Source organism: Andrographis paniculata, unplaced genomic scaffold (genome assembly GCF_009805555.1).
Source record: "Andrographis paniculata isolate CXL003 unplaced genomic scaffold, ASM980555v1 Contig32END, whole genome shotgun sequence".
NCBI lineage: Eukaryota > Viridiplantae > Streptophyta > Magnoliopsida > Lamiales > Acanthaceae > Andrographis > Andrographis paniculata.
The window spans coordinates 6221142-6490588 of record NW_026137565.1 but is presented as its reverse complement, the minus strand read 5'-3'; the positions used below and the strand labels follow the sequence as shown (position 1 = coordinate 6490588).

The window sequence follows — 269447 nt, the reverse complement described above, 5'->3', positions numbered from 1 at the left end:
TTTATTTTTTTAATTATTGTATTCCAAATGGGCTAAATACGAAGGATGGACGAAATATAAAATATATCGACAACATACCAACAACATACCATTATTATTTTAGTTATCTCAATCAACACTCTTAACAATCCCAATAGAAAAATTATTTTGTACTCCATCCGTTCTAAACACTCTTGCAATTTTTATTATTTTTTCTTCACATCACTCAAATAAATATAACTTTTTTTTTTCTTATCACAATGTCACTTCATTCCCAAATTATCATATTTGATACTATCCATCTAAATTTTTGTGCCGGAAACAAATGTTACACTATGAGGGTGCTTAGAAAACAACGTTTTGAAGAACTTTTAGCTGTTTGACCAGTAAAAAAAACTAATTTGGTAAATTAGCTTTTTGAAAGAGCTTTTTGGACCCAAAAAACTAATTTCTGAAACGTTTTAATTTTGATTATTCCTTATTTACCCTTAAAACTTAATTAAGTATTTTATACATATAAATATATTTTTATAGTAGTATTTATTAATTTTTTTTAATATATTTAATTTATTAAATTATATTTTTATTTTTGTATATTTAAAATAATAATTATTATTAATTATTACATATAAATTATTTTATTTGTAAAATATATATAAATTTATAAAACTAAATCAAATAGAAAAAACAAATGTTATTAATTTATTTATATATATTAAAACAATGATTAACATAATAAAAAAAATATATACGAAATATTTATTATTTTATATTTTATATAATTTTAATAAAAAATTATTATTATTTAGTAAAAATAATTTTATCAAATCTAAATAATAAAAATAAAAATATATATTTTATAATATTTTTTATAATTTTCAATAATTAATAACAAAAAATTCTCATAAATTTTAAACTAAAATGAACAAAATTAAATATTTTAAAAAATAACATATCAATGTCTCTAATAGTCATTTTATGTATAATCAGCTAATGTTAAACAGTTATTTTATCAAACACTTTAATACGAACCGCTAATTGAATCAGCTAATCACTAACAGTTAATTGAATCAGCTAATTGCCAAACGCACCCATTTGTAACGAAGAAGTACATGTTTAGTCCATATATATATTATTCTTTTATTAAAATTAACATTCAATATAAAATATTATTTTTATATTACTTTAAAAAATCACCCACTCTATAGCTTTACAACATTAGCTTATCTGGTGTAATTTTTTTTACTAGCGCACAAATTATTACGTTGGATTGAATATTTAGTTAGCAAGTACTTTGAATAGTAACAATTATGAATTCTAATGTTATTGAAAAATAGATTGCTATTAGCTATAAAATTGGTATAAGTTAGGAAGATTAATAATAATATCATTTTACAAATAAAATACTACAACAATTTTGTTACCATTTCATATATTATTATAATAATACTTTCATTTTATATATAAAAATACTAAATATTTCAGAGGTACAATTATGATTCATCTAATATAAAATTATCTCATATATATATATATTTTATGATGCGAGAATCTGCAATCGCTGCTCAAAAGTGCGCACTAGGTAAATTCCCGACCGAACCTAATATATTGGATGCATGAATGATTGTTTTATAGTTTTTTTAAAAAAAAATTATAAATATAAATATATTTTTAACCTTACATGTTTTTTAAAATTATTTTTGTTATTTAAATAAATCAAATTTGTATAGAATTAGAATTATATATAACCTATATATGAACATTGAAAAAATCATTTGATATCAATACATTATAATTCTGTTAATGTTAATATGATGACATTAATACCCACACAATAGCAAAATATAAATTTCTATCATGAAATATTGACATTGATTTAATTTTTTAATTGACTAAATATTTGAATACTATATAAAATTAAATTCACTTATAATTTGATATTGAAAATGGTCACAAAAAACATTTCACATGAATAAGAATGATATTTTCATTAATTAAAAATTAGATATAAAATTATACTCCATCTGTTCCACTTACCATGTCCGAATGATTATGCATTTTAATTTTTTAAATTTTAATTAAACTAATTAACTATCTCTAATTTTAATGTATAATAATTTATATTATGAATTAATTATTTTATTAATATATTATTAATTATCTATTAATTATACTTGTCATAAATTCTTATGTCTACCGCAATCAAGACTTTCAATTCCAATGTAGAACAGAGAGTAGTATTTAGTAACGTAGCCAAAATATTTAATTGTGAAGGCACCAAAAGAATTTGTTGAGTTGAAAAATAATTTTTTTTTTTTTTTTTTTTTATCATTTTGTATAAAATTATAGTAAAACAATATATTTTAGCATATTCAATCAAAATAAAAATATAAAATTGATAAAAATTATTCGAGTTAGATAGAACAAACATTCCATGTAATTAATGTTATTTCGAATGAAACTGAAAAATATACTTATTATATTCATTAATAAAGTACTACTCCATTCGTCCTAAATACTATGTGCACGTTGCCGTTTCTGTCCGTTCCACATACTATGTTATTTTCCTTTTTTGAAAAATGATGATACACTTTAATATCATTTTAAATTTTTAAATTTTATTTTTTTAAATTTTAATTAAACTAATTAGTTATCTTAATCTTAATTTATAATTATTTATATTATAGAATAATTATTTTCACTAATATATTCTTAATTATCTATTAATTACACTCCTTTAAAATACCGTATCTATATTATAATAGACACGTATCTGAAAAAGGGAGTATTATATTTAAAATAATAATATATTTAATAATGATATAAAGCAATCTTTTTATCCGAGGATTGAACAGTTTTCCGATGCAGCGGTGCCCAGCCCAGCCCCATGACGCAAAGGGAAACCACAGCTGCACCTTTACGCCCTCCTCCACTATTCTTCCTCCACGTGTCATATCATCAATACATCCTCCTTATCCCTCAATTAAAATATAAATATAAAAAATCTTTTTGCCAAACTGGCGCCTAAACAGTAATCACTGCCTTTTATATCCGGTCAACACAAGGTCAAGACAATCTCAGCCGTTGGTTCCTACTGTCTTACAATCAACGCATATTCTAGAACAAATAATATTAAAATAAATAGATATATAAAATAATAATATCATCGAACTTCCTTCCCTGCTGATACAAACCCATCAGCAAACCAAAGAGAATTCGCCATTTTTCTGTGCTCTCCGTTGGCGGTAGCAACGGCGAGCTTGCGGCTACGAACGACGGGTATGATTGGCGGTTACGACGATGGGGTATGAAATCTCATTTCGGTATTGCTAATTAGTCCAAGAGGTGGAGAGAGTGAGGCAGAGAGAAGGAAAGATAAGAGAGTTTGTGTATGCGTGATTGCTGCATCTTCTAGAGAATCTCCCATTCCATTGCATTTTGCGATTTGTTCGACGTTCTAAGAGTATGGAAGTTCGTTTGCCACTGGAAAGGCCTATCGGTAACCGAACGGTGTTAAGCCAGTACAAGATCAAGCCATTTCTTGGATTCCTGCCCCTCCAAGTAACGCCTTACTCGATATTAGTTTGTACTGTTATGTGTTTGTGGCTTTGTTACTGTTTAAGTTAATCGAATAGTTAATTTTCGAGGTTGAGGCAATCAAATGTTCAGGAACGGTTGCCGCGATACATATAATAGAAACGCCAAGAGTAGTGTTGTTCTTTTTTTGTTTCCTGAAGTGTACTTGTCTGTAGTCTGAAGTGTGTAATTTGTTTCTTCAAGATTTTCTGATCTGTATATCTTTTGGTGCTTGATATTCACCAAGCAACTAAGATTCGTCAGCGAATAAGCGGCGAAGTGTTTTTTAGTTTTTCTGGAATCGATTTTGTTTTTGGTTGAATTGCTGAATCTATTGACTTCAGAATTGTAGCTGATCTTAGCTCAGACCGTTGAGTTTATTCTTTTGGTGATTTCTGAGATATCCAACGAAGGAGCATTTGGATATTTCTACTTATTGTCTTATATTATTTTATTTCAAATTGTCATTGCAGTCTTTCAAATGGAGCGGAAATGAAATGGTAGCAAAGGCTACACATGGAATTACTGCAAGTTCAGGTCGGCATCTTTGATGGTTTAGCCATAATTTGTATATTGCACAAATCAAGACTCCATTGTCATTTGTTGTATATCTATGTCCCTTATAGACTTTTCAAAAAGAAGGCAGAGGAAAGTTTCCAATCCACGGTCAAGAGATTCATCGCCAAAAGGTTTTACCCCAAAAACACAAATCCCAACAAACATCCCGAAGAAGTATCAGAAGAGCAATGATGAAGATGATGTTTCAGGTTCTTCATCACGCAAGAAGTTTGAGGAGCCTAATGCTAAAACACCTGAATTAATATTCGTAGGTGATGATGAAGAGAATCTAGAAATGGAGGTAGGTGATAGCATTAATGCTCAAAGTACTGATATTGGCTTAGTGGTTGCATCAATTAAAGAATCACATTTACATGATACAATTAGTTAAGTTGAAGAAAAATGAAGGAATTTCTGAAATTGGGTCAATTAAATCAAATAAAGCAGGCAGAATTGTCATGAGCAGTTCAATATTGATGCAGGTGGAACATAACTAGGAATACGTTATTGGTACTTTCTGATAATAATAGTATCAGATGGATTGAATCATTGAATTGATTGTTTGCAGGAAAATTTAGCAGCAACCCAAGAGGCTGATGGTTCTGAGTATGAAAAATTTATTGAAGAAAAACATGTATATGAAGGTCAGCTGCATAAGAATGTGGCTAAAGACAAGTTCAAAGAAGCACCTGTGACCTTGAAAGTGGGAACAGAAATGTCAGGTGAAACAGATTCAAGGTCAGCAGAGATCGGAAAACTTTCAAAAAATGCAGAACATGTCAAGAGTATAGAGACCACTGATGATACACAAGAAAAATTGTATTTGCAGTCTGTAGCAGTTGATAATCATCCCACTACAATTGAAAAGGATAAATCAAGTGGTGAACTTTTCAAAAAGCTAGAATTGGATAGGAAAAAAAAATTATGGAAAGAAGCATTTCAGAGGCTGGCTGATAATAATTTCACTAGAGGGAACCGATTATTTCACCACCCACAGCTGGTAAAACCTGATCAAGATGTAGAGATTTTTTTTAACAGAAGTATCTCCAGGTTGAAGGATGAGCCCGAAGTTTTCATCATGGGAGCTTTTAATGGCTGGAGATGGAAATCTTTCACATTTAAGATGAGCAAGAGCCATCTTAAAGGTGATTGGTGGTCTTGCCTAGTCCATGTTCCTAAGGAAGCTTATAAGATTGATTTTGTTTTTCATAATGGGGAATACATCTACGACAACAATAATGAGCAAGATTTCTGCATTAGAGTGGAGGGTGGGATTGATGAATTCGAATTTGAAAATTTCTTGCTAGAAGAAAAACGCAGGGAGCAAGAGGAACTTGCTCGTAAGAAAGCTGAAATGGAAAGACAAGAAGAGAAAAAAATGCGTCTAGAAGCAGAAAGGATTGCAAGTGAGGCTGATAGAGCTCAGGCAAGGACCGAAGTTGCAAAGAGAAAGGGAGAGCTGCAACAAATGTTGAAGAGTGCCATGACATCGATGGATGATGTCTGGTACATGGAGCCGCCTTTATATGGAAGCAATGACATAGTCAAGCTTTACTACAACAAAAGTTCGGGACCACTTAAACATGCTGATAACATATGGATTCATGGAGGACATAATGGTTGGAAGGATGGGTTATCAATAGTTTCAAAGCTCATCAAACCTGAGAGAAAAGCTGGAGATTGGTGGTTTGCTGAAGGTATGCACGTTTATGAAACATCTCAGTGTATGCCAATGCATTTGGCTTGTTTTGATATCCACATTTCTTAATACGCATTGTCATTGATGACTTAGGCCTGATGATATTATGGTATTGATGTATTCTCTACTGACTTTTTGACTCTTATTGCAATGCATTGAACTATAGTTTTCTCAACTAAATGTTAACATCTTTGCATATGTTTCTGTGAAATAATTTCTTACTGTCAGTACTTTGGATTTTATTAGTTGTGTTGTCTTCAATCTCTTTCTAGTTTTATCAGGGCAAAATTTATCCTGCAGTTGTTGTACCTGACAAGGCCTTTGTGTTGGACTGGGTATTTGCTGATGATCTACCTAGCCGGGCAAAAGTTTATGACAACAACAATGAACAAGATTTTCATGGTATTGTCCCAATGTCCCTTCCTGATGACCGATATTGGTTTGTACAAGAGGAAGAAATATATGAGAGACTGCAGGCGGAAAGGCAGCTGAGAGAAGAAGCATTACGAGCTAAGGTGAGTTTTCTGGAAGCCCATATGGAATGGACTGGGCAATGCACCATATGCATGTGGTGTTATACAGTCTAAATGCCTTTCTAATTGTTCATCAAATTCAGATATTTCTATTCGAGCATTTCCCCCTATGAGTAATTTTTTTTTTTCCCTCCATGTACAGGCTGAAAAAACTGCTCGCCTTAAGGCAGAAACAAAGGAAAAAACTTTGAAAACGTTTCTGTTGTCTCAAAAGCATATTGTTTATACGGATCCACTTGATGTCCAAGCTGGAAGCACAGCCACCTTATACTACAATCCTGCTAACACTGTTCTAAGAGGAAAACCAGAAGTTTGGTTGAGATGCTCATTCAATCGCTGGACTCATCGTTTTGGTCCATTGCCACCTCAAAAAATGGTCCCTGCTGAAAATGGTTCTCATCTTAAAGCCACTGGTATGGTTGCTTCCAGTAGAATATTTATTACATTCACATTGTTTTTTTACATAATCTCAGCAAAGAAATGCAAATATAAATAACAAAGGATTACTTATAACAATGCTTTCAGTTACTGAAATTTTGGTGGTTAGTTTTTCATTCTCTTCTTTGGAAAATTACAATTTCATGTCATAAAAGATAGGATAAGTTGCAATCTGAGAATGTAGGAGCTCCTGATAGAAAGAAAGACACTGAAATATAAGCGACCTAAACACATAGGGACAGGCTGAATGTAGGAGCTGAGTATACTGTATAGGGAGTAGAGCTATGGAGTCAACCAGATATGCCGAAAATTACAGCCAGACTGACAAGTCTGCGAATCCTCTAGCTCCAAATTTGGTGAAGGATTCTGCAAACCTTTTTTTATTTTTTACTTTATCTTTTTTTAACTCTGCAAAGTTATTTGTAGAGGGAGAGATGTTATGAAAAGTGTTGCTAGGACATTTAGAAATGTAGAGTAAGAGCTTGTTGATGTTCAAGTTCAATTTCCAAGGAGCGCAGCGTCGAAAATCCAACCGAGTGCTTGTTGTCCCATGACAATTGACTTAAATTTCCATAGAACAACCCACTCAAGGACATATGGCAAGGCCAGCTTTTTCATTTGAGTCTGCCATTTGCATGTGTAATAAACTGAAGAATTCAGTCCCGTGTCTCCCATTTATGTCTCTTCTTGAGTTTCTGTTAGAAGCCCTTAATCCTGTACTGATGTAACTTGTTCTAATCCTTTTCTTCCCTCCACCTCCTTCATTGGCAGTCAAAGTTCCGTTGGATGCATATATGATGGACTTTGTGTTTTCTGAAAAAGAAAACGGGGGAGTTTTTGACAACAAGAATGGTATGGACTACCATATACCTGTGTTTGGAGGAGTAGTGAAGGAGCCTCCCATGCATATTGTACACATAGCAGTTGAAATGGCACCCATTGCAAAGGTGATCACCCACAAGTTGATAAATATCTAGTAGACATATTATTCTGTTTGATTCTCCAGTGCCTAACACCTCCTCACTCAAATTTGTGACAAATATGTAGTAATATCTTATTTTGTTGCCACTGTTTCCGTGTATATGCGTTCAATGTTATTCATAATTTACCTCTTCAATTGTAGGCACCTTGTAGTATTTATTATTATTAAACTTTTGTGATTGTTCCTCTTCAGAAAAAGTCTTGTATTACTCCAATTTATTTAGCAAAACAGCATAATTGCAGGAATGGGTGTTATTAAATCTGTGTTTGGTCTTGGAGGATTGATTCTTTTTTTTTTTCATGAGCTGCTGGCTTTACATGTATTTATTGATTCTCTATTGATGCAGGTGGGAGGTCTTGGTGATGTTGTCACTAGTCTTTCCAGAGCTGTTCAGGACATGAGCCACAATGTGGATATTATCCTTCCAAAATATGATTGCTTGAATCTTAGCAATGTGAGTTTAATGTATATTTTTCTTTGATATTTCCTTATATTTCTTGTATTTTAATGGAATTTGAGTGGTGTTTTGTATCTAGAAAAAGATTGAGCTTGCATGCTTTAAGGGCATCCTACACTACAATAGGGAGAAGTAGACTTTTTACAAATTAGAATTGAAAGGCCTCAAACCAGTGCTATGAAGAACCATAGGCTGTGTTTACATGAAAATTATTGTTATATCAATTTATTATTATTACTACTAATTTCACATGTTATGGATTAGGTGAAGAATTTGCATTTATATAAGAGCTATATGTGGGGTGGAACTGAAATTAAAGTTTGGGTTGGAAAGGTGGAAGGCCTCTCTGTGTATTTCTTGGAGCCTCAGAATGGGTAACTTCTTATGCTGCCTTTATTTTCATTCCATATAGTTTGTCTCTCTTTTTCTGAACCTGTTCTTGTTCACATTATTTTAATGTTAGCAGCTTATGATATCTGATTTTTATTTTCTACTTGCATTGCACATTATCTTTGTTGATCATTCAAAGTATTTCTATCACACATTCAAGCTCTCTCTTATGAGTTGTTTATATGTCGAATATTCAGATTATTTTGGGTCGGCTGCATTTATGGACGCCATAATGATGGAGAGAGATTTGGTTTCTTTTGCCATGCAGCTCTTGAGTTTCTTCGGCAGAGTGGCTTCCACCCCGTAAGTATCATCTCTCACATAAGCATCAAGTTGAATCTATTCACTCATAATGATATGCAAGCAACTTCTATATCTAAATTCTTGATAGTATTGATGTTCTAAATCCAAATATTTTACGATGATAAAACAAAATAAATTGAAAGGAAAAAAAAAAAAAGAATTTCCTGATGTCCTGCATGGATATTCTCTTTATCTCAAGCCCAAAGACTGGTTCCAGAAACTACTAATCCATAAATAGCAAAGGTTAACCCTAAACATTTATCTAAAAAACTCTTCTTCCTAGCAATCCCACCCTCTTTAAGAGATTGAAAGATTTATCAAGAGGAGGCAGTGACAGACAGTTTGAGCAAGCGAGGTGGTAGTGGTGGTTAGACTCCCATTCAGGAGTGGTGACTGGCTACGATTCTTCATGGTAGCTCTTCTGTTTTGAGTTACTGGAGGGGGAGGGGTGGGGGGATCCCGCAGGTTGGCCACTGTCACAAAGCGGTATAATTTATTATGAAAAGGCAACAAAATGAATGAAATATAGGAATTAATTTCTGTTCTACAATGTTATTATTTCTGCCTTAACCAAAAACTCAATTCCTAAAACTCTTTAATCAATAACTTCAACAGTAACCCTGAATACTTATAGCAAACCTAGTTGCCCTAACGGGCCCTAACCATGATGAACATTACCCTAATACTATTCGTCGTAACAAACGACAAGGCATATTGGAGTGATAGTTGTATAATGGCTTTTTCTTTTTTTTTTTTAACCTATAAGGTGTCCAAATTTGATCCCTAATGTTATTTACTTGTCTGTCCAACTTGTGTATCACCTTCGATGTCGTTATATGCACCTGAAATTGCTTGAGGTTAAAGAACTGAATAAATTGTGTAATGGAGATGCCTAAGGCTATTCATTTTGTCTCACATATTATTCTTCTTAACCATTCAAGTGTTTGGTTTTTCAGGATATAATTCATTGTCATGATTGGTCTAGTGCTCCTGTGGCGTGGTTGTTCAAAGAACAATACATGCATTATGGCCTTGAAAAAGCCCGTGTTGTATTCACCATACACAACCTTGAATTTGGAGCACACCTGATTGGGAAAGCTATGGCATTCTCAGACAAAGCTACGACTGTAAGTACTGCCTGAAGTGCTACCGTCCACAAACACTTGGCTTCATTGGTTTTTTTCAATTATTAGGAACCTTAAGAGTATAATTTCCTTTCTCAACATTACAGTATATTATTCTTGCAGGTCTCCCCAACTTACTCTAAGGAAGTTTCTAGCAATCCTGTAATAGCATCTCATCTTCACAAGTTTCATGGGATCCTAAATGGAATTGATCCAGATATATGGGATCCTTTAAATGACAAATTCATTCCAGTAAGTAAAATACACTTCACATTCATGAACATTTTTTGTACTTTATATCTTTATTTTTCCTGCGTGTCTTGTTGTTGTTTAGAACCATTATTTACCTTATTGCTACTTTTGCTTTACTAACCTCTTATGCTGTTCTCATGAATGAGTTTGGAGAGATGGTTGTTGTTTGATGGTTTTAATTATTGATTACCAGATAGATTCATGGGTCGAATCTGATTTTGCATGTTTGAATCTGATTCCCTTTTCATGCAAATTTCATGTACTTGACAGGTATGTTATACATCAGAAAATGTTGTTGAAGGCAAAAGAGCTGCCAAGGAAGCTTTGCAGCAAAGACTTGGGCTGGAAAAGGCTGATCGGCCCTTGGTAGGAATAATCACTCGCTTGACTCACCAGAAAGGAATCCGCCTTATTAAACATGCCATCTGGCGGACACTTGATCGCAATGGACAAGTTTGTCTAATTCTCTACTTATTCCACTTCATTAAACATTATACGGTTTCTTTTCAGTCTTCTGAGTGATGGGATTTATCTGGAACAGTGTAGGAAAGCCTATACTGTTGCACTCATCTTTTTGTTAGTTGATACTTAATGGTCAATAAGATGCAAGTTTATTAAATGTACAAAAGAAAGGTGGATTTTGACAAATCCTAAATCAATTTTTTCTCTGGAAGGAGTTGAGTATCTAATTGTTATGTTTGTTTCTAACAATAGGAAATGAGAGTATATTAGTTATGTTTAAAGTTTATATTACTGTCAAATGTCTTTGATTATCCTTCCATAAACAAACTAGCAATTAACATTCTTGACTATGGTGATGATATTCTCATAGGTTGTTCTGTTGGGCTCTGCTCCTGATCCACGAATCCAGAATGATTTTGTGAATTTGGCAAATCAATTGCATTCTACGCATAATGGCCGCGCACGTTTATGTCTGACATATGATGAGCCTCTCTCACACTTGGTATGAAACTGAGATTTAATTTTGTTGGAGGGTTAGTTTGAATCTTTGCAACTATATTTGTCACAATTCTTTGCAGATATATGCTGGTGCAGATTTCATTCTGGTCCCTTCAATATTTGAACCATGTGGACTAACCCAACTTACCGCAATGAGATATGGTTCAATTCCTGTCGTTCGTAAAACTGGAGGTAAGAACATTTTTTGTTTTCTCAGTTGCATCATGAGCTTTGATGCAAAGAAACTCAATAGGAAATAAAACTTATGGTGTGATGTACATATTTTCACACTTAGCAACTGTATTTCATGCAGCCTTAGTATAGCAGATTTTATTATACATTATGCTAACCTTTTATGGTTCAGGGCTCTTTGATACTGTTTTTGATGTTGATGATGACAAAGAAAGAGCAAAAGTTCATGGTCTTGAGCCAAACGGGTTTAACTTTGATGGAGCAGACGAGGCTGGTGTTGACTATGCTCTTAATAGGTAATAAAACTGTTGTTATCTGTTGCTAGACTTTCCTGTGATGGCTTCTGAAATCACATGTTCGTAGTTCTTTACAATGTCAATTACATTAATCTAATAGTGAGGTTTGTAATTATTACATTATCTGCTGCTCAGTAATAACTTAATTATCTACCCTTATTAGAGCAATCTCTGCTTGGTATGATGGAAGAGAATGGTTCAACTCTTTGTGCAAGCGCGTTATGGAGCAAGATTGGTCTTGGAACAGGCCAGCTCTCGATTACTTGGAGCTCTACCACGCTGCTCGCAAGTGAGATATAAGTTAGCAGAGGCTTCTGTACAGGTCAATTGTTTTATTTTAAAGCAAATCTAACTGTACATGTACATCGGTTGTTCAAATGATTTTGACATGGGGTAACATAAATTTCACTGTTTACACAATAAGCAACAGTGCAAACAACACGATAAATGTTTTCTTTTTGCCCCGGTGGGATGAACTTGATTATTGCCTCTTCTTCCATTACATCAACTGCATGCCAGACATCATTCTTTGCTCGTGTATGTTAAAGTTACCAAATATTGGATATAATGTGCTGATTCTTGCCCCATTTTTATGTCCTTTCTTGGACACCACTTGCTAGTATATGCCAAGGTTTGTGTCTGCACAGAGTAGGGTGAGATAGACTCATACACATATTAGATATGATAATATTGAATGTAAAAGTGAGACCAGATTTCTACATTCTGCCTTCCCTATATCTTGCACACATAAATGATTTTTATCCCAAGACTTTAATTTTGAAGCCATTTCTTCATGTCTAATTTGTGGTCCTCAATTTTACATGATGCAATTTGTTTGTTGTTGGGCCCTGGAGAGAGCAGCAGCTTGTGCAAGTGTTGTATTGTTTACTTGCTTTTTTAAAGGCCAACATAAAATGAAGGGCCCTTTTTGCTTATCTTGTTAGTTTGCCTTTTCGGTATTGTGATAGTCACTTGTTAGCAATTTGTTTAGGCAATATTTAAAAAATCACATCAAATAATAATATGTATGGTTGTTTTTATTTATTTAAGACAGCGCGGGGTTTGAACTTGAACCCATGACCTCATGGTCGCAAGTCCAACCCTTACACCAGACTATTCTTACAAGACAGATATGACTCAAGACTTACTTTTGTTAAATTGTTTGTGGGCTCCAATGATGTGCCATTTTACTTTCTTTTATATGATTATACTAGAAATAGTGCCAAGTCCTTCATTAATAAGGAGGCTTAGGTACAATTGGATCCAAACTCTTTTAACTTTTTTTTTTTTTTTTTTTTTTCACATTTATTAAATATTTATTTATATTTATATTACATCAAACATAAACATCTATTTAATTTAATTTTGTATTATTTTTTATATAGTATCCAAACACATTTAATGAATATTCCCAACTAGGGATATTGACTAATCAAGTTGAGCCCAATTAGCACGGTTGCTCGGGTTCGACCAGCTAATAAATTTTTAAACTTGAACTTAAGTTCAAGTTCAAATAATAAGTTAAACTTAATTTGAACTTGAGCTCGATTTTGAATAAGTATCTATCATAACTTAAATAATCAAATTTTCTCTTTTTTCTTCAAACTATTTGATACTTAATTCAAACTTGAGTTTTTTGTGTTCAATGTGAGTACATTAGTATTCATAACTTGCTTCAATATTACATTCAAACTATTTATGCTTACTTCAAATTGAATTTTTTGAATTCAATCAATGCTAATGGTCGCAGAATCAGCATTTGAGAAAAAAAAAAAAAAAGGGTTAATTTTTTGAAGTTACAAATAATATAATTTATTATATATATATAAAAGAATATGTCTATTTGTTTTCCAATAATTTTATTCTTCTTGTTGTCATGTTTTGGAATAATTGCAAAATAAAAAGCTAAACCAACATCATTACCCTATATATTGGTAAATATTTATCTTTGTATATTTCGAAATTGATAAATAAATTTATCATTAAAAAGATTCTTACATAAAAGGTTTTTAATATATATTTTTTTCATTTCAATTATTATTTTTATTCTAGATATACACATGTTTTAAAAAATAAATATAAAAGAAATGATCAAATAAAATGGGTGAAGGGGCGCGTTGCCCCCGTCTAGGTCCACCTCTACATCCGAACACACCTACATCAGTCTAAACCTTATTTTTATGCTGTTCTTAGCTATATTTTCAATACTATGTTTTTAATGTTCATTATTTTTTATTTTTATTTTTATCTTATTTTTTATTTATTTTTTACATTCAATACTTAAGTTTTATTAAAATAATATATATATTTTGTTCAAAGTATTACATTCATTTACCTTACATCAAATAATTATTATTTGTTATTTTGTGTTTTTAAGTTTAATATTTTTGTTGAACACTCCTATTTGCGGATATATAAATTAATGATTACGTTTTCTTAATCGTTCGAATTGGTGAGTCGGTTATTCTACATCCGACATGGTATCAAACTCTAGCACTTCCAGATCTTGTCTGTCATGGTTCACACAGTGTGATTTGTCTTGTCAAACAATTTTTAGCAAAAACTTCTTACACTAATTTATGTTCAGCTTTACATGTTTATTTAAAAATATTTCAAATTCATTTATTTATTCGATTTATCTAAAAAAAATTCTTTAATTAACTCATTTATATATTTGCCACAATATTCTTACTTTGTATCACAATTAATCGAGAATATAATATTATGCTCTCTTCATTTACAAAAATTATGCAATTTGGTTGGATACAAAGACCACTACAAGTTAGTTATCAAATTATTCAAGTATATATTAATAATAAAATTAGTCTGGTAAAGAATGATTTGGTGGTGTAGGGTGGATCTTGTGACCGTGGTACTTGTCTAGTCGGTCCTAATTTGCCAGTAACTAAATATATGTATATATATATATATATACATATGTATATTTATTAAATACCATATCAAATATTATTTAAAAAAAAAGCCCAAATAAAGACCTAAACCTCAAGCAAAAAGCAAAACAAACCCACTATTTTCGTACCTGGGATCAATTTACAATTACAAATATCACTTGAAGAAATTTTCACATAAAATATTAGTGAAGAACACACTATTCTTTCTTTATCCTCATACAGGGAGACTGATCTGAACTCAATATTAAGTATACAAAAATTGCAAAAGCTTCACCAATGATTAGTCTAACTATTTCTTCTTCCACATGTAATTTCCTATGTAACAAAATAATTATTTCCCTTTCCCCATTTGTGTGCTTAAAACAAATATGTATTCGAGTGTGTCCAGATGCAATTTTTTTTTGGGGGCCAATTTCCATTAATGAGTGGAGGTTCTTATTGCAGTGTATGTCTACACACAGAGAAGCCACTGGCATCGATCATTCTGATGATTTAATGATTTTAATCTGATCAGAAAACCCCTTTCTCTGGCTATTCATCTTCTCCATGAATACTGCAACTGAATTTCTGAGTTGCTGCAAAATTTTGAGTGTTTATTTCATTAGTTTGTTAGACTGCAGAGTTCCATTTCAGGCATCAGATCATCAATAAATTCAAGAAAACAAAACCCCAACAAGATGGTGCACCAGATACAGACCTCATCACTTTCCCCTCTCTCTCTCTACAAATCTCAATGCCCCATTGCAACAAACACTTGTGAATTGTGAATTTGTGGTCTCTCTCTCTCAATCGCTCTCTAACACTGCTGCAAGTGCAACTGCCACTGCCAGTGCAACTGCATTGCTTTAATGTCGATTTGGTACGTGGAGGTGGATGAGTGACAGTGTAGGTTGGGAGGTAAGAGTATAATTGCAGAGGTTGAATCTGTTCTTGGGATAAGGTTTGCAGAAAATCCAAGTGAGGTTAGCAAAACAAACCCCCAATCGTTTTCGAACATCTTGCCCTATTACAACCCACCGCTCGCAGGATCGGACTCCATTGCCCCAATTTCCTACACGTATCCTCAACCCTGCGTAGGATCCAAGAGGTTACCTACGTAATACATTACAATACCATACACTGCCTACGCCCACGGTTTTGCAATTTTAGCCAAAATTAAAATCATACATACGCAACAAAAACAAGAAAACCAAACCCCATTTCCAGAAACTTGTTCCATTTTACCCAAAAAAGGGATAAAAATCGAATCTTGGCGGTCTGTTTCAGAAGCCCTAAAAGGTTATCCAAAATAGACTCGTAATTTTCTGTGGGCGTCTTGTACCTTTCTCCATCTATGCCCTACTATACTTTTCAGAGATACCAATGGATATGATTATTACAATTACAAATAAGGTTAAAGTTCAGAAATAAGTACACGAGAGAGAACATCTATATAATAGTTTGTAACTTGGATTCTTAGGGCCCCCTTCCTTTCAATTCTAATTTACCGATTCTTCTTCTTCTTGTTATTTTTTCTTTTTTGTTTGTTTTGGGTGTCAATGATAACTTCCTATGTCATGTGCAGCATCATCCATCCTTTCTGGGGTTTGTCCTTTTCTCCCTACTGCTGCAAGAGCCTCGTTTTTTCAGACCTTGATATCTGTAATTTTTTTTTGGAAGTTTGTAGTAGTTCCTGGGATTTTCACACAATTTCTGCTGTCCCATTCCCTTTTATGGTTACTGGAATTAAAAAAAATAAAAATAAAAAAAAATAAAATTTTAGGTTTGTTTTGGTATTTTGGAAGGGCTTTTCATTTTACTGACAGCACAGCAGCAGTAGTAGTAGTATTAGGGCAGATAGATTCCCCGATTTTATTCTCACAGAAATCCTCAAATTTCTTTCTTTTTCCAAACTGCCCCTTCTTTTTCGCCTATAAATAGCGACCCTTCTTCCTTAACCCCTCCTCACTACAATCCCGTCAAAGTTCCCAATTTTGCCCTTCTTACTGTTTTCCTCTCATCACTTTTTTTGCAATGGCTGCAGGTCACAGCAATGGAGAAATGGCGGCGGCGGCGGCGATCGCGGCGGCGGCGGCATTGCCGGCCACTCACCAGTTCGAGTTCCAGGAGCACGAGATCCTCTGGGGTAAGACCGCCGCCAATTCCTGCCGATGCCTCCGCCGCCACTTCCCTGGAGCTGGAATCCCGAAACCCCCCTCCGGCCTCCGGAGCTTCATCCCCCGCCGCATCCCGTCGGCCCCCATCGACATCCCGGGGTCCAGGACCCTACGCCCACCCTACTCCCGTCGAAACCGCCTCGACGACTTTTTCGTCGGCGCGCCGCGCATCAAGTCTGAGTTCCTCCGTTACAGCGACGAGGACGACGAGGAAGAGAAGCAGAAAGAAGACGAGGAGAAGGAAGAAGACGAGGATGGAGAGGAAGAAAACGAGGAGGAGATCATGGTCCCTCCGCACGTGTTCTTACAGAAGAGATACGCCCGTCGGCGCGTGATGTCGTACTCCATGTGCGAGGGTATTGGAAGGACCCTGAAAGGAAGAGACCTCAGCAACGTCCGCAACGCCATTCTCTACAAAACTGGATTTCTCGAGGACCCCCCGACGAAATAAATCTCCACCGCCGCCGCCGTCGCCGTCGCCGCTGAAATAAAGAAAGGGTTTTTTTTTTATGTCTGTCTGTTTTGTATGTCTGTTTTTGAGTCTGTCTGTGAGAGTCCTATCTGTCTGTTGTCTGTGAGAGTCTGTCTGTCTGTATCGTTTTTCGATTAATTATTTCTCTGCTGTTTCGATCCGTCGAATGAAGACGACGACGATGCATGTTTTGTATCAATGGAGTTTGCCCTTTCAGTACTGCTCTTACTCCTTCCTGTTCTTCCTTTCCATTTTTTTTTTTTTTTTTTTTTTAAATTTGGGTATGCAGACTCACTGTCTGGATAATTACAATAAAACCTGCAATAATTGCATGGATTAACGTTGGACTCAATTATATTAATTATTAATTAATCCAAAATCCAGATTGGATAATTAAATGATTATTAATTCCAAATCAGCATCACCATCAGCATGAGGAAAAAACGAGGGTATGGTAGGGGTAGGGGTAGGGATAGGGGGTAGGGTAGGGTCACCGTGAATTCAAATTTTAGGTGGTGTGGTGGTGTCGGTGCGTTTGTTTGTTTATTCGTTTGTATGTTTCTTTTAGTTACTTTCCTTTCTATTTTTGGCATATTGCGGCTGCCTCCTCTTTTTATTTTATTTTTATATTCTTTAATAGCTACAGTACACAACAGAATACATCAGGCTTCTTATTATTACACACAATATATTTTTTTTAAAATAAATATATATATTACACAATTTACTCTTTTATTATTTTTTCAATGACTTGTGTGTTTGTTTGTATTCACCCTTATATTTATTTTTTTTTTCATGTAAAATATATAAAAAATATATATATATATATTAAATTGATTTATATAGTTGGATTAATTGATTTATATTAAAATTAGATTCGATACCATGTCATCATACACGTGATCCAATTCTATAATTAGAAATTTTTATTTTAATGTGTTATCTAAATGCGAACATAAAACAATAATGGTAAAAAGTTATTATTATTATTATTTTTTTTGTCGGTTTGTATTGATGTTTATATCAAAGTATTGGATATAGTTCGTTATTCACGAGCGTTGTAAATGTTTTAGATTAGTTTTTGTCGGTTTGCATTAACATTTATGCGAGACAGATTTGATCTAATTTGCTATTTACTATGTTATCTATGTATTATAATTCACGTGTACTTATTGTTGATATTTTAAATAACTTTTTGTCGGATTATATTAAAAGTAATAACATAAGACTTAGGATAGATTGCTATTGATTATGTTGTTTCGTTAGTATTATAATTCACGTGAATTGTCAATATTTTTAAATTACTTTTTGTCGGATTATATTAATGTTTATATGAGAAGATTCGATTTTAGTTCGTTATCGACTTTGTTGTAATATAAGTAACACGTGTTATAGATGTCTGAAATTAACTATTGTCGCACTATATTAATGCTTATATAAGAAAAATTTGAGATAATTTGTTATCGACTATGTTGTTTTCTTAAATACTATAATTTACGTGTGTTATAGATTTTTAAATAACTTTTTGTCGGATTATTTAATATTTATGTTATAACATCCAAGTATTATCATTTTTTTAAGTATTTTACTATATTAATGTTTACATCATATTTGAGTAATTATTGACTTGGAGGTGTTGTAGATGTTCAAAAATTAATATTTGTTGGACTCTATAATTCTTTTTATTTTTGTTATTATTACTACATTAAAAAAAAAAAATCATTTAAATGTATTATATTCCTTTAACATCCAAGATGACTTGTTAATTTTATTGTTTTAACTATATAACATCGGTGATGGAAGATAAAAAAAAAAAAAATCATTATAGTGTTGATAATATTTTAAATATTGGTAGTCAACACATGAAATATAAAGTAATTGATAATTTATTATTCTTAATTTTATAATTCAATACAATATTGATATCATATTGTGTGCTGATAAATAATACATAATATAATTATAGACAACATATTATTTGCAATTAACATAATATAATCTCTCACAATCTATATTATAATTGATTTTAACAAATAATATAGTCATATACAATATTCCTACAAATATGAACAGATAATATATTTCCAAAATAACGGTACAAGACAAGGCTTGTAATAATATAATATAAATATAGCATACGAATCACAATAAATATGTTCATAAAATATGTCTTATAAGTATGAACGATTTTTCATTTTTTATTCTTTTTTTTTTTCAAAACTGTAAATATATATTTATATCAGAAAATTCAATATGTTTTTCTATTAGTGTTAGGATTTTATTCGTATTAGCATTGTCATTTGATGTAATGTTCTAAATACAACTATTTGTCGGATTCTATTGATTTTTTTGTTGGAAATTTTAGTTAAGTTCGTTATTGATCTTATTGTTTAACTGATATTACAATTCACGTGTGACATTAATGTTTCAAAATTAATTTTTGTCGGATTACATTCATATTTATGTTAGAAGATTCAAGTAAATTTTGCTATTAGTTTTTGTATTTTATATGTATTATAATTCTCGTTTAACGTCAATATTCTAAAGAAAATATTTGTCGGATTGTATTGGCTTTTGTGTTAGAAATCTTACTTAAGTTTGTTACCCAGTTTATTATTTAACCAATAATACAACTCACGAGTGACATCAATGTTCCAAAATTATTTTTTGGCGGATTGTGTTCATATTTATACCAAAAGATTCGGTAATATTTCTTATTAGTTTTAATATTTTATTTGTATGTATTATAATTCTGTCAATGTTCTAAAACAAATGTTAATTTGTCGGATTGTATTGATTTTTATGTCAAAAATTCTAGTTAAGTTTGTTATTTATTTTATTATTTCACTTATATTACATTTCACGTGTGACATTAATGTTCCAAAATAAGTTTTTTCCGAATTGTTTTCATATTTATATGAGAAGATTCGGTAAAGTTTGTTATTAGTTTCAATAATTTATCTGTATTATAATTCTCGTTTGACGTCAATATTTTAAAACAAATATTTGTCGGATTGTAATGATTATTATGTCAGAAATTCTAGTTAATTCCGTTATTTATTTAATTGTTTACCTGATATTACAATTCACGTGTGACATCAATATTTTAAAATTAATTTTTGTCGGCTTGTATTCATATTTATATCAAAAAATTCGGTAACGTTTGGTATTAGTTTTAATATTTTATCTGTATTATAGTTCTCGTTTGACGTCAATGTTCTAAAATAAATATATGTCGGATTCTATTAATTTTTATGTTAAAAATTCTAGTTAAGTTCGTTATTCATTTCATTATTTCATTGATATTACGATTCACGCGTGACATCAATGTTTCAAAATTAATTTTTGTCGGCTTGTATTTATATTTATATCAAAAAAATTGGTAACACTCGTTATTAGTTTTAATATTTTATTTGTATTATAATTCTCTTTTGACGTCAATGTTCTAAAATAAATATTTGTCGGATTGTATTAATTTTTATGTTAAAAATTCTAGTTAAGTTCGTTATTCAATATTTCATTATTTCACTGATATTACAATTCACGCGTGACATTAATGTTACAAAATTAATTTTTGTCGGATTATATTCATATTTATATCAAAAGATTCGGTAATGTTTGTTATTGTTATAATTAGTTTTATTAATTCATTTGCATTATAATTCTCGTTTGACGTCGTCAATAATGTTCTAAAATAAATATTTGTCGGATTGTATTAATTTTACGGTTAAAACTTCTAGTTAAGTTCGGTATTCATTTCATTATTTCACTGATATTACAATTAACGTGTGACATCAATGTTCCAAAATTAATTTTTGTCGGATTGTATTCATTTATATCAAAAGATTCGGTAACGTTTGTTATTAGTTTTAATATTTTTTATATATATATATGTATTATAATTCTCGTTTGACGTCAATGTTCTAAAATAAATATTTGTCGAATTGTATTAATTTTTATGTTAAAATTTTTAGTTAAGTTCCGTATTCAGTTCATTATTTAACTGATGTTACAATTCAAGTGTGACATCAATGTTCCAAAATTAATTTTTGTCGGATTGTATTCATATTTATATCAAAAGATTCGGTAATGTTTGTTATTGTTGTTATAAGTTTTAATACTTTATTTGTATTATAATTCTCGTTTGACGCCAATAATGTTCTAAAATAAATATTTGTCGGATTGTATTAATTTTTATATCAAAACTTTCTAGTTAAGTTGGTTATTCATTTTACGATTTCACCGATATTACAATTCACGTGTAACATCAATATTTAAAATCAATTTTTGTCTTAATATATATATATAATCAGTTAAGCTCGTTATGATTATATCCACACGATTTATTTTTATTTTTTATTTTTTATTTTTTTTTTACATTACACATAAACTTTGTTACAAAGTATTGATGAAATCACTAAGTAAAGTTTTAAGTTGAAAGATAGATGACTAATTAACGTATACTTCGAAAACATTGGTGGATAAAATAATGCATACAATCATTCGGACAATTATTAAGATATTTTACATGGACAAAATATATTAATGCATAAAGATTATTATTATTATTATTATAAGATAGTTCAAACAATTTTGTTTTTTTATTGGTTTGTGGTCTAGAACAACTTATGGCCCATAGAACAATGCATAACCAACTTATGGCCCAAAACATGTACCGTAACTTCTTATAGTCCAAAAAAAAAAAGTTATTTATTTTTAAAAATAAAAAAATTATTTTCTTGTATCAAATTTTATAGTAGCAAAGTATATCAATTTGTATAACAATCATTAAATCTTATTTTCCTTAAAAATAAAATTGTAAATTGTATTATGCTATTATTATTTTTTTTGGGATGACGTGGAAATTCGCAGCGATTATCCGAAAATGCATATTGATTAAATTTTCGGCCGAATCTAATATCCTGCAAACCAGACTCGACAGAAAAATTATCCTATATTTTATAATATATATATAACTTTAAAAATATAAAGGTGATGATATCAATTCAAATGAACCCTTTCAACTATATTTTATACTCTCGCTGTGCCATTCAAATTTTTTTACTTTTTATAATAAATTTAAAAATAATAATATTTTATTACTTTATAAAAATATATAAAAATTTTAATATTTTGATCCTCTTGTCAATAGGTTCTCTCTTACCGATTTTTATTATTATTATTATTAAAAAATAAATATTTGGATATTAATTTATAATTAATTTTATTTGTATTTGTATTTGTATGGGTAGGTATACTTTTGAGTGCATAAAAAGGGTACTGTATTTCTACTGTGCAGGCAAAGATTCCAGTTTTATATTGATTTGGATAGGTGGATTCGTCGGTGCGAGGATTCGGAGATGGAGAATGCTGGTTCGTTAGAACGGGCGATGGCGTGAAACTGTGGGAATCTTTCAAATTTTATCCACTTAAGCAGTTGCTGAGCTTTCGAATGGTGTACTTACACCCTAGCCGTTTTTTCTGAATAAATTCCGCAGCATTTTATGGTAAAGTTTTATGTATGAGGGAGCAATATTTAGTTACTACAGAAAAATGATGTTCATTTCTGTGTGTCGTTGTTGTTAAAATTCTGCGTATAGATTCAATAATCACGACAGAACTGTGTAGTCTCTGAGTGGATTAACACTAGTTGATTGAATTTGGTGTCTTTTAGAATCTAGCATAATATGTTCGCGTTGTTGTTGATGTGGTGTTGTTGGAAAGAAGTATTTTATTCCTGCCGAATGCCTGAATGAATCAACTGAAGCAGAAGACAGAAGAAAATGCATTTACGCATATTGGTGGTGTCGCTAGGGTATGCTTATTAGTTTGATTAATAGTGTTTATGATGTAAATAGAATTGTAAATTTGCCCATTATATTTTCCCTACAATATGATTTCTATTTATGCATCTCATTTCCGCTTCTGTACAAAATAGGATGATATTATTTGTCATTGAAATAATTTAAATGGCATTGCTGTGCATCATATTGGTTTACTGTTGTCCCTGCACAAGCACAAGTTGACCTGAAGATCTTTTTAATCTATTACTATTATTGATTTTAGGGAATGCCATGCTAACTCATTTCATTGAACACAATTTGTGATTCAAATGTCATATCTTGATACATGGACACATAGAAGGGAATACTGGATTTACATTCTACTTTTGTTGGCTAGATATCTTCATGTGACATCTTCCTGTGATCAATGTGTGTCTGTTGGTTTTACATGCTTTCGTTCAGTATACATCTTGTTGTATCCGTCAATAAATTCTCTCCTAAACAGGACTTCACTGGATTTTGATGCTTACATTGGCATCTCTGTTGGGCAAGGGCTCAGCTGATTTGAGATCTAAAAGGCAATTTTTTTTTTACATGCACCTGAGAAGTTACTCTGGTATGCACTTGTGGCCAGTGAGCCTGCTAACTTGTTATAGATTTTTGATATGTGAAGGTGATTTCACTTCTTTTTATTGTGCCTCAAATGTGTTGAGGTGATGATACTCCATGGAGTCGTATGTAATTGAGTCTAGTATAAATGACACTTAGATCTTAACCAAAAGGCTGGGGTATAGAGGGAATAGAGGAAAGTGGGAATAGAGGATTTGATGCCAATGCTGGGATAGGTATAAATGACACTAAAAATGCCAAATGTAGTGTTTTGGTTTTTTACTAAGATGGCTGCCACTGCCAGGCAGCAACTCCTTCTACAAATATCCCAGAGGTGTTATATGCAGGCTGTGTCATTTCATTTTCTCAAAGATTCTCTTCCCTATTGAGTATTGTGCTGCTTTGCTTCTCTTTTTACACTTTTCAGTAAATAGCTTTATTTTCTTCAAAGATTTTACCTAGATGTTCAACCCTGACTCCAAGAATATGTGTTTGAAATGCAGAAATTGGTGAAAGAATATCTCAATATGTTTGTGATTTTGAACCTCTCAATCAACCTGGTGGCCACTGCCACTCTTCTGGCTGGAGAATTTCTTTGTGATATAACAAGTCCTTTTTCCTTTTCTACAGTTTGTCTATTTGGTACAACAGGGTAATAAAATTTCCCAATAGAAAGCTTGAATTGGATAACTTCTTGTTGAACTGCAGTGCAGAATCCTTTTTCACTTGTTACCATTCCCCTGCATCAATAATATCTATTTTCACCTTATGCAACATTTCTACTGCAGTCTGTGAGCAGTAATGCCTAAGCATTTCATCAGTGGAGAAGCAACAGATTCACACCATCAAAGCAGGGAAAAAATCTCAACGACCAACTGCAAGGGGAAATTATCCATGGAATTATTACAATTCCAGTTTAAAGCATCTAATAAAGATTCTTCTTTTTGCAACTGTTGCTTTCGAGTGGTTATTAAAAGTGTTAGGCAAATGGGGCTATCGTGTTTGGTCATGGATCAGCAACACTAAAACTCAAGAGATTGTTTGGGCACAGGACATTGATGATGATGTCTCATAAGTGGAGCCTCAAGACTAACACATCATCTTTCCACTCAGATAAGGATATCTTTTCCCTTGCTTCTTATATGTTTCATTCACCTTTACTTATTATATATGTATCTAATGTTGTCATATCTTGTGCAAATCAAGGAAAATATAACGTAAGCCTACATCTAGAAGCTACCTAAGATAGGTCATACACACAGGGTCATACATGACTCTGATTAGAATACATAAACGGTGGTTATACTCACAAAGCTTTACTATTGGCTAAATTATTTAATTGTGGGGTTTGAAACAAGAATATGATAGAGCTATACTTCAACTTGGAAACTGTTGTTTGCTTCTTTGAAATGACATTAAATGATGGGGTAGAAAAGATGGAGTGTTCCACCTACCAACAATGCTTGGTCAAAAAAGTAGGATAGCTTTAGGTAGAGGCAAGTAATTAAATGCTGTGTGAAATGGACTTCTTCTCCTTCCTTTTCCACCACATCCCCAGTGTTTTTCCTGAAATCAGCATCCAATCTAAAAACTCTAAGGAAATAACAGATAGATAGATAGATGTGGTAATAATACGATTCAACTTTGTATATTAGATAGCTTGGTATTACATGAATCTACTGTGTACTGATGATCTCATAAACTACCACATTTATAGGGTCGAAGATTTAGTAACCAATAGCATGGCCTAATGTAGACAAGCTTGGTTTAGAAGTTAGAACCACAAGAACTCAAAACACAGTTTGGATTGTAACTATATAAATCTGCTATGCTTTTGTAGTACCTGTTTGTCCATGGATCTGATTGTGAGGGGCATACATGTTCCATCTTTGTGTATTCCCAAAGAAAAATAGAGAAATAAAAACACAGTGAGGTAGCAGAATGAAAAGAAACAAAATCAAAGAAGATTGATGCACCTGATTTTGGATTTTCATGGACATATACACCTGTGGTAGTATTGTGTGTGTATATATATATATATATACGTGATATTGGCACGGCTCAATCAAAATGACCGAGCTCTATAACCATGGAGCACAGCTTTCTAATTGAACCGCACCAATATCTCGTATGCTTCCTCATTGCTGCTCTCATGCTGCTGCTCTCTTGAGTAGAACTTGGTTATCAACCAACATTCTTTGTAGCTAAGACTATGAATCGAAAACAGCACGGAAAAAACAAGTACTGGGGTTGCATAGTACTTAAATTGCTGCCGGCGTATGAGGTAGCAGAAGGGATTTATTTATTAACTGATTGATACCAAGAGAGAGCTAGGCTTGTTTCAATGAAGAATATGACTCCTTTCCTTCCCATGAGGACTATATATACATATAGATAGATATGTAAGTGTTGTAGAAATAGATGTGTTGTGAACAGGTTTTGGGGTGGTGGGGTGGGGTGGGATGGGATGTGGGGGGGGGGGGGGGGGTGTATAAGCAGCAGGCATTAAATTTGCCAACAACCAAAACAACAAAAAGGAGGGTATATTTACTCAAAAGCAATGTAACGATGAAAAAGGTCAGTGGAGCAAATCTGGAGTCTTGAATGTGCATTAATGTGGTCGAGGAAAAGGTATGGCAATGCTATCACTGCTGTTTGTGTTTTTGAATTTCAAATTAAAACCACATTCCTTATTGCTCATTATATTGTTTCCTTTCTCTTAATGAATGAGTGAATACTAATAATAATATTCTGCCAAAACATGCATGCATGCATTTATAGGTCACCAAACATAAACTACTGTGCTTATTATTGCACTTGTTTTCTACATCTATATATATATATATATATTGTTATGTAATTTAGATCCATGCTTATTCATTGCACCGTGATTTTGGATTTGAAATATTTTGAATAAGAATTCTATCTTAAATGTTATATTTGAATGAAAATTTATTGGCTGATACTATATGTTTTTTTGAGGGGATCTGTGGATATCAATAAATGGTAATACATTTATGAGTGTGTTCCGGATGGAAATTTATTTATGATTTTTGGGTTGTTTACTTGATGTTATGAAAAAAGTAGTAGTCATTAGTTTTTATAGGGAATACTAACAAATCACATAAATGAATAATAAGAAATACTTCCATTGTAAGAACAGTCACTAGTGAAGAGCCATTATTGGGATATTTCTTTAGGCGACAATTGATATAGTATATAGTATATTGAATTATTTTGCACGTTGAAAAATATCATTACAATACAGAAAAATGGGTATGTTAGGATTGTACTTGGTATTATTTTGGTTTTAATTTTTTATTCAAACAGTGACTTAGATGTTATATTTTGTGAGAAAATGACTATTTATTTTGTGTTTTTGGATGAATAATGTTAGGTATTGAGAATTGTATTGATAATATAAAAAACAGTAATATTTGTGTTTAATGATTGAATCTTTGTGTATATATATATATTACATATATTGTGTTAAACATGTATATATATATATATATATATGATATAAATCTTAGATTTGTTTATGCTAGGTGAAGGTGTAGAGAATGAATTTAAAATTAAGTTTGTTTATTTATTCGTTTATATAAGATTTAATAAGGGCGTGTTAGCTACCAATGGACCATTTAAATTTTAAGTTTCTTGAATGTAATGGACCACTGGCTTTTATGCATCTATGAATTGTCATGATCTTGAGCGTACAATGCTGTAAAATTACTTAGGGTGTGTTAAATATTATTTTCGAACTGTTGTGGTATTTTTGAGTTATCTTTGGGAAAAAAAAAAAATGAAGGAGATATAGCATTAAATAATAATATAAATTTAAATAAAAAGTCATTTTGTGGGATCCATTTGGCTGTGGTGTTTTGAATTGTTTTACTATTTTGTAAATTAAAAGTAAATTGGATTATGTTATTTTAGCATCATTTTCTATTTCTTCAATTGCAATCTTTCATTTATTAATTTTTTTTTCTTCGTAAAAGATCACATTAAATTACTATAGACATAAGGCTGCTTGGGTTTTTTTTTTTCCCTGTTTAAATAATATTTTTATATTATATTTTATAAGAGAGTTCATCTTTCTATTTTGATTTCTAACTTATTTGGTCATTTTATACACTTTAATTTTATTTTAAAATTTAAATTTAAATTTTTAATTTTAATTAGATTAATTTGTTATCTTAATATTAATTTATTATTAATTCTATTATACAATAATTATTTTTACTAATATACTTTTAATCTGTTAGTAATTATATTCTTCATGAATTTGTGTATTTACAATAAAGTGGACCACCCGATAAGGAGAGAGAATATTTTTATTTGAGTGGCCATTATTATGCAAATAAAGCACACCATGTGTACAAGTTTATCACTTGACAATGTATTGTTACTCTCGGAATTTATTCTTATTTTCTATTTTCGGTTCCACATGATTTGTTCTTTTTTTTTTTGGAAAATTGATTATATACTTTAATCATTAAAATTTAAATTTTTTTTAATTTTAATTAAACTATTTAGTTATCTTAATCTATAATTATTTTTACTAAATAATAATTATTTTTACTAATATATTTCTTAATTACTTAGTAATTATACTTTATAAATTTTTATATTTACAGTAATGCGTTAATCTTATCTAGGACAGAGTGAGTATATTTTAAAGTAAATTAATTTTTGAGTTTATTTTGCATTAAAAAAATTTTGATAAAATATCTCCTTTGTCTTAACTCAATGCATACATATATATTTATCATTTTGTTTATTTTACTAAAATTATTTTTTTATTATAATAAAATTAATTAAATATCAATACCAAAATATTTTTATATAAATTATAAATATATTATTAGATATATAATTAATTTAGATGTAAATTAAAAAAACAAAAATACTAAAATTATTTTATGTTTTTGTTAACTAATAAGATATTATTAATATTATTTTTTAATCTAAAAACTTCAAAGGTCTTTTAAATTGAGACGAAAGAAATATTTTTTTGTTTAAGGGTTAAAAAAATAATACTAACTAAACCAACCAAAAAATAAAATTATATATATATATATAGTTGACTTTGCGTGGTTGGTGTGGCTTTTTGTTTATGGACAAACATACAATCTAATAAAGAATTTATTTCTTCTTGGACTTAAATCTTGAATTTACTAATATAAACATTACCTACGCTCTTTGTATGTATATGTGTACTTTTCAAACCTACATTAATCAATCCAAACCCAACCAAACAAATCCTCCAATTTGTATATAGAATATATATATATATATATAACCTAGGAACTGCAGCCGAATCACAATGATATTTCTTGCCAACATATAATATGACACTTCTGACTCACAAATCACTCGAAGCCAAGCATATCGGAATTCCAGGAGGGCCTCACAAATCAATACGAATCCTTTAAGTATGTTTCTGTCTTCATTGAAATATGCATTCTTAATTCTAAACTTCTTTCTGTGGGGCTTTCGAAAAAAAATATGCAAATTGGTCTGTTCAATTCATTTAACTTATCTTCAACTTCGTATGGTCTGACATCGACTCATTCACGGGAGTTGGCGTAGCAACGGTCCAACTCCGGAATATCACATACAAGCATGAAAATGCATCTCCTAATAATATATACAGAGCCTCGGACCTTTCTTCTCTGCACCTATTGTTGCCGCCATCCCTTCCACAACCTTCTTCTCTGCGTCACCACGGCCGATGGTCCCGACTCATTATGACCACGTCGCCCAGCCCCATTGCTAGGCTACCTTGCTTGCTGCATTAATCCTTATTACATGAAATTAATGACGACTACATAATTGTATAATTCAGAGGTCCATATATACCCCATCTTATGTATAATATTTGTAGAGCTAGGGCCTTAACTTTGCATTGCACGTGATGCAGGTAGCCAGTGCACGTGATGCAGGAAGGAAGGAGGACCATATAATATATATGTATATGTATATGTGTGTGCATGTATGTACTGCCACTGCTAATTGCTATTGAATTCGGTCAGATTATCCAAAGTGCATTATTATATTTATATACTTTTGTCTAAAAAAAATAATTTACGTATTTTATTCAATACAAATTAAACAATAAAATTCTATAAATTAGTATTATTCTATCACATTTGTTCAAATATATTAAAAAAATATATAAAATTAAATCTTATTCTATCGCACTCTGTTCAAATATATTAAATAAAAATATAAAATTAAATCGGATAAAAAAAATTTATTTAGAGTTAGTTTAGATATTAATTTTAAAAATTATTCGATATAATTTCGCATAACAAAATTTGACTAACTTTTTTTGAGCAGATACAAGAAGAAAAAATTCGCAAATCTCATCCATAATCTAGAGCGCGCGTGAAACTGCTAAACGACGTCGTACCGTACGTATGCAAGATTTGAACCAGCCACCTTTTTCGGGTGAAAGGAGGTTTCTTTGTTGATTCAAATATCATCTTATGTATGCATCCATTTTCGTGTACAAAGTCACAAACCCTAATTTATTTCTTCAAAACAGTCGCTATTAAAGTAGCTTTTTTTTTCATCTGCTTGATTTTGACGTCCATCAAGTGCTCGTGCTCGTCCTTCCAGGCTTCTTCTGTAAGTTTGGAGAAACCCCTTTGCGTGAATCTCTGTTTCACTCTTCTTTGCGGGCAAGAATTACAATAATGTGGGAGGACCATATGATTGTGTTTGTGATTTGAGTGTTTTTTGAGTTGCTGCATTTTATTAGAGCAGAAGAAGTTCCTTTACTGGTTTGTTCTTGATGTTGTTTCGATGTCTCGAATTTGCAGACAGAAATAGGACTTCCAGTCTTGCGATGGCGACGAGTTCTTATAAACACTCTAAACCTTTTGGTACGTTCTTGCAAATTTAAATATTTTGCATTTAATGCCGGCGCTTTTGTGACGATGAATCATTGCTTTATTCCTGGGGATTCGTTGGTGTGTAACCGACCTTAGCAATGACCTTTTTCTTACACCTCTTTCGTTAAAGTAAAATTAATGAATTGGGGAAGGAAGTAAACTGTTTCTTTCGTGGATTTGGTTTCTTACTATTAATTTTTGATTGCTTATTTATGTTTTCACATTGTTGCAAGTTTTGTAGAAATCCGTTGCATGAGTATTTTACATTACAGTAATCTTTTAAAAGTTTTTCGCTAATGTCATTCAAAAGATCCTTTGAGGCTTCGGTTTTAACTGACTGATATGGAAAGCTTCTCAAGATTACTATTTGATCGAATGTAAATTATGTGCACTAACCAATGTGGATTATCTCTTTGATGTGTTTTTATTTAGTAATTCGCTAACATGTGTTGAAATTGGGCTTAATTCCTATCCATCCTGTTAATAATCTATGCGGGAAGGAGATTTAATTGCAGTTGCAGATACTATGATCAAATGGTTGTTCTTCCAATGACAATGTGGTATTTGTTCTGGCTTTTTATTTTCTGAATATGCTAATGATTTGGTTTTCGTCACTCAGAAAAAAGACGGGAAATATCTGCTCAGATCAGGGAGAAATTTTCTGATAGAGTTCCAGTAAGATGTATTTTTTGATTAAGTAGTTATCTGTTTCTTGAATCTCCAACCTCTTTTTTTACTATTTTATCTCTTTTCAGCTTATTATTGAGAAGGCAGCAGGAAGTGAAGTTCCTGACATTGATAGGAAGGAGTAAGTGACACTAAGTTTCTTTGTGTATGCATATATGCATTATTGTTCGTATTCATTTAATATATGCTTAATGGTTAGTTTATGGTTAGTGAAGGTAGGTGTAAATTCTCAACTGTAATTTAACGAACAATTTGTCTTGGTGTGGTAACAAACTGAATGAATCTATTCCTCATGGTTCTACTGTCAAATCTTAGATGTATGTGTTGGATTCGATGCTGTCTATTTTGTTGTCTATTCCTCGTTTCAATGAGGGTCTTGATAGGATGGACTTTTAATCATATATATGGGTTATGAAGGAGCTCTGTAAATTCTTTTGGCACATTTTCTATAAACATTTGACTGTCTTGTGGAGGATGGTTCGATAAACTGTATTGTGAAATTCGAAACTATAGAATTGTTGGATAAGCACTAGTTTGCTCCAATTGACTAGATGAATGCACCTTAATTGTTCTTTTTCTGTCTCTACAGATTCCTTGTTCCTACTGATTGGACTGTTGGACAGTTTGTTTATGTCATCCGGAACAGGATCAAATTGAGTGCTGAGAAAGCTATATTCATATTTGTCGATAACATGCTGCCTCCAACAGGTGAGTTGGCTGTTTATGTTGTTGGATTGTCCTATATATTGACTTTCACGTTCTTAATTTACAATGTGTTCAATATCGATCCAGGGATGCTGATGTCTGCAATTTATGAGGAACACAAGGATGAAGATGGGTTTATCTACATGACTTATAGTGGTGAGAACACATTTGGTTAGGGAATCGGGACTACGTAGATATGGGTATATATGCATAGCATTTTTTAATTTTTTTTTAACTGTAAATTTTCATCCATATTCTATTTTGTTTGGGTATATTTGCCTGACCCTAGCTGACTACCATTTACATTTTTGAATCATTCTTTGGCAAATTTACAAGCACTACTTCATTGTTGAGACTGATGATTTATCAATTAGTTGATTTACTTTACTATATGTTTGGCACAGAATATCTGTTTCTCATTGCATTTTGCTAGTTCTACTGAGGGTTGGGTATTTTGTGCATTTTTATGTAGAATTTGAACAACTCCATTGTTAAGTGAAAAAAATAAGCCCATCTAGAGACAAAGCTTTTCATTGGCAACCAAGACTCATTTGAAATATCAATGATCTTCCCTGATCATGTTGTAGATGTTTTCTTTTGGCATTTACTTCTTACCCACTTAATCCCCATTGATGTGCCCTTCTTCATCTTTTGGGCACCTGCCATCGCCGCTGCTTTGGCCTTGCCAAACCCGGCTGAGGCCGTGGCCTTCTTGTCTTGATCGGCACCTTTGTCACCTTTGCTTTTGTCTTCTCCTATGGCACCAATCCCCCCTTCACCCCATTGATCTGCCCAGCTTGGCCCTTCACTTGCCATCCAATCTAAGACTTGCAAAATCTACAGGAGAAAGAAAAAGAATCAGAAGAATTTGATCAGGTATAAGAAATAATGAATAGAGAGAAAGAGATTTGATTACCTAGCTCTACAGATGTGAGAGCCTTTAGATTTGTGAAACTGTGTTCTTGGAAGAGTTTAAAGGAAGATGTTCTGGCTTACAGGGTGTAATCAAGAAGATTGTACATGTGGTTAGGTTGTCATTTTTTGCTAAACAAATCCCCTTTTTGGTGTACACAACCAACTTGCCAACTCATTGCTCACTGTCTTTAATTAACAACTCCTTTGGTTTGCATCTCTTTAATTCTTTTTTTTTTTTTTTTGGTGAAACTGCCTGCCTGCCTGTCAATACTAATCATGACTCAGCTTTCTCCACATACCCTTCTTTGTTTTCAATTGGACTGGACAGACTAGCATTTTAGATGACTCTCAATTACCCTTTATGAGGTCAATTCTAGTCCACATTGTTTCTTACAGGGAACAAGCTGACAAGCTTCAAGTACAAGCTTCAAAGTTTGGAGAAATTAATAATACTAATAATCATCATATAATTCATATGATTTCCCTTATCTTTACTTGTTAATATGGTCAAAGAATCCACCTGGGGCCTATTTAGTTTAGTGTATGCTTTCCAGGTAGATACAATTAGGCAAAGTGGAGAACGCAGATTTGGATAGAAAATAGTGTATATATCAATCATCAGATTGATGCTTTTCAAGAACAATACTGTTTGTTGTGACTTACAAATGAATCCAAGTTAGAATCACTACTCCATCATCGTCATCTTATCTTCTCTTTTCACTATATGGAACCTAAAACCTTGATCACATATTCATTTATTAGACTTGGATTTCTTCGATGTTTTCTTGTTCTTGTCGTCGAACCTGCTCCAGCTATACCCGGTCGGGATGGCGAAGGGATCCCCTTGCTGTCGGCTACTTGGCTGGTGGTGCCGGCTAACGCCGCCCCTCAGCCAAGACGACAATCCACCGGAACCACTGCGCTCTTCGTCGCCAAATTGCGCCGGACTAGATACCGGAGTGTAGAAGCTCTCCGCCGGCGGTAGCTCCGTGAATTTTGTGAATGTAATCACCACTCTCACTGTAGGAACCACAGGGATGGCTACCTGAGACAAATAAGCAAACATTTTAAATATTAATTAATACATTATGGGAATCAAAGAGCCAATGAGATGGTTACACGTGGAGTCAATAATTTGGACAGGCCTTATTAAAGGAGGGGCGGGCGTTATGAAAAGCGCATTGAATTGAATTCAAAGGGAAAGGGAAGAGAAGACAGGGTGGGCCCCGCGCAGTGAGTAATGTGTTCTACAGTTACCTTTACGGGGAATGACCCCGCCGGAAATGTCGCCGTCAGGACCTCGCGCATGCGCCTCACCGCCTTAACTTTGCTCGCCAGAATGTCCAGCAATGGTAGAAGCTCCTCCGTCTTCAGCGGGAACTGTTCCGTAAGCCACAACGTCGGCCGGAGGTTTTTCACGTACTCCTTTTCCTTAGTCTGCGGCGGTGTGATGAATCTGTCCGCCGTGCTCCGCCTCCGGCGATCGATGGGGATTATGTCCACGCTCTTCCGAGATACCGTCACGAATTCCCTCTCTTCTCTGACGAAACTGCTGTGGCGGCGGTGGCGGTCGTTGGAGACGCTGAATCGAGGATTCTCGGCGACGATGAAACCTTCGTCGGATTCCTCGTCGATTTCTAGCGGTAACACGCAGGTTGGGGAGAATGGATCGTCTTTGTTCTCGGCTGCGTTCACCTTGCGTGAGCGGAAAGAGAAGGTGACGTTGTGCATTTCGTAAACCCTAGCTTTCCATTCTCCGACGCTATCGGTTTTCTCTTGGCGCCTCCAGTTTGTACGGCTGATCAATTCGGCTTTTGTGACGTCCATTCCCGGACGGTAAACGCTGGTCTGGTTGCAGAAATTTGAAATTTCGGAGTCTGATAATGGATTACCTGCGTTCTCGAATGCGTCGTAGATTTTCTTCTCGTCGTGGTTGAGGATGAGGAGTGAGCCTTGGGGTATGTCTCTGTCGCCATTGTTGCTCTGGTTGAAGTCGTTGAGGAAGAGGAAACTCTGATTGGCGCGCTGAATTTTGAGGCCGTCGTAGCCGGCAAGTGACGTGTCGGCGCGCAAGTTGCCGTCGCGCTTCCAGATTTTGTAGGTGTCGGAGGGAGCAATTTTTCCGACGAACGGCACGATCGAGCTCTCGAAATGGAAGGAGATCTCCATATAGAAATCGCGCATGCGCCGGAGCACGGCGACGAGGCGGGGAAGCCGCCGTCTCCACTTAGACCACGCCGCTAAATGGTGGTGTTGAACGAGCGGCGCCACAATCTCCGGGCATCGCCGGAGTATCGCCTCCTGCAGCGGGTTCCACCCGGCCGCGTTCTGCAGCGACGCGTTGGCTCCCGCCGCGGCGAGCGCACGCGCAGCGGCGGAGTCGTTCAAACGGACGGCGAGGTGCAGCGGAGTCTCTCTGAGAGAATTCTCCCGGTTGTCGACGACGGCGGCGATTTGCTCCGCCAGTCGTTCTTGAGCCACTGACTCCGATTCAGATCGAATCTGGTTAATGTCTGCCAATTTAGGGAGGGTAGACAGGAGCTTGTTGAGAGCCGCGTGATCTCCAACCGCGACGGCGTAGTGCACGGCGCTGTTGGCGTAATCCTGCGGCCGAACCGCGGCGGCGGAGCTGTCCATCTCGACGGTTGAATACGACGACGTACGGACGGACCCAACCCAACGCTAGAAACAAAAGCAGCAGCTAATTGAAACTGAATCCATCAATTCATCAATGGCAAAGTAAAGTAGGAGGAGAGAAGGTAGCAGTATTAATTATTAATGGGCACTCGAGGGGCAGGTCAGTCTTTTCACAAGAATAGCTTGAATAACCATGCACGGCTTTTGGTAAAATAAAATTCTGCAGAGAAGAGAGATGGGCCAATGTGGGGATCTCTACATCCATTTTACACAGAGAGTTGCCAGATTTTGTCCCCTCACTTCACCCTATTTTTGTACACAGTTAGAGAGAGAGAGAGAGAGAGAGAGAGAGAGAGAGAGGGTCACTACCAAAAATCGATAATCCACTTTACACCAGAAAAACAAACACGAAAATAAGCAATACTATTGCTACTACAAGATTAATACAGCTTGTGGGCCCAATGTGTAATGGCTTGTGGGGCCAACCCATGATTGAGTCAACGCTGGGCCCGAAACAGACTTGCTCTGGCGGGCCAGCCCAGCCCAGTCTGAAACCTCACCATCTGATTCTGAGAAAATATTTATTGTTTATGATTCTATAGATTCTCATTCATTTTTCACGCCTGTTTGGTTTGATTGGTGCAGCATATACATTGATACTGATGTATAATGTATTATTAGTAATATACATATTCATAAAAATCGAGTATTGGATTTAGGAAAGTAGTTCGTTATGTGGTCCTGGTCTAGTTGTCAGACAGATTGAGTCATGTCAATCTATATTTTTATTTGTTAACCAGAGATGTAAAAATAGCCCAGTAATATAGAAGGGTTTGAAGACGAGCATAAATGGGTCTGTCTGTTAGATTTAGGTAGCGCAGAGTTGGGCTATATTCTTAAAGCCCAATTTAAATAATTTCATTAAATCAAATCGGACAATTTGTGATCTTCTCAAGTTGTAGCTGATGGTCATCTCTCATTGATCGATTCGATGTGCATATTGGCTATGCAGAAGTTCTAGGAAATTATGCATTGATGGCCTTTGTAAATGCTCTCCAGTAATGGAACAACCTTAGATACTAAGCATGTGATTCCTATACAGTTTGTCCATAAATTTGTTGTCCTTTTGAAGTAGTCACTCTCTTCAATCATACCCATTTTCCCCTGTTGTCTCAACAAATCAAGAATTAGTTAGTCATACCTTCAATTGACCTTACAGTTTAGGTAAACCACCTGCCCTTTTGTTCCATCAGTTCTGCTTAAGCATTTGAGGTTGTGAATATGAGATCAAGAAAAGGTTAGCACAAATGGTTGTGTCCCCAAAAGCATCAGACTAAAACAGAGCATCCAAGAAAGAAGATGGCTTTCTGGAGTTAAACTATGGGCTATTTCATTAGTTATGTCTTTCTGACTCCATAGCTGCTGCACTTGTCATATTCAGTGGCATAAATGTCCCACTTGCTTTCCATCTTTACAGATCTCTGTAAGGACACGCACTGCTCACTTCGTTTAGGACAAATTTTACCTCAGAGATCCAGCCTGGAATTGGAACAAGAATCCTAGAAGAGAACCCCTTCTTCTTCATTGCTCCAATTTCAATCATCTTCTACATTAATACTATTTCTTTAATTGGCATTACTTTTCCAACACTGTTCAAACTTTGTGCACCAAAACCCACCCAAACTGCCATTTTATCTCAACAAACAATCTCCTTGTCGGTCTTCGGGGAAATTATTGTAATCGGATACTGCAAATCTTGAACAAAGTTGCTTTCTTTCACGTCCTGTTGATGTGATTGATGTTCCTTACCTCCCAATTTTGCTCAAATTAGGTTTCCCAGAACAAGAAGATGACCCTGCCCCTGCCCCTCCTGTGTCACTTTCTATAATGGATGTTCTTATTAAGCTCGTCCCCTTCTTCTTCCTCATTGCTTCCACTTCACTTTCTGCAGGTAATGTAATTACATCGTTCGTAATAATTAACTGTATCTCTACTCTCTACCAGCTAATATTTTTTGGCTGCAGAGCAAGACAAGGATGAGCCTTTTGTAGGCGTCAACATCGGCACGGCCGTGTCGAACTTCGTCTCCCCGCCGGAGCTGGTGGCGTTTCTGCAGGTGCAGAAGATCAGCCATGTCCGGCTGTACGACGCCGACGCCGACCTTCTCAAGGCGTTGGCCAAAACCAAAATTAAAGTCATCGTCAGCGTGCCGAACAACCAGCTCCTCGCCGTCGGTTCCTCCAACGCCACCGCCGCCGCCTGGATTGGCCGCAACGTCGCCGCCTACTTCCCCGACACTCTCATCACCGCCGTCGCCGTCGGCGACGAGGTCCTCACCACCACCCCGAGCTCCGCCCCTTTACTCATGCTGGCGATCGAGTCCCTCTACAGCGCCCTCGTCGCCGCCAATTTGCACACGCAGATCAAAATCTCCACCCCCAATTCCGCCTCCATTATTCTCGATCCATTCCCTCCTTCACAGGCCTTCTTCAACCAGAGCTTAGCCCCTGTTCTGACGAACCTCCTGCAGTTCCTGTCGAGAACCAAATCGCCATTGATGATGAACTTGTATCCTTACTACGTGTTTATGCAGAACAAAGGAGTCGTCCCTTTGGACAACTCTCTCTTCAAGCCATTGACGCCGTCGAAAGAAATGGTCGATCCCAACACTCTTCTGCACTACACCAACGTCCTCGACGCCATGATCGATTCCGTATACTTCTCAATGAAGAATCTCAACTTCACCGATGTCGCCGTCGTCGTTTCCGAGACCGGCTGGCCGTCCGCCGGCGACTCCAAGGAGCCCTACGCGACAATTGACAATGCCGATACATACAATTCGAACTTGATCAAGCACATTTCCGATAGGCCCGGGACACCATTGCACCCCGAAACAACGCCCAGCGTTTACATATACGAGCTCTTCAACGAGGACTTAAGATCGCTGCCATTATCGGAGGCAAATTGGGGACTATTCTATGCGAATTCAACTCCGGTCTACCTGCTGCATGTATCCGGGAGTGGCGCGTTCTTGGCCAACGACACGACGAATCAAACATACTGCGTCGCCAGCGACGGCATCGACACGAAGACGTTGCAGAGCGCGCTGGATTGGGCGTGCGGGCCAGGGAGGGCAAATTGCTCGCAGATTCAGCCGGGGGAGACGTGCTACCAGCCGAACAACGTCAAGAACCACGCGTCGTATGCATTCGACAGTTATTACCAGAAGGAAAGCAGAATTTCGGGGTCTTGTGACTTCAAAGGCGCTGCCTTGATCACTACATCTGATCCTAGTAAGTTGTTTGATCGATGAATCATGGAAGTTTTGTTGCAATTATGATTTTCTAAGTTGTTGTGGGGATGATCGCAGGTCATGGGAATTGCATATTTCCTGGGAGGTATGTAATGTAATAATGTTATGTATGATTTCTTTCTTTCAACCTTACGGATATGATCTAAACTACAACCAATTCCATGTCTTATGTTTGTGCAGCAAATTGGTGAGTAACAACAAGACAAGGCAAGTTGTGAATTCAACACGAGCAAGTTCAGATGATAGAGTGACAAGCAGTGATGTAAAAGGCTCACTGTTTTGCCTTGCTTTTGCTGTTGCTGCTCTTCTTTTTCTTACCTAATCATTTCATTTCATACCAAGTGTAAATGTAATATTATCTAATTACATACCATTATTATCACGATGCATGCCTGCCAACAGATTTTCACCGAATAAGAAAGAGGGCTGGAGCTGCCATGGAAGATGGATGAGTAATTGAGTTGTTGAGCAACTGACATGAATGATCACAGGGAATTGAATTGAATTGAAATTAGGGTTAGATGGCATCTGAATCTGAATCTGAATCTGATCTGCAATGCAGGTAGGTGCCATGGCGTTGGGAACCATTCTGGAACGATGCAGTTGTCCTGTATCTTTTCTTCCACCATAGATTTCGAATGACCACATTGATCAAACCATTCTCTATATAAACCACCAATTATATATCTCTCTCCCATCCACCACTGTAATTCATTTCAGGTTTAGTATTCTTCCAACAAGCTAAGTCACAATATGGTGGCCAAGATTATCTTCCTCCTCGCTTTGGCGGCCGTCGCCGGAACAATCCGCGGCAGGACTCTACCTGAAGGAAACGCCGCCGGAGCCGACGTCCAGACGGCGTTTTTTCACCACCATATCCCGCCATACGGCGGAGCTTTCGGTGGATACGGTGGCGGCTTCGGAGGCATCGGCGCAGGCTTCGGCGGGAAGCTCGGTAGTGGAGGATATTTTGGTGGCAGCGGCGCTAGCGCAAGCTCCGCCGGCGGCGGCGGCGGCGGCAGCAGCAGCAGCGGCACTGGGAATGGCGCGGCGGATAACGGCGGCGCTAACGGTGAAGGAGTTCATAGTGGATCTCTCCCTTGAAGAATATAACGGCAGTTAATGTGGGAAAACGTCGTTAGTTCTGGAAAATAAAGAGTAATTTAAATAATAAAGGATATATAATAGCTTTGCTGTAATAAATAAATTTGTGATTTGTCTTTATAATTTAAAATAATTTGTACCGTTTGATAATAAATGAAGCATTTTTCAGAAATTTTAAATTAAAGGGAGAATGCAGAAGTACCTTATGGGCCGAAGCCCAAACAAAGGCCCATTTTAAAAATAAACCTAAAACCCTAACTTCAGCCCATTGATAAAGCCGAGAGACACAATCTTCTTCTCTCTCTCGACAAACCGGCGAAAGCCAGCGTTTCCGACCCGGCGCTGAGATATCGACTTCAGCTGATAACAATGGCGGACGTAGTACAGTTCAAGCTTGAGCGCATGCTCGATGAGCTAGATGATTTGAAGCGGCGCGGCTTGTTTACCCGTAGGGAAATAGCCGAGGTTGTTAAACAGCGTCGTAAGTTCGAGTACCGCCTCAAAAGGCCGAGTCCTCTAAAGCAAGATTTTTTGGCATACATTGACTACGAAAAGCAACTTGATGCGCTCCGTCGCCTTCGGAAGAAAGAATTACTGAAAAAATCCAATAGCAAAAAAGCGAAGAAATCAGTTTCCGATTTTGCCGGCGTAGCCAGGATTATTGAAATTTACCGGCTGGCCACGAATCGGTTTAAGGGGGATATTGAACTCTGGTTTAAATATTTGGAATTTTGTAGAGCGCGAGGCCACGGTAGGATGAAAAAGGTATTGCTTGTCTTTGATTAACCTTGTTGTGTTTTTCTGTTTGTATGATTATCGATCTCTATCAATTTATATGCAGGTAAATTCCTACAATATGTTCGATGGAGCTGACAAACTCAAATGTTCAAATGTCTGTATCATATTTTCAGGTTCTGGCTCAGTTAGTTAGATTTCATCCAAAAGTACCTGGTGTCTGGATCTACGCTGCTGCTTGGGAGTTCGACAACAATCTGAATGTTGCAGCCGCCCGTGCTCTGATGCAAAACGGTCTGAGGACATGCCCAACTTCAGAGGACTTATGGTTAGAGTACCTTCGAATGGAACTCACTTACCTTAACAAGTTAAAAGCTCGAAAGGTTGCCTTAGGGGAGGATATTGGAAGCATAGCTCATGGGCATAAGAATGCTGATGAGGATAAGTGGAGAGATGAGAACAAAGAACTATTTATGCCCCTCAATGAGACAGGGGATTCAGATAAGACATCTACTCTTCAAGATGGTGATTCTGAGGATAAGCCGGACGTGTTTGGAGAGCATGGATTGAACATTCTTCAGACTGTTTACGGTGGTGCAATTGAAGCCCTGCCTACTGCCTTTGATCTCAGAACTCGGTTTCTTGGTATATTAGAAGCAACAGTGCTGCCTCATTCAGACGAAATGCGAAAGACGATACTTGATGACATGAAAAGGGACTTTTCACAAGAGCCATTCTACTGGGATTGGTTGGCAAGAGCTGAAATAACTGGCGGCCTCAAGACAATAAACTCCGACCAGCTGGCGAAAGCGGTTAAGGTGTTAGCTTTCTCCTTCATTCTTTCTTTTTCCTAGTCTTTGTATAATTGGTGTGAATATGCACGGTATCTGTTTGTGCATGGAATATAGCATTCCGAGATGCCTTACCTCAAGCTTCAAATGCAACATGTTGCATCGTGTTATTTGTTATTCAATGGCCCTGCAAACAGTTAATAAGATACGAGTCTAGTAGCATGGTTGATTACTTGTTATTTTTGGGCTAAACATTATAATTCAGTTGAAGTTCACTCAAATGCTTACATTGCTTAGAAGTTAGGTCCTTGAGTAGTATTACTACATGATTTTCAAGTTCAGTTTAATTGCATCCACAAGTTGATGTATTTGAATTCACTTCCATTCAATTGAAATTTCTGTGCCACAAAAGCATTAATTCTTCAAGTTTTTCCTGCAATTTTCTTGTGCTTGGGTGGTCTGGTTGTGAGTATTGGATAGTCCTGCTGCAATTTCACATGTAAATCTTGTGCTTCATGTTGGTCTTACTTATTGCTTTCCTACTTGCCCTTTCCTACAGTTGATGCTCGCACACTCACCTTTGGAGTTTGAACCATTCACAGGTTTATGAGGAAGGCATGAAGTTTGTACCATCAGCATCCATGGTGGAAGCTTATGTTAAATTCCTCATGGATGCAGTCAACAGTGAAAGCCAGGGTGGAGATACTGCCATTCAATTCCACTTTGATGGAAATACCACTGACCTTATTTTGCATCTCCAGACAGTGTTCGAGAATGCTGAAACCTTGGATTGTACAACTGAAGATCTTGCATGCCAACATGTTTCATTGCTTCTACAGCAGGGAAAAGTGAACGATGCCAAGATGCTGGTAGAAAATCTTTGTTCTGGGAAATTTTTAGACGGTGTACAATTGTGGAGTTTGCGGCTCTCCATAGAGATGAAATGCATTCAAAATAGATCTTCTTCACCTGAGAAGAGTGATCTAGTGTTCATCTTTGAACTCTTCAAAACCATATGGATGAGAGTTAGCATTTCTAAAGCAGAAAACCTGTGGATAATGGTAAAGACTCTTCAAAATCTTGGTTGGCAGTAGACGCATCTTTCTTTTTCTTTTCTCTACGACTCTTTATTATTAGTGTGGTATGCATGAGTTTCTAAACTTATCTGGAAATGCTTAAACTGAAACTTTAACTAACCTTTTTGTATTTTGTTTCCCCTCGGATTCTTGAGGTGGTCAATTCCTATATGACTCTTATCTTTCATTCATTCAGAAACCATGGATTTTTGGTGCCTGCTTATTGAAGTGATTTGCAATTATGTTGTAGGGGCTGAAATTTTTTGCCAATCAGAGACCTTTTTTTAACAAGCTTGTGAAGTGTGCAACTCTTATGCTGGCTAAAGATGGTGGAAGTGATAGCGGCTTCTCTCTATCATCAACAATTGTTAACCACATCCTTCAAAAGGATGGAGTTGAAAGTGCAAGAGAGATGTATAACAGGTATATCTCTCACCTGGTGATATACATGCGCTGTGCACTTAGCATAATGGCTTCTAATTACTTTTCCTTTTTTACCCAAATGCAGATTTCTTCCCTTGCCTCATCCAGGGCTGGCTCTCTATAAAACTTGCATAGAGCTAGAATTGAATCTTGCATCCACCGGTGATAAAACTGCTCTTAACATTGCCAGAAAACTGTTTGATTCTGCCCTTTCTACTTACCATGAAAATGCAAGCTTGTGGCAGGACTATCACAGCATGGAGGTCAAGGTAAGCCCAAGATCTATCTCCCATAACCATAAAGGTTTAAGAAAGACAAAATCAATTACATATGAATTAACAATGCTATGATGGACAGACATTACGGAAAATGCTTTATAATACTGCATCTTTATTAACAGATGGGAACATCAGAAACTGCTGCAGCCGTACACTGGCAAGCAACGAAAGCACTGAAAAACAACATTGTTCTACTGCGATCGACGGAGTAGTAAGAGAAGCTATAGTCATGGTTTCTGTATATTTCAACAACATTCAGTTTTGACTGCACACCATTGTTATAATTTAGTTATCTTAGTCCATTTTAATGGAGATGAAGCTATAGAAAGTGGCATTTCTTGAGCTTTTTGTATTTGCTTATTTATTGAATCATCCATCCATAGACATGGGAATGTTACACCATAAATACCCACTAAAATTTCTTCAAATGGCTCAGAATGCTTCTTGATATGGTCTTACAATGTCACACTCTTGGCCACTGTGGACTCACAACCTGCTTAGACACACAATTGAACAATTCAATCAATATATGTGACAATAGCTTAAGCCAGTTAAAGATGCTTTTTTTATGTTCCTTACCTCAAGTGTGCTAAATACTAGTCTCATTCGGCTCGATACAACCGAAGGCTCTTCAGCGCGGCCCAATACCGCCATTTGCTCCAGCTGGAGGGTCTTCACCGGAAGCCTTGAGTTTCACAGGCAAAAGCATCAATGCATGATTTCTTACTTGAAATGGGCATAACAACTTGAGTAGGATCTCACCAAGCCATTCCCCTCATAAAATAGGCATTCGCTATGATCGCACAGAACCCCTTCCACTCAACGAGCATGGCCTCCGACACTGGAGGAGTAGACGACCATCGCACTATGGTAGGCGGTGGCGTACAAAGAATCGTGATGAACACAAGGCTCAGCCACATTATACATTCGTCAACCTACGCAAAATTATCTAATCAATTCAGGAATAGCTTTACGTATACTTGTGCATATAACCGGAATTCAATAACTTACTTCTCGGAAGGTAATCTTAGACTTCAAACCCGTATTGCCACCGTATGATTGCATGGCTTCTATTTCAACGCCGGATTCCTTCATGGCAGTAAGCTCTTTCCTCAAGCTTTCGTCTGTGCATCCTAATGCATAAGCGTTCACGCCTGCGCTGATGAACTCCTAAGAACCATTCCATTAATGTTTCATCCGATATGAGAAAACCTTAACTCACAATATACCAAAAATTTGTAAAATACTACAGAATATACTTTTAGGTTGTCACCTCCTCCACGCTCAACATAGTTTCGATATCGCCTCAGCAAGCTGATTGCTATATTCCGCGATGATCTGTACTCATTTTCAGGACTTGTCGACTCTTGAGATCGACACTAGCAAAACAGAAAAAAAATACATAACAACAGTATATATATAGGATCAAACCACAGTTTGTTCTTCTTAATCTGCAACAATTTCCTTCTATGAAACTTTATACATCGAACTACCATCATATAAAGGTAAATGCTCACCAGCCATCTCTTTGAGCTGATTTGCTGCGAGAGACATTGGAGTTTGAGATGACTGTTGGGAATTCGCAAGAAAGGCCAGCTCGACCATCCTTTATGACACAGAACCTTAAAGGGAACTGTGGAATTTATATGAATCAAGGAATTAACATGCGTCCACTTGGGTGTAGTTACGTCTACCGCCATATTCATGTCTGCATATGTCTGGCAACCGGTCAAGGCTCCATGGAAATGACCCGCCAACATATTTGAACCAGAGCTTTCGAACCCTAATCAGTAGCAGGAGACACTAAATCTGAATCAGGGATATCAACGAAAGAATGGCTAATTGAAACGAATCATCACTAAAAAGAAAACCTTTTTCCTTCAAAGATAATGAAAAAATAAAAACAAAAAAGCGAATGATCGATCCAAATTTAGGGGCAGTAAACGTCGATCACATGCCAATAGGTATGATAAAGTTATATCACAAACTTCATAGAGAAATGAAGATTTGTATAATCTGAAATTCAACAAACCTCGTCAGTCTAAAAAGAATTTCAACCTTAATAAGTGACGCCAGCCGGAACCAGAAATTGCGAAAACAAAAATATCTGGAACCCTGCTTCTTGGTGCAGTCGTATAGCGAAAATGAAGATGCAAATGAATATATATATATATATATATCCAAGAATCTAGATGGGGGCCACGGTTTCGTGAATGATTCTGGAGATTGGCGCATATGATCCAGAAAAAAACACGCGACAATTTCACTCACTCAAACACTCAAATTGATTATTTTTTTTCTGGTCGATAATGCGTTTGGACTTCGACGCTCAACAGTGACGAGGCAAACAGCTATCCGACGTCGTATCGAGGAGCATCAATGGCGGTTAGGAGAAGGAATTTCCATTCCTGCCCTTTGCCCATCCCCCCACCAAACGAGACAGGAATAGGGTAACAGAAGCCACTCGCTGCGGATTGGTTTTGATTTTGGCAGAGAAAGCCTCCTCCACCCACTAAATCCATTTTCGATCCACCTTTCAATCGCCCGTATTATAATTAATTATAATATACTATTACTTTAACATTAGTGGATATTTCGCAAGCAAGAATAAAAGCGTTTTTATCTTGTTTATACAAATACACACATATATATTTATATATTGCGGTTCTGCAGATGCTGCATTGGGTTCCCCCATAGATTTAATTTTTCGTCAAGAATCTTGCAGCATTCGGGTACTAAGCGCTGTTCTCTCCCTACTTTCGATCTGAATGCTGATATGATCCGAGATTGATTTTAAATCGGTTCTTGATACTACTGCTTTTTGTGTGTATTTGGTGGGATTTCTTTTAACAGTGTCCCGATTGGATCTAAGTTTCAATTTATCGTATAAGTAGTGTTTCTGTCTTTATTTCGACGGTTGTGAGATTCAACAGACGGATGAAATATCAAATTTTGTCCGAATCATGTAGGAAGAGATTGGATTATTGTGTTATGTTGTGAATGTCGTGTTTCGAAGGTTGTGCATTCAATCTATTCGACGTATTGCTGGCTTATTTGAATCTGTAACATTCTTGTTGTTTGATGAGTTTTTCTATCTTTGAATTACCCTAAAATGATGGATTTTTATTCATCTTTTTTTGGAGTATGCTTTTCCAGTAAAGAACTACACTTTCGCCAATGGCAATAAACAGACCAAAAACTGTTTTTTGTGTGTTGATTTCTCATTAGATGGTGAAGCTTCAGCCTTACATGGTTATCGAATCTGTATGCATACTCTAGATGCAACTGCTAAATAGATCCATGTGCAAATTGATACAGAACTGAACACTATAAACATTACTACTGTTAGCAATGCATATTTCAATTTGGGCAGATAATTCGGAAAAATGAGAGGAGGGGGCTTGTGGCAGCTTGGTCAGGCAATTACTCGTCAATTGGCTAAGGCTGAAAAGAAGACTATTGCTCGGCGATGCTTTGCATCAGAGGCTGACCTGAAGAAGACTGCTCTGTATGATTTCCATGTTCAAAATGGAGGAAAGATGGTTCCCTTTGCTGGTTGGAGTATGCCGATACAATACAAAGACTCTATAATGGAATCTACGGTGAACTGTAGAGAAAATGGAAGCCTTTTTGATGTCGCTCATATGTGTGGTCTAAGCCTCAAAGGGAAGGACTGCATTCCATTTCTTGAGAAGCTCGTGATTGCTGATGTTGCTGGGCTGGCACCCGGAACGGGGTCTTTGACTGTCTTCACGAATGAGAAGGGGGGCGCAATAGATGATTCGGTGATCACCAAGGTGACGAATGACCACATATACCTGGTTGTGAATGCAGGTTGCAGAGACAAAGACCTTGCTCATATTGAGGAACACATGAAGGCGTTTAAGTCGAAAGGAGGTGATGTTTCTTGGCACATTCATGACGAGCGGTCCCTTCTGGCTCTCCAGGTTAGTTTTTGCATTCCTCTGTTTTTTTCGCAACATGATTTGTACTATCCGGTTCAATTCTTGATCTCTGAAAGAGCTTGGATGTGATATTTGTTATTATTTTCCATCGTTATTTTTTGAGTTGGGAGATTCTTTGCCATCCAATCCTTTTTATAATCGACAAAACTCATGGTACAGGGTCCTCTTGCTGCACCTGTTCTGCAGCACTTGACGAAAGAGGACTTAAGCAAGATGTACTTCAGTGACTTCCGAATGTTAGACATCAATGGCGTACACTGCTACCTCACAAGAACAGGGTATGCTTCTTTATGCATTTCAAATATGATTTGCATATCCGACACAATTGATGAAGAAAATGTCGTAGTGAAGCCATCTTTGTCAGAATTTAAAATTCAATTACTCTTTCGATACCATCACAATGAGTTTGCCATCTTTATACGACCTCACAGGTATACCGGCGAAGATGGTTTTGAAATTTCAGTTCCTTCGGAGAATGCTGTTGATCTTGCAAAAGCCATCCTAGAAAAGTCCGAAGGTAAGGTTAGGCTGACAGGGCTTGGAGCTCGGGACAGCCTCCGCCTAGAAGCTGGTCTGTGCTTGTATGGTAATGACATGGAGCAGCATATCACCCCTGTCGAAGCCGGGCTAACATGGGCTGTTGGAAAGAGGAGAAGGGCCGAAGGAGGATTCCTCGGCGCCGAAGTGATACTGAAACAAATCAAAGAAGGTCCGCCGATCAGGCGAGTCGGATTGTTCTCCGACGGCCCGCCTGCCAGAGGACACAGCGAGATTCAAGATGAACAGGGGCAGAACATTGGGGAAGTTACCAGTGGAGGATTCAGCCCCTGTCTGAAGAAGAACATTGCCATGGGGTATGTTAAATCGGGGAACCACAAGGCGGGCACCAAAGTGAAGATCCTGGTTCGTGGCAAGATCTACAATGGATCCATTACCAAAATGCCGTTTGTCCCCACTCAATATTACAAGCCACCATCGTCTTAAAAACTGTTTCTTGATTCTTGACAGACGATGTTAATTCGTTGGTGATTTGTATCTTTGACATTAATGCTGTTTCTTTGGTTAATTTAATAACGAGGTTTCTTGCATTTGATTTGATCAGTCGAATGAATTAGATTGGAATTTTTGGATCTTGTTTGTGTTAAATGAGATTAAATCCGATGGACAGACGAACATCGCAAGAAGGTGTAATAAGCACTGTAATAATGAGGGCCCCCAGTACTATGGCGACGTCAGCAATAAATATCTTAGTCCGAATTCCTTTTTAAAGACTTTTTAAAGAATCCCTTCTGAGCAGAAATACTGCTACTCGAAGAAGGGATGGGGTCTGTTGCGAAGAACGGTTTGCAGAAATATTTGGTGCAGCTCCAGCAGCACCCTTTGAGAACAAAGGTTTCCATCGCTCTCGTATCTCTGCTGTAATAATAATTCTTTATTTTTTTAAAAATCTTGAAATTGGAGCAGGTGATAACAGCTGGAGTATTGTCGGCGATCAGTGATATAGTAGCGCAGAAGCTCTCTGGCTTTCAGAAACTTCAGCTTAAACGCCTTCTTCTCAAAGCGGTATATATAGCTTTTCTTTTTTCCTTAATTTGGTTGAATGAAGTTAGTTCTTGGGCTGTTCTTCTGAAGAAATGCATCAAGATACAGTGCTAGAAGTTTGGTTTCAATTTTGCATACTTTCTTGAAAATGAAGAATTGTGTTTATCTGCTGCATATACAAAATCAAGCTTTTGACAGTAGTTAATTGTATGATTAATGATCATGCTGAGTGCAGGTGTTTGGTGCTGCCTATCTGGGGCCATTTGGGCATTTTTTTCATATATTGCTGGATAAACTCTTCAAGGGGAAGAGGGACTCCAAAACTGTTGCCAAGAAGGTATGCTTTACTTACATCTCCTTCCAAGACTGTTACATACCCGGCTTTCGATTCTGTAGATTTCATGTTGGAGTTTAGATTTGTTCGGATTGAGAAAAAAACAACTGGAGAAAATTAATGGCAATTGAATGTTCATTTCAGGTAGTGGTGGAGCAGCTGACATCCTCACCATGGAACAACATGCTGTTCATGATTTATTATGGACTTGTTATCGAAGGTGAGTCTTGATTTTCAGCTCATTAGCATATTGATCATACACTGGAAAGATTTTCCTTTTCCTTCTTGGAGAATGGCATGAAATGAAATGGAGAAGATAAACACTACATTGCAGGGAACAATGAACATCAATCATAATATCCATCCATTTATATTCATGTTTTTTGAAAATTTTGATGGAGGAGGTAGCCATTAATAATGTAATCTCAATCCACAGGAAGGCCATGGATCCATGTGAAATCTAAAATCAGGAAAGAATATCCAACTGTGCAGTTCACATCCTGGACAGTATGCTGCTTCTGCTGCTATTATTAAATCTCTTAAATCACTGCTCTTTGCCATATTTACAAGCATTGTTCTGATTTTATCCGGCGCAGTTCTGGCCAGTTATCGGATGGATAAATCACCGGTATATGCCTTTGCAGTTTCGAGTTGTTCTTCACAGCATCGTCGCGTGCTTTTGGTACTCACCATTTCACCCTAGGTTAAATCTTGTTTTTACTTAGTTTGAATCATTTTATAGTAATTTTTAGTGTGTTCATTTTGCAGGGGAATATTTCTGAATCTGAGAGCAAGATCCATGGCCATCACCAAAGGATAAGCTCTTATAATTTAGAAGAAAAGATAGCCAGCCACACAATAAGTTAATATATTTTGTTGTTTTTATCCAAATTGCATATATATGATTCACAGATCTGTGATTGTAGTTTGTATGGCTGAGATGAGATGGAATGAATGGCTCTTCTTCTTCTTGTTCTTGTTCTTGACCATGAAAACTTCAACTTTGAATCATACATCTTCCACTGTTTGAACATTTTGAATTTCCCTCTTGTCAATTTTTAATTCAAGACTAGTTTCAAAAGAGGACGAAAATAGATTGGTTCAACTGCCTATCAAATAGTATTGGATTAATAAAATACTTCTTTGGTAACAGCAGACACAAGAAAATCAAATAAAGTGCAAAATCTATATGTATGTGTTAAATATTTTGAGATATACGCCTTTATATTTTAATTCTTTTATTATATAACCTTTATAATTTTTTATAAAAATATACTTTTATATTTAATCGTTATTTAAATACAAATAGAAACCAAACCCACTGCAATTTACGCTACCTTTTATTTTATTTAATTCTTCATTTTTTATTTTATTTTTTCAATTTTTCAATGCCAAGATACACAAAAACACTAGTTATTTGTGGTATTCTTTTAAATACAAATTTATATCATTATATATTAGTTTTTCAATCAGCAGTGTTGACGTTGGCTCGTACCTTAATAATGTTGCAAATAGGTTTAATTAAATAACTTATTTATTCAACGTAACCGTTGATAAATTAAACAAAAACATTATAAATAATTAAATTTAACTGCCCTACGCTCTTGTGGACTGCCAAATAATACATACACACACTTTCTGACTCTATTTATATATTGTTATTACATGTGTACGGATTTTAAAATAATTTAGATTAATTTTCAATAGGGTTTTTGGCCAATAAGAAATTTTGACTCTTGATTATTTCCATTTCGATGTATTTGAAAGTCAATCCCCAACTGCTGCTAAATAAAAATACTAACCTCTATATATTATTACTCCAATAAAATGCTAAAATACATAATAATAAAACTTGATCAAATCAAAGACCAGAGAAACAGTCTTCTTTTCTTGTTCATTCAAGAAATTGATTCGGAGGGAAATTTTCAAATGTTCAATTCATGGTCAGAGTCAAATCCTTTCTTCTTTCTATATATAACCACACGCCCTCTCCTTTCTTCTTCATTCTCACCAGAGATCCTTAATTAGCTCACCTTACAGTGAAATCTTTGTACAAACGAAAGCTTAATACATACATTAATGGCAACCTTGAAAATGTCGAGTGTTATCCTAAATTCATCAGCAGTTTCTGCTGCCGCCAGACAAAGAGGGCTAATTAAGGCCGCCATTAACATTTCTTTACCGGGCCTTCGATCTCGAGGAGGATTAATGGCGGAGGAAATGGAAGTTAAGAAGAAACAGATGAGCCCTGTCAAAATCCCGACGACAATCCGGCGAACTAATGATCGGAGCGACGCCGCCGATCCGGCGGCGATGGCGAAGCTTTACGCGGTCATGGAGGCCGTGGCGGATAGGATTGAGATGCACAACAACATTGGAGACCAAAGGGCAGATTGGAATAGGCTTCTTTTGACATCGATCAACACTATTACTCTCGCCGCGGCCACCATGGCGGTTATTGCCGCCATCAACGGCGGCGCTGCCGTGAAATTCTCTTCCACCGCCATGTACGCCGCGGCGACTGGTATGCTGTCGATTGTTAACAAAATTCAGCCGTCGCAGCTGGCGGAGGAGCAGAGAAATGCCGTCAGGCTATTCAAGCAGATTAAAAATCAAATCGAAACCCTGATTTCAATTGGGAATCCGACGAACGATGACGTGAAGGAGATGATGGAGAGAGTGCTGGCCCTCGACAAGGCATTCCCGCTCCCCCTTCTCGGCGTCATGCTCGAGAAGTTCCCGGCGGCGATGGAGCCGGCGGTCTGGTGGCCGGAGCAACGACGGCGGCGACAGCTTAAACAAAATTCAGGTTCCAACAATGGCTGGAATGGGAAATTGGAGGAAGAAATGAAGTCAGTCGCGAAAGTCTTGAGAATTAAAGACAAAGAAGATTACATAAAATTGGGAACTAAAGCTCTGAATCTCAACAAATTCCTCGCCGTCACCGGGCCAGTGCTGACGGGGTTGGCCGCCGTGGGCTCCGCTCTGGTGGATTCGCCGACCCACGGCGGTTGGGCGGCGGCGCTAGGAGTCGCCGGCGGGGCGCTGGCGAGTGTTGTGAACACGATTGAGCACGGGGGACAAGTGGGAATGGTGTTCGAAATGTACCGGAGCAACGCCGGATTCTTTAAAATGGTGGAAGAATCAATTGAATCGAACCTGAGGGAAGAGGAACCGGAGAGAAGGGAGAATGGAGAGATATTTGAACTGAAGATGGGATTACAGTTGGGAAGAAGCTTGTCGGAGCTCAGAAATCTGGCGGCGATGGCGGCGGCCGTCGACAGGGAAGAAGACATTGATGAGTTTGCAAGCAAGCTTTTCTGATAGCCCATTTGCATGCATGGGTAGACGATGACAATTCTTTTTATTTATGTAATTGTAGGAAATACGTGTAAAAATCAGAATAAATAAATAAATAAATTCTTTAATTGATTGTATACAGTGAATTCCTTTTTGATCCATTCATTAACTAATTGGGTGAGTACGCAGAATTTATTGCAAATAAATGTAGCTCTGAATTGTGCGCAAACTACTAATTAAAAAGCAATGTCGGCATTACATAATCAGCTGATTTCTGTATAAAGTGGTATGTTTTTATGCGTCGATGACGATGCTAATGATTGTGGCATGTCGGTAAAATATTAAAAAGGGAATTAATAAAACTGAAGGGATCGTTATGCAAATAGAAACAATGAAGTTATGGTCCTCCTGTAAATTAATTTGGTTCGGTTCAAATACAGGTCAGGTATGATAAGGGCTTTCAGTCTCCCTCCCTCTCCTCTCCACCCTCACTCATAGTCATAGTCATAGCTGTCTGTCAGAGATCAATCGCGAACCGATTTCCATTGAAGATGCAGCTTCAATTGCTGTTCGCTCTCATATTCGCGGAGATGGCGACGATCGTGGTGTTCCTGTTCCGAACTCCGCTGAGGAGGCTCGTTATAATCGTCCTCGACCGTACTAAACGCGGCCGCGGCCCAATCGTCGCCAAGACGGTGGCGGCGATTTTGTTCGCCGTCATGTCGACCGCCGTCTACAATGCGGCGGCCGTCCGGCGGCGTTGCCTCCTAGAAGGCGGCGAACTAAATCCGACGGACCATATTCTCCTCGCTCGGAACCTTCTCGAAGCTTCTCTCCTCGGTAATTCGCTTACAAAATCCTCACCTACAATCTCATTTAAATCCGATATATTATGGATCATTCATTATTGGTGGTGTTGTATAATTATTGTTCACAGGATTCTCTCTATTCCTAGCACTGATGATCGATCGGCTGCACCATTACATCAGAGAGCTGCGCGTGAGGAGGAAGAAAATGGAATCTTTGAAGAAACAAACTCGAGTTTTCCAAGACATTAAGCCTCCAGCATCTGAGGAAATCATGGTACTGGAGCAAGAGGTGTCTAATTTGCAGGGAAGAGTAAAGCAGCTGGAGGCACAAATAGAAGACAAGACTAAAGAAGCTACCGGCGCCGAAGCCGACGCCGAGGCATTAAAAATGCGATCGGAAGAGTTCCTTCTCGAATATGGCCGATTGCTCGAGGAAAACCAGGCCCTCCGAAGCCAACTGCAGTTTCTTGATCACAGGCAACCTGTGTAAATCGGATTTACTTATGTATGCGTTGTCTGTCGAAAAGTTCCATAAGTTTAAACAAAAACTGTCCTAAACTACTAATCCAAACTTCACTCTTTATCGAAACGAGCCAGATAGATATGTTAGGTTCTAAGACAAGTAAAACAAACGCAGTCTAAGCAGCTTCCGCAAACCCGACTCTCAGTTTGCCAAAATCGAACACGGTGTGATATCGGCCCATAAAGATGTCTCCCAAGATCCTAGACATTGAACCAAGCAGAAAGTCATAAATTATGGAAGAACAGATCATATGAAGGCTGAGAGTTTATTGCTAAGTTCAGAAATTTTTACCAAAGAGGCCCTCGAGGAGGCGGAATGTCCAAGCCGGTGAATCCGCTAATGCACTGCGCAGCAGCTCCCTCGCCGATCTTGAGTATGTACTGCATTTAAGTTCACATTGTTATAAAAAAAAACAGCTAAAATGAATTGAGTTCCACTGCTGATTCGATGATTGTGTTCTTACCTCATGTGGGGAGAGATCGAAGACCTTTTCACCAATAGTGAAGGAAATGGAAGGCATGGAAGATATGCGTTCACAGTTAACAGTCGATTCTCCGGTGGGATTTGGAAGCCGCTCGCACAGCTTCAAGTTCAGTTTAACATGGTGAGCGATTAGAGAAACTGCCTCGTCAGCCTTATTAACACAACATATACCTCATTTGCATAGTCGAGGATACGTTCTTGAGTCTGGTTCCTTTTGAGCTGGTTTTGCATCCAAACGACGGCCATTTCACAGGAGGAGCACTTTCCATCGCGCAAGCCAGATGACTTTCCTTGCTTTTCATCTACTACGCTCTCAATACCCGCACTACATGAAAAGAACAAGAATGTATCCAAATAACGGTTCGGGAGGGTGGGGAATCAAAGGGGTATAGTAACAAACCTAACACCATGATTTCCATCGAAGGTGCACAAACCAACTTGGGAGCATATCTTCTTAGGTTGAGCCTGTAGCGCATATGGTTGATCTGTGAGAAAATATACACTACTTTGAAGAGGACGACAGTATGCTAATAGCTAATCCTTACGTCTGATAAAAGAAGATCGACAATAGTTTGCCCATATTGTTCAACCACAGCCTTGCATTCTTGGCTGACGAGTCCAGTAGCCCCAATGGCATGATTGATCATCGCGACCAGAGTCTGAAAACATACAAAGAGACTAGGAGACTTGTCAACAACCAAATCAATTTAAAGCAAGTCACCTTGTTCTAGACTCAAAAGCAGCAATTAGTTTCAGAGTGAAGCCAGAACATACAGTTGGCCCAGCTAACAGAGAAGTCCCAGAGTCCGCTATAGCTGAGCATCCTCCATTGCAGAATCCTAAGAAGCTTAACGATGTTAGACCACAGCTTCAGGGAGGGCATTTTAGATTTACACGATGAACTCGGCTTAAAAAGAGTATGATTAAAGTTGCATACCGCTTTCTTTACCATCAATGAGTACATCACCCATATCAAACTGTCAATTAACCACACAAAGATTATATACTTCATTCAGAGTATGGTCCAAGTAAAAGAAAGAAAGAAAGCAATTGTATAGCCAACCTGCCAGTATCCTTTCTGTGTCACAGGAACATATGTATGCTTGCCTTTAAAATGGTGTTTATCAACCCCACCAAATACAATTTCACCACCCTCTTCATCCTCCGGGTTTCGATTGAGCCAAAAGGAGAAGACAGGATCCTTGACAAGACCTTGTTCAACCATGTTGTACCTTAAACAAACATAAGTAGTGTCGACAAAATATGAAGCAACTAACAGGCAGCAACAAAATTATTATCCTTGAATGCTCACACACTCCCAATAAGAAGATTTAGCTCGTACCATACTGGTGTCGCATTTCCAGCAGAGATCTCTTTGAAGCCAAGCCCCAATAGGCCATCGAACTTGGCCACCAAAAACGTAATACTAGGTTCCCTTGTAGCCTCAATGAATTCCTAGAGAATTCAAAACCAATTATTCTCCATGCGTAGATAAGCATGTAAATCATAAATCCAAATTCAAATCAGACAACCTGTCCCTTTACAACTAGGTCACCAACTTTGACACTATCCTCACTAAAGAATCCAGATATAGATCCAGTTCCATAGCTAATTGCAGCAGGTTTCCCTGGAAACGAACAATGTCATCAGATATCTTCCCAAATTCTTACGCAACTTGTTCATGTTGGAAGAAGGATAACCTTAATCGCAGCAACCCTGTTTCTGATATCTATATATGACATATTCATTACATTGAAAAACATACACGATCGTTAATAAACCCAAATCCAACTATTCAAAGCTTATGAATCCTCTTTGGCTTGGAATTACAGAGAGAGCAAGTGGTTGAATCTTTTTTCAGTAACAATAAACACACCCACAAAGTAAATGGGAGATTAAACAAACCGTTCTTTTTGTAAGTGCTGGACTGGCTGGACTTGTACTTTGAGTGGAAGTAACAAGGGATCTGCAACAAGATGAACAAAATCAAAAATCTCCCAATAATCCTTCTTATCTAATAGCTGAATACTAACTATTTAACAAATGCCGAGCCTTACGGATAAGTAGCATTTCGAGGATGGCACCCACAGATTGGAGCTACCAGTGTCAAAAATGACAGTGAATGTCTGAGGGGGAGTGCCTATACCAATCTCACCATAGTACTGCGCATCCAGGTAATTCTTCAGTTCAACAATGTCAGTGTCATGTTTATCCTGGAACTTATAGCTCCTGATTGGACTTCGTAAGGCCCCTGCTTTTCTGGACTTAAGACGAGCTGCAAACCTGTTGCTTTGATCCAACTTCACCCTTTTTAGGCCTATCCTGAGTAGTCCGTCATTTGTTGTAGTAAAAGCAGTAGAAGACAACAACAGGCTTGAAAGTAAAAGGATTATGGCTGAAGTTGCGATTTCGATTTTCATATTTCACTGCACCATCAAATAACCACAACAGAACCATTTTAAAACAACAATTGGGGCAAATCTCTAATCTATAAAAGCTTCAGTACTGTTTTCTGCTTGCATGCATTGGCATTATCAGTAAGGAACAAGGTTTGAAAATTCCTGTACATAACAGAATCTTCATCCCCAATATCACAATTCATTGCCAAAATATGAAACTTCACCCCCTAATTGTTTCCTTTCGTTTGGTATTGCACCGTAAAACAAAAATTACGCTACCGAAAAATGCCCTAAAATTTATTGAACAGGAATCAATCAAATATAACAAACAATCATACGTATAGAGACGCAAATGGATGCATACAAACCCACAGAGACGACGATGAGAAAGAGGAGATGAAAACATACACAACAAACAATCTTCGAAATCTGAAGGCGAAACAAGGTGGTGTATGTAATACCAGCAGTGAACACACTCTTTATGATCGATCACAACACAGCTGCTCTCCCAAGAAAAACCATCCGTCGATTAAGATCAAGAAATGCTATTCACGACCGTAGGATTTCGTATCGAAGGGCCCAGATGGACGGGCATCGAGCGCCGTTGGATCAAATGCATTCCGGTGTGATCCGACGGTAATAACGCCACTAAAAAACCTAGAAGCGCGAGAATCGGTCGTATTCGTGGATGATGGACACCCAACGTGCAGAATAGCGACGTCGGAGTGATGCCAGGTACTGCCACGTGTCCTGAATATAATCACGTGTCAGCCATGCACGTCTGTAGTTTTTTTTTTAACTAATTTTTTAACCAATAAAGAAAACCCCAAATAAAAAATAAAAACACAAGAATTGGGCTTTCAGATATTGGGGCAACCAAATAAAATTTATTAAAAGGGAAACTAAATAAAAGGTAACGCGGGAAATGACGAAAAAGCCCAAAGGTACATCATCGTACGGTTGGATTAAGGCAAAGTACAGTCGGGCGGGGCCCGCCCGAAATCTCGCACTCGCACGTTGGGCGATGATTGATTGATTGATTTGCTGTCCAGTCAAAAGCTATCGTCGTACTCCACTTTCCCAATTGAACCAAATTCTTAAATTGGTGTGGATGTATTTATTTATTTTCATTGCAAACTCTTGTCTCGATTTAGTTATGAATACATTTGGTGTGAATGTACTAAAATCGGATCCACACCCAAATCAGCAAATTCTGACTTGTACACGAAATGGAAGCACTCCTCATTTTGCTATTTTTTTGTTGGATTGGATCATTGTGCCAAATTTGCTCTTTGCCAGAAACTGAACGAACATGTTTCGTGTGAAAATGGAAGCTGTGGAGAGATCCGAGATAGATAGATGGATGGATAGACATTACTGAGGTTAATTTGGTCATTGGTGTTTTATTTGTATTTTCTTATCACCTGTATAAAGTCAAATAAATAATTATAATTACGAGGAATATTATAATTATACATATTTTTAGAATTTCAAGAAGCTAAGGGGTTTGGTTGGTTAGGATTTGGCAATGATCAAAATTTATCGTAATTTACACAAAAAGTTTGAAATTTGTATTTTTATATAAAAACCATTTCCAATTTTCTTTAAAAAAAAAATAGTCTTGATAGCTACTACAAGGTCAAAGGATGTGTAATTTGTCTGTTTGTATTAATATAAAAATAGATGATTTTATTAGAAGCGCCGTAAACTTCGAAGCTAACCGGTTCTAATCTAATCACGTCGTCACATTGCAGGCTATATATATAAATATATAAAACTAATTAAATCGCTAGTATTAATTAATGCATTTATGATAACCCACTATTTTTATTTTTATTTTTTTTAGGTTACATTATTGGGATTGGAATAGTTCAAAGGAAGTTGGCTTCAAGTCTTCAAAAAGTCCAGTATAGTATAGTATAGTATACAAATATTAATTGAAGTCCTAATTTGTTTACGTGTCAAACAGCTATGGCCGGAGTTGTTGACCTCTTAGATTGTTCTGCAACATTTGGTCCTCCCATCTTTATTACTGCAGGTCCCGAATTGTCTGCTTCTGCTTCAACTTCATTTTTCTTTGTTCGTAAATTAATAATGAAAATAGATTATTGGATTGGGAAAGCATAGGAAAGAATTGTGTGTGTCCATTCAAACATCGAACAATATATGAACATGTTAATCCCACTGGGAAAGGCCAAAAAACTAATGACAAAGTACATCTAATACATGTCTGGGATTCAAACAAAAATTAACCTAGTAACAAAGTACCAATGATGAAGCTGTCGGAAAATTCTTACTCGTCGTATTTACGGTGGGGGTTGTTGTTGATTGTCGTTGGGATTAGAAGATTCGCTGGTGTTGCTCGGCTGAGAGCCGCCGCCGATCATGGAGGAGATTGCGGCGACGAGGACGGCTGTGAAATTAGGGTCTCCGGCGATGGCAGCCGTGGCAGCGCGGAGATTCTCTGCAGACAACGGCGGCACCGTCGCCGGAGGATTTTGAGACGACGACGCGCCATCGTTGCTTTGCTGTGAGAGCTGAAGACCCGAAAACTTGGACTGATTGTACAGTGCCTGGCCGAAAGGGAAGGGAGGAGCTAACTGATTTGGGGGAGAAATTAGGTTTTGAGGCGGGAATTGCAGCGCCGCCGCCGCCGGAAGTGTCGGAAATGGCGATGAATTTGAATTTGAATTTGCATTTTGGACTTTTGTCAAGTCAAGAGTGACGGTGGGGAAAGGAGCAGTAGCTGAGATTGCTGCAATGTTTGGATTAGATAATGGAAGAATGGTTGCCAGGATTTTAGGATCAATCGTCCCGTCGGCGGTCGGCATGGCGCCGGAAAGAACCACGCTGGCGGCGGCGGAAGTGGCCGCCGACATGGATTGGGCGGACCCGGGCAGTACGTGGTTGTGCACTCCTTCGTAAGTTGTGATCAGTACTCCTCGATCTTCAGCACACCTTTGAATCTGCCAGCCATTAATGAATCAAGTTTATCAGTAACATGAAATAAAGCGAACCAGAATCCATTGAAATATAAACTTCTTTACCACATACTTGTTTCCGAACAGGACAGTTCTTCGACATTGTGCAGCGGTAATAAGCTCGTGGGCACGGGTTCCCTTTCGCTATTTTTTGTCCGTACTTTCTCCATTGACACCCGTCTGCGATCTGCACATCGTACAAATATTTCAGCACAAACAAACTGATAAAAAAATTTCGATCAACGACGGCGACACCGGATCGTTAGTTACCGCGGGAGCCTCCGATCGGGCCCGGACGGCGACACGTGTCTTCTTAATCGTTGCCTCGGAGGGCCGGGCCGGGCTCGGGCTCGGGCTCCGTTTGGGAGCCTTGTTGCTTGCAGATTCGGGGCTCTCGTCCCTTACACCTCTCTTCTTCCTCGACATCTCGAAATTGTTGTGAGCTGATTCGGAAACGGTTCTTTCTTCCGACAAGGAATTGGACGGCGCCTGGTTGGTTGCCACGTCGAGGAACCGTCTTGGAAGGATCGGAAATCCCTGGATTATTTCTTGCCTCCGATCATTAGTAGTTATTGCCTTGTATTGATTCTGTAACGCCTCGTAATTGATAGTCGCTTTATGAAGCATTTCTTTTAGCCTCCGATTCTCAAAATTCATTTGCTGTAATTGTAGTTGAAGCTGCGCCAGCTAAGCACCATCACAAAATCGATATATCAAAACGAATCCTCCCAGTCCCAGAAATTCAATTGAAGTAGTCATCAAACGACGACGTTGCATACCTCATTTCTGGCCCTCCGATCTTCCGCATCGGAAGACAGCCCATCGTCCACCGTCGATTGATCACTGCCGGTCGCCAGCTGCAAACCAGTCTACAAATCGAAAACAAGAAATGGTGTCAATAATCAGAAAATTAGATTAATTTAATCTAATTTAATTTCTGGGCTTAATTTACAACTCACGTTTACATCCAAATGTCTGGCCGCAGGGTTCGAGATTTGATTTACATTATTATCCTCCGCAGTATCTCTGGGTATGTTCTTCCCTAAATAGTCCACCAGCTCTTTCAAAACCACCAGCTGTTCATCGGCGGTTTGGTCGTCGTCTTTCCCACTCGAATCCATCGGAAACATAATCAATCCGTTGCTCCGATGATCCAATCTCGGACTGAAATTAAACCCAAAACCTTGTCTATTCCTAAAAAACCCAACCTGATCGGAATTCTCAAGGGTGAGACCACCCCATCCTCTATCCATATATCAAAATCAAGAACACAAACTTCAAAGAGAAGAGATGGAGAGAGAAAATGAAAGAAAAACGAAAGAGGAAAGAAACGTGGAGAATCCAAGAAGGAAGTCTTCCACAGGTGCAAGAGACGAGTGTATATAAAAGGATCGATCGATCGAGGAGTGGGGATGTTGAAAATTTTCAGTTTGGACCAAGAAAAAATTGCCAATGGGATTTCGATGGGTCGTATGTGTGGGCCAATTGAAGAGCGAGAGAGGCCCCCCTCCCCCGTCTCTATGCTGACGTAAGGTGGTGCGTCAGGCCCCCCCTACTGACAGGTGGCATCGGCCCCTCTCATGGACTTTCGTGAGAACTCTGTAGCTTCGTCCAATATTCGTCGTCGACATTTCAGTTTGACTCCTTCGCACCATAATCCACAGCTTTTTTTAAAAAAATTTATTTTAGCTTAATAGAAATAGAAATCCGCCGGCCCGAGCCGTGCGCCGCGTTCCACGTGACGAATAAGAAAAAAAGGGCTCCGAGAACACCCCCGTTGAGAGAGTCAACGTCTTGACTACCTGATCCTACGCCGGTCCGGTGGTTTAAGGTCAGTTTAGATTACCGTAAAAAATAGATAGGTGTCAAAACTACAAGTAATATATATTTAGATACATAAATAATTTTTTAAAAACTATTTACATATAATAAAATTAAAAATATATTTAATTTGTCAAAATTACCGGAAAAAAATATATATATTATTAATGCAAAAATCAATTTTCTATTAATTATATAATTTATCTTTTTAATTATATTTAAAAAAAAAAACTTCAATTATGGAGTATAAAAAAGTCTATTTATTAGATTTTGTAACTTATTTTTTTATTTTAAATTTAGTTATAATATAATAATTAAAAAATTAATTATACTTTATAAATTTAAATTGTATACTATAAATTTTTTTTAAATATTAATATCTCAATTATAATTTTAATATATTATATAACTTAATTATTTATTATTATTAATAAGGAAAATTACTTTTACAATTAAAGTATTTTTTTTATTAGGAGTAACTCCAATATGATTTTAAAAAATATTTTTTTTTATTTTTTTTTTACTTTTAAACAAAAATAAATCTAAATATATATATCAATTTTTTTAAAAAAGTAATAAAAAATTATAAAACAAATCCCCACCGAAATTTTCGTTCCAAAACAACCTCTATTCTTCTATCCCATTGTAAATATTAGTCCTTTTTCTTTTTCTTTTTTTTTTTAAAAAAAAAAAATCAATCGAGGCCGTACTCACCGATCATTTTTACGGTCCCTCTGTTTCAAAGATTTATGTCATTAATTATCCAATCAGATATTACTTTTAAAAAAAATGAAAAAAAAAAAAAAGTTGAATTGAATAGAATTGGTCTAGTTGTAGGTGGGGACACGTAGGGGTAGGGCGTGCGGACAAGGCGGTAATATACGCCCCAGGCGGGATTTGGCTATGGCTATGGCTAAGGCTAAGGCTAAGGCTATCCTATTAGGCTAGGCGAAGGCTAAAATTAGCCACACGGACGGGGTCGGGACCGCGTCGTTTGCTTAGACTTAAAGCGTTGAACTTTTCGGACCATATTTTTATTGATTGTTACATGTAATAAATGAGTTATTAAATGGACAAGTCAGTTATCTAACTCTAGTTATTTTATTTTTTTTAATTATTCTTTTTATAAAAAAATAATTTAATTTATTTGAATATTGTTACTTCAAGTTAACTAATCACCCGCAAGATAATGTAATGTATTGAAATAATGAATGAATGATCTGCTCAACGCATTTTAGAAATTATATATTAAATTATGGTGGAATTTTATGATACATATGTTGCTGACTGATTGGTCAATGCCTTGCGCAGAAGGGCTGTCTGTGGGTATGGGTTTATTTAGACTAACGTGTTTCCTATTTTCTATATATTTTCAATATTCAATTAATAAAAAGTCACATCATTTTCACCATGCCGGCTGCCCAATTTCACATCTTCACTCTTTATTATTATTATCATTATTTATAAATTATTATTTTTCTTTTTTAATATCATTCAAATTTCTTCATTCAAGCACATAAAATTGACCAATGACCAACTTTTAGTCTTACACAAAATCGTATATTGCCTTTTTCTAGCCCCATTTAATAAATGATCCAAAAAAGATTTTTTCTTTTTATTTTTTTGTGTGTATTCAGAGACTTGTCATTTGGTGATTTTCCAATGTGGGTCTATCTTCATAAATAGAAATCCCATGACACCTCACACCTCACACTACCACTTGATAACTATCACACATGCTTCTATCATCCCATACTTAGATTTTCAAACAAAAAATTATTTCCAAATTGTATTTCTATATTTATACTTTTTTTCTCTAAAATTTAAAAGAGTTATAAGAAAGATCAATAAACAATTGATTTACATTTTTTTTTTTTTAATCTCAAAATATTGTAAAATAATAATGTATAGCCAATCTATTACCATCTCCATAATCCCATCAATGGGACCATGAAATCTCGTTATAGGAAAGCGATAAGAACTTTTGTTATTGGGTTTTAATTAATTTATAATTTTGAATAAAAAGAAAATGTACATGTTTAAAAAACGTGGGTCTAATTAGTGTGGGAAACAATAATGGAGGGGCTGCTACAACTTTTTTAATTTATTTCAATATAAAGGATACATGTGTGTGGAAAATAATTCCATTCTAAAGGAAGATGATTTGTTGGATAAGTCATGCATGCATGCACGCACGTAAAGTATCTTGTATTTTTCCACACAAGCCTAACAGTTGGCCACCACGAGCTTTAATTATATATATATTGTTGACACGGACGGATTTAATTATTTATTAATTTATTTAATTTCTGGAAAATCCGGAGGCGATAGAACTACCAATTTTTCAAGATTTTAATTTAATTTTCACCCATATTGCAGATCAATTAGCTATGTATAGGCTTGAAATTTAAATCCCTTTTTTTAAAAAAAAAAAATTGACAAATCTATTGGAGTATATGTTCCTTTTTGACTCACAATTTCTTGAAATTAAAGGGCCATGCACCATCCTTATTTCTTGCCAACTTTTTTTCAACCATTATATTCGATTTATTGATTTCGATATAGACTATACGATGATATTATTCCTCAAATGATCTGATTTGTATTGGAAAAATAATATAATTCGTAAATTCAAGAGATATGAAGATAATACCAAGAAATGAAAATGAATTAAAAAAATTTGTTTGGTTGGCTCGTGCAAGGCATGCACCGCAAATTAAAGGCATATACATGCATGACCAATTTTAAATTAATTTCTCTCTTATATTAAATTAATTTATTTGGTAACTACGTACGTGAGCATGTGTTTATATATATACATATTATTTAATTTAAATTAAAGTAGTGGACAACATATTGTCTGCCCTTGTGGCTTTCAATGGACAAGCTTTTCCTGTCTATGAAACAGCTGGTCACCCCAATTCAACACCACCTTGGCCCCATTTCTAATAATAATAATAATAATAATGATAATGATAATAATAATAATATATCTGTATCTATATATAAAAGTGTGTATGTTATAGTATTTAGATGCACTTAATTAAATCAATCAGACAAAATATTTTTTTCTTCAAGAGTAATTAATTAATACTACAAAAAAATAATATATTTGTAATGGAATTCTGAGTTTACGTAGCTAACGTAATTCCATTTCTAATTTCGTCTCTAATGTTATTAGTAACGGGAAAAATAGATTTAGAGACAAAAAAATTTTGTTATAAAAATAATTTTTTCTTGTAGTGTAATATATATATATATATTTTGTCACCATAGATATTATAGAAATATCTGGTCTTCCATGAAATATGGAACCAACAAAACAAAAAACTTATCAGTAGAAATACGTCGATAATTATCAAAAAAATTATTTTTTAAAATAAAAAATTAAAATAAAATTATGTGAGATTTATGTTTGACTATAGGCAGAAAATGCTGACCAGCTCAAATCCTCCGGAGAACCCGCCTCTCCGAACACCCACCCCATCTTCCCCATTAAAGTATTCGTATGGGATCTCAGGTCCCGGACCTCAACGAAATACAAACATCTGCCGTATTTGCTATACTTGATCACGTAGAAATTGTGGCATGGGATTAGGTAAGATTGTGACTGAGACTTATTCGGACAAAAATTGTAAGATAAAGCCCATAGGTTACAAGAATTGTAAAACTGACCCTTTAGAATTTTGGGGGCAGTATGTAAAAAAAAAAAAAAAAAAAAAAGGTCGAAAAATGGTATTTGAATTTCTGTACTATAAACATTCATTTACATATTTGAGAGAAAGCAATTTCTCAAAATTTCAAAATTAGTCCACTTATTTTGATTAATTAGCCAATGTGGAAAGGGCCCACCAATCGCTCTCAAATTTAATTTCTTGACCACTACTCTCCTATTATCTTAATTATGTCATAATCAGTACGTAATTGCAATTTGACCCCAATAAAAACAACATTATCGAATAAGCTAAATCGGCTGGTAATAGATAATAATTATGCACTCCGACTTTGGAGGGATGTATTTATTTTTAAATTATTTATAAAGATTTAAATAAATTAAATGTATATCTCATTAGTTTGATTCTTTGTCATGCTATATTTTAAAATATTCAATACTTATTTCAATTAAAACAATCAATATCCAAATACAGTGATAAAGTAGACTTTGGTGGTTAATTGAATTAAAGGGTGAATGAATTAATTGCTGAATTAAGGTAAGAAATTTAAAGATTATTATTAAAATCACAAGAGAGCTATGATGTATCCTCGTGCGTGCGTGATCCATGTGACAAACACTCCCAACTCATTGACTTCAACTTAATAATAAAAATTGAAAAAATAACTTTATATATATATATATATTACAAAAAACCAGCTGGTACCCAAAAAAATAAATTAATTAAATTAAATTTTTTAGCTAAATTAGGTTCTTGTGAGAACACACCAAAACCTAGTTAGTTGCTAGTACATACTTGAATATTTATTTAAATTGAATCAAAACTACTACATAAAACTAATAAAGCATAGTTGTAATACCATTCAACCAATTCTGCAATACAAACCATTTTTCAAAAAGTGTTGAAAGAAGAATAAAAGAAGACAAAAGATGCTAAATAGTTAAAAGTATATTTTTATTATAAAAATATTGTCCAAGAAATCCATAAATTAAGTGAATATAGCTCATTATTCAAAGGTTCATAAAACGAAAAGGACAGAAAAATAACTTTGCTCATTCAAACAATTTTTAATATATAATATATATTTTATTTTTTATAATAAATAAATATTTAACTCAATATATATATCAAATTTTATATTACTGATGTAAATTTTCATATCTCTCGTATACATAAAAAAAAAAAAAAAAAAAAACCCCAAACTAAAATATTAAATGAACACACTTCTTACATCATATTCATAAATGGATGTTTGAGAAAATTCTTCATGGAAATTAATGACAAGATGACTATGTGTTGTCGCGATGACCAACACAAGAAAATTATTTTTAAAATGAGACGGTAAAGTTGAAATTTTATTGAGTGTGTTTCGATTTTTTTATATATATTTTATTAATTGAAATTTATATTTTTTATAAATTTTACTTTTTTTTTTTTTTTCATCTCAATTCAAAATATTTTTTTATTATTTCCGTCTCTCGCATTTGAAAGTATTACGTTCTTATTTTCTTACACTCAAAATCCCAAAAGTATACTTTATCTTTTTACAAACTATCATATAAAATAAATCAATTCCATACCCAATAGAACCACACATGCACCCATAGTATTCCTTTTATACTTGGTTTTGCATTTAAAAATTTTATTTTATCTATACAAAATATATTTTTAATTATTTATTAATTATATTTCTTTTACTGTATCAAGAAGAATTCGAATACGATATACCAATTGGACGAAAAGAGTATAAGTAATATATGTATATATATATAATATTTGTCTGATGAAAAAAGTCTGAAAGACACCGAAAACAATAGAAATAAAAATGTTGAAAGAATGAGGACACACTCTTTGTCCAAATCAAGTCAGGAAAAAGCAAAAAAGAAAAAAGAAAAATAAAGCGTGTACGTACGGCTGGCGGAGTTGTACTCTTCTAGAAGTGAAGAAATGCATCCTGACGATTTCCCGCAAGTTGTGGTAGTCAACTTGGTGAGAGTCATCTTTTTACAACTCATCTTAATTCATTCATTTCTAATTAATTCCAATATATATCCACAAAAATTGCACTATAATAGAAAAAGATCATATATAAAATTTTGAAGTGATAGGCAACAAAACAAATGTTAACTATAACGTTTTTCTTTTGGAAAATAAAAACAAAAGAGTAAGAAGTATACAAAGAATAGAAAATTTATCTAAAGATGTAAAAAGTCTATCTATCTGGGAATGGGATAGACAGAAATTGGGCTTTTGGATGGCCTGTCTGATTCGGCCACTTAGAAAACAAAAAGTTTGGATCCTTATGCCTGATTTTAGACTTCAAAATCAACAAACCTGTGCTGAGCTGACTAAAATCTAAGAAGAGCACACTGGAGGAATTGTAATAAATAAAATTGTGTTTATCTTCTCATGTATTGGGTTAAGGTTACAGAGTGTGGCAGAAAAATGGTGGATTTGTAGATTGAGAGAGGGTACTTTGCATTGCATTGTGTTGTCTGTTTGTCCGAATTATCTTTGAGGCAGCAAGCAATGTGTAATAGAAACAGCCAACACAGTTGCAGTTGCAGAGACTCAAATGTATGTATGTATGTGTGTGTCTGGAAATGGACAAGGCGATCCATTGATCGATTGGTTTATTATGGTCCCTGACACAACCAACAATCTCATCACATCGCAATCCCCGCCATTGATACACCCAAAATTCTTCTGAAATCCGTATTGGGAGGGAGACAGCCCAAGAACACAACTCTGCCAGAATTTTAAAAAAGCCACACTCTCTGTGGCAGAGAGAGAGAGAGAGAGAGCAGCATCCAGCAACGAGGATTTTGTGTGTTCGATTATGACAGCCGATGCCTTACTAGCAGTATATAATTATAATTATAATTATGTGTACGTAATGTAAGGAAGGAAGGAAGGAAGGAAAAGAAGCTGCTTGCTTCCCTCCTCCGCAAATGGCGTGATGTCTTCACATGGCTCTGTGCTGTGCTCTGCTGTTCTCTGCATATTTTTAAACAACAAAAACAAGACACGCCCAGAAACTAAAAAGATTCGGTTGGCGCAAACCTCGAAGAAGGCGCACTGTACATATACATATATACACATATACGATTCTCGGATAATATCTCCAGGATTCGGTGGGTGGGTGGGTTAGGGTGACTGCAAAATAGTACAGCTTTTATTACACCACTCCCTGCCACGTACACTCACACTCTGTCCTTCTTCGAAACCCCCACACGCACACACACAAAGATGCACATTTTCTTTCTTTAATCTTTATTTTTTATGTCTCTCAGGACGTCAGAAAATGGTGTCAATATACTAGTCCGAATTAAGAATCAATCTCCCCAAAGATATGGGAGAGATATCATCCAATGAAATGCCCAAGAAAAGAGCCGTTGACTTGTACTAGTCTTGTCCCCAAACAACAACCATTACTCACCATTAATTATCTCTCTCTCTCTCTCTCCATATACATATATATATATATATATACACGATAAAGTGCAGGAGGGCAATGCCGACTCCATGAAAATGATTTTCATAATGTCTGCTGCTCAACTCCATCTCTCCACTGTCGTCCCCTTCATCATCTACACTTACCTCTGCGTCCCATTCCTCCGACTGCTCTCCGCCATTGGCAGGATCCTCGCATTCCTACTGAACCCCCACGATAGCGGCGGCGGCGGAGGAGACCCGGCTCCGGTGGAGCTGGATCTTCTGGTGTCGACTTTCCAGGACCTGGAGTTGGAACTGGTCTCAGAGTTGAGAGAAGACGACGACAACGGCGATAACGACGAGGAGCAAATTTGCTCGATTTGTTTGGCGGAGTTCGAGAGGGCTGATATGGTGAGCAAACTCCCCAGATGTGGGCATGTATTCCACACCGAATGTATCGAAAAATGGCTCGACAGATGCCACTTCACCTGCCCCCTTTGCAGGTCTCTTCTCCTGCACCATGTCGACCCTGCACCCTCCAAAACATGGTGCAACCACCACCATGGCTAGCCTAGGCTCTGCTTGTTGTTCTTGAAATCAGTATCTGTACATATCAATTACTTACTATATGATCCTTAAATCAGCTTTGGTCGAATTGTATCCTCTATTTCTTAAGGTTCATTTTTGACTCCTAATCTGAAACATTACACAATTTCCCCCTCACTGCACAAGGAAGAATCCAACATAGCTTCCCCCATGGAAACACATCTACAAAAGATTTTATATCTTAAAGAAAGTGAATGCATCAGACTGTGTCCGGTGAAGACAGCATCATTGTCTGGACCTGGTCTGGTCTGGTCCGTTCATTCACTAACAGCAAAAGAAGAATTTGAAAGATTTTTCGAGCACTCTTAACGCCATTATGCTGGGAGGAAGAGGTTCTATTTAGACAACTCTGATTTTTTTTTCTGCTGTGTATTTGGAGCTCACTACAAAAATATAATAACCATCCAGTACGGACCAACATGAGCATCTAATCTCAGGTGACAGCCACGACCAAATCAGGCAAACAATTTATTCTTCTTTAGAAACACCAAGTTCCATGTGCCTTCGGATCTATTTTTATGCAGACAGTGATCCTGATTTATCTCGTGAGCTACAGTGTAACAACACCTTTGTTTATAGATGCTGTTTCAATTTCTGAAGAACCATCAAATAGATTTCAATAACATAAAATGAAGAACAAATCGCTGCTCGGGAATGCAAGGCCTTCTAATGAAGAAACAAAAACATAAATAATATTCATAAGTCACATTTTCGCCCAAATGCAGTTTCTAAACTAAACAGCAGAAAAGATTAATCGACTAAATTACAAACCTCATCGCAATCCAAATATCTCCTCCGGAGGATCATAAACACGTTGTTCAGGGAAAATTTCTTCAAAATCTTGTTTAACCTTATTCCTCAACAAGGGGTGTGGCAAAAGTCCTTTTAACAATATTCTAAACGGCAGTTGCTCCGGGAGATCTGGAGACTTCTTCATGTCCTCATAAATGTTCATGGCATCAGCAGGAGAACCCGCCTGTAAGAAGCCTCGAATAACTTCTGTGTACGTCTGAGAATCAGGGTATAAATCTTCCTTCCTCATATCCTCCCACAATTTCATCACTTCATCCATCTTCTTGCGCTTTGCCAACGCAACAATTAAATCCTTGTATAGGTAGACATCAGGTTTGTACCAATCTTGTTTCTGAATCACTTTAAACATCTGAAAACATCGACCAACAGAACTATTATGATGGTTTACATTGTTTTCTAAATAAGATTGAAGATATATCTAGCAAGAAGAAGCAATCTATATTTCATTAAACAGAAAATGTCGAGATTTGGAAGAATGTAAGAAGATAACTTTGAACCAAACAATCCTGAGAACCCCAAATTAGAATGTGAAATTCAAAATGATAAAAGAAAACAAGAAGCACCACAAACAGCTTACAAGGAAAAGCTAAATTAGAAACAAACCATGGACAGCAGGAGGAGAAAATCACTAAAATGAAGGACAAATTACAGAAGGGGATCACTGCTCTCACTCTCTTCGTTTCTTTCAAACTTTAGAATGTCAAATTTACAAAACTCAATAACTCATTCTTACAGTACAATGTGTATGATTACACAAAAAACAATATAGCCCCAACTCTCAACGTAATCTCAATTCGCTGGAGTTCGGAGATGGATAAAATGGATATGAATTGGTTCTCATCAATCAGACTAAAGGCAGAATGTTCACATACTACTTCATAACATGAGCCAGCCTGAAATGGGAAGCCGAATTCGCCTTAATGGAGTTTAATAGCTACTTCTGGCGAATTGACTGTCTACCATCAACAACTTTGAAGGTTTTCAAGAACTCAATGATAATCCAATTTTCAGTTAATTTGTTTCACAATACACATTCTCAAAAACAATGACATTATGGGGCCAATATGAACTCGCGCAAAAATGATTTCTTCAAACATTCAATCTTTACACAGAATTCATCATTACATTCACTGCCTAAAATACAACAACTTTGAACTTTCTGCACAATTTTTATTTCAAACAGCATGCCAGGATAGACAGAACCATGGAATCGAGCTATCAAGAAATTTCCAGCAAAGCCCGGAAGCAAAATCACTTCAGAAAGAGACACGCAACAAGCAATCGAATGCATCTTTGTCTATAGAACGCAACACAACGAAAGGGTAAAAAGAAAGAAAATTTAGGGTACAACCAGAAAAGCACGCTGTACAACCAGATCAACCCACCTTAACAGCGAGAGAAACCTCCTCTTGGCGCTCGAGTTCAGTCAGAACGGCGACCATATCCATCTTGAGAAGTCTGAGGACGTGAGTTTTGATGAATTTCTGAAGCTTCTCGTCATCGTCTTTGAATCGTTTGAGCCCTAGGATGACAAAGAGCGCCTCTTTTCCAATGAGTTTCTTTCCCCTCCACAAAGGCCCTCTAGGTCTACCGTCGTGGTAGGCCCGATCAAAGCCCAATGCCCGCGGAAACACACAGTTTCCGGAAGGTGGTGATGGTGATGGAGATGGAGAAACTAGAACAGGGCCGTTACTGCTGCGAAGGGATTGCAAAGAAAATACAAGCTTGGCTAAAAGGGATGTCGACGCGGGAGTCGGAATCTTTGATCTTGAGACTACGGCTGCAAATTGCATATTGTGGGGGAATCTCCGATCTGTCTGCAGAAGGGCTTTAGGAGACGAGACGAGAAGAGACGACGGGGTTTAAGCCAAGAACGAGATATGAGAAGAGAAACAGGGGTTTTGAGTTTTGACATTAATTGATTAGAGCCAAAAATTATTTCAATATTTTCTTTAAAGTTATTTTATATTTAAATTTAATATGGCCTATTCAACATAGATTCTTGCATTCCAATATCCCAACCATTCGACGAAGACAAAATAAAATGAAAAAGAAAATATTACATCTATCCCATCTATGGGTTGCCCGTTAGATGAAGGGAAATCTACACCACCATTTGAGACAAAAACAAAGAAAAAAAAAAAGGTAGTGTGAAGAAGTCAAGCTCAAGTCAAGTGCAGGGTTTATAAGGAGTGCAGGTTAAAGGGCCAGCATCAGAGGTGAGAAGAGGCACCATGGATCCATCAGCGACCTTAAACGACTGCGTTTTAGAGTAGCCTGGAGATATGCTGCCATATCCTGACTGCACAAAATACGCCCCGTTTACAAACTTGTCCCTCGATGATCTCCATTTCCAGCTCTCCCACCCATTCCTGTTAGGCTCCCTCTTTGTAACCTGCGCAGATATATACATAAATTCAATATCTATCTATCTATCTATCTATATATATATATTGAATGCTGCATTAATTAATTAATTACTTGTTTGAGGTCATGATTGTTTGGTGCTGCGAAATAGTTGCCTTCACTGAAGATGGTTGGATTAGCACTCCCGCCAATGGCGTACATCATCCACTGCTCGTATCTGTTGTTAGCTACATGAGCATACCCTAGCCTCAGCCTGCACCACCCACAATTCTAATTACTTCAATATATAAATATATATAAATTGAATATATTGAAGAATCTTGAATGTCCATACCTAGGCATTCTCTGAACCAAACCAGGCCCGAAATGGTTGAACGCCACTGTGACTTTGATGTTCTTGTCCTCCATATTCTTGTCATCGTGTCCGAACAACATAACCTGAAGAAACAGCCAAAAATCAATCAAATTCAGCTCATCGATGTAATTAATTCATGAACGTAGGATAATTTAATTGATTAATTAATGAATTACTTTATCGTGATAAGAGAAGAAGCTATTCGAAATTGTGATGCCAGTAGAGCCATGAATGACATCGATTAGCCCGTCCGAAGCACGCGACAACGAGCAATGATCTATCCACACATCGGAAGAATCGAAAACAACGATAGCATCTCCGTCGGATCCTTTCCGATGTCCGACGTGGACGAGGCTATCCCGTACGAGCCCAGACTTTCCAGGCTTACAGTCATGAATGCTGATCCCGTGTACGATGATATGGCTCACGTGCTGTATTGTGATGCAGGGACCATAACCAATCTCCACTTTGGCTCCCCGTCCATCAATCGTCTTGTAGCTATTGATCATCAGCTCGTTCTTCAATTTTATTACCATACTTCTTGCGAACACAATCCACAATGGCTTCCCCTGGATCACGCCATGTCTGAGCGTTCCGGGCTTAGGGTTTGCTGGATCATCCGACGGGTCAGTGACGACGTAAGTTGCTCCGAACTTCCCTCCGACGGCGTTTCTTCCGAACCCGACGGCGCAATCGGCCAATGCGCGGCGGTTAGTGGCCCAGTTGGATTTTGACCTCCAGCAGGCGTCGATTGGGTTCATGACCTTCTGGTAGTAACAGTGGCCACATGATGTGGAAAGACTGAATACCAGGCCGATTAAAATTAGAGTTTGAGAGGGAAAGCATGGAGACGCCATGGATGGATTAATGGTGAAGCTTGAGGGAACATATTGAAGTTAATATATAGATATATATATATATGTCACCGATTCACGTCTGTGGGAGAGTGAAGACGGTTTCTCAGCTAGCTAGGGTTTTTTCTCTGAGAATCTTTTTGGGGAATACAGACGTGATTGCACGAAATTAGGGTTCTTGACTTCCCTTAAAATTTCATTAATTATTTCGCCTTCAATTAGCCTTGTCACAAATTGGAGGATTGACAAATTAAAGTACCATTCACTTATTTGACCTGCATTTTTTTTTTTTATGTATTTAATTAGTGATGAATTCAATGAACACATGTCTTGCCATGGATCGATACAATCAAACCTAAAGTCACAACAATAAATAATTGACAAACATTTCATAAACAAGAAATAACAATACATAAGGAATCAAGAACTGACTAAGAACCATAATATATATATCTATATATATATCAGGACAAGTTTATGCATAGCTGCACATTCCGAACACACATCGTCGACTCCCATGGCTGCACACGTTACTACAACCTCCGCAGTGCTTCTTGTTCGTTGAGAGGTTCACGCATTTGCCTCCACAGCAAGTCTCCGAGTATCTGCACTTGTTCCCACATTTACCACAATTCAGTCTATCTCTAGAGACATCGACATATCTTCTCCTGCAGCAATCCGACCCCGGACTACCCTTGGCAAGGCAAATCCTTGGGTATTTATTGCACATTGTTGTCATAGGTCGTCTTGTCTGTTGAAGGAAATGACTCCCACCACCTTGAAGTGATGGAAGGGCATTAGAAGGATGATCGGCTGAAAGAGATAAGGCTAAAGCCATTGACATTGCTACAAGGAGGATAAACTTGATTGCAAGATCTCTCATTGTCCACTCTTCTTTATTGGCAATATCGATTGCTATTTAGAGGGATAAGAAATACTTGTAAGAATGAGTTGATTAATGCATGCATGGATTAGGGAATGTGTGTGCGTATATATTTGTGAGGTAGTGGATTGGTCTTAATACAACAGCCTAGGTTCGAATACAAGGTTAAGAATTTACTATCCAAAGTTAGGCATTGAATTGTTGTATGAGTGCAATTATGTTATTCATGTTCGTGTTTGAAAATGACAATAATAATAATCTTATTATGAAGTGAAATAATCATTTGCTTGACATATTACCAATTTTATGATAATTATACATAGTGCTAACGAATTAAATTGATCCGAATTTTCATATTTGAAACCCGGACTCAACTTTTGTTTAACAATTGTATTTAATTTAGCTTAACTAACTGTTAAGAGATTTTATTTAATTTATTTGACTATCTAAACAAAGGCAGATAGGAATGCACTCTTGCTAGTCTGGTCGACCCTCTCTTTTATTCATATTTTTCAAAATAATTAAAACTAGTGTAATTTTATTTTATTTTATTTTATAACTATTGTAGTAAGTATTAAATCAAATATATCACACATTCCAAAATCTAACCAAACATATCTTATTCAAAAACCTAACAACCCTCAAATAACTTTAATAGTAAATTCTTGAATTAAACGGCTAGTGATGACAAGGACCAGGAAGGCAAATTCAAACCAGTCAGGCTAACTTCGGCACATTTGAATTGGGTAATGAAAGAAATATGGTTATGTCCAAATTGAAATGAAATAAAATCATTCTTATAAAACCAAAATCTACACACTATCATTTCAATCATGTAAAAAGAAATTACAGAATTGGTGACATCCACAACCAGAATTAAATTTTGAGTTGAACTTGGATATAATTGCAAACAAAAGCTTGTTAAGATATGACTCCCAACACAATCACCAAACGTCAAGTATTCTTGACGTGTTTCTTCTTACCTCCATTTTTATTCATAAAGGTTTCTAAAATTCTTCAACAGCTCCGGGATATCATAGCCAAGCATGTCGTCAACAGCCTGAATCAATTTCGGCTTCAACTTCTCAAAATCGTCGATGTTGTAACGAACCAAGACCTCCTTGAATTGCTCCACACTCGGAAAGTCTCCAGCCGGTAGATGAAATTCTCTTTGAACCTGTATATCGAATTCCAATCACAACCATTCGAGCATAAGTATGCATATTGGTCATCAGTTATTTTACCTTTTGGAATACATCTTCGAGATTATCTATAAGCCGTTTCTGAGCTTTGGCTTTCCCCACCAAAGCCGGCATCTCCTTTTTGAGTTGGCTGATTATGTAGGCGTGGATCTTGGCAGCTCTAGCTCGTTTCACAAATTCGTTGATCTGCGCCATATGTTTCAGGTTAATGTTTTAAACATCACATACATTTAACTACGTGGTAATTGTGCATACCCTTCTGTCACAAGCCTTCTTTGGTATGTCGATCAAGTCTAGGAGGAGGTCATCTTGTTCTTTCTCAAAGAGTTCTTTTCCAATAGGACCCGCGCTATCTTCATTCACAGGCTTGTCATTGAATGATCTAGAACGAGCATGAAAAGAAAAAACCACGAAGCTCAAAATTTGATAAGGCATTCTACTTGTAATAAAGCAAACTAGTAATTAGGACTGAAAAACATAATGCAAGATTTGCCGAAAGGATATACGATAATGGAAGATAAATTTTGTAAAATAGCACATCAAATAATGCAAGATAATTGCAATGAGTTGTGCCAGCATTGCTCATGTTGCACAGTAATAATACAAAGTAATCAGGTCCTAAAGATCAATAATAAAAATGAATCTTTTTTTTTTTTATCGGAAATAATAAAAATGAATCTTTTAGTATGACAGGACAGGGCTTACCCAATATAGACTCGAGAAACCTCCGGAGTGTTAAGAACTTTTCCAAGCGACCACATTAGAGCACCATAAACTCGCATCAACTGAAGCGAAACAGAGAAAATATGAGATGAAGGAGCTGCTTCAGGGAAACTACAAGAGAAAATATACATGATCTAACGCAACAAGAAACATTTAATAGAGCTACACTTCCAAGGATCGTACCTGTTGGGTATCAACTTGATCAGCTTTATTCAACACTACTCGTATCTTGTCATCATGACCACGAAGTGATGAAATGACCCGCTTGAACTCATCACTGATGTCAAGTTTATGAGGATCAAATAGTAGGAGTATTAAATCACATTTTGCTGCAAACCATGATATTACTCCTGTGAAATCATAGCTTCTCTGTGTTCGTTGCTTTTCTCCAGATAGAACGCCGGGAGTGTCAACAAATGTTATATGTTCGAGCAACTGAGTAGAAATAAAGTTTCATCAGCTGAAAGTTCAGTTTTACAGAGGAAGAAGCCCTGAAGTCGAAAAATTACTACTCACTGGATGTGGCATCTGAGAACACTCAAACTTTGACAGAAATGATCCACCAAAGGTAGTCAAGCCAGTAAAAGGCATATCAGCATGGACGGCAATAGTATTTCCAGGAATGCTTCTTTCATCAGCCCCAGACTAAAGACAATACCAAAACAGTCACCCAAAAGTAAATGAAATAATACATCACAAGTCCTTAATAATTGAGTATACACTATCTACTATTATCAGATCAAGAGAAAATGACATGAATACACAGACAGGTCAACCATGTGTAATGTTTTACCATGACAACAATAAATCGGTCAGTCGTGGGCTCAGGACCAATATGAGCACCTAAAGTGAAAAATAAAGTACAAGAGTATAAGTAGTTAATAGAACACAAGAGTAGCCACTGGTAATAATTACATATTCTGGTTAAGAACAAAAGAATTAAGAAAATAACCTGGATAGCTGCACTTGAGTAAGTGTTTGATAAATGTTGTCTTTCCAGTGGAATACTGTCCCAAAAGCATAACCATAGGTTTGGCATCAAAATCACTACAAGTCTGGGGAAACAAGATACAAAAATGTCAATAACATGTATCTATTAACCTCCAAAAATAATCCCATAAACCCCAAAGAAGATACCAGAATTAGTTTCTGAAACTTTTACGAATATGCATCATATACCAAAAAAGGAGACACGAAATCATTGAAAAGGTAGGTAGATTCCAGGGGCTTTAGCTTCTCGTTGTACAATATCTTCAAACCATCAATCACTGAAGTCACAGCAGGGAGAGGATTGTGGCTCTGTAGAAATTGGAAAGATACGTCAACCAACTGCTACGAGAAACGTAGCAAAATGTGCACAAGCATAAAGAGTAATTATCACCATCTAAATTCTTCTCAGAAAAGGTTCGACAAGTGCAAACAACAATAACTCTTCTCAGAAACATAATTTAATTCATTCTTTGTTTAAGAGTGCAGTGGCACCTGAGATCCTCAACAACTTTTTACTATTGTTCAGACACACACCACAATGCAAGAATGCCAGAATAAGTTGGCACAACAAATTAGACAACCAAAATATAGTACCTTCTTTTTGGACTTAGTGCTGAAAAAACCCTTTCGTGGAGTTGGGGGTAGCTGTATGTTTCCTGTTTCAAAGATTTGCCTTCAATACCATTTGAAAGGAAAAGGCGAAGTAGAAATGTACTAAAAGATAATCTTTTTCTCTTTCTTACCATTTGTTTCAGAATCATCATTTGACCCATGACTTCTATTGTTCTGTGGCCAAATGCAAATATGAATTGTCAATGGAGCATAATTTTATCATATTATAAAAATAAAACAAACAAACAAACAGGAAGGCACTCGAGGCTGCAAAATACTTACTTCGAGTAGAGCATTCTCCAAACCTTCCATACAAGGTGGATCAAGCTTATCCAAATTGGCTGCAGCAACAAAAGAGAAGCCTTGTATTGATATAATAGGAATGTTGTAGCTTGGAAATGAGTCTTAGGTACTATCGTTTAGCACATAACTCGTATTAAGATATGAAATTTCAACAATTAGTTGCTAAAATGTTAGCATAAAGCTTTGAGAAAGCCTAGCGTATGTATGAAATGGGGACGTGTTAGATATTTCTACAATTACCTGTGCTCTTTAGAAGATCTGATGTCAGCGTGTTCCCTTCTTGGGCCAAAGATATGAGCTGGAAAGATAATTGAAAGCTTGGTTATTGGCAAACATATAAGCATATGAAGTGTTATTCGATTAAAATTTTCTCAATGTAAGGCAACCTGCATTGCAGTAACAAACTCCTTCAAATCTAAAAATCCCTGTCGCTTGGAATCAGCAATTGCCCAAACCTTAGATGATATGACATAAGAGAAAGACTGTAAGTGACATCTCGAAATCCACTGTTGTGCCCAAAAAACAAAAAAGTCACCAAAGAAATGGAAAATTAAATCTAAGATAATCTTCTTCATGTTGATTGTAAAACCCTACAGGTAAGCTAAATTCATTTCAACTACACATTTTCTATATATTACTCATGCAATCAAGAAGAAGAATAAGAACAATAGAAAGATTCAGAGCAATCTGAAAAGTATTTTTATGCAACCCTAAAAATTGAATTACCAGTAAACAGTAGTAAACTCAAATCGGTCCCATCTAAGTTTGAACGAATAATATCCATCCAAGATATACAATAATCGAAGTGACAAAGAAGTCAGTAAGTTATTTAACCTGCTTGAGTTCCGGCTTGGTTAAACCGGACATGGCAAAGAAACTAATGGCGTCCTTTCCAGTCAACCTACCATCTCGATCTGCAAAATCAACTCAATCAGCATACGAGATAAACAAAGGCAATATACCTTGGACCTATGATAGAAAGTAAGCATTTGATAAAAACAGAACATAGAAATGGCGAAGAAAATACCTGAATCAGCGTAGTTGAACCAAGTTTGGTAAAGTTTGAGTTGCTCTTTAGAAACCAGACCTGAAGCGATTGCCATACCTGGGGAGTCAATCGAATCGGCAGAGCGTCTACAGGTGAAAAATGATTGAGGGGAGAGAGGCGATGGTATAATTTAAATTTGAAATTGAAGGGGGAATGTAATTATGCGACCCAGTCCCATACCAATTTTATAACCTCCTCTCAAGTACTATTGCTCCAATGCTATACAGTTTCTACTAGAGTCGCGTTTTCAGTTATAGTGCGTTTTTTGAAACTATGAACAGATAGATATAATTGAACTTTCAAGAAAGCGAACTTCAAGGTTTAGAATTTGTTATCTATACATACCTACAATATTGGACCAACTTTTTTTTTTAATTCACATTTATATATAATTTTTTTATATTAAATTTTAAACTATCTATTTTATTTTTTTAAGAATAATTTAAAATATCAAAATATAATTATACATTTTATTCGCACTAATCTCTAAATAATTTTTTATATATTGTGTAGTCCGTTACGTTATGTTATGTGTAAATTTTTATTAAAAAAATAAAAAAAATAAAAGGCTAATCCAATTGGCTAATTTGACCAATTTTGGTTCAGTTTGACAAACAATTTCGAAAATAACTTCACCGATTACAAATTGTGACATGTCTTGGTGATAATCAAATTCAGAAACCCTAAATTGAAATGTTGTGATATAAGTATAATATGTGTGGGTTTGGGTGCGGGTGTGGGTGTGGTTCTTCAGAAGAAACAGCCGCAGCATCTCTGCAACAACAATGGAGATTGAGCTAGATCATCAACGTCAATCACTTTCGGACACAAGAACCAACCCAAAGAGTGAAATCATGGTTACCAATCAAAAAAATCACATTTCGATCCTTACCCGTGATCTACTTTTGTTGTTCTGATCATCGTAGCCGCCGTTCGTCTTCAACGGCGGCGGCACTGCGGGGAGCTTAGCCGAGGCTGTGTGCTTCTCCTCCTTCACTTTATTGAAAATGACAGTAAATCCTTCTGCAGATCTTGGATCGTTCTCATCCCATGCTCCGAATTTCGGCACCGACACGGATCGTCCGGACTGCACAATTACAGACATCAGGTTTTTGTATTTGAAACAAACTTAGGAATTAATTAATGATTTCTCAGCTTACGTAATCATCAGGCGACGGCGGGACGTGGCCGTCGTTTGTGAATTTACTCCGGCGGGACTTTTTCCGATTGTGGCCGGGGTTGACGGCCGAGGCGACGTCGGACGCCGCGGCGGCGCTGTGGGTGCGCTGATCGGAGCTGAGAAGATTGGCGGCGTTGAAGGCGTCGGGGTTCTGCTCGGGATCGTTAGGGTTTATTCTGACGCCGGCGCCGGATTTTTCCTTGCGGGCGTTCTCGAAGAAGGCTGTGTAGGGAACATTGTCGGCGTCCCAATTGCCGAATTTGGGAACGTGCGGCGATCGCTGCTGCAGAATTAATTAATTAACATGTGATGAATTGTAATAATGAATTAATTGCAATAGGTTGACGATGAAGGAATTCAGAGACTCACAGCCATCGATCGGCCGGTTGATGAATTAATTCTCCGGCGCCGGCGGTTGTTTCTTGAGATTTTCCGGTGGCGTCAGTTCAAATAAATGAGTAAGAGTTTCCGCGTGGATCCATCCACTTGTGAATGGAGCCGGCCGGAGATTCCAATGTGTTTAGGATTCAGACAATTGGTTCGATGGAATCAAGATTTTCTTTTATTAGAGAATATACTTCAAATTGGTGGGATTTTTCTTCCTTTTTTGTTTTTTTTATAACTTTTTGATTTGTCGGAAATATTATTTTTTATATTATCAATATAATTTTTTATATAAAAATATAAAAAATAAACAAATCCAAAGAGTGCCAACTAATTATTATTTAAATATAATATTCTTTAAAAAGTTTATTAAAAAATAATAATAATAGATGTAAATTATTTTTCAAATACTTAAAAAAAAAAATTACACTATTCTTTGACAATAATTTTCTTAAAAAATATTATGTAAAATATATTTTTACTTCATAAATATATATATTTTTTTTTATTACTTTTTAAATTTTTCAAAACTTGTAAAACTTTTGTATAGAAGGAGCCTTAATCTATGCTTAGAATTTCGTTCAATTTTTAGAAGTCAATCAAAGGCCATTAATCCAATATCATTAAATCACTCAATAATACTAAACATATACATAATTAATTTACCCAAACTCGATATCAATATAATACTTCCTCCGTCTCAAATACCATGTCCACATTGCCGTGTCTGTCCGTCTCACATATTATGTCACTTTCCTTTTTTGAAAAATAATTACACACTTTAATTTCATTTTAAATTTTTTAATTTTAATTAAACTAATTAGTTATTTTAATCTTAATTTATAATTATTTATATTATAAAATAATTATTTTCACTAATACATTCTTAATTATCTACTAATTACATCTCTTACCGTGTCTACAGTGTAGCAGACACGGTATTTGGGACGGGAGTAACACCCAATCAATCACCAAAATAAACCAACACAAACTTCAATCATATCCCCAATATTACAATCAAATCAACATATCAAAATCATAGGAAAATTGATTGTCATTGATTCCAAGAATTAATTAATTTTCTCTCCAAATTGCTCCCCACCCCCAAAACACAATCTATAAAAACAGCCCAATTCAATTAACAAAATATCACTCAATCAAAAAATCATCACTTCAATCATCCACACACACAAAAAAAGTTAAAATAAAATAAAAAAGAAGAAAATATCCTCATTTGATCATTAGTTGGTTTATTACAAAATATTGGAGATGAAGATGAACACAATTTGGATTATGGGTTTGGTGGTGTTGGGCATGGCAACAAATTTGCATCAAGCCATGGGTACAATTAGTTGCTCGGACGCGTTGCCGAGGTTGTTACCGTGCCTCGGATTCTTGATTGGCACTAGTAATGAAGTCAATGTACCATGTTGTCAAGGGGCGGCTTCGCTGAACCAAATTGCCAGAGGGAGCCGGGAGGACTTGAGAGAATTGTGCACGTGCTTAAAAAATGCGGCTCTGTCGTTTAGTGTCAATGTCGAAAGGGCCAAACAACTTCCACAATTATGCAACATTCAAGTTATTGTGCCTATCGATCCTAACATCAACTGTGACATGTATGTTGAAAAAATTTCGATCTTTTCGTATCCCATTTGAATTTTTTATTTTTTTGGATTTGATTTATACTTTGTTGTGATTTATTGTGTTTCCTTAATGGCATGATTTTGTGTTGTTTTTCTTGCAGCCTTTGATGAAGATTGATGGATGGAGAGGAGAGGAGAGGACACGACATTGGGGCAGAAATAAATAGAAAATTTTTGGTTTTTGAATTGAGTTTTTAGTGAGATATGTAGAGATTGTGAGAATTGAAGATTGTCCCTTGCAATAATATTTGTTCTAGTTTCTACTAGTTTTAATCTATTTATATTACTTTTTATTTATTGTTATTGGCTTGAATGCAGAATTTTAATTTAAAAACTAATCTATGACACGTGACATTTTAATAATAAAAATTTTGAATTTGAATAGTTGAATGATGTGATATAAATAGATGTTGATTTGATGTTTTGAATATAAAATTAATTTTTAGTATAATATAAAAAATAAAAAATAGATATTCGATTTAATATTTTTTTAAAAAAAAAATAAAATGAATAATAGATTTAAAATCCAATCCTCCGTACTACTCTCTGTCACTACATATATCCGTGTATTATTAATATTACACCATATATATATATATATGCATATGCTTTGTATCTAACATTTTTAATAAAAACATATTATTTTTCAACAATATTATACTCCCTCCGTTCCGCTGCAAGATTGTCATTGCATTTTTGCATGTTCATCTTTGAATATTAATTATTATATCAAGACGTAGTATAAATCGAGGAAAAAAAAAAAGACAATAATATGTTTATTAGTCTCTTATAATACCAATACAATGACATTTTTAGAATAAATTATTCAAATATAAGGATATTTTTAATGTCAAGTATAATGACGCAAAAATCAAATAACATCCTTGCTGCGGGACAGAGGGAGTATTAAAATATATTTAAATTAAATTTTAATTTCAAATTAAACTCAAACAAAATTTTAATTCATCTAAAAAATATTTCGTATCATTAAACTTATATGTTCTAAAATATTTTTATTTTACTCTTTCCCTACTTATTTAATACTCCCTCTGTTCTTGAAAGAGTTTATTGAGATTTTGTAATAAATTAAGAAATATTAATTAGTGAAAGTACCGTGAGAAAGAAATGTGACATTTTTACATTTTGACTTTTTTATATAGTGATGGTATATTTATAATTTAAGTATAAGTTAAGAATATTTTATTATTAATGTATGATTAGATATACTTTTTGAAATGAGATATACGAAAATATTAAAAAGAGTATTTTGAATTATGACGGATTAAGTAATTCGTCTCTCAACAAATTAACTACCTGGACACAAATGTCATTATATTTATATCATAGATTATTTTAATTATTTCTATTTTATTCTAGAGTGATATTTTTAAAAAAATTTAGGGCGTGTTTGGCAATTAGTTGATAGTTGTTAGCGGTTAACTGTTAGCTGATTCAATTAGCTGATAGTTGTTAGCTAATTCAATTAGTTGATTTGACTAACTTATTGGATTAGCTGTTTGTACTAAAATGTTTGGTAAAACAACTGTGTAATATTAGCTGTTTATACGTAAAATGACAATTGAGGACATTTCTATTTTATTCTTATTTCTAATATATTCAATTATGTTCTTTTGAGTTTAGAATGTTTAAAACTTTTTGTTATTAGTTATTGAAAATTGTAAAAGTGTTATAAAAGTATTTATTTTTACTACAGTTAAATTTTAAAAATAATATATTTTTATTAAAATATATAAATAATTTTTTTTATTGAAAATGATGTAAAATATAAAATAATAAATTTTTCGTTAATATATTTATTATGTTAGTTATCGATTAGTTCATTATATTTATAATTTTTAATAAATTTAATTTATTTAATTTATTTTTAGTATAAAATTTATATAATGTAATTTTAATAAAAAATAAATTATTAATATTTATATTTTTTATTTTATGTTAATTTTAATAAATTTATATATTTTACAATTAAAATAATTTTTATATAAAAATTAATTATTTTAAATTTATAAAAGTAAAACTATAATATAATAAAATATTCTAATATAATTAATAAATAATCAAAATATATTTATTTGTGTAAAATGTATAATAAATTTTTAAGAGCATATAATGAATAAAAAAGAATTTTACAGAAAAAATTATTTCAAAAAGTTGGGTAAGTTAGTTTTTCATAAATTAGCTTTTTGGGTCCAAAAAAACTATTCTAAAAAGCTAATTTACCAAACACCTAAATTAGCTTTTTGACTGGTCAAACAGCTAAAAGCTGTTCAATAAGCTAAAAGCTCTTCAAAAAGCTATTTGTCAAACACTCCCTTAATATTTTTTATTTTTTATATCTTATTATAAATTAATTATAACAAAGTATCTATTTTTCCATCTTAATTCCTCCCATAACAAATTATTCATTTAATTTTCTTTTAGTAACAGTACTACCTAATTAACATTACAAATGTTCTTACAACTTACAATATATTACACAAATATCATTACATTTATATCACATATATTATTTTAATCATTTCTACTTTATTCCTACTATATCGCAATATAATACTAATATTTATAAAATTACGTGTAAAAGATATATATATTTAAGTCGTTTATATAAAAATTAAAATATTTTGCTAGTGTACAATTATTTTTATTATTATAATAATTGGAATGGAATAAATAAAAATAGTGAAAAAAAAAAAATAGACAAGGGTAGAAAGAAATCAGTCATATGTTTGTAATAAAATTATTAGTATTATTTGCAAATACATTTTAAAAATAAAAACAAGAAAATCATTTCCAAATATTTATAAGAATTTCTTTTAAAAAATATTCCCTCAGTGTCACGTAATTTGTCATTTTTTTATTTTGGTATGTTCTTATATAATTTGTTATTTTTTTTAAATATAATTATCCACTTTAATCACATTTTAAGTTTTAAATTTTAATTAAACTATTTACTTATCTTAATCCATAATTATTTTTACTAAATAACAATTATTTCTACTAATACATTTCTTAATTACAATTTTTTTTTATTACAAATTTTATACTATTAAATATTCCATTTTTTTATTATTATTTAAAAACTAAAAACCTCCAACATAAAATAGTGTGCAGCTGTCGCCGTCTCCCCGATTTATGGATTTACAGACACCAACAATCGTCACTGAACTGATCACGCTCTCCCCACGCCACGCCACCCCACCCCACCCAGCCATGGCTGCCATTGCCACCCACCACCAACCTCACAAAAAACGCTCTATTTACTCACTCTACTCTACTCTACTGCACGCCTATCACCATCCCCGATGAACCAATTTACACCTCCCCTCTCCCCCTCCCCCTCCCCCTCCCCAACTGTTCATCGATCATCTCCCACACATTCAATTCCATTCAATTCAAATTTCAATCCAATCCAACTAATCAATCTATAAATAAGCCAACATGATCCCTCCCTCCCTCACACCGCCATAACCACAACAACAACAACAGTGATCCATCGAACCAGACCAGCACCCAACAATGACAGCTCTCTGCACCACCAGGTGGTTCGCCGCCATGGCCGTTCTGGCAGCCATGCTCATTGCCAGTTGCGACGCCGTCATCCGCTGCAACGACGCCGTCACGCAGGTCATCCCCTGCGAGTCCTTCCTTCTCGGCCAGGCCACTGCGCCGACCTCCGTCTGCTGCAACGCCGTCAAGAACCTCGACAGCGTGGCGTCGGCGTCTCAGCCCGACAGGAAGGCCATCTGTGAGTGCTTCAAGCAGACTGCCAGGTCCTTCCCCGTCAATCTCCCCAAAGCTCAGCAGCTCCCTCAACTCTGCCAGGTCAACATTCCCGTCGGCATCGACCCAAGCGTCGACTGCAACACCATATGAAGAAGAAGAACAACAACAAGAGCAGCAATGGATGACAGGAAGGGCAATTGGGACAAGATTATCTTGGTTTTGTATCTTGATTCCAATTGGTTGTTTTTGTAACAGCTTTGATCCCTTCTTGTGTTCTTAATGAAATCCTCCATTGATGCCAAAAAAAAGAAGCCAAGTATAGCAAGAATGCATCCCTTTTTTATACAACAACCGATCATAACTTATACATATATACAATACAATGCGTAGTAGCAAGTAGTACACACAAAAATTTGATAGAATTGTAGCTCTTCAATGCTGCAACTCTTCAAAACAACCGAGGAGGCGATGACGCCAACAGCCAAATATCAAACTGGGAGGACACATTCATGTTGTATAGCAGCAAAACAGTATAAACAGATCAAGAAATACCAATTGTCTTGTTCAGTATCCACAGGGTGAGGGAAAGCTGGATCGCGAATATCGTGTGTAGCCATGTCCTGTCTAGTATGAACCCGTAAGCCGTGATCCCAGCCTTGTTGTGCTCGAAATATGTAACTGCAATACATTTCCAAAAGATTCCATCTAATAAGCACATCATCACCATATTGGGACACAAAATTTAAGAAACACTTCAATGAAACTCACCGAGTGCTTGTCGCTTCTGGTAGGTTATGGTGTGGGCATAAATTGGCACCAAGTTGGTATTATCCAGATCGCCCTCATCCCCATCTTCTTCCTCATTGTCCCAATCTGGGGCGATTGCACATTCAGGCCGTGGAGTAGCAATCTGATCTCTCGGTGTTTCCCCATCTAATTCATCGAACGAGTCAATTGTGGCGCAGGCGTGCCATTTTGCTGCAAGAGATGTAACAGCCTGAGCTTTGTGCGTGATTTTTGCAGCACTGCGTAAGCAGATGAAAAGCCCCATTACAAGGGTGACCGAGCACAGCTGCACCATCAAGAACATAAGCAATTACAAATTCCGATTGTGTTATCGTTTATCATTATCATTTCTGAATTGAATTACAAGCATGATTACCGCAAGATCGCCAGCGGTGTTGAAATCCGTCCGAGTGCTCGGCTCAAGTGTAACCAGCAAGGAAGCAAACTGACTTGCTGTAACTAGGATCAATGTCGAAACTATGAAGAATCTAAACCTGTGGCTTATAATTCGAAGAGTCCTTCGGATCCTGAGATGTTCGATTAAGATTGCGGCAACGTCAGATTCTCTCTCGAAAACCTGAGCAAAGTCCTCCAACCTTAGGATCTGCAGATAGCAGGTGAGGCGGAAGAGGAGACACACCAGAAAACAGACTGAAACGCGATACAGCCATGAGCATATCAACATGGTGCAAACTATGGCTTTGGTTATCAGGATGCTGTAGACGTAAGGAATTTGAGATCCAACAGTACTGAACCACCAAATTTTGTAGACGCCATCGGCAAGGACGCAGGGGAGGACGAAGGCCGACAGGAGCTTCAACGATCTCTGAATACAAAAAAATGAATCGATCGAGTAAAGTCGAGAGCGAAAATTAGGTTAGATTAGATTATCAAGTAGGGATGATTCGAGGCCGCAGAATTTGGGGAAAATTTGAAAACCAGAACTTACTTGAAGCTGATGAGTGTAGCCTTTCCGAACCTTCTCACTTTCATCGCAGAGTTTATCGAGAAAGAGAAATCTCCTCAGGCCGAATTTACGCGCGTAATGGGAGAGACAGATGAACGACAGAGCAGCGAATAACGAGAGAGAGATCTGAACAATACCATCGAAGGGCCGCTGATGTCCGAGATCGCAATTCTCGCAGGAGTAGAGGAAGTGGGAAACCAGAGGTACGCCGATGTTGAGCGCCAGGAACATCCCCCAACTAATTCCCGCTTTCCATGAATTCGAGTAGTCGATAAAAACCCATTGCAAAGCCGAATTGTAGCTCTTCAGGTCGAAGTTGGCTTTATGGAATGAGTTTCCCGGCGAAATCGCGCCGCTTCCCGGCAAAAAATTCTGCGTCTCTTCAGCCTCCATCTCCGATTACAGCAGCAGCAGCAGCTTCTTCTTCGACTGAAACTGTTTAGGGTTTCGAATCCCCAATTGGAACAGTAACCGGTGAACAAGTGAATTAATACTGAGCAGATTGGAAATCGTAGATGAATTCTTCTACAATTAAGAAACGACTCATGGCAGAGATGCACCTAATCAACACATTAATATCATTAATTAATAACCCTAAACCCTCAATTTACAGCAACCTGTCATTTCTGGAAATAAGTTTTTTTCTTCAAAAAAAAAAAAAAAAAAAGATCAGGTGTCGTGTACTAGTAGAAGAAAGGGGACCCAGATTGCACTTGCAGGCTAATCTGTATTGGAACACCATATATCATTCCTTTCTCGGAGCAACAATATGAAATAGGTTTCGATAATGATTTTTAGTCAGCAAAGAAGAATCCATTTTTGTTGGTAAGAACACAGCAGCAGAAAAAAATAAAAATCATCAGTTGCAGCAAAAGCGCGGGAGCCACGTCGCAGACGATGAGCTCTTACGTGATGAAGTAGCCAACATACGTACATGTACACACCCTAGTGACCTTGCCACATATTTCAAGAATAAATTATCAAATTGAAAACTAATTAACAATAAGTCATAACCCAATTAATGAATTCGAATGTCAACCAACTCCACTCCACCTCGTGCTGATTAGAATCCACCCAATCTGTTCATATTTTGGGCCACTAAAATAAACTAAATCGGACCGAGCCTTAAATGGGCCTTCTTAAAATTAGTACAACATTAAGCACAAACATTTCAAGGCCCGTATAATATTGCACAACTGGCCATCAAAATTGATCCGAGAAACGCCAAGCAACTTGTGTCCCCGATTAGTCTTGGTCAAAATTTCTCTGTATAAATCCAAAAAAGAAATTTCTTGTTTGAAGGCAATATATCGAAAATCAGTTATGTTTGACCGTTGACTGACGGGATTGGGTAATTCTTCTAGATTTTGAATCGGCGTTAAGAACGCTACAGAGAGAAAGAAAGGCTTCCATGGTGGATCTTTCAGAAGATCCTCAGAATCAAACCCTTTCTTTCGATGGTCCTAAATCCTCTGCTTTGGAACAGATTAGCCGCCTCCTAAAGAAGGAACGAACGTCTCACATTCTCCGCTTCCCAAGCCAAGTATATATCTCTCTGTGTGCTGTTACCCGCCAATTATTTGATTTTTATTTACGACTGCTTCGCAACCTCACCTCCGATCGAATCGCGCCGGACATGTCGCCGCTGATATCTCCTGCTGCTGCAGCAGCTAACGGCGACCTAGCGCCGCCGCTCAATTTCTCTATGGTCGATTACGGAGTGTTTCGCTCTGGATTTCCTGATACTCAGAATTTTCCGTTTTTGAAAACCCTAGGTCTCCGATCGATCATGTTCGGTTCAATTCGGAACCCTCTGTTATTTTCTTTTGTTTTTTCTTGCTGAGATTGGGAAATGTTTAGGGTTAATTGTTTGGTGATTTTGTAGATATTTATGTCCGGAGACGTATCCCGAAGCAAATATGCAGTTTCTGAAAGATAATGGCATTCGTCTCTTCCAGTTTGGTATTGAAGGATCAAAGGTGCTTTCACTTCACTTCATTTCTTTGGTTTAATGATATGTGCTTCATCAAGAATTGGTTGTAGAAAGGATAATCTGGTTGTTAAAATTTCTTTAGATAATTAGATACCCACTAAAAATTGTTAGGGGATAATCTGAACAATTTAGTCCAATTCTTTTGGTAAGTTCTGATGCAATTATGGCTGTTTTATTTCATATTTCCCTGGCACAACTTTCTCTTGAGAAGTGGATATTCAAAGGCTTTTTTGTTTAAACTGTCCATAGCTATCAAAAATGAATCATCAGTCATCACTAACATGAAACTTACTGCAAGAACTCTAAATTTTCATCTTTCCCCTGTCAATCTTTGCCTGCAGGAGCCATTTGTGAGCATCCCAGATGAAATGATTCGCAAGGCACTACAAGTATTGTTAGGTAATCCAAAAATACTAATTCCATTTTGGATATGTACATTTATGGTTTTCCTCTGTTTCTAATTTGGATCATTATCCCATTACAGACGAAAGAAATCGCCCCGTTTTAATTCACTGCAAACGGGGGAAGCACCGAACTGGATGCCTCGTCGGATGCCTAAGGAAATGGCAAAATTGGTGCCTAGCCTCAATTTTCGACGAGTACCAAAGGTTTGCTGGCGACAAGGCTAGAGTATCGGACCAGCGATTTTTGGAGGTGTTCGACATCTCCTGCCTAAGGCAAATTAAGTGCTCAATTGACTCCCCCATTGATCCACAGGAATCACTGTGTGGATTAAAAAGGAGATTATGAAAAACACTGTAATGCATTTTTGGCATAAGAAAACACAGTCCAAAGGATTATCATATTTTGATTGCAACTTTTGAGTTTTGTTTCCTTTGTATCTGAAATCCAAACCTCAGCCTTTCTAAAATCCATACGTAGTTTAAATTTAAATTTGAATGAAGATGTAATGTTCTTAATTTCCAGTGGCATGGATGGGACAGAAAAAAGCTTAATCGCACGACACTAGTGTTTCTAAAGCTATGATTAGCCATTATTATCAATGTGGTGATCCAATTACAGATCGCACACCGAGTCACCAATGAAACCAAAAATCTAGATAAATTGAAACGGAAGGATGTGGACGAGCAACAATCGAATCGTCAATCGAAGTTATGACGACCGAAACGATATCTCGCCTTCGTTAGTATACCTCTCAGCCTAACGACGAGACAGAATCAATAGACCGTCCCGTCACTGAATCACCGGCAGAGGCGAAATAAATCAAAAACAAATAACTAAAATTATCAGATCACATCCTTCGCCATAACTAACGGCGAAAGGAGACCGGCGGAGTGAACATTTCCACCACCTAACTCCGGCGGCGGAACTCGAGCTGAATCCTGTTCTTCCTTCCAGCCTACGAACAGCGATGATTTGGGCCTTTTATAGAGATGGAAGCCGCTAACCCTAATTCATACATTTACCATTTTACCCCGTATGGTAAGTGCGACTTTGTATCTGTAAAGAATCGTGTTTTCGAATTACGCGACTTATCCCTGTTTCATACAGTATATTAAAGAAGCAATATTTGTTTACATTATCACCCTTCTCATTCTGAAGTTTCTCCCTTTTTTAAAAATAAATAATAAAATGGAATGCTTCAAGGAGAGAAAAATCACGGAAACTGCCACAAAAAGTAGAAGAAAGCCATTCAATAAAATAAAACAAAATCATGACGATAAACACAACACTCATCATCCTCAGGAAGAATCTGAGAAACTGCCTCAAAGTGGGCAATGCATAGGTGCCCCCCAACCCAAATTCATTCTTTATTTTGCTGATAACAATAATAATAATAATAATAATAGTCATGTCCAAAATATATTATAAAAATCCTAATCTAGGACTCCATAAATCATCAACATTAAAAAAGAAAAGATAGATAGATAGATAGATACTCATCAAGTGTGCTAAATAAGTAAGCAGCAAGTGAAGTGGCCCACCAGCAGCAGCCCCCATATCCCGCTCACTCATATCCTAATATATATTTAAAGCTGTCCTCAATAAATCCATATATTCAGGGTGGACACAGATAACATCATTCTCTAGCAGCTTCCATTTCCATTACACAAGAACAATTATTTTGAAGTGTACCCACAGACACAGATACAGATACAGATACAGATACAGATACAGATACCCCTTTACTTGATCACGCCACTCCAAACCGGACAAACTATTATACAACACTCAACGAACATGCAGTAAACATAGGATTAAGACAGTCATAGATATTATACTTAAGCAGTTGCATCGATCGGTCCGACATTCTTAAAGGCCTCGAACCTGGGCTCCTTGGCCTGGAACTTGAGCCCTGCATACAGCTTCATGTAGTCCTCGAAAACGAACTTTGGGTACAGAGCGCCCTTGCTGTCCTCCTTCTCCACCAATGCCGGCGCCGGATAGATCACCGCGTCGCTCCCCGGATTGTAGAACGACGCAATCGACATCCTCGTGCCGTCCGTCTGCGCGATCACTCGATGCATCACGCTCTTGTACTTCCCGTTCGTGATCACCTAATCAATGGATAACGATGACTTAGAAAAAATAAAAATTGATTGATTGATAATTTGATGATTAATTTATTAGCATACGAAGAATATATCCTAACCTCGAGCTGGTCCCCAATGTTGACGACGATGGAGTGGCGCATAGGCGGCACGTCGACCCACGCGCCGTCCTTGAGGAGCTGCAGGCCGCTGACCTTGTCGTCCTGGAAGAGCAGAATTATGCCGCCGGCGTCGGTGTGCGCGCGGAGGCCTTTGATCAGGTCCGGCTTCGGGCATGGTGGATAGTTACTGACCTTCGTCCCGAACGTTGGACCTTTGGAGCCGTAGAATGCCTTCTTCAGGTAGCCTTTGTCCAGACCTAAATTCTCGCAGAGTAAATCGAGGAGATGCTCCGCTAATTTCTCGAGCTGCGCTGCAAATTCCTTCATTACCTTCCTGCAGATCGGATCGGGAAATTGAATTGAAATACTGAATTCGATTAGCCCTAGGTTGCAGGAAATCGAATTGAACTGAATTAAATGAACCTGTAGCTGTCGTCGAGGTCGGGGACGTCGGCGATGTTGGAGACGGGGAGATGACGGAGGAAGAAGGTGGTTTCCCAGTCGAGGTCACTGATCTCCGACTGGACAGCCTCCAGACCTTTGGTCGACACCATGTCCTTAAACCTCTGCTCCATGCACTTCTTGTAATGATCCTTCGTCAGCCTCTCCACCGTGTCCAGAAACTCCGGCGAGATTCCATGGTTCACCGTCTGCGTCAAATTAAGAAGCAAAAAAATTGAGTCAGTTCAGCGAGGAATGGAGCCAGTGATAAAATCAATCAGAGGTAACGTATAGTAAGTACTAAGTAGGCAGCACCTCGAAGAAGCCCCAGTTCTCGCAGGCGTCCTTGATGACCGCCATTGTCGCCGCCCTTTCTTCTCCGTTGAGCTTGGCCATATCCACCACCGGAAAAGCTGAGGCCATTTCTGTAAATGTTTTTTATTTCTGTGGCGCTGCTGTGTGTGTGTTGTATGGAGTGGAAGTGTAGTTTGGATTGGAAGCGCCATGGAGGGAGGGCTATTTATAGGCCGTCTCCCGTTAATTCCAATTACGTAAATTCATGGATCATGTAATTAATTAAATTATTATTATTATTATTATTATTATTATTATTAAAAATTTTTAATAATAATAATAATAATTACACGTACAATCATAAAAATCACATTGGACGTTATTTAAATTAAAAAATCAAATATAAATACCTTTCAATATAAATTTGTGAATATTTAAAAAAAAAAAAGTCGAAATTTTAATATGGTGCACCTTTTAAAAATTAGACTATTGAATAATATCAAGAATTTCAAAAATACTTATGCAAACAAAGTTATTTGGATTTGTTTGATTGTTGTATGAAATTGATTCTTTATATAATTATTTTTATATTATTTTGATTTAAAATTTTGTGAAAATAAATTGTATATTTTTATTAAAAATTATGTTGAATTAATAAAATTGATTTGAATTTAAAATAATAAATTAACAAATTCTTGTTCACATTTGAATTTATTTAATCCTTCCGTCCTGAAACAAGGGTGGCGTTTGCTTTTTGCACGTAAATTTTTTAATATTAGTATTATAATAGATTGTAGTGAAAATAACGAAAATATCCCTATTAGTATTGTGTAATATAAAAGTAATGACATTTGTGTAATATAGTGTAAGTTAGAAGGATATTTATTATGTTAGGTAGGTAATACAATTACTAAATTAGAAAATGGTAACCTTGTTTTGGGACGGATGAAAATAGAAAATGACAATATTTCAATGGGACGAAAAGAGTATTTTTTTTCATAATATAATATGTTATCTATGTTATTTATATTTATGTCAGGTAAACTTAGAGACATTTCACTACCCACAACACCAAGCTATTCGAGGACTAGTTATATTTGTTTTGGCCTTTGAAGCTTGAGTTTTAAATTCTAATTTTAATAGTATAATATAAATAAATATTAAATATTATGTTAAAATAAATTTTATATTTAAAATATAAAATATCACTTATTTCCATCACTAACACATAACTATTTCAATTTTTTTTAAAAAAAAATCTTATATTCCAAACTCAAACAAAAAATGTAAAACCCCACTTCAAATTTTCCTTTTTCATTAAATGAAAGTAAAATATAAAGACAACCAATTACTCCATCCATCTTAATATACACATGAGAATTTAGGTAAAGTATGATTAGTAAATAATTAAAAAGTGTATTAGTAAAAATAATTGTTATATAGTAAAATTATTTATTGAGTAAGATTAAGATAACTAAATAATTTAATTAAGACTAAAATAATTATAAAATATAAAATTTAAAATATAATTAAAGTATATAATTATATTTCCAATAAATGAAATGATAAGTTACGTAGGACAGACAAAAATAGAAAATAAGGACAAATTACATGGGACTGAGGAAGTATACAGTACTCCCTCCGTCCACAAACTAATGTCCTACTTTCCTATTTGGGACGTCCAACAACTATTGTCTTATTTTCTTTTTTAAACACAAATTTTACATTTTTACCATTAATTCATTTATTATTTTAAATTTCTACCATACACTTAAGGGTAAATTTGTCCATTTATAACAAAAAGACAATAGCGTGCAAATATACTTTATGACAATAGAAATTGAACGAGAAAGTATATGAGTTTGTATGTAGTGGTACGAGAGGTGCGTGTGGATCATGTTATATTATCATATATGGACCCCTACCAATCGTGGATCGACTTTGCAACTGAAAAATAAATAATAACAAAATAAAAAATGAAATGATGCTTTTTATTTAATTATTTTGACTGGCTTTTATTTTAATTTACTTTTAGTATTCATTCATTCACAACTCTGTAACTCGGATTTGGTGGTTGAGGGACCTAATAAGTGATGCCTAAATTCTTCCTATGGCCCATTTTGCAAAGTAATAATTCATCCGTTTTAATACAATAGTTTTGTTTATCAATTTTGTCGGTCCAAAAATAATAGTCTAATTTTCATAAATACTCATATCACCGTAAAATTATCCTTATTTTTTCATTATTATTACACAAAGCAAAAAAAAATCTTTTATTCATATTTTTTATTCACTATCAATATTTTTTAAATTTCGTGTCCAACTCAAATAAGACCATAGTTTTGGGACGGATGGAATAATAATATATAATATCCTTTAAAATAAACAGACAAAGGTTAATATTATTGCATCTAATAGATCATACACTTACTTAATCTTATCTACATTACTAATTAAGTCATAAATAATGGTTATGATTATAATGGAGATTACACAGTACTTCCTCCGTCTAAAAAACAATAAAATTTATTCATTTTATTATTTTTATTTGTGTACAAAAAATATATTCATATCATATTTAGTAAAAAAGGTAAATTATTTTTAATTATTTATTTATTTATTATATTACTAACATTGTAAAATTTCAATTTTTAAATAAAATATTCCCCCACCCCCAACTAAGATAAAAAAATAATAAAAAAAAACATAAAATATTATTCTCACCGTCTATAAAAAAAAAAAAAAAAATATGTTTCTATAAATTTGACACGAGTTTTAATAAATATAGTAGTATTAGATAAAAATAATTTAAAAAGCTTTAAAATATTTTTTGTATAATCTTTTGCATAATTCAAGGCTTTAGATGCTCATATATTTGCTTTTAGTTATCTTTTAATAAAATTCAATAACATTAGATAATATTTCAGTCATGATTTTTATATCATAATAAATACATTTTTAGTATTAAAATTATTATCTAAAATACATTAAAACCTATTATCTCATAGAGAAAATAAAATTTTAATAAACTACTTATGTAATATTTAGTTATAAACACATACTACCTCACTCTCATATAATATAAGTTTATTACCGTAGATACGAAAATTTAAGTAAAGTATAATTAGTAAATAATTACGAAGTATATTAATAAAAATATTTATGTTATTGCAAAAATAATTGTAGATTAATATTAAAATAATTAAATAATTTAATTAAAAATACAAATAAAATTGTAAAATATAATATTTAAAACGTTATTAAAATATATAATTATATTTCAAAAAATAAATGACAAATTATGTGATACAGACGAAAATAGAAAATAAAAACAAATTATATGGGACAGAGGTAGTATCAAATTTAATACAATTATATATTATCATAAAAGTATATAATTTCATTTGATAAAATATCATACTAAAGTACGATATAAACGATAATTTAAACTCAAATATAAAGAGAAAACGCCGGGAAATTAAGCTCCTCAATCATTAATATTAGCTTATCTTATTTAATATTTCCTCCGTCCCATATCTATATATCAATTTGTTTTTTACACGGAGTTTTAGAAATATTAGTATTACGTTGGGATAAAGTAGAAATAAAAGTAAAAAGACTTAATTAACTCTATTAGTATTGTATGATATAAAGATAATAATATTTGTGTAATATATTGTAAATTGAAAGAATATTTGTAATATTAAATAAACAGTACAGTTACTAAAAAAAAATATTTTGTTATAAAACATACCAAAATAAAGAAAAAATGGATGGATTGTCAAGTGAACGAGGGAGTAATATCAAAACAACATAAACCAGCAAGCAACGTTGTAAAGAGCAACAAACACAATTATTAATGTAATAATTAAATATGATATGTCATAGCTTATTTGTTAATTGCTCCATCACTGCATTAATGATTAATTGGCCAACACTTAGCACTAATAGTTGTTGTAATGGTACTATGTTTTCCTTTCTGCTTTGACTTGTTTTGGTAATTTGGTATTTGGTTTAGAGCTTACGTGTCATTTATTTTTGTTGAATTAATTTACTGGTTTACTCAGAGCATACTCAAATGATAGTTTCGATATAAAAAAAATAAAAAAATAAAAAAAATCAATTCAAGCTATATATATGTCACAGAGTTGGTTGTTTGTTTGTTTTTTTTTTTTTTTTTTTCAAGCTAATATATAAGGTTTTAATAAGTTGGGTGATCTCACAATTATGAAATAGAGATGATCCATTTAACTTTGTTAAAATAATTTATTTATTTTTATTTACTTATTTTTTTTGATAGTCTTATAAAAATATATTATTAAAACATAACATAGTCAGTGTGATGAGCGGACTATACGCGACAAGCAGGACGTCGTAAAAAATTTGAATTCATAATTTCAAGGGATCATTTCCTCCATCTTCGTATTAATTTTATATGTAAGGACTTGTTTGATGATGTTCTACCGGACGAGATCTTTTGTCCCAAACAGAATCTTGTCACACTGTCTCGTACACATATTGTGTATATATACACACTATATATGTGGAGATAAGGGAATATAGTTTCTTTTTGGCAGGTGATACCGTGTGATGTTCTAGATTCTACAAAATGTATTTTAATAATTTCCTAAAGCGAATGCTCAATTATGGCTATTATCAAACAACAATTCGGTTGTTTCAGGAATTAATCATCAACGTAATAATTGCGATACCAACTATGAGTATTTGCAGTAAATTAAAATTATTATAATTCGGCTATTATTGTTAAATCAAACAATTACAATATGGCCATTTAGACTCGTATAATATTTATATGTAATTTACCTGAAACCAGATCAGTTATTTTTTAAAATCGAATCAAATTTAATTATATAGAAGTATCAAATAATTTTAATATAATAATAATTGAACAAACGGACAAATCATTGAACACGAAGGGATCAAATGGGTCCCATCCCGCTTTTGCTCGTGGAGATCTACAGACTACGCTACTCTTTACATTCTTCTTTCGTTTAATTTTTATTGTTTTAAGTATATTTGCACGATTATTAGGTGATTGTTTTTTTATTATAAATTGATAAATTTGCCTTGTATGATACAGATTTAAAGTAATAAATAAATATAAAATTCGTGTTTAAAAAGAAAAATAGAACGATAATTATTGAACGTCTCAAATAGAAAGGTAATGCATTAGTTTTAGTTTGTAGATATAAAACGTGTTCTACTATCATATATTTTTTCTAACATACTTTTTGATTAATATTACAAATATATATATATTTATTTATCTATTCATAATAAATTAATAATTAAATATTAAAATATTATTTTTATATTACCGATGTATTTACACTGAATATAAAAAAACATTTCAAATTAAAGAAATTAAATAAACATATTCTTTCTAATTTTTTTTTATACAACTTTTATAAATCTTTATATAAAAATATATTATTGGCATAATATTATACCCAAATAATTATTTAATACTAATAAAAAAAATTAACCAAATTTATAACAAGATTCTTCAATTTGAGCTGGGTCTACATCTACATGCACTAGCAAGTAGCATCTATCTGGCATGCAGGGGCGGACCTAGGGTAGGGCAGCCCCCCCACCCCATTTTTTAAAAATTAAATATATATATATATATATATAATATAATAAAAAATGCTGAAAATTAAAATTGATTAGATTTTAATTTTAAATCAAAATTATTATTTAATCTGTATAATTTTTGTAATAAATATATATTTTAAAATAGCACAATAATATATATAACATTTTTTAAATTCAAATTCAAATCAAATAAATTTTTAATTGTGGGAATGAAATAATTTTAATGATTTTTTTTATTAAAAGTAATTTTTTCAAAAAAATAAAAAATATATTTTTTTGGCAATTTTAAATAATATAAAAAATATCTACAATATTTAATTATTATTTGTTAATATTTATCATATTACAATTTAGTAAGTAATGATTATCTCTAACCAACATCAAATTTAGCATAATTTTTAAAATATAAGAACTCGAAAATAAATCAATATATATTTTTATATATATAAATTAAATATAATTGTATTATTTTCGATTTTAAAAAATTAGCCCTCCTTTCGACTAAGCTCTGGTTCCGGCCCTGCTGGTATGGATTAACTTGCTCTGTAGTAAAATTTACATTTATCTGGCATTTTTATTTTTGAATTTAAGCACCAAATACAAAAATAAATAAATAAATAAATGGACAGAAAAATTACTAAGGATGTGTTTGTTTGGGGTTGGATTGGATTTACACTATTCATCCAATTTTTTCCCCAAAAAAATATTAAATCAAACACTTATTTTTTATTTTTTATATTATACTAAAAATCAATTTTACATTCAAAATATCACATCAACACATATTTATATCACATCATACAACTATTCGAATTCAAAATTTTTACTATTCAAATTCCAACTCAAAATCCAAATCCCAACCAAACAAACACACCCTAAAAAGTATGATTAATGAGATGATGAGAATTCAACGTTGGCCGTACCTTTTCAACGCATTAGCCACCTTTTATAATTATTTGTTTAGTGTCTTTTTCATTATTTTTTAAAAATTTTATTTAAAAATAATAAATGTGTATAAAATATTAATTTATTTTTTTCAAGAAAAATGTGTTAGGAAATTTTTTTACCAAACAAACAAACCCTAGGGTGTATCACAAATTTGGAACAACTATTGCCGACTACTTTTTAAATGGTTTATACTAATGTCTATGAAATTGCCTAATTAAAGTGTGTTTCCAATAATTTGTAATATTTTGAATATGAAAAATTTTAAATAACAATTTTTATTTTGTTTTGTTATCGCAATATTTAAAATAGAAGTGGTAGATTTTTCTTTAAATTGTGTTTTGGCATTTTAAGTAGTTAGAATTTTTGACAATAATCATAAAGAAAAGCTAATGGTGTATTTGTTTTTTATTTTACCACTTTCTCAATAAAAAAATATAGTATTTTTTTTTATAAAATATTAAATTAAAATACTATTTACATTAAAATTAATTTAATTATCAAACACATCTGGAGTCTTGAAATTGGTCACAAATTTCCCCAAATCAACAAGCAACCCAAAGTCGTGTTTCTCTAAGAAAGCGCTAATCAAACAAATGCGACTAACACGCAATTTAATTTTTATTTATTTTTTTTAAAAAAAAAGATGAAATCGAAATTGAATCCACCAATTGAGTCGAGGAGCAACACAACGAGACCACATGTCGCCTGTCCAATTTGTATTTGGTCTAAGATTCTATGGATTCAAGATTTCACACACACACACACAACTTTGCTTTATTTTTATTTTTTTTGTGGTGTCTGTCTAATCCAAATCTAATTCCACATTTTTATTGCAAAAATACCTACCTACCTGCAGTACAGCTGTAATAATCATACAGTGGGGCCCAGAAATTTCATTCAAATAATTTTACATTTTTCAGTCATTTTACTTTCTTTGAGCAAGTAATTACCAAATCAAACCAATTTATAGACTCAACCATGGAAGAGTGAATCTTGTCTTAATTTAGACAGCAAGTAGAACTTAAAAATTTTCTGAATAGATATGTGTCAAATAATAGAATGGATAAGCGAGAGCAGGAACAGACAGGATAGTATTACCCGACTGAAAAACGGACTTTAAATCAAAGTAGCAAAAGCAAAGGAATGTATAATAATGGGACGTGGATGGGGATGGGGATGGGGGTGTGCATTTTGTTAATGTCTAGATACAGTTCTTCTCATTACACATCTTCCCCACCTACAAAAGCAGACATTGACATCGACCCAGAGCTCTTATTACATCATTTGTAAAGCTTTGCATTGTGATGGACAGGTTGACCATAATTATAAGTTGTTGAATATTGTTATTGTTGTATGGTGAAGTGATTTTAAGTTTCTTGATTTAATTCTATGGCCAAGAATGATGTATGGGCCTTTTTGATCATCTGGGTCAGTCCAGAATTTCTGATTTCAGACAGTCTACTGTTGCATTTCTTGTCCCAAGTTGAAATGGTCCAAAATCTGAATCCCACACGTGGAGTGTCGATTTCATGACTATCAAATTGGTGTTCTTGCAAGTAGACATTATTGGATGTGTAATTTTGTGACAGCAAATAGTCCTGTGTCGTATTTGTAAATTGTGTGGTGATATTTTTGAATAGTGGCTCGGGTGCTTTTACAAATAAATTTCTGGGCTACACAGGAAAGCCCAGATTGGGTTCTAATTGGGTTCGAAATTTACAAATAATGTTTATATTTATGTTTAGTATATGTCGAGGATTTCGAGGATGGGCCGGTTGCAGAGGGGACAGGACCCCCGACTCAGCCAGAGCTCCCGGGAGCACGCCCGGCAGAAAGTGTGGCCACAGGGTATAAAAGCCGCGCCCTTTTTCCTTACCATGCAGACGCAGCACACCGAATCGCAGCCCTCGTAGTACGACGTATAACGGAACTGATCCCTTTCTTCCTCTTTCTTCTTCATCTCTCCATCGCAGCCGTCCGTTTCCTCAAGCAATCTCATCAACGACACGCGTCCCGGGGTCCCCACCGGAGTGATCCCCCTCCCCTCGCCGCCGTTGCGCCCCAGCCGGAAAAGACTCCCTCCCATCTCCGACGACTCCAGCGCCGCCCTCAGCTGCCGCTCCGCCGCCAGCGCCGCCGCCAAATTCATCCCCGCGCAGGGCGGCGGAGGGTCGATCTCCACCGCATCCTCGGCCGCGTCGGCGACCATATCAATTTCGGGACTCAGCGCGGCGGCGTCGTCGCCGTCGTCGTCCCGCACGCTCATGGTAGTGGGCCCGGACCCCCAGGTGGCTCCACAACAGCCTAATCCCTTCAATCCCAGCCGTTCCTTCAAGGTCGGCCTTCTCTCGGCGCGATCCAGGCCGTCCATCCTGTCCCGCAGGAGCTCCACGAACGTCGTCGCCGTGCCCCTCTGCAATTGCAACCCCAACATTTCACCAATTTGACCCATCTCAAGATGAAGAAATCCAACCACACAATTATATAGCAACAACAATAAATGGAAACAAAAGAATATGGTGAATCTAATTTACACACACACATACGTACAGAAAGAAGATAGAAATGGGCCAGAGGAGGCAGTATGTCCAGTCCAAATCACGTGAATCGCATCAAAGTCCCTGATGTTATTGCAAGAGAAAATTCAGCCTCGCCACCGCCACAGCCGAGAAAACGACCCCACGAACAGTTCTAATTCTAGAACCAAATCAAAGGAGACCTAATCCCAGCCCCATCTCATGATTGCCATAAAAAGACAGCCATGGAGCGGCTGTATTAATAATGGAATTAGGAATAGGAATATCAGACAAGAAACAAACCAAGCTGAGAAAAAGGATATGGGACAAAATAGAACAAGTGGAAAGTGGAACGGGGGATGAGAATGTACGAGATGATCGGAGGGAGAGAACCCTTTTTATTGTTTTTAACAAAAAATAATATTTCTTTCCCCAGGAGACGAATGAATAATATGAATTAATATAATGATGTCCTGAGGGTAACTGTGATATTGGAGTATTTTAGCATAATTAATTGGTCCGTCCGATTTCTTGCAAATATCGCCGGCAAGGGCAGGCCATAAATATAAGTCAAAAGGTCAGGTCGTCAGGTCAGCAGGCGCTGCAATCGAGATCCATGGCACCATGTGGACGAGGACGACGAGAGAGTTTACATTTGTTTAGACCGTTTTTTTTTTTTTTTTTTTTTTTTTTTTTAAGTTTTTTGGAAATTTAAAAAAATTAAAAAAATATATTTTAATGTAATATTTTTTAAAAAATAAATAATATTAAATGAGCAAAATATGCTGCGTAAACAAAGACAATCAATCAGGATTCTATAATTCTATAAATCTTGTGATTGTCGTCTCCTAGTTAGTGTTAGGGCACGGCTACTCTGTCTTGTTTCTTACTCTCCATGTATTTGTCAACACTCGTGTTTAAGGGTTTCTCCTACTTATATATACATATATATATATATATGCACATATTAAAATTGGTCCCTTTAATTTGTTTAGGGCTGTAATTTTCTCACAATTTGTGTGTTTGACTTTAGTTTGGTTAGAGATTGACAGAGGAGAAGAGAATAATTCAGACCAACCAGTTAAAATAATATGGTATGATTAATTGATTCAAATACAACTAATACGTAAACTTAAGAGATTCAATACCTAACGAATTTATTTTAATGGCTGCCTATAAGTGATAATAATAACTATCTGCATGGGACCACAGGGAGTGGATGATACATATATGGGTGTGTTCGTTTGATGAATTTGGATAAAATTCTACTATTCATCCAAAATTTTCCCCCCAAAAACATCAAATCAAACACCTATTTTTCATTTTTTATATTATACTAAAAATCAATTTTACATTCAAAACATCACATCATCACCTATTTATATCACATCATACAACTGTTCAAATTCAAAATTTTTACTATGGGTGTGTTTGTTTGGGGGTTTGGATTTTGGATTGGGATTTGAATAGTAAAAATTTTGAATTTGAATAGTTGTATGATGTGATATAAATAGGGTTTGATGTGATGTTTTGAATGTAAAATTGATTTTTAATATAATATAAAAAATGAAAAATAGGTGTTTGATTTGATGTTTTTGGGGGAAAAATTTTGGATGAATAGTAGAAATCCTTCAAAATCCTTCAAACAAACACACCCTATGTATTTGTAAATTAAAACAGGCTTTAATATTGTAATAGTTACTGCATAAACATCTCGCACATATAATATATCTATATAATTCGAATTTAAATATTTAATCCAGTCTAAATAATTACGTCAGGACTGCGGGCAATAGCGGTGGTGTTTTGCTTCCACGTCTCTGCGCGTGACACCATCTTAATTTATTTTATTATATATATATATATAGTATTTTATTCTTGTTGAATTATTCTTGAGAGTTGTTATTGATAATTACCAACATCAAACCCCCGACGCCTCAGGTTCATTAGTGTGATTTTTTTGGATTTGATTTGCAGGGTATTAAGTTCAGCCGGAGATTTACCAGTGCACACTTTCGAATAGCTACTGCGAATTCCCACGTAATCCAAATATATATATATAGAACGCTTTGATGCAAGTGTGTCCACAATTTAGATTTTCTAAAATAGTAATGAAACATAGGTTAGATGTAATATTTTTAGTTCAAATAAAATATATGCCTATTTTTTATTTTTTTTAATTGCCGGTTCATACAAATATATATATTTTTAATTTTAATATAAAACTCTTATAACATTATACTCTTTATAAATATGCTACAACTATTTATATATTTAATTTTCTTTTTAAAAAAAAATATTTTACTTCATTAATTTATTCTTATCTTTTTTCAAAATATTATTTATATCACAATCAATTAATATAATATTGTATTAAATAAAATTTATATTTAATTCAAATGAACATATATATCATGGAATATATTTTATATAATAAAAATAAATAAATAATAGCCTAATTGTTGAACCCTAATTTTCAAATCTATGATTCAGCCCAAAACTTGAAATATTTAGATGGGCCCACTAAGGGCTAAGCTCAGTGTAACGGCGGCTCGTGACTGATCAACCCAATTTTTGACCCTAGAATAAAGTATGAGTAATTAAAGTGAAAGAATATCATATTGCTGTTACTGAGATATATTTGGCCGCAGTGACCGAATTCAAGTAATTTCAGATTATTTCAAGATGGTTGATCAAAGTTTCATTTTCTATTTTCCTCTCAAAACAATGTACTATTTTTTAATTTATTAATTGTACTATATATTTAATATAATAAATACCCTTCAAATTTACAATATACTCCCTCCGTCCTACATACCATATCAACATTGCCGTTTCTGTATGTCCCGCGTACCATGTCACATTTTTTTAAAAAATGATTACACACTTTAATCTCATTTTAAATTTTTTAAATTTTTTTAATTAAACTAATTAGTTATCTTAATTTTAATTTATAATTATTTATATTATAAGATAATTATTTTCACTAATGCATTCTTGATTATGTACTAATTAAACCCCTCATAAATACAGTATCTACAGTGTAGCATACACGGTACGTGAGACAGAGATAATATTACATAAATGGCACCACTTTTATATTACACCAAAGGTATTTTTGTTTTTTTTTTTTACTACAATCCAATATAATATTAAGAGTAAAAATTTTTACCTGTAAAAAACAAAAGTTAATCTTTATAAGAAACAAATGAAGTATATGAGTCATCAATGGTGAGAGAAGACATCTTTGGATTCTCATTACAATTTAAAAAAATTAAATTATTGAAATCACCACTTTTATTTTTTTGACATAATTTTACTTGTTTATTTAGTTAATTAAATCTGGTGTTTAGAGACCATCGTATCAAACGCAAAAGTAAGTTTAAAGTTGTATTCAATTTTTACTTTTATTTTGTTGAAAAATTCAATTCAACAATAATATAAAATAAAAATTAATAAAATAGAAAATTTGTTCACATTGTATTTTTAAATGATATTTTCCTATAAATATTATAAAAAAGATAAATATATTAACATATTAATACAATATATATATATAATATAAATTTTATCTACTAATTATCAACATAATTATTTATATTTAATATAAAAAAAATAAATCATCAATTCAAAACACAAAATGAACCAACTCAAGGAATGTATCTGGCGGAACCTAATACCCTGCAAATCAGGCATGACGGCAAAATCACACTAGGTGAACCGTACGTGGCAGGTGAACCCTTTTCAGCTAAAAGAAGTTTGGTGTATTTATATTCGTTTATTAAAACATTAAGCTAGAAAATAGTAATTGAATTTAATACTTCATCCGTCCCATTGGAAATGTGGTGTTTGTTTTTTTTACGTAAATTTTTTAATATCAATATTATATTGGATTGTAGTAAAAAAAATAAAAATACCCCTATTAGTATGTTATAATATAAAAGTAATAACATTTGTGTAATATATTATAAGTTGAAAGGTTATTTATTATGTTAAGTAGGTAATACAATTACTAAATTATAAAATCATAACTTTGTTTTGGAACAGACGAAAATGTAAAATGATAATATTTCAATGAGACCGAAGGAATAGTTTAAACGTACAATGTAGAATGATTGTCTCACCTAAAAATTCGAACGATTAAAAAATGACCATCATTAATTATATATTTGCAAACGAAAGTTTCCAACATTAAATATAAAAAATATTATGAATAAATGTATGACATTTTCCTTTTTTTCTTTTTCAACTATAAAATTTACAACATAATATCGAAACAAAATTGAAATATACAAATACTAACTGGATTATTAATAAAACGTAATGATGTTGATTAAAATTAAAAATTTAATCCTACTAGATTATTTTTTAAAATAACTATACGTATTATTTAAGTTTGAAGTACTCACGTTATTAAGGCGATTTTTTTTTTTTTTTTTTTAATACGGCATGTGATTGTTGAGATTCGGGTAAGGTGTTGAATTTCCGAAAGTACCCGCGTTAATGAGAAGAGCATTGCTGGGAGCGTGAGGGTAAAGTTGGTATAACGCAATTTACACCTGTCAAAATCCACCGTCATATTTGGCGTTTATTCATATCAGGGGAAGTCAAAGGCGTCATTCGCTTCATTTCTTCTGCTGAAAAATGTCTTCGATACCGTCGATTCATCCGTTTCTGCCTTGCCAAATCCTTCAGCAACCCCATCGGAATCCGGGACTGATCGCAAGCAATGCCTGCCGTATTGGATTTTCTGCTCTTTCTGCCAGAAAGTCGATGAAGTTGAATCGGGAATTTACGGTTCAGGCGGCGGAAGAAGGTGCTTGGGATGGAGGTGTGGTACGACGAGTGACGGTTCATGAGGTGGATCCTGAGGACAATAACTCGACGGAAATCGAGAGTTTGAAGAAGCAACTGATTGACTCTTTCTATGGAACGAACAGGGGATTGTGTGCCAGTAGTGAAACCAGGGCGGAGATCGTGGAGTTGATCTCTCACCTCGAGGCGAAAAATCCGACTCCGGCTCCGACCGAGGCTCTCAGTCTGCTAAATGGTAAATGGATTCTCGCGTAAGTTATCTACTTCTGGAATTTACTGATAGCCATTTTCCTGAGTGTTGTTTATAGCGAATGCGAGTATTTGAATATTCAATTTAAGCTAGTTTACCAAAACGATAATTTCATCTGCAATAAAATCTAGATCGACAATGCATATGCGTACTACATACAAGCATTGGTGGATGAACTTTTAATATCAATTGTATTTGGATATCGATTATCTAGGGTTTTGTATTGTTCAAATTGAGTTGGTATTTATTAGCAGTAGACGAATTGGCCAGAGCCGTTTTGAAACACTTTCTACAGGAGGATTTTGACAGGTCATAATACATAGAAACAATCTCGATTGCAATCCATGGTTTCAAAACCATTACTATTTGATCTATGTTGTTACTTCAGCCAACCATCACAAAATAGGAAGAATGACTGGAACTGAGAATCCTCACCAAGTAACTGTTGAGTTTCAGGTACACATCCTTGGCAGGTTTCTTCCCCTTGTTCTCAAGGGAGGAAGCTCTGCCATTGGTAAAGGTGGAGGAGATATCGCAGACAATCGACTCCCAGAATTTCACTGTCCAGAACTCAGTTGTGTTTGTTGGACCATTGGCATCCACAGAGATTTCAACAAATGCCAAATTTGAAGTTCGAAGTCCCAAACGAGTTCAGGTTCAATTCTTGTACTCTCCATCTTCCTTAAAGAAACTCCCCTTTCTTCAAACCAAGAATTGTTCTGCTTCCATTATGATCTACATTGGCAGCATGTGCTGATTATCCATCTGCACTGTGATTCTAATTCTGAATGGCAGATTAAGTTCGAAGAAGGCGTCATCGGAACACCCCAGCTGACAGACTCCATAGAATTGCCGGAAAATGTGGAGTTTTTGGGACAACATATTGATCTAGCACCTGTCAAAGGTCTGCTGAGTTCAGTAGGCGGCACGGCGTCTTCTGTGGCCAAGACCATTTCTAGCCAATCCCCATTCAAGTTCTCCATGTCCAACCTCAACAACGAGTCATGGCTTCTTACAACATATCTAGATGATGATCTTAGGATTTCCAGAGATGATCGTGGCAGCATATATGTGCTCATCAAGAAAGCCAGCCCCCTTCTGATTCCCTAGACAATTCTTGCAAGAATCCAGTCTTCACAGCAACCATTTACACTTGAAATTAGTGGAGAATGGATTTCACAGTATGTTGGAACTTGGAATTCCATGAAATTTCGAATATCTTGGATTGGAGTGATGCAGAAAGTATAATGTAGAAACAACAAATTATGTCACTTTCATAATTTTCTGCTTCTCCTGTGCTTTAAGGAGAGAAATAAGAAATACATTTTCTACTGGCCCACACCTAATTAAATGGGCTCAAATTTATTCATTCCCCCACAAGGCCCATTTAATATTGGGCCAAAGGCCTGTTTGAACCATCTTTCACCTACCACGAGGCCCAAAAACTCGAACTTGAAGGAATATTGGAATATACTTCCTCCTATTATTCACCTACCCTAACCCCGATGGAAACAATGCAACAAAAATTTCAGAAATGGGAAAAAGGAAAAATTCAACACTGTGCTGACTGATTACCGAACTAGAAAATAAAAAATATATAATAATAATAATAAAATAAAAGAAAATCGACGGACAATTCAGTGTGAAACCCTAATTGCCAAATAAGATAAATCTAATTTTATCACGTGTAGGACGAAATTACGAAACTAGCCCTGAGTTTTGCGGAGCAACCAAGGAAAGCAGTTCAGTTCGAATGCCCTCGCAGGTCAATTGCGTTTAAACGCAGATAAAAACTCGTATGGGCAAGCACTAAGACTAAGTACAGTCATATCAGTCAAGAGGCTGAAGATCTGAGGATTGGTGCTTAGGTTTGGTCGCTCCCAAGTCGTTTGAGAACCATTGTTATTCTCTGATATGGCGGTTGCTGCTGCTGCTGCGCTCATTGGCAACGGCGATTATACTGCCGCCAAGGCCCCGTCCACCGGTCGATATGCCTCCGTTTACAGCGAAGTGCAGAACAGCCGTTTGGATCATGCGCTCCCCTTACCTACCGTAATCAGAGATTCATTTAAGGTAGTCGATGGCCCGACTAGCTCCGCCGCCGGCCATCCAGGTACAAGCTTATTCGTGTTTTTTTTTCTTTTTTCCCCTAAAATTTGAGAGGATTTATTTTCACTCAAGAGTCGAGGCATTGTGTGGGATCTGGATTTTGATAATGTTTCTCTAGTGTTGGTAATAGAGTGCTTTGTTTTGGAAATCTAACTCCATTCGTGTTGTGAGGATTAATGGCTTCTTGAATTTTCAAAGGTTGCTTAAAGATCATGGTTTGTATGGTTTCGATGCTTGAGATTGGATCCTTTGAATTATACGAAGAATAATTGTATACATACATATTGTCTTGCACTTTTTGTGCGAAGTGATTAATCTTTATACATATATTCAGAGGGATCAAGGAGTCTAGTAATTATGCACGGTTCACTGATGTTGTGAATCATAAGATGGTTATTAATTCATTTAAAACTTAGCATTTCGGTTCAAATTTTATTTTTTATTTATTTTTTATGTAATGACTCTATTGTTAACTTTTCACGGGACTAAAATGGTGCTAATGTACTTTTATATGCATTAACATCGTAACTATGCCGAGTCTTTTGAATCTTACTCATTTGTTCTCATAAATGAAATAGTTTTCATTTCATTGTAGCTTACATATTGACTTCAATTTGACCAATTACTGACATAGCTTGATATTCGTTGGTGGTTGGTTGTCATGCAGATGAGATTGCAAAATTGTTTCCTTGCCTCTTCGGACAACCATCCGCAAGCTTGGTAGCTGGAGATCCTGCTGAGAATTTGCCAAATAAGAGCTTGAAGATTGGAGTGGTTCTCTCTGGAGGCCAAGCTCCAGGAGGGCACAATGTTATTTCTGGAATTTTTGGTTAGTGCTGAATTTTGTCAGTCATTGGGTGTTGGAATGTATCTTTTGTTTGGTTTAATCAGTATTCATCTGTGAATTGTAGATTATTTACAGTCTCGTTGCAAAGGGAGCACCTTGTATGGATTTAGAGGTGGACCGGCTGGAATAATGAAGTGCAAGTATGTAGTACTGACACCAGAGTATATCTATCCTTACAGAAATCAGGTAACATCATTTACCCGACCTCGGTTTTATACTGGGTAATCAGTAACAGTCTTTAGAGACCACTGATTGACAGTCGATGAGTTATTACTATTGTTAAAGTTGTGGCATCTTGTTTGATACAGGCAAGATCTATGGACCTTGATGCATTTTTTTTTTCCATATAATTGATATAGCTCATATCTGTACTTCCTCTTGGATATGTAAACATATGGTCATCTTACGTTGACATTGTGTGTTAATTGATTGAATTTAATTCTTTTATTGATGAGATATGAAATCACCTAAAATATGCATAGTTGTCATATCTGTGCAATTCGATAATCCATTATGAACAACTTTCAGGGTGGATTTGATATGATCTGCAGTGGGAGGGACAAAATTGAGACTCCAGAACAGGTACAGCTTTAATTTGATTTGTACTTGTTCAGTACCCCAATTCGACTTTATGTTCAAGCTGATGGAAGCTGCACTCTCTGGTTACAGTTTAAGCAAGCTGAAGAAACAGCAGTGAAGCTTGATCTGGATGGACTTGTGGTGATTGGTGGAGATGATTCAAACACAAACGCGTGCCTTCTGGCTGAAAATTTTAGGTAGGTGATATTTGAGGTTCTCTCCTCACATGGTAGCCGTTATGAAGTATGAACATTTCACTTAAAACTCCTTCCACTTTATGTGCAATGTGAATTTTCAGGAGCAAAAACGTGAAAACCAAGGTTATTGGATGCCCAAAAACCATTGATGGTGATTTAAAATGCAAGGAGGTCCCCACAAGTTTTGGGTTTGATACGGCATGCAAGGTAAATTGACAACTGGAATCCATGGTTTATTGTACATAACCAATCCTTATTATGTTCAACAGTACAGCCATTTTAAAATTTGATTGTGAATATCCATTTCCCTGTGATGACATTCTTCAAGCATCCCCGTAGCACATTGTTTAAGTCTAGATTTTGTTCATGCTGTTCCATGATCAGAAAAAGGATATTACAAAATAAACCTAATGGTAAGTATTTATCCCTTTATGCAGATATATGCTGAAATGATTGGTAACGTCATGATTGATGCCCGTTCAACAGGGAAATACTATCACTGTAAGAAATTGCATTTGCTACATTTGGATGAAGTGCGTTCTTTATTTCTTTCACTTATGCGAATATGGGTGTAAGTTAGGGCATTCCTTTGATTATCCTTTAGGGATTTCTGGTGTCTGGTCTAATTTTTGAAGTAACTCCTTACCTGTTTTTCTGTTGAAGAAATGATCATCTACAGTTTCAAATATTTACGCAGAAATTTCTTGACTTTTGCAGTTCATCAAATGTTTGATTCCTGAGTCATCGAAATGTCCATTTTATACCCTATTTGGAATTGTGCTGTTTGTCACTATAAGTTGTCATTATATTTAGAAAGCAAGTTTCTGAATTCTTTTTCTTAATAATTCTATCAGTTTTCTGATGATTTTTATTTATTTTTTCTTACTCTGATTGTAATGCTTGCTCTATGCTGACCTCACCCAGAATTTGGTTACCATGCTGATGGTTTCTCTTTTCAGTTACATATGGTTTTTTATTCTTTCTTTTCATCTGTTCCCGAGCCAAGTGAACATTTCTTCTTGCCTGAAACATTGGCTTCCGCCTTAGATTTTATAGCTGAGGGGATTATTGTAGTTTTCTTTTCACATGCATGCTATGAAAGGCTCTTAAGCTTCTCTATATGTGCAGTTGTTAGGCTTATGGGGCGTGCTGCTTCTCACATAACATTGGAGTGTGCTTTGCAAACACACCCTAATATCACTCTAATTGGAGAAGAGGTACCTTGTTCCTTCGTATCTATTTGTAACGTATATTGATTTTCTAGCAAATTCAGCCCCGCTATACACTTTGATGTTACATGATAGACTCTGAGGATGAAGTGAGAAGGTTCTTAATGGTCTCAGTGAGAAACACAATTTGAAAATTGGACCTCTGGTCCATAATCATATCAAATTGGAACCTCATTGCTGACTTATATAATTGATTTTTTGGTAATTGAGATGGGATCCCGATTTATTAATCAAGAAAGTTGTTAGGAAAGATGTTTAGGGAGACTGAAAGGAATATTATTGGTGTCCTATTTGCTTTCTCTCTCTCTCTCTCCCTTATTTCCCTCTTGTTTCTGATGTATAGAGGGAGAAGATATGATGTGTAAGCTGTTCATCTTATTGGTAATTTGGAGTTTGCTGGTAAAATAATTCTACGTACTACTGTGATGCATGACTTATGCTGCCAGTATATGTTGGAAGCACTAGCACTATGTATGCTGTATGCGTATGAAGCTTATGTTTGGGTCAACATATTGAAACTTATATCTTGCTGCAGGTTGCTGAAAAGAAGCAGACCCTTAAAAATGTTACAGACTACATTGCTGATGTAGTCTGCAAACGTGCAGAACTTGGATACAACTATGGTGTTATCCTCATACCCGAAGGACTAATAGATTTCATTCCAGAGGTAAACCATGTTTGTGAAACTGTTTTGTTGATATTATGCTCAACTGTCTTCCCACAATGGTCTAAGCAGTATTAATTGTTTGTGGGTTACTTGGTCATGTTGCCTTTTATGAATCTTTCTTCTCTTTGATGATTAAGAGTTTACTAATTGTCACTTGACTGCAGGTTCAGCAGCTCATCTCTGAACTGAATGAAATATTGGCCCACGATGTTGTGGATGAAGCTGGGGTTTGGAAAAAGAAGCTCACCCCACAATCTCTTCAGCTTTTTGATTTCCTACCCCCAGCAATTCAAGATCAGTTGATGCTTGAGAGAGATCCACATGGAAATGTTCAGGTATGTGACGCTTGTCTTGCTTTTGTTTCTAGATCCTTATTTGTGCCTTGCAGTGAAGCTATATCTGATTATTTACTTTCATGCAGGTTGCGAAAATTGAAACTGAGAAGATGCTTATTCAAATGGTTGAAACTGAATTGGATGCTAGGAAGCAAGCGAATGCATACAATGGTCAATTCAAAGGGCAATCTCATTTTTTCGGGTACTTCACATGCCTCCCCTCCCTCAACTTGTGGTGGTCAATTTTTTAGTTGATGTGTTTGAATCGATAATACCTTACATCTCTTCTTGACTTTTACCTCCCAGATATGAGGGAAGATGTGGGCTGCCATCTAATTTTGATGCTACGTATTGCTATGCTTTGGGATATGCTGCCGGGGCACTGCTTCACAGTGGGAAAACAGGATTGATATCCTCGGTTGTGCAGTCTATGTGTACATTTTCATAGCTGTTTTACACAAGTCTTCTTACATCTCCTTTTTAATTTACAGGTAGGAAACTTAGCAGCCCCAGTGGGTGAATGGACTCTTGGTGGAACTGCATTGACCTCCCTAATGGATGTTGAAAGAAGACATGGTATGGCATTCTTTATCTCATTACTATGATTTCATAATGCTAAGATTTTTAATAAGGATAATTCATCTTAGATTGTGGTTACATGGAAAACTCTCTTGGTTCATTTCTAGGCTTTTGTATGGTTTTATTTAGTTTATATATAGTAATATTTTTCCTGTGCTAATCTCCAGGCAAATTTTTAACGGCAAATAATCTATTGTTGTCCATTTCTCTTAGTTTATCATAGTCCCCTCTTTAAGACTAGGTTTTGTTTGTAGGCAAATTCAAACCTGTGATAAAGAAAGCCATGGTTGAGCTGGACGGTAAGCCAACCTGTATCTGTACTCAGCTTAATCTCACACCATCCTCTATTGAATATATCTGAATTGTGGAGAATTTTTCAGGTGCCCCATTCAAGAAATTTGCATCTATGCGGGAAGAGTGGGCCCTTAAAAACCGCTATCTGAGTCCTGGTATGCATTTAATATCGCCAACTGAATCAAGCCATTCTGTGGTTCCCTTGTTTCGATTGAATATCTTTCTCCGCTTCTTTCATCACCACAAACCAGTATTCTGAAGCTCCACCAGTTAGCATGCTCTTTGGTGTTGTGTTCTACTATTCTTCCTTCTATATCAATTCTGCGTCATTATCTATCCAAACATTGCAGGTCCCATTCAGTTTGTCGGCCCTGCGTCTGACAAGGTTAACCATACTTTGCTGCTGGAACTCGGAGCTCAAATCTGAATGTGAGCATTCTGTTCATTATCCTTTGCGATTGCGTGACACACTGTTTGAGTTTTGTCGTCCGCGAGCACCCATTGTTACCTATCTTGAGTTGTTTCCATCCCTTTGGTGGACTAGTTGGTTTAGAATTCTTTATGTTTGTTTCTGACCTTTAAACTTATAAAATTTATTAACGTGTTTGAACTCTTGGTGCAATTTCAGAAAATCAACTTTGAATTGTGAAATCATCTATCACTATAATTTACTTTTTCAAAGAAATTTTCGATGGAAGTGTCATTTTAAATCACAATCTTCCATCTTTTAGAGTTTGACCTAGAAAACAATTTTATTTGAACATAGAATCCCAAGGTAGGGAGAATCAGACTAGGATAGATATCAACATCTCCATCATAAGCTGCCCTTTTAGCATGTGAGCACAGTTCCCCAATCAAGTAGTAAAGCAGGGAAAGGAGCAATTTGGATGTCTCCTTATTAAATATGTATAGGCATTGGTTGGTATGCATCACATCATAAGTGCTTAGGAAATGGAGCATGTTAGACAACCTGGATCCCAAACTCACAGATCTTCATGCACAAAGTTGATATCAGTTACACATGTATATACTGATATTGCAATTTGACTTTGGTGATATTAGAGAATAAAGATGATGTGCTCATATTCTTGCTCAGCACCAATATCTATAGACTTAGTTTTGCCTGCCTTGCTGTCAATAATTCACCTCATTGTCATCCTTTTTATAGAGTAGATAGCAAATATACCCACAACAGTGCAAGAATCAAATCCCATTTATAGCTCCAACCTGTTGTTTTGACTTCATTTTAAAAACACACACACACAGGCATGTATGCATGTAGTTGGAGTTTCCTCTTTGTCTTATAATAATAATTAAATAAAAGTGGGGCAAGAAGCATATTGAAGTTGACAATGTAGGCATGTGTGTATGTATGCATATATATATATATATATGTATGCATGCATCATTCTCTATCAACCAATAATTGTGCATTGTAATTATCAATTATTGTGTCCGATGCTCTGTGAAAGGCTGGTCTGAAGTCTGATCAGATCAGTCTCTCTACACACTTTTGTGGGTGTGAATCAAACCTCACATTTTTTAAAAAGTCAATAAAACTGTAGTATGTATATGTGTGGTTGTGATTGTCAGCTTTCCATTGTCTTCTTTTGTATTTGGAGTTTCCAGAGCATTGCACGGATGGATCTATAGACTATGGCTTATCATTTCATATGGTTTCTTTCTTTATTTCTTAAAATTGCTTCTTCTTCTGTTTGTTCTTATTTGGACTTTTCCCTCAAGTTTTCCTGTGCGTAGGTCCTTCAATCACATGGGAATATGAGATTATTACTTAGTTGCTAACCCATCTTCATCATCATAATAATTACATTTTACATCAACCTTTTACTCACTGACTGCTCACCACATTCTCCATTATTTTCCATGATTAGATTCATTATTATCATTATCTATATATTCTTCTTTCTTCTTCATCCCCTGTTCTTTAGGATAGATGATGATCTTGGTGAACAGTGTTATCGTCCACTAATTATTTTTCATTTATTTTTAGTAGATAGTAAGTAGTACATTCATTAATATAGCATCTTTTGGAGGGTTTTTTTGACCCCCACACAAACTTCCTTGGAATATACCTAACCTATCTCACTCCACCCCTTTAGATTTTTTATAAATATAAAAAGAAAATGAATGGATCAATTTAATCCTTTTGTCCCCCTTTTTTATATTAGTTTTATTATATTTTAGGCATCGAAAAATGATTGCATTATTGACGTTCAATACCTTCTGTCGGGCTCTCTATAGTGTTTTTGCTGCCAACACTACTGTTGATTCGTTTATTTTTAGGAAGGAATAGTACTTCCAAATGATTCCCTGAGGGTAAATTTAATTATCTGATTTTTTTATTTTTATTTTTTGTCTGACATAATTATAGATTATGGGTAAATGCATTTTGCATTTTTATTTGAATCTTACATTTCAATACAAATATTTTATTTGTTAAATAATTGAGTTGTAAATTCATCTAATAGTATTCAAGTAAATGCAACCTAACCAAGCATTTGATTTATTAAAATTTATATGGCTGATTGTGCAATTAATTCAGAGCCTACCTCTTTATTGCTTCTGGAGAAAATTAACAGTGGCTCAATAAAGGCGATATAAAATTCCAATAATAGAGAGAGCCAGTGGTTGATTAAAAGCATGATGATATTTCCAACCACTTTTTGTGACCTATTCTTTAGGTAGTTTGATAATTCCTTTTTTTAATGCATCATTTTTAGATAAAATTTCCCTACTATTCTCTTAAAAAAATCTAATATAAATGTATATAATAAAAATCAACATTAATATTAATTGAAAATTCAAATTAAATACTAATTAAGATTATCAAAAGGCGACAATACAATTCCATTAAAGACAATAAAATCTAGTACATTAGACTTTGTTGAAAGTGTATCCATTTTAACAGTGGATTATGTGTTTATTTTAAAAATTGTAAGATGATGTAACTTTTACTTTTCAATACACTATTTTAATTTCATGAATTAGAGAAGGACGAATCTTTGTCTGGATTTACTCAAATGTGTTACCCTTTTAAACATAAAGAAAGTATAATCAATTAGCCTCTATTACTGGTTAATAATAATATATTACTATTATTTTTAGTAAATAACTCAACAACAATTTAATTATCCAGATTTTGTAGTACTACTTTTTTCTGTTCTATATTATTATGATATTTTTATTTATTATAAATTGTCGTGTTTATTTAGTGTAAAAGTATGTCATGTGGGCAGTGCGCTATAAATGCGTAGCAGAAGCAGGAAATGTAATCTGAACCGTCCAATCTCTAAGCCATCGGACGGCTGATATAGCACACGCCAGTCTTCATTAACAACGAAGTAAAAGAGGATTCCCACTTTAGTAGGATCTTCGTTCTTCTTCCCCCTTCCAAACAGAGTTCTGATTTTCCCAACTCAACTGTGAATTCGAAACCCTAGAATTGTGGAAGATAATATTTTTGAAGGAAATGGAGGCGCCGGAGAGTCTCCCGCAGATTCTGACACCGTCCGGCAGCGGGAGGAGGAGGAGCGGAGATTCAAATTCGCCGGAATTCGAGTTTTGGATGGTTCGGAACCCCTCCTTTCCGCCGCCGAATCTCCTATCGGCTGACGAGTTGTTTTCCGACGGCGTTCTTCTACCGTTGCAGGATCTCCGCCTCTCCGACGACATTCCGACTCCGACGGCGGGAGATGGTGACGGATCGGGGTTCGATCGGTTGATCTCTGAGCCTGAATCTTCTTCGGCTGCTGAATCGGCGCAACTGTCGGCGAGTTCTGCGTTCACTTCGTCGAAGCGGTGGAGAGATATTTTTAAGAAGAAGTTAAGCGCGGAGGTTAATGGAGATGAACATAGTAGTAAAGCGAAGGAGGTTAGTGTTTTTGCTAAAGGAAAGAGGAGAGAGAAGAAGAATAGCAGCGGAGGTAGTGGAGTGAGCGCGGCGGAGCTTAATATCAACATATGGCCGTTCCGGCGGAGTAGATCCGCCGGAAACGGAGGAGCTAGGCCGCGGTCATCAGCGGCGACTCGGAAGGTGAGTAGCGCTCCATGTTCGAGGAGCAACTCCGCCGGCGAGTCAAAGTCGAGGAAGTGGCCGAACAGTCCCCGCAGAGGCGGCGGCGGCGGCGTTCCCGTGGGAAGAAGCAGTCCTGTTTGGCAGGTCCGCCGCAGCGACGGCGGAAATAACCGCAAACCGGAGACCGCAGATAGCGCCACAAACAACCACCACCGCCGGAAAATCCCCGCCGCCCTCGGTGCGTCGAAAGTCAAGGCATTCACCTTAAATGTCCCGACGTGCATTGGCTATCGGCATCACTTGAGTTGTAGAAGCGACGAGCACACCACCACCGGCAACGGCGCCCCCGCCGCAACCCACGGTGGCGCCGACGCGACACGTAGCAGCAATTTACTCAATATCAGAAGCCTATTTACCAAAAAGGTGTATTAATCAATTCCCTTGTAATCCACAACCACTTTTTTCCCCTCTTTAATTTCCTCGCCCCATATGCTGTAGTTAATATATATATGAAATTAGTAATTTCAGAGCTCCATGATGGGACTGGAAATCAGTCCATATTATTAGCATTAATTATCACCGATTAAGCACAGTTTCTGACTAATTAAATGGTATTGTTTAGTACTATCATCAGCATCAGTAGAAGAAAATAGCAATCAGAACTGACATAATTTGTGCAGAAGAACAGACAGCCTCACATGACACTACTGGCTGACCATGTTATGTTATGTTATGCTAATGTCAGCAGACATTCTTCTGCTTAAGCCTTTTCTATTGCATTCTTGATCATTTCAGTAATACTATAAAGTATATCATGCAAGACTAATGTTCAAGTTCAACCTTAAATCTGTCTTCATTTATTCTTGGGGAAAAAAATATTGGGCTAGTTAGTTGGTGTATTAGTAATTTATGGGACTGGCCCACTAGATTTGGGCTTTTCTTAGATTTTTTTTTTGGTCCCATAAAATCTAGAAGAATTGAAGATTAAATCGATGCAAAATGTGTTATTTCTTGTATCATAATTATCATTATTATTAAGTTCTGCAGATCGTAAATTGCTTAGCTAAATCTTCCATCTTTGAGTGTGTGCTTGTTCAAGCAGTCAAATAGTCTTATGGGAGGTGAGTGAGAACATTTTATGGATTACCGACTATTTGCACTCAAACTATATGCAGAAGACGAGACAATGTTTCATCAATCCTCAAGGGGCACTATGAAAATAATGTGTCTTAAATCTGGTGAGGTTCACACCATTCTTCTGAGTCCATTAAATTCCATGTTTAATCAATCCTCAAGGCACAATATGAAAACAAGTCACCTTATACTTTGTGAGGTTCACACCCTTGTCACATGTTCATTCAATATGCCTTTTTGTGAGACGATTTCTTCTTGGGGACAGAGCTAGCTGGCTCGGGCTTCGGATGCCTGTCAGCCTCGAGCGGTTCCAACCAGTTGAGAGGGTGCCGGTTGAAGAAGGGCCAATTGGGAATGGTTATGAGTGAAGTTAGCACAACCCCAGCAGCATAGATTAGCAGCATGATCTGAAATGACCCCAAAACATATCCTGTGACAAATGCAACTACTGCAAACGACACCAACATCAGTTGCATCAACTGCTCTGCCAACTTCTGCCCTTGCCAATCCATCTAGCAACCTACTTCAGTTAACAGCGGTTAATCGAGAGTGTAGCACATGGGAACAAATCCGAGAAACTGGTTGGTATACAACACATGTGTTCTGAGAATGATACAATGTGCAAAATGATATTGAATTGATGTCGCAAAGGAATGATAAAAGTGGAACTCCCAAAGTGAAATCTATTCAATGAAAAAACCAAAAACACAACTCAACAATCCCCTTATAATCAATGCAATGAAAAAACCAAAACACAACTTAACAAAAGTTCTCCTTAGGAAAAATAAAGAATTTAATATTTCATATATTTATTTATCAGGCAATAGTGAATGTTATTCAATGATTCTCTCTTGCACCAACTATCAATTTCACCCAATTTAAATCTAGCAGAAGTCAGAGCAAACAGCCATTGAGAAAAAATGTAATTATCATACAAGAAATTAGAAAGGCAAACAAAGGCAGCACAAAAGAAGTGAATTGCCAAGGAAGAATCAATGCATAGACAAAAGCAGGGTATAATTTTTCTTAAGCCATTTTCTTACGCCTGAAATTTATTATGGACCTGTTCACATAAGGCAACGGGATCCCTGAGTATATTCATCACTTTACAAATCTAGAATCGCTCAAAGAAGACTCAAAACGCCATAGAGGCAAAACCACCAATAGTTGCTGTTTTATTTACAACACAAATAGTGAATAAATTAAGCATAACATCATAAAATCATAGATCGGCCGTATATTTAATTCCGAACCTTGAACTTTGAAGGACTCTTAGTTGAGATCGCCGAGCCTGGAAAGCTGTAAAAACATAGCAAATCCACGGCAATAAGAATATGGTTAACCAAAATTAGTAATTACAAATACACCTAAAGCTCAAATCGAAAAAACAACGAAGAATAAGGTGCAGAGAAATCACACACGGTAGAATTGCTGATGCTTCACCTGAAGAAAATATCAGCCGAAACGAAATCCTGAAAACCAATACAATTAATCACTTACCAGATTCAAAAATCGAATGAAAATTAAATGCACTATTAAGGATGTGCTATGATCTCTGCAGAAGCGGCGTCGCGCGGCTGGTGAACCTTCCCTGTAGCTTTTCTTCGCAGCCGGCGAGAGAAAAATGAACTGCCGTAGAAGCTAGAAACCCTATTGAAGTGAGCTGCAGACGCGCATTAGTTACACCCCCAATATTTTGGCCATATTTTGATAATTCTTAATTAAAAATAACAGATAAAAAAAAATAAAAATAAAATTGAGTAGTATACTTGTTATTTAAATTTATTTTTGTTGTTATTTAAATACTATCTTTTGTCTGCTATAAGATTTTATATTTATTTTTTAAATTAATATTTAAATATTAATGATTATATTATGATAAAATTATATAAATTTAAAAATATTTTTAATAATAAATACAATTAGTTAAAAAAATAAATGTAATTAAAGTATATTCTTATTTTGGTTTTAGAGTTTATTTTAGTAAAAAATATTAGTCCTTCGGTCTTTTTTTTTTTATTTTTTTTTATGTTTATTTAAAATAATTGTTCTATTTTTTTATTTAGTAACTATGTTATTTTTATTTTATAATAAAATTATTATTTTTTTCATAAACTCCTATTTATTATTCTAAATTATTATTTAAAATTATTCAAAAATAAAATAATTTAATTTTATATATTATATTTTTTATTCTTTAATATGCAAAAATTGTTATTATTGTTTTTAATATTATTATTATCATTATTATTTTTCATTATGTAAAAATTAGGTGTGAACTTACTTGGAGGCAAAGTTTCATATTGGGATTAATGCCGAAATATAAATAAATTTAGGGCGTAAAGTGGAATTTCGTACGATTCACCGACTCTCACGAAGAAGGGTATAAATTCGCAGTACAATAAGCTGTCGTTGATTTGGCAATGCGGAGGCGTACTGTGTGAAGCAGTGAAGCGCGAACCAGACTCTTACCTTCGGGAAAATTCTGCTACGTGAAGCGATTGGCCTTGCTCCTATGTCGTCGATTAGGCGCCTTGCTCGAGCGATATCAGCCGTCAAAGCCTTAAACCCTCGTTTCCCCGTCGTTCCGTCTTTCCAGCTCATCCCCTCGCTGTCAGTGTATAATGGTTCGAGGCCGTTCTTTTTGTTTAACATCTCGTAATTTGCTTTCAATCGTATAGTTGGTATATATGAATATTATTTTCTAAAGGTTTGATTTCGGTTTCAGCCGATATCACATCGAACGGAAATGATTAACTATGTATATTGAGCGGCAAATTCGTTCGTTTGGGGTTGTCCTCGTTATTATTTCTGATTTTTTCTCCAAAGAAACAATTAATTCACTTAATTCGATATTGGGTTGACGGGGAATTCTGTATGTAACACGATTATGCGATCTTATGACAGTACATCATGTATTTCTGACTGGATGATACCTTAAAGAATGCTCTAGTGTTTGTTTATTAACGATTGTATTTCTGTTAGGATTTTTGGTCGCGATGGTATGTTATTTGAAGGCTATTTACACACTCAGCATATATCATTCCCGGGGATATGTACCAAAAATTTAAGATCCTCTTGGATGAGATGTTTTACCAATAAAATGGGTATATTTAAATAAATAAATAAATAAATAAAAACTTAAAAAAAAAAAAAAGAAACTCTCAAAGAGAACATAGAAGTCTTCTGACATTATAAATATTTTTTCGGGGGCGGATTCAAAGTAGTCTTTTGCATGATCTGTTGGTTTCATCTTACCTTAAGTTTACTGGAAGCGATGTAGTAATTCCCTCCAAAAATGGAATATAGGGGAAAGGTACAGTGGTCTTGTTTCTTTGTGGCTCTGTGTGGGATTTGTCAAGATGGTTGGTATTATTTTTTTATTGATATTTACTGGTTGACAGCTTTGGAAATTGCATTTTTTGACATGTGAATTGCAACTGCATCATGTACATTGTTTCTATTGTCTTCTGAATTGAAACAATTTGATAGGATGCTTGTTTATTTCTTTCCACCCCTCTAATATTTTAGAAGTTTTCGTTTTATGCATTGGAAAATGATTTATCGTTTTTTCATGCACCAGTGTACTTAAAATTTTGTATGATCAGGTAGATTTGAACAGCATCGGAAAGCATATGGATCAGAACCAAAAGAGTTTCACAAACTCCCTGTTCAGATGGCCTTAGCTGGATTGCTTGGTTTTGGAATGGTAGATGTTGCATATGCCGATAGTGATGAGGTCAGCCCACGATACTTCATTTTTGCCCTCACACACTGAAGGGTTTAAATGGTTGTGTTGCATGATGTATTCTTGTGTTTAGTGCGACTCACTTTTTTGATGGAGATACGTGCCTTTACAATGTGAACGGAAAGCTTGAGCGGCATAATATGCCATCTATAGCAAAAATTGCATGTCATATGCGTCCTTGTTGGAACTTGTTAAAGAAGGTTCCGAAGCTCCATCTTAAAATCAATTGACAATGAAAGGAATTGCCTTGACTCTCTTTTAAAAATAAGTAAAGTAACGTCAATTTTTGTGTATATAAAAAATGAAATAATATATTCGACCTGATCCTAATGTGTGTGTTTGTTTTCTAGTTTGCTTTATATATATATATATTATAAACATTTTACATAAATGTATTTTACATCATAATTTATTACATATTTATAAATAGGGTAGCTCCCAACATTTTATTGATGTGGGACACTTAACACTCTCCTCAAGATGATATCCATCACGAAATCGAATTCTAACTAGGATCAATATCATATTCAATATGAACACTCATGGCTCTGGGGCTCTGATACCATGTTAAGAATAACAAGAGATCTGTGATTCAATCTCAAAACCAATTGGCAATGAGAGGAGTTGCCCGTGATCCTTATAAATAGAGGAGCTCCCAACATTTTATCCATGTGGGACACTTAACAGAACTCTTTGGTAAGATTCCTTTGGATATCTACCACCTCATTTTATTTGAATAAGGAAAATGAATTTTGATCTCATTGAAATTCCACTTCATTAAGCAGATCTGTAGTCTAAGGTCACCATGTTAAGTCACAAGCTTTCAGTTGGCTACCACTAAGATTATGTCTGGAAATCTCATGATCAAAGATCCAGAGGATGAAAAGTTATACTTACTATGTTCGCTTGAAATTTATGAATAATTTTTGGAGCAAATACAAGCAGAGATTGGGTTTTGATTGTTCCACCCAACCCTACATGCGCATAATTCTTGCCAAACTTGTAATGTATTGGTCCATGCAATAAGTTCCTTACTTATTTGTTGGAAGATGAATTGCTCTGATGTAGTCTCAAACAATTCTATTTGTAGGCAGTTGCTAAAACTCCCCCACAGCCCGAATCTGCACCTGAAACTGGGAAAATTCCTCATTCTGAATCTAATCAGAATCTGGATGAAATAGCAAGAAGAGAGAAGGCACGGTTAGAAGAAATACTTAGGAGCAAAGGGGGCCAAACTGGTTTTTATCCTCGTTTTATAGTTTCTGTGAAGGGCCAAAAGGTTGGTAGAGTTCTCCAGTTATTTGTAGGGTTTCTATTTTCTTCCCTCTCTTAGTGCTTACCATGTTCAGAATGAAGACATTGTAAAATTTAACTTTCAGTGAGCAATATCATGAAGCCTCTTCAATATTTATTTACATTTATACTTTGAGTTCAGAACTCTATGAAGATGTTATAAAATTTATTACCTTTCAGTGAGCCATATCATGAAGCCTCTTCAGTATCTATTTACATCTAAACTTTGAAGGAGCTTTTGCTGACATATTCTCATGATTAGGTGAGAATCAGATTTCAAGTTCCTGCTGCTTGTGAAATTCCGCTTCTAATAACAAACCTTGTTTCACGCCTTGGGGTTAAACCTGAAGACAGTAGTGTTGGATCCGACATGATATTGCGAGCTTGGGACAGGTTTCTATGTGATATGTTTTGCAACTGTCCTTTATTTCTAGTTAAAGTTAGTACACTTTATATTTTTGTTCTGGAGCATAATACTTGGATCTTCTAATTCTATGCTGTAAACTGCAGTACCTCTTAGTAATCTTTTTTTTTTTTCTTTCTTTCAGTGGAGTTGCTTGGCAATTGACACTCACTCGCCCAAAAACTCAAAATAAAATAAGTTCCCTCCAACTTCAACCAGAGGACAACAATGTGAACAATGGGGAGTTGTGCATTCTCCTGTTTCGACCACTCATTAGCTCTGATAAAACAGTCAGTTCTTACAACTAAATAATTCTCCCTCAGTTTTTTAATTTTATTCCAGACTATAATGTGTTGATCGTCCTTCTACTAGTGTTGTGATTGTAATGAAAGGTTGCCTATATGCAGGAAATTGAGTTCATGAAGCAAGGGAGTTTCACTTTTGAGGAGCTTGATGCGCTGGCAACTGTCTTACAAATTTCTGGGCAATCGAGGAGCTTAGAAACTAAGCCAAGGGGAGATACTACTCGACTCCCGACAATCAACAAAACAATATCTAGTTTGGAGGGAATGGGTGTTCGAGTTTATGGGCTCGAACTACAAAGTGCCAAACATGGAAAAGTGGATATATCATGGGATAATATTGCTGGTTATGACAATCAAAAGAGGTGTGGGCTGTAGCTCTTTGGTGCCAATCCTTGTTTACTTGACCATGTAGTAGAGAAGTTTAACATATTGAGTTCAATGCCAGTAAAAAATATTTTCTTCTTTTCAGTAGGTCTGTCCACGAACTGTGTGAATTGATGGTTTGGCCTTCCACTTATTTGGTAACTCTAGAGTTTTTGATATATGTATAGGTCCCATTATATTTGTCCATGCAACTTGTGGCTTTTTGAATGAATCAGCCAGAATTTTTAACGTCATAAATATTGTTGGTGTCCATTTACTTAGTTCCGTTACAATTGTTCAAATATATTTGAATTCGTATAATACTTTATTATTGTATGTTTTTTCTTTGATCTCTTGTAATCTATGGGAATGCAACCATATTTCTTATAATTTTCAATTGTTCAATCTTGTAGGGAAATAGAAGATACCATATTGTTTGCTCTAAAGAGTCCTGACGTGTACGACGATATTGCTCGTGGCACGCGATGCAAGTTTGAGTCAAACAGACCACGTGCAGTGCTTTTTGAAGGCCCACCCGGTAAACTGCTCGAATCTATTGTGGGGTGAATTGACTTGCTTTTGACATTTGAATAACACTGAAATTTTGTGTTCTGTGTGTATTACCATATCATATGTCTGCATATTCTCTCCTTAAAATTTGCATTAGGAAATTTTGGCACTTAATTTTTCACATTAATCTAATACGATTTTTGTCATTTTTATGTTTATGTTGAGTTTGATAAATGATCTGTTTCTAAATCTATCTAGCACCATTTTAATTGCATACTAGTAGGCATAAGCTCTATTGTTTTAATCTTCTATTTAGGTGACTTATTTGGGATAGTTTATAATGATTGGCTGATTGTGACAAATGCCCAAATTTTCTGAAAGTGTTGTTCTCTCTCTGTGCTGTGTTTGATGTATGTTCTTAATAGCCTCTTAGAGTTAAGTTTCCAGATTGATTAAAATTACACATGCTGCTGCTATTTTCATATTATGCTGAATTGTTGATGTAAGTTTTGATTCCTCTGAAGTTAAGGTATTAGTGAAATTGCTTGTGCGTGTGCTTCTAGTTTCTATTGTTTCTTCAAAGTTTTGATATTTGTCTGTTTCTGATAACACGAGAACTTAAGAGAACCAAAAGACTAAACTTTATTGATAACCAAAGAAGAACTATTCTTCCCGACTAAGCCGAAGCAGTGAAACTCAAGGAAATCAGAATGCTAATAATGTTTCAAAATAATACTTAAATACTAGGGCAAAACTACTATGGGCCTAGCCCAATCAACCTAACAATTTATTCAAAATAATCAAATAAGAAAATAAAGAATTGAGATACTTAATAATAAGCTTAGGCTTCAGGTCATTGTCACAATTAGTCCAAAGCGCACTTGCTCTTTCTTCCATTGTCGTGAATCAACTTTTAGCTGCGCCCACCGCGTACTCAGTTTCTAGTTAAGTCATGTTTTATTTTATCTGGGCGGGATAATTGCTCATGAATAAGTACTACCATTTTCCCCCCACTAATGTGAAAGTGTTGAGCATTATGAAATAATCAAAATTACCTTGGCAAAGTTCTTACAGAGTGAGTTTGGTTTCAGGTACAGGGAAGACATCTTGTGCTCGTGTAATTGCCACTCAGGCAGTACGTACTGTTGTCTCTTCAATCTAGCACATTGATTTGATTTTTAACATTATTTATGATTCTTCTGTATTTGGATGGTTTCTGCGCTTGGGAAAAGAATGTTAAATGAAAATTCATTGCCTTTTATGACAGGGTGTCCCACTGTTATATGTGCCATTGGAGATTATAATGTCTAAATACTATGGTGAAAGTGAGCGTTTGTTGGGGAAGGTGTTTTCACTAGCTAATGATATTCCAGATGGCGCAATAATTTTTCTAGACGAGGTAATTTAACTGCAGATGGAGGTCATATGTGCTTTAAACCATCATCTGCTGAAAATTTGCAAACCTATCATTTGTTTTGTCGGGTTCGTTGTAGGTTGATTCTGTTGCTACTGCACGTGATACTGACACACATGAAGCAACACGCAGGGTTCTTTCTGTTTTATTACGACAGGTAACTCTAATCGAGTCTTTCCAGTTGTGACAAGAAAATATTACATTGTGATTGGTGGAACAATTACATTTGATCTTTGGTTCCCTGTTTAGAACAAGTTTTTGGCAACCATTATAGGAACTTAATTGAGGCTGAAAAAGAAATATTTACCACCCCTACCAACTGTGCTTCCAATTCTTAAGTTGCAATACATCTCTAGTGTTCCTTCTGCTGTAGCTCCCTTGCTTTTGAATAATCTGTGGCATTGGCTTATATATATTATTTGGTTTTACCTCTCCTCTTCTTTATTGAAGGCTTTTGTATTACACTTCTGCATTACAGTTTCGATGCTACGGTTTTTCTTGAATACATAGTTTTATTATTCTTGCTTGTTTCACTTCCCAGCCTAGTTCTATATATTCCTCTTTGTCAGAAAGTGTACAAGATTCTCTTATGGTGGTGTTATGATAAAATTGGTGATGATTTAATAGGATAAAGTGTTTGGTTTCTCATTTTTAGATTTTTGGTATCTCAGATTGATGGGTTCGAGCAAGAGAAGAAAGTAGTGGTTGTTGCTGCAACCAACAGAAAACAGGACCTGGATCCTGCTTTACTTAGGTAACTCACAGTTGCTTCTTGTTGCCTGATTAGCACCACATAATTCTCTCAACATTGTCTCCTAACCTGCCATTCATTTCCTTTCAGCCGATTTGATTCTATGATCATCTTTGGCCTGCCGGATCATCAGACACGTGAAGCAATAATAGCTCAGTATGCAAAACAGTTGACAAAATCTGATATAGCTGAACTTGCCACTGCTACTGAAGGGTAAGTTTGAGAGATTGAATCAAACTTGAAGATGAGTTGTTACTTTATTCTTTTCTTAGTTTGAAGCTGTGAAGCTGGGAGATGATACCCTTTATTTATGTTTTACTTATCATCAATTCATATTTCTGCATGCAGATTGTCCGGCCGCGACATAAGAGATGTCTGTCAACAAGCGGAAAGGCGTTGGGCATCAAAGGTACCATCAAGTCTATATGAATAATGTCTTGCTCCATCAGCGAGCTTCAATTCATTGATGTGGAACATCTCTAATTTCTCCTGTTGTACAATTAGATCATTCGTGGACGAGAACAGAACAAAGAAGAAGAGAGCTTGTTTCCTCCCCTTGTGGAATACAGTGAAAGCGCACATAAAAGGAGAATGGCCATTATCGATTTTTCCAACCACCGGCGAAGCCCCAACCCTCTTTCAAAGAAGCCTCAGTTCGACTTTCTTTAAAATTTCAGTGTGAACTATTTATAGGATTTACCCTTACAGAGAACAAGCAGTCATCCGTAATAATGAGACGATTAGGCATACATAAGTATATTATTGGATAGAATATCCCATGAATATGCCACTCTCCTTAGTGGCTATGCTTATTGTTTTATCAATGGAGAAATGAAAAGTAGTTCGACACAGGCTCTTGACTAGAACCGCATTTTTTTATGGTAGATCTAACATTATAAACTAGTACATGCTCTGTTGCAGATTACAGTTTTATCAAGGCCGTGTATTGTTCTTCTTCTGATGATGGACAAATGAAGCAATCTGGGACTGTGTCTGCAACATCATCTGAGCAATCTCATTCTCCACCCGTGCTCTCCTCAGCTGTGCCTGCAACCAGTCAGCCTCTCTTTTCTTCATCATTTCCAGCTGTGCGAGCTCCATCCTCAGCATGGAGTCGGCTACAACCTGGAGGCCTGCTATTGTGCTTGTGCTGGAGTTGTAGGATGACTCGGAGCCCTGTCCACGTTGAGGTTCGCAATGATTGGTGTCGTCGGCAGGACTTTTGGGTAAGAGTTGGCCATCAAATGTGTATTTAAGAGGATTGGTGCGTCTGTAATCCATTTTTGTTTTGGTTCCAGGAAGTTGCTGGTGATGAAGGGGAGATATGGAAAGGCAGTCAGATCAGCAGATGCTTCATCACTTTGAAAAGTTAAGGTCAGAGTGCTTTTAAAACCTTTTGAAGTGGGCAACCAAAAATTGGCCCCCCACTATTTGGTACTGCATTCCCAACTCCTTTCTAATTGCAATATACCACCACTGAAACTGAATAAAATTAATAAGAAAATTTCCATTTATTCAACATTAAAAAGTAATTCCATCTGTAGGCGTAACCCATAATTTTTTAAGTTTTATTTCTACATTTATTAGGCCAAGGTTGATCTTAATTTTATAAAATACAGGGTTTAGAAAGAAGGGTTGTATTTAAAATATATATATATATATTACTGTGTCTAATTTTAGATTTATGTTATTGATAACATATAATATAAAAATTATTATCTTTATTTAAAATATAAGCATCTGGCTGCATCCAACATAAAATGGCTATTGTACTGGGCTGGGCCCAAGCATATAAAAGCTGGTTAGATTTGGCCCATTAAATAGAATGGATTGGATCGATTGGTCTATGTTAATTTGGATACAGGATTATAACGAATAATATTGTATTTATTTAATTGTAATATAAAACAAATATTTATTTGATATGTTTATCAATAAATACAGATATTACACAATATATAAATTAAGGAAGGTACCCGCTTTATTGTATAACTGAATTTTTTAACCCAAAAGTTGAGCCCAGTCAATATTAGGTCTTAAAAATTTATAGGTAGGCCAGAGCGCATCGAGAATTGGATTCTTTCTTAAACCCAATCTTGTTCATCTATGGTCTCACCAAATCTTCCGAAATTTGTACAAGAAAAATATCCAGTAGCAATTCTTAAAATAATAATAACTAATTTCACAAATCATAACGGTTTAGGCTCTTGCTTCAAGTCCGGTGACTAATTTCTCTAGATTGTGATTAGGGTTATTTTGCTCCCCTGGCAGCTGTATTCTATTTTTTGGCCTAATCTACGATACCAGTCCAAATAATTAGGCCCAAGTCGGACTCTCTAACTCTCTGAACAGGAACTCCCACGAAAGAAACTATACGGAGTTCCGCCGTGGAGCATCAGTAGCTTGTTTTTCGCATTCCCATGTCGACAATGGCGTCCGCAGGCTCTTCTGAGAGAAAGAAAACCAAGCGAAGCTCAAGGAAACGAGCCTGGGTTGAGTCGGAGCAGCAGCTTGAACGTTTGAATTCACTTCCATGGAGCTCGTCGCTTCCAGAAAGTAATGGCGGCGAGGATGATTTCTCTCTTTTTATGGGTTCCAACGAACTCGAAGGAGGTATTTTCGAGAAATTTCTGTTAATAATATGTGCTATTGTGTGGAATCTTTTATTGGAATTTTAGTTGGTCACTTTTTATTTTATTTTATTTTTGTAGTTGTGTTATTAGAGGCGAACTGTCTTACTCGTTTTCGAGTTGTTGTTGTTTCTTGCTTGTTTATCTGTTTGTTTTTCATCTTTTTGGTTGACAGGTTGATTTAATATATGTTAACTTTTGTTGCTTACATTCATTTGATTTACTATGAATTTTGTGTTTCTATCAACCAATGCGTTCTGTAGTAGAGTCTAGATAAGGGAAAATGTTAACTTTGTGCACGAATGTATCTGAAATCAATTCAATCGTACACGTGCTATCTTCCTCATAAACGCTCAATTTTTCACCGATGCAGGATTTCTTGGTCTTGAGGAGATTGATGAATCTGAGTATGGGTTGGAAATTCCTGGTCTCAATGTAGAAAATGAGACGAGCAAGTTGAAAAGAAAAACAAAGTCGAAGAAACATAAGATAAATGAAGGTGATGTTGATGATAGCTCCAGTGGTGAACCTTATACTGAACATGGTATTGAAGCTGGACAAAGTAAAGGGAATGAGAATGATGAGAAGAAGGACAGAAAACCGAAAAGGAAGAAGAAGAAGAAGAAGAAAACAGATAATAATAAGAGAAATGATCATCAAGAGAATGCTAGTGCAGACGAAGAAGCGAAGCAGACTACTGGTTTGTATTATCATTTATTATATTTTTTTCATTTTTCTTCTTCTTGTAGTCGTTCAGGACAAGTGAATTTATCAATATATTTTACCGTTAATAATGGTTAGCCTATAATGTTTTTTGCAATTCAAATTCAATGGCCTTTTGGATGGGCTTTTCCACTAGTTATAGTGGAGGTCTTCCCTTAGAAAACTTCAATAGCGTACTTCTTAGACAAAAAAAACTGATGAAATTTGTGGTTGAAAACAATAGGCTGATATTTTTTGTGTGATTGTTTTGTTCAGTTTCTGTTTGTTCATTTCATAGCAGTTGGCTGCATAAATTTCAATGACTACAAAACAAATAATTATCTGGAAATTTATGTGAAGCTCAAACACATGATATTGATAGTTCAACTATTTTGGCCTTTGTTGGGGATAATTTACTTTAGTATAATTAAAGCTTGTCTTTTGTTTAGAATTTTTTTTTGATAATATCACTATTTCAAGATACTGTGTCCCCTACTCAAGTTGTTGGTAGATTAAAGTTTTAACTCCATATAATCTTATTTGCTACTGCCTGTTGATTATTAAATGCGTGTGTGTGAATAGCTTTCTAAGTGCTGAATACACTGGTATGATTTTCATCTTAATGGAAAAAGTTTATGGCTTCTCCATCAATTTAAGCAATCATAATTTTGTGACGAAAAATCTTTTTTAATAATGATCTGTTTAGAGTGCTCATATTGTTGAAGTTTCAGTGAGTCTTACATAGTGTGTTATTCTATATGAAAAATCGACTTCAGATACTGATGGGAAGGATAATGATATTGGTGAAGAGGATCCCATTGATGAAGAAGAGTATTATGCATGGAATGGACTGAGGCTTCATCCAATGATTATGAAATCAATATACAATCTCAAATTTAAAGAGCCTACACCCATACAAAAAGCCTGTATTCCTGCTGCTGCTCATCAAGGGAAGGTTGTTTACTTATCTGTGAATGGACACAGAAGTAAAAATATCTATTTCTGATGCCATATTATGACGATAATTATTGGCTTGACAGGATGTGATTGGAGCTGCAGAGACAGGATCTGGTAAAACTCTTGCCTTTGGTTTGCCAATCTTACAGAGGCTTCTCGAAGAACAAGATAAAGTGGAGAGGGTTCTGACAGTAAAAGGAGAGGCAAATGAGAGAATAGCTCCACATGGTGTCCTGCGTGCACTAATTGTTACGCCGACAAGGGAGCTTGCACTCCAGGTGAGAATTTACTTCTTTCGTTGTGTTGTTTGGTGTTCAAGCAAATTCTTGTTTGCTAGAACTCTTTCGAATTCTTATAATTTTATTTATTTATTTGTTATTTCAAGTTAAATTAATGCAATATGTCCGTTAACAAGTCTCTTTGCACTGAAGGTCACTGATCATCTCAAGATGGCAGCATTAGGCACCAAACTTAGAGTAGTTCCTATTGTTGGCGGAATGTCAACAGAGAAGCAGGAGCGGCTTTTAAAATCTAGACCTGAAATTGTAGTTGGAACACCTGGGAGACTGTGGGAACTCATGTCAGGTGGAGAGATTCATCTTGTTGAGGTAAGCTGAACATGGCCCCAAGTTGGCTATTTCAAGGGGAGTTCACTTAAATGTCTGTTATTGTTGGGGCTTACTTTTTCTCATTTAGAGGTACTCACTAACTTTCCTTGCTTACTTCTATTTGTAGAGGAGTGACGGTGGCATACACTACCTGTGTATAACATGATGTCATTGAAATTCATTATGCTAACAGGACAGTGACATATCATAAAAATGCAACAATAAGAATTTTTGTTAAAGATGCACTTGGATGCTTCATGATTTCATCATGGTGGCTATGATTCTGAGTCTCTGACACCCCCACTTCAATTTAAATGACTTCTTCATTCTGCTTGGTTTGTTTTGTTTTATTTTTATAATTGAATCTTTTTGGCTTAGGAGTTCCCCTATTGAATGTCCTTAATTGAGTCATTGACTACAGGATGAAGCAAAATTGCTACCAGTTGCCTTTAAAATGTTTGGTGTTACATTTCCTTTTGAAACAAGTATCATGCTGGTTCATATTTTGTTAATTGCAGCTGCACTCCTTGTCATTTTTTGTGCTGGATGAGGCTGATCGCATGATTGAGACTGGTCATTTTCGTGAGTTACAATCTATAATTGACATGCTTCCAACAAACAGAGAATCAAATGACCAGCACGCACAAAATACACAGAGCTGCATGACAGTGGCAAATGTCCAGAGAAAGAAAAGACAAACCTTTGTGTTCTCTGCAACTCTTGGCCTTTCTGCTAATTTTCGAAAAAAGTTGAAGCATGGATCTCTCAATGCCAAAAAAGATGAGCTTAATTCAATTGAGACTCTCTCTGAAAGAGCAGGAATGAGGGCAAATGTTGCTATTGTGGATCTTACAAATGCTTCTATTTTAGTTAACAAGCTCATGGAATCAGTTCTTGAGTATGCTTCTTTCCCTTTGATATATTAATATATGGATCACTGTGTCTTTGTGCTGATCATGCTTTGTGAACTTCCTTTTACTGCTAGAGTTAAACCCCTTCACTTCATTATAAAACACATTCCTTCCTTTTCTGGCTCACTATATAACTTCATCTTCCTATACTATATATGTGTACATATTTATTTATTGAGAGAGGTTCACATGGATATATGGTTTCAGGTGTAGGGAAGAAGAAAAAGAAGCTTATCTATATTATATATTAAATGTGCATGGACAAGGTCGCACTATTGTCTTCTGTACTTCAATAGCTGCTTTACGTCGCATTTCTTCACTGTTGTGTATTCTCAAGATAAATGTATGGACTCTGCACTCAGAGATGCAGCAACGGGCACGATTGAAGGTTAATATCTTCATAGCTATGCTATTGTGTCTTGATGTGCTTTAATCTGAGGCCATTTTTATTTTATTCTTGTGTGGAAATATTTCAACAACTACAACATTACTGAGGATTACAATAGATTATCGGAAATATAGGTACTAATTTCTCACCCACCAGAAGAGGGAAGTCATCTAACTGTATTTTTTAATTTGATATATAATACAGTTACCTTGTTTTACGAGTTATGCCTTTACGGAAAGAATTTGAGAATGTTATCAGTTATTACATGATTTACCATTATACCAAATTACCTATGGAGTTGTCTATGTGACTGGAAGCTTTTACCCAAATGAGATAACTTCTCTCTGCTATGTCTGAATTACACTATACAACTTCACACCTGTATGTTGGAAATTTGACATTTTATAATAGAGTAAATTCGATTTTATTCCTGCTTTATGTTTTAAGGATGTCAACATATCTGTTCTGATGGATAGAGACCTTTTCCTCTGATGCTTTGCTTTGGTTTGCCTCTTATGCTTTGTGTTTAATGCAGTCAGTGGACCGTTTTCGTGAAAATGAACATGGCATACTTGTTGCTACAGATGCTGCAGCTCGAGGGCTAGACATTCCAGGAGTTCGAACTGTTGTTCATTTTCAGCTTCCACTTTCAGCTGAAGTAAAGTCTTTACCATTTTTCCACTTTTAGGTTATCTTCTTATAAATTATTAAGAATGATTTATTGATATAGGTATATGTTCATCGATGTGGAAGAACAGCCAGAGCTTCTAGTGATGGGTGCAGCATTGCTCTAATCTCACCAACTGATGCATCAAGATTTGCAGCACTGTGCAATTCCTTTTCTAAGGTACTCGTATTTTAGATTAATACATTAAAGAAAAAACATGATTGGTAATTCAGCATTGAAGAAATGTGTTAAAAACGCAGAAAAAGGTCAAACTTAAAAATCAGAAATTGTGTTGAGTGACTCTAAAGTTGCCGTTCCTTTTATCCTTGGAGCAAGTCCCCAATGGCAGTTGGAATTGGAGATTAATATTCTTCACCATGTTATGTCAATGCCCTTCTCTCTGCTTTGCTTACACCCCTTGCTGCACATTTTTTTGGCTAACCATTTTTCTGAAGCATGCTGTGCAAGGGCTTACCAATCTTATTATTTGTCTTTACTCTATTGTATTTCTCTCTGAATCTTGTTCCTCCTTTCTTTTTTTTTTTTCTTCTTTTCTAATCTATTACTTTTTCTTATCCCAAAATAAATAAATTAATAAATAAATAAATTAGTAATAATAATAATAATAATAATAATAATAATAAAGGAGAACAGAAGTAGCATTGTTGTTAATGGGTTGTTTTAAGTCTATGAACAAAATGTTAAAAAGTCTCAAAAGTATGTCTCTTTAGCATTTAGGCTAGGTCTTACCTAGAAATTATCTGTTGTAAGAAATATTGTTAAGTTTACTTGCCTTCCCACTTAAAGCTCTTTATTCATGAGATAATTACATATTGCTATTTTGAACTTTAGATTCTTTGCTAACATCCTGTGACTATGAACTTATAATTTAGTGCTTTATTAGTTAGAGTTAGTATGATGTTAGAAACTACTTTAATGAGTTAATGAATTTTTATGTAATGTTGTATTATTTAATAGGCTTATATGGATAATGCCAGTTAAAGAAGGCAGCAAGTTGTTGGCTATAGCGAAGACAACTCATGCTTGGATAAATTTTCACCCTTCTCATCTTTTTAATGGACCTTCCTGATGGTTGTTTGTGAACAAGTAGGGCAGTTATTTCAAGAGTGCATAACCAATATAAACCCTTGCACTATTTTACGTTGTACTGTGACTGAAATGTCCTTCCTAGGCCAGTGATAGGCTATATTTTTTGGTATTGTATCTGTGCATATCGTTCTTGTGCTTATCAATGAATGATTAGCATGGAAATTGTAAGGGGGCTTTTGGGCAGCATTACAGAGAAGTTTCCACGATTTGTGCTTAATTAAGTTGTCCACGGTGCTTCATTGCTCTCGACATGGTTTATTAATATGCTCTGAACTAAAATAATGTATTAATGTTGCATGTGAAAGCAAGTTGACTGAACTTCACGAATTTGTCTGGTTTTACTTTTTAGCTGACATGTCTTGATAACTTCTGTGTCACCCAGGAAAGCTTCCAACGATTTCCTGTTGAATCCTCGTACTTGCCGGAGATTAAGAAACGATTATCTCTTGCACATCAGATAGATAAAATTGTGCGGAAGGAATCACAGGTGATAAACCTCAAATGGTTACTGTTTCTTCTAATTAATCATTATATCCTTTTTAAAACGAGGAGGACGTAGAATAGTACAACTCCCTGCAATAGCCCATGTCTGTTTTCAAGCCCCCCCCCCCTTTTTTTTTCTGGATATAATTGCTTGTTTGGAATAGTCTAATTTGAAAATACCTCAATATTGCTGAGCCTGATCATATCTAGACTCTAGAGTTCGTTTTCGAGGTTGAACTAGTTGCCACCACCCTCCTTCAGTAAAAGCGGATCTGGTTACTATGTGATCTTATATTCTGCTTTAAATTAATATATATTATTGAGATACTAAGTGCAACATCATTTGCAACTACTTTCCACAGGAAAAGGCTGAGAAGAATTGGTTGGAGCGAAATGCTGAATCCATTGAACTTGTTCTAGAGGAGAATGATAGCGAGGAGGAAAGAGTTAAGAAATACAGGCAAAAGAAATCCAAATCAAATCAGTTGAACAAGTTGCAACAGGTATAATCTGACTATATTCACTTTTGTTTAAACTTTCATCTCTTGTCTTAGGATATAAAAGGGATGACCTTTTATTTATATAATACCATCCTTGTTCTGAATATCATTCCCTAAAATTTCAGGAGCTCAATACACTACTTTCAAAACCACTACAGTCCCGAACATTTTCAAGGCGCTATTTAGCTGGGGTAAGTACATGGATTTGCTCTATCACACACTAACTGTGAATAACCTCATGCACACTCTCAATGCAGTAAAATCTCTCCATCCTAGACGCTGTTGACAATTTATTAATCAGTTATTTAACTTGTCAGTTTGTTTCATGTGCACTTCATCATTAAAGATATGCTTTCCAGGATTTTATCAGTTGTAGACTCAAAGCTTAAGCATGTCTACATAAATGAATTAATCAATTGCTACACTGTTTGTCAACATTTCTTCTCACTGATGAGCAAGCTGTACTAATGGAATAAAACTTGGAGGGTAGCATATATATATATATAATTATATATATTATTTGTTATTCATGGTTTTGTGTAATTTCTGAAGAACTTGTTGTAGCTTCCTTTATTTGGATTTTATTTACTTATGGAGACGCCAATATTCATATAAAATAAGCATTCATTTCATTTTAGCGCTGGAAGTATTTAATGTTTGATCACTGGTTGAATAGTTCTCAACAGGCATCTAGATTATATTAGAAATCCTCCTATATAGTCTTCATTCGAAGGATAACTTTTGACAATACACCATAATTATGCTCAGAATTCAGGTCTCTAAAGGACTATTTGTGAACCTGCGGTGGTGTTCCAATTCTGGTTTTTCCTTCTATGTGCATCCAATCATAAGTGAATCAGATTTGTAATTTTGATTCTGTAATTAAAACTTTCATTTCAATGGTGTTGATTGATTGAACCATTTGCAGGCTGGTGTGACCCCTCTTCTTCAACAACAATTCGAAGAACTAGCAAGGCAGAAACCTGGTGACGGCAGTACATCAGAGCAAATCAAAAGGAGAAAGCTGGTGGTCATAGGCCAAGACTGTGTGGAACCACTTCAGGCATTGAAGAGTGCTAGTAATGAGGTAATGTTGATCAAGACTTCATGTTCCTATCTGCATCTTCTTATCTGAAATTTTCTTCTCAAGTTCTGATATCTGGTATCATGTTCTCAGGAATGCTTGGATCTGAAAGAGATTGCCGAAAAGCGAAAGAACTTAGACAACTTAAGAAGGAAGAGGAAAGAACAGAAGAAACGTAACTCCCTTGTCTTTCTTGCAGCATTCTTCTTCACTCAATCCAACTTTGTTTTAATATTACAAGTTTACAATAACTGTGGTGATTCTCACCAGGTTTGCACGAGCAAAGGAGAAAGCAAAGGAAAATGTTGAAACAAAATCGTGATGGCCCCAATGACAATTAGTAGCCCCCACATCATCATCAATAGGTTATTTAATCTGTCTCATTACATTTTTTTTTTTTTTGGGTTTGTTTTGGTTGTTATTTGTTTTATTGCTTCTTACCCATTGTTGTCTCAGAAGTTCTTATTCTTGGACGCACTCATCTAATGTGCTCTTCTTTTGTATTAGAATTTATTAATTACTAGTCTATACATAGTAGTCTGTCATTGAATTGGATGATTTTTTTTGTATTTGAGAACAATACATTATTATTATTATTTAAAGCAATTATATAATGATTGAATACATTAGTATATTCAAATAGTTTGCATAAATAAATATTATTTACAAAAAATTATGTTATTTAAAAATTATTGAGAATGTTTTTAAATTCATTTTGAAAACAATAGTCTTTTTTAAAAAAAAATCCAAATAACATAATGTAATTTTCTATGGCACTATCATAATTCTCAAAAATTAATTACAAATACTAAAAATAAAAAAATATAAGGGAACACATTCATTGTATTAAAAACAGAAAAATATAAAAATATGCTCCTGTTTCATCAGGAGCAAAGGGGCACCGACCTAAATATCAGAGGTTGAGGGGTTCGGGTAAGATTACAGTTTTATTTTCATCTGTCTATTTAATTAATAAATGTTTTATTTATAAATTTTATTTTTTTATTAAATTAATTTACAGTAATAATTAATTATTTATTTTTATTATATACGAAATAATATAATATATAATACAATACAATACTATAATAAATTATTATTATTATTATTAAGTGATCCGCAACAGACCCACCCTCGTGGCGGGCCAGCCCACAGTATGTATGGGTGGGTCATTGAGGATGGCCCAATCAGTGGAGGGGTAAAATAGGAAAGGAATAATTACATTGTACATACGCTATAAAATTCCCTCGACACGCATCTATTCGCTCCTGTTTCTCTCTTTTCTTCGTTACATATTCGTGGAATCACAGTCTGATTCTTTCGCCACACGAATATGTCTTCCCGTGATAAGAAACCCTCCGGCAGCCGACCCGGCGGCATCCGAACCCTTTCCGACCTCAATCGCCCATCCGCTCCCGACTCCGACAGTGATTCCGATCGCCCTCAGGAGTACTACACCGGTGGCGAGAAAAGGTCGTATTTTGTTTCTCAACACTACATATTACGAATATTTATTTATCTTTAAATCTGGCTGGGTTTTGCTTTCTGTGGTTGTCTGAAATTCACTTGTTTATGTTAATTTTGTTGTTATCTGAAGACTTGATTTTGATCTGTATCTAATATTTGGGAGTACGGATATATACATACATATTCGATTGTTTTAGTTCTAAGAAACATTCTTGAGATTATTTCCCTTATGGGTTTACTGAATTTCTCATCTATAATAATTTCAGCGGCATGCTTGTGCAAGATCCATCCCAAGGTCACAATGAGGTTGATGCAATTTTTGAGCAAGCTCGACAATTGGGTGCAGTACAGGGTCCTGTGGAAAATTTTCAACCATCTTCTAGTTCGAGAAGCTTCTCGGGGACTGGAAGGTTGCTTTCAGGTGAAACTGTACAGAATGCTCCACAGCAGCCAGGATCTGTTGTGCACAACATTGTTTTTTGGAGAAATGGATTCACTGTTAATGATGGCCCTTTGAGGAGGATGGATGATCCTGAGAATGCTCAGTTTCTTGAGGTAAAAAGCAATGGAAATAAACATAACAGGGATGAAGACTTAAGGGCTAATTGAAACTGAATTGTTGTTTTACAGTTGCATTCTTTTTTAGGGTGTTTGATTCTTATAATGGGTCAAACCTTGAATGATTTAATTGATGCATTTTTATGTAATGACTTGTGTAATGTTTTCGTATTGCAGAGCATCAGAAAGTCTGAGTGTCCTAAAGAGCTGGGACCTCCTGATCGGAGATCTCCTGTTCATGTTAATCTCATCAGGAGGGATGAAAACTTCCCTGTAAGTGCATAGCCATTTTGTCTTAACCTGATATGTTCATCTTGGTACAAGCAGATGGATATTGTTCTTATTCCGTATCTATCAACATTATATGGTTATTCAATTGAAGTCCCATTTTGAAGCTAACTTTCGGGCCATGTTTTCTTGAAGAATCGACTTCCCTCCTATTGTCATATCTTGCACTTTTCTCTCATTAATGGAATAGAGATGTGATTTCTATGAAACAACTATTAACAAGCTTTATATATACAATTGTTTATAGTTATTATCGACCATTTCCTATTTTGGGGAGTCCTGTCAATAGCTTAAAATAGTGAATTTAAATGACGTATGGTAAATACATGGTTTAGAGTTTCTGTTAATGTCATGGACGATAATCTTAACCCTCGGTAATATTCTATCGGCAATGGCTTATCTTCTTAATTCACAGGTTTGAACCTACAAAGTGATATATTAATGGGAAATTTCTTATACTTTTGGTTTCTTTTACAGGAACCCGATGTTTCTCAAGTTCCATTTCAAGGAGTGGGAAGAACTCTCGGAAGCAGCTCTACTACCGAATCAAATCCTGCTTCTGCTACACTTCTCAGTGCTCCGCCCCCTTCCAGAGGACTTGTGGTGGATAGCTCACTGCCATCGACTTCTATTCAGCTTAGGCTCGCCGATGGAACCCGAATGGTTGCACGCTTCAACCACCACCACACAATCGCTGATATCCGCGCCTTCATTGATGCGTCCAGGCCCGAGGGATTGAGGTCGTATCAACTGCAGACTGTCGGATTTCCTCCCAAGGTTCTGACTGATCTCGACCAGACAATCGAGCAGGCCGGACTTTTGAACTCCGTCGTCATTCAGAAACACTAAGCAGCTACACAAATCTCTACTCTCCTTATGTACTAGACTCCCATCATTTTCTTCTTCCAGACATACTTTTGCTCCTAAAAGATAAATGACCTATTCTTAATATTGTGCTGATATGTTGTTCTTAGTATTTGCGTTTCTTCATGGGCACTCTATGGGTGAGCCAAAGATTCTATTTTTCCTTGTTTATATTCATCACTTTGTTCCTATTTTAGTTAACTCAAGCATTTGCACAAAGATTATGAAGAAACACTTGTTTAATTACAATGAATGAATGTTTACAATTTGTTACATGAATGAACCTCAGATGTCCTAAGACCCAAATCCACAAATCGAAAAGAATCAAACATAAAAACACAAAAATTTTGAATGCTCCTGACCAAAAATTTTCAAGATCACAACTCTATTCTGTATTGCACATACAATCCTGGCATCGAGGATATCTGTACACGCTTCTTCCCACGGGCCGCGAGAATACTCGTTTGTTTTGTCGAACGGCTTTTCTCACTCTAGTCTCGAAGACTTTCCACTCTATCGTGTTGTTTCTTTCGAATATGTCCGCAAGCCTGCGCTTGTTGGGCCGTATGGTTGGCATTTTACCTCCGCCGTAATATATCCGATAACCGGCTATTAAAGAAGAAAACTGGCTCCCGGAATCTGTCATGGCAAATACATCAGCAGCTGTGCATACTATGAAATCGAGCGCCGCCAACTGCAAGAGTTTGAAATTTTCAGATTATGATGAACTTGTGCATACTCATTACAAGGTTTTGTACAGAAAATTAAGGTAGGGTAATGAATAGAGCAGAATTTACCTGAGATGAGAAATTCCCAAATGGTTCGATTTCGGCCGGCGTGAGCAAGTTTTCTTTGGTGACCAGATTAGGGAACAAGGTAGTCAATGCATTCAATCTGGAATATCCCCCGTAAATATGGGAACCGGCGAGGTATATGTGGGTTCTCCGGTTGAAACCAAGGGCGGCAAGCATCAGCACAGTCTCCTCTGGCATCAATGGACAAAGTCCTTCCGACCTTAATTGCTTCGGGGAAGGAAGCCTGCATGATATTGATCTTTTAAAACTATTGCTCACAATAGAAAATTGATTAGATGCTGCAAATATATATTCAAAACAACAAAAAAATGCACTTTTTAGGACTCATGTAAGTAATATGCTCGGCACAGAGACGTAATCAATCTCCAACACATGCTGACATTCTTGAGTAAAAAGAAACTTTATAAATATGGCACATACTTTTTTGTTTTCTTTTGTTCCACCAATGCAGGGAAATGGACTTTCCGATAAGCCTCCAATTCATGTCTTTCCTCTTCACCTCCACCAAATTCACATAAAGAGTGGGCAACCATGTCAATTTCGAATCTCAGATGCAAAGCCAGGTATCGTGATTTTTTAGGTGGACTATCTTTTTCTCCCTTCTTTTTTAACTGTGCATATTGACCGACAAGATAGGGGTCCAAATGCCCCAAACCCGTATCATTTTGACGCATCCTTCGAATAAGCATGGCACCAGTTTCTTGTATTTTGGGGACAAATCTCAAGGCATGGAAGTTGCATCTGCACCGAAGCCTCTAGATGGCGTACTTTAATTAGGAGACAAAGTGACAAATAAAGAATGAAAATTTAAGTGAAAGAAAAAATTGTAGCATAAAGAAAATTAGAAACAAGGTTATATTCATAAATGGCATTAATTAGCAGGCCTAGAGTACCTGTAACTCATGTGGCATTGGATCAGATGCCAATCTGTTACCAAATCCAACAAAGTGAACAACTTTGTTAAGATGCAATATGGGAAGAATGTATTTCAAGTAAAAACTAGGCTTGGCCTCTTTAATGACATCTGTGTCCATAACCTGAAGTATAAGCCAACATGATCTGAAGATTTAGTGTTGGAAACTAGAACCGCCTATTTACTTTACATCGATATAGATCTCACCACACTGCCAATGGCCTCTAAATCTAGTGACCGCAGCTCTTCTGGAAGTTCCTTGACTATTGGGATATCATCCTTTAAGTAGTTGATGAAATGTTCCTCCTGATAAATATCGCCGAACTGACTAAGAAATTACAGAATTTAGCCATCAAATTTCCCCTCAGAAACATACAAGAAATATGTAAAATTAGAGTGAATATATAGCTTTCAGCTGAAGATAAAGAAGATATAATCTTATTAAGCCACAGATTCAACATTAGAATATCATATGAAAAGTACATGCAGAGAACTTGACAATAAATGGAGAGTGACATGCTAATATAGCTTAATGTATGGCTAATGATGCCAAGTTAGCGTAGCATTATGTATTGTAATGGGTGAAAGGAGTATAAAAAATTAAAATTACTCAAGTGTTCTCTCTGAAGTTATGAAAAACTGAATAATGTGCTCGGAGGCACAAATTTGGTTACGTAATTTTCAGCAAAAGTATGCTTGCATTGATGCAAATTCTTAAAAATGTCCAGCATAAAACATACACATTCATAGAAGTTTTATTAAATTAAAAGGTACTTCACCTAGCATCTTTCCATACGCTGCTGTACATGAATTTGGGGAGAACAAGAGTGGCATTAAGTAATCTAGCCACAGCAACGGCATTGCAAACCTGTTGGCAATATCACCGAAGAATTTTTCATACTTCCAACAAAACGGGTTAGAAGGAGAAGTACTATATGAAATTGATATTTCTCAAAGTTGAGATTGATTCACCAGGAAATCAGAGACATGGATAACTTACAGCAACTCGCTGCTGATTTATTCCACCATTTGCAGTGACCATTATATAGCCGTTTTTACCCTCTGCAATTGATAAGATAGCATTAGTCTGTAAAAGTTAATGCAGGCATAATTAAATACTGGATTTAGATGGCATGTAGCATATTCAAACACACACACAAAGAGAGGGGAGAGAGATACCACTTGGTTCCCAATTGCGTATGTGGGAGCAAGGGGTCCAAAATGAAGACCGAGCATAAGGTTCCAACCACAAGTCCTTTGGCTCTGGCTTGCGCTCTCCCTAAAACATCAACACAAAAAGACCATAAATTTCCATGAAACATAATTAACAACCATCAAACTTAAAAAGGAGAACATGCCTCAGCTAAAGCATGAGCAGCCTTAGCCAAAAGCCGCGCATAAATAGTTTTCTGTGGTTTTTTCACTCTACCAGTTTTTTGCAGTTCCTCCTGCATCCATAATAAAACAAACAGACATTCTATAATGATTGGATAACACTCATATTAAAAACATGGAATTGAAAATAAGAGTGTGCTGCCTTCTACACTTGCACAAATAAACTATAAAACTAGCATCACTTTGGGATGAGCTAAGTCTTTGCAACATTCTCATCCAATCTGAAGGGCAACACAATACATGCAAAAGTACATCAATTAATTCCAAGCACCCAGCAACCCTGTTTTTCATGAAAGTGCGCGGCAAACTGGAATGGATAAAAGGGTACATATGATCTTCATAAACTGACAATAGATAGTTAAATTATCCTTCTGTAAAGCATTTATTGTAGTTTAAACCAATATGCTTGGATTCAAGATGAAGAACAAGTTCTTCCCTCAAGATTTTCTACAAACTTCCATTTGCCAGCTATCTTACAGTAAAACAGGCTCTAACTCTTATAATCAATATACTGAAAAGAAAACAGAAGTGAAGCATAGCCTTCTCTCCTTCAACTTCCATCTACGCAATGTTAAAGAAAAGCATTAAGATATAGCAAGAACCTCTTTAGGTCAATATAAAGAACATCAATTTTCTTTCCCAGGTCCAACAAATGCTTTTAACACTAAATGGCCGCGCCAGCCAGCGACATTAATCATCAACTATTGCTTCCAAATAAGCGAACACCGGAAAAAGTTTCAATTCTACGTCCTGGTGCAACAATATGAGTAAATTACATTATTAGCTTTTTCTTATGCAGACATCTAAAAAAATCTCACAGGTCCTTCCAGATCACAAAGTCGCCAGCTTCAGTTTTCTGAAGTTGAAAAGATATCCAAAATCCATTCTATATATTCACACCTTTTAGTCTTGCTGACCCACAAATTCAATACACAACAACATTGACAAAACAGGTATATATATATATGTATATATATATAAAGAAGGAAAGAAAAGAACATACCCGGATGAAGACTGTGGAAGAGTTCCTCTTCAAGAACCTCAACTTGACGCCATCACGTAAACGAGCAGGCTCTTGGATCCGGGAAATCATCCACCAATTTGTCAAGAAAAAAATTCCCAACAACACCGCCAATCCTAGCGTTGTCCTTTTCCCATACCACGCCTTCTTATTAGATTTCCTCATTTTCTTGGGCTCGGCGCCGAGATTTCCGTTCGGCGGCGAGAATGGATGAGCAGCTGACGACGATTTGGACGGCGGAGAAGGCATCGGATTTCTCGGCGAAAGGCTCATTCGGGTGGTGGAGCTAATTAGGCTTCGGCCGGGAACCCAAGACCCTGATTCATTTGCTAATCCGTCCTCATCGTCGTCACTGGACGCATTAGCACCTCCAGATGAGACGATTTCAGACAGGGCGGAATTGGGCATGTTGTAGCAGCACCACTTATATGGGTTTAGAATGGATTTACGGATGCTCTGCCCTGCCCTGTCGTCGAGGGAAGACGGACCAAGGCTATGGAAAAACGTCAACTTCGGGCTTGCCGTCGGATTCTCGGACACTTCAATTGCTTGTGGGGGCGAGATTCTTTCATCCTTCACCATGGGTCAGGTAGGTCCCGTCCCAAACTGCCAGCTTTCTCAATTCCCTGTATTTCCATTTAGCCCCCTCAATCCTGCACAATATCAATTGGATCCCCGAATTTTGATTTCTCAATCGGGGCAACATTTATGATTTGATCCACAAGAAACATTTTACCAGATTTGTCTCCTTTTTATAGAGCAGCCTTTTTGGGTCTTTATTTAGGCAATAAAGGTAATAAAAATGTGTGTATGGTGGTGTGCGGGGCATTCCTGAGTTCTAAGGGACCCTTATTTATTACTAATGCTATATTTATATGGAATTTATTAGTATTCATTATTAATTTTAATATGAAGAGAACTCCAAATGGCCCTCAAGATGTGTATATACATTATAGTTTGAGTTCGGTGCTATATTTGTAACAATACATGCACACTGATAGTCGCCAGAGCGATACTGTCGCTGCAGAGAAGATGAAAACATTACTGCTCACGTTGTGCTTGTTTCTGACACATAATCCCTCATCAATCTAATGTTACGTTCTTCCACCATCTGCTATTATCATAAAACACTCACAATCAGTAGGTGTCACAGATTAACCAGCTATAGCATAAGCAACATAGACAAGAAAATGACGCAAGTGATGCATATACATACATATATAAAAATATATATGTATATATTGAAGAAGATGAGTGGTGTGCATGGGTTAACCTTTGTTGACAATCGTTTCAAATTATCCCATTCAAAATCATTCTTGCAATAGGCAGATCGAACCTTTTGTCAGACACCAAAACATTCATTGTGTTCAGAAACATATACAGCATATATATGAAGGCAGTTAGTTAAAAAAAAAAAACATATGTGGAACAATCTGGAGTTTTGAGAGAAGCACAAATGATATGGCACTGACCTCTAATATGCGCAGAGCTGTATGTCATTAAAAAAGCAACAATAGAGATATCAGTTTGCGCAAATAATAAGGTACAGTAAAATCATGGTGAGTGCTAATAGTATGCTGTAAAGCTCATAATCAGAAGCACACTACGCACCTAAACTTTTGTGTCTGGATGATTCCCTCATCAATTCAGCGCAGAACCTATCCCCATCGCTCAGCGAATGTTTTTCTAGGAACTGCATTAAATCTGCATGCGCCTCTGGGTTGTAGCTCTGTATTAATAAATAAACTCATTAAAAACACCACTTATTGATCGCTAATCGAGAGTAGAGACTCCGAAAATAAAGGATCGAGCGCGCTCGCGAGGATGCTACGAAGAGAGAAATCTAAACTAACCTGAAGCTGTGCATTGACAATTTTAACTGCAACATAAGTGAAGAAGTCGTGAAGGTGCTTCGCTGCTTTAGATTCAGGCGATGCCTCTCCAAAACCTAAAAAAACGAACACCAGCACGCAATTACAAAATTTCATATCCAACCAATATGAAAAGCTGTGCAGCCATGCGCGCACCTACCAGGCACATACATCTTGTGGCATTGGAGAGGAGCTGTTGATTTCCTGGAACTGAAGACAAGAGACCTATTTGCGCCAGGCGATTTTGGTAGAGAAAAAGGGAATTGAGGAGCAGAGAACACTGTAGAGGATTCCATGATTGCAGTACAGAGCTGTTATCTGTATGTATGTATGTATGTTCATATACGCGGTCCCTGCAAAAATATCTTTGGTCGCCTTCTGGAAATATATAATAAAAAATCTCTAGCTTAGCTGGCAGGCTAAAATCAATTAAATCGGACCGCATTCGAATAGAATCGGGTCGGGTCGGGTCGGGTCGCCCCACAAAATATAATTTAAATTCTAAACTAATTTAATATTGGTGTAAATGCGATTTAAAACAACAGGTGTTATATGGAAAACGTTCATCTAATATAAAATTTAATGAATAATATTTTTATATTTATTAACATTTCTTCCAAACATAAATAAATGTCATGCAAAAAAATCGCATCACCTTTTGGAAAAACAAATGCTAAATGGAACAGACGCACTGCGTCTAAACATTCCGTACACTGTCCGACGTCCCGACGCTCCGCCGCTCATCTTCCCCTTCCAGCCAGTGCATGTCTCGTGTACGTGTATAGGTGAGCGTCTCTTCGTGCTTTTTATAATTATGGTTTAGGTTGTGGGGAATGTTCTTGGTTTTCCATAGATTCTACTCCTCAGCAATCTATTTTCGCTCTTTGATCCGACTGACTGTTTGTCTGTCTGTGGTAGTTGTAAGTGATCTCTTTCGATTTTCTTCAAGTGTAAATTCTTTTATGTGTTTTGGTTTCACTGCACCGGCCAATTTGTGCTGAAAAAAGGTGTTTGGCTTGCATATCGCCGGTGGAATGGTTGTTGTTCAGGATGAGGTTTAAGAGATACTGTGTACTGTTTCATGTGTTAATCAGTGTTTGTTTTCCTTCAGGAAAACGAACGATTTATAGGATTTTAACTTTGCTGAAGAAATACATAATTCACTCTTTTGTTTCTTAAGCATACAAGGTTCAGCAGTTGGTTTTATTGCTTTTTTCTATCTGATTCTTGTGTGATGTACGTTATCTAATATAAATAACACACTAAACATGGAATTTTTATAGCCGGAGTTTCTCAAATAACAGTGAATCTAATAAATGTTTTGTGCTTGACCATATCGAGGCGCTTGATATTCCGTTCCGTGGTTTTATGCTCCCATGGAAAGTTATTGCTATATTACTTCAAGATTTTCAGTTATAAGATCCTGCGTTTGGTATACATTTTTGTGGTGCATAGAAGCTGTGACTAGCTTGGTGAGAAAGTGAATAAGAATTTTCTTTTGCTGGCAAATTAGGTTGTCTTTGTAGGGGCACGAGATGGCAACATTGGGGGATATAGGGCTTGCAGCAGGAGTAAATATTCTCAGCGCGTTGTTTTTTCTTATAGCGTTTGCCATACTAAGGCTTCAGCCTATCAATGATCGTGTATATTTCCCAAAATGGTACCTCAGGGGATTGAGAACCAGCCCCGCTCATACAGGCATACTTGTAAGCAAATTTGTTAATTTTAACTGGAGAGCGTATATTAGATTTCTCAATTGGGTGCCTGAAGCACTGCAAATGCCCGAGACAGAGCTAATTGAACATGCGGGATTGGATTCAGCAGTTTATTTGCGAATTTACTTACTGGGGTATGACTATCGTTTGATCTTTTCATGATTATGCACTACAGGGTATACGATGCAACTGACTATCTAGATTTCCTAATGGTCAAATATTATAGTTTCCTTGTTAAAATTATCAATGAAACTCTCATGGAAGAAACTGTGACCTTTTAATTCTTCCCATGGTCAATTGAATTAATTAGAAACGAGATGAAGAGTTTTTTACCACAGTTAGAGCACACATGATTTTGTCCATTTATCACATTTATTTAAGATGCCTCTGAATCTGGAAGTTGCCTATGGTCTCCTTTCTCAGTTTAATGCTTCTTTTCCAGTAAAGAATTGTAATGACTGTATAAGAATTCTTTATATAGGGCGAAACAGTTAGGCTTTGTCATGTTGAAAGGCTCAACTTCGTTGGATTATCATCTGTATCTTGACTAGGTAGCAGTGAATTGTTTGATAACCACCAATCCTGCTCTTGGTTATGCAGACTTAAGATTTTTGCGGTTCAATTCTTAATAATAATACCCATCAAATCAACATGCAGCTCAAGTCTTAATAATAATAACCAATCCTGCTCCTGGTTCTGCAGACTTAAAATCTTTGTTCCAGTGACATTCCTTGCATGGGCTATTCTAGTGCCTGTCAACTGGACAAATAACACTTTGGCAGTATCTCATGTAACCCATAAGGTACAGTACAGTGACATCGACAAGCTCTCCATCTCAAACGTTCCAACTGGATCACATAGGTAATTTCACAGTCTTCATTGGATTCTGTATGTTATCCTTGCTTTTACTAAGAATCTATTCAGTCATACTTCTGAACCTTTTGTTGCCCACTATATGGTTCAATAACTGTATTGCTGGCTTAGTATAGTTTAAATATTGTGTAATAGGCTATGCAAATATGCTTTGTCTACTTAACCCCTTCAATTATAATTGCCATTTTGGATAGTTGAATGCTCTATCACCTACAATGAAGTTGAAACTAAATTTCTTGTAGCATCTTGGAGTACAAATAGACTAAGGAACAGCATATTTCCATATGTCATCATCATTAAATGGTCTTTAAAATGTCTTGCAATGATGTTGGTGTTAGCAAAGGCGAGGACCCTAGATTCCCTCCAATCTATTGAATTTTGAGAGAGTGAAATATAAACTACTTGAGATAGTTTAGGTATATGTCTCCATTCCCTTGGATCCCAGGCACCCAATTTTTTCCTTTTTCTTTGGCTATATTGCTCCATGAATTGGTAATAATTTATTCTGTTCTGAGACAATAGTGACCTCATGTTTCCTTTTAAGCATTACTATGTCTGAAACTGGTGCTATGTATATATTTACAGGTTTTGGGCTCATATAGTAATGGCCTATGCCTTCACGTTTTGGACATGTTATTCCCTGCGGAAAGAGTATAAAACAGTTACTTCAATGCGCTTACACTTTATTGCCTCAGAAAGGCGTCGCCCTGATCAATTTACAGTAAGAAGCAATCACTGGGGTGTGGAAGTTTTCAGAATGTGTCCGAACACTATTTGATACTTGGTGTTTTTGTATATCTTTTTCATGTTCTACATAAAAATGGTTTCCTGCTGCTGAGTATGAGGCTTTTACATTTATTTATTTGGTTGGGTTTGCCTGATGTGCATTGGCCTTTTGTGATTCCTTTGATAGTATAGGATAGGATATCTGCATTTCACCTTATATCTCCATTGAATTCTTTGCTTTTTTATTTCTTGTTATTGATTTATTTGTGCACCAGACCAATTTTTATTCTCCTTTCATTTGTATCTGCCAGGACTGCTCACAATAGGTTCTTTGCAGGTTCTTGTGAGAAATGTGCCACCGGACCCGGATGAATCAGTCAGTGAGTCCGTGGAGCATTTTTTCTTGGTCAATCATCAAGAAAATTATTTGACTCAACAGGTTTCTATATGCTGAAGTAGTTCTTGTATTGAATTGAGTGCGCAAATGGTTTGCAGCAGTATGGATTTCATCTGATGTGTAATTGTCTTTGTGTGAATGTTTATGATAGGAATTAGGGCATTAGGCACATAAAATGACAAATTAATGACTTATAATAATGGGTCTGATTCTGAAAATTTAGAGATGGTTCTAATAACACAAGGCATAATTGGGAAAGCAAACACATGAATTGCAAAGAAACATGATCTTAATTTCAGTGCAGCTAGTTTCTATTGTCTTTGTACCTATTACTTTGCTCATCTTTAGCTGGTTCCTTATGTGTAAGTTTTAAGGCAAGGAGACACTTGAATTGTATGTAATTTGGTACTCAACAACCTTTCTTATTGAGAATATATCTTTCACATATCTTTGCTTTAGATGCCATACTTGACTATTTGTTACTTTAGAAACATAGCTGTATATGTGCCTCATCCCCCCCTTTTAATTCACGTTACTTGATCTGATACTGAAAAATGCATGCAGGTTGTCATAAATGCTAACAAACTAGCAAAATTGATTGAAGAGAAACAAAAAAGAGAAAATTGGCTCGACTATTACCAAACAAAATATTCTCGTGATCAATCAAAACGGCCGGTGACAAAGGTGCTGTAGTTTATTACAATAGGGCCCCATCTGTCTAATGAGTGCAGTTTTTTCACTTCCTTACAATCATGCAGACTGGTTTTCTTGGTATCTTTGGAGATAAAGTTGATGCAATTGATTACCAGACCGCTGAGATTGAAAGACTTAGAGAACAGGTGAGTTTAAAACTCACCTTTCTTGTGGACCTGTGGTTTTCAACCACAAAACATATTTCACACTGAGTCTGGATTGAAAACCAAAAATGAAAAAGAGCATTTTCTTTAGTTGATATAGCTTGTTTGAGGATATTGAACAATCTCAATTGAATCCATGATGATCAATACATATGTTTTTAAACATTGAATGAATTATTGATAATTTCTGCTTTCAAGTACATGAAACATATATTTAAGAACTTGTGTGATCATATTTCTGGTTAGGCCAATAGCATGTCCTTTGTCTCATATTTCTTCGTTACAGTATGTTTCTATTTTAAGAATTCATATGAACATAGTCTATCCCATTGCAACAATTTACAGATAGCTGAGGAACGGGAAAGGATGAAAGCTGATCCCAAATATATTATGCCCGCAGCTTTTGTCTCATTTAAGACTAGATGGGCTGCTGCTGTTTGTGGACAAACTCAGCAATCAAGAAATCCAACTCTGTGGTTGACTGAGTGGGCTTCAGAGCCGCGTGATGTCTATTGGGATAACCTGGCAATTCCCTATGTCTCTCTCAGCCTTAGGAGGCTCATTGTTGCTGTTGCTTTCTTCTTTCTCACATTCTTCTTCATGATCCCTATTGCTATTGTGCAATCTTTTGCAAACATTGAAGGCATTGAAAAGAGGGCATCATTTCTTAAGCCGGTCATTGATGTGTGAGTATATTTTACTGCTCGGTCACTCTTTCCTGTACACAGTTAATTTTTCTACTTTTTGTTATTATTATTTTTATTATCCTGTTTGTGTGCTACAGCAAGAGATTTATTGTTCAAGGCATGTTGGCAATTTTCATTGTTATCTTTGTTATTCTTCCTTAAGAACTAATATGATGTTTTCGTTTCAGGCCTTTCATCAAATCTTTGATCCAGGGAGTTTTACCCGGGATTGTTTTGAAGATTTTTCTTATAGTACTACCAACAATACTGATGATAATGTCCAAATTTGAGGGATTTATTTCAACTTCAGCTCTGGAGAGGAGAGCTGCCTTGAGATATTACATATTCAATTTTATAAATGTTTTCCTGGTCAGCATAATAGCAGGGACCGCATTTGAGCAACTCAACAGCTTTCTTCATATGTCTGCAAATGAGTACGTCACTTCAAAATTCCACACTATCCTATTAGTCTCATAACTTCAACTGTGAACAACTTTGGGAAATTTTAGCCATTTCTGTTTATGCCATTATCTTGTTTGTAGTTGTAACCTAAATGTATCATTAATATGAGTAAATTCATTATTGACATGCTCTATCAGCTAGAGTGATCAATTCCTTTATTATGTTGTTGTGTTCCCTTTCAAGTTCAAAGCAATAGAATTTGTTCTTCGATAGAATCTCTAAGTGTTGCATGCCTCGATGTATTTTATGTTAATCTGAGAAGCCTAGAGGATGAAACTCACGTCATAATGAAAAAGCTGGTTGAATTCGATGCTTTCATACTTATTATATGTTATTGTTCGATGCAGTATTCCAAAAACAATCGGGGTTGCAATTCCTATGAAAGCAACCTTCTTTATAACCTATGTAATGGTTGATGGTTGGGCCGGCATTGCCGGAGAGATCTTACGACTGAAACCCTTAATAATCTTCCATCTGAAAAACTTCCTCCTGGTGAAGACTGCAAAGGATAGAGAGGAGGCAATGGATCCCGGCAGCATTGGTTTTAACACCGGCGAACCTCAAATCCAACTATATTTTCTTCTTGGCCTTGTCTATGGTGTTGTCACTCCATTTTTCCTTCCTTTTATATTGGTCTTCTTTGCCCTGGCATTCGTCGTGTATCGGCATCAGGTAGAATTATACTCAAAAACTCCCCCCCCCCCCCCCCCCCCCCTCCCCACTAATTCTATGAGCTGCTAACATAGAATCCCCTGTTTTTTATATGCAGATCATAAATGTGTACAACCAAGAATATGAAAGTGCAGCTGCATTTTGGCCAGATGTACATGGAAGAATAATCTTTGCACTGATCTTCTCACAGATAGTTCTGATTGGATTAATGAGTACTAAAGAGGCTGCAGCGTCGGCGCCATTCCTTCTTGCTCTTCCAGTGTTAACCTTCTATTTTCACAAGTTCTGCAAGGACCGATTCGAGGCTGCTTTTGTTCAATATCCATTACAGGTTAGCTACTCCCAATCTATACCTGCAAACTTCTTTTAGAGCAATCCACACATTGGCTTTTGATTGATTCCAGGAAGCAATGGTAAGAGATACACTAGAGCGAGCCAAAGAACCGAATCTGAATTTGAAAGCCTATCTCGAACATGCTTATGTCCACCCACTTCTCAAAAACGACGAGGATGAAGACGAAGGGTTGGCAAGAAAATTCAATGACAATGATGCAGTGACCATACAGACAAAACGACAGTATCAAAGAAATACACACGATGCCACTAGCAGTGCATCCTCTTCATCATTACAGCGCGAAGCCATCCCCGATCACTAAGAGTCTTCAATGTCGCAGCTTTGTAATGGAAACTCGCTGTAAGCAATCCTGCAAGACAACTACCGAATGCAATGGGAGATGACGGACTGATCAATCGATCCGACACTTATTTCTACGTCCGATTCAAGATTGTTGTCAACCTCTATTGGGAAGTTCCAATGCTATTACATCTTCCACGCCCTAATGAATATTGAGGTACGTTTTTGCCATTAGTTTAAAAACCTTTACATTATTTGAGCTTTCTTTTAGAGGACCATTCTTGGGTTGTCTGGTATAAATCGAACAAGGGCCAATTGATCAATAAGAAAAAGCATAAAGAAAGTTCTTAATATGGCTGCAATTCTCTGTGCCCTTATCTATAATAACAATAATAATAATAAATGATATGCATATCATTAATAGGAATGATCATGCAGATAAAAAGTAAGGTCCAAAAAGCATCTGATGCATGAGGAATTAATGAGGGGATGGGATAGTGGGAGCAATTTGTTGAAAGCAGCCAATTGATTTGATCCCACATAGTAACCATTATGAGACAACTTTTGTATTGTTGGATTCAAAACCTGTGCTTTAATACCAGAATGTAAAATAAAATAAATATATAATATAAGGGAGCCATTTTGGGTTTAGTCCAATCAATGGAATCTCACCTTTTTCACTTTGTTCTTTTCTTGGTTAATTGAGCACTTTCTCTTTTGGAACTCCTTACTTAAGTTTACACTTGGGACAACAAATTTGGCAGTGACCCATCATCCACCTTTTTTCCCCCTCTTTTCTACCTTAGCCATTTTAAGGATCTTTGACCATATTCACAATGCAAATTAAAGAAAATTATAGAGCATGTTTTTCTTCAAAATTTCCATCCATGGCCACTGCCTACTTAGTTTAATCTTGAAGTAGGATTATTGCATTAAAATATTAAAGAAGTTATACGCTATATTTGTTTATTTGAGACCCATCCCTTGGTTGCTCCAATAAATAAAATTTCTAGGAACCTCCTTGTCAAGAACTAGGTCAAATCCCAGTCATGGCTGACACTGCTAATGCTGAATTTTGAACCATTCATATATATATATATATACACATCAGTGAGCAGTAATCCAACACGGGCAAGTACAAGACAGGAATTAATTTAAGTCAGATGCAAATGGTGATCTGAAGAGGTCTAAGCCTATGGAGGAATTGTTATAAGAAAAGTTTTGATGTCACGATTCCATGGCAGAAATGGCCAAAAATGATGGTTGAAATTTCAAGTTTTAATAACAAGCAAAATGTGTTGACTAATTCTGCACCATTTTGTACTCCTCAAAGTCAAATTCAATGTTTTTAATGCTGAACAAGACTGATCGGGTTGAATATTTCGATTACAAAATTTACCTATCTGGATAGCAATAATTAATTGGGGTTTGAATAACAACATAGGATCTTAATCCCTAAGATGATTTTGATAGATCTCATATCATTGAATTCTTATTAATGCTTACAATAGGATGTAAAATTGATCATTAATTAATGTAATTATTATCAGGATTCACTGACTATAAACCAACGGTTTGTAATACAGACAAGTAAAATAATTTGATGGGAGGATAGACAAGAGTGTTCTTTTCTTGAAATTTTGTAAATTCACAAATTTGGTGGGGTTTTTCATTTTTTTATTTTAAATATAAAACTATTGGTACTCATCCAACATACTTGGAGTTGCTATAATAAGCCTCTCTAGTAAATGAAGTAAAAATTGAATTGGATAAATTATGACAGCACTACATTAAACCCCTAAAGGAGGACCTGGTTTCTTGTTGGGAGCTCCAGGGAGCCCAACTCCAGAATTATGCATTCTATAACATTACAAGTACCAAACATCCAGATCATCATCATCATCATCATCATCATCATCATCATCATCCAACACAGAAATTCACCAATAGGAGAGACTGATTGCATAGATAGGCACAAAGAACTTCAGAAACACTGATTGCATTAATAAATCAAAAAAGGAATGATGGGCAAACTATGTCCTTTTGTGGCTTGATCCTAACAATACTTTAATGTAGCCATTTTCCCACTAACCCTTTCCCCCCTCCCTCATCTTTTCTGGGATCATATCTCATCACAGGCACAGCCCAGTATTAATGCACCAAAGTGCGAAATCTTTTATGCTAAATACCAAACAACTTTAGCATGGGAAGACTTGTCCTGTAGCAAATGAGGGTTTCTTTAGAAACTCAATGCTCAGTGATGTAAGAAGAAAATAGATCTGTATACAAAGCACTTCAATCATATGTCACTAAAGATTGGGGCCCTTTTCCTAGATCAAGACATTTAGTACTTTTTTTTTTTGTTGTTGTTATTCACCTGATTTTAGTGGTGACTCCCGCAGCTGCAGAACAATTCTTTACAGAGAACCCTAAAGCAGACTGTCTCCTACTGAAACCCTAGCTTAGAGAAGCAAGAATTATTGATTTGGTGTGTGTGTGAAAGAATCATCAGTAATTTGTAAGGACCAGAAGGTTAAATTCTGAAAGGGTGGGCTATAAAAACACTTTTACTCACAGGTGAAGTTAAAAGTGAATTTTCCCAAGGGGAGAGGAAGCAGACAGGGTAGCACCTAAACCCTTCGAAAATGTACAAAACAAGCAGGGGAGAAAAACAAAGAGAACATTGAAAAAAATGATGGCTTTATTTGATTATACATAGCAGAAAGATAAATGCAAGAAATGAAGGGATTGGCTAGCCTCACCAAAGCTTCCAAAAACGACCACACCAACAATAAGCAGAGTAAAGAGAAGCCATGAAATGTGAGCTATATCTCAGATAAATTCAAGAATGAAACAGAAAACTACTGCACTTGCTGGAAATTTGGAAATGGAAAATCTAAACGCTGCTAATGTAAATGAATGGGTAATATATGCAGGGATGAGAAAAGCCTTCAAAATTTGCTGGAATTGATGTAAAGGGATTGTAATGATCATTCAAAAGCTAGACATGGAGCATAATTTACAGTGCAGATGGAGTCTCGATCAACGCAAAACAGATATATAATTGCTGCAAAAATGGAAAACAGCTTCAATTGCATGAGCTAAGTGTAGAAACTGAACCAAACCTTTTTTTTTTCCTCTGGTTCTTCCCCAATTTGTTATCCCTCTTCTTCAACCCCAGACGCCCCAAATCCTCTCCCCGAGAAAACTCACAAACCTCCTCATCGAACCCTTCTCCACTTCTTCCTCCTCCACGACGCTGTCATCCTCGTCGCCGCCACTACTGCCGCCGCCGGCAGCAGTCTCCGCCGCACTCTCCGACGCCGCGGTTGACTCGCCAAAGTTAGAATCCTCCATGACCGAACTTAGGTCAGACTTATTGAACGACTCATCCAATACGAGAGTACTGTTCGCCTTGCCACTTTTCCCCTTCCTCCTATCCTTCCTGTTCTTCTCCTTCTTGCTCTCCTTCAAAAGGCTGTCCTCAAAAGCATCTAATATCTCGTCTATAAGCTGGCGGTTCGACGACTCATCCCATCGCACCCAATAACTCTTGTAGCAACGGAAGCAACTGCAGTTAAAGCAAGGCGGATGGTCGTCGCCGCAACCGCCGCCGCCGCCCTTAGAACAGCCGCCTTTGCTGCTCCTGCGACTGGTATCCGAAAAAGTGGACGAGGAACAAGATATGATGTACGCGAGAACCTCCCTGTCCTCCGGCGACAGAGCAGCAGTCAAAGCCAATATCGCCGCCGGCAGCAACGAAAGCAAATGGTCCGACACAACCGACGGCGTCGGATGCACCGTACTCTTCCTATAAAGCTTCTTCATGACAGATACAAACCCCAATCAGCCCAACGTTTCAGACCAACTCCGAAATGCAGCAGCAGCAGCAGCAGCAGCTCTAGGTTCAGCAAGCAACCAGATATAGAGAGAGAGAGGCTAAAAGAGAGAGAGGGGGGTTTTGATGGAGTCACGATACCGGAGGAAGGGGAGGAGCTTTGCATAGAAATTGGTGACGTGTATTGAAAGGGGAGTGATCACATGCGACGCAGCCCTTTCTGTAGGGGCATTGGTGAACAGTGATATTGGGGAACGGACGATCTCTGATTGGCCGCCCAGCCATATGATGGCCGTGGGGCCCACCCTGCGAATCCCACGGCCATATCGGATGGGTTTGATTTTGCCTATTTTATTATTTCAATTTTTTTTTTTTCCAAAAGTATTAAATTAAATATTTAACTTTTATTTTTTTTATTACATTAAAATTTAATTTTACATTCAAAATATCACATCAAACAACTATTTTAATTCAAAATGTTACTATTCAAAATCAAAATTTAAAACCAAAACAACCTCACAAGTAAACACACCCGATCGTCATTCTCATCACTCCCTCTGACAACCCCACCTTTTGGGCTCCGCTACATATTCAAAAGCCCATTTAAGGCCCAAATTTGTTAGGCCCAATTGTACACACATACAATTTCTTACCATGGAGGCGATGGAGAGTTGGGCACAGTAATTTGACTTTTCCTTTCGGCAGGTCATAATAATTAATTAATCAATTTACCAAAATGTGACTGACAACTCTGGTGAGGCCCACCAAGATTCATTAAATCCATCATTTAAGTACGTACGTCCACACCCAAGGCAGCTGCTTTTCTGCACGACAACAGCAGCAGGAGCTACTCTATTTATAATCAGATTCCCCGAGGGCGGATTAGTAAATTCACGGACCAGGGCAGAAGAAATAGCTTTCTCCCCTGCTGCTGCAAATTTGACAGGGAAGGAGGAGCTTCTTTCAGGATGAACTCTGTAGGCGAGATTTGATCCATGATTCCAAATTGGTGAGCTCCTCGGTGGTTATGGAGTGGCCGAGACCAGGGTATGCCTGAAATATTTCAGAAAATCAGAGCAACATTCAATATCGACAAAATCAGTAATTCAATCAGTCAGTCAGTCACTTGGAAAAGCATCCCAACAAAATATACTTCACCACCACCAGTAGTACCCACACAGCACAGAGGCACACACAATGCATGTATATTTTATAACCAGTATAATAATCATAATAGTATTATTGATTGCTACATACTACATAACTATTTGTATAGAGGTAGGTGAGGTGCTGTGGTCCAGGAACAAGAATTACACAGCTCTGCTGCCACCAATAACATCCATCATTCATTATTGTATATGGGGGAGGGGAGGCGTGTTTGTTACCTTGAATTCACAGCTTAAACCAGCTTTTTCTAGGAATGGTGGCCCAGCTTGTCCAGCCTCGAACAGTACGGTTCTGTCAGCCATTCCATGGGACCACAGTATAGGTGTCTGCAAGTATATTCTCAAATATCAGAGACCCTTCAAGAAGATAAATGCAAAACTGGTCTGGACAGAATCTCTAGGCTAATTCAATAATGCAACCAGGATAAACACCAATTGTGCTCGATTACAAACAACTGGGTATCATCCAAACTGGTGAGGAAGAAGACTATAACAGGATGGACACAACTCTTTTGCAATGCCAGGGACTGATGGGTATCCATCAAAACCAATGTAAGTTCTGCACATTTTTCAAGTCTTACAAGTCTTGACTGTACATGAATAAAATGTAAAACTCTTTGCATCCATCGAGGAAAAAACATAACAAAACAAAACACGGTAAAAATGGAGGTTTGTTAAGCAGAAGTGAGGCTGACTATAACCTGTAGTCAAATAGTATAAAATTTTCAAGTAGGCATAAACAAGTAATCCATACGCTAAACATGTGGTCCTGCACTTAATCATCACATCGGAATTGTGCCTCTCAAACAATAACTATACGCCTTCAACAAAGCTATATGTGCATAATGTCCATAAAGTAATACTAAAAGATTATCAAACAAGTATTTTAACTGGAATCGGGATTTGATATACAGCACTAGTAACACACGAGTCAGCAAGCTTTTATCTAAATAATTGCAGGCTACAGTCATGACATAAATTCAAAGACCAAATACTCTAAATGTCACTACATGCACCTGATTAGCAACCTAATTGAGCAATGGGTATAAAATGATGAACTTGTGGTGAATGAAAAAAGTTGAAACTTGAAAGTGTATTAACACACACATATATATTCATTGCAAGGATCACATGTTGTAAACTAAATCTACCAATACAACTTAGTCACAAATCAGTTAAAAAATGTCGTGTTTGAAACTGTGACATCAGACGTGAAACCAGTAATGCTAGGAGATATTTTGAAGAGAAAATACAAAATGCCTACAAGTAAATAGACTTGACCTTTTTGGCATCTGGAGTGACCTGCTCTAAAACTGAAGCATTAAACGGAACCCATCCGCTAAATACAGCACCACCACCCAGAGTTTTTGGGTACAAAAGAACACTTGCCAACGTCAAGGCTCCTACAAAGTCAGATATAACAAATACCGGAACAAGCAACAGTCAACAAATGCGAAATTGGTACATTAGATGAATATTTCTGTAGAACAGAATAACTAACCTCCTTGACTGAATCCACATAAAAAGACATTTTTTGAGTCGATGCCAGCAGCTATTTCATTGTCAATCATAGCATGAATATTTTGAACTGCTTTGAGCACACCAGCTTCATCTTTTGGAGAATCCTGTTGCATGCATTTAAATTTACTTATGCAAATCAACTCAATATATAGAACCAGAATGTCATTCCCTGTTTTCAGACACAATTAGGGGCAGGAACACAGGAATTTCACATCTAAGAAATGAGCTTGCAGAGATTAGGGCAGAAGTGGCATCGAGTGACCAAGAACAATCACCCCCGTGTTCTATTCATTCCAGGGATTATAAATCCCATTGATTGAAGTTTATATTGTTATGGTTATTGCAAAAATTCAGCAATACAAATTAAAGCAAGAATACAACTTAGCCATATCAAGTAAATATAAGAACCCAAGGCGGAACTTACTGCTGTTACTGGTATCTCATGAATGTCAAACCATGAAGGCATCACAGCACCATCTGTAATGAAAATTATAACAGATGCAGAAAGTTAACAATGTAACGAAGTGGCCAGATTCACTGGGGAAGTTACATGCATATACACACAATAAAGTTTTCTAAATATTACAGATATTTAACAATTAACAAGTCTGACAACCCCAGCCAAATCTAAATGAACCACACATCATTTTCCTGACATCTGAGATGAATCTTATGTTACTCAATCTCCATAGTGTATCCAAGTATAGTAAGAGTCAAGCATGTCATATTGGGTCAGATTAAAATACAACAGATAAGTCAAACATAATATGGCCAACACAGGTAAGCTTTTCAAGCTCCCCATGTAGAAAATCCGTTGTGATCAGAAAAGAAGAAAGCGTTAGTTTTAATAGATACAACAAAGTTACATTGAAAAGGAGGTGTTCCAATGGTCTATACAAATCAGATTATATCACATACTTCATTTGATTATGCGAAACCTTGTTATATCCACAAAACATTCAATCCAAGCACGGAAGTAAGGAAAAATTTCATGCCCTGTCTATGTTCCTCTTTTCTAGATTTCTCAGTAATTTCTACCTGAAATTGAAATTGCTCATGAGCACAAACACTCTGGCACGTCCACACTCAAGCAGCCGAAAATCCATAGAATTAATATCATTCAAATTACTTTACTAGCATGTTAGTATCTTCCAAAAAGAATCATCGCTATCACCATCAACTTTCTAATATGCTTTCAACTAGAGAAAGGTCTGCAGATCCGTGATTCATTACAATTGCATAACAACTGCCTAGGGCACGATGAATCGAAACACGACCAAACTACCGCAACGAGATCAGATTCATAAAATGTGAAACAAAAATACTAATGAACAACCTTACATGGATGGTGCTTCATATTGTGAAACCTACAATTCGAGATACAATCATACAAACAATTCGCACAAACTCAATAGCGCCAAACACAAATAAATTAAACAGAAAGCTACAAAACATAATCCAGTTCAGTTTACGGACCCAATAGAAACAGGAGAAGAAAGTTCCAGGAGACTTACGATTGCAGCTGACAGGATTAGAAGGAGCCGAAGGGAAGGACCACTTGGCATTTCTGAACTCCGGCGAAGTGAAGAGCGTCCTGATGGGTTCGTTGGCGGGCCCTGAATCGCCCAGACCATGTAACCACAATACAAAGCTTCGCGCCATAGGGTCGATCTCAATTGAAGAAGGGCTATGTCGACTAAATAGCAGGAAGGAAATTGTGATTCCGAAAGTGAGGGCAAACGGAATCAGCTGTTTCAGATTCCTCCCCATGACGCCGCCTGCTGTCGGCTTATATTCACTCCTCCCCGTTGTCGAGTCTCGGCATTTTACCTAATGCGATTTGCGTTTCTTACAACTTACGGGAATAGCGTTTTCTATGTCTAGGCAGCCAGCCAACCGATCAACTAACGCTTTTATTATTATTATTTCTTGTAAAGTCGAATTTGGATTTGTTGATTGATTCTCTCTTTATGTTAGTCCCGTTTAAATATGATTTTTTTTAAGTTACGTAGCCTCTATTTACATAATATTTTCACTCTAAAAAATATTATATTAAATATATATATTTTTTATAAAATATTAAATTAAATATTAATTTTATTTTTTTTCAAACATTTAAATTTGTAAAAATTTTCAAAATTTTTTATCTAAACAAATTCATAGTTTTAAAAATTATAAAAATAAATATTTTAGTAAAAAAAAATACTAATATTTCGAGTAAAAAAAAAAGAGAGATATAAATGGAATGGAACGATTGGTATTAATTAATTGATTAATAATACACGTCATCAGAGGGGCAAAATTGACCGGAGGTGTTTACTTTGTCACCAACCCCTTTCGTCCCCAGAAAAGCTCGTAACCCAAACGCAGAGAAGGATCCAATGGCGACGTCCAAGCTGCAAGCTCTGTGGAATCATCCTGCAGGACCTAAAACAAGTCAGTCTTATATTTTCATTTCGTTATTGCCTTCGCATGCCTTCTTTTGTTTTCTTTATGTTCTTCTATTTCTGGATGTGTTTTTAGATTTGGATTTTTTTTTCCCTCGTATTCAAACCCTAGATTCTTATACAGTCGCTTACGCTCTCCTCGATTCCGGATGATTGATTTGATTTTATGAAACTGCGGGGAGATCTTTGAATTAGGAGAATTTCTAATTATATGGATGATCTTTGGAACATAGTATATGCAACTCGAAGATTCAATTGGTAAATGTGGCGAGGCGTTGTAAATTACGAATTTTAAAGATTCCAGCATCGTGTTTCAAATCCTACAATCCAAAATTGTACAATATCCTGGACCGACATGATCGATCAAATACAGCTGTTGCGTTGGTTTATCTTTATTTTCTTATAGTGGATTTACTTTAACTTTTCTTCACAGCCTTAAGTGATTTACCATTTATACACAGATAATATATGCTTTTTTTTTTTTTTTTAAAGTCTTGCGCCACTTTTGGGGACAAACCTCATGTATTTATTTTTTGTGGTCTTCACGATTCATATCTCAGTTCATTTTGAAGCACCAACCTAATGCTTCTTTCTGTTTCACAATTCATATCACAGTTCATTTTTGGGCACCAACCTTTAAATGGGGCATTAGCATAGCCAATATTGCTGATGCTTCGAAGCCGCCAGAGAAAATATCATACCCTCAGCAGATTGGTAAGTAAGGCTTGGTCCCTATCTAGAACTGTTCTCAACAGTTTGTGTAGCCATAAATCCTATTGGTAATTCAAAATTCACAGGTGAAAAATGGCAAAAAGGAAAGCATTCACAATTAGCTGCTTTATGAGTTAGCCATATTCGTATTCCTTCTCCTCATCCTGAAACTCTAACCAACATATTTTAATCAATTGATCTGTTTTACACATGATTATTTGGCAGCTGTAACAGCAACTGGACTTATATGGTCAAGATACAGCACTGTCATTACTCCTGTAAGTTCATGTTTTTCCTTTGCACTTCAACTGATAGTTGTAACAGATTCTAGGCTTATAGGTATAATGGAATTGTTGCTCAAGCCTTAGATTGTGGAAGCTATAATACCATATTAAGTTAGCATCTTGCATCAAATTTCTCTGAGTAGTTGAATTATATAGGAATTGAAAACCTCACTACAGACATCCTGGAAAAGGAATCTGGCTAACCAAAGCAGACAATTGACATTTTGGTATTCTTTATCAAGTTCATTACCCTGGTGCATCTTCCAGATGCATATGATTTTAGCAGGCATATCTACTATGAGCAGAGTAAAATCTTGTTGAATAAAAATGAGAACTTAAAAGAAAATCCACAAGTTGCCATGGCTTTCCCCTTTTCTGAAGTATGCAGAGCGATGTGAATTGTTGCTTGTTTTAGCACTATAGTAACTTTCATTTTTTCTACCCCTCAATCCCATAGGACAATATGCATCATAAGTTGAAGGGGTATTATGACTAGTGTGAAGCAGAGATTATGGGCTTGCCAACATCTACTTCGAATAAAAGGAGACATCTCTCATTTTTTTATGTGCTGTATCTCTCATTCTGTGTTTCTTTTCCTTTACTCCGTGCAAGTACTCACTATTTATTGCTCTTGTACACCCAACCCTTTGCTTACTATTTGGATGTGTTTTCTTATATTAGCATTTTAGTCGGAAATTAATGGTTGGCACTTGGCACAGTTGTGAGGGTGATGGAAAGACTTTCGATTGTGCTCTTTGCTTTCTTGTGCAGTTTTGCTGTCTAGAGGTAGAAAAAAAAACATTGAAACATGTGAGAGGACATGGTAGAATAATCTCTTTTAAGCTATAATCTACTTAAAATTATGTATGTTATGTGCACGCAAATTTGATATCCTCTCAAATTTTATTTGCTTATTGGAAGTTTCTGGTTATGAAACACCTAACCTTAAACCTTCTAACAAATTGCTTTACTTTCTATTTATACATATAATGAACTGCAGAAGAACTGGAATCTCTTTAGTGTAAATATTGTAATGGCATGTACTGGCATTTACCAGCTCACCCGAAAGATTCAGTGAGTTCCTCTTTGTTGTGTTTAAATGTTGTCAATCGGGACATGAAACCCCTTGTATGATTATACATTTCCTCTCGTGATTGCAGGCACGAATACTCCAGTGACGAGAAGCAAGCTGTTACGGCCAAAGAATGACGACGAAAATTCCCTCTTATTTTGCTTAGCTTTTGGCTTGAGTGGGCTAATTGTGTGCCCTTTTCATTTCTGGGGCAGTTCTTATTGAACCATCACCTCCCTTTCCATATGCATACTTGTGGATCTGATATTGGATCAACACAAAACTATCTTGATTATTGCTGGTAATAAAATCTTTGGATATTTTTGGCTTCTCAATATTAGGGGTAAAAATACACATAAACGTGAATAATAGGAGGGGGAGAGACTGTTCATATGATATTTGCACAAATTGTAAGTATCTAAATAAATCATTCCGATAAACACTGTAGTCTCATTGTAATGTCCTCCTCAGAATTGGCAATGGGGATTTTTGTTACATCATCAATTTAAAAAAAATAAAAATGAAATAAAGTGTTCATCTTTCCAGTATTTGTTTCTCAAAGGCACATTTCAATTCTCTTCAACAATGGACGCCCTAAAAGTTACACTGTATATTTGCTCGAATCTAACTCTTGCGGTTGAGCACCAGAATCTCAACAACCTCAACAAGTCGAAGAACAGACATGGGTAGGCTATAAATGAATCCTCGAGCTCATTCGTTCAAACTGATCATCTTAAACTTGCTCAGCTCTTCTGATCAGATTCACTCTCCCCATCATGAGCCTTCAAGCCTAAACTCAGATCCAACGGGCTCTCATTCAGGTCACGCTGTTCAACAGTGTTCTTCTCAAGAGCCTAAAAGGAAGGATGAGAATGATCAAGTGCTCAGAAAATCGGACTAGTAAATATACCAAATGGATAATTAATAAATTGCGTCTTACACAAACAACGGAAAACATCATAAAACTGGATTAAGTTCCTTTAAAAGTATGAATGATCATAAATCGACCATCTAATAAGGATGTGTGTGCAGATAATGTTACAGGGCACTTGGACATCATCCAAGTTGTATGAGAATGTGGCATAAAATACCTCACTTTCGTCCATTGGCACATCGTTGATGTCAGGCTTTTCATCAGATCCATCATTCTTGGAGGTAGCCTCTGCTGTGTTCGGATCAGACTCAATTGGCTTAGTTTCATCCTCACTTTTTTCTGTAGACTCATTCTTTTGTTCTTCAAGCAGAATAATCTGGCAAAACGGTATAAAAATCAATAACTCATGGAACCTATGCACCTGCAACTAACTTTACACAACAGCAGACTCATGGAAAAGACCACCCTTCAAAACTAGACAGATTTGTAGTTCTTTTTCCTCACGACAAGAGGTATATATGTGTCACATTATCATTATACATAAGAATATTGATAAATAGATACAAATGGTAGATTCTACTTCCAAGTTCTGCAAGCAAGGTAGCAGAAAAAGAAGACAGAAAATTTTGGTCACTGTTTTTTATATGCCTTAATCCCAAAGTAATAGGTTGAACAAAAGAGAACTTCTACAACTGTTAAGGTTCTAAATGCCGCATTTTAAACCCCTCATAATCAACTTTAAGGCCACACCAGAATGCATTCTAAATGAAAAATAAAACCTTTAAAACAATTTCTTTCCCACAGATTCACATAGATTAAACACAACTGTATATACTGCAATCTTGCAGAGGCATGTAACAAGATAACGAAACATCAAAGTGCTTAGTGGAAAGTAGAAATTTTGGCTCAGCAGCATTGATAAACTAATGGACATAAACTAAGACGAGAATCAGTCAAGTATGTTTTTCTTTTTTTCAACCTTCTAAGAAGCAAAACACTCATAATCATTCCCTTGAAACTCAAGTACATATAAGAAACAATGCAGATCAAGGCAATCTTTATAACTCATTTTGACTACAAATAACCCCCACTCTAGAGGTACAAGTAAATCAGTATAAAGCTAGATAGCAACAATGCAGCACATAGATCAAGCCAATCTTTATATCTTCAACTGTTCTTACTTCATGGCAAACCATCCTTGTCCTCTTGGAACAAGTAAGAGCAGCATAACTAGGAACAACAAAATTAAGGGTCACATCTCATCCTCACCACATTAAATGCTACTGACACATTCACCATATCTAATTCATTTTGCCGCATAAGGAATACACTCACAATATATCATATCAAATACTTAACTTTTTATTTTTTTTTCAAACTTCCAAAATTCCAAATGCCTCCAAAAATCCCTATCTAAACAACCACTTTTTACCTTATTTCTTCCAAATAGACATCTTAAAAAGTAACTCAAGGCCTGACCAGACCACCATCCACACCATTACAAAACTTCACCTTAACATTTTATTATAAATCAGTCTAATTACATTGTTTTCTTTCTCCTCTAGAATTTGGGAACAAAGTTTCAAGATTGTAACCAGCGAGAAGTCGACACTCATCCCCAAAAGTCACAAACTTGGGGTACAGATTCATCTAAACCCTAGGATCCTATCTAACCACTAGAAAAATTAGTGACTAAATTACAACTAGAATTTGATTATGTTTGTCTTCAATAACAAAGTTGGAACAAATCGCAGACAACCAGAAACAAAAACCAAATAAACCAAGGTGGGATCAAACGCGGAAATTTACCGGAATGTATTTGAATTTTCTTTTGGGCGGCTCTTCTGCCGCGGCGTCGTCGTCTTTGTTTGAAACCTTGGATTCGGCATTGCCGTTAACACCATTGCTACTAGTGTTGCCGTTACTATTGTTATCCTTATTTCGGCTGGGGGTGATCGGAGTCCATTTGTAGAACACCAGGTGTGATGATGCGTTAGTGGTCCCATTGACTGCCCCATTGGCCGTCGTCTGGTTGTTGTGGTTGTTGGAAGTCGGCGGCGACGGGTGAACCCATTTCTTCTTCCACTTGCGAACCGGACCGGTGAAAACAGGGGCCGGTCCGTACCGATTCGAAGATCGCCCAAATCTGGCCCCCACTCCCTCCATCGGAATAGATAATTCGTTCGACGGCGATGGTGGCCTGCCGGCGGCGATTTTGCTGAGGTGGTTTCGAAAGGAGACTCTTCCTATTGCATCGTCTGCGCATGTATAATATATATATGTATATTTCTGGTTTATACTTATAAATACATCAACAAACATTGAAAGGCGCGTTTCTAATATGAATAAAGCGCTACTTTGACTGCTCGTAGTCGCTGACAGCTGTTTCGCGATTTTATATCACGTGCTTTTTTAAACAAAGGGTTTCAATTCTCATTATAATAAAGATCTAATTTTATAATTAGTTGAACCAAAGTAGGAAATATTATTCACCTTTGATTTAAAATTTATTTTTTTTCATTATAAACATAATTTTAAATATTATAAAACACATTAATATTCCAAATAATCTTCTCCAAAAAATAATTGATTTTGTACATTATACTAATTTCCATAATAAATTACTATGTTACATATCGGACGAAGAGACGATGGCATGCAACATGCATTTAAACCCTATCTTTATTGTTTAACACAATAGCCAAATTTCCGACGCCAATCCGGCCGGCGGCGACCGTAAAATCCTCCCTGCAGTGCATCGGATTTGAAAACAGTGGCGCCGGCGGCGGTTCAAATCCTACCAAGGTATTCCCTCGGTTGTCGTTCATGAAGGTCGCCGTCGTCGTCGGAATTTGGTTTGTGGTTCGCTTGTAAGGTCCAAACCATTTGATCTGCGTGTAGGAAAGGCGACGCCATGGCGGCAATTTCAGGTCTGTACTCTTCATCGACTTCTTAATGGCTTTGCACATGAGCTTCACAATCTTCTTCAGTTCGTCGGGTTTGCCGACGAAGATCGTCGGGAAGGCATCGAGCAGCGACGCGTAGCCGCTCGTCGGACGGGCGATTGTGAACTCTCCGGCGAGGAATACTTCTACTATGAAGCGATTGCCGCCGGCGTTGATGTCGACGTACTCGTAGTCCCCCGACGGGCGGTTGCCGTTTTTCTCCCATTTCGATTTGCAGAGCCCTAATTTTGAGAATCTATTGGATTAGCTATGGCCTGTGGCCTAATTAATTATTTATTTGATGTTATATTTTATTATTTTGTAAATTTGTTTAAGTGTAGAAAATTATTTACCGGCATCAAAGCCGCGGTTGCGCAGCCAGGACATCAGCCGCCGTTTAAAATCTCCGGCGGCAGCGACTTCCGGCAACGCCGTCTCCACCGCTGATCGGAGGCTTCTGGTGGTGCGGTCGAGATTCTCCTCATCAAACAGCTTCTCCAGAGAATTTCGAAAATCAAAATCAGAGACGTTGCTCCGACGATCAGATTCATCGTCATCGTCACCATTCGTCCGATTCCGATCATCGGAAATATCCTCGTCGAATTCGTCGGAGGCGGTTCGCAATTCTCCGATTCCTCTCTCGAGAAAGGAGTTGACGAGAACGGACAAATCCGCGGCGGAGTGGTCGCTGCCGCTGCTGCTGTCGCACGAGCGCGCCGCCCTAGCTGCGTCGTCAAACGCCGCAGCTATCCGCCTGAACTTGACCGGAATATTCACCATATCCGCCGTCGGAAACCAATGCTGTTTTTTGTTAATTAATGGTAGTGAATGATGAAGATGACCATACCTTTTATTTAGAAAAATAAATTTAGCAAAAATTATGTCTTGATTGTGTCAACATTCATCAACTGTTAAGAACAGTAAATGGTCTCACTATGATGTATGGATGAGGACATTTTGTTGATACCCTTTCTGGAAAGAAATACAGAGTGGATAAATATATAGATATAGATATATATATATATATATAGAGAGAGAGAGAGAGAGAGAGAGAGAAAGAAAAGGATGAACCTGGGATGGAAACATGACCAAATTCAGCATGAATCAAGGCGACTAATGACTTACATCCACGGAATTAAGTGGGATTTAATATAATAATATAAAATCAATTATGAACACTATTAGCTTGTGGCTTAATAATACGCTCAATTAACAATCTAATACTCCAACATATATGGGTTGTTATTGTACTAAATTTTAATGCATATATTATTAAAAACAACATATTATTAATATATATATATATATTTTAATAATAGTATTACTGTTTTTTAAATTATTACTATTGATTAGCATTGTAAAAAATATTTTAAAAGTATATATATAAACTAAGTGGTAAAATTTGGACAAGAATGGTGTGCGTACCGTCATCCAATTGTGAATTTTAATTGCTCTTTTTTCTTCGGTACAAAAAAAAAAAAAAAAATTGTACTTAGTAAACATTGCAATTAATCATAAGAATTAAACATTAGTTTGGGAAGCACTACAAGAATTGATAGTTGAATAAATTTTACCATAATAGACGATAACAAATTAAATAAATAGAGTGTGTTATGAGTGAAGTGAAGATTGTTTAGTTATTTTTATTTAAGTAGAGACATGACATGAGTAATGAGTCGAATGTGGAGAATCGATAGCGTGACTGAGGACACTCTCATTTACGGCTAAGTTCATTAGAACATTGTAATGTGTCCAAATTCAATGAATCATGTACGTATGTATGTAGTAAGGCAGTTTTTTGTTGCAACTGAACTGTGTCTGTCCAGTCCGGATAACTTATTGAAAGACTCAATTATTACAATTGCCTTACATTATTGATTGTTAATACTCTTTCCTCTGTATAAAGAACAATGTTTGTTTTTTTAAGTAAATTTTTAAATATTAATATTATATTGAATTGTAATATAAAAAGATAAAAATATTTTTATTAATATTGTGTAATATAAATATGGTGACATTTGTGTAATATAGTGTAATTTATAAGAATATTTATTATGTCAGAGTACAATTACTAAATTAAAAAATAGTACATTTACGAAAATAAAAAATAGAACCTTATTATGAGCATAGGGAATATTATATTTTATTTTTTTATGAATAAACAAGGGTTTGTTTACCGTGCTCTATTTTTTTTTTTTTTTTTGAATCACTTATAAATATTATTAAAATATATATTAACACAAAATATATATTTTTTATTAATTTATTAAAAAAATTCGATAATTTAATACAAATTTTTTTATATTACCAATACAATTCTTCGTAAATAATATAAAAAATACATTCATAGAAAAACACAAAATAAACAAACTCAATATATATATATATATATATACTCCATATTTTTAATTATATTCATTATGAATATAATCTTTTTTTACGACGATATTCATTATGAATCTTGCTAGTAAAAAAGTTGATAAACACACCCTTACATATATATTTGTTTCTGGCCTTATCACTTTTAACTCTTTATTTTATTTATTTTTGTGCTCCATGCAAGTATTATCTTTTTATTTTTTATTTTTTTCTCATTCGTAAATGATTATTTATTTATTCATTTTGTTATTTTCCAAAAAAATTTAAGCTTGATCCATATTTATATAAATATCTAAATAATATCTATATACAGATAGGCAATGAAAGTTTTATATATGCAAATATATTAATATCTATATATAGATATCTAACATCTATATATAAATAGGCAATAAAAAATCTAATATAAGTTGTAGCTCAGTTTACTATTTTTTTTTAGATAAAATAATTTTTTGGATGTGGCGTTGAAAATTGTGTGAAATATATAAGATATATTATTTTAAACTGAATACTTTACTTATTAATTTTTTTTTTTTAATGAGTATTTGAATTATTATTATTATTATTTTACTTTTTGATCTTTTGTAATAGTTATTTAATGTATTTTTTTAGTTTCGTATAAGATATTTTATATTATTATTATTTTTGGAAAATTATAATTCAAAAATAGTATTGAAAAAACAGAGTCTATATATTAATATCTAAATAGTTTAAGGGTTACATTTACTTTTTTGTTTTATATGTATTTTCATTTATTTATTTTTTGCATAATTAAACATTTTTTGTTATCATTGCAAATATATATAAATTCAATTGATTTATTCATAAATCCAACACAAAATCAATTATGTTTGTTTTATGTTTTAATTTGACGAAATAATTTTTTTTTTTGAGATATAAATAACTGTGTGTATGTAATATAAAAATAATAAATATATATAATATATTATTTTTAAAAATATATATAGAATTTTTTTTTTTTAAAAAAAAGCACACATCCCAATGTTTCGTACGGTTAACTATTTTTATTGCAATTCAACAACATTTATGTTGCTCAATAATATTATATCATTTCACATCAAATTCCATAAAAGTTTCTAACAAAATAATGCACATAAAAATAAAATTAAATACTTCATAAAAAAATAACTCCATCCGTCCTAAAAGAGATGTGAGTTAGAACGAGAATTAAAGAATAATATGTATAAAGTAAAATGTAAATAATTAAAATGTTCTTATTGTTTTTGAAAGATTTTAAAGAGTAGATTAGAGTAATAATTAGAAGTAGTATGAAAAAATAAAAATAATTTTGTTATAAAGTGGGGATTACGATTACTAAATAAGGAAACAAGATAATTATTTTGGGACATACGAAAATGAAAAAACAAAGACAATTCTTTTGGAAACGGATGAAGTATTAAATTCAACACATATTTATATCATATTAAATAAATATTTATTCAATTTTAATTACTATGTCCACTACTTAAAATATTTTCTTTCAAAACATAAAAATACCCTAAATAAGTAAAATTTTATTAATAAAAAGATTAGGAAGTAGTAATACATTATTTTTCTTATAAAAATGTTAAATTAAAATACTATTTTAAAAATTCAAAAAAAAAAAAAAAGAAAAACTCAATATCTATTCAAAACCAACAAACATATATTTGGGAAGTTTCTGAATACTTAGCAAAAATCACACTGTACACATTACTAAGGATTTGCTTTATAAATATATATATATATATATATTGCTATTATAGCTAGCATGTCCACAAGAACATAGCTTGTTTCTCTAATTTATCGTCAAATATATATACCAAGAATATTCTTACCAATAATGCATGCATAGATTTAATTCGATGTTCATATTTTATATATATTTATATATAAATCGGTGAAATAAATTGTATTTGAAAATTTAATATAAAATAAAATGTAAATACAACATTAAATAAAAATGAATGAACGTGATATTATTTTTTTAAAGAACAATATTTTAATAATAAATAATATTATTATGTCATCTAGATCTATATTTACTTTTTTTGAATTGTAATACAAAATATTTTCATTTTCTTAAATAAAAAATTATACAATCTGCATACTTTTTTTTCACTAAAAATGTATTATTCTTTATTTTTATTAAAGTTAATGCATATAAATAATAAAAGCATTAGAAAATAGAAGTTCTAAAAAAAAAAAAAAACACACACACACACATTGTATATGCCTATTTGTATATATAGAATTTATTAGTTCATTCGGAGAGTCCTATGATGGTGTGGGTCGATATATATGAAGCTAATTAGTACAACACATAAATATATATATATATATATATATTTATCTTTGTACGTAGTTTTCATCCCAGCTTTGTGATGATGCCCACGCCAGGTAATATATATTTATAGATAATTAATTTACCAAATTAACCACCTTACTATATATACAATAATAATATAATAATCCCCAGTCAGTCTCAGTCCCGGCTATAAATGTACGTATGTATTAATTAGCGTTAATTAGTATTATATTTATAGAACATTAATTGATTAATTAATGCGGTGGTGCTGGGCAAGGCCGGCGGAGAGCAAGCCGGTTTCGTCATCCGCAGCCACGACCAGCTCGCCGGAGGAAAAGTCGGCGGTAGAAATTAAAATTAGTACTAGTAGTAGTAGTAGTAGTAATAATAATAATAATGATAAGAGATCCCTGAGTGTAGTGGTCCTAGAAGAAGAAGACTGCCTACTGCAGGTGAAAAAGCTGGATGGTTCATCATCACCAACTACTACTACTACTGCAGATCACGATGATCAGCCGCCGGCGGGAAGCACCGGCGAAGAAGCCGTGGTACTTGAGCCGCCGGATTTCAGTGGCGCCGGCGATACTCCGTATTACACTCCATGTGTGAGTTTCGACAAAAATAATACTGTCAATGAGAATTGTTTAGAATCATGGGAGGAGATGCTCATGGCCATGACCAACACCAACACTAAAACAAAGACGACGAACAACAAGAAGAAGAAGATAGTGAGATTGAGGCAGCTAATTATACTCTGATATCCCACCAATATAATTATAATATGGAAATTAATTAATCAATTGCAGAGTACGTACGTGTTAGTTGGCAATTGGTGCATCGTCATCATCTTCGTATGTAATGAAATGTAAATAAGCTCACTGAAATTATGCTAGCGCTGTATCCAAATTGGTAATTATAATTATTACTTATTTACTGGAATGGTAATAATGGATTGGTGAGGGAGGGGTAACTAAGGTAATACTCCGTAAGTAGTAATTAATGAGGGTCAGGTGGAACATGTGATATGGCACGTGTTTTTAATTTCTTGCCCTCGCTCATTTCCCGTCCCCACGTATCGATGCGCGTGTGCGTCGGGAAACGGGCACGAGTCCGAACCCAAGTGGGTGGGTCGGATCACCGTTGGCCTGTTGGGCTTGGATCGGCACACCTGTCCCTTCCCTTATCACAACATGAAAGCGATTCATGGTATATGTATGGTCGAGTCGTATTCGATTCATCAGTATTCAATTTCATCACTTAAACCATGCAACCTGGTTTCATTTGAATTTCTTCATTCCCTAATCGATCGATCCATCGAGCCTATCCAGTCCTGACACTAGTTACGACTCTGACTCATTATATATATATACACACATCAATATATAAGGCAAAATAATCCTAAAACACGACATGTATGGCGGGATTCTTGCCAAATAGCAGGATCAAATCAAGAAAGCAAGAGAGCTAATTGAGTACAAGCTTAGTGTGGCAAATTCAAGAAAGTGATGCTAGATAATAGCAAGGCAAGAAATTAGACAACGAGGAAGATATACATATATATATATATAGTTAATGTTGACATTGGGGGATGGAAGGATAGAGTGGGTGGTGGTAGGTGGAAATTGCCACTCCCACAGCATGCACGTGTCCACTGCAGATTCGTTCCCACAAAGGGCACACAGACACTCTCACACACACCAACCAGTCGCTCCTCTTCCTAGAAAATTAAAAAGGGCTTTCTTTGCATTCATTAATGTCTAACCTCTCCCTATATATTCTTGGCGTTGGTTCGAGAGCAAAGTATAACTTCGTTCTGTGAGATATCCGTAACCCTAATTCAAGTTTTTTCTTGGCATGGCTTCTGGACTGGGTGTTATCATCATCGCCGTGTTGGCGGCGGCGGCGGCGGCTGACGTGCCCGACCAGTCAACCCACCACGTCGTGGGGGGAGACGACGGTTGGGGGCCTGCTTTGGACGTCACTGCTTGGCTTTCCGGCCGGGTTTTTAGGGTCGGAGACAAAATCTGTAAGAAATTAGGAGTTTTTTTGTTTGAGCACGACACTACTGTGTTGTCCGTACATGTCTTTCATTTTAATTTCGTCTAATATCTGTTTGGTTTGATTTTGGCAGTGTTCAAGAAGTCGGGAACGGATGAGAGCGTGGTGGAGCTCCGGGGGCCAGAGGAGTTTCTGAAGTGCAACCTGACGAACCCGATAAGGATGTACACGGAGGAGGTGAGCCACGTAGCGCTGGAGGAGGAAGGCGTGAGGTATTTCGTCAGCGGGAACCTCGAAAGCTGCAAGAAGGGGCTCAAGTTTCCGGTGTCCGTACAGTCTCCGGCGGCCAAGGACTGGAAGCCGCAGCCAAATCCGTATGGACCTCCCTCGCCGCCGTTCGACCCCACTCCTGCGTTCTGGCCGCCGCCGCCGTTCCATCCGTCGGCCGCCGCCTCCTTGAAGGGCGCGTCTGGCGTAGTCGCCGCGGGGCTGCTGATTTGGTGTATGGGCGGCGTATCCCTGTAGAGTAGAGGCGGCGCCTTGGTTTGGCTTGGGTAGGACGGACGACGCCATTAATATTAATATTAATTAATGGTGAAATAATTATAACAATAATAATAATAAATAATTAATAGTGGTCTTCAATAGTTGGGTAGTGTGAGCGTAGTATTTTGTGTGTGGATGTGTACCTTATTACCACGGCACGGCTGGAGTTTGTCAAGGCCGGGCAGACTGACTTGGTTGCATTTTGTGTTTCTCACTCGACTTGTTTGTTTCTTGATGAAATAAACTTTTTCCAATGAATTATTATTATTATTATATGCAGTTTAAATTCCAAACTTAATCCAACCCTAAATCTAGTTCGTCATATCGGTTTTCTCTCTTCCATGTATGGAGAAAAGGGTATTCAGGAAACAAATTAAGTTGCCCAATTGGGCTGGGCTAGCTAGGACAGGCCTCGGCCCATTATATCAAATAGCGAGGATATGTTTGATTGTCATCCTTGGCACTATAGCACCAAATTATATATTAAAATTTCGTATAAAATAATATTTATATGATTGTGTTGGTTAAAATTAAAAACCCAAAAAAAGCATTTGTATATGATTGGGCATTGTAACATCATGGTACAGGCTGCTTCTGATGATTATCCAACTCAACTGTACCGACTTTTTTCACCCTATGGAGATGGGCGACAGTAGCAAGCCGATAGCGTTGCTGTTGTTTGGGTAATGTGTATGTTCATGTTCACAGAGTAATATCAGTCAGATGATTGGTACAGTAACTACCACACACAACATGGCAACTCTGAGATTTATCAAAGATGAGCATACTTGATATCTCTTATCTCTATCTCATTTCATCTCTCTCTCAGAACCACGTAATTTGGGCCGTTGGTCTTCTGTATCCTCGATATCCTTCTCAACACCTCGGCGAAAGCATTCTTGTCCTGCACCAAAAAGCACCTCAGATCAGTCTTAAAACCACAACATCAGCAGAAGCAGGCAACTCAGTTGGCTAATTTGATTAGCTCAGACTCTTCTAGTTTGGCAATTTCGGTTACACATTTCACTACTGAATCATTACTCTACCAACAGTGCTTCACATGAATTAGTGTTTTTCAGTTTATAATTATCATGATTATCATCCTTTGGTATCTGCCCTGCCCCACAACTCAGAATATGAATTATTAGGACAGGAGAAGCAATATAATGGCGAGCAACCTGATTAGTCAAAAAGCACTTTGGAGATAAATAAAACACCAATAAAGAGAGAAATTTCTCACATCTTTGGTTTTTAATCTTGATTTGAATTTAGCCACCAGATCTTGCGTGGTCACAGGTTTCTTCTGTAATAAAACAGCCCTGATTTCATCTTCAGAAACTGGTCCGGTTGGGGGTGGTGCAGATCCACTCTTTGACGAAGGTGCTGATGAAGGACCTTTATTTGGTGTAGTAGATTTTGTAGGAGCATTCTCATTTTTCACAGGTTTGACGTCCTGATTCCCAACAAGAAGTTCCAATAAGTTGCCAAACAGAAGAAAATAACAATCGCACCAAAAAGAATGCAAATTATATATACTGAAAAGGGAAAAAGCATACTCTGCAATGAAAATACAAGGAACCATTAACTCACAGTTTCAGTTTTGACTTTCTTTGCAGGTGCACTGTTGCTTGCTTTCGATTCCTCTCCACTACTTTTCCTTTTTCCCTTTGATGACTTTGAAGTAGATGGTGTTCCACGACTGGCAGCAGAAGTAGTTGCTTTTGCGGGACTGGTATTATCAACTGGCTCTTCCTTAGGAACTTCTTTCTTCGGTGCAAGTACAGGTGATATATCATCTTCCATCTAACAATAATAGGAACATTATAATCATGCTGATGGAACAAATGACATGTATCGGCTAGAAGCAATTCTCTCTTCCACGAATTTGGTCTTATCAATCTATGAAGCCTTCACATCTAGGTAATTTCTAGAATTCATTACAGTACAACAACTATGTAAAAGAATGGTAAGTAAACTGCCATCAAAAGACTTACATCATCGTCATCGTCATCATCCTCCTCCTCTGCCTCTGACTCATTCAGACCATTAGCTCGTCCAAGCAGTTTCTTCAACTCTTTTCCGGATTTGCTCAGTCCTCCCTCTTCTTCCTCACCTTCATCCTCATCCTCATCATCCTGAAATAATTGGAATACGACTAGAATAACAACTGCGTGCCTCATGACATCATCAATATCATACAGACAAAGATAGAAAAGCACTAGTAACCTACGCATTTCAAAAGTATAAGATCTTTCAGAAAATTAACTAACAAAATCAAAGAAATTAAGAAATGTAGATTGGAACATAATAAATTAATAATGGTTCTCTTTGAAGCAGAAAGAATGGCAAATTTCTGTTTTGGATATTACACAATGAACTGGACATCCACCATCCAGCAAAATTAGCATTCCCTTCCCAAGGGAAAGATGGACACAAAAGGGACAAGCAGGTTACTAAGGTAGTTGTCTTCAAAAATAACTACTTGCATCATTTCCTTTGTTACCCATACCAATTACCAATCATGACAAGTCGTGAGTTACAGGAATGGGGCACTGACAAACTACAATGGCATCAACTCACAAGTACTGAAATTCATGTCTTAACTAAGTTTCTTGATGATAAAAAATTCATGTATAAACTTCCAAATTAAATCATTCACAAGGATGTAAGTGACATGAAATTGAAATAAGCACCTGCTTAATTTCTGGAGGAGCAGGAATCTCAGGGGCCAAATCATCCCTTTCCTCGGGATCATTCCCAACTGCTTCATCATCATCAGTGAATATCTCCTCATGCTCCCAATCATCACCTAGAATAAACAAAAGGTGTTAGAAGACGAATATGGGAAAAAAAAAATTTAAAAATTTATCTCACTTCCCATGGAAGTTGACACAATATATAAAAACATGTTTATGAGAATGTTACAACATGGCCATGAAAAGAAGAATCTGAACATTAATGAATCATGGCAAATTAGATCATACTTGATGTCAAATTTTTTGCAGAAAACAGAAATAAGATAAAACAATCACACATTAAAAAAGAAACACATGTGAGGCTCCAAGGAAGAGGGCAAATGTTGATTGAATGCATCAAAATATGTAGAATGTCATCACTCACTGAGAAGATAGTTGGTTAATGTTTTTTCATACATGTAAAATTCATTTAGTACTAAATACTGAATTTTAAAATGATCTTATTGTCATAAACCAAATGACCAGTTAGATTTTCAGTAACCAAATTTGTGCCAAGAATGGAGCCAAACCTTTAAATACATATTTAAACAAGATGAAAACCCTGAACAAATAGCTAATATTAGTAACAGTTTAGAAACAACAGAAGAACATGAGTTCTTACCCTTCTCAATATCATCATCATCAAAGTCAAGGTCACCCCCTCTTGGTCCTTCCTCATCATCATCCCCACCTTTCTTGTTGAGTCCTAGCCTATTTTTTCTTGCTGATTCTTCTTCTTCATCTTCTTCTCCCCTATCTGAAGCATTGACTTCCTCCTCATCCCCTGTTTGTTTTTTACGCCCCTTCCCACTAAAAGATGAACTTTCTTTATCATCAAATTTCTCAACTTCACCAAATGCAGCAGGTCCATTGTTTGCTGCTTTCATCATCCACCTCTGATAACCATCAGCTGTTTTCCTTCTATTTTTCATCTTCTCTTCTGCTTCCTCTAAAGTGAGTTGCTTATATTGTGCCACCTTGTTAAAATTGTACCTATAATCACTCAAATTGTGACCCTAGCATCTCTGTGCAAATATATAATAGTTGCTGTAATATGTATGCTAAGTAACAGTGATTACCAAGAACCTGCTGGGATAGCAACAAATTCCTTCCCTTGAAGCATAAGAAGGTAATATGTTGCTGACTGTGAACCCTCAAGTTGACCATGATACTGAAACTGGCCTGTTTCATCTTCAAGCGTCCATGGTTTATTTTTGAACTTCTCCTACGCAATGCAATCATATGACATTAAGCAAAAACTAATCGAAAGAAACAGACTTATTGGCAAGTAATATAAAGCCATTTATCCTTAAAAGAACATCAGCCAATAGGGCTTGTACATCTGCATAGCAAGTTTCTTTCAACAAACATGTAAGGTTACAAGTGTGAAAAGCTTCATCTGGTTGCATAAAGTGGAGGGATTTGATAAACCATAAGAATCATTTCATATTAGTCTATTTTGGGAAGATTGATTGGCTAAAACTCTAGCTGTTGCCAGCAGAGGCAATGAAAGAATTTGGCTAGCGGAGTTCTTCCGACATGCCCACCTCTCTTTTGCATGAAAATATATCACGAAATTAAAAAGAACGAAAATTGAAAACATTAAAAAATTGTTATCTGGTTGAAACAGTACACGCAAGGTATCAGTAACATGACGCCCCTGCAGGCCTTCTTTCTGAAGTGACCATTTATTCTCATTCTTCTTCTTGAAAGTTGGTAGTCCCGTGGCAAATCTTCCAATGAAGTAATTTTTGTCGCCACTTGAACTTGCCCGGACATTGTATTCCTATATTCAGCACGTGACAACAACATTAATTATATGATACAAAAGAGTGTGTTAGCAGAGGTTTAAATTAAAACACTTCGAGTTGTAGCAGTTCGGAGGATTCATTAAATGTCCCTGGTAAAATCATTTCAACAAATAAATTTTTTTTTTCAAAAGTGGCTTTAGAAATCACTTTTTTTCTTTATACTTGCAAGTTGCATTGGTAAACCACATGCATCAAAACAACTATAGTCAAATAAATGTAAAGTTTTGCAGGAGATACTAATATTAGAGAAAAACCTCAACTGTATACAGCTCAAGTGGAGGTTCATAAACCAACTGAATACAACACATCGTGCAACTAATATGCATTCAGCACAAGTTTAAAATCCATTCCCCAGAATCCTTACACCTTAAATTAACAAAGTGATCAGTTAGCAATGTTTCCATGTAATACTTTAAGCTGTAACAAAGAAAAATAATAGTCCATTTATCACAGTTATACTGCTGGTTCAATCACTATATAATCATCTAGCATTTTATAGTTTCAGGAGAGGGACAAACTTAAGCTAGAAACCTCAACAGCTCCATCAACAAGATCAAACATAGTTATCTACATTTGTAATAATCCAAACGCCGAGTGATCTAAATTGTTGCCCTTATGTGATGTGAAACATCTATAAAATGGATGCACTGGCAGTGAAACTAACATCAAATTCCAAACTGATTTCATCAAGTATTACGAGTACTTGCGAGAGCATGGCATGTGAAATCGCACTTTCAGGGAAAATATCAATTAATCTTCAGCAGTTGTGAAGAATGCGAACCCTAATCAAGCGGGTGATGGGAGCCCCGCACTCGTAGCAAGCAACACGTTTCTCAGCCATATTTTTCCCACAAGTCACGCAAAGCGTCAAGTGCTTGCACGTGCTTCCATACAGCTCCACCGTCGATCCGCAGCCGTTGCACGACGGCTTCAATACCAAATCGACCGACATTCTTTGTGCTAATTCCCAACTATCCTGAAACGCCCACAAGCATTCTTCAAAAACCAATAACACAAAAAGAAATCAAAGCCAACCGATCCAGAAATCGGAAGACTGCACCTTCATTCAGATAGCAATGAACGTCCAAATTTCACCTCCACAATGATTATACTAAATAATAAAAAAAGGAAAATTACAACCTTGACGGCTAAACTATGCAGAATTCCGTGCGGTAAAAGACTATATACGGTTGTACACTAATTGATCGACCATCCACAGCTAGCAATACAGGACGATCCTGCGCCTTGTTATACTTGTGTCTGTATCCTGAGACTCGAAATTGGGGGTCGGGGGAGATGCAGACTTGCATTCTGATCGCGTTCTGTTCGGTGTATTATAGTATGAGATTGGGCCGTTCTGGCCCATGGGCCTTAGCTAATAAGACTTGAACTCGTAAAATGTTGTACTTTATTATACAGGTCCCACTTGCCAGCATCGACAAAATCATCAGCATATGCGGATTGATTAGATTTTTTTATGACATGTGGTAGAATATAATTGGTTAATTAAACCCCCATTTTTCTCCTATGTTTATCAATTATTTAATTTATTATGTTTAATATATATTGAAATATTTATGGTGTGTTTTGGTAGGGAAATGGACATTAAAAAAGAGGAATATTAGTTTGTTTAAATCAAAAAATTTAAATTCGACATAATAATCTAAATAGTAATAAGACAAATGAGAGCATAAAATAATAACAATAATAATAACGCACCTTTAAATTTCCACAATTTGGACTGGTGGTGGATACAAATCTGACTTTTCTTTCTAATTGTTTTCTAAAAAAAAAAAATTGAAATAAAAATACAGCGTCACTAAAATTGGACCGCTAGAACAAAGTCCTTAACAAACGCGCCGACAGCGGCGATCTCCACCATGGCTCTCTCGTCCGCTTTACACCTCAGCAGCGGCGGGAAGAACAGCCAGAATCCGGTAGCCATTACGAATCCGACGGTGAGGATCGCGCCGGCGATCCTCGGCAACCGCCACGTGTCACCCACGGCCTTCTTGACAACGATCTCGATCACAAGGCACGCGCCGTGGAGCACAAAGAAGCACGTGATTTCCCACGTGGGACGGACCCGGCCCAAATAGAAGAATATAAGCTCGTGCATGAGGCCCGAAACGACGAACGTGGACATCACCGCCGGCAGCAAGGCCCATCGCCGGCCGACGAGCCGAGCCGCCAAGCCGCGGACAGGGAGGTAGACGGTGGGGCGCAGCATCCGCGTCACCGTCAGGTTCCAACGGTGGCCCCAGAAGTCCTGGAGCGAAGCCGACAGGTACGGCTCGTCGAACTGCGGCTCAAGCTCGGCGGCGAGCAATGCACGTGCCACTGCGGCGGCGACGGCGAGGATGAGCTCCAGGCAAAAGTATATGTGGAAACTGTAAATCACGAGGATGATTCTCGGATGAATTCGATCCTCGTAATCGTAGCACTTGATGATCGCCGCAAACAGAGCTGCCTTAACGGCGTAATTGAACGCCGACGATTCCCGGCGGGATTCCGATTTGTAGTTAGGGTTCCGGTGGTGGAGCCTGATCGGAAGGCAGGCGACGGCGACGAATTTTGGGAGGGAAATTGAGGGGTGAGATAAGGGGCCTTGGTCGAAGGCGAAGATGAGGAGCTTGAAATTGGCGAGCCAGGCGAGGAAGAAGGCGGTGGTGCCGCCGAGGTGGACTGAGCGGAGGTGGAGGGGGAGGAGGAGGAAGAGGAAGACGACGGGGAGGAACGCCGCCAGTCTGGGAGGTCCTTTGCGGAGGATCTTGCCGGAGAAGAAGCAGTAGGAGAGGGAGACGCCGGCGGAAAGCCATATTTTGATGAAGTTGTTTATCTCGCCGGAGGTCCAGGATCTTATGACATCCACCATCGCCGTCGTCTCCATTGTTGTTGGGGAATCAGGAGCTGTAATTAGCGACCACTACTTTATATCGGTGGTTAGTTGGTTACTATTGAATGGAGGGATCTTAAGGCAAATAATGGAATGTGCAAATTTGATTTGTCGTTTGTTTAAGACAGGTAGGAACCTAACTGGAAAGAAATTAGTCTTAAAAAGTAAATAAAATAATTCTGACATGTTGTTTTATGAAATTAAATACAGTATTATTTTTTCTTAAAAAAAAAAAAAAAAGAATCAAACACTTATCAAAATTATAATTGACATTAGTTTGCAAGTGGAAATTTGGATGTCTTTTTAGCATGGTTAATATAATGTAAAATGAAATTAAAATAATTGTATCACATCATTTTTTTTCAAAAAATATTTACAATAATAAACACAGAAAATTTCAGTTTCAATTACCTTATAATATTTGGAGTGAAACCAATAATATAATTCAAAGTGAATAAATCCAAAATATTTTATCCAATTGAACCCGCAATTACTATTCTTAAAGTACGTTTACAAATCAGACGACGAAGCATGTTATAAGTCCAATTCTCGTACCATTGTATCATCGTTTACACGAAATATCTTTTTGCAATTTGTGTTTGTGGCTATCAATATATTTGAGGCTAATAGTACATTGGACCACCACAAAGTATCTATCAATATATTTAATATTTTTCTCAATCAACAGTTCTAAATTATTTCAATAATCTACGTAATGTTTATCAATCAATAGTTCCAAATTTAAGCATCTTACGTACCAATTCTTGTTTCTATCTTTCATCACCATCCAACTTCATTAAAACATTCTCGACCCTTCCTTTACTTATATATATATATATATATATTTATTAAGGCCACGATAGTCGATACTCAAAATTTTCTATACAATTTTGGATTAATATTAAAAAAGAATACAATGTCTTTACACATTGTTTATATATAATAATAATTTTTAAAAAAAATCAATATCCATAAAATTATTAATGTTTATACTAACAAAATAATTTTCATATCTGATATAAAAAAACACATTTAAACCTAAAAGCAAAGTGCTATGGGAAAATGAATTACTAATTAAAAAAAAAAAAAAAGATATTTGGGAACGTCGACTTAGCCCCGTTTGGATTGGCTTTTTGCAGGAGTTTTTGACTTCTACTTCTAAAAAAACAGTTTGCACCAGTTTGCATTAGTTTCTGTCCAAAATTAGAAGCAGCTTTTGAAGCTGAAAAATGTTTTCAAAAGCATGTTGGAGCAACTTTTGAAATAAACAGAAGTACTTTTCAGTTAAAATTACTGTTTTATTCTTAATAATAATAATAATAATAATAATATAATATAAAAATAAATAACTTATATATTATATTTTAATACAAATTAAAAAATATAATTAATTTATTATTTTTAATTTATGTACTATATTTGGATTAAAATTTAAAATTTAAATACCTAATGTAAATAGGAGTATATAAATTTTTTAATTATACTTAAATTACTAAATATAATTTATAAAATTTTAAAATACATTATAAAATACAAATTATATAATATTATACTGTAATTTTATGTTTAATTGATATATTATCCTTAGATTAAAATTTTAAAATATAAATAATCAAAATTTAAAAGTACATTTTTTTATAGTTTAATTTAAAATCTTTAAATATAATTTATAAAATTTAAATTAAATTATAAAAGTATTATAGAAAAATATTTGTATTATATTAACAACATGTCCTTTTAAGTAATTTTAATGGTTTAAAAGCACTTTCAACTATATATAACATCCAAACAGTTTTTTACGAAAAATTGGTTTTATAATAATTTATTTAAACACAAAATTGAACTGCTTCTGCTTTTTGACTTCTGCTTCTGCTTCTGCTTCTGTTTTTAGCTTCGACTTATTTTTTAACCCAATCCAAACGGCGCTAAGAATTGTGTCAAATGCTGTCCAGATTCGAACAAGGTGTGTATTTGGATTTTAAAATAAAATCCAGCATATATTGGTAATGGTACCCAATTTTTACTTTATAATATGTTATGGATATGTTTATTTTTAATGATTGAATTATATTATCTAATCATTGTTTAACAAAATAAGATAACTATAAAAATGAGTATAATAATCACCGCTGAAGATAATAAGAAGTATAATATAAAATATATATCCATAACAAAAAAAGGGTCAACAAAAATACACAAAAACAATTAAAATTATACCCACTAAAAGAACACAAGCATGCACAAAGAAAGTAAGTTTAGTCATCATGTCTACAGCTCTGATGCCATTACACAGAACAAACATTAAACATGAACTAATAGTCAAATAACTATGCTTGTCTCAATTCTCTGTAATTTTGGTAACATGGACTAATGCATTAATACATACTGGAAACAACATGTCCACAACTACCAGTCTTTCTTGATCTCGAACGTATAATTCAGCTCGAGGTACCGACGGTTATCGTCGTCGACGAATTGGGTTCTCGCCGAATACGATCCTCTAGCGAGGATGCCCGAAGGGGTAGTCTCTTCTTGCATCTCATGGCTGTAAGAATCCGCTTGGGGGCTGAACGTTCCGATCATCTCTTTCGTGTTATCCACTGATAAAAAGTAAATCAGCTATTCTATTAGTCCAAAAATAATTACTCCGATAATCAATCTTAAAATACAAAACTATGTTTGGACCTCTAATGCCTGCTTTCCAGACAGTGTTCTTGTACTTGAGGCCTGATACGATGTTGTTGCTGACCTGGAAGGTAAAGATAAGCTTATAACGGCTACCTTCCTTCAATGTAAACCAGGGGGCTTTGCCTTTCCGGGGCTCAGAGATTGGAAGAACAATGTCGTCCCTGCCATGGGCTTTGATTGCCAGGCTCAGAATTTTCACTTCAGGGTCGATCGATTCTGCAATAATTTTGGAAATTAATCGATTTGATATGTGGTCGTGTAAGAGAATTGAATTGGGTTATTTAATTTATTATTTATAATTTATGATTACCTCCAACAGCATTGACATCGACGCTTCCAAGAAGCTGTTCTTTCCATCTCCTCAAGCTCTCGTCGTCCTAATCGACCAAAAGGACATATAATGCGATAGTACAAAAGGGTATTATTTGATTCCCTTTTTTTTATTTTACAAAAAAAAAAGACAACCACAACAAACCTTGTCTTTCTCAGACAACTCTTTGAGAGTACACTGAGGACCCAATTGTATCATGGCCTCACCATCTTCGTCCTCACAGCTCTCACTTTCACCAATTTCAGGGCCGGGTTTCTTCGCCGGAGTTTCTTGAACCGCCACCGCCGCCGGCGCTGGTGCCTCCAGGAGCTCCTTATTTTCGTCCAATCCCATGAAGTTCTTGGAGCTTGAGACAGTCCCAATGTCGGAAGACATGAACAGATAATGTTCAAGAGCAATTCACAAAGAAGAGAATCCTAATAATGGACAAGAAAGAGCTCAAAGAGGAAAAAGAAGGGTTTCTCCACCAATAAACAATGAAGGGAAAAAGAAATTAAATTAAAATCAAATCCGCCATTGATGTGATAATAATGATTTGGAGACTAAAGTAGGGTGTGTTTCTTTTTCTTTTTCTTCACTTTTAAATGAACACAATAAATGGAAAGACAATCAAGAATGGGAACACACCCCACACTGGATAACCAATTCCTCACCAGAAAAGGACACCAAGAACCAATCAAGAACCAAAGATTATAAAAAAACAAATATATGTGAGAGGCAGTAGGAATCTTTTCGGGGAAGCCTTTTATTAGTACATTTCATTCATACACATTACATTACTCAAATCGAATGTCATGTGATGATCCGTGACTCATAATAAATGAGGACCGAATGCATGCTTCAAAGATCGAAGATCAACGGCTCAGATTTCCTGATCTTCTTCAGAGAGATCAACGGCTCAGAGCTCGCCACCTTATTACTAAATCTAGAACCAAACCATTTCGCTGCAATCGTAAGTCATTCTGTTTCAAGATAGGAAATTTGCACCTGAAACAAAAAGTTATACTTCTTTCTCTTCTACTCACTCTGTCGTGCCTAAAGTTTCCACAACTTTCCCCAATTCATACGATAATTCAAAATCGAATCTTGAACTTGTGAAAGAATCCCATGTGTACGCATTACTACAATTTAATTTTTTTTTTTTGGTGGGTATCCAAGAAATTTTATATTTAGTAAATGGTGGGCCGATTGGAGGGTTAGGACATGGCCCAATTGTGTGCTGCCGTGTCCGAAGCCATATTGTCTTTTTCTACCATCCATGCTTCCTTCGCACGTTAGCATCTCTGGATTTTGCTTTAGCTTTAGGCCCACTTACTTCTACTTTTGGGGCTTTGCTAAAAATATCAATAAAATATATAATCACCAATTCTAATCATCCATCTGTCTAAAGATGGAATTTTTATAAAACCCTCTCTCGATAGATTGAGATTAAAATATGTTAATATACTAGTAATTGATATTTTCGTAGCTTACGAGCAATATCAAATTATAAGGTGATTAATTTATCTAAAATATTAATATTTATTTATTTATTTGTGTTTAAATGAACGTCGTAGTTGTTGAACAAAACTTCACCGTCTTAAATAGGAAAAAGACAAAAGAAGGCTCACCTCGTCGGACTCAAAGCAAACCGTTGATGATGAGGAAGCTTCATATTCAATACAGCATCCACGAATTCCCTATCCTACCCCTCAGAGGATACACGTTTTGCGGAAGAAGATTGGGGTATTTCAGTCATTACAGAGAGATGATCTCTTTATGCTTGAGCACAGTGCACACTGCCCACAGCCCAACCTCTCGTTTTGACCATTCCTATTTTTGTTCTTTTTCATCTTTATCTTTTCTGTTTCTTTCTCCCAAAAGCAATCCACCCAGCAGCAGTCGAATTTACGATATTAACCTCAGAGATTCAGTAGAGTTGTTTGGATCTTGTGGGGGTGGTTATGGTCACTTCACGCTGTCTGAAGCAAGGACATTTTCGTGATTCTTTAATTTTGTGGTATATCTGTGAGAGAGACGGATTGAGTGATTCCAAAGAGAGAGATAGAGAGGAGGAGAAGAAAGAGAGAGAGAGAGAGAGAGAGGAAGAGACGTTTGAGGGGGGTCCGTTAACTGTCCGTTAGAGGTATATGAAGGTGGAAGCGAAGGAATAGTAAACAGCCATGGTGTCGGACCAAGAAATAGCGAAGGGCGTGGAGACAGTGCTCCGTCAGTCTGACCCCAACGCCGTCACGTCCCTGAACAGTGTTGTTCAGCAGCTGGAAGGGAAGCTAGGGTTGGACTTGTCCCACAAAGCGGATTTCATCAGGGACCAGATTACGTTCCTCCTCCGCTCGCAACCCGTGCCCAAAGAACAACTTCCCACTCAACCTCAACAGCAGCCACAGTTCCTTGCTCCTTTCCCGCAACCTCATTTCGCCTTCCAGCAACACCAGCAGCAGCAGCAGCAGCTCCTTTACCAGCAGAATAACGCCGCCTATGCGCAGACGCAAGCTCCACATCACCAGCAGCTGCAGGTCTCTGTTGAGAAGGACCCGAATGCAGCGGCTAATGTTTCTGAGACGCCGAAAGGGGGGAGGTTTGTGCCTGTGTGTTTTGTCCTCCTTTTTTTTTCTAGGGTTAGGGTTAGGGTTTCAGAGGGGATTTGGGCAAAATTAATGAACTATCTTGGTTCAAAAAACTTTTTGCTTGCTGATCTGATAGTAAAATTCCATTGGTGTTTTGTTGTGGGCTGATGAAATTGATAACTAACTGCTTGGAGTTTTATTTCTTTTGGGGATATTCAATCTTTGAGGAGTTGTTGGATCCAGAAGAAGAAAAAAAAAGGAATTTGTCATTACTTTCTTGTTGTAGACTAGTTTTGTTGATAGCTAAACTGAATTAGGGTTTTCATGTCTTGAATATTTATTCAATCAATCGAGAGTTAGGGATTCAGAAATAAGAAGATATCATTGCTTTTATAGCCAATGCCATTGTTGTCCATTGTTGCTGCTGCTTAAATTACAACTGTGCTTCCACATTTCTGGAAGATTTACTTGTAGTTAAGGCCCTGCTAATACAGTCTTTAATAGAAGCAATCATATCGAAATCATTTAATGTGAATTTAATGAATCAATTCAATTCCAGAGCCCCAGTTGGAACCAAAAGAAGAGGTGGGCCAGGTGGTCTCAACAAGGTATGTGGTGTTTCGCCAAAACTCCAGGCAATCGTCGGAGAGCCAGCATTGCCGAGGACAGAGGTCAGATCAATTTAAATATGAGATCACTTCATTGAATTACGCTACTTTGTATAGTCCATTATGTATAGTTGTATCCTGCCAAAGCAGTTTCATTGTTTCGAATCCAGATCGTGAAGCAACTGTGGGCATATATCAGAAAGCACAACCTTCAGGATCCCGGGAACAAGAGAAAAATTATTTGTGATGATGCCCTCAAATTGGTCTTTGAAACAGACGCCACTGACATGTTCAAGATGAATAAGCTGCTGGCGAAGCACATTTTGCCGCTGGATCCGAGTATGTGAAATGAAATTGAGATCTGCATTCTTTTTATAATCTCTACTTTTTTCTCAGATCATTCTTGAAAATGCTTGCAGAAAAATCCGATCAAGCTAAGAAATTGAAGATCAACGATGACTCTGCTAACGAGAGTTCAGATTCTGGCATTCTCAAGGTTATGCTATCCGATGCACTTGCAAAATTTTTTGGAACAGGAGAAAAGGAGATGCTCCGGTCAGAGGCTCTGGAGCGAGTCTGGGATTACATAAAGGTTAATCAGCTTGAGGTTAGTGGTAAAATGCTACTAATGTCCGCCGATCTTGTTCAAAATCTGAATTTCAGTTTGTTTCTGCAAAGTTGGTTACGAGAATGATCTCATTTCTGGTATCGTATTGGCAAATATCGTGTCGTCTTTCCAGGACCCGCTGAGTCCTATGGTTGTCCATTGCGATGCAAAGCTTCAGGAGCTGTTAGGATGCGAGAGCATATCTGCACTGGGAATTCAGGAAATGCTCGTGCGCAATCATTTGTTGAAGCAATGATGATGTAATGTAATGTGAATGGTAAGAAATCTTGTCTTGCACGTGTCTATCTAATAATTTTCTTGTTTCTTATTTTTTATCGATACACTTGGTGAGGGCCTTTATTGATAATCGAATCATTCTACTACTAGTTAGTTCTTTAAAGATGGTCGTTGGCTGTTCGAAATTTATACGACACTTGTTTCAAGGATTGTAGAATTTTTTAAAATCTGTTCCGTCGATCACGTTAGCCTTTTGTGAAATGTGTGTGTTCGGTTTGGGATCTTTTTTCTAACTTGGCGATTGTTTGTATTCTCGACTTGGCAGGTAGTGAAAAGCTGTAGGAGGTAGTTGTTAGTGATGATGACAGGAGAAATGCCGAATGAAGATGTTGTTTTGGTTTCTTTTAATTTGCCTAACCATTAGGTGCTATCGACTTCACTCACCTGTTAACAGTTATGTCGATGTGAGCGAATGCGCATCATCCCTGTTGTCGGGGCTGGAATTGTTATGTAATTATGCCAGTGGCCATCGTTGTTAGGGTGTTTCCTTCTGTGCACTTGGCTTGTTTTCTTATGACTCTGCAAGTTGTAATGGATTCCAAAAACTGGATTAATCAAAACACCTATGTTACAATTGGTATTACTGTATATACTCCATTGGTTCACAAAATATTATTTAAATTCAATTTCAAATCAAAATATGATTCAACTGCACACCCTCGAAAAGTATGGCTGAATTTGATTAGACCAAATTCAAAAGACTTGTTTCAAATCATATGAAAACCCATCCCAATTGCCATTAGTACCACTGAACAATAGTTCATAATTCTTACACAGAACTAACAGCACTATACATAGCAATAAACAACACATCTACTTTAATATAAATACAACACATCACAAAAAATATATTCACAAGGATGGACAAACACCACATACTTTTATTTAATACAAACATTCAATACAACATATGATGTATTAAATAAAAATATGTGATGTCCGCCTATTTTATATGTTGTTCGATGTAAATCACTTGATTTCACCGATCAACGCCATATCTACCACTACTACTACACAGAGAAGGGGGTAAAATAAAAGCCCGACTTCTTCCTTACCTCGAATATATAATAAGTTACCGACTCCATATTGACAATTTAAACAAGAGGGCATGAAGCCACTGGCACTAATACATGATCACTCCCAAATCCCAATCTTCTACAATGACACCACCAATCCAATTTCCTTCCTTCCCGCACATTACATAAAAGTGTCTGTATATAGTGCCAAAATATTCCGATACTCAAAGAGTCTATTATTTACATGCTTGATCTTGATGGACACAAACTTCTACAATGTACACAATCCCAAACCTGGTTTTCACCAAGTACCAAAGCTGCAGCCGACGTGTTCCTGAGTGATTATGCTGAGGCGGTTGTGCATTGTGCTCATGCTAGCGTAAGCAGGGAAACACAGCCGGTAAAAGCATGTATGAGATGAAGGCAGACGATCAGAGGATTCGGTGGTCTTGTAGATGTAGAGACGAGAAGCCAACCCGCTGAACCCTTCAACTGGTAGATATTTTATTGACGTCCAGAAAAACAGGAGAACCTTTTTCTGCTCTGTTGACATTTGTCCAACTATCTGCAAGGTTCGAAGTCATTGTCAATTTCAATCTCTCACAGATACAACCAAGTGCTATTCAAATTACATTTATACGAGTATCATAAATTAATGGAGCGGTTCTATCATCAGAAAAAGAAATAGACCTTTCATCTAAAACAAACTCTCAGAGATAAATTACAAGCACTACTTCTAAAAATATGAAAATCCTTTTGTTGTTTTTTGAAATCAATTTTCATTTGAATATCTACATATGCCTATTTTACTACCAGAAGCTCGCCTCATTTATTAAAGCAGAACCCCAAAATACTGAAACGGATTGCAGCTACACTTAATCGAACTGACAAAATTTACACTTGCCCTGAAATTCATCAGCTGGCACAGGGTATTATTATTAAGGATATCATTCTACTCATTTGCTCTCCTTTCTGTTTTTATGTTGTTTCTTCTATTCCTCCAATTTAAGCTGTAGGCACGTCATTCTTCACTATATATACCTTAAATCTGTGAGCAAACAAGATGACTGGACTACATAAAGGTGCATAAACTACAAACAAAGAGACTGAAAAAATGATAGAGCTTCTACAGGAGCATTTTCAACAAGGGTGCAGAAACAAATGCATAGGAATGGGAAAAAAAAGGCACTCAGAAAGAATTTCAAAACATACCTTCCAAAACCAGCATATTTGGGCATCAGTTTCACTGAAGCCATGATACTCTGTATGTGCTTTCCAATCATCTACAGATATTTCATTTTCGCTACCATGTAGCATCAAGTCAAGATCCTCGGGTATCAAGAATTTGAAGAAGGAAGTCTGGAGCTGTCTGGAATTCATAATGTCAGCAAAACCTTGAGCAAAGTGGGCTACCTGTTCAGCAATTGATATACCGAACCGCTGTTGAATAAGAGAATCAACATACTTCTCCCTATTTTTACTATTCACAATAATGCTTCTCCCACCAGGACAAAGCTCAACAAGCTTCCTTGTTCCCAACTCCTCAATTTCATAAACAAATGTAAGACCCAAGGCATCTTGATCAATGGCCTCCGAATCCATCTCCAAAATTTGCTTGCAACTACTGTATAAGTAAGGGTCTGCATCTTTTACATCCTCTAAGGTAATTGTATGCCCGGCTAATTGTGAAAAGAACACTCGATCGAGTACAATGCCAACTTGTACCTTATGCATCAAGGCTAAGGCAATCACCCTACCAGAGAAGTTAAAATATTCAAGGTGCAAGGGATCCACCTTAGATGCTGTAAATGAGAAAAATGCAGAAGACAACAATTATTTTCCGTATTATGAAACAAAGAAGCACAAGTAGGTTGATTGGCATATGTTATCTCTAAAAAGGGGCTATAATATTTAGTCTCCTTGGTAAGATACTACGTCAGGATCCTGTTCTTCTACTACTGAAATGTTATCAAACTTTATGGGTATGTTTAGTACAAAGCTCTATAGGATAGAAATACTAAGAGAATCTTTAAAACCATGTTTGCTACATGATTAATAAAATCAATGAAAATGTCAAGGACTTCAGTAAAGCCTATATATGATGGAATGTTAAATCCTCCTTTATTCCATTTTAGAAGATAAAATAAAATATTTACTTATTATTCTATGGGTATCTATTTACTTTTATCTTTTAATAGAATTTCATTATATTATTTTTTAACCAATGAAAAGTAAATAAAATACCATCTAGTTTTATTGCATACCAAACAAATTTTAAACTTTTCCATTCCTTTTTTTCATTAGTATTTCATATACTCACCCCATTCCTTTCATTATCCTCTCCAGCACACCAAACATATCTTTGAGGTCTTAGGTGTGCTGGGTTGACCTGTTCCAAGCCTTACATTTTACATAGGCCATCAGATTTTAAGACCTTAAAAGAGACCTTGGGGAACCACCCAAGTTTGTCCAGTGCCGGCACTAGCACTCATCTTTGTTTTACACATAAGAGTGAAACAATTCTATATTCACTGATGACATTCAATCCAGAAAATCTTTGTTAAAAAACAAAATAACAGAGAACAAGACTAATCTAGTATGTGCTTTATCACCAGAACTTGTAAGAACTCGGAATTTATGAAATTTACAAGTTTGTTAAAGGCCCCAACCTTGCTTTAATAATCACTTCAAAGTAGGAGGAAAAAATAACCACTCAAAACCAATGTATAGAATTCATTATCTTTGCAATTCTTTTTATCAAGTCAATTAGGCTGGCAATGGAGGATCTAAGTCAACTTACACAATAATTATAAGCAAATATATAAGATGTAACTTTAGTGGTTGCAACCTGCACAAGGCAAAAAAGGCAGGATCCCTAGATAGCCATGGGATTTTAGTCTAAACTCAACTTTCTCAGTGACCAAATCTTGAAAACAATAAGACTTGAGCAAATTACATTGGAGAAGAAGTCTTTGTTGATACAATTTGTCCTGGGGAAGAATTCTCCATAGAAGGAAAATGACTTGAAAAAGAAACCCCTTCTATAATATTTGTTTGCTTAGTTAATTTTAGCGTGCTGGGTGGAAATATGTGTTGTAGTCTTTGGAAGGTCAGCACCATAGGCTTTAGAAGGAAAATGATTCAAGAGTGTGTCTCAAAGTGTGTTTCCACATGGACTAGAGTCTGAGATTTGAGCTGGTTCTTGTGTGGGAGCTGAGATTGGATACTGTATGGAATTCACTATGAGATTGGAAGGAGGGTGAGTCTCACTTGGGACATTTGTGAGAGTTCTTGGTCCAGGTTGGAACTTCCATCTGGAAATATGACTCTACTCTCCATTATGGTAAGTGTAATTCATTGTGGATGTTGCTACATGTAAATGCTGCATCTTCTAACCATTACACTACTGTAGAGAGTTTTTTTTTTTCCCTAACAAGTGGGTATTAAGAGTGATTGTATTTTCCTTTTTTTTTTCCCCAACATTAGTCAATTATGTTATTCGTCATAAAATAAGAGCTACATTAACTCCACCTAACTACCAAGAAGGTGCTCTTCTAGTCCTTTTGTATTAACAATCTACTAATTTCAATCCAACCTAAAGTTGAATCGTCAAAAAATCCTCCAAAGTGTAGCACATTCAGATCAAACATAGAGAAAATAAAGGAGAGGACAATAGTAATTTTGATCAAAGGAAACCTTTTTGCATGGTTAGTTTAACTAAAGCGAACAAACCCACAGGATACTGGATAGAATATCAACAAAATGGAGAAAGTATCATTGCAGCTTATACTAACTTTTAAGCTTGGAACTCAAAGTTGATTTAAACAGGGGTTTTCCAATAAATAGCTTACGCGGAACTAACTCAATAAACATGCGAAAGAAAATGATACTAGAAGAAATCTACAGCCTTTCGCTAATGCATAAAGGTTAAATAACTATTCCTAATAGTGAGAACTCAAAGAAAGCAAGTACAAACAACATAAAAAGTCTACCAGCCTCCGGTAAAGAAGTGGAATTTGTTAACGTAGAAGAGATAATAAAACAATTATTATAAGAGTGAATATGTGGAATCATTTGAATATATTCCTCAATTTTTATTTTTTATTTTTTTTTGTATTTTTAGAAGTGTGAACATATTCCTCGATTGATTCTAAGTTTATCTGCTAGGTAAAATGAAAAGTAAAAGAACTCTTTCTCTTATCCTTCAAAATCAACACCACCCAAAACCTAAAAACTTCCTACAAAGTGATATACGGAAATTCCATATACAGCTGCCCAGAAAATTTTATGTTGTTTCTAGAAATAAAAAGATACTTAGCACCCTTCTCAACTATAGTTCCTAAGTGCACAACTGGAAAGGTAACATATCTAAAGAGCACTTTTTCAAAGGGCTTCAGAGGTGCAAAGACATATAGGACATGAGAACATCAGCCCATCTTGTTATAATTTTTTCCAGCATGGAGAAAATTCAGAACCATTATTTCCATGCCCAACAACTTTGGGAAATAAATTTTCAAGTCACAAACATATCCAATCTATATTCCAGGTAAACAAGCGGAAAAGTGACCTTTTTTCCAAACTAAAGAGATTCTAGCAAAGTTGAATATAATCCACCATGCCCTACACTCAGCAGGAAATGCATCACAGGAGCATAAAGACAGATGCAAATGTACATGCATTAATAAGTTGGGCGCTGGTTCCTACAAGATATTGTTTCATAAACTATCTAGCTGGGGAACAATTTTCAAGAATTAATTATATTGTATTAGCAAAATACAATTGTACTATACTATCTACAGCCATCCAATTTAGAGATGAAAGATTAGTCACACTTAAGAAGCACCAACCAACCACATATCTGACAAGAAATACTTCAATTGTAAGATCAACATCCAAATTCTGAGCACTGGTATCAAGATCTATACTTATGAGCATGAATGTTGTTTCCTCTCAGGAGTTGAGGTTTAACTTTTGATCTCTTGGGATCAGGTATGCTTCAAGCAATATTTGAGCCAGATGACACATTTACTAGGAAATGCATAAGCATGAAAAAACATTCAATGATAATTTAAGCAGCACACGAAAGACCAGACACGTCGCACATGATTTTAAAAGTATTGAATCTTTCCTGTGTCTATCCAATCTAATAAATGCTTTACACATAATTGTATGTATTTACATGATATGTTAAAACGAATTTTGCCCGTGATCAAACTTTTAAGTTAATCCATCTCCAACTGATCATGATTTCTTGTAGCATTCCTTATTCACATAATATCAGTCCCTTGATCAACCATTCTAATGAAGTTGAGTTTTACATCATATATGCACCGAATAGAATGCAAAATAGTTAGAAGAAGAAAAAAATAATGATTGTGAATTTCTACCTAATATATGACATGAAAAATCAAAACACTACAAGATAATCAAAAGTTATATTTAGATTTTTCTTCTCTATCCACCATTTTAGATTCTGACTGCATGCATCTTAATTAGAACCATTTGATATAGGATATCACGATAAAATTAAGGGATAACTGTAACCAAGAAAGAACAATGCGTGTACAAAATGACAATTTCGCACCTGGGTTTGGATAGAACCTTCTTCGATCATTAGGGCATGCAACAAAAAGAGCATTTTGGGGATTGAAAATTTCCTGGCAAACCAAGAAAAACCACTCCCGAAGGACACCAGGACCCGTGGCCTCTTCATTCTTGAACTCCATAAATAAACCAGCACGCAGGGATTCAGCACTTACATGTCCAACGTACTCAAATGATTCTGCCAACAACTGCGTGCGATCAATCAGCATCTCATGCAGCTCTTCATACTCATCCTTCACCTCGGGAAGCATCATCATTGCTAAATGCCTCCTTGCCTCAAAATTAGTTACTTCCTTCCGGTCAAAAACCCATGTATGGTCTTCACTCCTCTTTGCATACTTCACAATAAGATAACATAAAGCATCCTTTCTCTTCTCCATGGCTTCCCAAAACAATTCCTCACAGCCATAATAAAGTTTTGAAATGCTATTAAGTTCCTTTAGAAGTGCAAGATAATGCCAGGTCCCACCAGGAAGGTTATCGCCATTCTGCGTTGTTACCAAGTCCATATATTCCTCAACTCTGGTTAAACATTTCTGTAATATACGCAACAAATCCTGAAAAATCCCGTGCAAAAAGTTTATCTCATCTGCATGGCACATTGGTGGGTTGCAGTGTTCCTTGCCCAAGGGTACCTTAATTGGACCCCAATACTCGGAATCTCTCTTCATTGCAATCTTGACCTGGAAGATAAATGAAGTGAAATCACTAACTTCATCAATCGAAGGCCCTGGGGAGGTGGTTGACTCCAAGCTTAACATCAAATCTTCCGAAAGCTTAGCAGCTATTTCACTAACAAATGGTAATACATCCCGAAGTTCAATCAATCCCTTCCTTAAACCTACTTCAAGATCCTCCAGCATTGCTCCCAAAGTAGTTCGACACAAACAATATAAAGGATCATCAATTCCTGCTGCCCTATTCAATAACCTACAGAATTCCAACACTATCGGTATGCATAGATGATAAATAGGTCTGGGCAAAATACTCTTACTGGAACTGAGGAAGTGTTTAATGGCTTCATCCGCAACGTCCCTGTTGGGATTATGTGAAGACATGTAAAGCATTACCAGAGCTGCAGGCGCGGACGAAGCACAGAAAATCTGCAGATGACCAGACGCTAGTTCATCATCGTTCTGCGGAGTCTTCCTCAAGAAATCACTGAGCATCCACTTTATAGTTTTAGAAGGCGGCAGCGGCAGCAGAGGCGGCCTGGAGGAATTGTTCTTGGAGAGATGGAAAACCGACGAAACGACATCGTTAATTCTCTGCCAGGCCTGGGGGTGCCCTGTGCTCCTCATCCGGCCAATCAAGTACAAACTGGCATCGTTCTGAACCTGGGATCCCCTCAACGTTTGTTCCCATTGCAACTGCTTCCCACGGTAAATTAAACCCTGCTCGATGATGGGAATACCTGTAATAGACTGGATTTTCTCGTGAACCGATTTAACTGTGTCCGCCGGATCAGCCTGAAGCACGAGGGTCTGATCGGAGAGCACGCGAACGAAAAATTGGAGGCGGGTTGAGTCGGCGACGGATGATCGAGGGCGGGAGGCGTCGGCGCCGGCGGCGAAGCGGGGTGAACTGCTTGAAGAAGATGATGATGATGATAGGGCAGACTGGTCCTTTCGCATCCTGATGGGATTCAGCTGAGGAAGGGCGTGGGCGTCGTCGACATAATCATCCAGCTTTCGCTTGGAGAGAGGCGAAGACATCGGCGGCGGGGGCTTTTCTACGGAGGACCATGTAATCGGACACCCCACCGCTCCAAAACCCTCTTCTTTATAGCACAATTCGGCCACAAAACGCGAGATATAATCAGACCACCGCAGCCCAACACAGCAGACCTAAACGGAAACCAACCACTGTCATGACAATTGATGTATGTAAGCGCTGCGCTTTGCTTTTCCCTACGCTACTTAACAAAATTACCAATTTAGACATTATATGATTCCCGCGGATACGTCTCTTTCGTCTCTTCACTACACTGTACTACCTTAAACACAAGAAGATTTAACAAATTACACCCCCCATTGTCTTTCTGATAAGGACGATTATGTGTCACCAAATTCAATATTTTTATTGTGAAAACCTCAAGAAAATTATTGGAAATTCAATTTCAAATTCACCTGCTTCATATATTTGACTATTACTCTCTTCAGATCCACCCAGTGTAAGCAGAATCTCATGGCGAAACCAAATGGGAAACTTCAAAGACTGCACCTTTTTTTAATTCACGAGAATATAAGCAAAACAAAGGAGTAATGGAAGCAGCAAAATCGAAGTGCACCAAGTCTATAATGGAACTTAATACCTGCAAATCAGATCCGACATAAAAATTATCATGTGTGACAGATAACATGAGGTGTCCAAGATTTGAATCCATGACCTTACGGTCACAAGTCCAGCCCAACATCATCTCCCTTGATCCCATTAATTGTTAGAAACCAAGGCGGCAATAATGAAATTGTTAGAAGCCCAACATGATCTCCCTTGATCCCATTAATTGTTAAAAACCAAGGCGGCAATAATGAAATTGTTAGAGATATTATGATTATTTAGTTTATAGTTTAGATTAAATTTTAATTTTTTTGTTTATACATAATTATTTCGTTACATCTATTATATTATAATGTTATTATTTAAGTCTATCGAATATAATATATATTTAATATAATTTTTAAAAAAATTATAAAATAATTTTCACAATAATAAACAAGAAAGAAAAATTGAGTCAAAAGAAAGGCCATTTTTTAGTAAAAATGTTACAACCAGTGTATTGCTTCTGTGTATCTCTATCCCAAAAGTACTTGACTGCTTATAAAAAGACCTCAACAAGATGTGAATATGAATGAGATCAGAGAATTTCGATTTTGGATAGAAAACTTATATATTTAAAGTAGACAAAACAGCAAAAAAAACCCAATGGTTTCCACGTAGTCCTAAAATTCCAAAAAATCTACCTGTAGTTTGTAAAATATTGCCAAAATTCCCCTATGTTAGGATTTAACGGAGTGATATATTTTTTATAAAATTACTAAAATATCCTTGTTCACTACTTTTTACAAACAACTTCTTCCTCGTTCTTTTTCTTTTTTATTCTTCTTCTTCCTTATTATTTTCTTTTAGTTTTAAATCCGCTAAACACAACATAAATTTTACCAAATTTATCACAATTAATTGACCGGACATGGAGATGGAAATGAGAATGCGTAAGTTATTATTCACCGTAGATTTTTTCTTTTGTTTTACCAAACCCAGAAATCTAAAAATTCAATTTGACATCAAGATAAGATTTGAAATCAAAAGAAAGAAAGAACTTTGCTGGTGGTTGCAATCGTGTACGAAAGAATTAGGAAAAAAAAAAAGAAAATTGAAGAAAAAGAGACAGAGAAAGAAAAATAAAATTGGAGAAAAAAAAACTAATGTCCAACCACTTATTTCTCTTATTTCTTTCCCTTATCTTCTTTATTCTCTTTCTTTTCTTCCTTTCATCTTTACTATTAATCGGTGAAGAAGAGAGAAAAATTGAGGAAAAAGAAGAAAAGAAAGAAGTGGATGGAACTGCTATGGCCTGAAGAGAAAAATTGAGAAAAAATATGTGTAAAGAAGAATTTGAAGAAGAAAAGAAGAAGAAGAAAGAAGAAGAAAAGAAGAAATAACATAATAGAGAGAAATCACAGTGATATAACGATAAAATTTAACGGCGTCAATGTGATTTAAAAGGGGGCGAGTGTCCAACGTTTTAGAAAGCATGAGTAGATTTTTTGGAATTTTAGCACTGCGGACGATTTTCAGCAGATTTGGTAAACCTGGATTTTTTATTGTTTTGCCTTTAAGTATTAAGAATTTACAACTGTTTATATTAATTTTCACTAAGCTTTCTAATTAATATTTTGAAAAAAAAAAAAAGGAATATACCATAATTAAGAAATTAAAATAAGTAATCGTAATTATGGTGAAGACCGACTAGCATACTTAAACATTCGATTTAAATAATGATAATAATTAAGATAACACAGAAAATATTGATATTGTAAAAATTTATATATTCAGCATTAAAAAAACAAAAAATTTATATATTCAGCATTAAATATAATTCTATTTTTCTCTAGAACATTTATAATTATTTTAAATTTTATTAATTATATTTTAAAATTTTAAATTATATAATATAAAATATATTTTTTTAAAAAATTTGGTAACTTATATTTTAATTTAAAAATAATATAAGAATTCAAAATAAAATTACAACCCCATGTTAAATTATTTGTATTTATAATTTATTATAAAATTTTATAAATTATAGTTAATATTTTAAGTTTTTAGTATAATTATAAATTTATATTTTGAATTTGGTATTATATTATAATTTTAAATTTTAATTTATATACATTATTCATCCTCAAAATTTATTTTTACTTTTTTTTTTAATCACTTTTAAATTTACTCTATTATTTTTCAACAATCAATATATAATTATTACATTTTATTTAATATTTATTGACAATCAATATCAATATTTTTATTATATTCTTCTTTTTTATTTATTTTCATTTTTAATTAAATTTTTAAAAATACTTTATACTATCTTTTTATTTTTATTTTTATTTTTATTTTTTTTTTGCCATATCCAATTAAGCTAATTTTAATAGACGAAAAGAGTATAATACAAAAAATAAAAATAAAATAAAATTTTAAATTTTAATTACAAATAAAATATAAAATAATTATTTTTTATTATATTATAGTATTAATATTTATTTATTTATTTTTTAAAATGGTAATTTTCTGAATTTATCTATCCCACAAATGTCCAATATAAAAGCTTATGGCTAGCACATCATTAAATAATGTAATACCGATAATTACATTTTACTCTTTAACTTATATATTTCTTACTTATAAAATGTCAATTTAATTTTCAAATTAAATAACTTATTCCACCAATTATTTACAAGATAAATGCTGAGAAATCCCTAACCTAGTTGATGCCGCCGGTGAAAAGTTTGAATACATTTTCACCTCGTTTGCTCTGTTCTTAGCATCCTCTCCAAAATTGCTTTCAAACTAGCAAGTTATGAAAGCTATTAGGTTGAATCGATCAAAAATATACGTACACACAATTGATCACCAATTCATGAATCCTTACTGGAACTCAGTTAAGAGTATTTGATTTCATTCACCATATTAATTAATCAATTAATCATCTCATTGCATCAACAACAGGAAATGCTTAATAGTTAATAGCAGCAGCAGCATCACTCACAACTTCCATGTTAGGATCATAAAAGACGTATAAAATATTACCAGAGAGAGAGAAACAACATCGATAATCAGCAGCTGCCATGGGAATGAGATACGAGCAAACTCGAGTTATCTTGCAGTTTGCATTCGCTTAACCTCTGCTCCGACTGCAACTGCTTTCCGCTGTAAATGAATAATCAAAATCAATCTTACTGTAAAACTCTGAGATATTTGATTGGGGAAAAAGGATAATGAACTTCAAACAGGAAGGCATCATAAGAGCTCTGGCAAATGCATGTTGGGCTGGATTTGGTTCAAATTCTTATTGGGCTTTGAAACCACTTGGCCCATCCAAATTTAAAATCAAATTCTTCTAAATTATTTTGTCATTATTGCCTTATTGGATATTTGGATTCCTACCACAATGCAGTAACTATCAGGAACACAAGCAGAAGAAGAAATGGAGTAACACACAAGCATAAGATTAACCAAAGACAAAACTACATAGTGCTTCAAAAGATAGATAATTCTCATGTCAGTATGAGTTTTAAAAAGTTAGTTAAAAAGACATATCCACAGGATACTTAGTTGATATTCATATTTACTCCAGCCTAGAGTGCTTTAATTTCTCCTGTTGCTGGTAACAAAAGAAGCACCATGGGAGTCGTTGGCCGCGGCGCAGCCAAGTGACTTTCCGACAACACTCAGAAAACTATCCTTCAATCTTGACTAAGCACGCGGGTCTTGTTGAGGTCACCCAGCCAAACTTCAACTTTGCTCACCAACAGCAACCACAGATCTATGTTGATTGCTAGAGTAGTTAACCTTGACAGAAGAATAGAGTGAGCTTTTTCTTTCCCCGGTTGATTTCTTGGCAGCCGAGTCCATTGCTATTCTGCAAATAAAGAATCAACGAGGCTTTAACCAATCATGTGTAAGCCATTTCGAGAAACAGAGCTCTATTTTGAAGTAAACAAACAATTACATTATCCAAAACAAGTAGAAGCTGCATGATTGAGCAAACTAACAATAAGCAGATTATGGTTTGTGGCTCGAAGCAAATGAAAATTCTTCGCCAATATGTCTATAGATAATTAACCACTATGCTGAAATCGACAAGGCTTAGCATCTAAACTCAGATCATGCATATATTTTGCCCAGATCACAGGAAACAAATAGAATCATAACAACGGAGTCAAATATAGCTCTAAAGAGAAGCTCAACTAAATCTAAAACTGAATTTAAGTGTATCAAAACAATTTCAATGAAAAGTAGCAAGCTTTGAGAAGACATGCAAATAAGGGAGGTGGGAATATTTTGGTGGGCCGTCGGAATCAACTTTACACATCTCTTCTCAAACTACAGGAAGATCTATCCGATTAAAACTTCCTCCAGCATAAGGGTCCACATTGATAGTAAAGAAGCATCAGCATAAAGTTGACATGACAAAAACCACACAATGTTTACAATTACCATTGCTCCCAAAGAAAAAGAAAGTGTTACAAACTCAAATTCACAAATGTAACTATCAAAATCAAAGCAATGAAGCAAACAGGTCAACTATCAATATGAAAATGGGCATAATAACATACCACTTTAGCCTCCATAAATACGCTCTCTGTATATTGTATGTTTGCAATTCCTAGAGTACCAACTTAAATCCTTCTGACAAGAAATCGTCCCTGATACAGCGCACAAACAAAATAAGCCGACTGTCGGTATCAAGAGTAAACAAGAACTAAACTTCTTGATGTTCACTTATCAATTAATACCAGTAGGCCATACAACCAAGCTTATTGACAGAAAAACCGAGACCCTTTAGCATCAATGAGACAAAGAACCTCCAATAACCGCACAACCCAGATATTACACCCTTTTATGTTTTCATTTCCTTTTTCTTTTTCAAAAAAATGGAGCATTAGCAACGGATATATCAGGCATGATCTACCATAATCTACGATCGCTTTCTAAATAGAAACACTAAGAAAAGAAGGGAACCATTCACACCCTGCAAATGTCTGAAAACATAAAAACAATATTCAAAGTTGACTGCAAGAAAATCACAAGTCAACACCATAAAAACCAAGACAATCAATCATATAAAGAATCAGTGAGCCCAATGTTGCACCACTAATTCATTCATTCATTCACCTTTTATTCCTGATCTTCTGCACCTTCCTTTTCTCCTGGCTCCGCTTGGTTTCAACATGTTGCAGTTTCTTGACCTCTCCAGAACTGTCAGGAGAAATGAGCGTCTCAACACAAGCTTCAGCATAGAACACGAAAGGTATACCTTCCACACAAACTTTCTCAGCAGTTTTCTTCCTCAAATCATACCAAACAAGCCTCTTGTCATCACAATTCAGCAGAACCCTATTCCCATCCTGGGAATATACCAGAAGCTTCAGGAAATCATCCCTTTCGATTTCAGGAAAGCTAATGGAAAACAGTTTAGTCCAAGATTCCTTCACTCCATACTCTTTCATCACCCACACTATCACCCTGGATCTGCGAGAGCAAACCACAGAAAGACACCCACCAATCATATCCAGATTCAGATCGAAGTTCCTGGCTTGAATTCCAGGAGGCATCGTCAATTCATTATGCTTCTCAGTATCCAAATCGAAGGCCATTATCCTCGCGGAGTCCATCAGATCGGATATTTCGAGAGTGTGCAGCGCGCCATTGACGTGCACACGCCAGTGTCCTCTCAAGAACGGTAGCGGGTAAGGGAAACTGTCGATTTTCGTCCAGCAGTTGGATCTAAGGCTGTAGATCGAAGATTCCGCATACATCCAAAAATGGTTGATTTTATGCCTAAATTCCACAACCCTAACGACCTTGTAATCATCGGTTCTCGAAACGTAGCCAAATCCATACGTCGTCCTGGGGTACAATTCCACCTCCGTCGGAGATCCATCAGAACATTCCGGCAAAACTTTGAAATCCGCAGAGAAAGGGTTCCAGAGAACAGCGGGCTCGCACATCACCAGAACCACACCGTTGCATGAATTCGAGATTCCATCAACACTCCTATAGTAAAACGGGGGTTTGATAACCTCAGCCTCCTCGAGCGAATCCAAACCGATCCGGTAAAGCCCGAGCCCGCCGAGAATCAGACTCCGATTGGTGTTCGAAATCAATGACTGCTGCAAATGCAACTTGGCGAAACGCTCGCTGTCTATGAGAAAACACCACGACTTGGCGACGGCGCGGAACCGCTTCAGTGATTTCACCGGCAGCCGGCGGAGGATATCTTCGACGATCTCGAAGGGCAGAGCAGGCATTCTCAGCAATTTTTTTTTTTTTTCCTCGAGCACGGCGAACACTCACAACTTACCGAACACGCCTGACGCGTGAAGCTTCGTAATAAATAGAGATCAGTGAAGGGAGGGCAGGGGAGCCACAAAATCACAGAAAAACGACATACAAGGACTAGTGGGCATCGGCTGGAACCGTCGCAGGCCACAAGTGTCGCCAGCAGAAGGACTCCCCTTGAGGTAAGATAAGCATATGTGGAGCCTTCTTCTTGACGGTAAACGATACACTATTATGATATGTATATATATAGTTTTCTTCTTTTCTGTGCTTCCCTTTTCCTTTTTTCCCCTTTTAAGAAGTGTCTTGGAATCGGCGGTGTAAAGTTGGAGGCGAGGACGCCATGGATGACATGAGGAAAGGAAAGGAAAGGAAAGGAGCAGGAAGAGTAAGTGGGTTATACTTATTTCAGAAGAGAAATACGTGATGATGAATAGAGGGGGGAGGGTTGAATTGGTAGGGTTTCGTCCATGGTGTGGTTAGTCATGGTGTCTCTCTGTGGTGGAAGATGCATAAATAAATCATAATGCATTTGGTAGTGGTTAGAGTTACGAGAGCAAGCACATACAGGCATCGGAATAGGGATTTTTCTTTAGCCTTTACCTTTACCCACCTCCACCTCCACCTCCACCTCCACCTCCAGGGGATTGAAGCTCCAATTTCAGAGCATATGTGAAAGATGTGTCGATCAATTTGGAGTAGGGTTGAAACACTGTTAGCTGTTAAAATGAGTTGTAGTTACAGCGTTGAAAAACTTTTTAGGTCTATCAGGCTTTTATATATATATATATATACATATATATATATACTTTTAATACTTTCAATACTCACTCCGTTTCATATTTATAAATTCATTTGCTTTTTTACAAAATTTTAAAAATATTAATATTATATTGAAACTAAATTAATTGTATTAGTATTGTATGATATAAAGGTAATGACATTTGTGTATATTGTAAATTAGTAGGATATTTATAATATTAATTAAATAGTACAATTACTAAAAAAAAAAATGAATATTTTGTTATAGTACGCACCAAAATGAAAAAAATAAATAAATTTGTTAAGAAGAGACTGAGAGAGTATAATATATATACTTCCTCCTTCTAGTTGTCTTGTTTTTTCATTTTGTAGTCCCCAATTTATAACAAAATATTTTTTATTTTTTCAAACTATCTCAAATTATTACTCTAATATACTTTTTAAAATTTGAGACCAAAAGAATATTATATTGTTAAGTGTTTATATATTTTTTAAAAAATAATTTCGCGATAACAATTAAATCTATAATTGATTTATTTTAATTATAATTATATTTATGTAAAATAATAATTGTATTTATTTTTTTATTAATATTAATATTTTAAAATATAAAAAAAGATAATTGGTAAAATACACGCTATAAAATAAGTTAGGCATAGGTTTACGATTTTTTTATAAAAAAGAATATTTTAAATTAAATTTTAATTTTTTAATAGAAAAAGCATATATATTATATATATTTATATATTGTTTATAATATTAATTGTGAGGCCTGTCAAATATATTTATATTTCTTGATACTAATTTGTTTTTAAATAATACTACCTCCGTGATACGGAGGGAGGGTGTAATGAGTAGATAATTAAGAATGTATTAGTTAAAATAATTATTTTATAATATAAATAATTATAAATTAAGATTAAGATAACTAATTAGTTTAATTAAAATTTTTAAAAAAAATTAAAAAGTTTAAAATGAGATTAAAGTGTATAATTGTTTTTCAAGTATGTGAGATGGACAACAGAAACTATGGTATATGGGACGAAGGGAGTAACATATTACTAATATTTATTTACTCCAAGATAATATTATATTATATATATATATATTTTTTTATCAATTTTAATTCTTTTTAAAAAAATTAATCAAAATTCCAATGATCTTTGTATAAATGAAGAAAAATATAGTTGGTTGTAAGTCAATTAATCTTAGGGTTGGAGGGTGGTGTCGTGTTAGTGACCAAAGCCATTGGTGCTTTCTCTAATTTTAGGTAAAGCTTCGAGGTTTTGAAAGTGACACCTACGTTTTCGGTTTATATTTATTTACCTTAAATGCCGCCATTGTGATGTGTTTACTTGGTAGCTTGAATTTTGGAATTGAGATTTAACATATAAAAATATTAAATTTAAATAATTATATAATACTATGACATAAAATAATATTGACATTAAATAAAATTATTAAAATTTTTAATAAATAATAAAATTTTACTCTGTTAAATTTAAAGATATTTTTTATATGATTTACAAATAAAATTTTCTTAAATTTGTTTTATATAAATAGTACTCTCTCTATCCCGGTTAAATATTTTTAAATTTATTTTAGTTATTATGTAATTCGTTGCTAATTAAACAATACATCAAACTTTGTGCCTAAACTAAATAATATTAATTTATTATAATTAATTTTATTAAATTATAATTATTTTTATTAATATATTTTTTAATTACTTGCTAATTACGCAATTTGTCTGGTGTTAACAAATTGAAGTTGCAAATTTATAGAGAATTGAAAATTCAAATTCAAAAAAATATAAATTCCCAATCCCAATCATATTAAACAATTTAAATTTTTTAAATATAATTAACAAAATTTTCATATAAATTATTAATGCATCTATTTTAAAATTTATTGAGTTTAATCTTTATATCACTTGAGTGATTTCCAAAGTTAAAAGCACTAAAAATTAAATTAAAATAATTTTGCTGTAAAAAGCTCATTCCAAATTACAATTGTGACTAAAAATAATTAAACCAAAATACGAAAAGAGAACATTTTGATAGCACGAAAAGATTTAAAAGGAAATGAGCTATCAAACTTTTCAAAGGCAAAGGGCATTTATACAAGAGTTTTTGGAGTTTTTTTTGGAAATTTTAAAGTTGGAAAAAAAGTAAAAATTTAATATTTGATTTGATATTTTATAAGAAAAAAAATATATTTAATGTAATATTTTTTGAAAAATGAATAATATCAAATGAGTAAAAGTGTGTTCTGTAAACAGGTCGAACCAAATGATCACTTATCCCATTGGGCTAATAGAAATTAGACCAAAATCCAAAAAGAGAGAATGTTTTGATAGCAAATATGCACAAAAAGTTTCAAAAAGGATATGAACTATCAAACTTCACAGGACAAAAGGATTCGAATCACATTACCAGTAACATTTGTTCACAGTACTAATTTGAAGCCAACTGATAGGAAGTCATCATCCCTACAAAGAAGTGAAAGAATCAAGCCCGCATTTAATGGATTCCAATCGAAAACTATGGAACAGAACAAAGAACACATACAGCAACAAAGAAGAGAAAACGATGAATGAACTAGAAAATAGCACAGCACATACCTTTTCTTACTAATCTTCTTTCTTCCTGTCTTGCCTTCTGCCATGGCTGGACTATGAGGGGAAACGAGGCTGCCAACACATACCACAGCATTGAAGGTAGGGATCTTATCATCACCAGAGTCGCCAATAAACGGACTACCATCAAGACAAGCAACTCCTCTGGTTTTCGTCTTCAAATCATACCACATGAGCAACGCGCCATTGTAGACCAGCAAAACCTTGTCACCGCATTTAGAATAAGCCAGTGGACATAGATGTTGGCAAGGCATGGAGGTTAGTGGAACCAGAGCCAGTAATTTCACCCATGACTCCTTCACACCATACTCCTTCATCACCCAAATCTCACTGTTTATCGATTCTCTAGAAATAGCAAGCGTAAGATATCCTTGCATCACCTCCACCGACACCAAGCAGCAATCCGCTCTATTGTATTCTGGCTTCGGAAATTCATAGTGCTCTTCCTTCGCGAGATCAAACGCCATTATTGAGCCAGAGCGGTTACCGCTCTCAACAAACGTATGCAGGGTATCGTTCAGATAACCGCCCCAGTTTGTTTCGCCTGGCAACACGTAAGGGAAATCTGCGATCGTTTTCCAGGAATTTGATCTGAGACTATACATTTTAGCACAAGGAAAACATTCACTGCCTACTTCACTTTCACCAATTGGCTGAACCACTCTAATAACTTTATAGTCGTCGTGCTTAGAATCGTAACCAAATGCACATCGCACCTGCATAAAAACAGTATAGTCTGGAAAATCCAAAGGCGTCGAAGGCAATTTATTTACCTTTCGCGTGGAAGGATTCCACAGAACAATATTATCATAGGCGGATGAAATGAGAACGAGACCGTTACAGGAAACCACCACAGATTTAGGTTCACATGGAAAGTTCCCCGTATCTAATCGCACCAATTTATCATCGAAACGTAAGTGGAAGAGTTCATCGGAGTCCAACAAAACACTGCGATTGGAGTTGCTTTCACGGGACTGACGCAGTTGCTCGTTGATGAACTCTTTGCTGTCGATCAAAGAGCACCACGCCTTGCAAACGGAGCGGAAACGCAGCAAGGACTTGGGAGGAAGCCGGTAGAGTACCAGTTTGATGACATCCTGAGGCACGTCGGACATTGTCAAGGAAGATCGTCGACGAGAGTGAGTTATTAGGGTTTTGGTGGGAATCGCAAAGGACGACACCCGGCCGGTATTCAACCCTGCTATAAATATAACTGAGTGCCAAACTGCCAGTGCAGTTTAATTAAAATAAAAATAATTTATATATTTAAAAATTTAAAATAAAATTAAAATGTGTTAAAAAAAAAAAAAAAAACAAATTGGAATCAGATGTAAAATTGATAGAAACGAAAATATGAACGGAATAGAATATGTGAGTGAGACGGAAAGAGTATGATACTACTGAATAATTATAAAAATTGTTATATTAATTTAATTTCATATTTTAAATAATAAAATTTATTATATATTTTATAATAAAATTTTGTATAAAGATAATTAAAATTAATTTATATAAAAAATAAGCTATAAATAAAAAATACTTAAGGCGAATCAAAATTTTATAAATATATACTTCAATTTAAAATCAAATATAATAGAGATAAAAAAATAATTATTTATAATCACTTTTAAATTAAAAATCAAAATAAATTTAAAATTATTTATACTTATGAGATTAAATTTATTTTCTATTTTTATAGACGTTTTTCATATTGGAATACTTTTCAATTGAATTCGAATAGTATTCGGTCCAATCATTCTTCTACAAATATTTTTGTTCGTAGGCATTGAGATTTAATATTCGGCTACAATATTAGTCCGGAAATTTTCTTGACGAAGCCGAGAACCCAATTCACGTGGAACTCGACTGGTCCAATAAAGCGTAATCGACGAATTTCAGAATAACACATATTCAATTTTTAATGTTTTTTTATATATATATATATAAAAATACCAATTCGATTGATTGGGTCGGATCCGAAATATCCGACCCGAACCGCCACCCCTAATTAGTGTAGATAGGATAGAACCTTGAAGTGATAAGAGTAAGTAGGCAGTTCAAGATAAGAGTAAGTAGGAACTGCCGCGCTCCACAGACATGTTGATGTGTAGTGTAGTGTAGTGTAGTTTGTACGCTATTGAAACGTGGGCACCAAGTGAGAGATTATATTTATATATGTAGTTATAAGTCACGAAGCTTTTTCTGTGGGAATAGTAGAGATCACATCAATCGTGGAGTCGTCCTTAACTGCCTGTGGAAGTTAAAAAATTATTTTTGCTGTTATTTTTCTATTTATATATATATATATTTTTTTATTTTAACATATTTTGTTCGGACTAACGATTTAACAATGTCCATATATAAAAATTAATAAATAATAATCGTTGTTTTTTTATTTTTATTTTTTTATGATCTAGGATTCCGCAATTGCGCTATCGAAAGTGTCTGCTGGATAAACCTCACACTTTAAATAATATTTTAAAATTATAGGATATGTAAAAAGTAAAATAAAATATTATAAAAAATTTATTAAATAGTTAATAATAAAATAATAAGATAAATATAAAAAATGGTAATAAATTAGTTATTATTTATTAAGTAAAAAAAAAATGTGGTTACTATAGCCATAAATCGCATGTCGCATGCGTTAAATATTTATATTATTTGCGATATTTGATTAATTTTGATTAAATTTTATCTTATTTGGGCGTATATTATTTATTTATAATTTGTATGAGAAAAATAATAAAATTGATGTAATTAGTGAGAAAAAAAAAAAAAGGTCCAACGTACAATTGTTACAAAATTATGGCAAATATAAAAAAAAAAAAGAAAGAAGAGGAAGAAAGAGTCCAGAGAGAAACCGCGAAAAATTCTTCCAAAAAAATTTCGATTCCTACCTACCAAGATCATTTTTATGCGATGTTTTTTTTGCTTCCTTTTCCTTTGTTCTTCCTCGGTAATTTACTTTTCTAATATAGGAGTGGAAAACAACTTTGTATGGATTTGAAACATTTTATATTTCTTTGGTTTCTAATTTATTTGAGTTATAATCTTTTATTTAGTTGGGTATTGTGGCAAGATATTTCAATTGGATTAAGGATTAATTGTTAAACTAAATTGGGCGTCCGTAATTGCGTTTTAATTGTTAAATCGAATTAGGCTATTCTAGTTCGTAAGACGGTTAAACTAGTAAATTATTTGTGGCGTCGCTAGGGTTCTAGTCTAACTAGGGAAGCAGTTGACGGGCGTACCTAGACCGTCAAAAAATTAAGGAAGATTTGGTTATTAGGCGCGTGTCGGTAACTATAACTAATTTATTTAAAAACCAATAAAATTAAATACTTATCGACGATCATATCCACTATTCAAGTTGTCAATTTTATTAAAACTTATTTTTATTGAATTTATCATTTAGTCGTATAGTTTTTAATTTGTTATTTTATTTTTATTTTCTACTTCCAAAATCTCATTTTATTATATTTATAAATAAAACAATAAAAAATAAAAACTTTTTTAATATCATGGAGAGACCACCCTACTTTATCTGTCTTACATTATTTTTTATTGTAAAAATAAATTTATTTTATTTAAATTTTGCCGCCTGAGAGAAACGTTGGTCAATTATGCTGCTGCTACCGCTGAATGCACTAGCATGGTGCTGATTTGTTGTACGTTGTCCGAAGTCACGTTAGATGGTAGAATTATTGTTTAATAATGTTAATCAAGTAAATTTGCATTTTATAAATTATTCTATAATGGACTAATATTTTTTACCTATTTTGATAGTTATATGTGTTAGTATTTGAATAATATTTTGGAAAAAAATTATTTTTGGTTTCAATATAACAAAAATTTATCAATTTTGGTCCCAATATAAAATTTTTATCAATTTTGGTTCTAATATAATCAAAACTTATAATTTTTTGTCCCAATATAACCAAAACTCATTATTTTTTGTCACAATATAAAATTTTTATCAATTTTAGTTCCAATATAATCAAAACTCATCATTTTTTGTCTCAATATAATCAAACTTTATTTTTTTTTGTCACACTGTCAACAAACCGACGGAAAATGCTGACGTGGACTCGCAGGATTGTGCAATTTCTTCAAATATAAATATAAGGTGTGATTTCTTTTCACATCAGCATTTTTCGTCGGTTTGTTGACGGTGGGACAAAAAAAGATAAGGTCTGATTATATTGGAACAAAAAATGATGAGTTTTTCTTATATTGAGACTAAAATTGATAAAAATTTTATATTGGGACAAAAAATGATAAGATTTTTATATTTGAACAAAAATTGATAAATTTTAGTTATATTGAAACTAAAAATAATTTTTTCTCTAATATTTTCTTAATATATATTTTTATTATTTTTTATATTATGGAGATTTGCTAATCAATTTAGTAGATATTGTTTATTTATTTATTTAACTTTTAGATATTTAAATTTGCACCGAAGTTAAGTATTTATCACTTTTTTTTTCTTTGTTCACATATTAATTATATTACACGGAGCAAAAATTTACACTATAATAAGTACATTTTGTCAAACAACAAATAAATTGTAAATTAACATATTATTACGTTTAAAATGGTATATTTGTAATTTAATATATATTTATATTTATAAATCAAATACTTATATTCTAATGAACATATTAAACAAACACACAACAAACAAATTGTAAAATTAATATATTTATATTTTATGTTACATATAAAATTATACTTATTTTATATTTTATCCATTATTTTAAAAAATTGAGCATATTTTTAAACAATGTAGAGAGTATCGTATTAAATATTCATTTATTATTTTTTTAAATCTCACAGTCATTATTTTTCGTATGTGTTTTGAGTAACTCCGATCAAATTTAAGAAGTTCATACCAGATGAACCATATGTGAAATCCATCTTTACATCACCCGACCATCTCTATGTCTAGTAAAACATTACACGGTAAATTTTAAAAAATATCTTGCCTTTGTTTTATGGTTATATCGATTCAATACCACTTCATGTGGATAAGGCCAAAAATCCAACCTCCATTTTGGATATGAGATTAAAATTTGGGCTTTTGCATAAAATAGATGCTGAGGTTTTTTATTTTTTATTTTTTGTTTTGTATTGGTTTTTTTTTTAAAACAATTTTTTCTTTTTATATTTAATGTAATATTTTACAAAATAAAATAAATATTTTAATATCATTTTTCTTAAAATATTTATTGGTAAATTATATTAAAATATATATATATAGATAGATAGATACACATATCCTCACTTTATATACTTGTTAAATTGATTACATTTGAACCCTAACACATTAGTCACTTTATTGAAGTACATTGGTATTCTTTAAAGTTTTCTTTCAATTACATCACCTCACTCCACTTTGTGTGTTTTTTTCAATTTAAGTTTAATATTAAAATAATATTTAATAAAATATTTGTAAGAAAAAAAAAATATATTTTTAGAAATTTAGAATTCAAATAATAAAAAATTGAAAATTTTAGACTAACGAAACACACAATATAAAGTACAAATAAAATTAACATAAATTGAGAAAATATTATAATAATAGTTTTTGCATGATCTTCTTCTTATTATTATATCTGTGATTGGAGTGTACAAGTTTGTTTGGTTATGATTTATATCATATTTTAATTTGATTTTCTGTAATAATAATACCCCATCCGTCTCATAATAAAGTATCTATTTTTTCATTTAACCCGTCCTATAACAAAGTATCAATTTTTTTTTAGTAACTTTACTATCTACCTAACATTACAAATACCCTTACAACTTACAATATATTACACAAAAATGTCATTACTTTTATATCACACGTACTAATAATGTTATTTTAGTTATTTCTACTTTATTCCTACTATATCCCAACATAATACTAATATTTTTAAAATTATATGCAAAAAAACAAATAAATATTTACTCATGAGACGGAGGGAGTAATAACAATAATATATTTTTATTAAAAATTATGCAAACATAATTATTGATTTTAGTTCGACTCAAAACCAAACAAACCATGGTGTTTCTATTTGTACGTGTGACTTGTATGTGTGTTTTAAATTGTAGTTTGACATAATATTTTATAATAAAATAATATTGTTGATGTATTTTTTCAACAAATAAAAAGTAAAATTAAAAAATATGGAAAATATCTTTAAACTTGATTAACTAGCGTTTGAGATTAGGAATCTCTATACGGTACATAAGATAATTAACTAAAAAATTAAAATACTGAAAATTTAAAGTGGTGATCCCCGAATCTGACTTTGCTTTTGTTAAAGTTGATTGAAGATAATTTCTTTAGAAAAATCCAAATCCTTAAATATCCCCTGAGAAACAGTACTGGAAACCGTCGCCCGAACGATTACAACGTCTCTTTTTTCAACCGTCTACTAACCCTTCTCCTGTTGACACGTGCCCTCAACGGACCAAAGTATCATTCTTACTTACTCTCAAAAGTATCCGCCCCTTTGGATCGACCGCAGATCTTCCGCCCTTTTGGCCCGAACGCAACTCTTCCGCCTTATTGGTCCTACTACCAACCTCCCGACTTGCAAACCACCCGACTTGTTTAATCCAGCCGCAAACCTCCCGACCTATAGACCATCTAATTTGCGGACTATCCGACCTGCGGATCTTTCGACTTGAGGACCTTCCGACCTGCGGACCTCCCGACCTGAGGACTTTCAGACCTGCGAACCTCCGACCTGAGGACCTTCCGACCTGCGGACTTCCCGACCTGTGGACCTTCCGACCCGCTATTTCCTTAGAAATATATCTATTTTACCGGAGTTTCCCATGATGCCCCTCGGCCAGTCTGATCAACTAGATTGCTAGGCCCATTTTTTCTTTTTCTCTTGGGCTTTTTAACCCAATTCTAAATTTTATACATAACAAATATGTTTTCACAAAAAAAGTATAATATTTCCTCCGTCTCATTTTTTTATTTTAATCCGTCCCATAACAAAGTATCCATTTTTTTTTTTTAGTAACCGTACTATTTACCTAACATTACAAATGCCCTTACAACTTACATATATTACATAAATGTCATTACTTTTATATCACACGTACTAATAAGGTAATTTTAGTCATTTCCACTTTATTCCTATTACATCTCAATGTAATACTAATATTTCTAAAACTATTTTAAAAAAATAAATGGATATCTTGTTATGGGACGAAGGGAGTAGTATATATTAAAAAAAAATTAAAATTAAATTTTAGTATTTATAACATTATAGTGTTCTTTCTAAAATAGTACTTTTTACGTCATTGTATTTAACATTAAAAATATCCTTATATTTTTATGATTTATATACAAATGTCTTTCTTATAATATTATAAGACACTAATTAAAGTATTTTTACAATTTTTTTTTTCATTTGTACTACGTTTTATATGAAAATTAATATTCAAATATCAATATGCAAAAAATAAATGAGACATTTAGTGTCAGACAGAAATAGTATATAATATTTAATAAAAAAACATTTTAGAAAATTTTGATGAAAGTTAAATTAAAATTAACGTATAAAAAATTGTCATACTTTCTTAAAGATTATATATATATATATATATATTTTTAAATACAAATAACGTTTTCCCATGAGAAGAATATGGACATTGCATAGCAGTGCTGTTTTGCACATGGAGAGGACACCTATCAAAATCTACAATCCACAAAACACACACAGCCACAATATATCAAAATTATTGCATTAATCATAAAAAATAATCTACCAGATATTTCGTGAAGCTTGTGGTCCAAACCCTTCCATTTGTTTGTCTAGTACATATACTTACATAACAAAAAAAAAAAAAAAAAAAAACATTAAAAACAAAATTAGATACTGTGGTACAAGAATCGTGTCGCCACACTCATAATAAGGGTACAATAATTTTTATCATTTGAAATTTTAAAATTTTTTTACAAAAACAAAAGTTAAATATTTAATTTGATATTCTGTGGGAAAAAAAAATTATGTATTTTATTTTTAAAAAAATAAATAATACCAAATAAATAAAAATATATTGGACAAAAAAAATGTCCACCAAGTGTTTGGGACATGTCACATGTGGTCATGTTTTAATTCAAGAGCACAATTAATAACAGAAAAATAAAATAAAAACGCAATTATCCAATTAATTACGAATAATTAAGAACACGTCATCGCTCAAGTTCATCCGACTAAACGTTGTCCCACACGTATATACTTTTTTTTTTAAATAAAAAATAAAAAATTATTTATAATATTACGAGTCCAATAATTGACACCAAACCTGACGTGTGATATTTTGTTCTTGTGGACGAAAAGCATTCCACTTGTGCTAATCGATTTTCCTGTTTAAATTAGGTCCCATATTGCCACGTGGCTAGAAAATGAATTAAGATTAGTAACACTTTGATTTTGACCGGCAACTGTACTAACGGTATTACTAAATTATAGGTGTAAAAGATAATAACTGCTGACTCATAGTCAAATTTTAAATAACAGCAAGTAATTTTAGAAGTTGAAAATTCAATTTTGACCATCGCTGAAACTAACGTAAAACTACCTGAATCGAATTACTGAATAATATTGTAGATATTAATTAAATGTGTGCAGTACTGCAATAGATGCATATATTTGTAAATAATAGTAATTGAGTATATATATAAAGCTCCATTGTATAGGGCAATTATTTCATTGGGCCGAAAGGGTGAGGATACAGTATTGAGAAGAATAATTTTCTGTGATCGGAAATGAATGGCGGCGACGGAGTTGAGGCGGACGACCAGAAGGCGCCGCTGCTTCCGACGCACAGCTCGCGGAGCTACGGTTCCTGTGCGAGCTCAATTTTCACGTTGAAGAATTTCTGCATCCTGCTAGGACCGCTGCTCTGCGCCGTCGTGTGCCTGACGGTAAAGTTCGACGGAGGCAGCGGAGGTACCAGCCGGAACATGCTGGGGGTGCTGGCCTGGATGTTCGCGTGGTGGCTGACGGAGGCGGTGCCTATGCCGATAACCTCCATGTCGCCTCTATTCCTCTTCCCGCTCTTCGGAATTGCGACGGCCGATGACGTGGCGCATTCGTACATGGACGACGTGATTTCGCTGGTGCTCGGGAGCTTCATCCTCGCGCTCGCCGTGGAGCATTACAACATACACAGGAGATTAGCTCTCAATGTGAGTATTCCTGAATCCTCTAGAAATTTTTACCGCTGTTCCTTACAGTTGATCTTATTGTATGAATTTGTTGATCTGCAAATTGAAGAGAGTTCATTGAACACATTAACAACAACAGCGATGAAGATGATGATGATCCTGCTGTAGAAGCTTAGGCAAACACGTTACTTTTTGAAATATATTTTTCTTATCGATTCATGATTCATCCACCTGTTCGAACTTATCATCTCTAGAGATTTCTACCGTTTTTCCTTACTGTTGATCTTATTCTATGATTTTTTATTTTCATTATTTGAATTCGTGAATCTGCAAATTAAACAGTTGATTGAACACATTAACAACAACAATGATGAAGATGAAGATGATCCTGTTGTAGAAGCTTAGGCAAACACGTTACTTTTTAAATTATACTTTTCTTGTCGATTCATGATTCATCCACCTGTTCGAACTTATCATCTCTCTAAGACGACTTCCTGATTGAAAATCATTTCAACCTTTAGTCAATAGAATAGGAATTAGAAGGGGCCCTCGACATCTCTGTCAAGAGCAATCAGTACTATTTTTCCAAACTGCAATTTACAAAAATAATTACGAGTGCATCAAATTAAAAATTCTGTGCCCTACCTGCAGATAACCCTTCTATTCTGCGGCGAGCCGTTGAACCCGCCCCTTCTCCTACTGGGAATCTGCGCCACGACGGCGTTCGTCAGCATGTGGATGCACAACGTGGCGGCGGCGGTGATGATGATGCCTGTGGCGACCGGAATACTGCAGCGGCTGCCGTCGGGACCCGAGCAGCCATGGCTCGTCTCCAAGTACTGCAAGGCAGTGGTGCTTGGGGTCATCTACTCCGCCGCAATTGGGGGTATGAGCACCCTCACAGGGACAGGTGTCAACCTGATATTAGTCGGGATGTGGAAGAATTACTTCCCTGATGCAAATCCCATCAGCTTCAACACCTGGTTCTTCTTCGGCTTCCCACTTGCCGTCGTCATCTTCATTGCTCTGTGGGGCATTCTCTGTTTGCTCTACTGTAGAAAGGGCTCCAGCCAGGCCCTCTCAGCTTATCTGGACAAGGCTCATTTAAGAAGAGAGCTTGATTTGCTTGGTAGGTCACCTACTAAGTCATTTTATTTCACTTTCACATTCCATTATTTGACACCATCTCTAAAAATGGCTACAGGTCCAATGGCTTTTGCAGAGAAGATGGTTCTTGCTATTTTTTCGGTTCGTGCCATAACTGATAGCAATCGTAACAGAATTTGGTAATTCAGGGATTAAAATTTCTGATTTGAATTACAGGTTTTGATAGTGCTATGGATGACAAGGAACCTGACAGATGACACCCCTGGTTGGGGCTCTCTGTTCAATGGCCGTGCTGGCGATGGAACTGCCAGCGTACGTAATAATACAAACATTATTACATTTTGCAGAATTCAAAATTGGATACGATTAACACAAAATTAGAGACCTGCAGGTGATGATGGCAACTTTACTGTTCATAATCCCAAACAAGAAGCAGCCAGGGGAGAAGCTCATGGACTGGAACAAGTGCAAGAAGCTCCCCTGGAACATTGTCCTCCTGCTAGGCGCTGGATTCGCCATTGCCGACGGGTTCCGGACGAGCGGCCTGGCGGATGTGCTGTCGAAAATGCTAGACTTCCTCGAGGATGCGCCGTATTGGGCCATCGCCCCTGCGGTGTGCCTCATCGGCAGCATCATAACAGAATTCACTTCCAACAATTCCACCACGACGCTTCTGATTCCCCTATTGATTCAAGTTGCGGACACGATGAAATTGCACCCGCTGCTGCTCATGATCCCCGGCTCGATCGGGGCGCAGTTCGCGTTCCTGCTCCCGACCGGGACGCCTTCGAACATTGTCGGATTCACCACAGGGCATATTGAGATCAATGATATGTTGATCGCGGGGACTCCTTTGAAGATTGCTGGCATTCTTGCCTTGTCCATTTTGATGCCCACACTTGGTAATATACATATACATATACATATATATATATATATGCTTTTATTTTTTGGTTCATTTTGATGTGTAACACCTTTTAATGTTACGATTGCATTTGCAGGGGCCTATGTATTTGGAACAGATAAAGGAGTTGCGGATTTTTCCAAGAGTTTAAAATTTTAACAAAAATGGGATCTTCAATTATCTTCCACCACTGCTCCTTTTTTTTGAATAAATATTATTGTATATTTGTATTTGCATTGAAATTGAAATTGCAAGTTTGATGAATCCTGTAAATTACTCTGAAGATATTACACACAACCAGAACAGTGGTGTGTTTTTGTGTCTACAAATTAGCTTCTAAACTATGCTTTCTTTTGTGTTCTAAATTTTATGTACTGTTTAGGTTAGTATGAGAAATAATGTTTAGGTTTGCATGAAATTGGAATTTTACTAAATGAAATAATATACAATTTTTACTGCAAACCGTGCATAATAAATAAATAGTAAAACAAATATTTGAAATTAAAAATAAACACATCCTTTCACTTTAAGCAAATTTTAATATATTTTTATTAAAATAGATTTAAAATCATAACCAAACACACAATATTACTAACTAACTAAATTCGTTTATATTTCAAATATTAGTGAATATAACTATATACATTCCAAGCATAGCAACAACAGATATATTTCCAACTAAATGCAATTTCCAGTATTGAAACTCAAACACAAAACGTTATCCCAATAAATTACCATATTTGACGAACAAAATCCAGAAATTACTTTCCGCAGCAAATCAGGCTGTGATATTTTCCTCCCTCCCGTTGCCTATTTAACGTACGGACCGACCGCAACGTTTCCGCAGAATCGAGTAAAAATCAAATGGCGCGAAAATCTCTCCCTCTCCTACTCCTAGCCGCCGCTCTGGTGGTTGCGCTTCCGTACGCCGTCGCCGTGGCCTGTTGGACTCCGGTCAACGTCACGGAAGCGTTGGTGGTAGATATCGCAAAATTTGCTGTGCGGCAGAACAACAGGTGGAGTGGAAGCAATATGACGTTCGAATCGGTGGTGAGCGGCGATCAACAAGAGTTCGCCGGAACGATATATCGTCTCGTGATCGCAGCCAGCGACGGGAAAGGTACGAACAACTCGAATGCTTTTGTTTTGTACCAGGGATGGGCGGCGCCGCGCTTCTACAAGCTTCTGTTGTTTGAAGCACCTCGCTGATACGCACGTGCGCCGCACGTGTGTGATGGAGAACGGTCGCGATATATGTTAATTATATAATAATTTGGGTCTTTGGTATTAATCATGTCGATATTGGTGAGTTGTGAAATAATTTATGCCATGGAATAAATTTACTGTTGTGATTTTGAAGCATTTCATAATCATGGGATTGTACAAAGAAATAGTATTGAAGACAAAGGGTTTGTTTGCCGGACAAGTTTTGTTTTTTACACTATTCATAATATATATTTTTTTAATAAAAAATTTAATATTCAATTTAAAATATTATTTTTATATATAAATATAATTTTTTTATCCTTGACATTAGAAAACATTTCAAACTAAAATATTTAACGAATACATAATAGAAATCAGAAGATATAGTTTGGTTTAAAATTACAAAAATACTTATACTTGTCACTTATAGGCACTTAAAGGTCAAAAGTTAAAGGCTTCGCTAATTATATTATAAATATTTGTCAATGCATTTATTTAATAATAACTATAAATTTCAAGCATAGTAACTGGTCCCTTACCATTTCTCTCAATCCAAATTATGCAACTTCCAATATTGAAAATCAAATAATAATACTACAAAACATATCCAAATAATGAATTACCAAAATTGATGACGGAATCCATAAATTACTTTCCGTTATCTCAAACGGCGGCAAATCATGCTGTGATGTCCTTCCCCTGCCCTATTTAACGGACCGTCCGCAACGTTATCTCTTCATTCAATGGAGCGCAAATATCTCTTTCTCCTCGCCCTAGCCGCGTTGCTGGTGGTTGCGCTTCCGTACGCAGCCGCCGACGGCTGGATTTCGATCGGCGACCTGAAGGATCCGGCGGTGGTGGGCGCCGGAAAATTTGCGGTGCAACAGCACAACCAATGGAGTCGAACTAATATGACGTTCGCAGCCGTGTTGAGCGGGGAAAAGCAAGAGGTGGAAGACGGAACGCTATTCAATCTGGCGATCGCAGTCGCCGACGGCCCTGCTTTTAAGAAGTTTATTGTTCGTGTTAAGTACGTCTACAGGCTTTCGTCGTGGGAACCAGGCTTCTGATCACATGGAAAATGCTTAATTTGCTCTTGTAGTAATTTACTACTTTGTCGTTGATGATGATATCGTATCTCTCTCTCTCTCTCTCTCTCTCTCTATATATATATATATATATATTTGCAAAGTGGTGAAATTATGTGTATGCTTTTTTTTTTATAGATTTGGAAAAAATTTGATTTGGGTTTGGTATTAGAATAATATAGTATGGGTAGATAAGAAAGTTGTAACATATGTATGTAGAGACTAAGTTCCTACTTTACCGGACTTTTTTTTTTTTCACAATTCATAATCTATAATATGTGTCTTATATATATATAAAAAAATCTAACTTTCAGGATAAAATATTATTTTTATATAATAAATACAATTTTTTCTATTTAACATTTAAAAAGAATGATTCAAACTAAAATACTTAACAAACACTAATTAAACCGAAATTAAAAAATATAGTATGGTTTAGGTTCATTTCTTTTAAAAGTTTTGGATATCTCTTTCAAAAAAAATGTCATAAATATATATCATTATTTTCACCGGAAATATAATATCAAATATGAAACTTTTTTTTTTTATTATTTTCATTTTTTTTAAAAATTTTGAAACTTGTAAACAACATTAGGTTTTTGGGGTGAAATGTAAGGTTCATAAAAATATTATTTCGACAAAGTATATTATCAAATGTCCAATTATTAAAAAAAAATGTTCTTTTCACAGCTATGTCATATTTTTTTACGATTCATTCCCCACGTACAAGTAGCGTAACTAGGTTTTGGAGGTGAAATGTAAGGTTCATTTCAACTAAGCCGATGCCACCTTTTTTGTTTCCCTTGCTGTTAGTTATTTACTTATTTTCTTCTTTGGATGACAGATGGGCTTCTGCAAAAGATTGGGCCTTCACGATTAGGGCCTAAATATTATGAAGGCCCGTTTGGTTGCTGATGATTCTAGTAACGAATATCCAATAGAGAAGAATCTGACTTTGGTACAATGATTAGTGATTGGTGAGTGGCAGTGTAAGGTAAATATTTTGATAGTTTCAATGGAAAAATAGTGAGTGATTATCGATTATTATTAAGAGTGAGAATGATAGGGTGAATAGGTTTTGGGTTGGGAAAAAATCAAGAAATAGGCGTGTTCATTTCTCGATGTGTATAATTCGATTGTATCCACGATTTTTAGCTTATGTTTCAATGATTTCAATAATGAATTTTGCTTGTGTTGGAATCCTTAGATTTGGGTCGTTGATGACCGAATTGAATCGACAAATTGTTTTGTACTTTATATTCTTGTCGTTACCGGTATGTGTATTTTCGATCTAATCTGAGAGCTAACAACCCGTTTGTATAGTATGGGTCTAATGAGGCCACTTGACTACACCTCATTTCCATATAAGTCACAGAATATTAATTCACATTAATATATAAATTATTTATTCAATAATAAAACATTCAGCAAGATTATCAATTGTTTAATATATATAAATACAATTACATTAAAAATATTCGTCAATGAATTTATTTAATAATAACTACAAATTTCAAGCGTAAGCGTAGTAACAATATATAACTGATCCCTTACCAATTCTCTCAATGCAAATTATGCAACTTCCGATAATGAAAATCAAATAATAATAATAATAATACAAAACATATCCAAATAATAAATTACCATATTTGACGACGGAATCCATAAATTACTTTCCGTTATCTCACACTAACGGCGGCAAATCATGCTGTGATATCCTCCCCGTGCCCTATTTAACGGACCGTCCGCAACGTTACCACTTCATTTCAATGGAGCGCAAATCTCTCCCTCTCCTAGCCCTAGCCGCGCTGCTGGTGGTTGCGGTTCCTTACTCAGCCGCCGACGGATGGATTCCGATCGGTGACCTTAAGGATCCGGTGGTGGTCGGCGCCGGAAAATTTGCGGTGGAACAGCACAACCAATGGACTCTGAGTAATATGACGTTCGCAGCCGTGTTGAACGGGGAAAAGCAAGACGTGCAAGAAGGAACGATATTCAATCTGGGGATCGCAGTCGCCGACGGCCCTGCTTTTAAGAAGTTTAATGTTCGTCTTAAGTACAACCCAGCGCCAGGGGCGCTATTCGAGTACAGGCTTTTGTTGTGGGAACAGGGCTTCTGATTAATTCAATTCGCTCTTGTAATAATTTACTACTATGCCGTTGATGATGATATCAGATATCTATATATATATATATATATACACATATGTATGTTTTTGCAGAGTGGTGAAATTATAATTTATGCCATGATCAGGAATGACATATGGACGATTTCTTCCCAAGAACAAACCCTCTTTTTGGATATCAAAACTAGTTGACTGTTATTTTCGAATTATACATCACTCATCAATGGATTAATGATGATTCTTGTTTTGACCAATTAAGGAGCTCTTTCTTTTCTGTCTTGACAGCTTCGAACTATATGTCGAGGGTTTCATAGTCTTTATCCAGCTTAATTAATTCTTTGTGGATCTTCCACCTCACCAGTCTTGATCTGTTGCGGTGGGAGCTCCTAGAAATAGAAACAGAAGAATTCTTTGTTTTTTTTTGTTTAATCCGAATTAGGCGACAACTCATCTTTTGTTACCGCTACGTCATCACATTCCGTTAAAGTTTTAACGGTAGTACTAAAAACAATAATTTATTTTTTTGTGTAGAACTAATTTTGATAATTATTTTTTAATGAGATTAAAAATGAAAAAAATTGATTTGATTGAGATGAATAATAATTTTTGCTCTTATTTAAATTATCTATTTCCTTATTCTTATTTTTTTTTAGTTATTTTGTCCTTTAACAATATATTCATTTTTTCATTTTGGTTGTCACGTAACAAACTATTCATTTTCTTCTTTAGCAACCTTAATATCTACTTAATATTACAAATATACTTTCAATTTACAATATATTATACAAATATCATTACATTTATACCATATAAGGATAGTTTAATCTTTTTACCTTTATTTCTACTATATTTCAATATAATATTAATATTTTTAAAACTATGTTGTAAAAAATAAATGGATAGATAAATATGAGAAGTGAGGAGTATTTATTGTGTGTGTTATTTTCTAAATTGATTTGATTCGAGTAATATATCATATATATATATAACTATAAATATTATTTATTAAAAAATATTAAATTAGAATATAATTTAATACTCTCTCTCCGTCCAAAAACAATAGTTTTATTTTGCTATTTCGTCCCAAAACAATAGTCTCATTTTTATTTTTAGTAACAAATTTTCCATTTTTTTACAAAATTATCAACACTTTTTCAGAATAATTACATAAATTAGAGATATTTTGGTTTTTTAGAAATATTTTTATACTCACTATTAATATAATACTTAATTCTCGTTTTGATCCTAAATGTCTCTATTGTTTTCAGACAAAGGAAGTATAAAAAAACTTGTGCTTACACGCTAGTAGTTACACTACTAGAAAAAATAATTTCGGCCTCAGAAAATTGTCTTGAAATTGTGATAATATATATAATAGTAAAATAGTCTCAAATTTTTTGAATCCATATTAAATATATATTTTTATTATATTAAATAACTTTAGAATTATTGAAACATATATTTTATTATATAAAATAATTTTGAAATTTTCGATATCATATTAAATATATATTTTATAATATTAAATGACCTCGAAATTTTCGAAGCGATATTATAAATTTCAAGCATATTATAAATAAATTAATTAATTTAAATTAAATTAAAAAATTATAACTTATAACATTTAAAAATAAATATAATTAAAAAACCACTTTTCCAAAAAGGATAAATTATATGAAACTAAAAAATATGTGGAACAGCTGAAGATAATTTTGATAAGTTCTATACACAGATTTACCAAAATATAAAAAATTATACTATAAATTATACTTATATTATCTTTAGATATAAAAATATATTATGAGATATAAGTATAACTAAATGTAAATTGCAATATTTTTTTAAATAACATTTCTTTTTAATTATAATAATAATAATTATTATTATTATAATATTAATATTGATAGTTCATATTTATATATCATTTTCAGATGCATATTATATTCCTTCATTATAATAGTAGAATGATTAAAAAATAATAGTATTTTAATTTAAAAATAAAATATATAAACAATAAAATGATAATATTTTGAAAAATATTTATTAAATAGTTAATTAAAAATAATAGAAAAAATAAAATAATTATAATAATAAATTGATTATATTAGACAAACAAAGTGTAACATACATAATTACATATTTTGAATATTAAATAATTGAACAATAATTATTTTTTTTTGTTCAGTTTAGCATTTCGATAATATGTATTAGCATTTATTTTTTATTAAAATAATTAAATTATTATTAATGAAAATAAATTAGCATTTCATTTAATTCATTTCAACATTTACGTATGTATCAAGATCATTTTATACTCCCTCCGTCTTGGAACAATAGTCTGGTTGTGTTGGGCACGAGATTTAAAAAATATTGATATTATATTGATAGTGGGTAAAAAGTATAAGTAAAAGACATTTTTGCCCTTGTGAGTGTATTAGTGTAAAATACAGTGACAATTGTTTAATAATAATGAAAGAGTAAGGGTAGTTATACAGTGATTTTATGTATGGAGATAAGACTATTATTTTGGGATGGACAAAAATAATAAACAAGACTATTGTATTGAGATGGATGTAATATTATTGTTGATGTAATTTTTCAACAAAAATAAAGTAAAATTCAAAGATATAGAAAATATCCTTAAACTTGATTAATTAGTGCCTGAGATTAGGAATCTCTAAACACTGTATGGTACAGAAAATAAATTGGAAAATAAAAGACTGAAATTTAAAGTGGTGATCCCCAAATCTGACTTTGCTTTGTTGAAGTTGATTGAAGATGCCTTGCCAAATGATGATCCAAATCCTTAAATATTCTTTGAAGAAAACGTTCAGAACCGTCGTCTGGTCAGTTACCATAACCGTTGTTAACCGCCCCAAAAGTTCTCTTCTATTGACACGTGTGTCAACCGTTCTACTACGTCCGACCTTCAAAAAACCGTTCGCCAGTTGCAACTTCCTCTAACCGCCCCAGAACTGCTCTCTCACCCGACCTGCACATGCTACTTCACTTGGTCCGAACTTCGTATCACGTCCTGACCTCAATGCCCGACCTGCTTCTTCGCCCGACATCATTTGGGCCGACCTCCGCATCAGCCGCCCTCCGTCTTTGACCGACTTTAATTGGTCCGACCATGGACCAACCAAATGTGGTCCCGACCACGGACCAACCGACCGGCTCTATTTGCCTTGTCTCTTTAGAAGGACAGACTGTCCTCTGGACAGACTTCCGCATCTGTCCGTACCTCTTCCTTGCCCGACCTTTCTCTTGACAAACCTTCGCGTCTGCCCGACTTCGTCTTTCACCCGATCTACGGTTTACCCGACTTGGGTACACCTTTTTTTCAGACTCCGCCCGACCTTTCTTCCTTCCCGATCCTTGCATCTGTCCGATTGCACCCTACTTCTGGGTCATTTAACTTATATCCAGACCCGTCCAGAATCCCACTGCCATTATTTATTATTATTATTTTTTGTGCTTAACAATTATATTCTTTAACGCGATATTTGATCAAATTTAACATAGATTTCAGTATTTTCTATTATGTATGAAACATTTGAAATTTCAATAAAAAAATATATTATTCAATATTTTTCAACATCTAATATATACATGATTCATAAATTGTGAATTAATTTATCACATGTTAAACTATCGAAATTATTGTTAATTATGTGAAACTATTTTAACATTAATTAGTAATCATTATTGTGTTAAAAGACTTCTAATTGAAATAAATTAATATGTTGTTGCATTGATTTCAATATTTACATATACATGAAAAATCATTTTATACTAGAACATTCAAGAAAATATAATAAAGATAGTGATATTTTTTTAAAAATAAAAATTGAATTAAAGATAATAGTTAAATATTATTATTAATCCAAATTATTGCATTTTCCAATATTGACTAAAAATACCATATTTGATGGCAGATACCAAATAATTTAGTTTCCGTTATCTAACACTAACGGCGCCAAATCAGGGTGTGATTTCCCTTCCCCAACCCTATTTAACGGACAGACCGCACCGTTACCAATTCGTTCAATATCAATGGCTCGAAAATCTCTCCCTCTCCTAGCCCTAGCCGCGTTGCTGGTGGTTGCGCTTCCGTACTCAGCCGCCGGCGGTTGGACTCCGATCGGTAACCTCCAGGAACCGGTGGTGAAGAAGGCCGGAGAGTTTGCGGTGATTGTGCATAACTGGTTGGCTATAGATCATTTTTCGTTCCCAAGCCTCGAGACTGGGAAAAGCAAGACATGAACGGAACGACCACGTTCCGTATGGTAGCCGTAACCTACAATTCTCCAAAAGATCTTTTTCAAATGTGGAATATTGTTGTGGAGTACCTGTCATCGAGGAACCTGACTGTCCCCTACACGTATGTGTCCTTTGAATTAGCATGATATATTATACTCCCTACATCCAGTTAGAAAGTATATATCTTTCTATTTTGGAACGTCCAATTACAAAGTAAACATTTCATTAAATACCTTATTTTTTTCCACAAATACCCCTACTTTACATCACATAATTACTTTTACACCAAAAAAGCAAAGGCAAAAATGTCATTACACTACTTTTAACTACCTACTATAATTAAAATACTATTATTTCTTAAACACCGCGCCAAAAGTAATTGTATACTTTTCTTGTGGACGGAGGAAGTATTATATATATATATATATATATAGGTGAGTTGTGGAATAATATAATTTATGCCATTGGAATCAGAGACCGATGTAACGTTAGGCAAGGTGGGTCAATTGACCTACTAAAAAAATAAATATATAATACTAATTATCACTAAAATTATAAATATATTTTTAAATATTAGTGCTATATTTATTTCATGAATAAGTGACAGTTGTAGTATTTGATAAGATCCACCAAAAGAGTTATTGATGTTTTGACAGAGGGTCGCCTATAGGTGGTAGGGTGGGTGGTACCGTCAGATTGCAGCCAATCTTCCTTTTTTTTTTTTTTTTTTTTCAATAGAGAGAGATTGTAACTATTTGAAAAATTATATCCTACTGAATTTTTACAAGCAAAATTAATAATTTTTGAATTATTATTGGATAATTTCATTATTGATGATATTTTGGAATTTGAAGAATTTAAGTGTGCTTGTTTGGGGGTTTGGATTTTGAGTTGGGATTTAAAAATTTTGAATTTGAATAGTTGTACGATGTGATATAAATAGAGATTGATGTGATGTTTTAAACATAAAATTGATTTTTAGTATAATATAAAAAAATAAAAAATAGGTGTTTGATCTGATGTTTTTTGGGAAAAAAATTGGGATAGTAAAAATCCACCAAAATCCTTCAAACAAAACACCTTTCTATAAAATTTGTTGAGACAAAGAAAAATAGAACATCTTCTATGAACTTCTTCCTGTTTCAAATGCAATAGTGGAAAGATCATTTTTAACAATAACTATCATCAAGAGAAAATTACGGAATAGCATGAAAAATTAATTATTGAATGATTGTTTCGTTACTATTTTAGAAAAATATGTGTTTAAGAAAGTTAGTATAGATGCTATTGTCAATCAATACCAAAATATAAGATAGATTTCGTCGTGAACACTTGTAGTTATTTTGATATATTAGTGATTTTTAATTTAAAATTTTGAATATTTTTAATGCAAATTTTTGTTATTGTATTTATTTATTTTAATTATTAATTTTTCAACCCATCAAATTAAAAAATCTACGATCCGCCACGGCATGGAATGATTTTACTGTTGTGAATTTTTGTTACTTTTTTGTATAACTCTTTAAAAAAATATTACCTTTTTTTTATATATTAAAAAAAAATTTACATGTTCATGTTGTGGACAAATTAAATTTATCAAATCAACGTCGACTAATCACATCATCCAAGATGCAACAATTTTGATAACAGATGATTATTCTCAAAAAAAAAAAAAAAAAAATTGTTGTAAAAATAGTTACTTAAACTATTATAAACCAACACGAAATATGAAGGCTATTATCATATAAAATATACAATTTTATATCAAGCATTCAATTGGTTATAAATTCTAAAATTCTCAAAAGGGTTTATTCTCTTAACAACTATTGTTATGTTTTAGAATTCTCAATAATAAATGAATTAAAAGCAAAAAGGCAAAACTGAAATTAAAGAAGAATAAAGAACATTCAAAAAGTCTGTAGGTTTTTGTAGTAGTTAAATATCCTTAACAAAGTTTACTCTTTTTTTTTTTTTAATGCAAAATAACATTTTGTGGCAGCTTTGTTATGAATTTTGATCATTATAAAAGTCTATGGTACAAAAAGTATTTGCAATGGCAAGATCCATAATAAATAAGTGACTGTCAGCACCCTTAATATATACATGTTAATTTTATTTGTTACATTTTTCCGTACCAAACAAAAGATGATCATATTTTTGTTAAGAAATATATTCGTAATAATAATAACTAAAAAACGGTATGAAAAGACCTTGTGCCAAACAATTTTTTATTACGAAATATGTCCATAACAGAGTGTATAATATAAAATCGATGTCACTATGAAATATATTTTATTACAAAAAGTGTCCACAGTATAAAATAAGGTACAAATCCTTATAGTATTTGTTATGGACTCAACCACCTGACAAGCATAATTTTACCTTAATAAATCCAAAATCATAAACATACTGAAAGTAGTCACACAACCGTCAATAATACGTTAAAATATACCCAACTACGACGGTACACTTAACCAACTTAACAGCAAAATAATATATGATCCCCAAATTAAAAACGTTATACCTAAATAGATCAATCCATGACAATTGCGGTACAATCTTAAGGGCAGCTAAAAATAACTACTATGGATGACAAGTCGATTGCAGAATCACATAGGAAACAATCGGAAGCCCAATTACAAATAAGTTTTCAAGATATATAGGAATTTATTATTGCAAATGAAATTATTTAGATCCCAAAATTAAAAAACTAATATAAAAAATAATAATAATAAAAATACATACATCCTTTCATGTTTAGTCGATCGGATCTTCATTGAGTACGTCTGAAGGCAAGGGATCACTACTCCCACCTCATGCCCAGTTCCCCGGCCCCCTCTAATACACATTGTGTGTATATATGTGATAGTATATAATATATATCACTTTGTATGAAAAGCGTGAAGGAATGTGAAAGGTAGAGAGGCTGAGGATCTCGTCCTCTTCACAAAGGATTTTTACTTCGGCATTTGTTGGGTGTATAAGTGGGTTCTTTGAGACTGTATCATTTGCGACAAATATTTTAACAATGAATAGAATATCATCTATATATATATACGAAAAATTTATGCTAATTATGACAAATTTATAAATATATATGGATTGCAAACTTGTAAGTGATATACAAAATACATGACAAATGATTGTTTAATAAAATTTTATATATTCTCTCGATCCCATAATAAGATATCAATTTACTATTTATATTATTATACTTAATATTAAAAATATTTTTATATTTGTATATATATTTTTTTAAATGTCATTATATTAGTATTATAATACAAGTATTTTTTGTTATTTTTTTTTGTAATACGTTTTGATATAATAATTAATATTCAAATATCAACGCGTAAAAAGTAAATGAATACTTAATCAGAGGACGGTGGAAGCAAATATTATGGCTTTGTTCTTTCTAACTTTTTTTTTTCTGCTACGCTTTCCCAAAAATATTAATATACTACACACATTTCCTAATTTTATATTCTCTATACGATTTTAACACACCCTGTATAGTTTGTTTGATTGTGATTTGAAATTAAATTTAAAATTGAATATTAATTTATTTTTTTATATAAATGATATATTTTAATTGAGAATTGTATCATATAAATAGTGTTGATTTTAATTTAAAATATTTAAAAAATATACCTATAATATCAAATGCAAACATAATTATACCACAAATAATTTATTTGATAATAATATATTTAGAAAAATGATCGTTTATATATTGTTTTAATTATTACATATAACCGATAATGTTAATGTTATACTCCATCCGTCCCAAAAGAATGGTTTTGTTTTTTCATTTTCGTCCGTCTCAAAACAATTGTCTTGTTTATTTATTTAGTAAGAGTAGTCCCCACTTTACAACAAATTATTCATATTTTTTTACAAATACTCCTAATTATTACTCTAATATACTTTTTAAAACACTTAAAAAATAATTTTTTTTTTATTCTACTTTATTCTTACTTTCAATTAAATACTATTTTTTTATTAATTCATGTTCTTAACTCTCATTCATCTTTTATAAAACTGAGGGAGTATCACTGAAATAAACTTATTTATATTTAAAAACTAATTTGAATTTAATTTTTCTAATACAACTTCATAATATCTCAAGCATAGAAAATGCAAATTTTAACAATATCCTAATCCCTTGACAATTTCTCAATCCAAAATTATTGCAATTTTGTAATATAAATAATCACATACAAAACATAATCCAACAAATAAATCACCATAATAATGACAAAATCCAGAAATTACTTTCCGTTACCTCACAGTAACGGCGGCAAAAAAGGCCGTGAGTTTTCCTTCCCGTGCCCTATTTAACGGACCCACCGCGACGGTCGTTATTCATTCCGCAGAGAAGAAGAAAAATCGATGGCGTGCAAATATCTCCCCATCCTTGCCGTCTTTCTCTCCGTTCTGGTGGTTGCGCTTCCGTACGAAGCCGCCGCCGTTGCCGGAGGCTGGACTCCGATCACTGACCCGAAGGATCCAGTTGTGGTACGGGTCGGGGCATTTGCAATATCTGAGCACAACAAGCAGGCTAGCACTAATTTGACGTTCGTATCCGTCGTGAGCGGGGAGAGCCAAGTCGTCCGCGGAATCAAATACCGTCTGGTGATCTCCGCCGCCGACGGCAAAATTACTAACAAATATAAAGCTGTTGTTTGGGCCCAGCCATTGGGAACGGTGGCCTATAAGATTTTGTCGTTTGAAGCAGCTCGCTGATACGACGTCGTATTTGAAATTTAATTGTTAGTTCTAATAATTTACGCCGTTGATCTTGCGAGTTATGAGAAGTAATTCTCTTGTGCTGGTTTTTGTAGTGAAATGTTACTGTCGTAACTTTTAGATTCCTTTTATTATTTTGACGGTAATATAACTTTACAAATAATACTGCGTATATTCCTTTAATTACCCACTCAAGTAATAAAAAACTCGGGTTAGATTTAACGACGAGAGTATTTAATTATTATTATTATTATTATTATGTATTTATCACAATTTTATGTTAAAATATTATAAATTTTTTTGCAACCATCATAATTTTTTAACTTTATTTTTCTCTTATTAAAAAAACGTCAAGTAATAAACTCTGCGTCTTAAAATAAAATGGAATATATATATATAATTAGAATTCAAGTCAAATGGTTATTATATAGGTTAATTAATTAATAATTTATTTGATAGCTGAAATTTTAACTTTTTTAGATTAATGGTGGTAACTGGTAAGAGAAAATCAATATATTCCAATATAAATAATTTTGATTGATTAGACTTGTTATGTTGATTTACCTATGGATTAATTACATGAAAATTGGATTAAAATAAATGTAACGGGGTGAACTTCTCACCATGAAATCATGGTTGATGCCTCTAAATTCACTAATTTTAAATGATTCGTCTCCTATAATTTGAAACTAATAAAAATGGTCCACGAATGGCCTGCTAGTGTGAAGCTCAGATGTTAGAGGTATAAACCCAAAACACCACCTTCCAGTTTTGCCTCTAAACACAATACTGGACTTTTGTGCTAGTGTTGGGCTTGGACTTGAAGTTTATCTGGTTTGAGTTATAATTTTTTTCTTTTTTTTTTTTAAAAAAAATAATATTTAATATATTTTTATTTAAAATGCATTATTTTTTAAATAAGATATTATATTAAAGGATTTTTTTTTTATTTTGCCTTAATCATATTAATATATCTATTTTTTAAGGTATAATTTTAATTTTATAAAATTTATTTTATTTGTAAATACACAATTTTATTAATATTTATGCAAATATATAAATACTTTAATATATAAATGTATTTATCACATGAATTTTTATATTAAAAATAAATAAGATAAATATATAATTGTTTCTAATTATAAATATAGTAAAATAATAAATTAATTAATATTAAACCAAAAACCTAAAAATTTTAAAAATAAAATTTGTATATTATATTTGTATTTCAAACCCAAATCAATAATATTTAATCTGTACAATTTCTTTTTAAAAAATACAAAAAATAGTGTCGTAATATATGAAATAATAATATTTTAAATTGAATGTTAACTTTTTCTAAGATAATAATATATATATTTAGAATTGTATATAAAAAAAATTACTTATATAATATTATATAAAATACTATATAAACCAAAATTCAAATAAAAATAAATAAAAATAAAAAGTTTGTTTTTCATTGTTATTTTGTGTAACGATTAATATTAAGCAAATGTTTTACTAAATATTTTTATACAAACAACTGATAGAATCATCTATTCAAACCAATTGACTCATATAACAATTAACTAATTATCAAATACTCCTTATATATTAATTTTTTAAAAAAAATTAAATAGTAGTTTTTTTTGTAACGGTTTACAATAATCTGCATATATAAATATTTTAAAAATATTCTACACTATTCAGTATTATTTTTTTAAAAATTCACAAAAATCTATTTTTTCCTCGTAAAAATATTATATCACTTAATATTTAATATTTTTTATTATGGTGTGTTTGTTTGAAGGTTTGGATTTTAAGTTGGAGTTTGAATAATAAAAATTTTGAATTTGAATAATTGTACGATGTAATATAAATAAGTGTTGATGTAAAATTTTAAATGTAAAATTAGTTTATAGTATAATATAAAAACTAAAAAATAAATGTTTGATTTATGTTTTTTAGGGAAAAAATTGAATGAATAGTATATTTTATATTATTACTACATATTTTCAACATAAATATTAAGAATTTGTTCTCCCTACACAGATGGCAATGTACGTAATTCCGTGATCCATTTGATTTTCATTATATATTTGGTAGATATTATCCAAATATTTTGAATACTTCATAATATAATTTTAGAAATTTAAAATAATATTACAAAAATAAGATTAAATAAAGTTGGGTAAGTAATCTAATTATCCAGATACTGCCGACCTTATTGCTTATAGCAAAAGGCCGCGGGTCCACAAGTTTAAGTTTCCGCGTCGGGTGGGGCATCCATCGCCCACTATAAATACGGAAACCGCCACACGATCCCTCAGACCATTCGCACTAGCAGAAAATCCAAATCTAAATCCAATTCAAATCATGGCATCCAAATTTCTCCCCTTCCTATTCGTCGTCCTCTCGCTTCTGGCGGTAGCGCTGCCCTACGGAGCCGCTGCTCTCGCCGGCGGTTGGAAGCAGATTTCAAATCCCAAGGATCCGGAAATCGTGCGGATCGGACAATTTGCAGTGTCGGAGAACAACAAGGAGAAGAAATCTAATTTGCAGTTCGTAACCGTCGTCAGCGGGGAGACGCAGGTGGTCGCAGGAACGAACTACAAACTCGTGATATCAGCTAAGGATGCTTCCGGAAGCACCGGTAATTACCGCGCTGTAGTCTGGTCAAAGCCGTGGCAGAAATTCACCAAACTCATGTCGTTCGAGAAAGCTTAAGCGTGAGGTGAGGTGAGGTGTGGTGGTTGCTGCTTCGAAAACGTGTGTGAGTATATTGTGCCTGTGGTTATGCTTTACGCCGGATTTGTAGGAGCGCTGTCAATTTGTTTGGAAATCTGTATTTTTGTTTGGCTACTGAAGTAATGTTTCTTATGGAATAATAAACCTTATTGACAGACAAGCTTGAGAATAATTGAGAAATACATCGGATTTGCACTGTTTTTGCTATCAGATTTGCCTCACTGCAGACAAATTTGCGATTATATACGGAGCATCGTAAACTTGTTTTAGTTTAGAACCTTGAACTTGTTCTTGAACAGTGTGCTGTAGACTTGTAGCTGCATACCTGTGTGGTTTTACTCATTACTGTACCGACCATTTGGCAATCTATGAGCCGTCACCTATCTGCATCGATTTTAACATCCTTTGAGTAATTAATTCCAGCTGGTAGGATTGAATCTTGAGGATCTATCTAGAGAATTAGCAAAAATGAAGAATTAAATCTGTTAATTGTAAAGTATAGGAACGAAATTGTTGAAACGTACAAGTTTTACTAAATTGCTAAAATAGGTATTTGATTTTGTATTGGAGCTTTTTCTATGTAGATTTCCGACTTGTAGGATGAAGTTCGTGCAAAAAAAAGGTCCTATTTCTGAAAGTGATAATACTTCATAACTTGTAGTAATAATTTGTTATCCATATTGATTTACAAGTCACAGTCAATAAAATGAGTGTTACTGCCCATGTCGTCTGGGTATGGACCCGTATTGTATGGCGTCAATTGGCTGACATTGAGACAATATTTATTATTATTATTATTATTATTATTATTGTTGTTGTTATTAACATGAAAATTCGCACATGTTATTTTTTGGATGGGGGTAGGAATAAATAAGAAATATTTTGTTTTTAACCATCATAATTGTCCGGACGTTGCGGCCATCCGTGTATGCCGTGCCCACATGGGTTGTGGGGGTTAAGTGATAAATATACAAATTGCTGTGAAGTGGGGTAATAAGTTCAAACATCTGACGCTTCAAGTGTTTCAAGTCTTTTGTTACGTATGAATTGCCTACTATGACTTGTTTAGGGTTTAGGGTTTAACGTCTAATTTGTAAGGTATTAAATTCCACCGAAGATTTACCCAATGCTCATTTTCAGATAACGGATCATCTTATCATTTGTTCATTACAATGTACTAGAATATTTCAAATGCCTGTGTATATGCAATGCTAAAATGATTAGGTTTATTGCGATAAAAGATGACTTATTAGTGGGGTGGAAACTTTTAAATTGTGAAGTTTTTTGATGCTTTAAAATTTTGTCAGTTGCTCATAATTAGCTGTTTTTTTAGTTGGAATAACGACTTTCAATATTCTTTAATTTGAAATAAAATTATATTTAGTTTCGAAATTAAATCAACTCATTATTATTATTATTTTAAGTAAAAGCTCTAGTATAAATTTAAAAATTTACAAATTCTTATCGGACTTTCACCCATTTAAATAGTAATTTAATATAATATTATAAAAAAATATTATATTTTTATATATAAAAACATAATTGTATAAAAAAATTGGAGAAATTAAAACTGTAAAGAGAAGAAAGAAAACTTAAACTTAATTATAAAACTAAAGTTTATAGATATGTTCTTTTCCAACTTTGTTTTATATTTTTATTTTAATAATAATTTGATATTATAATTTTATAAAAACTTTGTTATATTTATATTATTATATAGTGAAAAAAAAAAAAAAAAAGCGAAGTTAGCAAAGCATATTTTGACATTAGACCATCTCCGACTCCTATTTATCCAGTTTTAACTCCAAATATGTAGTTATTACAGTAATTTTACTCCAACCATAACTCCATTTTTCACTATTATTTTTCAAATATTCAATTTTTCATATTATTTTAAACAACTTTTTATTTTTATAATTTAAAATAATTTTTTTAAAAAAAAATTATAATTTTAAAAATTAAAAAAAATTAAAAATATATATATATATATATATATAACAACGCCAATTTTTTGGTGTTAGATATGGCTCCAACCCAAGCCAAAAATGCCAACCCAGCGACCATTAAAGGCGCTTAGTTGGAGATAGGGATGTCAACAGGGCGGGTTCGGGACGGGTTCTGTAGGCTCCGAGACCCGCCCCACTAGGAAATATTAGGTTCCGAGACCCGCTCCGCTCCGCTTTCACCCGGCCCCAGGACCCGTCCCGCCCCGAACCCTCCGTGTTCAAGGCCAACCTGGCAAACCTGTTTTAATAATAAATATTTTTTTAAATCGAATATTAAAACAAATAGCATTAAAAGAAAAAAAAACTAAAAACAATCTAATATTGATCCATAAAAATAAGATAAATAAATAAATAATATATTTTTATTATATAAATATACATATAATAGGTATAATAATTTTAAAAAATTATTTGGAGCAGACGACTAATTGAATTTTATATTTAAAATTATTTAAGTAAATAAATAATATATTTTTATTATATAAATGTACATATATATTAGTTATAATAATTTTAAAAAATATCCGAGTTCGGATTCGGGTTCAAGTTTGGACGAACTTTTTGTAAAATTCGTAACCTGCCCCGAACCTGATCTGATTGAAAATTTTCAATCCACAATCCGCTCTAAAATATATTATTTAAACCCGAACCCGCCTCATTAAGAATGGGTTCGAGGCGGGTCCGGGACTAACCCGCTGCATTTGACATCTCTAGTTGGAGATGCCGCCCACCAAAAAAAAAAATAAATAAATAAATATTATCTTGATTGGATTAATGTTTATAGTTAAAATAAAAATAAAACAAATTTGTTTGTTTTGCAAAAAATAACATAAGGACTGTATGCTATTTGTTTATATTTTTAGAAGTATGTCACACATTTTAAATTATTTTATTGTATTTATATTATTATTAATCTAAATAATATGTTTTATGTAAAAAAATAATATTTTTTTTGATCGTGCAAATATATATTTATTTGATCGAGTAAAAATGTTAATAAAAATATATAATAATTATTTTTTTATAGTAAAAAATATAAAAATATTTTATTTTAAAAGAAGCATGTAATATTTCTTTATATATAAAAAAAGGATATAAATTTGAACGGTGGGGAAACTACTAATTATTATGATTTATAATGAGATAAAAAAAAAAAAATTTTCCCAAATAAAAACTTCATTATGGTGTTTTTGGTTCGCTTTCCGACACTATGCTTTTCATTTTTGCCAAAATATTAGATTATATGTGACTCACTTAATATCAATTCAAAATTTTAATTTTTATTATTTTTTTAATATATAAATATATTTATATACATTCGAAATTCTAAATTTATTTATAAATTAATTTATATTCATTATAAATAGATATTTATATCATTTATTTATATAAAATTTTATTTTTTTATAAAATTATATTTATTTTATATACTTCTCCGTTCAAAGTAATATTTTTACAGCAGAATGTCTCATTTCAAATCAAAGTATCTATTTTCTATTTTAAATAAAAATTAATTATACACTAATACAAAAAATAGCTAAAAGTTAAACAACAAAAATATCATAAATTTTTTATAATTTTCGTTAACTAATAAAATACTATTATTTCTTAATTTATTATAAAATCGAAAAACATCATTTTTCAAAATAAATTATCAAAATAATTAAACACATATTTTTAATATTATTATAAATATTATATCATAAATTAAATATTTATTAAATAAATCACTCTCAGTCTAATTTTTAACACAATAATACAACAATATTCAAATGCACTTAAAAGAGTTACTACAGTATTTGTAGTAAGGGTGTGTTTGTTTGAGGATTTGGATTTTGAGTTGATATTTGAGTAGTAAAAATTTTGAATTTGAATAGTTATATGATGTGCATATTGATGTGATATTTTGAATGTAAAATTAATTTTTAGTATAATATAAAAAATAAAAATAAATATTTAATTTGATATTTTTAGGAAAAAAAAATAGGATGAATAATGAAAATTTAATCCAATCACCCGCACAAACACACCCTAAATTTATCAAAGGTTTCAAAGCAGTATTAATATTATTATTTACTTGTAATAAAAATAAATATTATTTTTTTAATAAAATATCTTATTAAAATATTAACAATTCATTTCGAATATATAATTGAAACCACAGTCAGACAAACCCAAACTGATAATGTAATTGCTTACAGGCGATTAGGAGCAATAGTATTATGAATTCTTCTTCGATAATCCAAAGTCGGTCAGAATCAATAGTAGAGGATGCTGCAGATTCGATGATCTTTCTGTGTGGTGAGGATTCATTGGAGAAGACGGCTACGAAGGATTAATCAGCCAGTCACTCCCTCAGTGAAAAATTTGATGTCGTCATAAATGGAATTCGGATCATCTTGGTCAATACAAGGTGTTGTTTACCAGTAAATTAGGTCAATCACAATTTACTCGCCAAAAATTTGTTCGGTAGATAAACCAAAAAAAAAAAATCATACGGTTAAATCTACATCTAGAGCAGGAGGCGGAGGCCGGCAAGCAAAAGGTGTCAATTGACCTAATTCAAAGGTAAAAAAAAAGGAATTTTCAGTTTTAGTTTTAGTTTCTTCAGTGACTTCGGCTGCGATTTCGATTTCGGTAAGCCAAAGTATTGGCGGAGAAGTCTAAGCGGTTTTGGGGAGTTGGGAGTTTCCGATTGGTGATAATCAGAGGGATCCGTGAAGTAATCGAAAATAGGAGCTTGTCTTTCCAAGGGCAGCGAGCCGGCGGCGCAGCGGCCGTTGGCATCGCGGTCAATTGCCCGAAAGTTATCGCTGCCCGAAATCAACGATGCTGCTGGCGGCGGCGATAGCACCAAGGCTAAGGGGTTGTTCAAGGTTAAGCCTAGGACCCCGGCCGAGATGGTGCGGCAGACGCGAGATCTGCTGGTCTTCGTCGATCTCGGCGGCCAGGATAGCAAGGAAAGCAAACGTGATGAGAAGGTTTTTATGATTTGTTGATTTTGATTTTGTGAAGTTTAGCTTTTGTGATGGTTTTTGTTTGCAAACTTGATTATGGGTTGTTAAATATGTTTTAACTATAATAGTTGATGGAGTTGAGCAAACTTATGAGAGAGTTGAAGCAAGTTCTTTACGGAGACAGTGAGAATGAGCCGATGGCGGAAGCATGTGCTCAATTAACACAGGAGTTTTTCAGTGACAATACTCTGCGTTTGCTGATAGTTTGCCTTCCCAAATTAAGTTTGGAGGTAATATTTTCAAGAATTGTAATATGTCTTTCTTGTTTATGAAATATTATTATATTTGTTGGACTTGGAGTGGTTTTTCTTTTCTTAAATAACAAGACTATTTTGCAGACTCGCAAAGATGCTACTCAAGTTGTTGCAAATCTACAGAGGCAACAAGTTCAATCAAAGTTGATTGCATGTGACTATTTGGAAAAGAATATAGATCTTATGGACATCTTGATATTGGGGTAAGTCATCCAATTATGGTGATATATGAATGGTTGTGATGCAAACAATTTTATATGTAATATTTTACTTTAGAAATATAAATAAGTGATTTTTTTTTTTTTTCATTTGTTTTTATAATCTTCTCTTAGTTTTTATTTATATTTTTTGTTTGACACCAGTTATGAGAACGCCGATATGGCATTACACTATGGTGCGATGTTGAGGGAATGCATACGTCACCAAAGCATTGCAAGGTGATCGATACAAAATTAGATTTATTCTATTTGGATAACTATTGCATGAAACAAAATAGGACTTCACCCTAAGTATACTTCGTATTGAGCAAAAATAATTAGACAATAGATCTCAACGACACGTATTAGATAAATTTTTCTACAACACATATTTGGTTGTGTTCTTGAAGGGTTTATAGATTTTGTGGTATCTTTGTTGTTAGATCTTGGTAATTGTGAAAGTGTTTTTGATAAATTGTGATATTGTAAGTAGTGTATTTTTTATTGAAAAAATTGGGGTAATTTTTTGTTATTTATGGGAATCTGAAAAAAAAAAAAAAAGCCCTTTGCATGCAAGGAAAATAAAAAAAAAATGACTTAGATTGTTGTATAAGTGACCCTGCCTATATTTATACCAGTACAGTACATAAAACAACGGATATTGCTTCTCTTAATCAGCATTCTAGAATTTATTCATATTTGAAGAATACTTTGGAGTATTCTAGAAACTTTTAAAACTATTAATTTCTAGCTATTTTGGTTTAAAAAATTTGCTAAACTTCTACATATAAACCAGCTGTTTTATTGTAATACTCAATAATTAATTTATAAGGTATTATGAAATATTTAGATAATCAGTTTTATGTTCAAACACGAAGCGTGTGTTTACTTGTGATATTTGGGTTTTGGGTTTTGGTTTTGAATAATAAAATTTTGAATTGAAATAGTTGTTTGATATGATATAAATATGTATTTGATGTGATATTTTGAATGTAAAATTTAATTTTAGTATGATATAATAAATAAAAAATAGATGTTTGATTTGATGTTTTTTAGGAGAAAAAAATATTTGAATAGTAAGACATGAAATCAAATCACACAAGTAAACACACCCGGATATTTTTTCTATGTACTTGTATTAGTATAATGAAAATATAAAACTACTTTTATGAATTGAGTTTTTTTCAATATAAAAATTTTGAAACAACAAATTTGATAATAGGGGAAAATTGAGAAAGCATCTCCCACTTCAAAACTGTTCCATTGCGACCTATAGATATAAATATTTGAACATTACACACCTTATACTGGAAACTGATTGTCGTATGTTTTTACTCATCCATTATTGCATTCTTGAATTTGTAGTTGCAGATATTATTAGATCGTTATATCTAAATCTGCTTTGGTATGTAGATATGTTCTGGAATCAGAGCATATGAAGAAGTTTTTTGATTACATACAACTCCCAAATTTCGACATTGCTTCAGATGCTGCTGCTACTTTTAAGGTTGGTTATTCGTTCCTGAAGTTGTGAATAATATCTTTTCGTCTAGTTTGCATTTATTGCTATATTTAGATACTGAATCATTTGTGCTTAAATTGTTAGTATTCCTTGAGCTACTTTGTTGGCCATTTACTAAATTTTCTTTGGCTCGGTTTTGCAATATCTTTTACTTATTTGGTGTCAGTAATATTATATGAATAGGTGTCTGTAATACTATATGTTACATATATGAACATTACAGTTTTCCTGTATTTATTTTATTTTATTTTTCTTATGCTGATTAAGATCCATGAATATTCTGAAAGACACTTGTAGGGATATGGAACTGCAGTATAGTTTATGGCGATAAATTAGCTTTAATTTTTTCCTTCATGATGATAAATTTAGTGAAACCTTGAGGATGATATTTTTCTTATGGTGTCAAATGGAAAATGGGAAACACAATTTATTTTGTGTCAAAAATGAAAATAAGAAGGTTTAGTAATTCAAGCATCTATCCTTTTGCCTTTGGATGCTTTTGGTATCACAAACTGTACCATGGGAAGACATGAGCTCAAGGATATTGGTGCTTGCCCTAATATTTTCATTTTTCTTTCTTGATCTATAGCTAACAGGTTATTTTATCTTATTGCAGGAATTGTTGACAAGGCATAAGTCAACAGTAGCTGAATTTCTTTCTAAGAACTATGATTGGGTAAGTAAATAAAAATTTAATGACATCCCATATAACTATCCATGATGTCGTTTGTTTCTTCTAAATGGTTTCATAAAGTACTTTTTTTTTCTTTGTTTGTTTAGGCTATTGATCATAACCTATTACATCTCGAGCATTTCCTTTTATCTCTTGTGACTACCTGACCTTTTGAATCTTATGACGAAAGTATCTTATTTATTCATTGAGGAGCTTTTCATTTCAACTCTGAGTCAATATATTGTTGTATTTACAGTTCTTTGAAGAGTATAACTCAAAGTTGCTTGAATCTTCTAATTACATCACAAGAAGGCAGGCTATTAAGGTAACAAACTTGCTCGATTCTCATATTTTGGGTATTTGTGGGGTTTGAGACCATTTGGACAATAAACAAAAGCATCTTCGGTAGTTGAGATGCAAAGTAATGATGAAACATCTAAAAAAATGGATTTTAGCAGACCTATTTGTTATGTAGTTTTTGTTCCTTTGATTCTGAATTTAGATCTTGTGACTTATTTCTTTCAGCTTTTGGGAGACATCTTACTCGATCGTTCCAATTCAGCTGTAATGACCCAATATGTTTGCTCACTGGACAACTTGAGGATCCTCATGAATCTGCTTAGAGTATGATTGTTTCCCTGACCATATATATGTACTCCATTTCATTGTATGTTTTGCATCATCATAAGACATTAAGAGAAAATGAGAAAAAGTAGAATCAAAGTTAATAAATTGCACAAACTCAGAAGATAACCGATAAATCCAAGAAATATCAGAGGTAATAGAAAATAGTGTTCAATCTGAGGATCATGGATGTAAGTGTACCTGGAATTTTTTAATGAAAAGCATTGTAGAGATTAGAAGAGCAACGTATATGCAGAATCGTATTGATTGTAGTAGTTTGTATGTCCTGTACTCACTTTTGTACTTTTCTCCTTTCAGGAGTCGAGCAAGAACATTCAGATCGAAGCATTCCATGTTTTCAAGGTATGATTTGTTATCTCCGGCTGGTAAGAAAATTATATTGATCTTAATACTTCCTTGACTTGAGTTATTAATGTGTTTACAGTTATTCGTCGCTAACCAAAAGAAACCCCCGGAAATTGTTGGAGTCCTAATCACAAATAGGAGCAAGCTTCTTCGTCTCTTTTCTAATTTTAAACCCGACAAAGGTGAGTAGTGATTTGCAGAGACCCTGCTATATTTCTTCATTTTATACTTATTGCTGAGCATCGGTTACTTTTTGTTGCAGAGGATGAACAGTTTGAAGCGGACAAAGCACAAGTCGTCAAAGAGATCGCCTCTCTTGAGCACAAGTAACAACTGCGAATCAGTTTTTTGTTGTACGAATAAATCAGAGTTGGTACATATTTGTTAATTTGAATTATCTATGGGAAGAATTTGAACTCATTGAAGCTATTCCAACACTTCACCTCACAGTATTTATGAGCAAAGAATAAAGGCATGAATCGAGATGAATGCTACTGTATATACTTCTTGATACCATTGTTATCATCTTCGAAACTGTATTTATATGTTGAGACAATGTGATTCTTTTTCTCTGTAGTTTCATTCTGTGAGTAGAATGTATGATATATCGAAGAAATAATAAATAAATATCCAAGAGCTATGTTTATTACAACTACGAGTGTAACAACTTGTACTAGTGCCTAAATAATACATCACACTACTAGGAAAATTTATGTTCGCAGAAATATATATGTATATGTATATGAACAAGAGGTATATGAACAAGAGGGTCGGACAAAAAACATGGACCAAACCGAAAACCTTAATTCCTTCAAACTCTGTCCTGAGATCTGCCATTGTATCCATTTGTTCCATTAACTCCATCAGGCCTCTTGTGATGGTTTCCAGACTTCTTCCTCCTCAAGACCACGAACCATGTGTAAATTTCCGAGGTTGCGGCGACAGCCGCCAGGCCTATTAGGACGCCGATGTATGCTCTCTTCCATTTTTCCTGAGGATTTAGAATGTCGAACCCCTTGAAAATATTGATGATGCTGAGGACTATGACGGAGTATCCGATGAAATGGTGGTATATGTTCCAGTAGAATCTGTATTTGTGATCCTTTTTCGGCCTTAAGAGCAACGCCGACACCTGAGATTGTATGTAAACCTTAGTAAGATCGAAGGGATATTCTTGAACTAAAATTTGGAACAGCAAGAGTTAATTGGATTGCATTGATATGGATGTGTATTTATACCTGAAGGGTTCCGAGGCAGAAAACGACAATGCCGATGATTCTATGAGCTGTGTACTGAACGCCGGCGGACTGGCTCCCTAGCCGGATTCCGGTGGCCCATCCGGCAACTCCGACGATGTAGGCGGAGGTCTGGCAAGTTGCGTGAAGGTAGAACCATGCCGGATCGGCCGCCGGGAAGACTTTCAGGTACCTGGCGAGGATGGCGCCGATCGGGAGGAGGATCCCCCAACTGACGGCGTTAAGCACTCCGTGAATCTGTGAAAAATTGAAAATCAGTTGTGGATCACGACGGCGCGTGGGAATGAATTAATCGTTATTAATGTAACTTACATTCCGTTTCTTGGTCTTGGAATTGGCCGGCGACGTCGTCGCCGTCGTCGCTCCGGAGAGAAGATTCAAGCTCCCCATGGACCGGACATTGGGGCCGGAAGTGGGGTGCGTCGCCGGAGAGCCGCCGGAAACAGGGCCTTCCTGCCAGACGTGATTCACGGCGGAGGAGTCGAGCTTCAGCGTGGCGAAGATGGTGATTTCATTTCCGGCGTAAGTTGCAGTCAGATCGGAGACAGGGAAGCTCAAATTTCCCGGCTGCAGAAGCGTCTGGTAGCCGGAGATGGGCGACGTGTAAGCCCTCATCGTGCCGTCGGAGCCCTGGAAAGCGACGAGCGCCTGCGACCCGACCATGCCCTGCCCCGTCGGATTGACGGCCCACGCCACCCACCGCGACGGCGAAACTCCGGCGTGGCGGTAGGCGATTTTGGCGGTTTTGGAGGACTGGTCGTAGCTCCAGTGGAGAAAGGAATTCAGGTAGGGGAGATCGTTGCAGGATCTGAATAATTGGTTGCCGGAAAAGGTGTATCTCGCGCAGGACGACGACTGGCCATGGGAGGTCGAGCAGAGAGCTAGCACGACGAAGAAGATGATCAGAACATGTCCCAAAGTCGACATTACACTAGACTGAATTCAAAATCCCAAATTTTCAGGTGCCCGTCGGCCTTTTGTTTTTAAATTTTAATTTTAACTTTCTTTGGTAAGAAATGAAAGGTATGGTAAGAATAGGTGGAGCTGGAAGGATGAATAATGGAGATTGCTTTATAGTGAAATGAATGGTGCAATGGTGGGACATGAGTAGTTACAGTTTGGTGAAGGAAGGTTCTGTGTGTGTGTGTGTGCGCGTGAGAGAGGAAGAAGAAGAAGAAGAAGAAATTAAAATAATAATTAAATATAGAAACAGGAGGTTCTGCAGTGCACTTGGCAAACTGCCATAAATTACTTACTGATTTAGCTTTGCTCCATCTCTCTCAACGACTCTTTTTCTTACACCTATTTTGTGTGTATGTGTCTTTCTCTCTCTAACTTCAAGGCTTCAACTTTAAACTAAATATGTTCCTTCTCTCTCTCTCTCTCCACATATTCTGATCTTTCCAATTAGGGATTTTTATTTTTTATTTTTATTTTTCTAAAACATGAAATAAAAAATTTATCACTAATATATTGGAATCCGATTCTCTTCTCATAATTTTCAACCATGTGTCGATTGTCATCATTGATCATATCATTTAAGTTCATCCAAAGAACTCGTGTATCGATTCATATTATATAGTACAACTAATTTCTTCTTTTTCAAAGCCATTTATGTTTATTGTCAATCAATTAATATATACCTAACAAACCCAAACCCTAATGTAATAGTAAATTATTAAAATTGGCAAGAAAGTAACTTCTTCTTCCCCTCCATTGAGCTAGCTAGGCTTCATCACTGCAACAACTCAACTCCTCCATGACTTGCCCATCAAATTCCAACCAATAAAATAATATATTTACATATTGTTGGGCATATATATGATGCATGTCTTTTGCATTTAATTTGGCTTTTAGCATATAATTCGAGTGCTGTGCCAATCAAATTTGGTAACTATTGGTGCCTCTTTTCTGTAATCATTCATCTATATGCGTAGCACTAATTATTTATATATTTCTCTGGGATTTAGTGAATGTATGTATATCAGTTTATTTAATTAGGTCCACTGCATGCAACTATATAAGAACGACGACAAATTTCAATAATTGATGGATGTACCTTTCATTTAATTTGGGACATTACTCTACATCAATTCAAATCAACTCTACGGTGCTGGTAATAAATAAATAAATAAATAAATATTCGTAAATATTACATAAGCCTGACCAAGCATGATGCATACAAGTTTGAAATTCTTACATTTAATTACCTCCCCATACACGCACATACATATATGTATATATATATATATATATAGAGAGAGAGAGAGAGAGAGAGAGAGAGAAAGTCAATATCAACCAAGAATCAATATGGACATATAAAAACAAAAGCAAATCTTGGTTAGGGTGAGAAAGAAGATACACACAGAAATTTTCAATTTCAAGAAACTGATGGATGAAGTTTGGTAAGATTAGGACTTTAGTTTAACTACTTTATGCATAAAGGCAATCACCATGCAACTTTTTTCTTTTTTTTTTTTTTTCAAAAATAAAATTTGGAATTCGCATTAACTAGTCTTCAAGTATGTACAGAAGATAATATATTTTTTTGTTTTTTCGGAACATAATATCTTATATCATACAAATTAGATCAACAAAATAAGCATATTTCTTAGCCAACATAATATACTCTGCAAACTATGCTTGACAAAGCAAGTCACACTATACGAACCACATGTGACTGAATCTGGAACCATCGAAGTTTAAACTAATGACTCGACAAGTCACCGTTACAAATTCATTTTTCACACCATCTGATCATATTTTTTTACTTTACAAAAGTTGTCACTCCTTTGACAAGTGTAGGGTTGCCAAAGTGAAAAAACAAAAAAAGTGTCCCAACCCTCATAATTGATTTATTTTGAACCACAACCTTAATGTAATCATTAGTTAAATTCATGGTAATGTGTTAAATCATATATATTCTGGAAGGTCCTAATCACTAATTAATCACGAACTCAACCACTCTTTAATTTACATTTAAACTGATCTACCCACCAATTCTACTTTTCCCATCCCATCATTGCCTCTCTCTTTCACTACAATATTTGGAAGTTATCGTATGGGCCCGATTGTGGGATGGGCCTTGTCAAAAATAAAGTGGGTCGGGCCCGTCTTGTCGTATAATAATTACATTGGGCTGTTAAACTGAAATTTATAACAACAAGGTAGTAGTAATTGGATCGTGTAGTGTAATTAAATTCATGTGCGGTTATTATTACTGCCCCTGTCATCAAATTGTGTGCTCATTTGACCGGACACAGGTTTTAAAGAAAAATATGTAAGAATATAAATTTTTACTTTTTTTTCTGTAAAAAAAAAGTGATATTTTTTTACTAAAAAGAGAAACGAAAATAAATTTAGATGACAAACAAAAAAATGAAAGTGATAATAGATTTGAATGACAATGGAGTATTATTATTCTCATCATTTTTCTATATGTTAATAAGTACAATTCTAAAATTATACTACTAGTATTTAATTATAATTAGATATACAAATTATTATTATTATTTTTGTTTCGTAACAATGTACATATATATTTTATTTTGTTTGTCTCGTAACAATTATTATTATATTTAGCTTTTTTTTTTGCATTTCTTATAAAAAAATCATAATTATTGCATAATAAAAAAAGAAAAAAAATATATCAAACTTTAAAATACATTTTTTTACAAGTTTTTGTCCATGTTTTCAATATGAATTATATGTGTATATGTATATCTTCATAAAATACATTACATATTCTATCTTGAAAATATTATTATTTCATGATATAGAAAGACACTGTATTTTGAAATATTATATTTAATATTTAAAAATAAATAAATTGCAAACATTAATAAACATTTCTATAGTGAAATATGTATATGCATGGCCAATATATAAAAGTTGAATTGGTCTAATTAAAAAAGAGATTAAAGTGCATGTAATAATAATTATTATAATAATAATTGGTGGTGGAATAAAGTAGATGGAGTTGGAAAAACAGATTAATTACTAATATTAGGTCAACCACTTGAATCCAATATGGTCTAACCACCTTAGTTAATTTTGACCTGCTATTTCTGGTTCTAAACCACCTTAGTCAATTTAAATGAGACCTCATGAATTAAATAAATAAAAGTCAATAGGTGAAAATAGAGAGTAGGATCACAAAGTGAAATTAATTTTCATATAATTTGTTGCACACTTTTGGAATTTTTAATATGATTTATTAATATTAAATACTCCATTCGTTCTAAAAATATAGTTTTTTATTGTATTGAACACGAGATTTAATGAATATTGATATTATATTTGTAGTTGGTAAAAAATAAGGATAAATGAATTTTTTGTCCTTGTGGGTATATTAGTGTAAAAAGTAGAGGCAATTGTGTAATAATAATGAAAAAGTAGGAATAATTTTATGTTCATATGGTTATTTATATAAATGAGACTATTGTTTTGAGACGGACAAAATGATAAACAAGATTGTTATATTGGGACGGAAGGAATATCTTATTTAAATATTTAATTGTTTTTGCTATTTTTAAAAATTTTCAAATTTCAAAATTTCTAAAACTCGTCGCCTAAACAAAGCCTATGATTGCTTTCCATAAAATTAGAAATATGACTAGTATCTGTTGGGTTTGGTTTGCAAGGTATTAGGTTCGGCCGAGATTTATCCAGTGCGCATTTTCGAGTAGCGGCTGCGGATTCTCACGTCATTAAAAAAAAAAAAAAAGACTAGTAGGATTAAAATAAATCAAGTATATAATATAAATTGGTTTTAATACTCCCACCGTCTCAGAACTAAATATCTATTTGCTTTTTGCACGTAGTTTTAGAAATATTAGTATTATATTGGGATATAGTAGGAATAAAGTAGAAATGACTAAAATAACTTTATTAGTATGTGTGATATAAAGGTAATGACATTTGTGTAATATATTGTAAGTTGTAAGGGTATTTGTAATGTTAAATAGACAGTACAATTATTTGAAAAAGAAAATAAATATTTTGTTATGAGATGGATTAAAATGAAAAAATGAATACTTTTGTTATGGAACGGAGGGAGTAATATAAATAAAAAATAAAAATCTAAGATGCAAGACGGCGACTATACAAATAAAATTGCAAAAAACATCAAATATACGAATTTCTTGATACTCAATTAAAATAAATAATAAAAATAATACAACTGTCCTGTCCACATACAAATACTAAAAATATAATACTACTAAATTTCGCACGTAACTATCTTATCTTATCTTAGCATTCATTAATTAATTTATGGAAAGAAATCCGATGGCACGTACAAAAACAAAAATCATGTAGGGAAACAGCTAAGAATGCAGTGTTAGAAAACAACATGGCCACATATTTAATTATCAAATAAAAATTAATTGATGAATAATTTGATATTTACATATATATATATATATATAAATAGTACTCCCTCAATCCCAGATATTATGTCCATATTGTCGTTTCTATCCGTCTCACATACCATATGTCATTTTCTAAAAATGATTACAGACTTTAATCTCATTTTAAATTTTTTAATTTTTTTTAATTTTAATTAAACTAATTAATTATCTTAATTTTAATTTATAATTATTTATATTATATGATAATTATTTTCACTAATACATTTTTAATTATTTACTGACACGGTATCTGGACGGAGAGAGTATTTATTTAATGAAGTATAACGTAAGGTATGTGGTGCCAAACGGCAGCGTATCGGAAGTACTAGAATATGTTGAATTAAATATTAATTATTGGTGTCGTGTTTGTTGGTTTTATTGCTAACTATTCCAAGCCCTGTCCGGTACTGTACACTGCCTTAAACCATGCATGTATGTATTATTATTTAATTAAATTAAATAACTGGCCAATCAGACATCAATTCAGAAAAGTGCATTTCTTAATTTATGAATGATTATTTTATTTCTATTGTTATTATTTAATTAATGTCACCATACAACTACCTGTAAAATTCCAATCAAATTAATCATTCAGACAAACCAGTCAAGAATTATATTATTATTATTATTATTATTATTATTATTATTATTATTATTAAATATATGTTTTTATTTATGTAGAATTCAAATTGTAAAAGAAAATGAATAAATTAAAACATAAAACAATTTTGTTACTTCCTATTGTGATCTAAACTTCTATTTGAATCAAGTAATTAATTCAAGGTTTGTTCACGCATGTGTGCATTATTTAATTATTTATTTATTTTCAATATTATTCAATTTGTTATTTATTTATTTTTCTTTATTTCATAACACAACATACATATTTATATATGTTTTATTTACAATATAACATTCACTAATTGATTTTACATAAAAAAAAAAAATCTATTATTAAACATACCCCAAAGAAAATTGTTTATTATTTTCAGACAGTTTTATTTTTATTTTTATTTTTATAAAAGTATAAACACATATATATATACTTTTTCCATTAAAAAAAAAAGATAAATATCCAAAATGAATAATAATAATAAAAAAGATAAATATCCAAAATGAATAAACATATATATAACCATATTCTAATTAAAAAATTAACATAATATCATACTTGATAGATAAAAGGTAATGTGTAACTACTAAAATATTATTTTATTTCCTTTTTTAATTATCTGTCTGATTTTTGTCTAATTTATTTATAGTAAAAAAAATATTTGTCCATAATTTTATTATTTATATTTTAAGAAATAATTATTTACTACTTTTCTATTTATCTAATAATTTTTATGAATTATTTAATAAATATTCTGTATTACTTTTACTTTATTTTTTTTTTACCTAATCTAATTTTATATTTAAATATTACTCCTTCCGTCCCAAAATATTTGTTTTGTTTTTCCATTTTCATTCGTTCCAAAACAATTGTCTTGTTTCCTTATTTAGTAGCCGTGATCTCCACTTTATAACAAAAATATTCATACTTTTCCATACTACCCCTAATTATTACTCTAACATACTGTTTAAAATCTTTCAAAAAAGTAATGGCATTTTAGTCATTTACATTCTACTTTATACCCACTTTTAATTAAATATTAATTATTTCTTAAATCTCGTGTCAACTCTCGATAAGACACTTCTTTTGGGACCGAGGAGTATTATTTTTAAAATTTTCGTATACAAATAAGATAACATAATTATTCCAAACACATGAATATTCAATAAGAAATATATATTGAAGGAATAATACCATAATTTTATATAAAAAATATTTTATTAATATTTTGAATCTACTTGTACATAATAAGAGAATATGTATAATAGATACTCTAAGGGTGTGTTTGTTTGAGGGATTAGATTTTTTTTTTTACTATTCATTCAATTTTTTTCCCCCAAAAAATCAAATCAAACACTTATTTTTCATTTTTTATATTATACTAAAAATCAATTTTACATTCAAAACATCACATCAACATCTATTTATATCACATCACACAACTATTCAAATTCAAAATATTTTACTATTCAAATCCCAACTTAAAATTCAAACCTCCACCCAAACACACCCTAAATTGCAAAAATTTGTGTGAAACTACCGTTAATAATTTTTGTTCATGGAGTATTCAGGTTTGCCGTTTGCACTGCATTAATGTTTGGGCCGACATGTAAGTACAAGTTACAGCCTTGCAGCACGTGCGCAGATTTTCTTAAAATTCGTGATCGTGATCGTAAATATTTTTGATATTTTTTAATATAAATATATTTTTTTTTCTTAAAAACATATTATTAAATATTATTTTAGTATAAATTCAAACTAAATTTTTTCAAATTCAATCAAACGAGTTATGTCATAAAAAATATTTATTTATAGGACCTAGTTTGAAATGTAAAAATATTTCACTCATCGTTTACTCTTCGACGAAGACAGAGAGAGTGATCCCTTGAAAGTAATCCATATCCAAAACGCTGTCGTTTAGGCTTCGCCGACAGACGACTACAATGGCTGGTTGCTACCGTCACGGGGCCCACAATTTCTGTGACCCCAGAGGCCTTTACGGACCGTCCGATCCACGTCGGGAGGATCGAGAATAGCTCCAAAATTACTAAGTAGGACCCATTTTCAACAGCTGTGAGGTTAGCACCGACCCGAACCCGTATGCGAGGCCCACCCGCTAGACTAACCAAATCCACACCCTCACAATCACCTGATCCGTCAACCAATGAATTATTTATTTCCATTATTATTTTTTAAAGTCAATAAAAAAACAGCAAAAGTAAATAAATAAATAAATATTTTATGGCGACGATAATATCTCCTCTCTCATCTTCTTCTTCTTCTATAAAAGTAATTCAGGCCTTTTAGCCATTACCCGTCGCCGCTGTCCGCCATGGAAATTTCCTGAACCTCCAGCAGCAAATACGATATATATATATTCTCACTACTTGAGTACAATACTGAGCTTTTGCTGTTTGTTAGAATTCCTCATCATGGTCTCAGTGGAGGATTCTCGCTCTCACTCGCACTCAAACCCTAATATTACTGCTGCCTACACGCAAACGCGGCCCTACTACTACTACACTCCGCCGCCGTCTTCCGCCAGGACAAGCCGCTCCATGGGGAGGTCCATGCGTACAATCCGATCCACAATTTTCACTCCCGATCAGCGCTCAGGTTCGGTTCACGAGAAATCGCCCAACGTGTCGGAGAATCTCACCGATTCGGTCATCGACCTCCGCCTCGGAGAGCTCGCTAGCAAGTCGTTGAGCAATTCGAAAGGCCAGAGTTCCTCGGAAATCGACGATGCCTTGGACGTTTCCCGAGCTTTCAGCGATTTCTCCGCGTACTCCAGCGACATCTCTGGGGAGCTCCAGCGTCTCGCTAATCTACCTGATCCGTACTCGAATGAGAACCATAGTTCGGGGCCGGAGATTGAACCTTGTTCCGGATTTTTGCAGAGAGAAACTTTTTCGACTGAGATTATTGAGAGCATCTCGCCCGAAGATCTCCAGCCTACGGTGAAACTCTGCATCGATGGGTTGCAATCGTCGTCAATTGCAGTGAGAAGATCGGCAGCGGCCAAATTGCGGTTGCTGGCTAAGAATCGAGCCGATAATCGGGCTTTGATTGGTGAATCTGGTGCAGTGCCGGCTCTGATTCCTCTTCTTCGTTGCTCCGACCCTATGACGCAGGAACACGCAGTGACGGCGTTGCTTAATCTTTCCCTCCATGAAGGCAACAAGTGCGTGATCACAAACGCCGGCGCTATAAAATCCCTAATCTATGTCTTGAAAACAGGAACGGAGACTTCCAAGCAAAACGCTGCCTGTGCGTTACTCAGCTTGGCTTTGGTCGACGAGTATAAACTGCCGATTGGGGCAAGTGGTGCCATACCTCCATTGACTGCATTGCTGATAGATGGGTCGAATCGAGGCAAAAAGGACGCGCTTACAACGCTCTACAAGTTATGCTCAGTTGGTTTGAACAAGGAGAGAGCAGTAAGCGCGGGTGCAGTGAGGCCGCTGGTGGAGCTAGTGGCGGAGCAATGCACCGGATTGGCTGAGAAGGCATTGGTTGTGTTGAGCGGCTTGGCTGGGATTGAGACTGGACGAGAGGCAATCATCGAGGAAGGTGGGATTGCAGCGCTGGTGGAGACCATTGAAGATGGGAGTAACAAAGGGAAGGAGTTTGCAGTTTTGACTCTGCTTCAATTGTGCACAGACAGTGTTAGAAACAGAGGATTACTTGTCAGAGAAGGGGGCATTCCACCACTGGTGGCGTTGTCACAGACTGGGACGGCAAAAGCTAAGCATAAGGTTAGTTCTACATCACAATTAGTATTCAATTCATATTCGAACAAATTATTTCCAATTAACTAGATCCATTGTCATCTTTGTTGTGTTCTGATGATTAAGAGCTGTGATTCCGATCACGCCATTTGAGTGGTGTTGATTTAATGAGCAATGAATGCTCCCTTTTTCTCAGGCTGAAACGCTTCTTGGATACTTGAGAGAACCAAGGCAGGAAGCTTCCTCTTCTAGTCCCTAAAGAGTGAAGAAGGTATGAGACTACAGGGTGTTCTTCATTATCTGGCATAATGCCTTTGTGATGGTTTGTTGCTAGCTGTGCATAGTATGTTAATAAACTTGTACAAAGTGGTTGAGTAGTTTGCAGTATGATTTGGCGCGAAAGTGCATAGATAGTTAGAATTTAGTAGCAAGTGAGAAAGAATCTGACTTTTAGTAGTATTTTGCTTGACTGAGTCTTTTCTGTGGAAACCTCCATCTTCCATTTTGCTGACGGCAGCAAGCATGGTTGCCATTGTTGAGAGGATTAAAGTTGTCATTAGCTTTTGTTCAGGCTTATTATTCATTCATTCATCCCTTGTTTTGTTTGGGATACCCAAATTCTTGGACAGGTTTTGGGTAATGATGATAGGCCAAATAAGACTTGCAGTGTTGTTGAAGCTTGGCTTGTAGTATTATTATTTTTGTTATACTATAATGTTTACTTCTACTGTCAGTGATTCTTTAAAGCAAAATAGGTATGAATTTGAGGGCTCCTCTGTCATACCATTTTCACACTTTATTTAAATAACAGATGCCTTAGCTGTCCAACTTGTAGTATTTATGACCACAAATAGCCTCACCTGAATAGGTCTGCTCATCCTTTGACCTGCTGCACATCATGTTCTTATTCTGGCTGCTTAATTATTTATTCAACCTTATACTTCAATCCAAATCTACTGGCTTCACACCAAATCAGGACCCCTTTTTCTTTTAAAATAAATAAATTGTGGTTGTGTAAGTAAGCAATCTAATTCTATCTTGAGGTTGAGGATAACAATGGGGCCCTGAGCTCAGTTTATTTGGTGTAAAGTTGAGAATGGCCTACCAAACTTGCCCAGCCAACCACACACACACCCTCTCCACCAAACCAACAGCAAATTACGTAGTTTGGTTGTATGAATCTTTCTTCCTTTTTTATCTTCTCATGCCTTTGTCTTTTATTTATTTTTATTATTATTGCATTAGCTGGCAGGGCAGGTGGGTTTTGTCCTCTGTTGCTTGAATGCACCAGGCAGCAGGCAGCAGCACCAATTTTGTATTCTCCATTTTTAAAATCATTTTCTTGATATTTGGTGAAGACACTAAGTGTCGGTGGATTTACAACTACCGCAGTATGTGCATTTGTTTGTGTTTTAAATTTGACACGGTAAAAATTGTCATCATTTTCTAATGTCATGAGAAAAGTGATCACCGTACAGTTCTATTGTTAGCAAGAGGAGACTATGCATACTTTGTTGAAACACTACAGTTAGAAAAAAGAAGGATTACAATCAATGTGTCATCTATATTTATCAAGTTTTAAAAAACTGATAGTTTTTATTAAAAAGAGAAACAAAAATAGAGATAAATTTGAATGATTGAAGGAGGGTAGTATTTTTAATTAATTTATATAGCAGTATTGTTTCTTCTTTTTTTTTTTTTTTTTTTTTTTTTGGATGGGTAGTAACAGAGAGTAGTGAGTACTAATGAATAACGGGCTTGGGTTGTGAAGTGGAATATCTCTCTATATATATAAAGGCCCAAACAAAGCACGTGGGTGAGCGATTGAGTAAAAGTAGCGACGCTAGCTATATAGCTAGCTAGGTGTCCCCCTTCGCCCCAACTGTTAAAAGTATTCCACATTGAATATAAAGGAGTGAATGATTCTTTTCGTTTACAATCAATTGGTTTTAAGTCGAAATTTCGGATCCTCATCTTAAAATTATCTTAAAATTATGATGTTCGTGTTGAATATTGATTTTATTTGAATTTTGGAGATAATCATCTCGAAGAGATATTGGGTATCCCACATTGGATATAACGTTATAATTCCTCTACTTTATAAAGGGTGGAGAACTACTCCACTTAAAACAAATACAAAAAATCATATTTGTATATGTATATCCCAATTAATAGTATAAGGCGCATGCAATGCAATGCAATCAATCCTCATTGTCATTTATATTGAATATGTTGATATTGGAGGACCACCTTTTAGTATTCAAGCGAAGTGTTTTACCCTATCCTACCCTACCCTTGCGATTCAGGCTAAGGCTAGGTAGCTAGCACCTAGTAGCATCATCCATCAATTCAAATAAAGTCAACAATCAATCCATGCAGGTTTAGGGAGATACATAGAGAGAGAGGACCACCATTTTATTCAATTCAGTCCCCATTTTTATAATTATCAAAATTCATTATTTCCACACGCCATGTGCATTTCATTATTAAACCAATCGATCGATGGATAATCGTTCTTAATATCTAATTAATTACATTTTACATCTACACGAAACACAAAATTAATAAATTAGGTATTTATTACTCTAACATATATATATATATATAGCAAATATAACATATACACTTCCCACCACAATTAGTATTATTAGCATTACCCGGTGCACGTACGTACGTAACGTACCCTTAATTTCATTCATCTGCACTGCCCCCACATGTCCCCCTCTTTCCCATACCCCAATCCTTTCCTACCCTATCCACCGAATCTCTCCTTCATATATATATATATATATAATTCATTCATTGAAATTGCAATGGATCTCCATGTGCATCTTCTTCAATTTTGTAACCCATATATATCCCATCTATCTGAGTGAGTGATTGATTCATTGTAGAAAAAGAGCCCGTCACTGCTCACCTATCTATCTCACTTTTTTCAAATTATTGCACAGACACAGATACAGAGAGAGATATGAAAGGTATATATATATATACATATATATATATCTAACATACAGCAGCAGCCACTGATTCTTGTACTTCCATCTAATCAATAACCTCCTCGACAGTATTCAGTCAGTCAGTCAGTCAGTCAGTACTCTTCATCATAACTAGCTTGTGTGTGCTGTGGGTCATATTCATTTTTGGGTTTATATTGCAGTCTTGATTTGCTCTCTGCCATTACCAAATCCAAATGCCCATCTATCTTAGTTGCTTAATTCATTCATTAATTACAGTGTATCTATGTAATTGGGCCTCGGAGCCTCTTGGGCCGGGAAGCATTGGCCCAGAAATGAGCTTCTGCTCTGGTGCGGGAACGATATTCATTGATTGCGCCATTTACTCCGACTGTGCCGAAGACGATTGACCTGCCTGCGTGGGTTTCCTTTTTCTACTTTCTTTCCCTATTGCATCTCTCCGCTTCTTCCTCTCGTCAAATCTTGACAGCTAACCCTGCTATCTGCAACTTTGTAAATGATGGGATTTATTTGATCCCGAGTTTTTGGTCCGATGCTTCTGGAGTTTTTTTTTTTTTTTTGATTTAATAGTTTTGTGTGTTGTTTGATCTGCGTCTGAAGCGTTTCGGATTTGATCGTGGGAGTTTGGAGGGACAATGATGTAAAAGAGAAGGATGCATCTGCTGTTTGAAGAAGTGGTATGTCGCAGTTGTTATACTTGCTCTGCATTTCTCCTTTCTTTCTTATGGCTTACTTGAAATTGGGAAGTTATAATGCCTTGCTGGAAAGTGATAAACTGTAATTTGACTGTTTCGTGCGTTGTTGCTTGTTTTTTTTATGCTTTTAAATATGTTTTATTCTGATGGAGAAGGGTAAGATGATTGCATTCTACCTTTTTTGTTTTTTTTTGGGTGCGTGTTATAGGAAATCAGCACCGAGAGTTGTTCTTTTCAGTCGATGTCAGTTCAGGATTTGATTTTCTTTGTCCTTTCTTTCCATTTGATAGTTAAAGAATTGATCCATGTCACATTTTCCCGATTAGCATTGTTATGGCCATACGGCTGTAGAGTTTGAGGGGATGGATTGAATTTACATACATTGTGAGCTTGGAGAATGTCCAAAAATTAGAGATTGTTGGGCAATATCTATGTTCAGTTATGAGTGATTGTTTGAAACATGAATATAAGTATTTATGTAACTTCTACCAGCTGGTTTTAAATGTTTTACTTCATTTTAGGTCAACAAGCAACCATAGTCAATCAAATTCTCCTCGGGTCAGCTATGTTTACTTTGTTGGAATTAATAGCAGTAAGATCAAAGAGTAGGAGTAGACAGTTCTTTATTCAGATTCAGATTGAAGTATTTCTAATTTGAAATTCAAGCCTTCAATGATATGGTACCAACACTAGATGCATAACAACACAGAGTTTGAAGACTATCACTCTTGATCTATGCTAAAGTTTGCTTTATGGAACATTATTTGTGCAATTTGCAATTATGCAACGTTTGTATTTGATCCTAAATGAACTGGAGCTGACAGGAGTTTTACATTTTAAATATAGAAAATGTTATGCTTGCGCGGGTCCATCTTGCATTTTATAGCTTAATTAAACCCCGAACTAATGCTAGTCACACACATACTTGTACTTTGTATAGTATAACATAAACAGGGAGATGCCTATCTCTTTTTTTTGATGTACTGTGGTGGATTGTTCTTTGCAGGGAGAGTTATTAGGGGTATATTTGCTTGTGTTGTCACACATTTTGCACTATTTATTCTACAATAAAAGTATATTTTCTCCCCTAAAAGCACATAACATCCAGCACTAAATTTTCATTTAAACATCCCAACTGAAACCTATTTTCTATTAAAACATCGTGATTGACACCAATTTTCCATAAATATGTAACACCCAAACTCTATTTTCCATTAAAAAGTTTCAAATCCAAAACACCTTAAAACTCACCAACACCCTTAAACAGAAGCAAACATTTTTAACAGTCATGCATTGGCACGGGAGATTAGTATGTCCGTGCTTGGTAATCTGACAATTCTTTTGATTGATGATCTGGTATATAGTTGGATTAAAAAGTTGCTACCATGCTTCTGCCAATTTTGTTAATGTTGAGTTTATTATAATGGTTAATGTCCAATATCTTTTATTTGTCTCTACATGTTTGAGTTTAAAGGAAGAGGAGGGATGCAGAGGGAAAAACTTAGTATGAGGGCATTTTCTGAAGTCAATGCACTAGGCATAGTATATGGAAGAATCTGCTGAACAAATTGCACATCTGTAAATTCATGTCAAACGTACCTTATAGATAAGAATTATTGAAGATGTTTGGACCTAATTTTTTAATGTTTGCTCGATAATGCAGGTGCCTTTGACCTTTATAGTTTCCAAAGGGATAAACTGCAGGTTTGAAGGAAAGATTTTTCCTGTGGCAGTGACTAGCAGGAAACCTGCACGTCTTTCTGTTTAGTGTGCACAATCTCAATTGTGGGCTCCCCTCTATCCTTCATATCTCTGATTTGACCTTCAATACTTTCTCGAAGGCCATTTATGCTCAGGCTATCCAAGCTTTAGTTATATGTAAGTCGATGTGTTTAACGTTAAGCAACAATACAGGGAGCCTGATTTCCTTAATCGTCTAGTCTAATTCAGTACTTATGGTTTTGTAGCTGGAACTAGAGGGTGAAAGATGGACTTACATACAGAAGAAAAAACGGAGGATTACCTCTTCAAGATTGTTATGGTTGGCGATTCAGCTGTTGGGAAATCAAACTTGCTTGCTAGATTTGCAAGAAATGAATTTTATCCCAATTCAAAGTCCACCATTGGGGTTGAATTTCAAACTCAGAAGATGGAAATTAATGGGAAGGAAGTTAAGGCTCAGATCTGGGACACTGCCGGCCAGGAGCGGTTTCGAGCTGTCACTTCTGCGTATTACAGGGGTGCAGTCGGAGCGCTTCTTGTCTACGACATCACCCGGCATCAGACCTTCGAAAGCATAGGCAGATGGCTTAACGAGCTTCACAGTAAGCAATATGACATTCTCATCTCTATATGAGGTCTTAAGTGATATCTATGATGTTTTAATGTTTTATGATTCAATCTGAACAGCTCACTCGGACATGAACGTGGTCGCGATACTGGTGGGCAACAAATCCGATCTCAAAGATGCTCGAGAGGTGACGACTGCAGAGGGCAAAGCCTTGGCGAAGGCACAGGGCATGTTCTTCATCGAAACTTCAGCTCTGGATTCCTCCAACGTTGCGATCGCCTTCGAGACAGTTGTGAGAGAGATCTTCAGCATATTGAGTAGGAAAGTGATGCAGTCGCAAGAAATGAAATCGGGGTGGATTGCAAATGGGAAAACTGTGGTTTTGGAAGCTGATGGAAACGAGCAAGGTGCAGATGAACAATATAAAAAAGGTGTGTGCTGCTCATCATGAATGGGGATATGGATCTCACCCTTTTCTCACGTTTTCTTTTTTTTTTTTTGGGTTTCATATGTTGATTAGTTGCAATTTTTGTCTACGATTATTATTATTATTGTTGTTATTATTATAGCTACGATGATTTACTTTGAAGATGCAAATGGAAGGAATTGTAGAATTTGAATGAATGAATCATCTGCTGGTAACACACTGTAAATGACTGTTGGATCAAGTGCAGTATATCCTCTTTCTTTCTTAGTCCTGGTGAATCAGTTTTATTTCTTTTGGATTGAATTCGTCTATTATCCAAATATTATGTAAGAAACAAAAATAATATTCGGTGAATGAAGCTGTGACAGTGAGATCATGCTAAAAATCGGGACATTTTTAGGTCCCATCTGTCTCGTATAATTCGCCTATCTAATGGGGCTTACTTTGCAGGGTATTAGCCAATGAATAATTAGCCAATGAATAAGGCAGGCAGCTCTATGTTATAAAAATAATAACAATAATAATAATTAACTATATTTTATTTAGTTAAATCTTCATCATCCGACTACAAAATTAAATATAATTAACTAATGTAATTTACAATGAGATAAAAAAAGATAAAAAATTATAAAATAACAAATTTTATCATAATACGATGAAATTCAAACAAATGGAAATAGAGTAGGTCCCACTTAAGAGTTGAGAGTGGTTTCTTCCTCCTCGACGGGACTATATAAACCTCAACCGACCGATAAACCCTAACCCCTAAAAGGTAAAGTGATCCATTTTCGCCTCCCCACTCCAACCAACTCATACAGACAGCTATCGGTCTTCAAATGATTGTAATTTGGTACTATATCCTCTCATAATCTGTGTTCTGAGAAGAACCTCACTTCACATTTATTGGATTGGATTGGATGTTCAAGTTTTCAAGAATGAAATCGCTTCTCACTCTCAGTCCAGCTCTCTCCAATCCCGCCGCTGGAGCTCCTCGTTCTCTCTATTTCACCTCCCAACGCTGCATTCTTCTCCACACGCCTTGCAATATTAAACCCCTTCGGAACCCTAGGTTTCCTTCCACTAAATCAGTAGTCAATTCTATCAGCTGCAATACAAAACCGTCTCATTCCAGTCGAATTCAAGAGTTTTGCACCCAAAATGAGAAATCGGGCGAGATTCACGTGATTGTGGGGCCAATGTTCGCCGGAAAAACCACTACCCTTCTTAAGCGAATGAAGTCGGAGAGCAGTAACGGCAGGTTGGATAAATATTCTCTTGTCCGTCCATTTAGTGTCTGTTCGATGATGTTGCTTAGCTAATTAGCTTAACCATTTTGAGAAGTTTATGCATTTCCTTTCGTTGGTATATAATCTTTGATTATCGTCGTTCCACAATGATAATAGCTTTTGAAAACGTTTGGTTATGAGACTAGTTACATTAAATTATCCATGGCCTTCAAAACTTAATCAGCTATTCATAGCTTGAATTCCTACGGTGTGAAGTTAAAAGGTTAGACTGGAAGCTGATTTGAGTTTCATCATTGAATTAAATTGTCACCGTTGAGTCGTTCCCAGATTTCAGGCGAATGACACCGTAAAGAACACCTACCATTTGGATAGAACATTAAAGGATCTCTGTATTACTGGGAGAATTAAGGAAGCTGTTGGAATATTGTGCAGTACAGGAGTGCAAGTGATTTCGGAGACCTATTCTCTTCTCTTGCAAGAATGCATTTTCAGGAAAGAATATAAGAAGGGCAGACGAATTCATTGGCAAATGGTGGCGGTTGGATTTATGCCCGATGAATATCTGAAGATCAAGCTTTTGATTTTCTATGCTAAATTGGGAGATTTGGATACCGCGTACCTTATTTTTGATCGATTGGTGATGAAAACTTTGATATCGTGGAATGCAGTAATTGCAGGGTATGTGCAAAAGGGGATGGAAGAGGTGGGGTTGAGTCTCTACCACACAATGAGACTATGTGGTCTGATACCGGATCAGTATACATTTGCGTCGGTCTTTAGGGCCTGTTCTTCTCTAGCCATTCTGGAACAGGGCAAGCAAGCTCACGCCGTATTGATTAAGACTCTAGTTAGTGGAAACGTTGTAGTTCACAGTGCACTCATGGACATGTACTTCAAATGCAGTAGCCCCTGTGATGGATTTCGTGTATTTGATCAATCTTTGGACCGGAATGTTATAACCTGGACTGCTTTGATATCTGGATATGGACTGCACGGGAGGGTTAATGAGGTTTTGAGTTCTTTCCATCAGATGATCAGTGAAGGCTTCAAGCCTAACCAGATCACATTTCTTGCAGTACTAAGTGCGTGCAGCCATGGAGGTTTGGTGGATGAAGGGCGGGCATATTTTTCATCGATGATGAGAGACTTTGGTGTTCAGCCCAGAGGAAAACATTACGCAGTTATGGTTGATCTTTTGGGACGAGCTGGAAAACTTGACGAGGCTTATGAGTTTGTCCGAGCTTCACCTTGTAAGGATCATCCAGCAGTGTGGGGTGCTTTGCTTGGTGCCTGTAGAATTCATGGAAATGTGGATATGGTAAAGGTTGCAGCAAAGAATTTTTTCGAGTTAGAACCAGAAAATGCTGGGAAGTATGTAGTGCTGTCTAATGCTTTTGCGACGTTCGGTCTATGGAAAAATGTCGCAGAAGTTAGGTGTGTGATGAAGGAATCGGGAATAAAAAAGGTGCCAGGTTATAGCATGATAGAGGTACAAATGGAGGTTCATTTCTTCTGTATGGGGCATAATACTCATAAGAAAACTCCGCAAATACTTGAGTTGATTACTGACCTGACCTGTATATTGAAAGATTCTAGTGATTTTCCTGACTTGAGCATCGAACTCGGAGCATTTAGTTTTCCATAGCTGTTAAGAATCTACCGGCCCTTATTATATTTAGAAGCCATTTTTCTTCTTCGAACTATTCAGTACTAATTCTTGTATTGCAACTCCGGAAAAAACCGAGCACGTCATGTTTATGCTCGCAACCATAAAAGATGATGCGTAGTGCAGATCGACAAAAATTTGAAAGGGAAATGTTGTAGGTAAGAAGATAGCTTAGAGTGACACATTAAAGGTGTTAATCTTTTTAGCCTTGTAATATATGATCCTTAAATTTATTTCACTTTTACAAGCATTATTATTGTTTTTGACATCTAATTTATGCTTGTCTCTTGAGGTTTGAAGCTATCATCCCTTCCATTTCTGGCTGTCTTCTTATATAACTCTTATTTTTGTCTTGTGGTTTGCAGAAATGTAGCTGTAATAAAATCAAGTAAAGACGTTAGGTATGGGGTCGACTATATTGTGACGCACGATGGAGAGAAGTTGCCATGCTTGCCTTTATCAGATCTGTCGGAGTTCCGAGAGAAGCTGGGCGATGAAGCCTATGATAAAGTATTTCTTCCGCCCATGACCAATATAGTTCTGAATAGAATTTTCTTGTATCGAATGCCTCTTCGACTCTTATCGACTTGAAAATTCTCATTAGAGTTCAATCAGTTAATGCAGTCTTGTAAATTTGAGAAATCAATTTATGGTTTGTCTGATTCATTCTTACTTCTATTTCCTGTGTTCTATACAGCTCGATGTTATCGGCATTGATGAAGCCCAGTTCTTCGGAGACCTATACGACTTCTGCAGCAATGTTGCCGATCATGATGGAAAAACTGTGATAGTCGCCGGTTTGGATGGCGACTATTTGAGGTATGGCTTCGTCCTTACATCCATCCTGGATTTCAACTCATATTCTGTGTGCTTAATCTTGAATTTGACACATATTACATCATATTTTTTCGCGCATTGGCAGAAGGAGCTTCGGTTCAGTGCTCGATATTATCCCCATTGCAGATTCAGTGACAAAGCTCACGGCGCGATGCGAGGTATGTGGTAAGAAAGCATTCTTTACATTGAGAAAAACCAATGAGGTCCAAACCGAACTCATTGCTGGCGCCGATGTATACATGCCGGTGTGCCGCAAGCACTATGTAAGCGGACAAGTAGTTAAAGAGGCTGCGAAAGCTGTCCTCGAGTCTCGAAATCGAGAGATCACCCCGGCTGTATAAGCTTTTAAGGCTATTATTTGTAGAACATAACACAGCATCACTTCTGAATTACTAGGAAATCTAAATCTATGTGCCTGTAGCAATTTAATGACAGAATATCTTGTTTTCTTGCTGTCCAAACTTAAACCTTTGTCTGTGGAAATTCTGTAAAATAGCTGATTGAAGAACAATTCAAAGTTTTCCCAAGTCTTAACCCCAAATAGATAAGATGGACACGATGTTCCTAGTCAGAATGAACCTAAGTCAGGACAGAGATTGAGCACGAAATTACATGTGAGAATTCGATGATGTCTTCCAAGATATGCTGTAGTTTGTTTTTGGCTCTATCTCCATGCGGAACATGTTACTAAAGCTCTGTTCTTCCATCCGAGATACAAAGCGCCGTTGGCCGAGGCTAATCTATAGTTCGGGCTGTGTTCCGAGAGCATAGCTGTTATGGTACTTCCGACGGAGGGACTCAATTGGACTGGAGAGAATCCGGCCATAAGCAGTCTCGACCTCCACTTGCCGAAAAGCTCGTGTCTCTCAACGCGTTCAGGCCCCTCGCAAGCTATTATGTTGACAACATCCCTTGCGACGCAGTGCTCCTCTGCGCTGATTCTTTGTCTGTCGTCTCTTGGTCGGGCAGCATCGATGGACTCGAACATTGCTGTGTAGTAATCCAGAGTTTCGCAGAATCGGTGGTAGAATGTGGCGGTGTTAGTGTTGGATTCTTGTTCGAGAAGCGTCACAACCTTGGGGGACAGTCCCTTGACGAGCCTAAGGAGGCGATCGCGATGGTTCATAGTGTTGACACTCTCGTCGGGCATGTGGTGCAGGACGTAGGGAAAGTTTACTGCTAGGGCTGCTCCGTGGCGAATCTGTAGGTTTTCGAGCTGGACCTCACAGCCCGACATGGCTGCGCTGTGAAACTCAAACGGTACTCCACATGACTCGGCTACTTTTGCTAACCTCCGACCAACTATCTCGAGCCCTCCATTCCGGGCATGAGCTGATTGGGAATCATCAACGCCTGTTATTCGAACATACGGAGGCCTTCCAGGCCGGCAAGAGAGATCCTGAATGAAGGAAACCCACTGACTACCCTGAGCGATCTGAAAATCGATGACATGGATGTTGTTTTCACCTTCCATGGCTTCCCCGATGATAACATTCGCCGACTGATAAGCAAACTTGTAGTATGGGCAGATCTGGTAGATGACGTGCATATACGACATCAGTTCGGAGCTTGTTGGTTCGCTGCACTTCAGTTTCTTGTAAATTATGCTTCCGGAGGATAACAACCTTGCCCTGAGTCCTTCCAGCATGTATGCACCCAATCTTTGCAAAGGGTCGCCGGAAACAGAAACCCACTTTTCGATTATTTCCATCAGAGCTTCTGCAGCGGATATCGCGACCTGTCTGTCGGGGAATGGGATAGCATCAGCCTCCGAGACTATTTGCCCACAGGCAATGAGCAATTGCTTTAGGTCCATATGGGGAGCCATGTCCAGGACTTTGTTGTACTTCGAGAAGGGAGAAGGTTGTGTGACTATACCGTTGAAGAAGCCACTGTCATCGGTTTCGGATTCAGGCCCGAGCAGATCATTCTTTAGTACCCAAAGTGCCCGCATCAATTTGTTTTCATCTTCGACCCCAGAAGACCCACTCAGAGGTGAACCATAGGTGTTCTCGGATGAATGATGATGGTCGGATGCATAAGAATGAGAACCCTGAGATGAAAAGGGACTTCGATTGGAAGATGCACTTACAGCGGAAGGGGAACTGTATGTAGCATAGTCCATTGCCGGAGTAGATTCCAGAGTAAAGAATTGCTCGGAGCATCCCTGGAACGAAACTTCATTCCCCTGGTTTCTGTGACCATTTGAGTCATTGTTCACAACTTGAAATTTTGAAAAGCCGTATGGATCAATCTGCTGCATTGGCTGGTTGAGGAAGCTGTTGAAACCAGTGGTTGCTTCCGATCCGCGGGATTGTTGCATCTCATGAAAGGGTGTGTTCAAGTTCATCTAAGTTCAGGAGATGGAGGAATGCCACTGACTTCTCAGATCTATTGATTTGTATCTTGCTTTCACCAATGAAATGCACTATAAGGGAAACCCTTTATAACGGCAGTAAGCCTATAGGTTTGGGTACTAGGAATGGCAAGAACACTGTTCGAAACACTGCAAATTGTGAAGCTTATATCAGTTAATGTCCAATAGCCTTGCAACCTTTATAGCTAA

The 269447-nt window shown here is 35.2% G+C and overlaps 59 protein-coding genes, 3 long non-coding RNA genes and 1 other non-coding gene across 93 annotated transcripts; 33 read left to right on the top strand and 30 right to left on the bottom strand.

Annotated features, from left to right (window-relative positions):
• Window positions 1-3152: 3152 nt before the first annotated feature.
• Window positions 3153-12241, top strand: LOC127247568 (starch synthase 3, chloroplastic/amyloplastic). The gene is made up of 17 exons (XM_051269471.1): window positions 3153-3540; window positions 4029-4092; window positions 4182-4414; window positions 4682-5810; window positions 6113-6327; window positions 6488-6758; window positions 7555-7730; window positions 8112-8219; window positions 8487-8596; window positions 8810-8915; window positions 9872-10042; window positions 10163-10291; window positions 10562-10744; window positions 11124-11255; window positions 11332-11443; window positions 11616-11739; window positions 11903-12241. Exons 1-17 carry the CDS (start codon window positions 3445-3447, stop codon window positions 12030-12032), a joined length of 3489 nt encoding a protein of 1162 aa, XP_051125428.1. The 5' UTR covers window positions 3153-3444; the 3' UTR covers window positions 12033-12241.
• A 4372-nt stretch (window positions 12242-16613) lies between these two features.
• LOC127247935 (uncharacterized) lies at window positions 16614-17456 on the top strand. Its single transcript, XM_051270030.1, has one exon. The coding sequence runs from the start codon at window positions 16665-16667 to the stop codon at window positions 17256-17258; it is 594 nt and encodes a 197-aa protein (XP_051125987.1). The 5' UTR covers window positions 16614-16664; the 3' UTR covers window positions 17259-17456.
• Window positions 17457-22540: 5084 nt separating this feature from the next.
• On the top strand, window positions 22541-24812 carry LOC127247667 (uncharacterized). Its single transcript, XR_007837905.1, has 4 exons — window positions 22541-22786; window positions 23568-23678; window positions 24175-24323; window positions 24460-24812. It is a non-coding gene; the product is annotated as an uncharacterized LOC127247667 (long non-coding RNA).
• Window positions 24124-26102, bottom strand: LOC127247668 (uncharacterized). The gene is made up of 2 exons (XR_007837906.1): window positions 25515-26102; window positions 24124-25237 (listed from the first exon to the last, which is right to left on the bottom strand). It is a non-coding gene; the product is annotated as an uncharacterized LOC127247668 (long non-coding RNA).
• A 2919-nt stretch (window positions 26103-29021) lies between these two features.
• LOC127247666 (autophagy-related protein 8d-like) lies at window positions 29022-32465 on the top strand. Of its 3 annotated transcripts, XM_051269626.1 has the most exons (7): window positions 29022-29666; window positions 30014-30304; window positions 30499-30561; window positions 31190-31245; window positions 31326-31378; window positions 31847-31965; window positions 32050-32465. In XM_051269626.1, exons 3-7 carry the CDS (start codon window positions 30525-30527, stop codon window positions 32136-32138), a joined length of 354 nt encoding a protein of 117 aa, XP_051125583.1. In that variant the 5' UTR covers window positions 29022-29666; window positions 30014-30304; window positions 30499-30524; the 3' UTR covers window positions 32139-32465. The 3 variants fall into 3 exon arrangements, with proteins under 3 accessions (XP_051125583.1, XP_051125584.1, XP_051125582.1); XM_051269627.1 differs by lacking the exons at window positions 29022-29666; window positions 30014-30304 and adding an exon at window positions 30356-30374; XM_051269625.1 differs by lacking the exons at window positions 29022-29666; window positions 30014-30304 and having other exon boundaries at window positions 30412-30561.
• A 999-nt stretch (window positions 32466-33464) lies between these two features.
• On the bottom strand, window positions 33465-35799 carry LOC127247665 (uncharacterized). The gene is made up of 2 exons (XM_051269624.1): window positions 34135-35799; window positions 33465-33922 (listed from the first exon to the last, which is right to left on the bottom strand). Exons 1-2 carry the CDS (start codon window positions 35512-35514, stop codon window positions 33629-33631), a joined length of 1674 nt encoding a protein of 557 aa, XP_051125581.1. The 5' UTR covers window positions 35515-35799; the 3' UTR covers window positions 33465-33628.
• Window positions 35800-36971: 1172 nt separating this feature from the next.
• LOC127247660 (glucan endo-1,3-beta-glucosidase 1-like) lies at window positions 36972-39212 on the top strand. Its single transcript, XM_051269618.1, has 4 exons — window positions 36972-37465; window positions 37539-38807; window positions 38885-38912; window positions 39008-39212. The coding sequence occupies exons 1-4, from the start codon at window positions 37402-37404 to the stop codon at window positions 39147-39149; spliced, it is 1503 nt and encodes a 500-aa protein (XP_051125575.1). The 5' UTR covers window positions 36972-37401; the 3' UTR covers window positions 39150-39212.
• Window positions 39213-39580: 368 nt separating this feature from the next.
• Window positions 39581-39931, top strand: LOC127247404 (glycine-rich protein 5-like). The gene has a single exon (XM_051269233.1). It carries the CDS (start codon window positions 39581-39583, stop codon window positions 39929-39931), a length of 351 nt encoding a protein of 116 aa, XP_051125190.1.
• A 283-nt stretch (window positions 39932-40214) lies between these two features.
• On the top strand, window positions 40215-43662 carry LOC127247659 (uncharacterized). Its single transcript, XM_051269617.1, has 6 exons — window positions 40215-40696; window positions 40843-41484; window positions 42060-42518; window positions 42784-42956; window positions 43042-43225; window positions 43357-43662. The coding sequence occupies exons 1-6, from the start codon at window positions 40301-40303 to the stop codon at window positions 43444-43446; spliced, it is 1944 nt and encodes a 647-aa protein (XP_051125574.1). The 5' UTR covers window positions 40215-40300; the 3' UTR covers window positions 43447-43662.
• LOC127247662 (uncharacterized) lies at window positions 43313-45580 on the bottom strand. Of its 3 annotated transcripts, none has more exons than XM_051269620.1 (7): window positions 45267-45580; window positions 44752-45017; window positions 44494-44613; window positions 44246-44404; window positions 43997-44169; window positions 43814-43919; window positions 43313-43727 (listed from the first exon to the last, which is right to left on the bottom strand). In XM_051269620.1, exons 2-7 carry the CDS (start codon window positions 44992-44994, stop codon window positions 43698-43700), a joined length of 831 nt encoding a protein of 276 aa, XP_051125577.1. In that variant the 5' UTR covers window positions 44995-45017; window positions 45267-45580; the 3' UTR covers window positions 43313-43697. The 3 variants fall into 3 exon arrangements, with proteins under 3 accessions (XP_051125577.1, XP_051125578.1, XP_051125579.1); XM_051269621.1 differs by having other exon boundaries at window positions 45293-45580; XM_051269622.1 differs by lacking the exons at window positions 44752-45017; window positions 45267-45580 and having other exon boundaries at window positions 44508-44613.
• Window positions 45581-45806: 226 nt separating this feature from the next.
• LOC127247661 (aminomethyltransferase, mitochondrial) lies at window positions 45807-48287 on the top strand. Its single transcript, XM_051269619.1, has 4 exons — window positions 45807-45966; window positions 46608-47181; window positions 47359-47477; window positions 47631-48287. Exons 2-4 carry the CDS (start codon window positions 46621-46623, stop codon window positions 48181-48183), a joined length of 1233 nt encoding a protein of 410 aa, XP_051125576.1. The 5' UTR covers window positions 45807-45966; window positions 46608-46620; the 3' UTR covers window positions 48184-48287.
• Window positions 48288-48449: 162 nt separating this feature from the next.
• LOC127247664 (peroxisomal membrane protein PMP22-like) lies at window positions 48450-50046 on the top strand. The gene is made up of 7 exons (XM_051269623.1): window positions 48450-48591; window positions 48664-48762; window positions 48977-49078; window positions 49220-49295; window positions 49512-49582; window positions 49672-49757; window positions 49844-50046. Exons 1-7 carry the CDS (start codon window positions 48520-48522, stop codon window positions 49893-49895), a joined length of 558 nt encoding a protein of 185 aa, XP_051125580.1. The 5' UTR covers window positions 48450-48519; the 3' UTR covers window positions 49896-50046.
• A 1051-nt stretch (window positions 50047-51097) lies between these two features.
• LOC127247856 (probable F-box protein At4g22030) lies at window positions 51098-52569 on the top strand. The gene has a single exon (XM_051269902.1). It carries the CDS (start codon window positions 51155-51157, stop codon window positions 52397-52399), a length of 1245 nt encoding a protein of 414 aa, XP_051125859.1. The 5' UTR covers window positions 51098-51154; the 3' UTR covers window positions 52400-52569.
• A 241-nt stretch (window positions 52570-52810) lies between these two features.
• On the top strand, window positions 52811-53674 carry LOC127247857 (uncharacterized). Its single transcript, XM_051269905.1, has 2 exons — window positions 52811-53215; window positions 53313-53674. The coding sequence occupies exons 1-2, from the start codon at window positions 52927-52929 to the stop codon at window positions 53672-53674; spliced, it is 651 nt and encodes a 216-aa protein (XP_051125862.1). The 5' UTR covers window positions 52811-52926.
• Window positions 53670-57227, bottom strand: LOC127247854 (aspartic proteinase A1-like). Of its 5 annotated transcripts, none has more exons than XM_051269899.1 (14): window positions 56928-57226; window positions 56248-56616; window positions 56096-56156; window positions 55723-55817; window positions 55533-55645; window positions 55254-55422; window positions 55128-55167; window positions 54965-55029; window positions 54736-54849; window positions 54591-54655; window positions 54362-54515; window positions 54171-54290; window positions 53999-54087; window positions 53670-53907 (listed from the first exon to the last, which is right to left on the bottom strand). In XM_051269899.1, exons 2-14 carry the CDS (start codon window positions 56608-56610, stop codon window positions 53823-53825), a joined length of 1533 nt encoding a protein of 510 aa, XP_051125856.1. In that variant the 5' UTR covers window positions 56611-56616; window positions 56928-57226; the 3' UTR covers window positions 53670-53822. The 5 variants fall into 5 exon arrangements, with proteins under 5 accessions (XP_051125856.1, XP_051125855.1, XP_051125854.1 ...); XM_051269898.1 differs by having other exon boundaries at window positions 56958-57226; XM_051269897.1 differs by having other exon boundaries at window positions 56998-57226.
• A 1488-nt stretch (window positions 57228-58715) lies between these two features.
• Window positions 58716-60999, bottom strand: LOC127247787 (WRKY transcription factor 6-like). Of its 2 annotated transcripts, none has more exons than XM_051269806.1 (5): window positions 60530-60999; window positions 60350-60439; window positions 59841-60248; window positions 59644-59757; window positions 58716-59555 (listed from the first exon to the last, which is right to left on the bottom strand). In XM_051269806.1, the coding sequence occupies exons 1-5, from the start codon at window positions 60821-60823 to the stop codon at window positions 58896-58898; spliced, it is 1566 nt and encodes a 521-aa protein (XP_051125763.1). In that variant the 5' UTR covers window positions 60824-60999; the 3' UTR covers window positions 58716-58895. The 2 variants fall into 2 exon arrangements, with proteins under 2 accessions (XP_051125763.1, XP_051125762.1); XM_051269805.1 differs by having other exon boundaries at window positions 59841-60257; window positions 60530-60996.
• A 7318-nt stretch (window positions 61000-68317) lies between these two features.
• LOC127248145 (RING-H2 finger protein ATL18-like) lies at window positions 68318-69679 on the top strand. Its single transcript, XM_051270363.1, has one exon. The coding sequence runs from the start codon at window positions 68591-68593 to the stop codon at window positions 69068-69070; it is 480 nt and encodes a 159-aa protein (XP_051126320.1). The 5' UTR covers window positions 68318-68590; the 3' UTR covers window positions 69071-69679.
• A 75-nt stretch (window positions 69680-69754) lies between these two features.
• LOC127248144 (protein THYLAKOID ASSEMBLY 8-like, chloroplastic) lies at window positions 69755-71835 on the bottom strand. Its single transcript, XM_051270361.1, has 2 exons — window positions 71305-71835; window positions 69755-70268 (listed from the first exon to the last, which is right to left on the bottom strand). The coding sequence occupies exons 1-2, from the start codon at window positions 71710-71712 to the stop codon at window positions 69879-69881; spliced, it is 798 nt and encodes a 265-aa protein (XP_051126318.1). The 5' UTR covers window positions 71713-71835; the 3' UTR covers window positions 69755-69878.
• A 19-nt stretch (window positions 71836-71854) lies between these two features.
• On the bottom strand, window positions 71855-73505 carry LOC127248143 (putative pectate lyase 2). Its single transcript, XM_051270360.1, has 4 exons — window positions 72818-73505; window positions 72621-72724; window positions 72401-72539; window positions 71855-72314 (listed from the first exon to the last, which is right to left on the bottom strand). The coding sequence occupies exons 1-4, from the start codon at window positions 73496-73498 to the stop codon at window positions 72090-72092; spliced, it is 1149 nt and encodes a 382-aa protein (XP_051126317.1). The 5' UTR covers window positions 73499-73505; the 3' UTR covers window positions 71855-72089.
• A 465-nt stretch (window positions 73506-73970) lies between these two features.
• On the bottom strand, window positions 73971-74399 carry LOC127248026 (stigma-specific STIG1-like protein 1). The gene has a single exon (XM_051270158.1). The coding sequence runs from the start codon at window positions 74376-74378 to the stop codon at window positions 73971-73973; it is 408 nt and encodes a 135-aa protein (XP_051126115.1). The 5' UTR covers window positions 74379-74399.
• Window positions 74400-75153: 754 nt separating this feature from the next.
• LOC127247079 (EH domain-containing protein 1-like) lies at window positions 75154-79735 on the bottom strand. 2 transcript variants are annotated; one of them, XM_051268784.1, is made up of 17 exons: window positions 79437-79735; window positions 79236-79313; window positions 79043-79122; window positions 78595-78663; window positions 78449-78506; window positions 78188-78246; window positions 78037-78079; window positions 77888-77949; window positions 77483-77602; window positions 77256-77358; window positions 77097-77146; window positions 76820-76948; window positions 76487-76738; window positions 76286-76365; window positions 75836-75962; window positions 75623-75766; window positions 75154-75555 (listed from the first exon to the last, which is right to left on the bottom strand). In XM_051268784.1, exons 2-17 carry the CDS (start codon window positions 79309-79311, stop codon window positions 75370-75372), a joined length of 1638 nt encoding a protein of 545 aa, XP_051124741.1. In that variant the 5' UTR covers window positions 79312-79313; window positions 79437-79735; the 3' UTR covers window positions 75154-75369. The 2 variants fall into 2 exon arrangements, with proteins under 2 accessions (XP_051124741.1, XP_051124740.1); XM_051268783.1 differs by lacking the exon at window positions 79437-79735 and having other exon boundaries at window positions 79236-79422.
• Window positions 79736-79809: 74 nt separating this feature from the next.
• Window positions 79810-80935, bottom strand: LOC127247080 (RPM1-interacting protein 4-like). 2 transcript variants are annotated; one of them, XM_051268785.1, is made up of 4 exons: window positions 80806-80935; window positions 80417-80719; window positions 80149-80343; window positions 79810-80030 (listed from the first exon to the last, which is right to left on the bottom strand). In XM_051268785.1, exons 1-4 carry the CDS (start codon window positions 80809-80811, stop codon window positions 80007-80009), a joined length of 528 nt encoding a protein of 175 aa, XP_051124742.1. In that variant the 5' UTR covers window positions 80812-80935; the 3' UTR covers window positions 79810-80006. The 2 variants fall into 2 exon arrangements, with proteins under 2 accessions (XP_051124742.1, XP_051124743.1); XM_051268786.1 differs by having other exon boundaries at window positions 80417-80716; window positions 80806-80909.
• A 4904-nt stretch (window positions 80936-85839) lies between these two features.
• LOC127247705 (non-specific lipid-transfer protein-like) lies at window positions 85840-86510 on the top strand. Its single transcript, XM_051269677.1, has one exon. It carries the CDS (start codon window positions 86001-86003, stop codon window positions 86355-86357), a length of 357 nt encoding a protein of 118 aa, XP_051125634.1. The 5' UTR covers window positions 85840-86000; the 3' UTR covers window positions 86358-86510.
• Window positions 86511-86524: 14 nt separating this feature from the next.
• LOC127247703 (uncharacterized) lies at window positions 86525-88843 on the bottom strand. Its single transcript, XM_051269675.1, has 4 exons — window positions 87943-88843; window positions 87370-87819; window positions 86976-87279; window positions 86525-86885 (listed from the first exon to the last, which is right to left on the bottom strand). The coding sequence occupies exons 1-4, from the start codon at window positions 88351-88353 to the stop codon at window positions 86749-86751; spliced, it is 1302 nt and encodes a 433-aa protein (XP_051125632.1). The 5' UTR covers window positions 88354-88843; the 3' UTR covers window positions 86525-86748.
• Window positions 88844-89256: 413 nt separating this feature from the next.
• LOC127247704 (tyrosine-protein phosphatase DSP1-like) lies at window positions 89257-90777 on the top strand. The gene is made up of 4 exons (XM_051269676.1): window positions 89257-89751; window positions 89846-89939; window positions 90295-90352; window positions 90438-90777. Exons 1-4 carry the CDS (start codon window positions 89372-89374, stop codon window positions 90701-90703), a joined length of 798 nt encoding a protein of 265 aa, XP_051125633.1. The 5' UTR covers window positions 89257-89371; the 3' UTR covers window positions 90704-90777.
• Window positions 90778-91031: 254 nt separating this feature from the next.
• Window positions 91032-91155, bottom strand: LOC127248177 (small nucleolar RNA snoR111). Its single transcript, XR_007838032.1, has one exon. It is a non-coding gene; the product is annotated as a small nucleolar RNA snoR111 (small nucleolar RNA).
• An 839-nt stretch (window positions 91156-91994) lies between these two features.
• LOC127248046 (1-aminocyclopropane-1-carboxylate oxidase-like) lies at window positions 91995-93497 on the bottom strand. The gene is made up of 4 exons (XM_051270189.1): window positions 93324-93497; window positions 92991-93217; window positions 92568-92901; window positions 91995-92472 (listed from the first exon to the last, which is right to left on the bottom strand). The coding sequence occupies exons 1-4, from the start codon at window positions 93429-93431 to the stop codon at window positions 92197-92199; spliced, it is 945 nt and encodes a 314-aa protein (XP_051126146.1). The 5' UTR covers window positions 93432-93497; the 3' UTR covers window positions 91995-92196.
• Window positions 93498-101394: 7897 nt separating this feature from the next.
• On the bottom strand, window positions 101395-102852 carry LOC127247717 (uncharacterized). 2 transcript variants are annotated; one of them, XM_051269691.1, is made up of 2 exons: window positions 102420-102852; window positions 101398-102282 (listed from the first exon to the last, which is right to left on the bottom strand). In XM_051269691.1, the coding sequence occupies exon 2, from the start codon at window positions 102238-102240 to the stop codon at window positions 101611-101613; it is 630 nt and encodes a 209-aa protein (XP_051125648.1). In that variant the 5' UTR covers window positions 102241-102282; window positions 102420-102852; the 3' UTR covers window positions 101398-101610. The 2 variants fall into 2 exon arrangements, with proteins under 2 accessions (XP_051125647.1, XP_051125648.1); XM_051269690.1 differs by lacking the exon at window positions 102420-102852 and having other exon boundaries at window positions 101395-102408.
• A 4145-nt stretch (window positions 102853-106997) lies between these two features.
• LOC127247144 (plastid-lipid-associated protein, chloroplastic-like) lies at window positions 106998-108826 on the top strand. Its single transcript, XM_051268878.1, has 3 exons — window positions 106998-107451; window positions 107907-108105; window positions 108246-108826. Exons 1-3 carry the CDS (start codon window positions 107030-107032, stop codon window positions 108558-108560), a joined length of 936 nt encoding a protein of 311 aa, XP_051124835.1. The 5' UTR covers window positions 106998-107029; the 3' UTR covers window positions 108561-108826.
• Window positions 108827-109257: 431 nt separating this feature from the next.
• LOC127247223 (pyrophosphate--fructose 6-phosphate 1-phosphotransferase subunit beta) lies at window positions 109258-114896 on the top strand. The gene is made up of 16 exons (XM_051268984.1): window positions 109258-109563; window positions 110227-110388; window positions 110471-110592; window positions 110935-110988; window positions 111076-111182; window positions 111284-111389; window positions 111620-111683; window positions 112311-112399; window positions 112947-113078; window positions 113243-113413; window positions 113500-113615; window positions 113720-113831; window positions 113905-113989; window positions 114247-114291; window positions 114373-114441; window positions 114637-114896. Exons 1-16 carry the CDS (start codon window positions 109365-109367, stop codon window positions 114711-114713), a joined length of 1710 nt encoding a protein of 569 aa, XP_051124941.1. The 5' UTR covers window positions 109258-109364; the 3' UTR covers window positions 114714-114896.
• Window positions 114897-117496: 2600 nt separating this feature from the next.
• Window positions 117497-119009, top strand: LOC127247224 (uncharacterized). The gene has a single exon (XM_051268985.1). The coding sequence runs from the start codon at window positions 117777-117779 to the stop codon at window positions 118752-118754; it is 978 nt and encodes a 325-aa protein (XP_051124942.1). The 5' UTR covers window positions 117497-117776; the 3' UTR covers window positions 118755-119009.
• Window positions 119010-119511: 502 nt separating this feature from the next.
• On the bottom strand, window positions 119512-121150 carry LOC127247225 (signal peptidase complex subunit 1-like). Of its 6 annotated transcripts, XM_051268990.1 has the most exons (4): window positions 121043-121118; window positions 120876-120928; window positions 120710-120755; window positions 119512-119976 (listed from the first exon to the last, which is right to left on the bottom strand). In XM_051268990.1, the coding sequence occupies exon 4, from the start codon at window positions 119966-119968 to the stop codon at window positions 119681-119683; it is 288 nt and encodes a 95-aa protein (XP_051124947.1). In that variant the 5' UTR covers window positions 119969-119976; window positions 120710-120755; window positions 120876-120928; window positions 121043-121118; the 3' UTR covers window positions 119512-119680. The 6 variants fall into 6 exon arrangements, 5 of the variants coding, with proteins under 5 accessions (XP_051124947.1, XP_051124945.1, XP_051124944.1 ...); XM_051268988.1 differs by having other exon boundaries at window positions 120874-121142; XM_051268987.1 differs by having other exon boundaries at window positions 120878-121142.
• Window positions 121151-121829: 679 nt separating this feature from the next.
• On the top strand, window positions 121830-129094 carry LOC127247184 (uncharacterized). 3 transcript variants are annotated; one of them, XM_051268923.1, is made up of 15 exons: window positions 123076-123195; window positions 123635-123900; window positions 123990-124206; window positions 124295-124483; window positions 124760-124890; window positions 125046-125190; window positions 125308-125567; window positions 125982-126106; window positions 127170-127213; window positions 127346-127477; window positions 127572-127649; window positions 128164-128246; window positions 128334-128456; window positions 128592-128652; window positions 128748-129094. In XM_051268923.1, exons 3-15 carry the CDS (start codon window positions 124084-124086, stop codon window positions 128910-128912), a joined length of 1659 nt encoding a protein of 552 aa, XP_051124880.1. In that variant the 5' UTR covers window positions 123076-123195; window positions 123635-123900; window positions 123990-124083; the 3' UTR covers window positions 128913-129094. The 3 variants fall into 3 exon arrangements, with proteins under 3 accessions (XP_051124881.1, XP_051124879.1, XP_051124880.1); XM_051268924.1 differs by lacking the exons at window positions 123635-123900; window positions 123990-124206 and adding an exon at window positions 121830-122069 and having other exon boundaries at window positions 123065-123195; XM_051268922.1 differs by lacking the exons at window positions 123635-123900; window positions 123990-124206 and adding an exon at window positions 121830-122083 and having other exon boundaries at window positions 123065-123195.
• On the bottom strand, window positions 128878-129556 carry LOC127247185 (uncharacterized protein At4g22160). The gene has a single exon (XM_051268925.1). It carries the CDS (start codon window positions 129522-129524, stop codon window positions 129177-129179), a length of 348 nt encoding a protein of 115 aa, XP_051124882.1. The 5' UTR covers window positions 129525-129556; the 3' UTR covers window positions 128878-129176.
• Window positions 129411-138811, top strand: LOC127247183 (DEAD-box ATP-dependent RNA helicase 13). 4 transcript variants are annotated; one of them, XM_051268921.1, is made up of 17 exons: window positions 129411-129469; window positions 129542-129617; window positions 130596-130856; window positions 131247-131573; window positions 132352-132530; window positions 132616-132810; window positions 132964-133140; window positions 133659-134038; window positions 134259-134439; window positions 134975-135097; window positions 135170-135286; window positions 136599-136703; window positions 137062-137202; window positions 137325-137390; window positions 138128-138286; window positions 138377-138458; window positions 138554-138811. In XM_051268921.1, exons 3-17 carry the CDS (start codon window positions 130664-130666, stop codon window positions 138622-138624), a joined length of 2496 nt encoding a protein of 831 aa, XP_051124878.1. In that variant the 5' UTR covers window positions 129411-129469; window positions 129542-129617; window positions 130596-130663; the 3' UTR covers window positions 138625-138811. The 4 variants fall into 4 exon arrangements, 3 of the variants coding, with proteins under 3 accessions (XP_051124878.1, XP_051124876.1, XP_051124877.1); XM_051268919.1 differs by having other exon boundaries at window positions 129413-129469; window positions 130515-130856; XR_007837831.1 differs by lacking the exons at window positions 138377-138458; window positions 138554-138811 and adding an exon at window positions 137968-138050 and having other exon boundaries at window positions 129413-129469; window positions 130515-130856; window positions 138128-138256.
• Window positions 138812-139547: 736 nt separating this feature from the next.
• Window positions 139548-141661, top strand: LOC127247278 (plant UBX domain-containing protein 4-like). Its single transcript, XM_051269066.1, has 4 exons — window positions 139548-139756; window positions 140017-140305; window positions 140486-140581; window positions 141074-141661. Exons 1-4 carry the CDS (start codon window positions 139617-139619, stop codon window positions 141443-141445), a joined length of 897 nt encoding a protein of 298 aa, XP_051125023.1. The 5' UTR covers window positions 139548-139616; the 3' UTR covers window positions 141446-141661.
• Window positions 141662-141669: 8 nt separating this feature from the next.
• Window positions 141670-146336, bottom strand: LOC127247277 (O-fucosyltransferase 15-like). Of its 3 annotated transcripts, none has more exons than XM_051269065.1 (10): window positions 145587-146336; window positions 144547-144636; window positions 144368-144467; window positions 144189-144250; window positions 143968-144056; window positions 143396-143516; window positions 143169-143312; window positions 142696-143030; window positions 142258-142498; window positions 141670-142154 (listed from the first exon to the last, which is right to left on the bottom strand). In XM_051269065.1, the coding sequence occupies exons 1-10, from the start codon at window positions 146184-146186 to the stop codon at window positions 141846-141848; spliced, it is 2091 nt and encodes a 696-aa protein (XP_051125022.1). In that variant the 5' UTR covers window positions 146187-146336; the 3' UTR covers window positions 141670-141845. The 3 variants fall into 3 exon arrangements, with proteins under 3 accessions (XP_051125022.1, XP_051125020.1, XP_051125021.1); XM_051269063.1 differs by having other exon boundaries at window positions 144618-144636; window positions 145587-145702; XM_051269064.1 differs by lacking the exon at window positions 145587-146336 and having other exon boundaries at window positions 144368-144463; window positions 144543-144594.
• A 194-nt stretch (window positions 146337-146530) lies between these two features.
• On the bottom strand, window positions 146531-147816 carry LOC127247279 (chaperonin-like RBCX protein 1, chloroplastic). 2 transcript variants are annotated; one of them, XM_051269067.1, is made up of 6 exons: window positions 147636-147816; window positions 147458-147552; window positions 147216-147333; window positions 147077-147093; window positions 146878-146940; window positions 146531-146718 (listed from the first exon to the last, which is right to left on the bottom strand). In XM_051269067.1, the coding sequence occupies exons 1-6, from the start codon at window positions 147769-147771 to the stop codon at window positions 146653-146655; spliced, it is 495 nt and encodes a 164-aa protein (XP_051125024.1). In that variant the 5' UTR covers window positions 147772-147816; the 3' UTR covers window positions 146531-146652. The 2 variants fall into 2 exon arrangements, with proteins under 2 accessions (XP_051125024.1, XP_051125025.1); XM_051269068.1 differs by having other exon boundaries at window positions 146531-146715; window positions 147636-147810.
• A 338-nt stretch (window positions 147817-148154) lies between these two features.
• Window positions 148155-156396, top strand: LOC127247991 (calcium permeable stress-gated cation channel 1-like). Its single transcript, XM_051270110.1, has 12 exons — window positions 148155-148260; window positions 148989-149324; window positions 149893-150051; window positions 150649-150784; window positions 151127-151228; window positions 151751-151870; window positions 151945-152025; window positions 152389-152729; window positions 152918-153163; window positions 153539-153863; window positions 153961-154194; window positions 154268-156396. Exons 2-12 carry the CDS (start codon window positions 149011-149013, stop codon window positions 154517-154519), a joined length of 2310 nt encoding a protein of 769 aa, XP_051126067.1. The 5' UTR covers window positions 148155-148260; window positions 148989-149010; the 3' UTR covers window positions 154520-156396.
• A 1048-nt stretch (window positions 156397-157444) lies between these two features.
• LOC127247992 (uncharacterized) lies at window positions 157445-158525 on the bottom strand. The gene has a single exon (XM_051270112.1). The coding sequence runs from the start codon at window positions 158323-158325 to the stop codon at window positions 157669-157671; it is 657 nt and encodes a 218-aa protein (XP_051126069.1). The 5' UTR covers window positions 158326-158525; the 3' UTR covers window positions 157445-157668.
• A 326-nt stretch (window positions 158526-158851) lies between these two features.
• LOC127248123 (probable carboxylesterase SOBER1-like) lies at window positions 158852-162886 on the bottom strand. Its single transcript, XM_051270335.1, has 6 exons — window positions 162537-162886; window positions 161447-161499; window positions 161003-161126; window positions 160783-160904; window positions 159721-159828; window positions 158852-159388 (listed from the first exon to the last, which is right to left on the bottom strand). The coding sequence occupies exons 1-6, from the start codon at window positions 162790-162792 to the stop codon at window positions 159299-159301; spliced, it is 753 nt and encodes a 250-aa protein (XP_051126292.1). The 5' UTR covers window positions 162793-162886; the 3' UTR covers window positions 158852-159298.
• A 425-nt stretch (window positions 162887-163311) lies between these two features.
• LOC127247903 (mitochondrial pyruvate carrier 4-like) lies at window positions 163312-165871 on the top strand. Its single transcript, XM_051269989.1, has 5 exons — window positions 163312-163458; window positions 164085-164183; window positions 164406-164458; window positions 165465-165538; window positions 165625-165871. Exons 1-5 carry the CDS (start codon window positions 163404-163406, stop codon window positions 165671-165673), a joined length of 330 nt encoding a protein of 109 aa, XP_051125946.1. The 5' UTR covers window positions 163312-163403; the 3' UTR covers window positions 165674-165871.
• Window positions 165872-166057: 186 nt separating this feature from the next.
• Window positions 166058-168668, bottom strand: LOC127247902 (uncharacterized). Its single transcript, XM_051269988.1, has 3 exons — window positions 168220-168668; window positions 166628-166786; window positions 166058-166390 (listed from the first exon to the last, which is right to left on the bottom strand). The coding sequence occupies exons 1-3, from the start codon at window positions 168574-168576 to the stop codon at window positions 166280-166282; spliced, it is 627 nt and encodes a 208-aa protein (XP_051125945.1). The 5' UTR covers window positions 168577-168668; the 3' UTR covers window positions 166058-166279.
• A 307-nt stretch (window positions 168669-168975) lies between these two features.
• On the bottom strand, window positions 168976-170309 carry LOC127247879 (uncharacterized). The gene is made up of 2 exons (XM_051269946.1): window positions 169709-170309; window positions 168976-169597 (listed from the first exon to the last, which is right to left on the bottom strand). Exons 1-2 carry the CDS (start codon window positions 170133-170135, stop codon window positions 169080-169082), a joined length of 945 nt encoding a protein of 314 aa, XP_051125903.1. The 5' UTR covers window positions 170136-170309; the 3' UTR covers window positions 168976-169079.
• A 5487-nt stretch (window positions 170310-175796) lies between these two features.
• Window positions 175797-176859, top strand: LOC127247453 (cucumber peeling cupredoxin-like). Its single transcript, XM_051269287.1, has 2 exons — window positions 175797-176068; window positions 176174-176859. The coding sequence occupies exons 1-2, from the start codon at window positions 175897-175899 to the stop codon at window positions 176563-176565; spliced, it is 564 nt and encodes a 187-aa protein (XP_051125244.1). The 5' UTR covers window positions 175797-175896; the 3' UTR covers window positions 176566-176859.
• A 262-nt stretch (window positions 176860-177121) lies between these two features.
• Window positions 177122-182446, bottom strand: LOC127247452 (transcription initiation factor IIF subunit alpha). 3 transcript variants are annotated; one of them, XM_051269284.1, is made up of 10 exons: window positions 182273-182446; window positions 181914-182108; window positions 180955-181107; window positions 180401-180546; window positions 179944-180314; window positions 179280-179395; window positions 178581-178721; window positions 178177-178389; window positions 177827-178039; window positions 177122-177490 (listed from the first exon to the last, which is right to left on the bottom strand). In XM_051269284.1, exons 2-10 carry the CDS (start codon window positions 182082-182084, stop codon window positions 177401-177403), a joined length of 1614 nt encoding a protein of 537 aa, XP_051125241.1. In that variant the 5' UTR covers window positions 182085-182108; window positions 182273-182446; the 3' UTR covers window positions 177122-177400. The 3 variants fall into 3 exon arrangements, with proteins under 3 accessions (XP_051125241.1, XP_051125242.1, XP_051125243.1); XM_051269285.1 differs by lacking the exons at window positions 181914-182108; window positions 182273-182446 and adding an exon at window positions 181797-181862; XM_051269286.1 differs by lacking the exons at window positions 181914-182108; window positions 182273-182446 and adding an exon at window positions 181836-181862.
• Window positions 182447-182805: 359 nt separating this feature from the next.
• On the bottom strand, window positions 182806-184149 carry LOC127247110 (acyl-CoA--sterol O-acyltransferase 1-like). Its single transcript, XM_051268823.1, has one exon. The coding sequence runs from the start codon at window positions 184020-184022 to the stop codon at window positions 182952-182954; it is 1071 nt and encodes a 356-aa protein (XP_051124780.1). The 5' UTR covers window positions 184023-184149; the 3' UTR covers window positions 182806-182951.
• Window positions 184150-186143: 1994 nt separating this feature from the next.
• On the bottom strand, window positions 186144-187752 carry LOC127247151 (rho GDP-dissociation inhibitor 1-like). The gene is made up of 4 exons (XM_051268886.1): window positions 187192-187752; window positions 187027-187093; window positions 186714-186932; window positions 186144-186628 (listed from the first exon to the last, which is right to left on the bottom strand). The coding sequence occupies exons 1-4, from the start codon at window positions 187420-187422 to the stop codon at window positions 186435-186437; spliced, it is 711 nt and encodes a 236-aa protein (XP_051124843.1). The 5' UTR covers window positions 187423-187752; the 3' UTR covers window positions 186144-186434.
• A 1250-nt stretch (window positions 187753-189002) lies between these two features.
• LOC127247779 (uncharacterized) lies at window positions 189003-191716 on the top strand. The gene is made up of 6 exons (XM_051269791.1): window positions 189003-189625; window positions 190174-190285; window positions 190393-190561; window positions 190642-190829; window positions 190963-191106; window positions 191392-191716. The coding sequence occupies exons 1-5, from the start codon at window positions 189210-189212 to the stop codon at window positions 191083-191085; spliced, it is 1008 nt and encodes a 335-aa protein (XP_051125748.1). The 5' UTR covers window positions 189003-189209; the 3' UTR covers window positions 191086-191106; window positions 191392-191716.
• Window positions 191717-192153: 437 nt separating this feature from the next.
• Window positions 192154-199950, bottom strand: LOC127247775 (E3 ubiquitin-protein ligase UPL5). 2 transcript variants are annotated; one of them, XM_051269787.1, is made up of 4 exons: window positions 199876-199950; window positions 197727-199593; window positions 193355-193944; window positions 192154-192707 (listed from the first exon to the last, which is right to left on the bottom strand). In XM_051269787.1, exons 1-4 carry the CDS (start codon window positions 199933-199935, stop codon window positions 192444-192446), a joined length of 2781 nt encoding a protein of 926 aa, XP_051125744.1. In that variant the 5' UTR covers window positions 199936-199950; the 3' UTR covers window positions 192154-192443. The 2 variants fall into 2 exon arrangements, with proteins under 2 accessions (XP_051125744.1, XP_051125745.1); XM_051269788.1 differs by lacking the exon at window positions 199876-199950 and adding an exon at window positions 199679-199740.
• Window positions 199951-203454: 3504 nt separating this feature from the next.
• Window positions 203455-206612, bottom strand: LOC127247776 (F-box protein CPR1). The gene is made up of 3 exons (XM_051269789.1): window positions 205145-206612; window positions 204586-204675; window positions 203455-203888 (listed from the first exon to the last, which is right to left on the bottom strand). Exons 1-2 carry the CDS (start codon window positions 206278-206280, stop codon window positions 204636-204638), a joined length of 1176 nt encoding a protein of 391 aa, XP_051125746.1. The 5' UTR covers window positions 206281-206612; the 3' UTR covers window positions 203455-203888; window positions 204586-204635.
• On the top strand, window positions 206366-207076 carry LOC127247780 (uncharacterized). Its single transcript, XR_007837927.1, has 2 exons — window positions 206366-206493; window positions 206611-207076. It is a non-coding gene; the product is annotated as an uncharacterized LOC127247780 (long non-coding RNA).
• On the bottom strand, window positions 206813-210919 carry LOC127247778 (F-box protein CPR1-like). Its single transcript, XM_051269790.1, has 3 exons — window positions 209697-210919; window positions 209509-209564; window positions 206813-207030 (listed from the first exon to the last, which is right to left on the bottom strand). The coding sequence occupies exons 1-2, from the start codon at window positions 210824-210826 to the stop codon at window positions 209522-209524; spliced, it is 1173 nt and encodes a 390-aa protein (XP_051125747.1). The 5' UTR covers window positions 210827-210919; the 3' UTR covers window positions 206813-207030; window positions 209509-209521.
• Window positions 210920-218418: 7499 nt separating this feature from the next.
• LOC127247982 (tonoplast dicarboxylate transporter) lies at window positions 218419-221253 on the top strand. Its single transcript, XM_051270101.1, has 6 exons — window positions 218419-218919; window positions 219550-220027; window positions 220103-220146; window positions 220222-220317; window positions 220397-220907; window positions 221007-221253. Exons 1-6 carry the CDS (start codon window positions 218497-218499, stop codon window positions 221066-221068), a joined length of 1614 nt encoding a protein of 537 aa, XP_051126058.1. The 5' UTR covers window positions 218419-218496; the 3' UTR covers window positions 221069-221253.
• Window positions 221254-221472: 219 nt separating this feature from the next.
• LOC127247907 (cysteine proteinase inhibitor 5-like) lies at window positions 221473-222277 on the top strand. Its single transcript, XM_051269992.1, has one exon. It carries the CDS (start codon window positions 221774-221776, stop codon window positions 222116-222118), a length of 345 nt encoding a protein of 114 aa, XP_051125949.1. The 5' UTR covers window positions 221473-221773; the 3' UTR covers window positions 222119-222277.
• Window positions 222278-224972: 2695 nt separating this feature from the next.
• On the top strand, window positions 224973-225323 carry LOC127247403 (cysteine proteinase inhibitor 5-like). Its single transcript, XM_051269232.1, has one exon. It carries the CDS (start codon window positions 224973-224975, stop codon window positions 225321-225323), a length of 351 nt encoding a protein of 116 aa, XP_051125189.1.
• Window positions 225324-236635: 11312 nt separating this feature from the next.
• LOC127247064 (cysteine proteinase inhibitor 5) lies at window positions 236636-237253 on the top strand. Its single transcript, XM_051268758.1, has one exon. The coding sequence runs from the start codon at window positions 236700-236702 to the stop codon at window positions 237048-237050; it is 351 nt and encodes a 116-aa protein (XP_051124715.1). The 5' UTR covers window positions 236636-236699; the 3' UTR covers window positions 237051-237253.
• Window positions 237254-241257: 4004 nt separating this feature from the next.
• LOC127247610 (putative MO25-like protein At5g47540) lies at window positions 241258-246229 on the top strand. Its single transcript, XM_051269539.1, has 11 exons — window positions 241258-242058; window positions 242163-242324; window positions 242433-242551; window positions 242711-242785; window positions 243959-244052; window positions 244684-244743; window positions 244997-245065; window positions 245266-245364; window positions 245683-245727; window positions 245810-245912; window positions 245993-246229. Exons 1-11 carry the CDS (start codon window positions 241978-241980, stop codon window positions 246058-246060), a joined length of 975 nt encoding a protein of 324 aa, XP_051125496.1. The 5' UTR covers window positions 241258-241977; the 3' UTR covers window positions 246061-246229.
• A 78-nt stretch (window positions 246230-246307) lies between these two features.
• LOC127247609 (cytochrome b561 and DOMON domain-containing protein At5g47530) lies at window positions 246308-248178 on the bottom strand. The gene is made up of 3 exons (XM_051269538.1): window positions 247299-248178; window positions 246969-247223; window positions 246308-246862 (listed from the first exon to the last, which is right to left on the bottom strand). Exons 1-3 carry the CDS (start codon window positions 247911-247913, stop codon window positions 246542-246544), a joined length of 1191 nt encoding a protein of 396 aa, XP_051125495.1. The 5' UTR covers window positions 247914-248178; the 3' UTR covers window positions 246308-246541.
• A 7116-nt stretch (window positions 248179-255294) lies between these two features.
• LOC127247850 (U-box domain-containing protein 4-like) lies at window positions 255295-257474 on the top strand. The gene is made up of 2 exons (XM_051269894.1): window positions 255295-256768; window positions 256938-257474. Exons 1-2 carry the CDS (start codon window positions 255443-255445, stop codon window positions 256998-257000), a joined length of 1389 nt encoding a protein of 462 aa, XP_051125851.1. The 5' UTR covers window positions 255295-255442; the 3' UTR covers window positions 257001-257474.
• Window positions 257475-259990: 2516 nt separating this feature from the next.
• On the top strand, window positions 259991-263398 carry LOC127247347 (ras-related protein RABA5a). Of its 2 annotated transcripts, XM_051269180.1 has the most exons (5): window positions 259991-260117; window positions 260320-260396; window positions 262078-262292; window positions 262382-262738; window positions 262824-263398. In XM_051269180.1, exons 4-5 carry the CDS (start codon window positions 262402-262404, stop codon window positions 263153-263155), a joined length of 669 nt encoding a protein of 222 aa, XP_051125137.1. In that variant the 5' UTR covers window positions 259991-260117; window positions 260320-260396; window positions 262078-262292; window positions 262382-262401; the 3' UTR covers window positions 263156-263398. The 2 variants fall into 2 exon arrangements, with proteins under 2 accessions (XP_051125137.1, XP_051125138.1); XM_051269181.1 differs by lacking the exons at window positions 259991-260117; window positions 260320-260396 and adding an exon at window positions 261659-261992.
• Window positions 263399-263836: 438 nt separating this feature from the next.
• On the top strand, window positions 263837-267587 carry LOC127247346 (thymidine kinase a-like). 2 transcript variants are annotated; one of them, XM_051269179.1, is made up of 6 exons: window positions 263837-264389; window positions 264706-265670; window positions 265785-265845; window positions 266410-266554; window positions 266742-266863; window positions 266967-267587. In XM_051269179.1, the coding sequence occupies exons 1-6, from the start codon at window positions 264049-264051 to the stop codon at window positions 267220-267222; spliced, it is 1890 nt and encodes a 629-aa protein (XP_051125136.1). In that variant the 5' UTR covers window positions 263837-264048; the 3' UTR covers window positions 267223-267587. The 2 variants fall into 2 exon arrangements, with proteins under 2 accessions (XP_051125136.1, XP_051125134.1); XM_051269177.1 differs by lacking the exons at window positions 264706-265670; window positions 265785-265845 and having other exon boundaries at window positions 263862-264389.
• On the bottom strand, window positions 267382-269231 carry LOC127247345 (scarecrow-like protein 13). The gene has a single exon (XM_051269176.1). It carries the CDS (start codon window positions 269229-269231, stop codon window positions 267546-267548), a length of 1686 nt encoding a protein of 561 aa, XP_051125133.1. The 3' UTR covers window positions 267382-267545.
• Between the last annotated feature and the right edge of the window lie 216 nt (window positions 269232-269447).

Excerpts from the sequence above, each read along its gene's own strand:
- LOC127247223 (XM_051268984.1), top strand. The coding sequence starts at position 109,365 with ATGGCGGTTGCTGCTGCTGCTGCGCTCATTGGCAACGGCGATTATACT. Across the intron at positions 110,989-111,075 it reads AAATTGAGACTCCAGAACAG|TTTAAGCAAGCTGAAGAAAC; the intron begins GTACAGCTTTAA and ends CTCTGGTTACAG. Across the intron at positions 111,390-111,619 it reads GGTTTGATACGGCATGCAAG|ATATATGCTGAAATGATTGG; the intron begins GTAAATTGACAA and ends CCCTTTATGCAG.
- LOC127247452 (XM_051269284.1), bottom strand. The coding sequence starts at position 182,084 with ATGTCGGTCGATTTGGTATTGAAGCCGTCGTGCAACGGCTGCGGATCG. Across the intron at positions 178,040-178,176 it reads AGAAAGTCAAAACTGAAACT|GACGTCAAACCTGTGAAAAA; the intron begins GTGAGTTAATGG and ends GTTGGGAATCAG. Across the intron at positions 177,491-177,826 it reads CAAGATTAAAAACCAAAGAT|GACAAGAATGCTTTCGCCGA; the intron begins GTGAGAAATTTC and ends TTTTTGGTGCAG.
- LOC127247346 (XM_051269179.1), top strand. The coding sequence starts at position 264,049 with ATGTTCAAGTTTTCAAGAATGAAATCGCTTCTCACTCTCAGTCCAGCT. Across the intron at positions 264,390-264,705 it reads TCGGAGAGCAGTAACGGCAG|ATTTCAGGCGAATGACACCG; the intron begins GTTGGATAAATA and ends AGTCGTTCCCAG. Across the intron at positions 266,864-266,966 it reads TTGGATGGCGACTATTTGAG|AAGGAGCTTCGGTTCAGTGC; the intron begins GTATGGCTTCGT and ends GCGCATTGGCAG.
- LOC127247779 (XM_051269791.1), top strand. The coding sequence starts at position 189,210 with ATGGTGTCGGACCAAGAAATAGCGAAGGGCGTGGAGACAGTGCTCCGT. Across the intron at positions 190,286-190,392 it reads CAGCATTGCCGAGGACAGAG|ATCGTGAAGCAACTGTGGGC; the intron begins GTCAGATCAATT and ends TTTCGAATCCAG. Across the intron at positions 190,830-190,962 it reads TAAAGGTTAATCAGCTTGAG|GACCCGCTGAGTCCTATGGT; the intron begins GTTAGTGGTAAA and ends TCGTCTTTCCAG.
- LOC127247662 (XM_051269620.1), bottom strand. The coding sequence starts at position 44,994 with ATGTTGGCGGGTCATTTCCATGGAGCCTTGACCGGTTGCCAGACATAT. Across the intron at positions 44,170-44,245 it reads CTAAGATTACCTTCCGAGAA|GTTGACGAATGTATAATGTG; the intron begins GTAAGTTATTGA and ends AATTTTGCGTAG. Across the intron at positions 43,728-43,813 it reads TAGTATTTAGCACACTTGAG|GTTGTGAGTCCACAGTGGCC; the intron begins GTAAGGAACATA and ends GTGTCTAAGCAG.
- LOC127247935 (XM_051270030.1), top strand. The coding sequence starts at position 16,665 with ATGGCTGCAGGTCACAGCAATGGAGAAATGGCGGCGGCGGCGGCGATC.
- LOC127248144 (XM_051270361.1), bottom strand. The coding sequence starts at position 71,712 with ATGCAATTTGCAGCCGTAGTCTCAAGATCAAAGATTCCGACTCCCGCG. Across the intron at positions 70,269-71,304 it reads AGGTTTCTCTCGCTGTTAAG|ATGTTTAAAGTGATTCAGAA; the intron begins GTGGGTTGATCT and ends CGATGTTTTCAG.
- LOC127247856 (XM_051269902.1), top strand. The coding sequence starts at position 51,155 with ATGGCAACCTTGAAAATGTCGAGTGTTATCCTAAATTCATCAGCAGTT.
- LOC127247660 (XM_051269618.1), top strand. The coding sequence starts at position 37,402 with ATGGATGTTCTTATTAAGCTCGTCCCCTTCTTCTTCCTCATTGCTTCC. Across the intron at positions 37,466-37,538 it reads TTCCACTTCACTTTCTGCAG|AGCAAGACAAGGATGAGCCT; the intron begins GTAATGTAATTA and ends TTTTGGCTGCAG. Across the intron at positions 38,808-38,884 it reads GATCACTACATCTGATCCTA|GTCATGGGAATTGCATATTT; the intron begins GTAAGTTGTTTG and ends GGATGATCGCAG.
- LOC127247907 (XM_051269992.1), top strand. The coding sequence starts at position 221,774 with ATGGCGCGAAAATCTCTCCCTCTCCTACTCCTAGCCGCCGCTCTGGTG.
- LOC127247110 (XM_051268823.1), bottom strand. The coding sequence starts at position 184,022 with ATGGAGACGACGGCGATGGTGGATGTCATAAGATCCTGGACCTCCGGC.
- LOC127247079 (XM_051268784.1), bottom strand. The coding sequence starts at position 79,311 with ATGGCAATCGCTTCAGGTCTGGTTTCTAAAGAGCAACTCAAACTTTAC. Across the intron at positions 76,949-77,096 it reads ACCGATTTATTGTTGTCATG|TCTGGGGCTGATGAAAGAAG; the intron begins GTAAAACATTAC and ends TATTGTCTTTAG. Across the intron at positions 75,556-75,622 it reads TCGAAGATGTATTCCAAAAG|GTTCAAAGAGAATTTCATCT; the intron begins GTAAAATAACTG and ends TTCGATATACAG.
- LOC127247403 (XM_051269232.1), top strand. The coding sequence starts at position 224,973 with ATGGAGCGCAAATCTCTCCCTCTCCTAGCCCTAGCCGCGCTGCTGGTG.
- LOC127247778 (XM_051269790.1), bottom strand. The coding sequence starts at position 210,826 with ATGTCCGACGTGCCTCAGGATGTCATCAAACTGGTACTCTACCGGCTT. Across the intron at positions 209,565-209,696 it reads AAGAAGATTAGTAAGAAAAG|GGATGATGACTTCCTATCAG; the intron begins GTATGTGCTGTG and ends ACTTCTTTGTAG.
- LOC127248123 (XM_051270335.1), bottom strand. The coding sequence starts at position 162,792 with ATGGGGAGGAATCTGAAACAGCTGATTCCGTTTGCCCTCACTTTCGGA. Across the intron at positions 161,127-161,446 it reads ATGAGATACCAGTAACAGCA|GATTCTCCAAAAGATGAAGC; the intron begins GTAAGTTCCGCC and ends TGCATGCAACAG. Across the intron at positions 160,905-161,002 it reads ATGTGGATTCAGTCAAGGAG|GAGCCTTGACGTTGGCAAGT; the intron begins GTTAGTTATTCT and ends CTGACTTTGTAG.
- LOC127247347 (XM_051269180.1), top strand. The coding sequence starts at position 262,402 with ATGGACTTACATACAGAAGAAAAAACGGAGGATTACCTCTTCAAGATT. Across the intron at positions 262,739-262,823 it reads ATGGCTTAACGAGCTTCACA|CTCACTCGGACATGAACGTG; the intron begins GTAAGCAATATG and ends CAATCTGAACAG.
- LOC127247992 (XM_051270112.1), bottom strand. The coding sequence starts at position 158,325 with ATGAAGAAGCTTTATAGGAAGAGTACGGTGCATCCGACGCCGTCGGTT.
- LOC127247850 (XM_051269894.1), top strand. The coding sequence starts at position 255,443 with ATGGTCTCAGTGGAGGATTCTCGCTCTCACTCGCACTCAAACCCTAAT. Across the intron at positions 256,769-256,937 it reads CGGCAAAAGCTAAGCATAAG|GCTGAAACGCTTCTTGGATA; the intron begins GTTAGTTCTACA and ends CCTTTTTCTCAG.
- LOC127247991 (XM_051270110.1), top strand. The coding sequence starts at position 149,011 with ATGGCAACATTGGGGGATATAGGGCTTGCAGCAGGAGTAAATATTCTC. Across the intron at positions 150,785-151,126 it reads GTCGCCCTGATCAATTTACA|GTTCTTGTGAGAAATGTGCC; the intron begins GTAAGAAGCAAT and ends GGTTCTTTGCAG. Across the intron at positions 153,164-153,538 it reads CTTCATATGTCTGCAAATGA|TATTCCAAAAACAATCGGGG; the intron begins GTACGTCACTTC and ends TGTTCGATGCAG.
- LOC127248145 (XM_051270363.1), top strand. The coding sequence starts at position 68,591 with ATGAAAATGATTTTCATAATGTCTGCTGCTCAACTCCATCTCTCCACT.
- LOC127247080 (XM_051268785.1), bottom strand. Across the intron at positions 80,344-80,416 it reads CGCCGTCGCCTGATGATTAC|TCCGGACGATCCGTGTCGGT; the intron begins GTAAGCTGAGAA and ends GTAATTGTGCAG. Across the intron at positions 80,031-80,148 it reads ACAACAAAAGTAGATCACGG|AGATGCTGCGGCTGTTTCTT; the intron begins GTAAGGATCGAA and ends TTGTTGTTGCAG.
- LOC127247903 (XM_051269989.1), top strand. The coding sequence starts at position 163,404 with ATGGCGACGTCCAAGCTGCAAGCTCTGTGGAATCATCCTGCAGGACCT. Across the intron at positions 164,184-164,405 it reads ATCATACCCTCAGCAGATTG|CTGTAACAGCAACTGGACTT; the intron begins GTAAGTAAGGCT and ends ATTATTTGGCAG. Across the intron at positions 165,539-165,624 it reads CAGCTCACCCGAAAGATTCA|GCACGAATACTCCAGTGACG; the intron begins GTGAGTTCCTCT and ends TCGTGATTGCAG.
- LOC127247787 (XM_051269805.1), bottom strand. The coding sequence starts at position 60,823 with ATGGATAGAGGATGGGGTGGTCTCACCCTTGAGAATTCCGATCAGGTT. Across the intron at positions 60,258-60,349 it reads ATCGGAGGGCCAGAAATGAG|CTGGCGCAGCTTCAACTACA; the intron begins GTATGCAACGTC and ends GATGGTGCTTAG. Across the intron at positions 59,758-59,840 it reads CCCGATCGGAGGCTCCCGCG|ATCGCAGACGGGTGTCAATG; the intron begins GTAACTAACGAT and ends TACGATGTGCAG.
- LOC127248143 (XM_051270360.1), bottom strand. The coding sequence starts at position 73,498 with ATGGCGTCTCCATGCTTTCCCTCTCAAACTCTAATTTTAATCGGCCTG. Across the intron at positions 72,725-72,817 it reads TCTTCTCTTATCACGATAAA|GTTATGTTGTTCGGACACGA; the intron begins GTAATTCATTAA and ends CTGTTTCTTCAG. Across the intron at positions 72,315-72,400 it reads ACAATCATGACCTCAAACAA|GTTACAAAGAGGGAGCCTAA; the intron begins GTAATTAATTAA and ends ATATCTGCGCAG.
- LOC127247610 (XM_051269539.1), top strand. The coding sequence starts at position 241,978 with ATGGTGCGGCAGACGCGAGATCTGCTGGTCTTCGTCGATCTCGGCGGC. Across the intron at positions 242,786-243,958 it reads CGTCACCAAAGCATTGCAAG|ATATGTTCTGGAATCAGAGC; the intron begins GTGATCGATACA and ends TTTGGTATGTAG. Across the intron at positions 244,744-244,996 it reads TTTCTAAGAACTATGATTGG|TTCTTTGAAGAGTATAACTC; the intron begins GTAAGTAAATAA and ends TTGTATTTACAG.
- LOC127247144 (XM_051268878.1), top strand. The coding sequence starts at position 107,030 with ATGTCTTCGATACCGTCGATTCATCCGTTTCTGCCTTGCCAAATCCTT. Across the intron at positions 107,452-107,906 it reads AATGGTAAATGGATTCTCGC|GTACACATCCTTGGCAGGTT; the intron begins GTAAGTTATCTA and ends GTTGAGTTTCAG. Across the intron at positions 108,106-108,245 it reads GAAGTCCCAAACGAGTTCAG|ATTAAGTTCGAAGAAGGCGT; the intron begins GTTCAATTCTTG and ends TCTGAATGGCAG.
- LOC127247278 (XM_051269066.1), top strand. The coding sequence starts at position 139,617 with ATGTCTTCCCGTGATAAGAAACCCTCCGGCAGCCGACCCGGCGGCATC. Across the intron at positions 140,306-140,485 it reads AGAATGCTCAGTTTCTTGAG|AGCATCAGAAAGTCTGAGTG; the intron begins GTAAAAAGCAAT and ends TTCGTATTGCAG. Across the intron at positions 140,582-141,073 it reads GGAGGGATGAAAACTTCCCT|GAACCCGATGTTTCTCAAGT; the intron begins GTAAGTGCATAG and ends TTTCTTTTACAG.
- LOC127247661 (XM_051269619.1), top strand. The coding sequence starts at position 46,621 with ATGAGAGGAGGGGGCTTGTGGCAGCTTGGTCAGGCAATTACTCGTCAA. Across the intron at positions 47,182-47,358 it reads GGTCCCTTCTGGCTCTCCAG|GGTCCTCTTGCTGCACCTGT; the intron begins GTTAGTTTTTGC and ends CTCATGGTACAG. Across the intron at positions 47,478-47,630 it reads TGCTACCTCACAAGAACAGG|GTATACCGGCGAAGATGGTT; the intron begins GTATGCTTCTTT and ends ACGACCTCACAG.
- LOC127247857 (XM_051269905.1), top strand. The coding sequence starts at position 52,927 with ATGCAGCTTCAATTGCTGTTCGCTCTCATATTCGCGGAGATGGCGACG. Across the intron at positions 53,216-53,312 it reads TCTCGAAGCTTCTCTCCTCG|GATTCTCTCTATTCCTAGCA; the intron begins GTAATTCGCTTA and ends TATTGTTCACAG.
- LOC127248026 (XM_051270158.1), bottom strand. The coding sequence starts at position 74,378 with ATGAGAGATCTTGCAATCAAGTTTATCCTCCTTGTAGCAATGTCAATG.
- LOC127247277 (XM_051269065.1), bottom strand. The coding sequence starts at position 146,186 with ATGGTGAAGGATGAAAGAATCTCGCCCCCACAAGCAATTGAAGTGTCC. Across the intron at positions 143,517-143,967 it reads AGCGTATGGAAAGATGCTAG|TCAGTTCGGCGATATTTATC; the intron begins GTGAAGTACCTT and ends GTAATTTCTTAG. Across the intron at positions 142,155-142,257 it reads TTGGGAATTTCTCATCTCAG|TTGGCGGCGCTCGATTTCAT; the intron begins GTAAATTCTGCT and ends AAACTCTTGCAG.
- LOC127247854 (XM_051269899.1), bottom strand. The coding sequence starts at position 56,610 with ATGAAAATCGAAATCGCAACTTCAGCCATAATCCTTTTACTTTCAAGC. Across the intron at positions 54,850-54,964 it reads CTCTGTTAGCTGGGCCAACT|ACTCTGGTCGCGATGATCAA; the intron begins GTATGTTCTGGC and ends GTATGTTTTCAG. Across the intron at positions 54,291-54,361 it reads TCCTCGACTATGCAAATGAG|CTGTGCGAGCGGCTTCCAAA; the intron begins GTATATGTTGTG and ends CTGAACTTGAAG.
- LOC127247185 (XM_051268925.1), bottom strand. The coding sequence starts at position 129,524 with ATGGATTACAGACGCACCAATCCTCTTAAATACACATTTGATGGCCAA.
- LOC127247609 (XM_051269538.1), bottom strand. The coding sequence starts at position 247,913 with ATGTCGACTTTGGGACATGTTCTGATCATCTTCTTCGTCGTGCTAGCT. Across the intron at positions 247,224-247,298 it reads CCAAGACCAAGAAACGGAAT|ATTCACGGAGTGCTTAACGC; the intron begins GTAAGTTACATT and ends AATTTTTCACAG. Across the intron at positions 246,863-246,968 it reads TCTGCCTCGGAACCCTTCAG|GTGTCGGCGTTGCTCTTAAG; the intron begins GTATAAATACAC and ends ATACAATCTCAG.
- LOC127247704 (XM_051269676.1), top strand. The coding sequence starts at position 89,372 with ATGGTGGATCTTTCAGAAGATCCTCAGAATCAAACCCTTTCTTTCGAT. Across the intron at positions 89,752-89,845 it reads CTAGGTCTCCGATCGATCAT|ATATTTATGTCCGGAGACGT; the intron begins GTTCGGTTCAAT and ends GTGATTTTGTAG. Across the intron at positions 89,940-90,294 it reads TTGGTATTGAAGGATCAAAG|GAGCCATTTGTGAGCATCCC; the intron begins GTGCTTTCACTT and ends CTTTGCCTGCAG.
- LOC127247184 (XM_051268922.1), top strand. The coding sequence starts at position 121,972 with ATGTCGTCGATTAGGCGCCTTGCTCGAGCGATATCAGCCGTCAAAGCC. Across the intron at positions 126,107-127,169 it reads GCTTTTTGAAGGCCCACCCG|GTACAGGGAAGACATCTTGT; the intron begins GTAAACTGCTCG and ends GTTTGGTTTCAG. Across the intron at positions 127,214-127,345 it reads GTGTAATTGCCACTCAGGCA|GGTGTCCCACTGTTATATGT; the intron begins GTACGTACTGTT and ends CTTTTATGACAG.
- LOC127247183 (XM_051268921.1), top strand. The coding sequence starts at position 130,664 with ATGTCGACAATGGCGTCCGCAGGCTCTTCTGAGAGAAAGAAAACCAAG. Across the intron at positions 137,203-137,324 it reads AGTTGAACAAGTTGCAACAG|GAGCTCAATACACTACTTTC; the intron begins GTATAATCTGAC and ends CTAAAATTTCAG. Across the intron at positions 138,459-138,553 it reads GAGGAAAGAACAGAAGAAAC|GTTTGCACGAGCAAAGGAGA; the intron begins GTAACTCCCTTG and ends GATTCTCACCAG.
- LOC127247345 (XM_051269176.1), bottom strand. The coding sequence starts at position 269,231 with ATGAACTTGAACACACCCTTTCATGAGATGCAACAATCCCGCGGATCG.
- LOC127247224 (XM_051268985.1), top strand. The coding sequence starts at position 117,777 with ATGGAGGCGCCGGAGAGTCTCCCGCAGATTCTGACACCGTCCGGCAGC.
- LOC127247225 (XM_051268988.1), bottom strand. The coding sequence starts at position 119,968 with ATGGATTGGCAAGGGCAGAAGTTGGCAGAGCAGTTGATGCAACTGATG.
- LOC127247568 (XM_051269471.1), top strand. The coding sequence starts at position 3,445 with ATGGAAGTTCGTTTGCCACTGGAAAGGCCTATCGGTAACCGAACGGTG. Across the intron at positions 4,093-4,181 it reads TGGAATTACTGCAAGTTCAG|ACTTTTCAAAAAGAAGGCAG; the intron begins GTCGGCATCTTT and ends TGTCCCTTATAG. Across the intron at positions 8,597-8,809 it reads TTCTTGGAGCCTCAGAATGG|ATTATTTTGGGTCGGCTGCA; the intron begins GTAACTTCTTAT and ends TCGAATATTCAG.
- LOC127247279 (XM_051269067.1), bottom strand. The coding sequence starts at position 147,771 with ATGGAATCCTCTACAGTGTTCTCTGCTCCTCAATTCCCTTTTTCTCTA. Across the intron at positions 147,553-147,635 it reads CCACAAGATGTATGTGCCTG|GTTTTGGAGAGGCATCGCCT; the intron begins GTAGGTGCGCGC and ends TCGTTTTTTTAG. Across the intron at positions 147,334-147,457 it reads TTGTCAATGCACAGCTTCAG|AGCTACAACCCAGAGGCGCA; the intron begins GTTAGTTTAGAT and ends TTATTAATACAG.
- LOC127248046 (XM_051270189.1), bottom strand. The coding sequence starts at position 93,431 with ATGGCCTCAGCTTTTCCGGTGGTGGATATGGCCAAGCTCAACGGAGAA. Across the intron at positions 93,218-93,323 it reads AGAACTGGGGCTTCTTCGAG|ACGGTGAACCATGGAATCTC; the intron begins GTGCTGCCTACT and ends AATTTGACGCAG. Across the intron at positions 92,902-92,990 it reads GACCTCGACGACAGCTACAG|GAAGGTAATGAAGGAATTTG; the intron begins GTTCATTTAATT and ends TCCGATCTGCAG.
- LOC127247703 (XM_051269675.1), bottom strand. The coding sequence starts at position 88,353 with ATGGAGGCTGAAGAGACGCAGAATTTTTTGCCGGGAAGCGGCGCGATT. Across the intron at positions 87,280-87,369 it reads ACACCGCTGGCGATCTTGCG|CTGTGCTCGGTCACCCTTGT; the intron begins GTAATCATGCTT and ends TTGATGGTGCAG. Across the intron at positions 86,886-86,975 it reads CCAGAAGCGACAAGCACTCG|TTACATATTTCGAGCACAAC; the intron begins GTGAGTTTCATT and ends AATGTATTGCAG.
- LOC127247453 (XM_051269287.1), top strand. The coding sequence starts at position 175,897 with ATGGCTTCTGGACTGGGTGTTATCATCATCGCCGTGTTGGCGGCGGCG. Across the intron at positions 176,069-176,173 it reads TAGGGTCGGAGACAAAATCT|TGTTCAAGAAGTCGGGAACG; the intron begins GTAAGAAATTAG and ends TGATTTTGGCAG.
- LOC127247982 (XM_051270101.1), top strand. The coding sequence starts at position 218,497 with ATGAATGGCGGCGACGGAGTTGAGGCGGACGACCAGAAGGCGCCGCTG. Across the intron at positions 220,147-220,221 it reads TGGTTCTTGCTATTTTTTCG|GTTTTGATAGTGCTATGGAT; the intron begins GTTCGTGCCATA and ends TTTGAATTACAG. Across the intron at positions 220,908-221,006 it reads CATTTTGATGCCCACACTTG|GGGCCTATGTATTTGGAACA; the intron begins GTAATATACATA and ends TTGCATTTGCAG.
- LOC127247717 (XM_051269690.1), bottom strand. The coding sequence starts at position 102,321 with ATGGGTCAAATTGGTGAAATGTTGGGGTTGCAATTGCAGAGGGGCACG.
- LOC127247404 (XM_051269233.1), top strand. The coding sequence starts at position 39,581 with ATGGTGGCCAAGATTATCTTCCTCCTCGCTTTGGCGGCCGTCGCCGGA.
- LOC127247665 (XM_051269624.1), bottom strand. The coding sequence starts at position 35,514 with ATGGACAGCTCCGCCGCCGCGGTTCGGCCGCAGGATTACGCCAACAGC. Across the intron at positions 33,923-34,134 it reads CGGGGTCATTCCCCGTAAAG|GTAGCCATCCCTGTGGTTCC; the intron begins GTAACTGTAGAA and ends TATTTGTCTCAG.
- LOC127247664 (XM_051269623.1), top strand. The coding sequence starts at position 48,520 with ATGGGGTCTGTTGCGAAGAACGGTTTGCAGAAATATTTGGTGCAGCTC. Across the intron at positions 49,583-49,671 it reads TGCAGTTCACATCCTGGACA|TTCTGGCCAGTTATCGGATG; the intron begins GTATGCTGCTTC and ends TATCCGGCGCAG. Across the intron at positions 49,758-49,843 it reads AGCATCGTCGCGTGCTTTTG|GGGAATATTTCTGAATCTGA; the intron begins GTACTCACCATT and ends TTCATTTTGCAG.
- LOC127247775 (XM_051269787.1), bottom strand. The coding sequence starts at position 199,935 with ATGAGATTCTGCTTACACTGGGTGGATCTGAAGAGAGTAATAGTCAAA. Across the intron at positions 199,594-199,875 it reads TAGTCAAATATATGAAGCAG|GTCTGCTGTGTTGGGCTGCG; the intron begins GTGAATTTGAAA and ends GTTTCCGTTTAG. Across the intron at positions 193,945-197,726 it reads AAGGTTCTATCCAAACCCAG|CATCTAAGGTGGATCCCTTG; the intron begins GTGCGAAATTGT and ends TCTCATTTACAG.
- LOC127247064 (XM_051268758.1), top strand. The coding sequence starts at position 236,700 with ATGGCATCCAAATTTCTCCCCTTCCTATTCGTCGTCCTCTCGCTTCTG.
- LOC127247705 (XM_051269677.1), top strand. The coding sequence starts at position 86,001 with ATGACAGCTCTCTGCACCACCAGGTGGTTCGCCGCCATGGCCGTTCTG.
- LOC127247776 (XM_051269789.1), bottom strand. The coding sequence starts at position 206,280 with ATGCCTGCTCTGCCCTTCGAGATCGTCGAAGATATCCTCCGCCGGCTG. Across the intron at positions 204,676-205,144 it reads CAGAAGATCAGGAATAAAAG|GGACGATTTCTTGTCAGAAG; the intron begins GTGAATGAATGA and ends GCGCTGTATCAG.
- LOC127247151 (XM_051268886.1), bottom strand. The coding sequence starts at position 187,422 with ATGTCTTCCGACATTGGGACTGTCTCAAGCTCCAAGAACTTCATGGGA. Across the intron at positions 187,094-187,191 it reads AGTTGTCTGAGAAAGACAAG|GACGACGAGAGCTTGAGGAG; the intron begins GTTTGTTGTGGT and ends TTGGTCGATTAG. Across the intron at positions 186,933-187,026 it reads CGATGTCAATGCTGTTGGAG|AATCGATCGACCCTGAAGTG; the intron begins GTAATCATAAAT and ends AAATTATTGCAG.
- LOC127247666 (XM_051269625.1), top strand. The coding sequence starts at position 30,471 with ATGTTGTTTCGATGTCTCGAATTTGCAGACAGAAATAGGACTTCCAGT. Across the intron at positions 31,379-31,846 it reads CCTGACATTGATAGGAAGGA|ATTCCTTGTTCCTACTGATT; the intron begins GTAAGTGACACT and ends CTGTCTCTACAG. Across the intron at positions 31,966-32,049 it reads TAACATGCTGCCTCCAACAG|GGATGCTGATGTCTGCAATT; the intron begins GTGAGTTGGCTG and ends ATATCGATCCAG.
- LOC127247879 (XM_051269946.1), bottom strand. The coding sequence starts at position 170,135 with ATGGTGAATATTCCGGTCAAGTTCAGGCGGATAGCTGCGGCGTTTGAC. Across the intron at positions 169,598-169,708 it reads CAACCGCGGCTTTGATGCCG|GGCTCTGCAAATCGAAATGG; the intron begins GTAAATAATTTT and ends TCTCAAAATTAG.
- LOC127247659 (XM_051269617.1), top strand. The coding sequence starts at position 40,301 with ATGGCGGACGTAGTACAGTTCAAGCTTGAGCGCATGCTCGATGAGCTA. Across the intron at positions 40,697-40,842 it reads GCCACGGTAGGATGAAAAAG|GTTCTGGCTCAGTTAGTTAG; the intron begins GTATTGCTTGTC and ends TCATATTTTCAG. Across the intron at positions 43,226-43,356 it reads ATCACAGCATGGAGGTCAAG|ATGGGAACATCAGAAACTGC; the intron begins GTAAGCCCAAGA and ends CTTTATTAACAG.
- LOC127247902 (XM_051269988.1), bottom strand. The coding sequence starts at position 168,576 with ATGGAGGGAGTGGGGGCCAGATTTGGGCGATCTTCGAATCGGTACGGA. Across the intron at positions 166,787-168,219 it reads GAAAATTCAAATACATTCCG|ATTATTCTGCTTGAAGAACA; the intron begins GTAAATTTCCGC and ends CCGTTTTGCCAG. Across the intron at positions 166,391-166,627 it reads TGCCAATGGACGAAAGTGAG|GCTCTTGAGAAGAACACTGT; the intron begins GTATTTTATGCC and ends CCTTCCTTTTAG.